Source organism: Drosophila santomea, chromosome 2R, assembly GCF_016746245.2.
Source record: "Drosophila santomea strain STO CAGO 1482 chromosome 2R, Prin_Dsan_1.1, whole genome shotgun sequence".
Classification (NCBI taxonomy): Eukaryota; Metazoa; Arthropoda; class Insecta; order Diptera; family Drosophilidae; genus Drosophila; species Drosophila santomea.
In genome coordinates, this window is record NC_053017.2 from 12,458,888 (window position 1) to 12,734,193 (window position 275,306).

A 275,306-nucleotide genomic window follows, 5' to 3' on the forward strand; every position below is an offset into this window, starting at 1 on the left:
AGCAAGGAGTTTGCGGCAAAGCGTTTTCCTCCTCCTTTTTTTCTTACCCCTGCCCGCATTGCTTTTCGCGTTTTTTGTGGGTAATTGATGTTCTTTACCCTGCAATTAACCCCCCCCCTCAGTCAGCCCTCCACATCCGCGAGATTTATGTCCTGACGAGAGTTATGTGACGAATTTTCTGCGAGAATTCTCAATTACAAGCAATTAACTCGAACAATTTCGACAATAAAATGCTACGGAAGAACAAAGAACAGCCGCAATTGAGGTAAGATTTCTTATACACCATTTGAATGCAGGAAAAGTTACAAATTGCAAAGCTTGTATACATGCTAAATAAAATGTTAGCCCATATAAAACCTTTTACGTAAGCTATAAAATGTATAAAAAGCGTGTGCTTTGAAAATATGCTTTATTAAAGTGGTTTTCATCAAAGTTCAATTAATTTGATTCTTTTATTAGAGCATCAAAAAGTTATACCACATTAGCCTTTTACTGATCGATGAACCGTTTTACAGTTTACTTCAAATTATATTTTCAATAGTTTTTTTTTTTTCGCCCATGTGAAACATGCAAAAAGTACAGCGCTACATACAGGACGATTATTCAACTTACTTGTTAAATCGCCTGAATTATGTATAAAACAAGAAATTCATATGGAGACTTTGCTCTGCATTTTATTAACTACTGCCATGTTTAATTAATTGCTGGACAGGCAATTAGCATGTGCAGAGGCTGAAAGTCCCACTCCTCCATGTGTCAGCAGCAGCAAATTGAATTTTGTTAAAATGTAAACTACATGCAAGTATGTGCACTGGAATGAGCATATATTTGTGGGCACTGCCATTGTTTACTGTCTGGCAGGCAAAATGAAACAATTAGTGCCTACCCGCACTGACACTTTGACTTTCCTGGCCTCCCGGATTGTGTAAAATGTATCTCGTATCTCGTATGTCGTCCTCTCCACAATCTCGAAACTATGCATGGTCCTTTGGCTGCAGAATATTTATGCAATTCATTTTTGACTAAACTAATAAGTTGATGCTGTTACTGCAGCAAGTCCAGCAGGTTGTTTTATCTCATAATGAAATAGTAGACTGACTGACTCTATGCAAATAATGCGGATACACATGTCTCGCCTGCGATTCTGGCCTGGCTACCAAAGTTGTTAACATATTCATTGAATCTGAATCAACTTTTCCTGGCCGGACAGCTGTGAAATATGACTCCTTATCCATGCCAAAAACGAAAGATTTGTGTGCCTCCTTCCAAGGACTTTCTTACTTAATATGTGAAGTAGACCTGTGTAATTGAACATTATGCAGGCAATCTAATTGTGTTTCGTTTTTCCTGCCCGCAACTTACTTTAATCCACAAAGTGTGTGATATACAAATTGTTACAAGAAGTCACTTTAATCTTTTTCGCTGATTTTATTTAGTGTGACATTTTCAGTACCATTTACTCTACGAGTAACGGGTATAAACATCATATATCTTATATACTCATGAAAAAGACCCATTTCGCTATGTGTACAACTGCCAAGGTTATTGGGTCAAAGTCAGATAGCGCGTATATGACACCTCGAGTGAATAATCAAATAAGAAGTGGCGATAAGGCGAATATCACCCAAATTGGCAAATGGCAAACAGATTTAATTACACAGTCTGTAGACAAACCGATAAGTTCCGACCCACTGCCGGTGATATAAAGCCAAGACGCGGAAGTAACATTCAGTCAGACGGTGCAATGTACTCAACGCGATTTTTATGTTGCCTAATGGCACTGGTGGCACTTGCCGGCGCCACGCCCACCCCCAGCGATGGGCGGATTGTGGGTGGCGAGGTGACCACCATTCAAGAATTTCCCTATCAAGTATCCGTCCAGTTGCACGGCCGGCACATATGCGGCGGAGCCATCATTGGGCACGACACAGTGCTGACAGCGGCCCACTGCTTCGAGGAACCCTGGAGCAGTGGAGATTACACGGTACGACTGGGATCCAGTGAGCATGCGAGTGGAGGGCATGTGCTCAGCCTGCAGCGGGTCATCGCCCACGGCGACTATAATGCCCAGAGCCACGACAGCGACCTGGCGTTGCTCATCTTGAATGCCAGGCTCAATTTCACGGAGCACCTGCAGCCAGTGCCACTGGCTGCATTAGCGGACCCACCCACCGCGGACACCCGTCTCCGGGTCAGCGGTTGGGGCTTCCAGGCCGAGGAGAGTGCGGTCAGCGGCGAGGTTGGGGTCTCTCCGGAACTCCGTTTTGTGGACGTCGATCTGGTGGGGTCGAATCAGTGCCGGCGTGCCTATAGCCAGGTGTTGCCCATCACCCGACGCATGATCTGCGCCGCGCGTCCTGGTCGCGATAGTTGCCAGGGCGACTCTGGCGGACCACTGGTGGGTTACTCAGCGGATGAAGGTCCGACCAGGCTGTACGGCATCGTTTCCTGGGGTCTGGGCTGCGCAAATCCCGACTTTCCTGGAGTTTACACCAATGTGGCTGCCTTTCGCAGCTGGATAGATGAGCAGCTGGCCGCCAGGGGATGGAATGAACTGCTGGCGGGCTGGAGTGGATTGCAGTGAATAATGGATGGAAATAATAGTATTAAGTGTTGTGCACAGTTTATATAAGTGTTATAAAAAAATGTATTTAAATGAGAAAAAAGAAGACGTGATTTTAATTGATTTTATATTATTGCCATGAAATAGTGATTGGAAATAATTAAACTGGTTTTAAAGGAACGCCAATAAATATAACAATTTATATTATTTTGTAGACAAACCCAAATAATCTAGTAATGCCAAATAAACACACTCAAATGAGTATCCGCAATATAAGCCAAACTCTTCCTCTGGAAAAACCTCAATATATGTACATACGTAAGCACTAAACAAGTTGTGCGGCTAGTCGGCCAAATGTTTATTTTGGCCTAAGTGCATAAGTTACCTGACCACACCTCCCTGGGATTGCTTTTCTTGTTGTGATTCCATTTGAATAAATCAATTGCCACATGCGCCTTTGTTGCCACACCGACCGCAACAACCACATGGCAGACCAGACTTGGCCAAAACAGTCGGTCGTGGCAGTTCGTCGGTCGCAGAGTCATTTTGTCAGTTTGCTACTGCGGTTTTCACACTTTTTTTTTTTTGCTTTTGTTGGCAGCTACGCAGTTATCTTTGGTGTTATTTCAATTTCTGTTTTTTTCTTAGATTTTGGCCCTCTGCCCGGAAAAGTCAACGAACCGCTAGCGAAATATTTAGGAAGTCCATAAGCCTTTTCGCGTGGCCCATGAAATTGGATTGGCTGTCGATGCTGACTTAGGCCTAATCTCGATATTTGGCTAATCGGCACACAGTGGGCCAATAAATTGCCGCGGCTTAAAAATCTAGTCACACTGAATGGGATCCTCTCAAGACGCGGGGCCCATAAATAAGCATGACTGTCAGAAAATAAAAGGCGATGGAAGTTGGCCAGTCGGCTAAGTGAAAGTCCTGTCCCGATATTCCGCACTTTTATTTATTTGATTTTACCACGTACAAATTCTTCTTTGGATGGGCGAAAAATACATTTATAAATGTATAAATTTCCCAATATGGTAACTGTCACATACGCGATATGGGGAATTTTCTTATAATTTTTGAAACTCCGCTCGTCGACTTTCGGCCAAGGTTCAATCCATTAACTTCCATGCCCTTTGTACTTAGTGCGCAGTCTTTAAAGTTGATAGTCAATACTTGATTGACTTTGACTGAAAGGGGAACTGATGCATTTTGGCCAACTGACCATGCTAAGATTGGGCCTTAATGGTAGTTTGGTGGTTATGGCAGGTTCAACATTTCTGGGTGGACATTCCCATTTGCCTTTGATCAAACATTTTGCCTTCATTCAGCTGGTTGAGGCTACCAAAATGTACCTACACGGATTTAAGAACACGGTTTTATCAAAACACTTGCATTTTTCCAAAGACCACGGTATGAATTATTTAAACTTTTTTATTTTATTTAAAAAACAACAAATTGCACCTGGGTGCAAAAATTTGAGCTAACCGAATCCCCTACCTTTCGACTGCTCATTGCTCACTAAACACGTTTCGATGTGTTTTTCGAGTTCTGTAACTCATTTGCAACTAAACTGGGTTCATTAAAGTTAATTTGAACGTGCAACATTGGCATGCCACGCAGCGCAGCAACGAGGTGTGCAGACAGCAGGGCTGGCGGAAAATCGGAAAATGGTGAGTGGTTGCCTGGGTTGTTGGGCGGTTGACTAGTTGGCCCGGTTAGCCATGTTGGCATCTGGGGGCCCAGTCCTTTTCTGGCACGTGGCTTAGCGCGTCTATAAGTTTGACATTTGCGCAACGCAAAATGACAACTGCATACCCAAGTCCTGGCAGAGTTGCAAAATGAAAAAGTTGCCAACACTCTGCTGACATTTGCATTTGTCTTTGTGGTGAAGGCGATGGCGCTGGCGATGTGCAGGTATGGCCCGAGGTAAGTAGCAAAAGAAAAACCTTTCAAATTAGTACCAACTCCCGGAGTTTCACGTCGCACGTCTTGCCTGGGTAAAAGAAATATGCAAATAATTAGCTGCGTAGCAAAAATTGTATTCGCCAAAGTTTTGAAGTTTCTGCCGCTAATCAATTGTATGTCCTGATAGATACACGGTACTGAAGATGGAATCCTGTTGCAGGGAAGGAGTCCAAAAACAAAGACATAAAGCGAGCATTAGGAGCATTTGCATTGCCAAGCGTCCTCCATCTTTTATCTCCTTGGTTGGCAGCTTCTCTAGACAGCTTTTGCACACTTTTCCGCTTTTGTTATTCTGCGTATTATGTTACCCATTCCTTGCCACATTCCACACCCTTGTGTTTTTTTTTCCCATGCATGCCACTTACATTTTACTTTACGCGCTTTCCCACGCAGCGGAAATGCAGCAATGATATGCGGAATGTCGGGTATCCCGTGAAAAATTCCATTGGCGGCGAACTGATTGCCTGATATGCTCCGCTGAATTTCAGACGAGGGGGTATCACAAAGAAAATGCATGCAGATGGAAAAAATTTCCATGCGTTAGGTAAGTGAAAGGCTGGCAGACAGGGACAGCTGAAGAAAGGAGCGTGGAGGGGAGCGTGAAAAGCACTAAAAAGTATTATCTAAATGATAATTTGTTGCTTTGTTTTGTTGAGTAATGTAATTTCATATTCCTCCCTTACGGCTTTTTGCATTATGCACGATGGACATTTTTCCGCTTCCTGTTTCTCGTGGAATCCCTTAAAACCAAGATACTGCCTTTGTTTAAGCCAAACAATGATTTAAGGATATACTTTGAAGCATCTGTTGAAAATAGCTTCACTCTGTCAGAAATTACGCATACGACTAGTTGGTCACGGTAAATTTAGCACTTAAAGTCATGGCAATTCTCTTACACAACTCAACGTAAATGACACAGCTGCCAGTTTAATTGGATTCCAAAAGTCTGACTTCCAATTGATTTAGTTGATTAAACTTCCCAGAGATCAGAAAGTCTGCAAGGGTATTTTTGCATCACCGTATTATTTTCGATCAGTCAACCTGGCGATGCAGCTAAAGCAAACAATGTTAAATTCACATAAGTTGTGACAACTAACTAAACTAGCAAAACTATTTCGCATTACGCCTTAAAGGACAATCCAATTGCATGGGATTGAATCGTTTTTTTTGGTGCGCTTCACCTGCAGCACTCAGCTCATTCGGAATCAATTGAAATTGCAACGCAACTTGCAATGCAATTAAATGCCAAACAAAGTTCTCTGCAAAATTCAATTTAAGAAACTAAAATCGCTGCCCCTATCTGCCCATCCCCGTCTACGGATCTTTATTCCTCCGGTTGTCCAGTTTAGTAGTTTGTCCAGTAGCTGCGGACAAGTCAAAGGCCGAAAGGCAAAAGGCACAAAAAGCCAATGGCAAAGCTCTGAAATTCAATTCTGTTGCGCTCGATTGCGTTGCATTTCAATATAAATATTTATTTTATTTATATACCAAGTGGTGGAGGAGCACTGGAGGAGCATCGGAGGAGAGCAGCCCAAATGGACAGGGCGACAAGTTGCAGCTGACAGTAAAAGATGTTGTGGAGCCCATTTGTTTTAGTCAATGGCAAGCACAAAGTCACTTCGAGTCCACTCAGCCAGTGGAGTTCCAGTTCCAGTTGAGTTCTTGGTATGCCAGCAGCCCAATCTGGATGGGCCCTTTTTTGCTTTTCCAACCGTCCCTGCAGCAGTCGAATTCAATTTCCAAACTGATTTTCCCTGCCATGTGCGAGTGTGTGTGTGTGTGTGGAAATGCACATTTCCAACTGCAATCGCCATAACTTTGGCTTAGCCATGGGTAACCATCTCGAAGTCCTTGTCACAACAAATGCTCAGCGGCGATGGTGGAGGGAAGGGGTGGGGGAATACTTCAGCTGGGGGGGTCAACCTGATGCAGTTTGGCATTCGGAAAATGCATTTGCAGCCGGCCATGCTGGCCAATTTGTACAGCGTAGCGTTAAACTAAAACCATTTTACATACCAACTAGTTGGCCAACATGTTCAGCTAAGCCAACATGTTCTTATATTTATTTTGTAAGATATTCAAATTAAACGACATACAGTAGAATCCGGTTATAGCGACTTTCAAGGGACAGATGATTTTACGTCGTTATACCCGAAAGACGCAACAATTTGTTTTTCGATTTTTTAATAAAAAATAATCCGTTTTTTTTCGATAGCTGTGAAAATAATTGTCCAGAACGGGAATGCCATACCTCGTTGAATTTGTAACAAAATTCCCTATCGATCCATGTACATACATTAAAATGCTAGTTTTTGGCCATTTTTCGCAAATTTTGATGATGGTACCCCTTATCAAAAATGAAAAAATTCACAAAATTTTTTTTTTTCGAATATCAAAAAAATATGGATAGACATAGTTAGCTATGTTTATTAGCAGCACAAAACAGTCTTTATTTTAGCTGGGCGGCCATTTTTGGCCAAATTATGGCAAAAATGCCGATTGAAAATATGTATATACATATATGTATGTACATATGTATTAGATAGTAAATTCTACGCATAATAAAATAAACCTAATGTAATGATCGAAATAGATATTATTTAAATTTTTTTGCATATATTTTTATTTCTATCTTCGCAATAAACAAAGTGTTTTAACTTGTAAGCTAATGAGCCGATAAACCTTCACCTTGCTGCCCTGTGACTCCACCCACACTCATGCATTTATGCACTTGCACTAACGTGTATTTTCGTGATATGAGTATTTCATGCACTCAGCCGCATTAAGTTCGTAATGCCGTGTGTAATTATTCTTTGTTTAAATATTTCACAAAGATGCACTTAAAATGTCAGCGCAAAAAGTGACGCGCTTTCACGCACACAGTAACACATTAACACACACGCACACATAACACACTCACACACAAGTGGGTATGGCACAACCTTTGGTTCAAATGTGTTTTCGCCTTTTCTTTACGCGCTGGCTCTTTCATTGCGATTTCCCACTCTTATACCATTTTGCACATTTGCATTTTTATGAACATTTTGCTGCTTACCCTAAGCCCCCCTCCCTTCCCTTTTCTATCCGCTGCCGCAGTCCCCACAGCCGTCCCGCTCTAACTGCCGTAATACATGTCCTTTATATGCGCATACACTAAATATACATTATGTACATACACGTGGGTCAGAGTGGGATGGCGGCAGAGTTGCTCGCATTGCAGAGTGAGCCGGCATTAAAGTGTATTAAATTACTTAAGCCGGCGAGAGCAACAACGAAGACATATGCTCGAATTTTAAAGCATAATTTCTCAAGCATAAATCTTTGTGGCTCTTCGCGAACAAACAAAAATTAGTTGCACTCGTCGACAGGCGGCGAGGAGGAATCAGGAAAAGTGCACGAGCAGGGAAATAGCAGGCGGGAGCAACGGTAAATTATGCCCCGCAATATGTCAGCATGTTGCCACGAAGCGACCAAGGCAGTGGGAGTGGGAGTGGGAGTGGGAGTGGGAGCGGTATAGGAACGGGCAGTGCGAGAGGAAGCGGGAGGAACAGATGCTGACTGCTGCACCCATTGCGTTTGTCACACTGCGGGGGTCAGAGCATTTCCCTTGCCGAGGGGGGGAAGATGGCAGCGAGGGGGTGTGTTGGGGCTCACTTCCCTGCTTAATCAGAAATTATTTGAAAATGTAAAGTCGACATGACGACGCACGCACAGCGAGCGCAACCGCAAGGATACGCAAGCCCAGTGCCACCCAACACAAAAAAAAGGAAACACGCCCCCGCTGGCAGCTGCAATTTGCACACGCCACGACCCTATGACCCACTTCGTGCCGAGCGTGGAATGGAAAGAAATCTGCAACAAGGAGCCAAACAAAAGCCAGCTGAAAAACAAAAAGCGCCGACAACGAATGCAAGAAAGAGCCCCAAAGACGCGCCCCTTCCCCTCCAAGTAGCATAGACTAATGCAGACTTTGCACCATGCGGCGCGCGACAAAGAAAGTCGCTGGTGGCGAGTGGAGAAAGGGCAACGAGTTGCGAAGAAAGACTGCCAGAGTCGTGGCTCATTTGTTTGGCTGACTCACACACAAAAGTGAGACACCGAACAAGACAGGATATGCAGTAAGGTTTGTCTCAGGATGCCACATTTATTGATACCCTCTCCACTTATTCCATACAAAATCATAGTTACCTTCATCAGTGAATTATGTGCTAAATAAAGGGGCTTACTCAATAAATTTCTTTATTAGCTATACCTTTATGATTACCTGGCATAAAAACAATTTCGATACCATCCACCTTCATTTCACATCCGAGGGTATCTCATTCGCATATTAGTTTGCCGTTGTGGGTGGCATGACAAAAGGAGAAGCCGCGAAGTCTTTATTTTCGTGGCATTCGCTGTGATCCATTTCCGCCAGGACTTCATCTTGAACTAGTTGCCAAGTCGGAGTCCTGAGTCCTGAGTCCGCACTGCCACTCCCACTTTTGCCCCCATAATAATAAGTCATGTTAACCGAAAACCGGGCGTTGTGTTTTTTACGTTTGCGCTTGCTCCCCCATCTTCATTTTCCTCCCTTTTTGTATTTTTTCCAGCGCGTGGCATCAACAAAAAACTTTTCGCGCACAATCAGTTGCGTTTCAACGGGGCAGTGCATCATTGTTGCAACTGGCAACTCCTGCTGTTGCTACCGCTGCCATTGTTGCCTTTACTTATAATTTACTTTTACTTGTGCGCTTTGGCTTTGTGCCGCTCGTGTGTCGTGTAAAATATTTGCACAACAAGCCAAGAAGTCGGTGGGGTAGGGGGAAGGAGGAAGCGGGCAACTCGACAATGGCACGAACAGTAACCATAATAATTTTTTGTGTGCGTGGAAGGGGAAACTCGGAACCCGGACATGCCCATATAGTCAAGGTTTCTGCAGCTGCCATTGTTAATCAGCAGCTGGTAAACAAAAGTTGCATTGAGTCGCATCCCAAAAAGGGAGTGGCAAGTGCAGCGATTTTATGGAGAGAAATCTTTTCTAAAGATAATCAATTTGCTGCTATATATACGTGTTTTAATTTTTCCGAAAATTCTCTTTAATCACTAAAATTTGTTTTGCAACTAGGCTCATAACATCCCAGCAAATGAGTGAAAATCAAGTAATTGAAGTAATAAATCATTTACTTGGCACACCAGAGCGTGAAACTGCAAAACGTCGACTTGGGTTGGCAATTGCGATTACAGATTTAGCATTTCTGGGGATTTTTACCACGCGAGGACTACGAGGGAATTATGCGCCTCTGTAGCCAAGAACGTTTGCGTGGGAGTCGAATTGAGGGTGCTAAGTCGGCATCCTTGCGGCAGGACTCTTGCTTGCAGGCGATCGCCTGTCCGTTAATCCTCTCCGGATTGGACTTGGCACTATTGAACTTGGCGCTCCACATGCCGTCTTGGGCGAACACGGCTGGGCAACCAGCAGCCAATTTCCCAGGCTCCGATGGACTGATCGGTGACTTGCGAATCAAAGAGGATACAAAGCGTTTTAGACCCATTTGCGTTAATTTCGTTTACCGCATAAGACGGCTAATTTTGCTGGTAATTTCTTTGATTTTTTTTAAGTAGCTAGAACGTATAAAATTGCTCTGTGACTGATAGCCAAAGTATTAAAATGAATAGGCTGATGTGAAGTCTTTTTCATCGCTCATTTCATTCGCACTCAGAAAAGCTAAAAAGAAAATAAATCAAAGAACTTTCAACTGCTGACTTGGCTGGACTTTCTTCGCTCGTCGTGGAACTCAATTAGGCCCAGTTGCAATTGCTCAATTCGATAATCGATTTGCTGCCCATTTTTATGGCACTGAGCACTGAGCGCTGAGAGAAGGAAAATTGCTTACCAGCCAGAATTGTTAACCAAGTCATAAATACACAGATATGTATGTGCAAGTGTGTGTGTGTGTGTGTGGGGGGTCTGGCAACTTTTGCTCCCCGAATCAAAATGCAATGCGAGCGCTTTGCAAGTTTTTGGCCCCCGACCCATTTACTGGCTCATCCACATCCACATCCAGCAAGTCGGGCCACGAAGCTAAAATAATTGATAACAGATTATGTTTTACAATCTTAGCAAGGAGAGATATAATACGAGCATTTTAATGGCCACGTGCAGCGGGCACACGTTGCGAACACCCGGATCCGGCTCCACTTCTCCAACTCCGGCTCTGGCTCTGGCTCCGGCTCCATCAACCCGGAGACCCCGGTTCCGAGTTACCCGCAAAACGTTTGCAAAACTTAATTATTTCGTTTTGACCTTTTTGTCTTCATGTGTGTGGCTATGAAGTTTGGTCTATGGGGTTACGGGGGTACGGGTTCCGGGGAAGTGCGCAGAGATGGACAGTTAAAAAAGTTATTTATTTTATGGCCGAAAGTTACTTTGGCCTGTTTTATGGTTCCAGCAGTCGGAAGGGCGAGGAAACTCTAGTCGCCCAGTCTATTGCCAGTGCTGATGAGCTGAAAAACAAAATAGCTACATTTGCCACATCATTTAAATGTATGTATCTGTCTAATAACATTTCTTAATTCATGAATATTCCCTGATATTTATATTTGTATAATTTACCATTATATAAATGAATCATATAATAGCCCATCATTTTGGCTACTCCACAAGTTCATAACATATTTGGCAATGTAATAATTTATCTAACAACTCCCGTCATCACTACATGTATTTGCAATTAAAAACGAAACCAGATTTTCCAAGTGAATAATTTTCCCATTTTTATTTAGGGCTTTTTAGCTTATTTTTCTTCGGCCATCACTTAGTTCTTGCCTTAGCTGCATGTGGCCACGTGAATTCACTGGGGCGTGGATCATAAATCAAAAACGAAAAGGATTTGAAACTGGAACAAACGTGGAGCAGAGCCCCCTGGCCACATTATTCATGAACCGATATCTGGGAAGCGCGTTCCGTCGGATTCGCAGAGGCATCATTGTTCCGGCTTATGGACTGATGCGGCGACTCCAACTGCGACTGCGATGGCGAATCGTTAAAGCCGCTGGCATCTAAATCCTCCTGGTTCTCCATCGCCCGCAGCGCGGAGTCCTTGTAGAACGCGGTCTCGTCGATCTTGCGCCGGTACAGTCCGGTTGGGTGCTCCGGATCGAAGACAATGTCCGGCCGTATATCGCTGTCGGTGACCAAGACCCGGGCACCGGGAATCGGCAGAAACTTGAACAGGCGCTTGCGCAACTTGGGCATATAGGTGACCCTCTGGTGATCGGGCACCTGGGTCAGACGACTGGGTATCACCTCGGGCAGCTCAATGGGGTAGTCCATCAGTCGCCGCTCCGGCGGAAGCTTCTGCTTGATGGCCTCCAGTTGGCGGGCGGTCAGCTGCATCGGTCGTTCGCCATCCTTCCACCGCTCCTGGCCACTATTGAAGGCGATCTTCTTGTTGTTCTTCAACTGCTTACGGATCACACGCTTGGCCGCACAGTTGTAGGTGATCTTGGGCACATACGGAGGAACCGGATACGTTCGTATGGAGATGGGATGTCGCTGCGGCTGGCTCAGCATGTTAATGTACTTGGAATCGGCATACATGGTAATCGGCTTGCCCTGCTTTTTGGAGGAAGTAGGTTTCTTGGTGGGCTTTGGCCTATCCTTGCGCCCCATCTGGAAGAGATGCCGGTGGCCCTGTCCCGCGACATGGCGCCAATCCGGCTCACAGAGTCGCTTTCGGCTGATCCTCTCAAATGGCTGGCGCCGGAACTTCAGGCGCTTCTGGTCATCGATCATCAGCTGCAGTCCCGGCACACTGGTCTTGCCCGCCGGACAAGGACACACATTCGGATAGCTGGTGCAGTAACGACCAGGTGCCGGCTCCATGCTGATGTGGCGCCGGATCAAGCGACTGGGCTTGGTGGGCACGCAGGAGAGGCGCAGGAACAGGTGCGGATTGGGGCGTGGTGCCTTGGTGACGGGAACGGCATTTGCGGCCAGCTCAAAGACGTTTGTATGGGTGTCGCAGGGGCCGGCGTCCTTGGGATTGCGCCAACAGCCAGAGAGATTGGAGATCATCGCATGCGTAGTCGGTCGACGATCGCGGGCATCTGGATGGGTGTTTATATTAATACATATCTTAGAATAATCGAAGCTTTAGCTTCTCTGTATTTTCACAGATGGTTACTATAAGATAAGATACTTTATTATCTGCTATCAACTACTTACTTGAAAGGAAGATGCCCTTTTGCAAGTTGGGGCGCTTGAAGAGCCTCTCTATTTCCGCCGGAAGCTCGTAGAAGTGGTATGGCGGTGGCTTGATGGACACTCGACTGTGGTTCGTGTGCGGCTTGGCGAAGACGGAGCCCTTGGTGCCCTTCAGTCGGAGGTACGGTTCCGGGGGCACTCCGTAATGATTGGGGGGCAGTTGCCAGCCCCTCCATTTGGTCATGGTGCGATCGATGTGGAGCGGTCGCCGTTCCGGATACGGATTCTTTGGCGTCTTGTCGAAGCCCGTAATGTGGCGGTAGTGATCAAAGGTGGCCTTGCTGAAGGCCTCTCTTCGGTTTTCTGCAAAAAGGATTCATTTTCATTTTCAGCTCCTTTCGAAATTGCTAGAAGACTTACCCTTCTGGCAAGCCACATTGTAATGCTGGCCAGCCAACTTAAATTGCTTCTCCAGTCGCGGCAAATTTTCCTTTCTAATACGATTACCTAAATGAAAGGTTTATTAATGAATTCGATTTGATTGCATTTTAAAAGCCATCTTACGGGATGCCATAAAAAGCGGCATACTCATGCGAGTGGCCACGAAATTCTGCCGGTCCTCATTGTTGATCTTCTGTGTGCTCTTCTCCATGTTTGTGTTGCTACTTTATTTCTTAAATATATGCATTTACTTTACAGAGCTTGTGTTTGTACAGAAATGTTTGGCGATAAATTGAGCCGGGCTCACTAAGATTTATATAAATATTCCCAAACAGTTTCATGATTCATGGCGGCAATGATTGGAAACAAATTAATGGCCAATAAATGGTTTCTAATAACTTAAACCGAATAACAAATTGCCCTGGCAGAGCTGCCAATTGTTTGGCAACAATGAGGGCAGTATTGTGTGGAATTGCAATGTATCGGATAAATCGGAACACTCAGATTTAGATGGGTTATCCATCCTAGTAGATATATTTCCAAAGGTACAATTCTGACTACATGCCCAATTTATAAATGCATTGGATTCGCTAGGAATATACTTCAACGAGGTGCGATGTTCAATTTATTGTTTGTTTATCAATTTGCAAGGACAACCAATGCCATCAATTTGGTGCAATTTAAATTGCAGACCATTCGACAACCGAATAATTTGGTTACGTTACCCAGATATCCGCACATACGCTCCTCGCAGCCGAGAATATTTGTAAATATATCAGTCCGCCCACCTCTGCACACACATATATTGGCCACATAATTAGCGTAGCCAAGCGAACTGATTAACTTGCATTCAGCGATTTTCAATTGAATTTTGCAGTTCGTTGATTTGTGCCAAAAAAAAAAAAAACAAAAAACAAAAAAGAATGCCACCGAACACAACAAATTCGCAACAAAAAGCGGTGTGGTGTGTGAAAAGCGGAGTCTGCCGTGCAATTTCAATCTCAATCGCAAGCGAAGGGCGGGAAAATGGGAAAATGTGGGCGTGGCTTCAGCCAGAGAAGCCCGAAGCGGCGCACTGCCTTTTTGCTGCATCGAAGAATGGGAAAATATGCAACCGGGCAAATGATGAATGTGAAATGCGCCATTAATTAATTTGATTAAATGCAGGCAATCAGTCGAGCGAGGGCAGCCCAAGGGGTTCCAGCAAAATGAAGGGCGTATCCAGGGGTAGGCGGTGGGGAGCCAGTTAAGAATTTCCCAATCCGTAGACTTAACTAAAGGATGAGCACCCATTTAAAATGTGGCAGATTCAAGGGTAGTCCCTTAGCCACTTTAATGAGCCAAAGAGATAATAAAAGATTTATAATTTTCAGATACGCTTAAAACTCTTTTAAAATTAATCCAAATTCACTTAAATACACGGGTATTTAAATATAAAAAGTTTTCATTAAGCTTTGTCGGCGTCTTCATAGGTTCGAATGACCTTTGGCTTCAGATCGTTCTTGCCGCCCTTTCCTTTGCCCTTCTTGGCCGCCTTCTTGGCCTTCTTCGCTTCCTTCTTAGCCTTCTTAGCTGCCAGTTTTTCGCGTTTGGCCTTCTTGCGAAGCAGAACTGCAGGAATTTAAAAAGGGGTGCTTAGTACAATGATTGATGTTTTAGCAAAATCATCTTACCCTTGACAATTCGGGCGGTGGCCAGATTGACGGGCAGTGGAGCGCACTTGAAGCCCGATGGTGGTGCCTTGGTGAGTCGGATGAAGCGGTTGCCCGTGGCATAGAGCAATCCCAGGCAGGCCTGTGGACGGATGCGGCTCTTGGGCCAGTTGGTGAAGTACAGATCCTTGAGCTTGATCTCCGTTTTCTTCACGCCCTCAATGTCGCGCCAATAGTACATGTTCCGCGAGGTCGTCTGATCCCGCATCTTCCAGCTGTGGTTGGGTGGATACTTCTGGTAGCTGTTCAGACAGCTGGGCTTGTCCACACAGAACCAGACATCTGCATCCGGATAGAACTTCATTGCGACTGCTGTACTAAGTTTCGACGATTAAAAATTTTAAAACCGAAATTTTGTGATATGTTTTGGCTTTAATTTTTTCAAAGTTGTTGTCTAAATGTTGAGCTAAAATCGAGAATACTAAATTTTTGTTTAAAATGACAGCTGTGTTAGTCGAGGGTAACTTGGAGTACAAGTATTCTCATACTTAGCCAATTTGCAAGCTGTGTGTTTGTATTTTTGCTTCTGCTTCATCTGCTTAAAATGTATTTTATCCCGCCTGCGAGAATTAAACTCAACTAAAAGCAGCTAACTAACCGGCTACTTACTCCCAGCCGTAAAAACTAAGCAGGCACTTGCTGCTAAAAGTTAAGCTCGTTAGCTGGAGGACGATAAGGTAGTGGGTTGCTAGTGGAAAGGTGTCCTGACTTGTCACACTAAAGCGACAAAGGTGATGTCGAAAAACTGTCAATTAAGTTTAATTATTTTATGCAGCAAGAGAGTGGAAAGGATCTCAGGATCACACACACACACACTCTCCAGTACACACTAACACACTAACACACAGGGGCAGCTAATGTGCAAAAGGCGTCTTATGCAAACCCAGCGGAGTGAAGTGAAGGCTAAGCAAAGTCAATTATCCAAGCAGCTTTGATGCAAGTAATTGGCATAATGAAATTTCCTCTCCAGGCCAACCGCAAAGAATAGAAGGCGCAGGAGCAGCCCGAGCATCATGAGGAGCAGCATGAGGAGCAGGATGAGGAGCAGGATGAGGAGCAGTGGCAGTAGCCAGTAACCAGCAGACAGCAACCAGCAACCAGCAGCCAGTAACCATAACCGTATTAGCATATCGCACAGTTCCGGGGGTTAACTGACAAGCCGTGGCTTTTTTAAGTTCCTGTCCTGCGTATTGAGTAAATATTTAAGCAGTTCGCCAGCTGTCGCACAATATTAATAGCATGCATTCGGGCGCAACTTGAACCCAAACTCGACTTCTAGTTCCAAAAAAAAAAAAGTGGTGAAAAAAGGACAAATAGTCGGAGAGCAGCTCGTGGCCCCAAAGTGCAAATATGTAGCGGCCAAAGCCGCAAAAACGTTTAAATATTTTATAAGCCAAAGGCACTTGCCAGCCGCAGTTGCAACTGAGCCAGTGCAGCAGCCAGTGGATAAGGAACAGCTAACTGCTGCAGTTACCAAATCGTCAACAACTAAGGCAGACAGCACAGTTCCACACGTACATATATATGTATGTGCTACGAGTATAATATGTACATACCTATATATCGCAGTCTAATGGGAATCGGTTCTAGTTGGCTGGTGAAAAGCGAGGGGTATATATTGGATGAGAATGCCAGCTTAGAACAGAACTATTTTGTATTTTTAGCCGAAAGCTGCAGCTTGCTGAGCCCCAAATGCGGTTTGTATTTGCAGAGATTTGGTGGATCTAGATGTTAAGTTTCAAATAATATCTTAATAAAATAGATAATAGGTTCTTTCTACTTGATTTCTGTATTATTATTCATCTATCTAAAAGACCGATTTAAGTATGTACAAACATATATAAACGCAGGGTTTATAAATGAGTTCTTCAAACTGCTGATTCTGTATTGCTCCTAATGGATTATTTTGTATTCAATCTGCTGGATATCATTATGTCGACCCATTATTGTGCTATAGTCTCTCTAAATACCCCGAGTTGATTCCGTTGCCATGTTGCCCAGCTCGTTTGGCATTCCCCTAATGCCATGAATTTTCGTCGGTTGCATTTCAGACCGCCACACACCCCACCCCACCGCTCCCCTTTTGCACCAGCAAGCCAAGGGATACTGCACATTGTCTTTGGTGGTTGCGGTGGTGATGACGGTGGCGCTGGGTGGTGCGGTGCGAGGTGGTGGTGCTGGTTGTATTGTTGCATTGTTTCGGCTGCATATGAACGACAGCTTTCCACACTTTTTATCGCTCCACTCTGCCACTTATTATAGCATTTTTCCTTGCCTTCTTGGCTTTTGTGCGCAAATTTCCATGGGGAGGCAGAGCCTCGAAGTTTTCGAGCTGTGTTCAGCTGTTGAGCTGATTTCACAGCGACATAATACACTTGTAAAACATTCAGTAACTTAAAGCCCAGTGCTGAGACCACCCACTCCGCCTACTCCACTGCTCCCACTCAGTCCACTGCTCCACAGTCCCTGTGAAATTATCGTATTTCAATTGAATTTCTCACATGCGATTTGCATAATTGAATTTGGACTTGCAGTGCCGCCATCAGATGGTTTTGGATAATTTATGGGGTCCAAAAACCGAACGGAACGACAACGCCGCTTTGAGCCGCTCATTTCTGGATAATTATGCCGCTGAAGATGCGTCTGCTTTATTTTTATCGATGCGCATTAAAAGGCTTTTAAAATTTATTGATATTACCAACTCTATTAAATTATGCCACCACCTCGGTGTATGGATGGCTGCCTCTTTGTGATGCTGCTGTTTTTGTTGCCTTGATGCCTGTTTTACAGCCTGACTGAGTGACGCCTGGCGATGGCAGCAAATTTTCCATGTCGCCAGTGGCAGTAGCAGCAAACAGCAGCAGCGACATCGAGGACGCTGCTGCGTCCGTTGACTGGCAGCAAAATTGGCAATTCCAAAGCGGCAGCGACGGCGCAGGCGACTTTTCTGGTGGGCGTGGCACTGGGACCGGAGCCGGGGCCGGGGCTCAAACTCAATTTGTGTGAAAAATACTTTTAGTTACTGTGCATATTTTAAATGTTACACACTGCGGCAGCCACAAAAGCAGCACCAACGCATCAGCGTGATGTGAATTTTATTTTATATATATATGTATAAAAAATGGGGAAAAAACTTACAAATTATATTTCACACAACGGGTAGCATGAGCGGTAAGCTGAATATGGGATAAATTAATGCATAAAGACTGGCAGCCATTGAAATCAGCTTATTATGCGCACACATATACAAGCACTAAGCGGGCATACGTGTCGTATGATTGATAAATTTGCACTTTGAAAGCACTCAAAATGTAAAAAAAAGGAAGGTGAACCAATAGGAAGACACTGCGCCCACGAATAGTGTAAAGAAAAGTATACTATTATATGTTACTACAGGTAGAAAATATGTATCTATAAAAATATCTAAACCATTACCATTTCCTTTAAGCAGAGGTCATTAAACAGCGTTTAATATATATAAATGCAAATGCTATTTTTGGTTTTACTACCTTACATTAAATATGATTTCAAATTTTATTTAATAATTTTTGATTTCATTTTGGAAAAGCAAAAGACTGCATCACCGCACTAATTCATATTCATGTATTACATGAAGGGACCTCGGGCCAAATAAAATAAAATATAATAAATAATGTCTAATAGCTTTTATACATCCGTCATATCATAGTATTTAAATTATTCAATATGAATGCCATATTACATTCATATAGTAGATTTTAAACGAAAATATTGAACAAACTAAATAAACCAAAATATCTGAATCTTATTTGGAGGTAGCAGTTGTCCACCCGGTAATTAGAATTCATCGCGCATCCGGAGATTGAAATAGACACATAGAAGCGGCAAAGAGAATCGCATTTTGGCCAACATCACACTTCATTAGCACAGGTTATCGCGCTGTCTGCCGCCCCAAATTTGCGACTCTGTGCTCTTTTGGGTGTTTGGTGTGGCAAACCCCCAAACCCCCAAACCCCCCTCCTTGGATGCCATTGGGAAATTTCGCATGCACATGGCGCAGACATTTGAAAAACGGCCAAAGCAATGGGAGATGGCCAGGGATGCCGTGGAGTTTGGGAAAACCCCCGAAAACTGTGAAACTCCCAGGCACGAAAAAACTGCAAAGTTCGAAAACAGACGCAGACACGAGCGGCGAAGGATTTGTGCGATAGAAGTGGGGCGGTCCGAGTTTCTGGGGGCGTGGCAGCGTGCCTCTGAAGTGGCAGACACGTAACCCCTTTAGCTGGTGTCAAAGGCAACATACAAATTCGAAGCTCCAACAACAGCTAAAGCGGGCTGCAGAAAAAAAAAAAATGAATTCGGTAGTCGGGGGCACACTGGGTGCCATAAATTATGCAGCGCGCGGTAGAAGCTGCAATCTGATGCCCTTCTGGCTCCCATTCGCCGCTCACCCCCTGCCCCCGTCCCAGCGATCCACTGCATTCAATTTGAACCGTTCCGCATCCCCAGACCCCCAAAAAACACCGTCCCCTCAGCTCAATTGCCGTGGCGGAAGTAGCAATCCAAGCTTATCCATGGAATTTGGCATCCAACCGGCCGAACTGGCTGCTCAATCATCAATCCGCGTGCGCTAGCAGGCAAAAACGGCAACAAGAGTGGTCCCTTGGCCCAAAACAGGTGCAGCCAAACGGAAAAAGGCCATGGAGACTCGGACTGAACACAATCGAATTTGCGTCGTGATTTAGGCCACATCTCACAAAACATAGACAAGGCTCATAGTGCTTCATACAAGAGACCCAAAGACTCAAAAAGCACAAAATGCATTCACTTTCAAGATTCGGATGATAGTGGCCTATGTATTTAAGCACTTATTTATTTACTGTAGCAATGGTTTAATTAACTATGCTTACAAAATAGTTCGCTTTTCAAGTAAACCACAGAAAACAAACTTGCTACACTCGGAAAATGCTATTATTTCTTAAAGTCAATCAACAATGGCCATATTTCAGGTATACTCGTACATTATAACTAATTTGACTAAAAAAAAACATTATTAAAGTTTTATGAATTAAAACGAGTTTAGCTTAGTTTAACACCTACAGTGAACTGAAAGCAAGGAACATGGTACAAATAACCACCCACCCAGTTGCGCTGCCTCCTAATTAGCAGCGAACCACTCAAGTTGACTTGACAGAATTATGATTAAACTAATATCAATTATCCAAGGCGCCGAGACACTCGGGGGATCCGCCAATGGAGGCCAGATCAAGTGGTTAACTCCGCGCGGCGTCTGCGAGTGTCATCAATGCCAAAGTGGCAATGGGTCAGCGGTGTAGCTCCAGGGGATATGTGCTTGCATCAGTAAATAGCTGTATAGACTTTAAGATTACCTTATACATTTATTAGTAATTAAACGTTTAGTTTTTGTAAACAATATAGTTGGACTACGAAGTATTAGTACTAAGCATTGCTTTCATTTCATTTAAATACGGATCTAAGATCCAGTCGATCAACGTTTATCTTGACCCCCTGGAATATTTTATGAACTAAGCTGCTGACTGGTTTTTTACTTCCGTGTCCGTTTTGTTTTCCCCCCCCCTCAGTTGATTTTATCCAGCGTCTTCATTAGCTGGAATATTTGTCTCCTTTTCTTTCTCTTTCTCAGCCTGTGAGTCTGTCTCCCTCCTTTGACCCGAGAGAAAGCAGCAAAGGAAACTAATAATTAACACTTTTTACTGCCAAGAGTCGATAATTGAATTACAGAGTGCAGTCAATGGCAGTTTTAACCCTGCAATTTCAATTCGCCTCCATCGCATGTTCTTCATCAGCAGGGCCCTCTGCGCCCTCTTTAAGTTTTTAGCAGCTGCCAGAAAAATATTCGCAAATGCAATCGCTTATACACTGAGAAAACAACAAAACCAAAATCAAATCCAAAGGCAAAGGCAAAAATTCAAATGCAGCACCATGGCCAAACAAAATGAATCAAAAAAACGGGTGGGGTGGATTTGGTGTCTAGGAAGGAGCTGAGTTGCCGGCAGTCGGAATTCTTGCATAAAAACGTTTAATTAAAATTCAAGAGGTTTTGTTTTCAGAGGCTGCAAGTTTTTGTTTTAATTTCCCCCCACCCTCCGCCCCTTTTCACTCCATCAGTGTGTGTTTGAACGTCTTGAGTAATAGGTTCTTCAATCCGAAAAGGGGGCTACTGGGTGTTGGGTGTTGGGTGTTGGGTGGTAGTTGGATATCTGGCTTAAGAACGGGGGTCAGCTATGCAAATTGGTGTCTGTTTTGGATCGGCGTTAATTACTTTGAAGTAAAATGCAAGCGACTAGCAAGTGGAATCGAGACGCGACAGGCTGGAAAAGAGTTGAATGAGACTCTGATGGCGATCCGTAGAATTAGGTGAAAACAATAGCAAGGAGTGCACCAAAATGTGTAAATTTACGTACCTTAAGTTTAAGCGATTTACTCCTTTTGCTTAATTTTCATTATACTATGAATGGTTGATTAGCTGGTGAAATCATAAACTGGTTTTTAGAATCAGTACTCAGAATTAATCCTTATTGATTCAGTGATGTACAGCTGTGGGAAATCTGTTGCAAATAATTTTCCCGGAATATAAAACTCTATCTGGATAAGCCAAGGCTCATTGATAAATGCTACTTTTTGGCTGTCCTTGATAATTTTCCATAAATCCCGGGTAAAAGTGAGAAATCCCCAGCGAATTTTTAGCGCTTTTGCACCCTGCGCTTTTCCTCTTCCGACACTTTTGTGTGTCGATTGGCAGAGCAAACAGGGAAGTAAATTTGAAAATCCAATTTGCATTTCCATCAATAATAACGGCCGCACAAAGGAATATTAGACGACGACGATATCCTGCCCAGCTCCTCCCCAAAGAGTCCTTCGCACCGAAGTCGATGCGTTTTGGGGACAAGAGTGGAGGGGCAGTTGGAGAGGAGCCGTCAAAAAATTTACCAATCATTAAAAATACTTCCACTTCCGTTTCCTGTGCGCACCATTTTCTAATGCGCCGCCTTGGCTTCCGTTGGCACAGAGAGAAAATTCCCTAAACTTTCAGTTTAACAAGGGATGCTTTATTAATATTGAAACCGATTATCTTAAGTAATTTAAAGTCAAGAAATAGTATTAAATAGTATTATTATATTGGAATAAAAGGTAATATTTTGAAACACATGATATGTTAAATTTTCTCTCAGTGCTGAGACTTTCCTTCTACAATCGCAAGCCCCCGATGAAGACCGTCTGAAGCTTTGTTTGAACAGCTAATGCCGGCCACGTTCCGTTGTCGTGGAGCAGCTCTGGCCTGCCACAGTTAGTCATCTCGCGCTGCTTTATGTAATTTATATCCTTGCTGCATTATCCTTTATTTACTTTACTTTTTAGCATTATATTTCCCGCATTTCTTTTTCTCTTTGGCTCGGACCGTACCGCCTCACTCGTGGGTTTTGCCTGGCAAATTTATGTATAAAAATGAGCGAAATTGCAGAACACATTTTTTCCATTACTGAAAATAAATGTCTGAAGGATGTGCCAAGGCCCAGTCGTCGCAGCAGGACTCCTGCCGCAGCCGCTGCCGCTGCTGCTGCTTCCAGCTTCCAGCTTCATCTGATGCCTTAGATAGAAAAAAATCGCTTCTTACTGATGAGCTTCAATGAATTCAATCAGAATTCATTTGAATACAGTCCGTGCATACCAAAAGGGCGAGATTAAGTGGCCAAGCCGAGTCGAGTCGTGTCGAGTTGAGTAGAGTAGAGGAGTCCACGTCCAAGTCCAAGTAGAAGTCGGTCTCGGAGTCGAGTGAAAGTGTGGAGGAGTCAACTCCTTTTGACTAATATGCTTGTGGCCTGGGCGGTGCCGAAGTGGGCCAGCTTAGCCCATCTCCTGGATTTTCCGTCATGACGCTGACGAATAAGTAATCAGCGCTAAGTTGGTAATTGAAAGCGCTGCCAAGGGTTTCTTAAAGCTGTTCCTCGGCGTTTACCTCTCGGCCAAGTGCGTTTTCCTTGAGAGAAGAAAAACCTTTTTGCTGGTACTCCCTACAGAAGATGTCAGCACCCTTCAAGAAAAAGCATCTGCAGATAGTCGGAAAATGAAATATCTTTAGACAGTCAGCCATATACGCAGCAAAGTGGGCGGTAAAGGCCCAAGGCCACCAAGCTCAGGTTAAAATCAAGCAGGGAAAATAATAAGCAATGCTTAGCTTAAATCATAGAAGTGAACCTTGTAATGAAATTTAATATATTTGATATTTATATTTAATATTTGCTTTTCAACATCTAGGATGGTATATAAATTATTATTATGATTTTATAACCTACATTTGTATAGATAGCTGCATGCACTGAAAGTAGTTCATCCTAATTAATACAGACTAAACTAGAGTGTATTAAACGAAAGTAGGCATATTTACCAATTAAATAAATTGCCAAAGCTTTCAGATAAGCCAAGTTACCTCAAATGGCAGCTGAAGATAAGCGTATGTTATTCCGCAGAAGCGGAAAGAATGCGCCATACATTGCGTAACATGAAGTCGCAAAAATTATGTACGGAGATTAAGAAAGTAAACCGTTATTGCCAACGCCCCCGGGCTAAGAGAAGTGGGCGGGGCAATCCAGAATGTGATGTGAGTGGGGGGGAGGCGGAAAACTGAGGGGGCGGCATGCCATTCGTGTTGACAGTTTGTGCTGCAGGCGATTTCAGGAAACATAATGAAATTATATATATTTCCCAAACATTTCGTGTGTGGCAGATGAGCTCTGTTTTATATCTGTATAAGATTTGATTCTGTTTTATGTGTGGAAGAAAATGACTCTGAAAATTTTGTACAATAATAAAATAAGCGAAGAACAAGTATGGAACGTTAAAACAAGTGAGAGATTTAAACAAGGCAGCCTGTAAAGAAATAGATATGCTATAGTGTTATATTTTACAAGAAATATGACTCTGAAATAAGATATGATTATTAAAAAAATGATAACATAATATACGTTAATATTTTTATTCTTCTTTTCAATACTTTGGCATTTTGAGTTCCAAAATCTAGTTGACTTTCCTCATCCATATATCAAGTAAAGATCCTATAGAAACCAGTTAAACTATCCTGCGTTTGAAACGTTCAAGCAACTGGCGAACAAAACGAACGTGATGCTTGATTTTGGACCTCAGGTATCTGAATATTTTATGGGCAAGTGGAATCACTTTCCTGATATCCGATTGCAGTGGGTGTGGTGGTGTTGTTTCCGTCTTGCCTCGATTGATTCCGATTCTAATTGTTTTGGTCTAGTGGTAATCGCCCTGTGTCTGTGCAAATTACCTGAGTCGTGGCAAAACTTCAACCCTCAAATGGGCAAATAATTATTCGTGCAAACCCAAATCCCCCAAAGTTCCCTTGGGGTAAAAACAAATGTAGTTGGTAGGAGGGGGAAAAATTAAGCAAATATCACGTCGTTCGCATTTGAACTTCAGTGAAAATCAAAGACAAGCTCCGTTTTTGGGATACAATAAAAACTTAGCCAACTTGAATAAACGTTGTGTAGCAAAGTGTACCTTGCCACACAGTTCGAATGTTTGTGAGTTTTGACTGGGTCTCCGTTCGAATCAAGTTCGGTTTAATTACAGAAAGGGCTTACAAGCAGACAATGAAGTTTAGATTGCCCGGATGAAGCTCCCCAAATTGGCAATGGATGCGGGTGTTATTATTAAGCTGGCATTTTGGATGGCAATTGAGTTTTGCCCTGATGCATACCTGTTAATGAATGAATTCACCCAATCAAAAACATTTGTGTCGAAAATATTTCGTTTATTCCACAATTTTGAAGAATACTTTTTTATGATACAGCAAATTATTATTGTTCTTTTCAAATAAAACCCTTTTTGGCATTTAATACTTGGACTTTCTTTCCGTGCAGCAACAAACAAATAAGCACAGAGTTTGCAACAAACAAGCGAGTTCATTGCTAAATCATCGAGTGCAGGGAACTCGTTTTAACTTCCTTGCTAAAAAAAAAAGAATTCGGGGAGTTCCCCAAAAGTGAGCGTGTGTGGGTGCGCGGGTACATGTGTGAGCAAATTGTAGAGTTGGCGCAAACGAGTAAAGAAATCGCTCATGCAAAACTGATTGACTGTAACGAAGAAAGTGTAAAAAGAAATACGAAACTTGTTACAGTTGCTGCTGATTTTTAGACCATGCCACGCCCCCTTGAAACTGACTTTTCGCCGCCCGCCCCTTTGTTTTCTGTCTGTTATCTGTCGGCGTTTATTTATGTACACATATGTACATCCATATGTACATTGCTCGCCTTCACATATGCAACGTATTCATTTACCCCCCCCGATTCCAGGATATCCCGCTCCAAAATCCCTCGTTTACTGATTTTTATTGAAAGGAAAATATCGCTGGAACACACTCCCCTTACCTTTTCAACTCGTCAGTTTGCAGCCCGCCATTCCTCCCTTTTTTTTGGGGGCACAACTTCTCTTTTTTGTCGGTTGCGCACTTAATTGAAAGGAATTGTTAATTCACACAGGACCCCATTCCTTTGCTCGATTACTCTTCCTTTGTGTGTAATTGGCTGCACTGCTGCTGAACATTCGGAAAAGTAACACTTGTGGCCCCTCCCCTCCCATTCGTCAGGTTGGTTGGAAAAAAGAGGCCTAGGACAAGTTAATTTGTTTACTTAAATTAATACAAATAACCAATTAAAATGCATCTTTGTTAAGCGGTATATGTATATTAAAGTTCGAATCATAAAACTTGTTGGTGTTAAATTGGAGATTTGATAATTGGTGCAATGCTTTAATTTGAAGGAAACTGGCCTAAATGCCTAATTATAGCCAAAGGAATCTTTGCAAGGAATGCATGAATATATGTATGTATAATTTTGAAGAAATATTTAAACACTACTCGTTTGCCAGCGGGCGACTGTCGGACTCCATCCGGCAGAAGAATTTGTTGTATTTATTCGTGACACTTATTTGTCATTTTGAGCATATAATAGCATTGTGTGGATTATAAAGGGATTATGGCCCCAGTCGTCCCACTTCTCGAGCACACCCCACTACGCCGTAGTAATTGCTCACGTTCTCACGCGCTCTCAACGCCCTCACCCCCTGTGGCTTTTAAAACCAATTTGGTGAAACCGTCCGACCAACAGCCAAGTCAGGCCAGCGCCAAGTCAACCAGGTCAAAAAGCTGCTTCAAGATGTGTGTAATTAGACGTGACTTTTCCTCGAGTTCCACTGAAGGGTTTGCAGATGGCCGGGGGCCAAATCGGGCCTTAAAGCCATCTTAACGCTGTTGTTATTTAGAGCTTAATTGTGCCGGGACACGGAGGAGCCCGGTCACGGGGATCGGGAATCGGGCGCCAATTTTGTGGGCCGAGGTGATGGGGTGAATGGGAGCCGCCCTTAGGGTTCAAGATGGATTATAGACCGCTTCAATGGCTAATCCGTGGAGCCTCCGCCCCCACACCCTCCCCCGTCCGCAAATGATGCCCCGCTCAACCGCAATTAGCTTGGCAGAAGCTCGATATCGACGCATTAGCATCCCCATAATCTGATTATCAGCCACCCTCGGAAAAAGCAAGTGAAAAAGTGCTAATTTGTGCACGGAAATCACGCCCAGGAGCATGGACGGATATCCAGGGATTTACCCGATGCCCACACCATGTGCGTGTCACCTCCAGCCGCCTGTTTGCCTTATCGCCTTTGTGCAAATTGAAAATATGCCAAATAATTACACATTTTTATGTGAATTTTTCAATTTATATGCCGTCAAATAAACGCTGCGTGCACATCACGGTATTGACATCCAGTTGGGTGGCCGTGGCGCCCACTTTTTCCTCATTTCCGACATTTTTCGCAATGTCGTCAGACATCTTCTGGCAGCTTATTTATTCAAAATTGTATTTGACCTTGAAAAGCTCTAGTCAGCTTCGGGAATATGTCCAAAGATGGCGTTGAATAGCTTTTCACTTACGAGCGTAAGTTACATCTGTAAAATCGCGTCAAATGTATTAAGTAATGTCGAGGAAGTAGAGAAACCAAACGACCATGCCCAGTAAAAGACAATATTTATGTACCGACTGTTATTTAATGCGTTTACAAGTATATGGGTGTGTTGTGTTGAACAACATGCACTCGAAAAAAACTTACAAAGTTCAGTGTTAATGAAAGCCCTACACCAACAGCAGAATGTCGGGTTGGCCAATAGCCAACCATCTCCGGGTGCTTGGCTTTTAATTATATTGATTATCAAAATATAAAAGTTGACAAGTGCAGGTTCATACATTTTAAATGTACAAACGGGGATTGTGGGATGGGGAAATGATTAAGATACAACGAGAAGGAAAGGATATAGTAGGTCAAATAAATGAACTAAATTGGAAGTTGGGAAATAGAAGAGTTAATGAGATGATGCAGATGATGGGGGCACTCAATTTAAGCGCTGAGTTACCGGCAGCTTTTTGCGTCGTCTGCGCAATTGCTGACTGCGATCCCAGTACTCATAGTAGCGTTCCTGTTTCAACCATTCCTGATATTTATACCACCACTCCTCCCACTTGATATAGTCCTGAAAGATACCGATAAATATATATTACTTGTTGTACTAGATTTTTGATTAAAAAGTACCCTACCTTCAGGTCCAAGTCTCTTAGATAACCACGACTCTTGTAGTACTCGTAACGGACGCGCACATCGTCCCACGACAGCATACCCGACGGTGCTGTGGTGGCCAACTCCTCCGGAAAGTGCCCGGCCGGTGCCGGCGAATACGAATAGCGACGCGGCGGCGACTCGAGGCCCTCTTCAATCATCACTTTGAGGGCCCCACCGGCGGAGTCTTTGGTGATGCGCATATTCTCCATGTTGCTGCGATCGATGCTCCACTGCGCCATTTTGCCGAATCGCTCCGAGAGCGTCAGCCGCGTGGTAGCCGAGAATGTGGGCAACGTGCCGACCTCGTCGCTGTCGGAGCCGTTCGAATCGTCCGAGTCCGAGGAGGAGTTTGCCGCGTTAGCTCCGGTGCCACTGGACGTCCCGCTCGGATGTTTTTTGCGTTTCTCACCTTCAATTTTGATGCGTGGCCTTATCTAATGACGAATAAATGGATTGTTAAATTTGGTTTCAAAGGTATATTTTAGCCCCGGTCAATGCTTACCTCCTTTTCCTTCTTCTTCTTTTTCGCCTGTGCTGTCGGTGCTCCAGCTGGCGCTGACGCCGGCTCTGGTGGCTCTGGCGGACGGTGCTTAAGACGCGGATCTTCCGGCGGAGGCGAGTGGCGCGAGGACCGCGCGATCTTCATGTGGGCGTCTGACGAGGCGACACGCTCATGACCGATGTGACGCATCTTCGCCTGGCGGTATTTCTCCATGGCGGAAACCGAACTGCCTCCACCTCCGCGCACGGGTGGTGGAGTGGTGGGGCGACCATGGATGCGGCCATGTGACTCCGACGGTGGGGGCGGAGGCGCCCCCGTACGATAATGGCCACGTGGCTTTGGTGGCGGAGAGCGCGGACCGCGGGATCTGTAAGGAAAACAAAAAGGTTTATAGGAACAAAGAAACAATTCACACATCCTGTTACTCACCGAGATCTGTGACGATGACTGGGTGAGCATAGGGAGCAGGAATCATCGGAGCTGGTGCTCATGGAGCTGTTTGACCGCGAACGCATCGAGTGCTGCAAATGCGTTAGGTAATTAAGTAATTAGTCAACATATGTTGTATGGCTCTTATTGAGAGAATATCCATCTGGTTGGAAACTCACCCTCGGCGGTGGCGATGGCGGTCGCTTGGAACGCGGCAGGATGTGGGCGACTGGACCTCGCTTCTCCATGACCGACGACGAGGGCGGAGGAAGCGGTGGTGACCGGCGACGTCCGAGCGGAGAACGCGACGCGTTTGGCTTGCGTCGCAACGACGATGACGACGAGCCACCACTGGGTTCCGGCGGAGATCGCGGCCTGCCGCCGTGGCCGTTTCCGGGTCGACGCATTAGGGCATCGTGGCTATTGTTGGGCGATCGTGGCATTGGCGGCGACCGGGGTCCACCACGGCGATCCATCCCACTGTGCATTGCCATGGGCGGTGAGCGGCGACGCGGAGGTGGTGAAAGCGGTGGCGATTTGCGCAAACGCGACCGACTGCGCGAATGCGGTGAACGAGAGCGTCCGTAACGCTGCGACGGAGGCGGTGGACCGGGCGGTGGTCCACCTGTGGGCGGATAACGACCGTAGGGCGGTGCTCCACCCTCACGACCTTCGCGACCGTCGCGTTCGCTCTCGCCGGAGCTGCTCTCCCCCTGGATGTACATCTTCTTGTATCCGGTGTGACGCCATCGGTTCGGATCCTTCTCCTCGGCCTCGATCAGCTTCTTGTCCCAGTAATCGTTGGTGGTGTTGGCGCGCGCCTTCTTCATCACGTTGTCGATCTCGCGTCGCTTTCCAGCGGGTAATGAGGGATCTGGAAGGTTGAGAGTTAAAAGGTCAGCTTCGGTTGGCAGGGTGGTGGGTGGTGCTTAGTTCCGGGAAGCCCTTAAGACCGGCTGATGGGTTTATGGGCCCTTAGACATCGCTAATCCCGGCGAGACATTTGGGTTTTCCCACTTCTATGCAGTTGCTGCTGGTAGTTGGTAGAAGTTTCAGTTCAGGTACCTGTTATGCGGGCAGCTGTCGGCTGCCTGTCCATGTGCAGTTTGGGATTCAGTTCGGCGCGCCTGCGCGACGCCATCGCGGGATTTCGGATATCTCTCGCTCTGGCAACTATGTGTATGTATATATATCGCGCGACAGATATATGTATGTATGTACTCGGGTTTCAGTGTTTATTACCCCCAATCGGTTAGGGTTTGGTTTACTGTTTCGGATTCGGTTTGGCGAACGCGACAACACACTTTACCATTTCAAAAACATACACAACAAGCTGCAAATATATTACAATTGAATATAGAAACATGTAAAGAGAGCATTAGAAATGGCCAACTCAAAGCAACAACAATATCAGGAGCGGAGTTATAGAGAAGGGGAATAGAGCGGAGAGAGCTGAAAACGCAGAGAATCGCGGACGCGTTCCGGCTGTCATTTAACCCATATCGCGACGCGGGGGTCGGGGACCTGTGGTCCCAATCAAAATCGTGCGAGAGAGCCGATTTTTAATCGGCTTGCGCGTATATCTTTTCACATGTGCATTTTCCATTTCTTCCATTTTTCACACATACACTCACTCACACCAGCACCAATATATTTGCCTTGTCAGCACGAGAGGAATGCAGAGCGAGAGCGAGACAGAGAGTGTGAGGCAAAAGTAGGCGATACTCCCGACGGCAGCAACTAAATTCCGAATTTCAGCTCTGGCGATTATGTGAACGATGTAAAACAGGCACTAAACTAATTTGCTTACATTTGGCGACGTTTGCGGGCACGCTTTACGAGATTTCGTGAGGTGTTAATGTTTTATTGGCAAATGAAAAACACGGCGTTGCGTTCACTTCAATTTTTCTCGACGGCCATGTTGGTAATATCGATATGTCGGTGCACAATCGATTGCTTGGTTTCGTTAGTCTAAGGCCTGTGCAGACCATTGTTGGATAAACATTTTATCGACTCAGCTTTTATTTCTTGATTTAGTATTTTAGTATTTCAAGCCCGTCGATTTCAGCTGGCCAGCGCGGTCACCAGATCTAGCCCCATGCTATTCTTTCCTGTCGGGCTACCTCAAATCCAAGGTTTACATTGATCGAACAACATCAAAAGCAACATCGACGAACTACCAAATACCATGAATTTGAATTTGAATTTTGCTTTTTTGGCTATATATATTAAATTAAGTAAATTTTAATGGCATTTTTCCAGCTCTAAATTCTACTATGAATTGTTCGTAGTGTAGACGTAAGCTCGCTGCTATTGCACACGCTACGTTATCGATTGTGCGGTAGAGCTCTGTGTAATCCAGAAAAGTAAAAATCTGAATGATACACGGTCACACTTCTCACTTTGTGTAAATTCGACTGAAGTTTATAATAATAGTTAAATTAGGAGTAGCCGAAATGCAGCGCGACGAAAAGCTTTTTGAGCTGACGCTGGAAACGGTCCTTCAACGCCTGAACGACCTGAAGCTGGCAGTCCTCTCGATGATCCAAAAACTGGAGCTAGAGTACGAGACCATCAACTGGCCGACTTTCCTGGACAACTTTGCCATTATCTCAAGTCACTTGACGGGATTGACTAAAATTCTAGCAAAGGAGCAGTGTCCGCCACTCAGGAACCGAACAGTCCTGCCACTGCTGGTCTCCATGGACCGGGATGACACCCTTATCAACATAACAGAGGGCCGGGTGCCGGTCTTTTCACACGACATTGTTCCAGACTATCTGAGGACCCGGCCGGATCCAATTACGGAACAAAAAATGCTGCAAAACGAACAGAAGGCGGCCAACCTAACAAACGACGCCGCCATGAAACAGGTTACCCAATACAACAAGGTCGTTTCCCACGTCCTAGATATGGTCAGCAAAGCGCGCGAGGAGTGGGAAATCGAGAGCTCCTCGCGCACCGGCATCCAGCAGACGAGTAGCATGGCCGACACGCAGCTTCTGGTGGCCGCCGTTGGAATGGGGAAAGGACTGAAGCTGACCAACTATGGACCCGGACCTGGTATGATGGTTCCGCCTTCAATTCGAGCACCTTCGCCAATGGGTGGCCCCGCTATGAGTCCCGGCAACGTACAGCAGCAGCTCGGAAAGGCGCCATCGGCTGTGAAAACGAACATCAAGTCCGCCAATCAAGTACATCCGTTCTCTCGATAGAAAAACCCGCAGTTTATTGGCTATTATCGGTTCCATGTGGCGGAATGTGTCGTCGTAATAAGTTATATATCCCTAATTCTAATACTATGATTAAGCAAACATAAACATGAACAAATTCAAATGGATCGTCTCCTCCGACTCAGACTTCCTTTGTTTCTGGCTGTGCGTGCTTCTCGTTGATGAGAATCTCGTGCAGCTTAATATCTTTCGGCGTGGAGGTATCCACCAGCTCCAGGCACAGCGCCCGTGCGCCATCCTTTTGCTTGGTCATGCGCCGCACAATTCCAATAAACTTCTGACCCAGCGACAGTTGGCGGAAACGAACGCAGTTTTCCTTGCTCCAAACTACATCAGTCAGTTGTATGCCTGAAAAGAAATGGTTTTAAGTTTATAAAGACGAAATGCTGAAGTTTTTTTCTACTTGCCATATAGTTGTGCTGGCAGTGCCATCTTGGGCAGCTTTCGTAACTCTGGATTTAGGGTTTTCAGTTGATCACAGGCAATTACTCCATCGTCGCCCACGTCGACGAAACGCACGTGTATAATCTCATCGTAAATCTTGTGAATACTTACGCTGCAAGATAATCAGGATTATATGACTCCGTTTCTGTGCAAAACCTCAACTACTTCTTACCGATGGTACACGCCTTCGGAGTCAGGAGCAGCGTAGGCCTCTCCAATGGCCAGTTGTGAGGGCTGGACTCCCTTGGCTGCAGGTTCTTGGCAATGCTCTTGTAAATCCTTCATCAAAGTCTGCAGCTGGTTATAGCATTTATAGGGTTGAACCTGCGGGACAATCGCATATTATAATCGAGTCATTAATTTGCTATAAATAGACTAACCGCAAAGTGACCAGGATTGATGGAGAGGGCAACGCGCACCTCGAAGTAGGCACCCACAGCCGGAATAGCCTCATAATCCTTGAGCATGAGCGACGAGAAGGTGCTGGCTCCCGATCTGGCGGATGGTGTCTTTTGTGGCGTCACCGGGGGTGTGGTAGCGACAAGGTCGCTGCTGCTGCTCTGACTGGAGAGCACGGAGCTGAAGCTACCGCGTCTGGGCAGCTGGACATTGGAGCTCTGAAGCGTATGATCATACTTCTCCGGATGAATGGAGCTGTGCGGGTGGGGAATTGAGGGTGGGGCGGGAACATGCCAGATTGGGGGAGGAGGGTCAATTGTTGGTTTCATGGTTTAAAAAATCTGATTGCTTTCGGGCTTATTGGGTAGAACAGTAATGTGGCAGCTTATGAGTATATTTTCCATATTATATACAAAGATGTGCATGACTTAGGGTTAGCTTACATAAGGTTTTTTCGGGGGTTTTTCGTTAACGTAGATCGAATTTGTGTTAGCGATAACTTATCAAGTCAGTTCCAGTTTATTGAAGCACTAATAGAGACAGCATTAACCAAAGGATCAATTATATTGTTAATATTAACTTATAGGGCACCAGTCACAATTCAGATGTCGTTGATTAAGGAGCTTGATGACGATGTGATTAGATGACATTGACCATAATGATATAGAATGAATAGACATTGCACAAAAGCTGTAATGAAACCACTTACCTAGCCATCTCAAATTCCAGGCGAAGGCCTATATTCACGCACATGTACATGGACTCCGGGTCCTCACGGATGAATACGTTTACCAAAGGCTTTGCACCATCCTTGGCCACAACCTTTAGCTGCGGGAGAAGATGTTACGAGTTAGACATGATTTTAACAGATCCCTTCATATAGAACACTTACCAGAGCTTCGGTGCGCGATGGTATCAGACCTCGCAGGCGACCCAGCATCTGACCCGCGATCGCTGGAACGTCGTGCAGGCGAACAGGAATGGCCTGTGGCGGGAATGTAGCCAGAGCTCTGTTGTTGGCCTCCAGGCGGTAGATATTAGAGATGTGCGTCTTACGCTGCCGTCCATCGTCCACGTAGTAGACATCGAAAGTCTCTTCCTCCGGATTGAGTGGTCTGGTGACCAACCGACCGCGGAACCACTGCTTCACGCCATCGACAGACTCGTCGCACACAAAAATATGGCGGTCGTGGAGCAGGTCGGAATAAGTAACACGGTCCTGCGCGCCCAAATCAGCCACAGTTTGCGCAATACTGCGCTCCACAAACTTAAAGTCATCATTGCGGAGCAGCACCATTAGATCACCATCATCGTTGATGTGAGACACAAGAATAGGAGTGGTCTTGCCGATCTTCTTTTCGTCACTTAGCGATGGTGCCGGTGTGCACTTGGTTATCCTGCTCGCAACCAAATCGTTTAAATGAATGTCCTCAGCCGTGGAGGTATCATACAGCGTGGCCACCAAGCACGCCCGCCGATTACCGTTCTCCACCACTCCCTGAGCGGCTCCACCCAGTTCCAAGAACTTCTTCTCGGTGGTGAGCACATGGGCGACAACCGTCTGGCCATCCAGCTCCTTCGTTAACACCTGCTGAGCGTGCGGATGATCCTCAAACTTATCCAAGGCGTACATGCTGAGGCACACGGCCTGGGCCGGGAGGACCAAGAATTGTGGTGGACACTGGAACAAATCTTCAAAGTGAAACGTTGCCACATCGCCAAAGTCCACAAAGTGACAACGACACGAACAGTTCTCCTCATCGACGGAAATCACACGCACACGATTCCAGCCATCGGGAATCTCCACCAGATAGACTTCCTGAACATGAGGCTTACATACTTTTTGTCGGAAAAGCGGAGACTCCATTTGTCGTCCCATATGCTTCGTCAGTTCCTCAAAGTTTGCGATCTGATCGATCATTCGAGCCCACACTCGCTTGGTGGAGTCGCAGTAGCTGATGAACATGTTCCAGTCGTGCGATCCTCCTTCGCTTGACTGCCATGGCAGTATCAGCTGTGGCAGGGTGTTCGTGCTGATGCGGACCGGCTCCGATGACCCAGGATCGTTGGCAAACAATATGATCCTTGGATCAATGCCGTGCTCAACGCGAATTTTATTCGACTCGATGATCAAATCGTACCAGTGACTGGGCAGGTGTTGCCGGAAGGTGCTGCCGTACCAATCCTCCAGCTTGTGACCCAATATGCCATGTGGGTATTTCAACAGCTCCTTGTACAATCCGTCGATAAACTCCGCATCGTTAAAAGTGCAGGCAGAGCGCTTTAGGTGGGACTCGGCATGCTGGATACGCTGGATGGCGATTTGTGCTGTGCGCTGGCACGCAGTCTCCCTATCAGTGAACTCTTGCGGATAGCTACTGTACACATCGCCAGCGATCCGCACGGAACAGTGAAGGTGTGGCGGCTTGTTGAATATGTTGTACGCAGGTTTCTCAAAGTCATTTGCCTCGCAATAGTGGTTGAGCGTGGATACGGGGTCGAAGGAGGGATCGAATTTAAGTGGCACCTTCGCTTTTGGCTTGTTAACGACTTTGCCTGTTTGAACCTGACCTCCTTGCACTCGAAGGATATCTTCCTTGTACGGCGCTTTAGCAGCGGCTGTTGTTTGAGCATTTTCTGGCGAAGCTGGCGGAGTAATGGGCGCTCCCGCTGGCGCGATTGCATCCGATTGCGGCGTTACTTTCAGTCGGTGATTCACAGAGACGCCCGTGGAGCGTTGCTGACCAGGGTGCATTACTCGCGGATGAAGCGGCCGTTTGAATGTGGATTCAGGGGTATGGAATACGCTGCTCGTATCTTGCTGGCGCTGCGAAGCACTGTTGCCTAGTATTGCGCGCAGCGGAGGTTTGCCGTCATTGTATTTGGCTTGTCCGTTAGCCTTAACGTGGTTTGCACCGTGTCCATTCATGGCTGGTGCCTTGTTGTTGGCAATTGTTACAAGGATCTTTTCCTGATCCAACTTTGCAGCTCGCATGGTAACCTCCTGAGCCTCCTGATCGCGGTTATCTTTCTCTACGCGCGTCTGTTCTTCGACTTCCTTCGTTCTTTGAGCTTGATCTTGTTCCTTAAGCTCTTTTCTCAGCCTATTGAGCTCCTGTTCCTGATTCTTCTTAATAGTCTGCAGCTGTTCTGAAAACTCTTCTTCAATCTGTTTGATCTTAGCCTTCAGTTCTTGTTCTATGATATCCTTTAGATCTCGTTCTTGCTTGGCTTTCGCCTGCTTAACGCGCTCAGCTGCTTCCTTTATTTCTTTATTCCGTTTAGCCTGCTCCTGCAGCTCAAGTTCCTTTTTCCGACGCTGCTCCTCTTCCTTCTGCCGGTTCCAATTGGTATCCTTACGTGCCCGTTGTTGTTGGTACTGCTGCTGGGTCTGCTGCTGGGTTTGTTGATAGTACTGCTGCTGTAGCTGCTGTGCCTGCTGCTGCTGCTGGAAGTAATTGGGCTGCCAGTACTGCGGCTGTTTCTGACAATACCGTTCCTGCGGCTGCTGATAATTCTGCTGCTTATTTTGGTGATGATTGTTATTGAAGTTAGAGCCGTAGTTGGTCTTCTGACTTAGTGCTCGCTGGGCAGCTGGCGTGGGCTTCGATATTGATTTGGACTTGCTGGACTTCTGCTGGCGTACCATACGCGCAATGTGTTCTGTTTTGGCGTTATACTTCGCTGTGATGAAGACCTGTTACGGGAAAGATGTAATTGTAATTAGTTTTGAAACAATTTAATATGTATTAAGTGAAGAGAAGTTAAGCGAAGTTTATAGTTTATAGGTATAACATCTTTCTAATGCACAAGTTCTAGATATTGTCGCTTAGCCAGGAAACCCTATACTGTGTATATTGTTTACCACTTCTAAAAAGGGGAAAGTTGCTCCGCTCGAACAACTCTTGAGTTTGGAAATCCAATATGCCCCATTAAACTGGAGAGTCAGCTATTTTACAGCCCAGCCCAGTGAGTTTACTTAAGTGTTTGGAAATTTGAGTGGATTCAAGTTGAATTTTTGTTTATGATTCACATTGAGTCGAGCTGTTACGCTGCTGCAATCATCTTTATAGGGTCACAGCGCCAAGTAGTAGCAGCAATGCGATCTGGATATGGGCAGTGGGTTTTCAAATCCCCAAACGTGATAATGGTGCAGAGCGAGCAGAGCTCGGAATGCTAGATACAGAATACATAATTGCAATTAAGTGAATATCATTCGTTGGCTTCGTGCCGCATCTCTGGGTCGCCCGATTATTGATTTGGCAAACAATGCAAAAGCGTTGGCCGGAAGAGCCCGCCCACACGCCGAACGCCCACTTTCGCCCACAGGTGTGGAAACAGACGGCTAAACAAGAATAATAATGCACACAGTTCAAGTGCAATACGCCCAGATGGACTGGCATTTATAGAGAAAAAATACAAATAAAAATAAAAACATACGAAATGCGAACGTTCGTTCACTTTCACCATGCAAACATGCAATCGCACACAAACACACAAGCACACAGGCAATCTTAAATTGCTGGCCTTTTCGATTTTCGCGTTATACACTTTTGTTTTTGACTACCGCTGCACTTATTAAAGCAAAGCGCTTAATCAGCACGCATTTAATATGTGCAAGTGCCAAAGCGAAAACGAAACTAGACTAAGTAAGATCCATTGTTTACACTTTTCACGGCGGAGATGAAAAGTAGAAGACGCCGTTGACACGTTGCCCCTTCGGCGGCGTGCGGCCCCTTTTCGTCGGAGAGAGCGGGCGGGAACGGTCCGTCGAGCGGTCACACAGACACAGAGTGAAGCGGTAAGGTAGCAGCGCAGCAGCAGCGGCTCACCGCACGCGTTCAGCCAGAGAATCGAACTGAAAGCGGTGGCCGCCGCTCGCAAAAAGCTTGGTAGTCAGCGGAGATGGTCACCTGTCTAAAATGACGACCAATCTAGCGGTTTTAATGGTCAAAGCCACAGCTAATCTTTGCATAACATACTAGACAGTTTTTAAAGGAAACTAGGTAACATAGTGGAGTGGACCTGAGAGCGCTTATAATTAGAAACATTAAAAAAATCGAAAGCTTAACTTTTTGCATGTTCTTTAAATTGCATAAAATATCTAGCTATTTTTAGCTAACAGCTGTGCTGACACCAACCGAGAGCAACTCGAAAGCTGCGCACGTGAGAGAAACGCGCAGAGAGCAAGCTCAGGCGAAGTGGGCGAAAGAAAGCGGTTAAAGTGGGTGGGAGAGAGCCGCTCTCACCCTGACATTTGCGATATGCAATAAATCGCAAAGAATTCTGGCAACGATTAAAATACATACATACATGTAACGGATAGATGGGTGGATGGATGAACCATGGCATTTACCTGATTGCCGTAGCAGTTAAAGTTGAACTCCTCCGTATCTTGGAGCAGTTCTTGGGGACTCGAGTAGCCCATCCGGCGAAAGGGCATCGGCTCACCTTCGACGTCCATGTAATCCTTAACGATGGACCGCAGATCGACCGGCGGCTTTGCGGACGTGATCAGTGCCCTGACCACCTTGGCCACGTGCATCAGGACCTCCTCTTGCTGTTCCATTGCGATCGATCAACGAGTCTGCCAAAAAGAGAGGGAGAGGCGGAGAGAGGTTAACCCATTGAGCGTGATTCAAGTGGTATGGAATGCGTGCGCCTACCGCCACCCCCAAATCAGCAACAATTAAGCATGCACAGAAAGAAAAAACAGTGAGCCAAAAAAACAAGTGTAAATAGTGATAAGGTGTTTCAAACAAAGTAAATAAAAGGGAAATAATATGAGTTATGCACTCAAATCGAATACACTCCAAAATCACATTTACATATGTGCCTTAATTTCGCTCAGAAAGAAAACCCTTTTAGCGAGGGTTTAATTTATTTAACAAACATAAAATCACGGCTTTTACTTTGAAGCATTTAACCAAACAACTAAAAGTGTTCAACTATTTCTTTCAGTATGCCAAATGAAATTTGCAAACACAAGGCTAGAAGAGATAAGGAGTAATAGGAAGAGACAAAGAATGAAGAGAAACAGTGCACGAAAGAGATAGACAAAAGCGGCGGCGCAGAAGCAGAAATGAAACACAAATTTTGCAACGTGTCGAATTTTTGATTCTCGCGTTTATTTAAGATTTTGAACTTTAAGTAGTAATATTTTCGACTTTTTTATCTGCCGTTGTGCGATATTGTGAACTGTATATTATAGTAAACGTTGTCTTGTCTTACCAATCTATTAAAAAATTAAATAAAAGCCAAGTCTCAGCTAGATATGCACTGCAAGCTGCATAAAAGAGACTTTTTTGAGTTTTTCCTTCGAATAGGAAAATTCCGACAATACCGAACGCGATAATTATATTTCACTGTCTTCGTAACTAACGTAATATGTTTTATTAGCAACTATCAGACTTCAACTGAACTCGAACGTATCAAAAACAAAACACAATTAAAATAAAAGCAAAGTTCCTTTTCCGTTTGACGTTTCTAAATTTTCGGCGCCTTCTAGTGAGACCGTGTGGCGGATGTCAGAAAATACCGCAAGTCACATATAAATACCAGAAGCTAAAAGCATTCTTCTACAAATGGGCGCCAAAATTGAAACTTTAGATGTCTAAAATATATTTAAATGTTGAGTAAATGTGGAATAAAACTCTATATTTATACAAATAACTTAATAAAAAACGCCAGCAATGGGTAGCTTTCTGGTCTGTGTTTGCTGTTCCACGGCGTACAACTTGTGTTTTTTCTTCTTCCGTGGTCTCAATTGAAATCTATGGCTTGGATGCAGTTGCTCATCGCTGGTGCCCTCCAATTGGATGGCATTCATTTGTGCCCGTGGCGAGGAGTTAGGGGAATCCTTTCTGGGAACAGAGGACAATGGTTTGACTACCACGCTCAAGGCTTCCAGATTGATGCGTCTGTTATCGGTAGAAGTTTCTGGATCTAAGGGATCCAATTGCTCTATGGGCGTCAAGGACTTCAGGGTCTTTCGAGGCTCCTGGATAGGTTCCAGGCGTGCAGCATTCGCCGGAGCAGCCTCAAACCTCTTTGGTTTTAGTGGCCTCTTCAGCTTCATCTGCTGCAGGTGCTCCTCCCACACACGATCCTCCAGCTTCAGCTCCTCCTCCTTGGCCAGTGCCAAATCGTAGAGGCTCTCTTTCTGGCTCGCAGGTCGTATGCCAAAGGAGAAGACCTGATAATGGGACCTTGGCTCGGGTTTCACGAAATGTTCACTCGTCTTTGGGGGTGCTTCTTTCTCTTTAACTGGGTTTTCCGACTCCGCACACACATCGTCGTCCGTTGAGCGACTCAGCAGCTCCATTTCCAGGTAGTTGAGATTGTTGAGCACCGCAAGGGCATGCTGCTTGGTGGCCAAAATAATATCCATCAGCACCTTGCCAGCTCCTGGCTTTTGAGATTTCGGCGAGTAGGAGCACTTGCTGGGCTGAATCCTTTGGCCACTAGGCTTACACGTGGTTGGTGGACGGGATGGTGGGATAGGAGGTAGACGTGGCGAAGGTGAAGGTGTGGGAAGCGACTTGAAAGGAGCATCGGAGATGGGTTCCGGAAGGCAGAAAGTGGTGGGACCTCGGGTTGTGGTGCTAACAGTCGACCGATGAGTCGTAGTGCTTCGCGTGGTGGACATTGGGCGACCCGTGGTGCCACGACAAGTGCCAGACTTCCTCGGCTGATCGACCTTGGAGCTAACCACCTTGGCCAGCAGATTGGCGGTGGCCACTGCTGGTTTTCCATCCCGACGGTTGTTCCTGTAGCCGCCCAGCATTCTCTTCAGCTCACGATCGGGCTTTTGCTCCTTCAACTGTTCATTGAAGTTCATTCTGGCCAGGGACTCGAAGGGATCCTCCTCTTCCTTCTTATCCACACCATCATCGGCCTCATAAATGGGAAATTTATATAGGTTTTCTTTGAACAGCTGGGCGGCAATATTCTTAGGTCCGACCAGATACTTTTCAGATTTCAACTTGCCAGAGGAAGCTTTTCTTTCAGGTGTCCCCAGTTTCTGCTCCATGTCGTCCAGCCGCTGGAAGAGCACTTCGGGATCGGAAAAGTAACGCGGCTGCGATGGCGCCAATTCCCTGAGGTCCTTGCCATCCCTTCGCTCGCTGCTGTATTGTCGCCTGGGCCACGAAGTATCCACATATGGGTTCCGGTGTTCCGATGTTCCATCAGATCGGCCGGTCGCTTGTCCAACGCTCGCCAGGATTGCCATTGCCTGTAGTGAAAGACCGACTGCGACGTGGCTCCAAATCCGCATTGACATTGTTCTCATTGGCACAACATCTTGTTGGAAAAATCGCCCAGTTCATGCTTGTAAAATTCTGTACTTTTAAAGTCAGTTAAATGACGTCTTTTGCTCATTTGTTGTTTTTATTTTTTAAATGTGTTTGGTTTTTCTTTTAAATCTATACAAAGAAAGTTTAAAGGGAAGGAATAAATTGGAAGTAAGTTGGTTAATCAATAACGCCCCCTGTTTTTTATGATACTAAACAATGGCTTTTAGCTAAGAAATTATTTATTACTTTGGCGACGAAAGACAGTCATAGTTTTGGTTGCCCAACAAAGGACGAGGACAGGACGAACTTCTAAGGACACGTTCCTGTCCAAGCAACAAAGCGTAACGGGACACAGCGAATGGAAGGTTATTGGAAATCGGACTGGAAAGTGGAAATGCTCTGCTGATTCAGTTCCTCAGCCACAGTCGAGTTTTTCACGTCCAACTGTGCAGCACATCCTCGAAATAAATGAACACTTTAAATGCAAATTAAATTAGAATAAATTGAAATCAGTGAAGTTGAACAAGGAACAGAGATTTGCCATATCTCCAACAAAGTTTAGTGTTTTAAGCGGTTTTCATGAGTTACGAACTCATAGTTAAATGACACTCAAACGCAAAAGGCACAAAAACTAATCGTTTTAACGTGGCCCCAAAATCCAAAGTTATTGCCTTAAAAACGAGCGGAAAATCGTGTTGCGAAACCGAAGTGCAATGACTGTCCTCAATATGCACGCCAAAATGATAATATTGATTTTATTTTTCTACAACGGTTCCTACAACTGGAGTAAAAAGCTGTAAGAGGCTTCTGGCACTAGAATACTCGTACATATTTCCCCTTCGGCAGGCGGCGTTTGATTTCCTGTGAGTGCCGTCCTGCGAACCTCAATTATAATAAGGTAATCAGCTCCTTTCACCTGCCTCAATTATCCTGCCTCCTGCCTTTTGGCTCCCAAACTTCCTCTATTGATTTTGCCATTTGGCCAACCGCCTGCGGTAACCAGGCAACTTGGGCCAAATAACAACACCAACGGCAGACAACAAAGAAATTGTCAATAAAAGTGCGCAAGAGCAGGGCATCCCCAACGCGACAGTGGTGTACGAGAATAATAGGCACAGTTAGCTACTAGTAATGTTACAATTTAATGTTTCTACCAGAAATCAAACTCTAAAAATAGATATTTCTATAGATGATGTTTTATAAAACTTAATAAATATTTGTATAATACTAAACAAATATTTGCATAGTACTTAACAATATTCAAGTAGAGTTAATACACATTTGATGGCCCTGGGTGTCGGGCAGAAGTGCACTTTGTTCAAGTTCCTGCTTCCAGCAATTCCAGCCTCTGTTCCGTGTTTGGAAAGTGCACAGCCTTCCAGCGCCTGCGCCTTGGCATCCTGTTGTTTTGATAGTAAAAAGGACATGGCTGCGCTCGCCCATAAAAACAGCAGGCGATTGCCGTTGTTTACAAACACGCACGCCAGACACGCGACACGTGGCGCAGGGTAGTTCCTGGAAGTTTTCGCCTTGTGGGTGGCGGCGGGTGATGGTGGGGATAGTGGGTGGGATGGGCAGTGGGGTTTCGAGCAGCTATGCCCTCATTCCAAAGGCCGGCCGGCAGGGATAGCTGGTATGGCTTGGATGGCTGGGATGGCTGGGCCAACGTGGCGGATGAGCAATGTCTGCCAACGGTGACGTCATCGCCGTCCAGCGACATTGAACTAGTTTTCAACATTTCTCCAGTGACGTCAATGGAGAAAGCCACATTGGACTAAGCCAATAAGGCCGTCGGACTGTCAGCTCGACCTCCGAACTTTGCCTTCCGATCCAATAAAAAACACTAAAAAAACCCAACTCATCCAATAGCCTTTGCGTCCAATTGGTATTGGGCTGCTTCGTAAATCGTGAATCGTGAATCGTCAATGGTGAATCGCATATCGTCTGCCACACAGCCATGAGCTTCTTTTGCGCAGCGCATTCATTAGCTAATTAATAATTATGAATTTGTTTAATAGTTTATGTGAAGTTTGCCCTCTGAATCGAATTCGCACTGCTAATTTCCTTATAAGCTGATTGCTGGAACAAACGAATAACTATGGTGCCTTACTAAGAAATAAAAATAGTAATAATAATAATTTTTATCATTTCATTGCTCTGCTGATAAGAAAATAGCTGAATAATCAGCAAATTCCTTGTGAAAATGCGCAGTCTTCTCAACTCTAAAGAACCTAGTGTTCTTCAAGCCCCAAATGATAAACTTATTTAGAGTGCACAGTATGCAAACTGCCGCCTCGTGTTGCAATTGCAGTTTTTCTAGTTTCGTTCTCATGCATATTTGAATAACCTTGGACTGGTGCAATACACTAAATTCAAATTCAAATTGCACCATCAAAAAATGTTTGTCTACATCTCGGCAAACACGGCGAGCACTTCATTGCGGCGCAGTTATACAGATCTCGACTATATGGCCGCTATATAAAACCCGCAGGGCGCAGGGGGGCGTGGCAGTCGGCCTGGTTGGCACAATACGTATACGTAAACAGAAAACAGAAAACAAGTGAAAAGCGCCACAACGTTGGCATTGTTCCGTATGCTGGGGCCTCGCGAGAAATGGGATCACAAGAGCAGCTGCCAAAGGCGCCCTAGGCCTACGATTTTGATTACAGTGTAGGGCCGAATGGGTGAACTTCCTGCCTACAATCTGAATTATGATTTATGTATGCTTCTGTTCAGACAAAGAAACCATGAATAGGGTTTATAAATGGCATTTATATAACTAATTAGGCAATAGCTGAATAAATATGAAAGCATTTCTAAGCGGAACTCTTTTCACCTGTCATTATCTAGTCTTATGTTAATGCTATGCTGATAGTCCACTGTAATTAAATCTTTTGTTTGCGTAAACAAGCTGTTTTCATCGTGTAACCAGGCAAATCCCATTGGATGCCAATTAGTCTGTGACACTCGCAAAAGCCTGAGTCCGCGTAAGCATTTATAATAAATATCAAGTATACGTAAATGGCAGGCGTTTCCTTTCCCTTTCCACCGCCCACCTGGCCGCCCAGTGACCTTGGCTGCCTTGGCTGCCTGCAACCAGTTGGCATTTCGAGTGGGACATAAAACCCTGCCTCATCCGATTTAGGGGAAGTTTGCAGAATGCCAGGGTATCTGAGAAGTGCATCCAGTCGTGTGGTGGTAAGAGAAAGGGGGGCGGAGGGAGACCGACTCCGGTGACAAATTTTCCACGCTGTCGGTCATAAAATTCAAGGTTCTCCATTCCAAAGGGGACCAACCACTATTCATATAAATAGATCATAAACAACAGTTGAGTCAGTGCGATAAGGCTTAGTAGCTAAAATCAAAGTAAGCAAATCAGCCGATTGCGTGACCGACTGACTGACTGCTTATCATTAGTGTTCATCATGAGTTTTCAGCAGACCGAATTGATTTGCTAATTATACTCGAGCACAACTAAGTGCAATATATACATATTATATTACTTTCTCTTCTCTCGTATTTATTGCAGTGTACCCGTCCCAAAACAATAACATCCGATTTGTTTACCTGCGAAGCGTTGGAGCAAAACAAAAATCGCGTTCAAGTTTCGGCCACCCTTATCTCGCTTTTTTGTGGAATTTTTCAAGCTTTTTTGCGTCATAAATTGAAATATTTTCGAGTTCGCGCTAAACGCAGTCGACGTCGGCAGAGGAGAGTCGACTGCGCTCATAAGCAGAGAAAGGCAGAGATCGTTTATATAGCGGCGTGCTCGCCAGCGATTTTCATCAGTCGCAACGCGTCTCTCGTTCTCAGCGGAGCTCAGGCCTTCGAAGAAGAAAAGCGGAAAACCTCAAGCGAAAATCGGAAAAGTTTGAAAATAGCGCAGTGCAAGTGTGCATATCTAGTAAAGCGCTGGCCGGTGTCGAACAAAATCCACTTCGATGTCGATTAATTCGCCAATATCGTTGAAAAACTCGGACCTGCATTGAACAGGCAAAAGCGATTAGTCCCCAGTACTAAACAATAAAACAGCACAACACACAAATTGTTTAAATAATCAAAGCGAGCAGAGAAAGACAAAGCCACGGCAAAGAAGTGCAGACAACAAGTTGTTTGCTTTTAGTTCGCGTTCTCCTTATTTTATTTTCCTTCCGTTCGCTTTTCCACGCACGCGCGTCGCGGAAAAGCCAAATTGAAAACATCAACAGTTGAAAGGCAACTGTTGCACTCTACCAACCGAAACGAAGCCAATTTAAGCCATACTTTTCAAAGTGGTAACACGCCAAAGCCGTCGAGCATACAGAGATTTGTGTGAAATAAAGCGAACCAAAACCGAGATCTTAACAGGAACACAAGGATTTCGTCAATAGGGCTTAGGCCATTGTATGGGTAAGTAATAGATAGGTAGATATATAAAACTGAAAGATACAGATACTTCTGATCAGAACGGCAAGCCAGGAATGTCCCTGCATCTGGGAAATCGAATATCGCGAATATTAGACAGGCATTTTAGTGGGAAAACATGTGAACAGACGAAAGACGATATCGCCAGACGCGGAACAAAGAAGATTACTCAGTTCCAGGAATTTGTAAGAGGAAAATCACCTCATCTTACACTCGCACAATTGTTAATGGTATGGGAAAACAAAAGTGTTGCTTTTCTTCGAGTGTAGACGGCATAATAAACACACATTGTTGTGCTGTTGTGCGCAAGCAGGGCAAAATAAACTTCATAGCCCACTCACTCTATACTCTCACATCCGGTGATTCACGTGCAATTAGCAACAATTGCGCGTGCCTGCGCTTGAATACACAAATACGGGTGTTTTGAATGCGGCACATATACAATATATATATACATATATTTACATACATATGTGGAGCCACAACTGGGTGCTCCACATTGAGTCATATTACAAAAACAAAACGAATTCGCAGCGCAGAATGTCTAATCAAAAACACAAACAAGATAAGCGCATGTCTCTAGGCGTGATTTTTCAGCATGCCATGTCACATGCGGCATGACCTGACCTCCACTTCAAACTACATATGCTATATGTACGAATATTCGTATATATGTATAATGGCGTAGTATGGCATCTGGCATCTGGCACGTGGACACTCTCTGGGGGGAAAAACATTTCTGCCTTTGTACTCGCACTCGTACTTGCTGTGTTTTATTGCCTGCAACTAACGAAAGTTAGCAATCAGCACTTGGAACCCATTTAGCAGTGCCCGCCCACTTCCTGCCTCCCGTTGATAACAAGTACTTATTGTTTATTGCCCGATGGCCGAGCACAGCGACTGTACACATCTACATAGATCTCGGACGACGTGACAACACACTGCACGAAAAACTGGTCACTAGACAGCCAGATCGTTAGTGGGCGTTTGCGTACCTAGGGGTAATTACATGGGACTTGACTTTGATAAGGGCACAGCTACCTGCTGAGCTGCGCTGTAAACTAATTGCTGGAGGGATTCAGAAATCCTAATCAGCCAGGGGATCATCGGGATCATCTAGGGTGCAGGTCCGTATTCTTGCGCTAGAGATTGAAAAACAGATGGAGCAGACGCAATTTATATAATTGATACTTAATTATAGCAGCATAATCGAACCTAGCTTATCTTCGGGTAGAAAGCAGAAACGTTGGAAGTCAGAAAATAACAACCTTTTAAAATGTGTTATAATCCATATTTGATTATAGTATAATCTATATAGGCATCTATCTAGTTTAGTCTTGATCAAAAGTCAGTTGTTAGGTTTAGATTTCAAAAATGCAACTTCTAAAAGACTTTTCTCTATCTTCTCGCGCTGCCAACAAAACTACAGATCAGTCTAAACCAACGACGAAATTTGGAGACGAGCCGGACCTCCTGTTCAAGCGAGCGCAGGGCCGGATTAGTCTGATCAGTGCTGGAGCTGGAGCCGCCCAGGCTGGCCAAGCTGCCCACCAACCATCACTGCATCACTTAAGCCAACAACAGTTCGCCAACATTCAACTAGACGCCACACTCAATGATTGCGAAAGTGGCTATGTGCCCACCGTGGGCCGCTGGGGCTCCGAATGGCCGAGTTGACTCGCCGTTGCCGCCAGTCACCGACGGGATGGGGGAGTGGCCTCTCCGGATGAGGATGAGGAGGCCACTGCCGCCGCCGCTGCCCAGGATCCGTTGCTCCCGGCGGATCAGCAGCTGGCGGATGCGGTGGTGCGCGGAATGGGATTGGGATTGACTACGACGCGATCTGATTTATCCGCAACTGAGCACCCAACTGCACATGGCACTGGCGCCATCCGTCGCACACCCTCCACCTCCAGCGAGGAGGAGGAGGAGGAGGAGGACCTCGAGGACCATGAGCTGGTGCCTTCGCCCGATCTGACATCGGTGGATAGATCGGAGCGTTACTCCGACATCAGGCAGCTGCTGGCCAGACAGCAGCCCGTCGCAGCTGCGCTGGAGTGCATCTCCGGCGCCCAATTGATAGTGGACGACGGCTACGACCTGGAGGCCTTCAACCAGGTGAACGGAGTGTGGCCCCTGGGTCATCCGCTGCCGCTGCCCGACTGGTCGAGCTCGGAGTCCGCTGGCAAGGGCACCCTGATCTTCGACAACGTCTGGCAGTATGAGGAGCTGAACGGTATAGTGGAGACCACGCTGCAGCGAATGCTGGAGGAGACGCACTACAACACGGTCAACCTCTTCGTCGACTTCTATCGCAGCTTTAAGCGCACCCGACGCTCTGATCTGCGCAGCTTCTTCCAGTTCTATGATGTGCCCATCAACAGGCGCCATCACATGTGCGTCTCTCTGGCCTTTGAGATCATGGCCAGGATGGTGGAGATGTTCCCGGTGCTGGCCAACTACCTGTACGTGGTGTCCTGCGAGGAGCAGGTGATGGACTGCAACGACTACGTCCAGCTGGACGAGGAGTGCGGCCTGAATTCGGTGGACGCGGGTGTGGAGAAGGAGCACGTCATGGTGGCCATGCGCATTGCCATCGGCGAGCGACGTGGTGTGATGATCCTGGACCCGGGCTACCATGTCAGCAGGGCGGTGACTGTTATGCAGGATCAAAGCTATCCGCATACTGGTGAGTTGCATCCTCCAAAATATCCAATTGTAATGTATACTCATGGCTCCCAAATGTTTCCAGGCTGGTTCACCCAATCCAAGGAGCCGCATCTGCAGCGTGATTATTGCTATGCTTACAGTCAGCAGAATGGCAAGTTCGTGGAGTGGAAGGAGCGCGAGATTCGCGGCGAGGATACCAGCTACAAGACATCGCTGATCTACGTGGCCCAGGAGTACATCACGGCCATCGATGTGACCGTGCGCCGCAATCTGGTGTACAACTTCCGGTCGCTGCTCTCCCGAGACGCCAAGGGCCAGGTCTATGCGGGCATCTACTTCCCCTTGGTGGCCAATGGCCAGGAGGCCTACCTCACCATCTTCTACGACGGACCCAATGAGCAGCGAGTGCGCACCAAGCTGATGTTCAGCGCGTTTAAAGTGGGCAAGGGAAAGGTAATTATTTTAGAACACACTTTTAAAGCGCTCTTGCTAACCCAGTTATTATTATTATCAACCTTCCAGCTACCGGACTATGTGGGTCAACATCTCAGCAGGCTGGCGCCGCAGTTGAAGATGCCGCTGCCGGAGTTGACCGAACTGTGCAAATCCCTGGCCGAGGTGGTCACCGACCAGAGCTTCATTAGCCAGGTGCTGGCCATAAACGATGACATCGGCAACATGTCCGTGGAGAATTGACAGTTAAAGGAGCCTAAGGATGTCGCTGCTACGGAAACGGAAACGAAGATGGAGAAACAGGCGATAAAAGACACTGACAACGCAGCTGCAACTTAGAGTTCCGAACCGTTGACCCTTTTGAATATTTTTTTCCTTTCCACAGTAATATTCTTATTTAGTAGCTAATAGGCACCTCTTACACCAGCACACACGATTCAAGTATATATTCAATTTAGTCTAGTATATATTTCAAAATATGTATTCACCTATACACAAGACAACACGCTCTATATGGTAATCCCAACTGAATGATTTAATCGAAAGCGAAACAAAATTTTATTACAAATATTTAAAGGAAAAGCGCAAAGCCTAGACTTCAAAGTTTCGCTTAGGTTCTCTTAATTTCCAACTAAGTATATACTTATGCGCAACTATATAAAGGCAAAATTAGTTATAACTGGTATCAAGGCAAAACATAAATTGTAATTGTTGTACGAACATATTTCCGTTTAAACACTTAAATGCACTGTACTATTTCGGTTCAATAAATAAATCAGCTAGCAAAAAATGAACAGCATCTTGTTGGGAGGTTGGGTTTTACAAAGGAATTGTAAAATTTCACGCTGACTAAATCAACATGGCATATTTAAAGTTAGCTTTAAATAACATAAAAAGATAGAAGAAATTTAAATTTCGATTTTAAATGGCTCTCCTATCGATAAGTTTAATAGCAGTAAATTAACATAAAATGTTAATAGCACTGTTAATGTTAATAAGCTTAGTTCAACTTCTTGGTATTTTTGCCTTTGCGCACCATTTCTGTGGAATAATTATTTAACAAATTTCTTTGAAAATAGCATAGTTCCCTATGACTAACCAATCAATAAAGTTAAAATAAATTAACTTGCATATGACGACACATATCGATACTAGTGAAATCAATCGATATTGCAAAACAGAGAAAGTGCAGCCCTGGTGCCATCGATGTATATCCAACTTGGTTTTTCGCTCGCCTGCAGTTATTTCAATTAAATTGTTTCAAATCAGCAATTTTGTGAGTGCACACACAGGTAATTACACGCCGGCCAGCCCGCTCAGTGGTTGCGTAACCAACTGATTGTACAAAATCAGCTGTTTTTCTGCCTGTTTCATCTGTTGACCAACGGCAACAAGCCTAAGCAACAACAATAGTTGATCAAGTTCTTGGCGGAAAGGCGCGCAATTAAAACCTAACGTTCAGTTCGCTTTAGAATTTCTCGCCGAGCGGTTGTGGCAAATAAAAGGGCCCGCTGGAATAACCGGTCTTCGAACTCCAGCGATTGATCTTATTCGAAAACGTGATTGAAAACACAACGACGAGGAAGATCCGCCACAGCCACAGCCTTTAATTGAAAAAGGGTGTCAATATTAGCATAGAAATCGAGTTACAGGTGCATTTTCGCCTGCGACAGCCAACTTGAAGGTAAAATTGAAAAAGCCCCTGCAAGGGCAACAACAATAGAAAAAGAAAGTTAACCATATGCAGTCAAATTAAAAACGACCGCGACTACGACAGCGACAACAGTCGAACTGCTCAGCTTTTGCGTTTTGTTGACGGAAGTCGAAACTCTTGGCAGCACGTTCGTGGTGTCATGCGTACACGCAAAAAAAATCTGATCACTTTCGGTGAAAGATAAGAAGTCCATAGAGTGCTTATTACTATTCCTCTACGAAATTTTAATGCTAAAAGTGCTAACAGAACATTTAAATTACAAATTAAAAGATTATAACAATTTCGATTTTGTTAAGAACAAACATTAATAATCAAAAAGTATTTAATTTTAATTACTTTAAATTTAAATGTACAAACGCATTCTTTAAGTTGCAATACAATATTTAATTCCATTTGTATACTACACCAGTAGCAAAGTGTTTTTCTCAGTGTACTATGCTAGGTCGTCCGCACAGTTATTCCCGCGCTCCCCCCTTCAGAAGAGACCGAAGAAACCGACCCCAGTTGTGGCTGTTTAGCGCCTCAGTCATTTTCAGCGCTGGCCCCAAATTCACTATTTTGGCCCCGTTCATTGGCTTTGGCTCTAAGCTCGGTCCCTCAACTTTCATTCCGCCGCTGTTTGGGTTTTTAATTTGCATTTTACGAGCACACCCTAGCCCCTTCCCTCGCTGTCTCCTACTAAACTACTACTAAAGCGCGCCGAACTATCTTCCGTCTAATTAATTTAATTGCTCCCCCGCCCATTTAGAAATTAATATTCCAGTGCAACGCTCAAAGTGCAGGGGGCAAATATGCACTGCAAATATCGGTGATCAAACAGTCGCATTAGCTTTATAAGCCCGGCTAGCGAGCGCTCGAAATTGCTGGGCAAACAAGAAAAAAACACTGGGAAAGAGGCAACAACTCAGGCTTTTCGACGGCAAATGGGGTCAAGTCGATTTCGGAACACACTAGCTGATAAAAAACATGAATAGGTTTATTAATTATATTTTTTCTTTGCCTGAAATGGATATAAGAGTGTAAAATTCTCAGATTTTATACATAATTTTTGTTTCATTACTCAAAATATTTTGTTATTACGATGATCAGTACTCAAAATGTTTTGTTATTAGTATGAGCGTTTGTGTAAAAGCCTTTTTAATTGATAGCAAAGATCAAGTTCGAGCACTTTAGCTTAATTGAATGTTTTAGTGGTTAGTTGATCCTATAACTGCGTTGAGTATTTTCCTCTACTTTTGGGCAAACATGATAATATAATATAAGGGCATGATAACTGGAAGCTTGAATATTCATGTGGCAAGCATATACACATGTATATGTACCCAGCACACCTAGAATCACCAACGAATATGGCCAACAGATGTACCCGCTGGCACTTGGAACGTGAAATCTTGCTGACTCAGTTGAAGAGTTTCGCAAAGTGCACTCGAGGCGAATTTACCCGCCAATATTGATAATGTTGCCGGCTAATGGCTGTGACGAACCAGGATCGGTTTTCCTTATCAGCCGCCGCACTTTGCACCGCAAAAGACTCGATTTCTTATCAATACGCGTATTCCCTTTGCAGAGTTCCAGAGAGACGGCGACGGATCGATAAGAGCGTAAAATGTTGGGAGCTTTGCTGTGGATTTTCTTCATCGGCCTGCTGCTGTGTGCGCTCCTCTTCTCGAAGACCACCAAGGAGTTCCCAAAGTCGTGGTTCGAGTGGAAGACTGAGTTTCGGTATCAGTACATCGGAATCGTCGGTCTCGTCCACGATGCCCACTATAAGGCACGGGATCGAGTGGGTAAGTAATTTTGCTAGCCGATGCTTATCGCACAATCGCTAATTGTCGACATTATCCATTAAGCACTTTATAAACAACCGGATCGCATTGCTGTCATCACCGGAGGCAATCGCGGCATCGGACTGCGGATCGTGGAGAAGCTGCTGGCCTGCGACATGACTGTCGTCATGGGTGAGTTGACCAATCCGCCAAACAACTTGTTTCAGCCCTGTCCAAAGCTCGCCGATCTGCTTATGAATTCCACAAACAATTAGTCGTGCTGCAGTGCACGTGCTCGGCAAACTAAAATCGAACAACGAATCACCGATCGTCGAAATGCAGATCCATTCCCACCCTTGTCAATGCGATCCAGAAATCATGACCGATTCGTCTGATTTCATTATATAACCAAGTCTCGTAGAAGCCTCGATTTTCGGGGAAGACGAGCGATAAGAGTTCATTGACTGGTCAGGGAAAAGAATTTTACATTTCATTGAAAAGGGTCACAGTTACAAATAATAATATCTACATTCCCGTCACGCGTTAAAAAAAATACTTTTTAGATTTCTTGCTTTAATATTTTAATACACTAAGCAATTATCTACATATTTTACGCTTCCAAAAAATAATGAAAATACTGTTATTTTTCTTATATATTTCAATTTAATGGTTAATGTTAGTAAATGTAAAAATCTGTTTTATCACCTAACAGTCAACTGTTATTTTCTACATTTAACATATGTATAATTTACACAAGTATAATTTAATTGAAGTACTGTATACAGGCGCCAGGTGTCGTTGCTTGTGTACAATTGTGTAAAATTTTGTTGACTTGAAAATAGCATTCACTATTGATTTACATAAACCTTTAAAAGGATATTTATAAATATAGTAAGGATTTTCTAACGCTTACTTAAACAGGTTGATGCAGAAATTAAATTTTTTATCATTTTAATTAATGTAATTGATTTATTACAGGCGTTCGTGATCCCAAAAGTGCCGAAACCGCGGTTGCATCTATAGTGGACTTAAAAGCTACCAAGGGCAAGCTCATCTGCGAGCAACTGGACGTTGGCGATCTGAAATCCGTAAAGGCCTTTGCCCAGCTCATCAAGGAGCGGTATTCAAAAGTGGACCTGCTGCTGAACAATGCTGGCATCATGTTTGCGCCCTTCAAACTTACCGCCGATGGCTATGAGTCGCACTTTGCCATCAACTTCCTGGGCCACTTTCTGCTCACCCACCTGCTTCTGCCTCAATTGAAGGCGGCAGGCAAGGAGGGAAAGAACGCCAGGATCGTGAACGTCAGCTCCTGCGTGAATCTCATTGGACGCATCAACTACAAGGACATCAACGGAAAGTTAGTTTGAGTAATTAACGCCGTAGTTCATTACTTACAAGGTTTTACTCTTTCTAGGAAACACTACTACCCGGGAACCGCCTACAGTCAGTCTAAGCTTGCTCAGATCTTGTTCACCCGCCATTTGCAGACAGTGCTGGATGCGGAAAAGTCGCGCGTGCAGGTCAACGTGGTGCATCCGGGCATTGTGGACACGGATTTGTTCGAACACTCGGCCACCACATCGGTGCCCATCTTCAAGAAGCTGTTTTTCAAGACCCCGGAACGGGGTTCCCGCACGGTGGTCTTTGCGGCCATTGATCCCTCCATCGAGGGTCAGGGTGGCACTTACCTCTCCAACGGCGGAAAGGGGCCATTCCATCCGGATGCCAGGAGGCCCGACAAGTGCGAGCAGCTCTTCCAGTTCTCCTGCGACCTGCTGAAGATCCAGCAGTACGGAAATGGCGAACTCTAAATGCAGTCCACCTCCTAAGTCTATCTCACATTCCTCCCATTGGTGCAACGTACTTTTCTAGATACCGTCAGCTTTTTTGTAAATCGATTTCTTTTGTATAAAAAACACTTTTATATAGAACTGCAGCTGGTGTTCTGTTGCCGGGTCCGGGGAACTGAACTACTGATGCTAATCTAGTCGAATCGCTGTGCTAGGTTTTAATTAACTTGTCTTCGCTTGATTGCCATCGTGGGGCTAGGGAATGCAATTAAAAGAGCTGCAAGAAACATTTTTTTTCAAAATGCACTCAGCTGTTGGCGGCGGCAGCTTGAAAGGTGACAACAACAACAACAACAACTACAGCAATAGCAGCAGCAACAACCATGTCATATCTGTTGTATGTCAAATTTTCGAAAAAGCAAACAATTTAATTTTGTGCGCCTCCTCAAACAATGAGCGATTAACATTCAACATTTTGGAGGAATTTTAATCGACTTCGGTTACGGGCACAGGAATATGGGCGATCCAGGAGAGCGGCACGGAGACGAGGAACTCAGGTAGGTGGGCAGGTATGGTAGGTAGGTGTATCATCATCTCGAAAAACAACTGCGAAGCAACTACAACTCTGCTGGGCTGTCACTTAAGCGAACTGAACGCTTAAAAGCGAACGACATGATGGCTGAAAAAAAAAAAACAAAAAAAAAAAACAATCTCATATTTAATGCATATCCAAAAAAAAAGACTATCGCTATATGAAGAGATAGACCCGGCGATAACTCAATGTGTGAAGCTGCCGATGCGGTGGGCGCTGTCATCAATCAAAGCCCCAGTGGACGAAGACGGCCCAGATTCCCAGGCTGTCTGCGATGCGGATTGGAGCACCAAATGAACTCATCTTCTGCGGCTCTTTTCATCGGTTGCATGCCTGGCGAGCATTAGCCGCTTGATTGGATTTTCGCAGTTAGGCAGTAAGGATAAGCAAATCGGAGAAATATGAAAGTATACCAATTCTCAGGATTATCTTTAGACACTGATCTATTTATGAAAATTAGATGCTCTGTACTTCAAATTATAATTGCATTTTGTATTAAAAACAAATTTATGATTATGCCATAGAAAGACCATTTTAATCAGACAGTTTTTTTTTTTTGTTGAGTTTATTCCACTTACTCGAGCACCCATTGACCATTTCGGGTTGGTCAATGGCCAGCCATTGTGGCATTCCCCTTTCAACAAGATTCTTGGCTGGACTGAAGCCGGCTTCAGATTCAGTTTTCAATTCAATTTCGGTGGCATCTCCGGCTACGGCTGCCACAATCCAATTAACCTTTTGACATTTCTCGACAGGCGGACTGCGAGTCCGCTAAGACTTCTTAGCCACTTGGCAATGGCTAATGACCACGCGTAAATCAAATAAACCTGGCCACAGTTGCCGGTTTATGCGGATGCAACCGATCTCGCAGTTCGCGTTGCACCGGCTGTAATTAAAACACTCAACGTGCCTCACCTGACAAGCTCAAACGATCCGCCGGCAGCTGCTGCACCGAAAGAAAATGCCTATTTGTTTGATAATAACAGCTTAATAATATATAGAAAATATTACCTTTTATTCTTTCCCAAAGCATAGACCATTATTCTGCTGCTGAGTCAATTCACATGTGAATTTATGGGTAAGCAATCATTTTTGTTCCAAGTGCGAGCTTAATAAACTCATCGGCTGGCCTGGCACCAATGGGCATTTGGACTGGGGATTGTGGATTCTGTATTCCTCAGCTGAGTTGTGGCTGGCTTTTGACACCTGGTCGAGGAAGTTTTCGGAAGGGGATGCTACCGATGCTGCTGCTGTTACCGATGTTGCAGCTTCTACGCCCACACCAGCAATTTGGTCGACGCTTGCCACATCGTTTAGTTGCCACACGCTTCTAAAACGGCTAACGGAGCATAACAATGCATGTGGATTGCAGGAGGAGGAGGAGGAGGAGGTGGAGGAGGTGGTGGCCGTGGGAGCGGGAGTTGGTGGGTGGTGGTGGTCTGCCCACACGCGCTGCTGTTGCTGCTGGCGGCGGGAAAAACGTGAGCACATGCGTCGATGGCGTGGGCGCCATAAATCACCTCATGATTAATGTACTGACACTTGGCCGCAGCCAGAAGAAGCCTCCGAGTTCGCAGTTGGGAATTTAATTGGAGCAGCAAATTGTTGCTAAGAATTCGCCGCCAGTTGAGTGCAACCAAATTGCTGCGGCTGCTGCTGCTGCTGCCGCTGTTGCTTCTTTTGTTCAGCAGCACATTTAAATAAAAAGCACATTAAGTGGGAGAGCGAGTTAGGTATTAGGGTTGGTCAAGCAGATGACCAGTGCGATATTAGGAAACTCTCTGCACAATTAATGGCTCGAGATCCATGGCATCCATCTGGAGATCCGCTGGGGAATGTGACTGCGGCGGTGAACTCCAGCTGTGCATACGAATGCGAGTTACTAGGATGATGGATATGACTGCGGTAATTATATGACCGCACTCAACTTGGCGCAAAGTGGCCAAAGTGAAAAGAGAATAAAAAAGATCCGGCCAAAGCACTGTTTAACTGTTAACTTTAAGATCTTTAATGGTCTCTTTATGTGATTATGGCCAATAGATCCTAAACCCAAGGTAATATCAGGTGTCTCGCGAGTTTCGTTTATCGCAGATAAGCACAAAATGCTGCTTTAATCAAATTTTTGAGGATGTATCTTGTGCATTTTGAAAAACATTTAAATAAGAATATCATCCGAAATAAATCATAAATCATATAACATATAACATAACATATAATGGACTCTATTTACAGTGTAATTGGATCTAAAATCTATAAATGGTATCTATAGATACCAGTCTTCTTATTTTATGAAGCAATTACCACTGCTTTATTTTCCCATCACGTATACGCCCCGTGGCCGGCTTCCATATTATTTTCGCCGCTTTGATTCGCTTATTTCGCTAGATTATTATGCATAATTACTTTGAAAGGCGATCAATCAATTCGACCCTTGCCAATTTGCATATTGACACCTTTTCCCCCATCCCCCGCCGTTTACGGGATTATTTTTGGAAGCACTTGAATAATTTGGCCCTGCCAAAAAGGCGGCTTGTGAGAAAGAAACAATAAGTACACGCGGAAGATACGGATATTCGCATTATTTTCAATGCCCTTTGGCGCCACTTTGATGTGGCTTATGCCTGATAATGATGGTGGCGTTGCTAACCCATTTAACGCTCCATTATTGTGGTATTGTACCATATTGGCCATAAAGGCCAAAGACTCTCAGCAGCAAAGAAATTTGCCATCGAGCCCATTGAGTTGCTGGGCTCAAGTGCAATTAATCGTAAGTACTTACACCGCTTGTGGTATATTGTATATGGGATTTTGTGCTGGCCAAGCATCCGTTTCCTTGGCGGAAAATGAGAGTTTGTGGAGCGATGACATATTGACAGGAATTAAGGAGCCACTAGAGCCACTAACTCACTGACTGACTTAGCGGCGTGGCATCAATTACCCTTAGCCATTGTTGTGATGTTTGCCTATTGCATAAACCGCAACAAACAAATGGGCCGAATGGAAAAAAATGTGTGTTAGGACTGAATGACAGGCGGCTCTCCAACGACCTTGTCCAAGTTAAAAAAAAACTGTATCAAGTAGCAGCAGGAAATTGGGTGACGACGCTCCATTCGTCGCTGCATTTCGTAGATAAAAGTGAATGTTTATGATACTTCACATGTCGAACTCTTGTGGCAACACACAGCCGCAGAAAATTTCCAACAGCCAACAACAAAGAAGACACATGAGCGCGAGTGGATTTGGGATTGGAATTGAATTGGATTGGTTTTCAGCTTCAGTTTCGTCTTTTTTTTTGGTTTTTGTTTTTGGTTTTTGGGTTTTTTGGGGTGGGATGGGGTCTGGTTTCGGTTTTGGGACCGCGATTACGCAGCTTCGAAAAAGCCCGTACTCGAGTATTGAGAGCAAAATGCGAGTTAGAAAGTAAGTAAAGACCCTTTTCAGCGGCTCCCACCAGCAGCAGCCGTTCGAACTTATTTGAATACTTTAATTAAGTAAGCTGCCACTTATGCAACACCAGTTTAGACTCACCTAATTGAATCCGCTGCTGTAATTGTTAACTTGTTATTGTTTCGCCAAAGAAAAACATTTCGATTAGGTTGGCTTGCGGAATCATAAAGCAAGTGTAAAGGTGAGGCAACACCTTTCTGACCATAACAACAAATACTTTTTCGCTATATTATATTAGCCATGAATAGAATTTTTGGAAAATCTCTTGAAGGGCATACGAATTTGCTAAAATCAGATGCTTTGCCGATTTCCAAATTCGTTCCTCTTGTTCAGGTGGTTTGATTTTGCCGCATCATGGCCACAATTATGCGATGTGCCAATGGTGGGCCAGCCTGCTCCGCCGGATGACTCCTGGTGCAGCACCAGCTACCAAGCACCAGGCAATTGGGCCGCCTAATCCGAGCCATTGTTGCCGCCGTGGGTGCCAATTAAACTGCTATTTAGTGCCCAGTATTAGGAGGCCGTCGATTCCGCTCTAATCTTATTTATGCTCATTGATTTCTTGTCAGCCTTTTATTGCTCGCAAGCAGAAATATCTGAGGGGGATTAGATATATGTGGATTGGAGGAGAGCTCAGACAAGTCGAATGGGTTGTGAAAGAATCGACAAATAACTAACCGGCAAATAAAAGATTTTTTCGCAATAGCCCCGAAAAACCATTACGAAAATTCTGCCAACTGCAAGTCGAAGAGACTCGAAAGATTTTTCATTTAGCAAAAATCATATGTCAAACACTCAACAAAAATAGACGCTGCCATGTGCCCATGCGCCTGGTGGCATTCAGCACATTCACCTGCCTCCAAAACTGAGCCAAGATTGCTGCTTCCTAAGCTTCCTTCTGGCTGTCGGCCCAGCTCAGACTCAAAACTCTGGCTGAGACTCGACTTCATAATTAATCTGCTTTGGCGTCTCATTTTTGTGATTTTTTCCTCCATTTTTTTTAGCATTTTTTGTTGTTTTTGTTTTGCGTGTTGCAGCAATGTAACGTGGAGAGTCCCCGACTTTTGATTACAAGTCGAAGATGAAGCCCGAAATTGCATTGGCGCTAAGTTTAATAGATAGATAGATACATAGATATATAGTTACATGGATAGATGGGTGCTTTCAAGTCAGTCGTTGATTTTTGGGTTTTTGTCTTTAATCTTCAGTATTTCTGGTGGCATGCCACTTGAGCAGAAGCGGCGACCCAGACAACAGCCGTCAGCAATTCGGTTTACATTTGGCATTCTTACGATACACTCGTACTCATTGTCTGTTTGTCTGTTTGTCTGTTTGTCTGTTCGTCTCAGTCGGTTGATGGCCTAAGACCCATAGAACAATTTCAGCCCAGAACCCATTGTAATCTATCTCATTTGCGAGCACACTGACTGATTGACTGACTCAACGCCAAACACTGATCGCTATTTGTTTAACTGCCATTTTCACACAGAAGCCAACAAGTTTAGGGTTTCAACGTCAAGGCGACAAGGTCGTCAGAATGATTGAATGTCTCTTAGCGCTCTTCGTCGAGTGCCTGCTAAAGAATAGAGAAAAAAGGGGAGCATATTGCAGTCTGACCTTCACATTTTGTAAGTATCTTGAATTTGCCTCAGAAGTTCACTGCTAGCAATGGCCAGAGGTGCCGATAATGGGGGAAGCACACATAACACTTATCTAAGTTACTTAATTTATAGGTATTACAATTCATGCCGACAATATATCTTGGAAATTTTATAACAATCGCCATCAATGGCATTGGTGTTGACAGCTTGAAATCATTTTCATTACTCAGAAGGAAATTTGTATCCTAAACGTTGGACATAAATAAAATATAAAACTCAAGCTCTTTAAAAATAATGTATTTATAAATTATACACTTGCATACAAATCAATAAAATGCCACAACTAGAAATACACTCTATATAATATTGTTACATTTTCGAAACATTTTCTCTCTTGACTTAATACACTATTTTTAGTTTTCCAAGTTACCAGCCACACAGAGTTCCAGCGCATAAAACTGCAATGTGCAATAAATAATGCGCCAGCCAATACGTGCATATCTAATTAGCCCAGCGAACTTCCCATTCTAAAAATCTTTTCCCATTTGAAATCTGTAGCAGCGACAGCGGCGGTCTCAGCAATAAAGAAGCGATTTTGAGGCCCATAAAAAAGCGACCCCCATGTAGATGATGGTGGGCCATCCACAGGCATCTGCAAGTGCAGCAGTTTGCTGCGGTGCCGCATCACGTTGTTGCGACTGGCAGAGCAGCCATCAAATTGTAACAATTTTTCACCTGTCGTCTGGGGCTGTGCATGATTATTATTACATCAGTAGAAAATCATAAATTCCGAAATTCGTGAGCCGAGCTGCAGCAGATGCGTTGCAAAACATCCCGTTTGCGGTTCATCCTCGTCACCCACTCTCAAAAGCCCAGATATCTAGTAGTTGTGTAGGTATGGCATGGAATCAAGGAAGCGAATTTGCGGCTGCTGCAACAATGCGTTTGATTTATGCCCCAAAATGTGGCATCATTTTGTGCCGCAGTTTATTGAATTCGATGGCGAATCAATTGCACAGATAAGCTCTATAACTCCCAATAGGAAACTCCAAAGGAACCTATGCCCATTTAATATTAATTATGACCATCGCTTGTCGGTTATAAGTGGAATTGAAAACCCAGTTTTGGTTGCTCAAGTGCCTTGTATCTAGTATCTTTTGGCTGACAGTGCTTCGTTTTCATTTCAGCCTGAATTCCTCAAGGTTGCCGGCTCTTATCGCTGATTTTCTGCCACTTTTCGCAACTTGCCAACGCCATAATGTCCGAAAATTAGGACCACAACTAATCGCGGCCTAGAGAGTCCGTCGGATACCTTTCGACTTTTGGGGCCAAGCAATTAATTTTCGGCAAGACAATTGCTTCAATGATGAGGGTGATCTCCAAAGGCGCTCAATTTGAACTCAAATTGAACCGAAATTGCTTTTCGCTCGACAAAAAGCAAGTGCAAAGCGAGCTTCAGTGTTTATGGAATCAGATATATCATGATATAGGAATATACATATGTATATATATTGCTTACTATATAACTATTTGCTATATAAAAACCACCTGTGTGAAGCGCTGTTTATATTACAAATAACAAGCCTTGCGGCATTCGCTCGGTTTTTGAGCGGCAAAGCACTTATTGTGGGGCAACTTATTAATAATTGTTTGGGGGTTAGATTGTTCAGCATTCTGCGAGGCGACATGCAAAAGAAGAAAGGATGTGCCTTGACATTTGCCACGAGCAGATGAAGATCGACAGCCGCGAAGCGTTCGGATAATGCTGATAATGATCGATCGACTCCCCCAACTTAAAGACGGATCTCCGCTTTCGGCGTATTGCATTCGTGATAATGACAGCCTCGTCATTCACATGCCAATTGAGAGTCTCTATGTGAGAGTATGGCCAGCAGTGCAGTGCAGTTCCAGTTCCAATGCAAATGACTGGAATTATGAGCCGAATTGGTGGCTCCCACAATTTTTCCCAGCAGCCAGCAGAGATAATTCCCATAACGAGACGTGTTCTGCGCCGGTAAAAGTACGAGTTCAGGTGGGCCAGCTGCTACTTGGCGATCTGACCCGACCTGGACACTACCGACCCACTGAACCATCAGCTTCTTGCACAATCAGCAGCATCGCACTGGCTGAATTTGAAAGTGTTACCATTGCTACTACCATACCATTACTATGGTAGGAGATTTTGTCTTCTTGGCCAGCTTGTAGCTTTGAAAATTCCATAACTCGAGATGCTCTTTATTAAAGTTTTCGGTGTCTTGTAGCGGAGGGGCATGTTATTGTTTTCGCTGTTGGTTTTTAATTGTTTAATAGCCAAAAGCCACAGTGGTGCAAATGTACTAATTATATGTCTATCTATACTGCACATAGACCATTATTTGATACTTTCGATGTCTGACACCACTGTGCTACCCAAGCTTAGGGTTCAATTGAGATGGATTACAAGCGAAATCAAATTTGCCGGCTCGTTCCAGCGTGTCAGAGTTTCAATGTCAATGCTGCGAGCTAAGGATGAGGCCGCCGCGGTTCAGTGTCATGGATAGATATAGATATTCAGATGTAGATGGCGGAGATGGTGGAGATATAGTTGGCCCAACCTTTTCTTTGCGGATCTCACAGAGTTCGCTGGGAAGGCGGAAGTTGGATCAAAGTGCTTATCGATATGGCAACGTGCGAGAATAGTAAGCATGTTTGCCTATTGTCTATTAAAAGGTGTGCTGATTCAGTTTTTTGGAATCCGAGAGCACTATACATGCTCATCATCGAGGTGCTGATGTGGATGTGGGTAGGCCCGCAGAAAGTGCCAATCAAATCAAATGGCCCCCAACCCCCCAACCCCCCACCAACCCCGAAACACGAACAGAAACAGGTTGACCCCCACGCAAGAGGATGTAGTCGGAGCTGAAGTTCTTACAAGTGGCGTCGAGTTGATCCACACGTAGCTCCACACTTGGCCAGCGGATTAGCCGCGAACTCCGCCACATTATCGCTGTGCAATCTGCGGCATTCCATGGCCAGAGACAATGGACCATTCATCCGATGACCTGTGGGGCAAACCTCAAACGTGGCACGCATTCATCGAGTGTTCTTCAATTGATTTCGACCATCTAATGTGGCTCGAACCAATTCCGCAATTGTGTAACAACAACTGAACAACAAATGCCGAACAAAAGGCAAATTTTTCGGTAGCTGCAACACCATCGTCATTATTGCTGCCTTGACTGGCAGTGGGAACCATCTTTATGACCGCTGGGGCCGTAGATAAATCACAGGACCCGAGCTCCCATCGCCCACAAAATGCAATGTTTAGTCACAAGCTTTTATTTGCTTTGGTTACGTGTGCGTACACATGAAAATATATGAATAATATGGAAAAACTAGTAGAAATCCATGACGTTAATTTGAAATTTAATAAAGAGACTTAAAGAATTCATGGGCTCATGATGTTTAAAAGTATTCAGATTTAAATTCATTCATTAGAATGATTTACACTTTTCAGTTGGGTAATGAATGAAACATACTTTTTGAGGACAGCGATGTTTTTCTGAGTGTAAAGGCCGACATCCATCATCACTCCCCGGATTTAGCCACATATGAATGCCCGTGCCACAACTCGAAAAGCCAGCCAGGCAGCTTCTTCTGCCCCACCGTTCTGTTTCAAGTTTAATTGCTTCGCGTACGTTTTAATTATGCCGAGTACTGGGATCTAAAAGCCCAGAGCTGCGAGTTGAGCTCCGAATGACTGAATGGAGCTGCACTAGCAGCAACTAATTTGGCAATTTGGCCAACTGCCGAGTGTAATTACTTTATGGAGTACGGAGTGCACTGTGAATGCGTCTTTTATGACAGCCATTGAGGTGCAGAGCGATCGAGATGGAGAACGAGTCCATCGCTCAAATGCCACAGGTGAGTGGAGCCACGGAGGATGAGCGCCTAAGATTCCCAGGTGTGACCTTCGCGTGCCTTCGTCTCTGGACGGAATGTTATCAATGACTGCCAGTTTGGTCTTGGAAGTCGTCAATTAAGACGTTAAACAAGCAAAGGTGTTTAAACGACAGTATTATAGATATATTTTATGGCCATTTTAAGCTATTTGTTAACTCAAACTGTTTTCTAAAGACCCGTAATATATTATATTGAATTTTTAGGGTTAAGTTCTTCCAAGAATCAGTTGTTGAAACGCGTAATTTCCTTATAGTCATCCCCATCATAAGTCATCCACACCCAGCTTACTCACATCCATTTCAGTTCACTTTAATGTTCAAACGGTTCGAAATGTCAAAGTTTGGCAACTTTGTGTGTGAGTCAATCGACTTTTACTCCGGATTCTGGCAAAAGGCAGCGACCTTCGCGTCGGGCCAAAAATGCAGTCGATGTGTGCGAAGAACTCGGAGCCACTGAGCCAGAGATCACAAAAATCCAAAATCGCTCTCGAAATATCATCATCTAGAGTGGCACGGCATATTCAAAGTGAGGCGCAATTTACATCAAAAGAAGCATTAATTGATTCTGTCCGTCGTTGGGGGGCACATTGCATCAGAAATTATCGTAGTTTAATTTAAATTACACGTTGGCGTCGCTCCACTCGTCCGCATTCTAGGTTACAAAGCAAACATAGATTTCGATCTGCAGATACAGATACAGATACGGATACATATGTATTTCAAGGTCCGCCCCTCTCGAAGCTGTAGAGCAGCCATCAGCAATTACAAATCGTCAGTGTCTTCGACTTGGCGCATCATCACCTGGCTGGGTGCCATTAGCTACCCTCTCCCTTTCCATCTCCGTGTGTGTGTTCAACTCCAAGTCCAACTTCGTCTAGATGGCCTCTCTGTCTGGCACGTTCAATGTAAATTAGCCGATGCAGGAAATTAAATGATTTTTTAATGTGCTGGAAAAATGATTACAAACGTAAAACAACAAGCAGAAGACGCTGAAAACTGAAAACTGAAAACAGATTTCAAGTCGTTCATGGAGTGCTATTGAATATGAATTTCAGTTTTTTTTTTTTTTTTTGTGTTTCCGAGACAAGGAATGCGGCAAAACGAAGTTTTATTTAATTGTTTTGTTTACAATTCAAGATTCATATTAGCCATTATGAAGTCAAGTCCTCCCTGCTCTGCTATAATTTCTGTTTGTTTATTTGAATTTTTCGCACTCGCATATTTGCAAACATACCTCCAAATGATCTTGGTAATTACAAAAAACTATGCAGTAAATTCTCTAATTTATTTTTATTGTGGTCTGTGGCAAGGTCGAGTATTACTTGCAGAAAATCACTTTGCGGAATACGCAGCGAGGAAGCAATTCGATGCCACCCTCCCCTTCATCCATCCATCCCTTCAATCCCTCATTAATTTCCAGCTCATTTGGGGCGTGGCATCGCATGGCCTTTGAATTTACAACTCATAAACTTGGCATTACCGAATGTGAAAGTCAGCTCGTGCCAAATCGCATAATGAGCAGGGTCCGTTATAACAAAATGCTAAAAAATTCAAATTTGCTACGCAAAAGACAATTGACCACAGAAATATTTGCAGATCGTGATGGATGCTACGCCCACTGTTTAAATGAACATGGAATATGGCAATAAAAATATTGAGTTACTTTTCCCTGTTGTCAAGTAGTGTGTTCAAGCCTTTTTAAAGAGTTCAAGTTTCCTTTGTGTTATGCAATCGACTTTTTAATGGGATAAATAAATATCCAAAACTATTGGGCAAACACATTTAAATACGTTTGGAGGAAATGGAATTATAGAAAACAGCTATGGTATATCTCGAAAAATATTTTTAAAAACTTATTTCACTCTAAAAATGAAATAAAGAAAAGTAAATAGATCTCGGTTAAATTAAAGTTTAAATTTACCCCTTAAAAGAATGTTCCCATTCCAGCGATCGTTACGTAATTTTCTTACGCATAGCAACTATAATTTGTTACTAATGTTCAGCTTAACTACAATTAAAATTTTCGACACTAGAGCGTATCTTTCCCAGCAGGAAAATAATGTATCTGAAAACGCTTTTTCCCTCGCTGTGCTCACATCTCAATTGCAGCTTATCCGACTTAAATCCATGTCAACGCCAATCCAAACGGACACATTTGTGAAGTCTGGGGCATAATCCAGCTCATTAGTTGTGCCGAAAAACAAAACCAGACAAAACCGAAGTAAACCCAGCGAAAACTCCCACGCACTAAGGGAAAACAATTTGCAGCAGCAATGCCTGCAGCAAGTTCGTTGCCTGAGTCTTTTGTTTCTGCTTCGCCTTTCGAGGCGGCCGCCGCTGAAGCTGCCGCGCGACTGAAGCCTGCGATCCGCGATGAAGATGCGTGGAGCAGCCGCCTCCGCTCACTTGGCTATTGGACGCTACCGTCGACGTCGCTGCCCGCTGCCTGCTGCCTGCTGCATGACTAATTCCATTACAAATAAGTGTTTCTGCTATTACACGAGCGGCAACAAATGTTTATGGCCTGCAGCCGCAGGAGCGCGGTGCTCGGTACTCCCTCGTCTCATTTGTTTGGATGTTTGGCACTCATCTTCGCTCATTTGCCGCTCAACCCGACGGCAGATACAGATACGAAGCCAGCTCGTCAAAATGTTTGGCGCTTTAATTTTCAAAGTAACTAGTTTACTATAACAAATCCACCTCAAGCGATTTCCCTCTTCTACTCGGCAGCACCGAGAGCATTTTGCTCTTCCTCCGCTCCGTGTGCTTTGCATTATTTTGTAATGTTTTTCAAGTGCTCGTTCGGCTGTGGCACTCATTTTTTTTTTGTTTTTTCTGTTTTTCGACTAACCGAAAATTGAAATAACGAACTAAGCTGAACAAAAAGAAACACATTTTGGCGCGCAATTTTTTGAAGCCGACGTCGACGCCGCAGCGTCGCATGCTGCTCATTTCAAATATAAATACTGGCCTACGAAATTGTTTCAGTATCACAATCAAGTCAACCATCTTCGCAAGAAGAACACAGCCAACAGAGCAAAGTTAACAAAAACCGTTTTCGTGTGTGCCAAAATCCCAAACAAAAGACAACACAAAATGAAGGTACATAGCCGAATAGAACTCTCCAGTCAAGTGTCAAGTGGTGTGCTGTGTGAACAAAATGTCCTCACAAAAGGATATGGGTAGCCATAACTATATGGGTTTAAATACAATGCCTCTTGTGGCAATCGGGAAAAGATAGAACTAAAGGATATAAAACATAAATAACAAACAAATGTGCTGTATTTCAAGGAATTTCTTTCAGGAGTTTAGTTTCAATATAGGTCCATTATTAGACACAGTTTAACCTATTCATTAAATTATCGAAGGATATTCAAGATTGCTCTAACTTACATATACCGTTGGGCTATAAATAAATTTTCTACATTGCAAAGGTGCTAACATGTTTCATATTTCTGTAACCAATCAATAGCACTCATTTAAAATCGTTTTTGGCAATAGATCGATCAATCAATAAAACAACTCATCAAAGTAATGAAGCGTTCATTGTCTCACATAGCACTTAATCAGCTAATCGGAAGGAGAAGACATGAAATATTAATATTTGAGCCATATTAAAAGTCAAGTTCAGGAGGGTGATTAATCAAGCGGAGATCCGCATAATAAATTTCATACGCTGCCATCATCGCGTTTAAGATTAAGATTGCCATCAATTTGTTGAGGATAGCTACTGTTTTCATCCGTTTTTTGTTGTTGTGGGTTGCGGAATCAGAACAGCGATAGCATCCGCCTGGGAAACAATTGCAGCCAGCGATCCCAGTACATTTCTAGGGTGTGGGAAAAACAAACAGAAGCAACAACAGCTGCCGCTGCTGGGGTCATTTTGCAATGAATAAATTAGAGAAACTTTAAGTGGCGGAAGAAGAACTACTGGACATGCCCAAGTAAGGCAGTCTGGAGATGACCAGGCGGCGATAAAAAACAAAAAATACAAAAAAAACAGACAAAAGCGCAGCCAAAAAGCATAGCATTTTAACGCCAATGAAGCATGAAAGTCATTGACGGCCCTGTGCCTAAGCACTCGGCCAGAAGATCTTTTGCACAAGATTCGGAAATAAGTTGTGTAAGCCTGAGCCGAAGAGGTTCTCCCACAGGTTGTCTGCGCCACACGGCGTATACTTAACATTCAGACGCATTGCGCAAGCACGAGATCAGCCCTTCACTTGCTGCCCAGCCAAATCCAATCCCATCCGATCCGATCCCATCCGTGGGGAGCCTCATCTGGGACCCAATTACCACTGATTTGCATATGCCCCAGCTAAATGCTGTAGAGATGGGAAAGACAAAGCCGATTCTGGGCCTGCTCGCAGGCCATCAAAACCAAACAAAAGATTGTCAAGCGGGTCACAGCCTGAGCAGTTATTGTTATTGTTTAGAGTAGAGTTTAATGAGCTGGAAGCCAGCCGGGCAAACAGTGGCCATTTATTCGAGGAGTACACTACATGAGTTTCACATGAGAAATTTTACATTTGTGATCAGTTGTGCGATGGGGTATCGATTTCACCTATTGGCGTCATATCTTTTTGGATCTCAGCCAGAGTTCGGTAGGCCATCTGGTGGATCTTAAAACCATAAAGCCTGCAAATATGCAAATTCATAGTCATATTAGTTACAATTTTAAGTTAAAAACGTAGGCATGCAGGCCGAACTCACCTGGGCACAAACTTCTGCTTGGTCCGCTTTGGCCTTGCATCCGGATTCACCATGAAGAGCATATGCGGGAATCCACTGCCAAAGAAGGCTCCATCTAGATTGGAGTGTCTCGCCGCCTTGGGAATGTAAACATCATTGCACTTCGGGCAGTAGATGCGGACCATATCCTCGCCGGGATTATCGCTCAACCCAATGGGCAGCACCGGCTGACCCTGGCAGAAGGCGCGTGGACACGTCCCAAACTCTCCCTTGTTGTACTTATCCAGCATCAGTTCGATGCCCCGATTGGTTAAGATGAAGCGAGCATGGATCAAGCCATACAGTTTCTCCGCACTGGCCTCCAGTTCTGGTTCCGCAGGGGTGTCCGAGGCTGAGCCCGAGTTGAGATCCAGGATCACCTCCAAGGCACACCTGTAGTTGGTCACGTTTGAATCGAGAAAGTTGAGGTTGAACTTGTCGTGGATGTAGTCCTCATCCACCTCGCAAAAGAACTCGTTGCCACGCTGCTTGCAAAACCAATGAATCCAGGAAGTCTCATCCGAATCGGTCATAGCTGCTGCACTTTACCTCCAATTTAATCAGTGAAAATCCCACCAGCTTAATAATAACACGTGTTTAATTTCGAATGACAGCTGTCCGGATCGTAGTGTTCACTTAAGGATTGCTTTGCTTATAGATCTATTCATTTCCATTCCCCAGGCCTTTACGTCGATTGCGCTGCTCGTGTGCCTGGCTGCCTGGACCCAAGCGGAACCACCAGTGCCCCAGAACCAGTACCTGCCACCCAACCAGTCGCCCCAGGCGCCGTCCAACAACTACCTGCCGCCCACGCAGGGCTTCCAGTCGCCGTCGAACAACTACTTGCCTCCCCAGCGGACCGGCGGCAACGGTGGAGCGCCCAGCAACAGCTACGGCGCCCCCATTGCTCCTCCCCAGGGTCAATATGGTGCTCCTGCGCTGACTGGTGCCATCTTCAAGGGCGGCAACGGAAACGGCGGCTATGGCGGCGGTAATGGCAACGGCAACGGCAACGGCTACGGACAGCGGGATGAGGAGCAGTACGGACCGGCCAAGTACGAGTTCAAGTACGACGTGCAGGACTACGAGTCGGGCAATGACTTCGGACACATGGAGTCCCGCGATGGCGATCTCGCCGTTGGCCGCTACTACGTCCTGCTGCCCGATGGTCGCAAGCAGATTGTGGAGTACGAGGCCGACCAGAATGGATACCGCCCAACCATCCGGTACGAACAGGTCGGCAATGGCAACGGAAACGGAAACGGCAACGGTCGCAACGGTGGCGGTTACGATAGCAACGCGCAGCAGGGCAAGTTCAACGGCTATTAAGATGTGGGGCAGTGTGGATGCCCGATTAAGGTCGACCCCGCAACTATACTCGTCTACTTCATGGGTTCGCTGGCCGAGTATTAAACGCCCATCCAGCCAGTGGGCCAGCGATCGCAGTCAGTCTATACCTATCCGTGTACCTATCTTTGTGTATCCCATTAGTGGGACGGCCGCCATTTTGCCATAGACAGGCGCGTTCCTTTCCGTTTCCGTTTCACTGCCGTTCGTTCCCCCGTTTCCCCGTTTCCCCGTCTCTACGCCTGGAACTCCTTGCCGTTTTTGTTTTGTTTAAGCGCCTTCATTTTGTGTAAGTCTACGCACACACACACACAAACACACCACTCACACACACACCATGACCATTACGCATTCATACATACATGCATAAGGATTGTATTTAGTTTTTAAACGAAAATGGAAATTCGAAAGTGAAACGAACTTATGAGATTTTTGTGTATATTTAATAATTATTAAATGAATAAAGAAGCATTTTTGTATAAAACAAAGTCAAAAAGAAAAACGAAAACGTCTTTTTATATTGATAACAAAATGTATTATGCAAGCAATTAATACGAATTATTCTGAGAATGGAATACATTGCAAAACTCAATTTTTAATTTCCGAAAAGCTTTATCAAAACTACCTACTTCAGGACCCTCTCCAGTTGACCCTGGCTGTTGTATCGATATACAGGATCCTTGAGCTGTCCCACAGTGGAGTAAGTCAATTGAGCCGTAAAATCATCTGCATTCTCGTTTTGCTGCGAGCTGAAAGTAATTCTTTGCAGTTTATTGTCCTGCGAAATGACAAAGTATCGTCCCTCTCTGATTTTGGGCTGCTGATTGTCTTCGATGGCTTTTGTAGTAACTGGCTCCTCATCGTCGGGATAAATGATTTTAAATTTGGGATCTGGCGGACCGTACTGGTTGGACGGTCGGGTGGTGGGAAGTATCTCTTCCTTGGGTATATCCAGTTGTTTTGGAGGAATATAATTTGGCTGTGGATTTTCCACTGGATCGAACTGGTCCACTCGGGCCTTTGTGATTTCTACTCCTTGACTTGACTGGATGGGAAACACGGACTCGTTGGGTAAGTTGAACGGAATCTGCGGATGCCATCCAGCTGGAGCATATGGTGCTCTGCGTCCACCAGTGGAAACTACTTCAGCTCGTACAATGGCCAAAATTGGCAACAGTAGAAGAATCTTTAAAAGTGCCATAAGATTTAAATATTAGTTTTTTTTAAATTACTCCACATCATACCTTTGTCACCATATTGATGAACGTTTCGGTTGAAACTGCGGTGCAATATTTGGGACTTGCGCATTTTTATATTGAACAGTTGGAACCATTGCAATATTTATCATGCCGGACACGCACCTTGTTCGTCTGACACCAATTGGACTGCATCTGTTCCATCTTCAGACAACATTGTCACGTATCCCACCGACAAAACCAAAAAAGAATCAAATGCACACCACCTTGACAGCGGATGAGCAAATAATTGGCAAAGGCTCAAGTTTGGTTTCGACCACAGACGTTAGTTAATGGTCGGCAACTTGTAAAAGATGCACCTAAAAAGTGAAAGGGAAAGTTTAACAAGTAGCGATGATTTACCAAAGAATTTGCCAAAAATATTGCTAAGAAGATTTCAATGTAGTTATTATATACTAAAGTGCGTATGCCTTTTAATAATATTGAGTAAATTCAGTTTTTAAAAGGCCCAGTTTATTTTAATTTTTGAAAATACGTTATTTCTAGGGTGGCCACATTCTCACTTTCAAATTTATTTGTATTATGCAGCCACACTGTTGTGCCCTGCATTTTGGGTCTTCCACCTACGGCTTGATAATTTTCAATAGACGGTCACACTGTGCATGTGGAACTTTGAGAAAATCTACAAAACATTGACAAAATCTATTAGTTTAATAGCTTAATTCCAAGAATAAATGTGTACATATGTTAATTAGTTGCAGTATCAGAGCCAGTGAGCAATGTGCACGTGCTTACTATGCCTAACAGCCGGAAATCTGAGAGATTTATGTGACGAAATTCCATAAACAAATCAGCGTGCAGCTCGCGAAGAACCTGGTAATACAGAATTCCGCAGGAGAAAAATCATTTTAAACCATTCTAACATTTGGTTGTCTTATAGATATGCGGTAAATTCAATATTATGCGCCAGTGGCCACGGAGCCCGCCGGAACCACCAAAACCATGTGGCCCCACTGCCACCTAAACGCCGTGCTGCTCATCCTGGCAGTGCTGGCGTTCCCCACTAGCAGTCAACATGTTCCTCTGGCCATGGCCAACTCAACTAGCAACCAACAAGTGCCTACGGATCCCGGCTTCATGCCCCTTCAGCAATCGCCCGGAAGCGTCTTCTTCGTGCACCACAACCAGCAGAATGCCATGCAGCTGCGACACAGCATGGAGGGCAAGCTGCGGAACATTCGCAATACGGAGCTGAGGGTGGCCAAGATCCAGGTGGGCTATCTATACTGTATAAATAATAAACTCTGTTTTAATGCCTTGAAAATCTTGCAGGAAATCTTTGACTCCATGCACTTTAGCAGCGCCAACGGAGCTCCAAACACGCGTCAAGCTCCGAGTTCCGATAGCAGCCTGACCAATCCCCAGCTGCAGCGGGATTTGCAATTATTCAGCAGTCGTCTGAGCAAGAAACTCCAGAAAGCCACCTACGTGGTGTTGGAACTGCGCGAACTCCTGCGCTACAACCTCACCAAGGTGTGGCAATACAGCTACGACGACGAGGATGAGGAGTCGGAGAGCGAAATGGATCTAGAGATGGAGCTGGAAGATCTACATGCGAGCAACACGGTTTCACCAACCGATGAGCGTATGCAGCTCTACTTGAACACCCAAATAGAGAGCTGCCAGCCTGACTACGAAACGGACTTTGAGTACGGCTCCTCGTCGACCCAATCAATTCACTACAACAGGCAGCAGATCCAAATCCTAAACTACCTTAAGTCGGATGATGCACGGGCTACCTTCCTAAATGAGAACAATGCCCGTTCCTTGGCTGTCAACGGCTACATATCGAATCAACTAGTTCTACTCAAGCGCAGGCTCAGTCGGAGCGATGCGGAAAACTCGAATAGCAAGCCAATTAGCGGCAACCACTTTAAACATATATATTTCCTGTCCAATTCGGATGGAGCCTCTGCCAGCCTTCACTTTCGTCAGCTCTACGTGTCGGCTATTAAGCAGAAATTTGTGCTCTTTCTCATCGACGTTGGATCAGCTCTAACCGCGGAGTTATTCGACCTCTCAAAAAGCTTTGGTAAACTATTGATATATTGATTCTTATTAAAAGGCAAACAAATCATTTGTTATTATTTTCAGTTCACGAAATGCTCCAACTGCTGGAGGATACGGATAAAGTTTCACTGGTGACGGTTTCCAGTGAGGCGAACTTTATGTCCCTAGAAGCCTTTCCCGCCGAGGCTGGCCACGGCATTTACAGCGCGACTCGTGCGCACAAGGAGGAAATAATTAGCTACATTAACAACTTGAGCCGGGCGCAAGCTTTTACGAACCACTCCTTGGGATTTGAGTACTCCTTTGAGCTGCTCCATCGCCTGCAACAGTCGGGAATGATAAACACGGCAGAGCAACCAGTGGAATTCGTTTACATCACTCGTGGTCTTCTGACCAACTTATCTGATGCCATGGCTGTACTGCGAGTAGTGGCCGATGGTCAAAAACGACTTAGGGCTCCAGTGATCATTAACACATGCGCGGTGGTGCTTGATGAAAAGCGGATTATGTACGAAAAGCAATTCCTTAACGATGTGGCCACTCAGAACTACACCAAATACGAGATCGATGTGGCCAGTTGGTGGCCCAGTGGACAGGAGGCGTCTCAGTTGGTTGGACGCTTCTATGTGCTCAGCAAAATGCACGCGGAGACGTCGTTACCCCAAACGAGTTCTCGGATCTTTGGACCGCTCTTTCAGGAGCGATATTTGAGCGATACGCTGGAAGTTCATCCGCCAGTTGTGGACGCTGACAGCGGAGGTGAGTACCAAAACGATTTAACTTGATTTCACAATCATTATTTGGCCTCTCTGCAGATGTTCTTGTCTCCATCACGCATGCGGTTCCTCCCTACGGTGTTGTAGGCGTAAACTTGTACCTGTCGGATCTGCTCGAGGATCTACTCAACTACCCCAGTACTACATCCAGTGCCAAACAGGGCCTAGGCTATGCCTTTCTACTCGATCGCTCGACGGGAAATACACTAGCTCATCCGGCTTTTCCGCGACCGCTCATTCAGCGCGAGACCTCATATCCCGTAAACATCGCTTATCTGGAAAACGCCACGGATTTTTCCAGCCATATACGCGACCGCCTTCTACGCGAGGAGAGCGGTAATGTCACTACGGATGTCTATGTGGGCAGACAGCGACTCCAGCGTTCCTACCACTGGCAATCCGTGCTGGGCTTTTATGTACTGTGCCTGGTGAGCAGTGGAGGCGACCCTCTGCGCAATGTTTCCTCCACGCAACGATATAACCTGAAGGACACCGTCTCCAACTACGAGCCCGGCTACTACGGCGAGAGCATTGACCTACTGTATCATCGCCTGGACTTGAATCAGGGCGGCAGTGCCCCGCCCAAAACCTGTCGATACTTCAGACAAATAGCCACAATGGGTGAGTTTTGATGATACACCAACAGGTCTGAACGTTACAGCATATGATATGTTAAAATCTTCCAGATGCTCCCACTCTGTTCCTGAGTGCGGCCGCATTCGAGTCCCCGTTCGGATTCCTTCACAACAACAGGCCTCGAACGCAGCTGCGGCATGTGGAGTCTATAATGGCCTATCTTCGCGACTCCAGTGGCCTGCTGGCCAACATGGGGCTGCGTCCCAGCATTCGGCACGAGGTGAGTGTTCTGTACCAGGCGATGCAGCAGTTGAGGCGCCGGCACCAGGACGCGAGGGGATCACTGCGTAGCCATGTCATTCGACGGTACATCGCCAGTGTGAGTGGAGTGCTGCAATTGTTCCCAGGTTGCTTGCTCAGCAGCAGCTACGACCCAACACGACGGCCATGGTTCCGACAGGCAATGGCGCAGCCGGGAAAGATTGTTAGCACAGCTCCGTATCTGGATGCCGGAGGAGCTGGATACATAATCACCATTGCGCACACCATCTTCGAAGGCAAGGCCCATGCGCTGCACTCTGCCCAGCAGGACAGGCCAGTAGCAGTGGTGGCCCTGGACGTTCCATATGCCTTTTACTATCGCCTGATCCTGGAGGGCACTCCGATCTGCCAGCTGCCGCACATAAAGTGCCTGCTGTTCGAGCACGAAGGCTATTTGTTGGCCCACCCGAGTATGATGCAGCCCGCCACACTCACGAAAAATCAACGGCGTCCACACGAGCACCTCACACACAAGGAATCGTATTTGGCCAACGACATGTTGAACCACGGCCAGTTGGTGCGAAAACTCGGCTGTGCCAGCTACCAAAATCGCACTCTGCAGCGCTACTACGCCTTCAACACCTCTCTGTCCAGCATCCTGGGCAACGTAGTGCACGGCGAGCGAACCAAGTACGCGATTGCTCTGATCCGCGGTAGCAATCTATTCGCTGCCGTCCTAAACTCCAGCTGCGATGGCGGCGCCTTTTGTCCGTGCAGCACCATCGACAGGGAGTGTCTCAACTGCAAGCGGATGGACCAAACGGACTGTGAGTGTCCATGCGAGTGCCCAATGGTAGGCGACAGCAGCTCGCCATCGTCTCTTATGTACTTTGCCAACTACACGCGCCAGTTCCCGTACTGTCCGCCACCAAGTGAACACTTCATTGCACTTCCACCGACCACGCAGATGCTCAATGCGCTGCCGAATTGTCCCGGTTCTGCTGGCATATGTGAAACGTACTCCACTCAACGGGAATGCCTGGGAGTGATGGGCTGCGAATGGTGCCAGCTGGATGTGGACGGCAATAGTTTTTCGACAGCCTTCTGCTCGTCGCAGGCAAGCTGCTTCAACGGAGTTCTGGCCTCCCTGACGCCCTACGGCGAGCTGGACGAGATGGAACTGCTGGCCGCCCACAATCCGCAGAGAGAGCAGCACGCTTACTCTGCATTTGGTCCGCTCGGAGGAGCGATTGTGGTCCTTGTAATGGTGATTGGCTTTGCCATCTACTGCTACAGACACAATCTGGATGCGCAGACGCAGGAGCACTTCTATGTTGATTCGGTGCAGGAAGAGAACTATGGCTTGCCGCTGTCCAGGTTCAACTTTGACGATTGCAAAGCGCATGACGAGCCGCCTCTTGGTGGCGGCTACGACCACGCATCTGCACAGCGGCAGCTAATGCATGCGGCGGATATTTCGCCCTATCACGTATCCAGCGGCAGTAGCTATCGCAGGCCACCCAACGGGGAGTCGGATCACGGCTACAGCACAATGACGCCGCACGAGGACAGTTCCGACCAGCAGTGCTTCACGCTGGCGGAACCTTTGCTGCTGCACGACAAGCGGCACAGCAAGTCGGACACCATGTCCATATCCACATCCATATCGAGTCCCACGAATCGCCAGCAGTCCTCCTCCCAGCCAAACACACATCCCTATTTGAGCAATCAGCCGACCTCAAAGACGGAGCGCTACAAGCAGGTGCAGGCCACGCCATCGCCATGTCGCGGACCGCCAGCTGGTGGTGTTTACGGGCAGACGACGTTGCCCCTCGAGGCGGATGAGTCCCGGCCACACTACATCCTGGCACCAGTGACGGTGCACCGGCACATGGAAACTGCCGAATCGTAGTCCACATAGCGTTGTTAAGTTTTAGTGCGTAAGATGTCCGCTTGTTTGCCAATTTAGTTATGTAAGTTTCCCAAAACGGGCAGTTCAACTGCCGCCAGTCCAGAATGCTGGGCCCGCATTCCAAACTTTCAATGTGCTTTGTGAGCTCGCGGTGGCCGCCATTGTTGGCCCATCTGGACCATCTGTATCTGTTTGAGCCTCCGAGGACGAGACGAACACCAACTATTAAGTGATGACATTGTTTCTGCCATTTTTGATCGATGTATTGTATTGTATTGTATTTTACTGTAATTTATTGCAAAAAGTATTACTACTATATTATGTGCAGCTATATACTTCCGATATTTTTAGCATTTATTTGATAAGCACCAACCACAGCAATGTACTTACTTGTCTGATTGTAAGATATGTCGATACCATGTCGTATACCAGTTTTTGTATTAGCCCCTAAGACCACAGAGTTACTAACTACTGACTTTAGTAATACACATCTATAATAGCATTGTACGTTTCAAATAAAGTGTTTAAATTTTGCATAAGCCCACAAGATCTTAACCTTGATCCAGAGCCATCAGATGAATCGATTAAGCTGCCAATTTCTCGTCCTCCGATCAGCTGGCCGCGCGTTAATGAAATTATTTTTACACCCATACATTTTATACGCAAACCAGACGCTGCTCAATGGGCAAGAAATGCCAATTTATAAATAACAATCTCTATTCGTGGGTTGTCAGGTGGCCCATGTAGTCAACCAATTCAAAGTTTTGCCAAAAGTCAGTCTCTTCACACCGTTTAGCTGTGAGTTTGTTGCGCGAGTTTTTACCCGATACCCAACCGTTTCGCAACCGCTATCAACCGGTTGGCTTCGCACGCGGCTGACAACCCTGAACAGAAGCTGCTAGCTCTCACTATTCCATTGCAGCCACTGCATTTGGTTTTCTGGTCTGGCGCACGACGAACGTTGCTTTGGGTGCTCACATTTCAGCCCAACAACGACTCTATACTTCAACTTTATTTCAGCCCTATCTGCACTCCACCTCCACCTGCGATACCCCGCACTTTGAAGTGAGTGTTTCAGTTTGCTCGGCGCTTTGAAAAGCGCTCGGTTTTTGAACATTTTCGAAATGAAATATATACAATGTGATCCAATACGTACTCAGGCGAAAACATTACGCAATGCATAAAAAGTGTTTGGCGAATGGGAAAAAACAATAGTTATGTAAAAAATAATGCAACTATAAATTCGCGATCTAAAAATAGCATTATAAAAATGATTGTTTCAAGAAATTGCATTTAACCAAAGGTTTTGAATTGATTATGCTTATCATTATATATTATTATTAAATAGTTACAAATTAACGATAATAGACAATAATTGTTTTTTCACATCATTGAATAATCTTGTAGGCTTGAAGAACTGAATTTGTCTGTGCTTAATAATTTTGAACACAGGTATTAGATACACTATGAATAGATTTAAAAATTCTTCAAGAGTTCTTGTAGATAATTGAGTACTTGGTGTAGGTGGTACTGCTTGGAGTTTATGTCGTTACATCATGACCTTAACCTTAAACCTTTCGAAACCCTTGATCCCCCTTTTCGAAGGCTCTTCTCTCAGGCACCATGTTCAAGTCCATGTTCGATGCCGCGCAGAACTCAACGTTCAAGTCGCCATTCACCAGCGTCAACTGCCAGGCAGCCACGCCCACTTCCGCCCCCACATCCTCCGCGGTGGTGACCCCCACGGTCAGGGATGTTGCTCCTCGCCAGCTGACTCCAAACCACAGGATCGCTGCCGCTGCTGTCGCCGAGGGTGGTAAGTGGGATGACCCCTCCTGTAATCACCAATGAGTTGGATATAACCAGTGTTAATCTTCTGCAGACTCCTGCGAATTCGGCTCGAACCACTACTTCCTGCTGTGCGGCCTGGGTGGCATCATCTCTTGCGGCTCCACACACACCATGGTGGTGCCCCTGGATTTGGTCAAGTGCCGCCTGCAGGTGGACCCGGCCAAGTACAAGAGCGTGTTCACCGGCTTCCGCATCAGCTTGGCGGAGGAGGGCGTTCGCGGACTGGCCAAGGGATGGGCACCCACCTTCATCGGCTACTCGATGCAGGGTCTTTGCAAGTTCGGTCTTTACGAGGTCTTCAAGAAGGTGTACGGCGATGCCATCGGCGAGGAGAACGCATTCCTCTACAGAACCGGACTCTATCTGGCTGCCTCGGCCTCCGCCGAGTTCTTCGCCGACATCGCCCTGGCGCCCATGGAGGCGGCCAAGGTCAAGATCCAGACCACGCCCGGTTTCGCCAAGACATTGCGCGAGGCGCTGCCCAAGATGACCGCCCAGGAGGGCGTGGCCGCCTTCTACAAGGGCCTGGTGCCGCTGTGGATGCGCCAGATCCCCTACACCATGATGAAGTTCGCCTGCTTCGAGCGGACGCTGGAGCTGCTGTACAAGTATGTGGTGCCCAAGCCGCGTGCCGATTGCACCAAGGGTGAGCAGTTGGTGGTGACCTTCGCAGCCGGCTACATTGCCGGCGTGTTCTGCGCCATCGTCTCGCATCCGGCGGACACAGTGGTGTCCAAGCTGAACCAGGCCAAGGGTGCCTCCGCCCTGGATGTGGCCAAGCAGCTGGGTTGGTCTGGTGAGTACTGGCTATTTGGGGGATTTCTTGTACCAGCAGTATCTGAAACTCCTGCTTGTTTTCCATTTCAGGATTGTGGGGCGGTTTGGTGCCCAGGATCGTGATGATCGGCACATTGACTGCCGCCCAGTGGTTCATCTACGATGCCGTCAAGGTGTTCCTGCGCATGCCACGCCCACCACCACCAGAAATGCCCGAGTCCCTCAAGAAGAAGCTGGGCGTGACTGGCGAGCAGTAAACCAAATACTCGTATAAGCTAACTGTTTTTAAATTTAGAGCGAGCAGAATGTTAACCGAATTAAACTTGATTTGTATAGATAAACCAGCCAGTAAATAAAAACCAAACACAAACTAAGCATTTTTTTATTAATTGGATATACAAAATGTAAAGCAAAAAGCATAACTAATATTCAAATTAGCCGCCAAGCTCGGGGATATACCTTGGAACTTTTCAACACTATTTTAGCACTTTTAGTTCAATACCTAAACAGCTGATCATAACAGCCCTGTCCAATGTCAACAAACAGCGGGAAGAAGAAGCAGCATTCAACACGCGGTTTTTTCAACTGCATGTTTATTTCACTTCTATTAAGTTAAAACATTGAATTATGGTGCAGAACAAGCAGAAAACAGCGAAGCCACCAAAGCTAAAAGGCGTCGCCAAGGAGCCTGCACTTTCGAAGGCGGAGAACTGGCAAAAGGTGAAAATCAAGGGCCACGTGATATCCGACGATTGTGGCGGCTACGAGGGATTAATTGGCCTGGAGGTGCTCAAGGACTACGATGCATCGCTGGTGAAGTCCTCGCAGAAGAGGAGCACATCGCGGAAAGCCGACAGAGAGCGCAAGCCGAAGACCAAGAAGAGGAAGGTATCGAAGAGCGGCGAGGAAGAATCCAGCGAGAGTTCCAGCGAATCCGAGAGCGAGGATGAAGTGGCCGTCGCTGCCAGGACCAGTAGGAAAGCCCGTCTGGCCGAGCGTCATGCGCTAAAGATGCAAAAACTACGGGAGAAACGGGAAAAGCGCAAGGAGCTGCGTAAGCAAAAGAAGTCAAAGGGAAAGGAAAACGAAGACGACAACAGTGAGGATTCCAGTGATGAGCACGCGGCAGATCGCTTCGCGCTACTCCGGCCACCACCCTCGGACGCTGAAGAAGAAGTGGCCGAGGCGGAGAATTCGGCAGACGCGCAGGAGTCCAGCGACGAAGAAGCACCTGAATTAGTGCCAATCTCCACTGGCGAAGCCGAAGATGTTTCCGCCTGGAACGGCTTGGGTGTTCCCGCGACCATTCTGCGTGCCCTCGGCGAGCAGGGATTCAAGGCGCCCACTCAAATACAGGCACTGACTCTGCCGGCTGCAATCCACGGCAAAAAGGACATCCTTGGAGCAGCGGAAACGGGCAGCGGCAAGACCCTGGCCTTTGGCATACCCATGCTGGCCGGCATCATGGAGCTAAAGCAAAGGAACATTCGCTCTGGCATACGCAAGGCGCCCAAGGTGAAGGGGCAGCAGCCGGAGCCAGCGGCAGATGAGCACGAGCTAACGCCACCACCGGAAGAACTGGATCATGTTTCGGGTGCCAGTGATGAGGAGAGTGATGCGGAGGAGCAAGCCCAGCGCATCCAGACACCGCTGTACGGTCTGGTTCTCACACCCACCAGGGAGCTGGCCGTGCAGGTCAAAAACCACCTGGTGGCCGCTGCCAAGTATACGGGCATTCGAGTCGCAGCCATCTTCGGTGGTCTAGCAGTTGCGAAACAAGAGCGCGTACTTCGCCAGTGTCCGGACATCGTGGTGGCCACACCTGGTCGCCTCTGGGAACTGTACGCCCAGGGTAATCGCCATTTGGGCAAGATCGAGGATGTCAGTTTCCTGGTCATTGACGAAACGGATCGCATGGTGGAGAAGGGACACTTTGAAGAGCTGCGCAGTCTGCTCAAGGTTCTCAATTCGGACGAGCAGAAGAAGCATCAGCGCCAAAACTTTGTTTACTCCGCCACGCTGACGTTGGTTCACGATCTTCCCGATCACATGCAAAGTAAGTTAATTGGCTACTACATTTCATTAACTAACAAGAACTCTTTCACTTTTAGAGCGCAATGTGGGTAAGCGGCCGAAGTTTGTGAAACAGACAGTGGATCAGAAAATTGAAAGTCTTATTGAGGAGTTGGGCATCTCCCAGCCGAAGATTGTGGATATAACCAGCTCGCAGCGTAAGTATACAAAGTAATTCCTGGAGTAAAGACCAGATTAATAGGGTTCGATTACAGAAACCGCACAAACATTGACCGAGAGCCGTCTGCTGTGCCCCATCGATCACAAGGACTACCATCTTTACTACTTCATTCAGCGCCACCCAGGCCGCACCATTGTTTTTTGCAATTCCATCGACTGCGTCAAACGACTTGCCACGCTCTTCGGCCTGCTGGACTGCAATCCCCTGCCCCTGCATGCCAACATGATCCAGAAGCAGCGTCTGAAGAACCTGGAGCGATTCCGTGACAGTCCCACTGGCTTGCTGATTGCCACTGATGTGGCTGCGCGCGGCCTGGACATACCGAATGTGGAGCATGTGATCCACTACCAAGTGCCGCGCACCAGCGAAAACTACGTCCACAGATCGGGACGCACAGCACGAGCGAATAAGCACGGAATAACAGTCATGTTTATGGAGCCGGGGGAGGTAAAGAGCTATGTGAAGCTGTACAAAACCTTGGAGAGAAGTGAGTGATACAGACTTTTTAAATGCAAGATGTTCTACATAAGGGTGCACTTTTCAGCTGAGGATCTGCCGCTGTTTCCTATCTCGGAGCGCTTTCTGGGAGCTGTCCGCGAGCGTGTGAACCTGGCGCGCGATCTGGACAAGGAAGAACTGAAGTTGAAGCGCGTGCAAAGTGAGCGTGGCTGGATGAAGAAGCACGCTGAGGAAATGGACATGATCATTGATGGCTACAATGACGAATCGTAAATTCTCTAACCGATGCCTTATTCAAATGAAGTCTATAGCTAACTTATAATTGCAGTGGCAGCGAGCCGGATGAGGATCCATTCGTGATAGAGCGACGTCGCAATCGGCTGCGCGTGGAGACAGTCAGAGCCCAGCTCAATGCGCTCCTAACACAGCCCATCTTCCCCAGAGGCTTCAGCTTCAAGTATCCCAACAGCGAGGCGGCCCAATTGGCCACGAGTCACACGCAGAGTGCCGTGGAGACCATGAAGGCAGCCATAGAAGACCAGAAGCAGGCCAAAAAGGATCGCAACAAACGAAAAAGGAATGCCTAAACTAACTTAAAGCTGTTTTATTGAATAAGAGATGCAAACGCTGAAGCCATCAATGCTTGGAAACAAAGTACCGCACACCTCCGTCTGTCAATGAGCGCGCGTGCTTGGCCAGCAATGTGGAAACGGACAAGTTCGGGGTGGTAAAGCACCTGGATATAAAACCGAAAGTCAAAATAACTTATACACATGTGTTCAGCATTACTTACTCTATGTACGGTTCCATTTCCTCCATTGTCCATCTTTGCTTAGTCTTGAAAAGGGCCCGCATGCGATCGTTGATATTGGTGGGCAGTAGCTCCTCTGCCAGCGAGCGGATGCAGGTCTGTGCGCCCTCCTTGTCGCAAATGCCCAGACCACGTAGATACTTCAAGTCGCAGGACATGCCCTCGGGCAGCGCCTCCTGCCAGGTGCGCATGAACTCATCGTTGCGGAATCGCAATCCCGGCTGAAGAATGTTCTGCGCCACAATGCGGGCGACCAATGACTCCTGGTACTCAAACTTTTCCGGGCAACGTTCGCTTGGCGTTGTATAGATATCGAAAAGCCCAGCCACAACCTCTTCTGGCGCTATGCCCTTCAGTGCGCTGATGGTTTCCTCCCTCTCCACTTCGTCCAAAGCCCAGGAGTTTTCGCTTATCAATCCCAGCATCATGCTTATAATGCGATATTCGTACTCGTACTCCATCACGCGCATTCGGCCGTCCAGCTCCATGGCGCGATAGTTGTTCAATCCCTCCATGAACTGATCCCGACTGCACTGCACCGTGTCCAGGAGCTGCGCAAAGGTGAAGAGCAGCTTCTGCTCCACGCAGAACTCGTTCTCCGGCCCCGAATATCTCGTTAGCTGCAGCAGTTCGCCCAGCTTGCGAAAGCGCGGTTTGATCTCGCGGCACTCGAAGTACTCGTGGAACACCTTGAGCACCGGTCGCTGCTCCAAAGTTCTAGGCACTTCCAGTTCGTCCTCCGCACTGTCGTTGAGGCTGCGCTCCAGGGAGGCGTTGGCATTGCCAGTGCGCGGACTCTTCAGAGGAGAGGTGCTGGTGGCGGCGGCAAACTTGAGGTCCGGCACCAGCAACAGGCTGTTGGAGATTTCCGCACCCTTCACATCGTAGGTTCGCTCATCGGTGCACAGCACCAACTTCTCGTGCTGGCCACCCTTGAAGTACAGCGTCTGGCCGTCGCGGATTTGTCCCAGCATGTGCCCGTCCAGCTCCAGCAGCCGCAGATTGTCCGAGTCCACGTCCGCCGACGGAAAGTACAGAGCCTGGGTGAGTTGGGTCAACTGGCGCTCGTCCAGCTTGGCGTGCTTCACAATGGCCTTCACATCCTCCGGCGTGCGTACGTAGCTAGCGGGTGGTGGGGTTTCATTAGATTGTTATGACCAGCTTTGCATTGGCACTCACAGCTGGGCAGCAGCCTCATCCACCTCCATGGACTCCATGTCCAAGTTAATAAATATAAATAAACAAAAAAAGAGAGCGGGAAAAAGTAGTGAGACCAACGCACAGCGATGTTCATTACGTTGAGGGTACTTAGCAGGCTTTAAGCATGTTAGCTTACGGCGTTTGCCAAGCACTGCTGCATTGTGCCGCAAACCCTGCAAGGCCACACTGCCCGTCCAGCTGATCAGTTATTTAACGGTCGAAGCTTCGGCGAGAACGTTTTGTTTTTTTGCGCATCGATTTCGCGAGCACGCGTCTTGTTTTCGTCGTTTGCCGTGCGCTGGGACGCACTTTGGAAAGCGTTGACTGCGCCAAAGGTCATTGCTGGGCAAGCGGAGCGTCCAATCGCCGCTGGTGGTGACGTTTGTGGAAAAATCAATTCGGGTCAGTGACGGACGTGTTGAAGCTACCAGTTCTGTGATAAGTGACGAGGAGCCGGATAATCCAAGCGGAATCCAAGCCACAACATGACTGTGGGAACGTTCGATGCCTGGGATACGGCTGTGCTGATCAGCATTCTGGCTGTTTCGGCGCTGATTGGCATCTACTACCGGTATACGGGCGGCAAGCAGAAGACCACACAGGAGTACCTGATGGCGGACCAGAGTATGACGACCTTTCCGGTCTCCTTCAGCCTGATGGCCAGCTTCATGTCCGCCATCTCACTGATGGGCGTCTCCAACGAGTCCTACCAATTCGGCACCCTGTTCTGTGTGATCAACATTGCCTACGTGCTGAGTACGCCCATTGCCGCCTACCTCTTCCTTCCCGTTTTCTACCGGATGCGGACGACCAGTGTGTACGAGTACCTGGAGCGACGCTTCGGCCAGGCCACCCGCCTGTCCGCCTCGCTGGCATTCACTGTGCAAATGGTGCTTTACATGGGCATTGCCCTCTATGCGCCAGCGCTCGCTTTAGAAGCTGTAACCGGCATTCATCGGTCAATGGCCATTGTGGTGATTGGACTGGTCTGCACCTTCTATTCGACACTTGGCGGCCTGAAGGCGGTGCTCATCACGGATGTGTTTCAGTCCTTCCTCATGTTTGCCGCCATCTACGCCGTGATTGCCGTTTCGGCCATTAAAGCCGGCGGATTTGCGGCCATCTGGGAGGTGGCTGTGGAGCGAGGACGCGTCAATTTCTTTGAGTTTTCATTGGATCCCACCGTGAGGCATACCTGGTGGTCACTTATAATTGGCGGCATGGTCACTTACCTCTCTTTGTATGGCGTTAATCAAACGCAAGTGCAGCGGCTTTTGAGTGTACGCAATTTGAAGAGCGCTCAGTCGGCGCTTTGGTGGAACTTGCCCATTCTGGGAATGCTTAGTTTCAGCACCATTTTCAGTGGATTGGCCATATTCTACTACTATCGAGATTGTGATCCAGTGCTGGAGGGTCGCATCGGAAGGCGAGATCAGGTCATGCCCCTTTTCGCACTGGACACCATGGGTAAGTTTGAAACACATCCAATAAGGGCTTTCATTATTTGATTTCCTTTTCCGGCAGGTCAATATCCTGGATTGTGTGGGCTTTTCGTGTCCGGAATATTCTCCGCCAGTCTTTCGACGATTTCGTCGGCAGTTACCTCGCTCTCGGCCGTAACGCTGGAGGATTACCTGAAGCCCTTGTACAAGGCGATATTTAAACGGACACTAATAGACTCCAAGTCCACGTTGCCCACCAAGATTGTGGCGTGCATCTTTGGCCTGCTGTGCATCGGACTGGCATTTATGGCTGGCTCCATGGGCGGAGTGCTCCAGGCCTCGCTTACCATTTTCGGCGTGGTTGGCGGTCCTTTGCTGGCCATTTTCACCCTGGGAGTCTGCACCACACGCAGCAACCAAAGAGGCGTGCTGCTTGGATTCCTCGTTTCTCTAATCGTTTCCTTCTGGATGGGATTCGGTGGACCCAAACCAATTCCAGTTCCCTTGGAGTTCGGCACAGCGGGCTGTGCGAATGTCACCTCTGCAATGGTGGGTTACGCCATGGAGCTCAACGCAAAGAGCAGTGGAGTGGTCAACGAACCGGACTACTTCTGGTTATATCGAATTTCCTACTTGTGGCTGAGCGTGATCGGCTTTCTTATCGCCGTGGTCGTCGGCTATGGCAGCAGCATTGTGCTGGCTCACTTTGGAAGAGCAGAGAACGCGGAAATCTATTTGGACAAGTCTCAGAAGCAGCTGGACTACGACCTATTCGCACCCATGCTGTCTCGTCGCTGGCGACGCCAAGAGGAAGAAAACCAAACTGCCCAGGACGAAACGCTCACCAAACTAACTGAGCAGTAGTTCCGCCCGGCTTAGATTTAGTGTAGTTTATATTTATACAGTAGTTTATATATACATAAAAGAATTTCCAGAAGGCGTCAGCTATTTGCTTAGTCTTGTTACGGATGTCGTACCTAAAAGTGCATAACTATGTGACCTTTTTGTATACCTGTGTGAACTAAACTTGCATGCAGAACGACCAAAACAGAGTCTTCCATATACACATAAACAACGATAATTAGTAGTTATTAGCCGTGTTGCAAATGTTCACAAGCTCAGATTATTAAGAGGCCTCGTTAGAATAGTCAAATGTTTTTTACAATAACGTATAAAAAGTAGGATACTACCTCAATAAACTTTTACAGAGCGACAATAATAACTTTGGAGCCTAAAAGCGTGTTGGCCAACTACTTTCCCATGTTGAGCATTGGCAGCCACAATGCCTCACATAAGTTATTGATTTATTTATACGCCTAATTTAAATGGGATATTTATGTTCATACCTCCTAGTTAATAGATGTTTTCATAGTTACCATATCATTGTAATCATGCAGCTCGAAGTCGGCGCTTTTAATATACACTACAGTGAGCACCGCCTATAAATAGTTACTAAATGGCTCTTGAAGCATTGCATTGCGCCACATTGTGAATTCTGTTTACTTATATACCTCTATATGTACACAAATATACCATAGACTACTTATATACTCGTGTCGTGTCGCAATCAACTATTGAACAATAACTGTAAGCAGTGAAAGTTATGTGTAATTGTAAAACCAAACTGCTGATCATTAAAAAAATCTGTTCTACAAAATGTGATTGCCTTTTCGCTGCGGAAACATGAGACCTGTAAACCAGCTGCAGCTTGGATTTCAATAACTACTTTGGGTGGCTCACGCATGCATATGTGCTTTCAGAAATCACGATTTGTCGAATACCGAATACTTCCTCCGATAAGCAAATCCGTACGCTATCAGCTACCAAGGTTATGCGAGGCTCTCCCCACATTGCTCACCCAATGAGGAATCTATTTCGGAGCGAATGCCATAACTTTACCTTTGCCAATTGACTATTGCGCCACGCAGGAACAAAGTCTAATTGAGGGTCGGAGGCAGCAAATTGCTTAAAATTGGAGAAGTCATGGGTCAGCCATGTGAATGGGTTCGCCTGTAAATAAACGCCAATTGATAGATTTGTCGAAGCATCATCAATAGAGCTTGTCCACGCTCCTCTTGCGTGTGGAAAGTTTCCAGAAATGGGTTTGGGATTGAAATCGGGGGTTCAAAGTACCAATAGACTCGCATGACACACATTTTTGGCAAATGTTCTGACGAAAGAGGAGACCAAAGCGGTGGATATAATAGTTAAAGCATAACCGAACTTTGTTTACTCTTCGCGTCCGATTAGCTATTTTAAAGCATATTTATATTTACCAATGAGAACCCCATGGCATTCGTATGTGCTCTTATTCATTAGCAAAGTCATAAAATATATATGTACGTACAGGTTTACATGTAAGAGTATCGATTTGCCGAATATGCAGACTAATGATTATTTAGCCTCTTTTTGCAACGCCAACTGATAATTTGGTCGATTTGTTAGCATTTCGAAGGCAAGGCTTTCACAGATAGTTTCGGTAATACGATAAGGGGTTCCGCAACTCGACCATTCATTCGGCATTCATGAGTGTGACTCATGAAGGGATTCATTGCTCTCTTGAGTCTGCTTCCTGACAAACTCCATGAACACATCCTGGAAAGTTGTATGGCTGACCGAGTAGTACAATATCTGCATTTGCTCCTTTAGGTTCTCCATGTAGTCGAAGATCGCGGACCACTTGATCTGCCCCTTCGGAATGCAGAAGGTGATCATTCCTCGGTAGGAGTACTTGTCGCTGAGGGAATAGGAGTACTTGTTACTTATCTATTACTTCAACTTCACTCTTAGCTCATTAAATCAATTATAAACTCAATTAACCTTCATGCTTTGTAGCTATAATAATAGTAATAGCTTTCACTTAATCAAGCTCGACTTTATAAATACAACATAAACAAGATTATTTTACTTCGGTGCCAGTGTGCGCGATAGTTTAAAACTATATATATTTGTTGTAAATAAACCGCAGTTCTTTCCAATCTAAACAATAAACTTTCATGTAGATATCTTTATGACTGCACCCGTGAATTGAAAATTTCAATCTGCTGGTGCAAGTGGTCAATATTGTTAATTAGCAATGAACGTGACCCAATTTAGTAAGATAAAATTAGTAAATTCTACTTCTAGTTTAATTAAAAAAATGTTCATTTGAAATTACTCATACGACACGTATGCCAAATGTAATCTGAGCAAAAAACTTGTTAGCACATATGTACATACAAACGAGTATTCTGATACAAGTAGTTTCTACATTAACTACCTATATGTGTTTTTGCTATGATAGATATACGATTGAGTTTTAACCTACCTGACGGTGCTATACGGATGGTCTTTCTTGAAGACTTCCTCCAATCTCTGCAACAATGCCTCGTAGTCCTTGCGCATGTTCAATTCCGAGTTTGTGGGTCCTGGCTGTGGTGAGATGCGCTTTGACTCCTTGCCTGCTTCCACTGGAGGCTTGTGGTGTCTTAATAAGTGCGTCAACAGCAAGCGACCAGCGCCAATCTGGCTGCCAATTTCACTATCTTTTGGGGGCATCATGGTGATGAGCTTCCAAGTGTCCTTTTCATCGTCCATTTCCTCTTTGGTGCCCATCTTCACTTTGACGAAAATGCCCATATTGAAGCGGTGCTTCAGCCGCGACAAGCTGCCGTAGCAGAGCAGCGAGCCGTTCTCCATGATGCCCGCATTGGTGCACAGGGACTCGCACTCCTCCAAGTTGTGCGTGGTCAGCAGAATGCTGCGACCACCCTGACGGATGCCGTCCAAAATCCTCCAAATCTCGTACTTGGCATGCATGTCCACGCCGGCGGTGGGCTCGTCCAGGCACATGAGCGATGGCGCCAGAGTGGCCATGGCAATCATTAGCTTCCGCTTCGTTCCGTTGCTGTATGTGCTGATACGCATGTTCATGTGGGGCACGAGTTCAAAGCATTCGGCCAATGAGGTGACCAAGCTTTTGACGTACTCCTTCCGAATGCCGTTGATCAAACAACAGAAGCGCAGCGCATCCTTGCCAGTCATGAAGGACGAGAGCATCGACTGCCGCGGACAGAAGCCCACGTGTCGCAAGGCGCTCGTTGGACGAGTCTTCAGGCTGTAGCCCTTGATGTGAATGCTGCCCACCGTGATCGAATCCATGCCCACGATCATTCGGAAGGTGCTGGACTTGCCAGCCCCATTCCTGCCCAGCAAACCAACGCACTCGAAACTGCAAAGGTGTTGTTACTAAGCATGATTAGGTTATACAATTTCATATTTCACTCACGGGTTTAGATCCAATGTTAGGGAGCGTACGGCCACAAAGCTGCCAAAGCGCTTGGATAGGTTCTTCAGGATCAGAGGAAAGTAAGCGTATTGCGTGGTGGTCAGGTAGGCTAATCTCCGTCGGATTTGGGCAACTTCTTTGTCCTCAACCTTGTAGTTTGGGTATATTTTTTCGTTCTTAATGTACCTAAAAACAATTGGCAATCGGTTAGCATGAACGGTAAGCACAATTGATCTTAACGTAACTTGAAAATGTAGCTTATGAGCCGCGGAAGCCACGCGAAGACGACAAGGATCAGATACACCGCTCCGCTGAAGAGCATGTAAAAGAATTGCTTCCAGCTGTAGCCAGTCGTACGTATCGCCTCAGCCGCTCCGCAACATAATGCATAATGCGGATGGACCGAAAGGACGAACTCAATGACGGCGTACCGAGTTTGCGGACTCTTGGGATGGATGAAAAAGGACAGAATACCTGAAAGTAAAGTTTTAAGTTTCCTTAAGTTGTAGGTTTTAAAATGAATGCAATGAAGCCTCAATTACCTATCATGTTAATGTACAATATAATGCTGAACATTTTGCCCAAATCATTGGACATCAGGCACATCAGGTAGGTGAATGAAATGGCGGAGAACCCGAAGGCAAGCAAAAGCATTGCCACGGGCAATACCGCTCCCAAGGCAATGCCGCCGATCACGATCACTGGGCCGACCATTACGAGGAACAGGCAATAGTCCCAGAACAGGTGGGACAGCCAGTAGGTGATCCTGCTCATTCCGCTGCTGAATTGCTGGTGCTGCACGTAGGTCTTTCGCTCGAGGATCGGCAGCACTGCAAAGATGGCGGTGGCCAGGACAAGGTAATGGAACACGAGCACGGCGAACTCAATGGAGCTTTCGCAGATCAGTCCGCTCACTGCCTGCTGAACCGTATCCTGGTACGGTTTGTTCACAATCCGGATATCCATCTGGGCCAGCTCCTGTCCAATGGCCGCGTACACCATCCCCAACGAGAGCGGAGAGCCGTGTTTGAGCTTATTGTTTGACCAGGCGACGATCGAGTTGGCGTTGCTGCCGCAGGTGACGCCGGCCAAAAAGGAATGCTGCACCTTTACCAGATCCGACTTCATCTCCTCCAGCAGATAGTTGTCGAGAGGAGTTCCCCGCGTATTCAGCACGGAGCCCCCATGCCTGATGACATTCTCTATGTAGCGCCGTGCGAACCTGTCCTCGTCCGCCGGGAATTCGATCACAAACACCGCCTTTGGATAGATGCTCACGTTCGTGACCAGCAGCTCGGACAGATGATGGTCGACCAAGAAGATGAAGATGGCAAAGGAGATGAGCAGCAGGCAGATTATGATTGGCGTCGCGATGATCATGCAGTAGAACTTACAGTGGCGCCTCAGAAACAGACCCTTCTTCTCCATGATCGCCCGCCATTGATTGCAGCACTTCACGCGACCATCGTCCTCGCGCACATCGAAGGTGGGCAGGAGATCTGGATATCGTTTTGGTGCTTATAAAGATGCTCGTAACATACGTACACACTCCACTTACTGAGCAGGGACGCCATGGGCGATGGACTGGGCTGCAAGTCAATGGCGCTAATTCGATTCCAGGACTGCCTCATTTCCTCGCCCATCCGCAGAAAGACACTTCCGAGCGTAGGGGCACACACACTGATCTCCAGCAGATTCAGTTCGGTCAATGCCTCCTCCAGCTCCAGAAACAAGCCCGAATATTGATGCACATGCTTGGTGGGCAGCTCGTAGGTCACGTAGATGCTGAACTCGTTCTGCAGCCTGATGTCCGGGAAACGGGTCTGCAGAAAGTGCGTCACCTCCGCCACCCAGCACGTGTCCATCTTGGTGCAGATCAGTAGGTAAGATGAGCCCGTGTCCGCGACCTGGGTGAGAAACCCCGTGGTGCCGTATCCAATCACCTGGCCATCGCACAGTATCACAATTTCATCCGCGACCACCTCGGCCTCTTGCATGTTGTGCGTGGCCATGATGATGCAGCGACCCTCGCGCTCCCGCCGCAGCAAGTCCCACATGTTGCTGCGCATCGTAGGGTCCATGCTGGTGCCGGGCTCGTCCAAGAGGAGTATCTGCAAGCCAGGGAGTTTACACAGAGAGTCACAAGGAGATAGGAGTAGTACCTTAGAGTTTCCGCACAGATTGCAGCACAGCATGAGCATTCGCTTGATGCCGCTGGGCAGATTCTTCACCTTGGTGCTGGCAAAGTCCTGCAGGTGGCCGATCGCCAGATACTTGTCCGCCTCGGCAGATGCCTCCTTCCGGTTGAGTCCCTTCAGGCGGCAGTAGAACTTTAGGTGCCATCGGGCCTCAACTTTCTCGAACAGCACATCGTGCTGCGGGCAAAAGCACATGGATCGCCGCGCCTTTCTCTGCTCGGTGGCCAGGTCATAGCCATTGATGGTGATTTCACCGGCGCTGGGCTGCAAGAAACCGGCCAGGAGCATGAAGATGGTCGACTTTCCCGAATCGTTGTGGCCCAGAAACACGGTGATCTCGTCATGGTAAAAGCTCATACAAAGATCTTTAACTGCAACCCGTCCGTTGAAGACCTTCTCAATGTTTTTGGCCCGCACAATCAGGGGATGTCCTCTGATTCCCGTCTCCTGCCGCTCGACATCACTGCCACTGGATCCGGAGCGCCCATTCCGCTGACACCAGAAGGAAGACTGCACCGGAAAGTACCACTTTCTGTTCCGATAACTCTTCAGCTGTTCCATGTAAACAAGGACAAGTAATCGCAGCAGACAGCCAAAGAGCATGAAGATCAGGATGGGGCCCAGCTGCACAAACTGATTCCAATCGGTGCGCTCAAACATATACTTCCAGTGCATGCCCAGCCGAAGGTTCTCGCTCTTGACGAACTGCTGCAGTCCCATGGCCAGCGAGCTGTTGAGGAATAGGCAAACGAATATGGCGCGCGGTAAAGTGGGATTATAGTCCATGAGCAATAGGCGCCATGGCAGGCAGCCGACCAGGTGCACGATCACTATGGCCACATGCACGCCGACCGTGTCCGAGAAGAAGGACGAAATCATGAAGGCCGAGGTCAGCACCTCAAAGTTGTAGACCAGCATAAAGAACAGCACCAGAGTCAAATCACTCAGCGAAAAGAAGCGCCACCGCAGCAAGAGTACAATTAATGCGGTGGGAATGGACAGGAGCAGGAAAGCCACCAGAAACCACGACAGCCAGTATATCCACGCCCTCACACCCATAAGGTGCAGCATATCCCGAATATGATCGCGCCTCTCCATCACAATCATCTAAAATTACCATTAAGCTACTACATACACAGACTATAAACTTAATGCATACTTGGGCAAGATATGCGGCAGATATGGTGAAGGGCAGGAAGAGAACTCCGCCCAAAGCCACCCGGTTATCCAAGCCGTTCACCTCCACGATATCTGGATAGTGCTGCAGTACTACTTCCGGTAGCAGAGCGGCTTCGTTTTTGGCCCTGATCAATGCTTCGCTGAGCTTGGCCTGCACTACCAAAAATCCCTCGACCTGGTAGAAATCCACGTCCATTTGGGAGTGCTTGAACACCGTGCTGTTGTCCCAAACCATCTTGGGATTCTTGCGCAGATGAAGCGGAAAGCGCAGACCCACCGTGACATTATTGGGAAGTACTTTTATGTCGCTGAGGCTGTCGTCAAACTCAATGCCCACAGAGCCATATGTATCCTTCTCCGTCAGCGCACTATTCAGTTCCGCGGCGCTGGAGAACGCCTCGCTGCCCATGGCCTTCAAATCGTGAACCACATCCTCGATGACACCCGCTAGGACGAGATTCTTGGGCGAGTAGAAAATATACCTGGTTCATTGGGTGTGCGTGAGTGTGTCAGGGTGGCCTGGATTATTGTGGCAGTCGGCGGGTTTATACAGGCTTATACATACGGCACTTTGGTTGTGATGTTGACGGGCGGATACTTTACCGACGACTCCCCTTGCGGCTCGCGGAACAGAGCCGTCGCCGCATAGACGAGGAAGACAACGATTGGCCCCACAATGATGATGACGCTGGTGAGCGTATTGGCGAACTGGAATCGGGCCGTCTTGCAGATGAGCAGCCACAGCAGGCATATGCTGCTCTGGTGCTCCACCGGCGAATGCTCACTGGACATATTCGTACAATTTTGTTGACGCCAACACACGTAGACACATTAGAAATATAAACAAAAACTTCACGTATACTCCGCACTAAAACGTTCCGGCTTCCGTGTTTTCTTTTATTTTGTGTTGGTTGATGTAAAAATTCAAGACGAATCGGAAATCCGGCAGGGAACGTAGCAGCTTACTTCTTCTTGGACACACCCACGGTGCGACCACGACGACCGGTGGTCTTGGTGTGCTGGCCACGAACACGGAGGCCCCAGTAGTGACGCAGACCACGGTGGGAGCGGATCTTCTTCAGACGCTCCAAATCGTCACGCAGCTTCGAGTCCAAGTTGGAGGAGGTCAGCTGCCAGTACTTGCCATCGATGATGTCCTTCTGCCTGTTGAGGAACCAGTTGGGCACCTTGTACTGCAGGGGGTTGGAGATGATGGTGACCACCTTGTCGACCTGCAAACATGACATTTGGGTTAGTGTGTATCTCGGGCGGATTAGTCCATTCAACTTACCTCCTCCTCGGTGCATTCACCGGCGCGCTTGGTAAGATCCACATCGGCCTTCTTTAGCACAATGTTGGAGTAGCGGCGACCCACTCCCTTGATGGCGGTCATGGCGATGCCGACCTTGCGCTTGCCGTCGATGTTCGTATTCATGATACGCAGGATGTGCTGGAACTTCTCTGGGATGACGAGCGACTGCAATAAAGTAGCAAAACATTAATATACTGCATATGAGCCACGCCACTTTTGGCACCACCAAACGGTATCTGCAGTTAACCTCCTATTTGTCGTTTGGTGGTCGGAATTTTACATATTTTCGCGTAACTCACCATTTTGCCGTTTGTATTCTCGTATTTACTCCTCACTGCAATGAATTAAGAGATATTTTTGTTAAAACTTTGGCCAAAATCAAACGCGCAGCACACCACTCACCGGAAACGGGAAAAAGAAAGAAGGTCGAATTAATGTGGCTGCCTGAGGCGCTGTAAAGGTACTAAAAATGCCTGCCACGTTCCGGCCGAGTGCTGTTAACAGTTCGTCGAGTGCTGTTGGGCGCACTGCGGTCCATCGCTAATTCGAATTTAAAAATTCAAAGAGCGCCCGCATTTCATTCAATGCAAAAACTTAAATATGCCTTTTAGGAATGTTGTTGCACACATCTTAAACATTTAAACATACATTTCCACTGCTTAACATTCTCCATTTCAATCCCAACTTACCTTAAGTGCCACTGCATCCCTAGAGCACCGTTATATGAAAGCTTTGCAGAATGGCTGAAATAAATGGTAAATTTAATTACCAATGCGCACAGAATATAATGATTTGTATTGAAGCGCTCAGCTGCGTTGGACAGGACGATGTCGTTTCCCTGCGCATCCTGTGCACCATGGACCGCGATGGCAGGCAACAGAAACTCGAGGAAGTGGACTTGTACGGAAACACGGCCCTCTTGAAAGCTTGCTATTTGGGGCGATTTGAGTGCGCTCGTACGCTGCTGGAATTTGGCGCAAATGTCTTTGCCATGAACTACTTTGGCCAAAATGCTCTGACTTTGGCCACTCATGCTGGCCACTTGCCGCTGGTTAAGGAGCTGTTGCGACGGCGATCCTATAAGGATTTCAATCTGTCGTCGATGATCCCGGCTCTCTGTGTAGCTACACTGCAAAAACATTCCGCCTTGGTGGCGTATTTCACTCAATTGGACCCAAGGAGCGTGCAAGAAACTCAGACAGTGCATGGTGAGTAAAAAAAAAAGTTTATTTTTATGCTAAAATTCGAGTAAATGAAATTGTTTTCAGGTCTGGGAGTTGCAGAGCTGCGTGGCATGATTAAAGCAGCTGGCCGCTTAAATAAGCATAATGCGCGCTCCCCTCCCACTTTCATAAACAATCGTCTGCGTTAATGTATCGTAATTTTGTAATAATTTATAAATTTTATGTTTTTTTATTCAATATATTCGGTGAACAGTGTGAACATAAATATGAGTTCTGTTAATCAAACCAGTTGGCAGGCCGATCGCTGGCTGCTATCGATTGCGATCGATATCGCCCGTGGCTTTTCACATCACTATCCCGCTCATTTAGCCCGCCTGAAAGTAAAAAAAAGAGCCCACGTTCATCATTCATCCGAAAGTCACAGCCGCGGCAACATTATTGCTGTTAAATTCTAGAGAACATAATCAGTATTTAAAAAATAAACCACAGTCAACATGTTCGAGGCACGCCTGGGTCAAGCAACCATCCTGAAGAAGATCTTGGATGCCATCAAGGATCTGCTCAATGAGGCAACCTTCGATTGCAGCGACTCCGGAATTCAGGTACAAACTGCACAAAAGAAGATCGCAATGGATATCCTAACACCTCTTGTTAAACCCACAGCTGCAGGCCATGGACAACTCCCATGTGTCCCTCGTCTCGCTGACCCTGCGTTCCGATGGCTTCGACAAGTTCCGCTGCGACCGCAATCTCTCCATGGGCATGAATCTGGGCAGCATGGCCAAGATTCTAAAGTGCGCCAACAACGAGGACAACGTGACGATGAAGGCGCAGGATAACGCCGACACCGTCACCATCATGTTCGAGTCGGCCAACCAGGAGAAGGTCTCCGACTACGAGATGAAGCTGATGAACCTCGATCAGGAGCACCTGGGCATCCCAGAGACAGACTTCTCGTGCGTGGTCCGCATGCCCGCCATGGAGTTCGCACGCATCTGCCGCGATCTGGCGCAATTCAGCGAATCCGTTGTGATCTGCTGCACCAAGGAGGGCGTCAAGTTTTCGGCCAGCGGCGATGTGGGCACCGCCAACATTAAGCTAGCCCAAACCGGCTCTGTCGACAAGGAGGAGGAGGCGGTGATCATCGAGATGCAGGAGCCGGTGACGCTGACGTTTGCCTGTCGTTACCTGAACGCCTTCACAAAGGCGACGCCATTGTCCACCCAGGTGCAGCTGTCGATGTGCGCTGATGTCCCGCTGGTAGTTGAGTATGCGATCAAAGATCTGGGGCACATTCGCTACTACCTGGCACCCAAGATCGAGGACAACGAGACATAAGTCAGCTGTGTTTCTCACGTTTATGTTCCCGCATCGTCACCACTCATCCTCCCACGTACAATTCATTCCTAACTTTTAAGTAACTCCGCATTTTTTGATCAATAAAAGCTATATTGTGTAATGTTAACTGGTTAAGTTGAACAATTCATTTTACGGGTAATAACCATTTATTCGCATTCCATATATAACACTGGGTATCGTAATCGTTTAAGGAAAGAGATTGCAAACATATGTATATGTATGTATGTATAAAGAGTAATGGTATATCAAACACCTTGTGTACCAAAGATATACATTAAGATGTGGCGTGGGATAGACAAAAAAACTTGGCATATCTCCAACATTGAAGTTCGTTAGCCTCCGCAGCTGCAAAAAATCGGGACAGACTATTTGGGAGTTTGAAATCAAGGGTAATGGGCGGTTATTCTATTCACTGTATATAAGTACTCGATCCGTATGAGGCACATAGTCGGGAGTTCTGCAACAAAGAGCTCGAAGCGAGTGTGTGCCTGCATTCAAGAGCATAATTCGTAAATACATTTAATAAATAATGCGTGTTTACACGCTTCCAATACTTGCATACTTGGCTTGCTTATGCTTGCTTATAAGAGCTAAATATCCTATTCTTAGTTTGTGAGTATATAAAACATAGAAAGCTGTGTCATATAAAAGTGTATAAAAAAACCTTTGAGATTACATACAATAAAAAGCAAGAAAAGTGCGTATAACAATGAACAATTGAAATTGTTCCTGCGCATAACAAAATTCGATTTACACGCCTATGTGAGAGGAGAATTCCAATGGGGATAAATGCAGGTGACAATATTTTACAGTGATTGTGAAACCCCATTGCCACTTACAATCAATCCGCCATCGGTTACTATTCTTCATTGTCGGGAGTTTAGTTCTCCAGTCCAATAGGCATGTAGACCGATGGAAATTCATCCTATGAAGCGGCTAAACTCGCACTGGGACTGGAGGACTCCTCGTCGTCCATCGAATTGCCTTTGTCAATGTTTTTGAGCTTCGAATCTGTTTGAAGCAACGTCTGTAGAGATTTGATGCACTTCTTAGATCCCTCCATGGCTTCGTTAGATAACTAAACAATAAAACAAAGTTATTAGGTTTCTCAAACCTAATAATCTGAAGTTAGCTGCTTTCTTACCATGGTGAAATTAAGGAATCCGTGCGGCAGCCCCTCAAGTATTTCCAAGTTCACTTGGCGACCAAGCCGTTTCAGTTTCTTAGCAAACATAACGCAGTCATCTAGACAGGGATCCATGTTAAGAGTCTGTGCGGAGGTGAAATGAAATTATTTAATCACAATCCATCATTGAACTTCGCAAGCATACTAGTATTTTGGTCTCCGGCAGTTGGGAAAGCCACTCATCGCTGGCCCAGTACGGCGACAAAAATGGATCCTTAGGCACATCGAATGCAAACTCCTCGCTGGGACTCCGTGCTATCAGTGCGTCCATGTTGCGCACATCCTGTTGACCCACCACATTGCTTCCATGAATCTCATAGGACTGCGTGCAGCGGGTCAGCGTGTTGGTTATGTTGTTGACGGCTTCCTGAAGGCGACCCTGCAGCGTATCCATTGCAACGAGATCACGACCGGTCTCCACCAGAATATCATCATCTGAACTGATCTTCGCATGTCCATTTGCCTGCGCTTGCCCAGCTTCGGGCGCCGTCTCTTCGGTTACCTCCATTGTGGCCGTGTCAATGAGATACTTGTCCAGAAAGTTGTCAATATAGGCTGCAGAGGCGGTATCCTTGGGTGGGTCGGCGGATATTTCGATGGGGTAGTGAACAATGGGCTGTGAGTCGTCCTCGAAGGAGACGCACGAGCTGTTGTCGCCTTCGGTGTTGGGGAGATCGGTACGCTCCACAGTCTGGCTGTGGTAGGAGGCTGAGGCACTGGCAAATGTGTCACTGCTTTCGTCATCTGGTTCAATGCTGGCTTCCAGCGGCGTCAGCGGACTTCTGGCCATCGAAGTGCGGCGACTGGAGTTCAGGCTTCCCACATTCGACTTCGGTGCATTGCGAATCTGGGCGGCATCCTCAACCTGCTTGGCATTTTGCTGAAGTGTTTCCTGGGCGGGCGCGGCATAGGCACGAAGGCAACGCATCATGAAGCCGAACGGCAGCAGGGGATCCATCAGGCAGAGAAGGCGGGCAGGACTGGGCACGAAGCTAACCAGAGTTGGGCAGTAGGCAAGAAACAGGCCATCTGGCACTCGAACTCCCTGCTCAATGCACTTGAGCGCCACTCCAATGGACAGATTTGCCCCAGCCGAGTCTCCGGCGCACACAATGCGCTCGGCTGTTGTGCCCAGCAGTTCGGTATTATTCAGAAGCCAGCAGTAGGCGTAGTAAACTTCCTGCAGTGCGCGCGGAAATGGAGCCTCAGGAGCTAGGCTGTAGTCCACCGAGAGAATGGGACAGTCCAGTGCGACGGCCCAGTCGCGCAAATACAGTTCATGGGACTTCGAGGACTGGGCCACAAAGCCACCGCCATGGCAGTGAAACAGAATCGATGGACTTGGCGGGATGGGCTTGTGCCAGCCGCGATAGCGACCCTCTCCCAGCATTCCCGAACGTCGCCTCGCGCTCAGCAAGCGAACGGAGACCGGCAGACCGGGTCCCAAGTGTGCCGTGGGCACGGGTATCTCCACAAAGTCACCATCGCCTTGGTTTTGGTTAACGTCACTGCTGAGGTTCTCCGATGCCTTGAAATTCTTTCGTCGGGGCATCTTTAGCGGCTCGGCTGGCAATTCAATCAGGCGATTAACCTTTATGGAGCTGCCCACAATGCTGGGCAGCTTGTGCATCATCTCGGACTCGGCCAGAAACCAGAAGGATTTGCAAAAGTCTATCTTAGCATTCTGCGAGATGTTGACGATGCGACGGGCACGCAGTTCCGGATTCATAAGATACTTGCCGCTGGTCCACAGGCTGCGCGTGGTCTTCACGATGGCGCCATCGCCCTCCTGCGAATAGTACGATTCCGAGTAGCTGGCCATGCTGATGCCAAGGAAACGAAGAACGCCGCGTATCGAGTCGCCATACTGAAAGCCCAGGCAGCGTCCGTAAAAGCAATACTGGTTGATGGTGTCGCCCAGCTCAAAGAGCTGCTCGGCAGTGTGGTTTCCACATGCAAATAGATCGCCCGTGCTAGCCGACCACTGGCGTAGGATAAGCAGGTACTGCAGACATGTGCACAGCGATGACAACAGCTGGGAACAGGCCTCCACCTCCTTCATATAGAACTTCTTGCGGAAGAACATGGTGGAACGGGTGGCCGTCAGCTGCTGGCAGATGCCAATGCCATGTGCAATGCAGGCGTTGGTCACGGAGATGAAGCTTCGATAGCCATTGCCCGGCGTCTGCGCGTCGAAGTCGTACTCGTGGGCGAAGGCGTCAATCTGCTGGACCAGTCGGTTGGCTAGGACAATGAAGTCCTGCCAGGCAATGTGGGCGGCATGCAGGCGCTGACCGAATTCGGTGTGGTCCCTGGCAAAGAAGGCGGCGTGATCCTGACAGGCGGCGAACAAGGCGCCATAGGCCGCCTCCAGGTCGGCGGGTACATGGTTGTGGGTGTCCTTTCCATTGACTGCCTGTGGGCTGTCGTCCTCGTGGCCCAGTTTCAGATTGTCATTGAAGAGGGCAATAAACTGGGGGCTTCCCCGTTCCGCGGAAGCCGCGTCAATCATTGTGGGGCTGCAGGGGAAACCAATTTGGTTAAGCAACTATTGCAAACAAAGCACAAACAATCGCACAAGTGCACAGCTGCAACGACAGGTGATAACCATGTCCAATGCAGTGCTTTTCCGGATTAGAGTGACTAACTTTGAGGGTTTGAAGGTCGCTTTTAGTCTTAAACCAGTTTACTAGTGCTCACAAAACAGGCAACTTTATACTTTATACTGTATGGTATTTACCTATATGCAAATTGCACTTTTAATTTTGATGTAACTTCATGAATTTGTACTTTCTTGCAGTGTAATTACAATGTAAATTGAGGAAAAGCCATTAAAAACTTTCACTTAACAACTACGCACTAAACCGATTTGTCTGACGTTTCCTTTTGTCAATGGGACGTGTTTCTGCACTCTGTCTTTTATTGACAAATTTACTTACAGATTGCTAACTCGTCACTTTTAGCCTAATACATTTTTAATTGGTCCACCTAGTGCGGCTCCAAACATTACTATTATTATAAGACTTCGCACCGATTTAACCGATTTGGCCAGTGTGGCCGTGTTGACTTGTGCTATACAATGGGGGTACTCCCATATTTTGTTAAGCTTAAACTTAGCCTTTCAAGAATACAAGAAATTTTGTATTTTTCGAATCCAAATATGACCATATCTAAAATCTCACTCTCTTAGTAAAAAAAAAGATAAACTGTTAAAATACGAGTTTTCTAATTAACCTATTTGCATTTCATGGTGTGTATTAACTCAATATATAAAGGATTATGTTTTTAAACTTTTAATGCTTTTTGCAGTGGATCCGGCCCATTACCAATTATGTATTTTTTTGGCGCCGAACGCTGGTCACACTGCGTGCTTATAAAATTTCGCAACAGCGGCTTGAAGCTTTATTATTTTAGTCGTAATTAAATGCACTATGCTTGCACTCTGAACGGAATCGGAAGAGCATAATAATGAGCGTCAGCATTGTGCAGTACTATGGCAGCCAGCAGAGCAAGTGCGGCTACTGCGCGGGAGCGAACTGCAGCCTGTCGCACGGTAAGAACATGCAAAACCAGTTCAAAAGCCAGGTGCAATGTACCCACTCGCATACGCATAATCGCGCATTCGTCATGTATGACAGGTATGCACGCCTATCGGCTGGACTGCCAGGACTACCAGGACCTCATCGATCGGGGTTGGCGGCGGTGCGGCAACTACTGCTACAAGCTGCGCAACCAGGAGACCTGCTGCCCCTGCTACACGATCAAATGCGACGGCCTGGAGTTCAAGCTCTCCAAGTCAAACAAGCGCATTCTGCGCCGCATGAATCGATTTTTGCGCGACGGCAAGCGGGAGTCCAAGCCGGAAACTGGCGACGGCGACGGGGAAGCCGATGCCGATGACGCCATAGGAGCACCCGAGGTCACGGCCAGCGAACCGCAGCCCCAGTTGCCCGATAAGAGTCCCACTGTTATCAATGTCGATCACGTTGCGTCACTTGCAACGGCTCAGAAGAAGCCGACCAAACAGGCAACTGCTCCTGCGGTGGAGGCTCCCACGCTGGGGTCCAACAAATGTGCGTATGCTCCTTTAATTGTGCTTCTTCATATACCACTGCCCACTGCAACTTTTTGTTAAAGCTATCTTAATTAGTTAATTAAGTCTATAGGTTTAATGATCTGGAAACATGTAAGCTCATTATTATTGGTTCACTTTATGAATTATTTAATATAATATGGTTGAATGCTTGCATCTATCTTTATCTTATCTATAAGTATACTGAGCAACAGTATCAATGGACTACAACTCATGTACTTATGACTAGTTTATAGACAATACAGCTGCTAGGATTATTCTGTACAATTATGACTGTGTAAGCCATTTTCGTAATTATTTATTACATTCACTCTTTTGTTCACCAGCCGCAGCACCGATCTCAAACAAGCCGTGCAAGAAGGCCAAGCAGATGCGATTGGATCGTCGGCGAGCCAAGCTGGGAGACGCGGCCTCAGTCTCAACGAAATCCATTTCCCAGGAAAAGACTCTTCGCGACTTCTTGCACTCGGACAGCGAGACTAACAAGCATCAGCTAAAGGTGCGTTGCGGATAAATGTGGATAGTATATTTAGTTAGACCGTTTGCAAAGCTAAGCTAGAGAGCGTGAACCTATGTATGTTCTTAAGGGTTTATATTGTATATTGTGCCTATGTGTTTCCTGTGTCCGTCCCCCCGAGTATGAGTCTCCCGCTACATGTAGACACATCTGTCTTTGTGCTGTTTGTGTTCTTGCAGATCGTTTTGGTCGCTTCCTCAGACACAGAGCGTACTTGTGCCGATGCAGTGATCGCGTTGTATCGCAAATACCAAATAACCATTCACAATGATAACCCCGCACGCCTCACCCTAGCTAGTATGCAGCGGTTCTTGGTTAAATCACCTCTTAAGGTAATTATAAACGAATATTCACCTTATCGAAAATATATTCGCAGCTGCGATTGGTGCACGTTCATGACGACGAATTCAGGCGGACCTTGCCCCAGAGTTTTGCGCTCTACAAGAAGTATCAGATATCGATACACAACGATCCGCCAAAGGATCAGGCCGCCTACAAGGACCATCTGCAGTCGACCCCCATGAAGGTTTTCCTGAACTCTTATTTTTTTTCTTTATTTTTTGCATGCAAACATCAAACTTTCGTTTCTTACCTGTTATCGCCTTTACGTATCTGCTTGCAGAATGAGAAGCCCAGTGATGGTCCTGAAATGGGCTACGGTTCGTTTCATCAACAGTACTGGCTGGACGACAAACTGATTGCCGTGGGCGTGATTGACATTCTGCCCGGTTGCGTAAGCTCGGTATACTTTTTCTACGATCCGGACTATAGCTTTTTATCGCTTGGCACATATGGTTCACTCAGGTACAGCAAGATTTCAAGCAAGAAAATATAACACTACATAGTTTAAATTCTTACAGGGAAATTGACTTGGTGCAATCGCTCGCCGAGAATGTGCATGCCTTAAAGTATTACTATATGGGCTTCTACATACACTCCTGCCCCAAAATGCGCTACAAGGGCAAGTTGTCCGCCTCTTATTTGCTGTGCCCGGAAACTTACAAATGGCTATCACTTACGGATGGTAAGTTTACCATACAATTTCATTGATTGTTTTCGGTACTACAGATAATCACATGTTTTCAGTCATTCGTGCGAAGCTAGACGAACATAAATACCAACGCTTAAACGAAGATCCTGCCGATAAGGATGTGAATGAGTTCTTGGCGGAGCATTTAGACGAAGTTATGCTGCTCTTGGATGCCCAAACCTGCACCGACTACAAGCACTACAAGCAGGCATGTTTCTTAATCATAACAAAAGGGGTTTAAAATACTAATTTCAATTTTATTTACAGCTTCAGGGCGCAGACTGCGATGTCGATACAATTATTGAGTACAGCAAGCTGGTGGGAAAAGCGTGTGCCCGTCGCATGCTATACGTGAATATGTTGTGAACGATAGCAACCACAGATTTTAATTTGTTTTTAAAATAGTAGTCAAGTAAAGTTGCCATTATTTGGATTTTGAATTATATGCCTTTCGCACTAGCAAAGATGTACTAGATAAACTACGCTTGATAAACAGCAAAGATGTTAAAAATATACAAAGTTTTAATAATGGTCATGCATTCCATATAGTTATAGTCATTTCCCTCTGGTGTGTTTACACCAGCCAACAACCCTTTCTGCTGGAATGTAAAATCAAAATATGCTCGTCACTCAAACACATTCTGAAAAGCTGACAGTTTCCACTCATAATCGCTTCTTATCAGAAACAAGCAGCTAAATGCATCAATTAAGCTTTATGGGCTGGCAACATGTACATTCCGTGTTGGTACAAGTCGGATAAACGTCGGAGATAAAGTACTTTATAAGGCACTACACAGGGTGAGAGATAGTTGGCCAGGAAGCCAATTGTTGCCGTGAAATCCAGTCGCTTACAGCCGTGGAAATACTCGGATGTATTCAAAGAGGTTTGGATTACCAACTGTCTGCGCTGGAAAGTTCGTTATCCAAGGTGAGCTGTGTGCGAAGTTATTTGCGTCTGAAGACGAACGCTTAATTATAAATATAGCTATGTCAATAGTATCTGTTCTGCTGTGGCTTTTCACTGGCATTCGCCAAGTGCGCTAATTAAACAAAATTATAAAACAAGTGGACGGTCAAGTGGGTTTTTACAGCACGTGTGTTTTATGGTGATATTTTTTCCAAAATTTATTAATACGAGGATGCACACAGCTGCCGTATAAACTAATCTATCATTCGCTAGTTGGGATGGGATGTACACAAAAAATTAGTAATATGAATATAATGTGGTGATATTTTTGAATTATTAGTCACCATTGTGTTTATTGGCTTACATTTTAGCACAATTTTGTGAGATTTTTTGTTAACAAATTTCACGGCACTTTTGTTGTGGAAATCGCATGCGATTTTTAGGCACGCTATCAGAAAGCGTTAAAAAGCCAATCGACGTTGAGCTTCAACCGTCGGCAGCAGCAGCAGCAGCAGCAGCAGCAAATTTAAACAAAAATTTTAACCGTTTTAACCGGTGCTGCCGTCGCCGCTGAAAAAAACGAGACTGCGACTGCGGCAGGTGGGAAAGGTGGGGAAGTTTTGCTTAAATCGTCGCCCAAGTATATATGCCATTGGCAACTGCCGATTTAGCTTCATTCGCCGCGCGACGTTCTCAGCAGTCCGTTTCGTCCGCTGAGCTCCTAGATAAACCAACAACCAACAACCAACAACCAACTACCAGCAACAAGTGGCAGCCACATAAAGTGAGTTCAGTGCGGCGCCTCGTTGCAGCTAGGCTAGCTGCTGCTATTAACGCATTTTCATACGCGCCTCCCTTCCTGTCGACGAGAAAGTCCAGTTTCGCATAAATAATTAAATGTGCAGCAACGTGCGAATGTGTTTTTTAATATTAGTTCCATAATTTTTGTCACTGCTTGTGGTAAAATTCCATGCAAAATTGGTGCCACGAAGAAGTACGAGCGCAGATAAGCAGAGATGACTTTTGAGTGTTTTGTGATCGCGAGTGGTTTGTGTGGTTTATGCTATACGGTCTATTGCCAATTTTCCATAACGAATCGATTGCGTAGAAATCTCGCAAGACAAGCCCCCTATTTGTACGTATGTTTAAAAATAGGAACATTCCGTGTGGATTGATGTCTTGGATAGAGAGAAATCGAAATCGAATCGAATTGGAATTCCAGCTTAATTAGGCATTGACCGTTTTATTTTCAGTTACCCAAAAAAATTTGCATCCCAAATAATAACAGGTTTCGTTACTTTGATTCATTGAACCGCGACTTGTAGCGTTTCAAACAATTTCAATTTGATGTCTAGTGATCCGTGGGTGACGTTGGTTGGACGTTGGTTTCCTTGGCAACAAGTGCTTGCAGTTGGCTCAGGATTAGGAGACTTTGGACCCAAACTGGACTGGGTTGATTAAGGCATCTAGAAGCCTCTGGCTTGTTGTGGTGGTACAGGTTTCTGGGGCTACGCAAAAGATTCAGACAGTAGCTGTAGATTTGCTTTTATGCAACGAACACTCTACAAATCGTTGGCTTGCTGGACTTACATAGTTCATAGTTTTGTTTTGTTTGTGGAGGGGGAAGAAAAAAATGTGAATAGCAATATCTCACACTCGTGATTTGTATTAGCATGTGCGTGCAATATTCGCAATTGTCGCATTGATTTTGGCATTATTCAATTCGTAGAGGCATTAACAATCATTGCTATGTTCATGCGCCACGTAATTTTCCGAAATTTAATTATAACGTGCAAAAATGCAAAAATGAAACAAGAGAAAAACACAAATTATATGATTTCAATGGGAATTGGTGCAAAATGGCAATTCAGTTCGGCCCCAGTGAGTGAGGCTATGAGAACCCAATTTGCGCAAACACACAATGTTCTACTACAATAACTGACAACCGAAGTGGGTTCATTACCGGTCTTGATTTGTTAGCCAGTTGCGCTTGATTGCCGCTCAAATAACCTGCAGAGTTCTAAGCCAAAAAAAAACCCATAACAGAATAACTACGCTACGTATGATACCATTTGGATAAGTTGGGGCACTGGAGGATCCCGAGAAAAGGGCGAAGAGAGTCGAACCCTAAACGGTGCCAACTTTGTAGCCAGCGAGTCTTATGTAAATGGAACGCGTGTTGTGAATACTCATACCCGACTTAGTTGCTTCATATTCGAATTCGTGGCTGACCTGCATGCAAGATATACGACTCATATGGGATATGTGATAAGGGATCCTTCCTGGCCGTTCGTAAATCAAATCATTCAACGTGGTAAACACACAGTTCGCAGTTAACTGGGTCCACTGCGATTGGGGCTAATTGACGATTAACCTGACTCTAATGATGGTCGTTCACAAGTTGATAGCCAACTTATCACCACCACACCCACACCCATACCCATGTGCCATAGTTGCCCAACTAATAAAACACATCACTTTATGGCCCATAAATTGCCGAGCTGATTTTATAAACTCAATGGCGAGGATGTTGATAAGAGCGTAACGCTGCAGATTAGAAAGAGAAGCTGGCGCTAACTTAATGCCCCAAATAACCCATATAACCCAGTGAAAAAACCCCAAGCTCTTGGCCTAATGATTTGCTTAGGCTTTCAGCAGTTTATCGGCAGCCCAGATCGCTGTAACATGATGCCCTGCAATTAGGCGTTCAGTTAGTCAGTTGATCAGCATTAAGGCCAAATTAATGCCGAAGGTCATTAGCTGCGTTCTTTGATCTCTGCGCAAAGGTATAATTAAAAGATTTCAATTCACGTATTGCAAAGCAATTACTCAGTTCCATTCAGTTTTCCACTGTTATCCAGTTGCCAAATTAGTTTTCGCGAAAACCATCTACGGTTGCTCACAGCCAACTCACGTAATTAAAACCATATATGTATGCAGGCGCCCCGAAGGGTTAGATTGCCTCTACTTTTGCTTCTTTTGGCCATAATCCAGTTTGTGGTCTAGTCACAGGATGCAACACGATAAACCCGTCCACAAATGGAGTTGTGTGCATAGAAAGAGGGCTATTTTTACTGCTCTTCCATTTCTTGGCTCCATTCAGGGAATTCATTGCCTGTGTTCAGATTGCTTATCACAGATGGCGAATAAAGTGGTTATATATTTATGAGCACCCTTCACACTGAGGCCTTTAATCGGATTTCATGATTTAAAGCGCCAATCTCTAGACTGTGTTCAGTACGGGAAGTCGATGCTTAGGGCACTTGCATTTTAGATTTTGGGCCGGATATTTAGTATTTAGGGCGACATTAAGCGAGCCAACAAGTGTTCGAATTCAATATAATGCTTAATTATACACCTTTATGTCGGCAACTTGAATGACAGTCGCGCAAACATATCTTTTGTGCGAAATGCAGCGAGTTCAGCTGTTTAAATGCTCCAACTTCGTTGCCATTTTATCGCAAGATCATATCCCAGGCAACGTTAGAATGGCTAGATTGGCAAATGGGCATAGCATGCCAGTGGCCAATTATCATGTTGCTTCCTTACTACCTCAAAAACGCTGACATTGCCAATGCCATTCGACACTTTCGTCGCAAATAGTTGCATTTGATTTAGTTATGCATTTTGTTATTTCGATCGTATACTCGTAGTAACTCGATTTGACTAAACGGCGCCCTCACGTGCCCCCATTTCGAGTGCCAAGTGGTACGTGCTTATAATTTTGACAAGTGCACTGCACGCAGATAATGCCAAAAGCCCTCTCCACCGATATGAAAGCCGCAAAGCAAAAAATTCACGGCTAATTCCAAATAGACCGTTACACGTGCACGTTTGCTAGCTGAGTTTTTGCTGGCCGCATATTGTGACATCTCCATGCCAAAAACCAATCACGGCTATCACCTTCGAAACGGATGTCACTTTATTGCTAAAGGTATATAACATTATAAACAGATTGTTGCAGTTATCTGCGGTTTGCATTTAATGAACGGAACCGGGTGTTTAAAAGTATATTAAATTGTGATTTTATTGTCGTTTGGATGACAGTCGTAACTAAGCAGCCAATTAAGTTATCAGTTTTAGGGCAGAAAAGTTTGTCAGCCGAAGAGCAACATTTCAGAACTCTAGTGAAAAACGTATTTAATCTGTGCATAAATTAGTACTTTCTATGCATTTAATTTAAGAGCTATAATCATAGTATTTATGGAGATAAATTGCTTTTTAAATAGAGGCAATTAATTTAAAAATTTTATAATAACGGGTATCCAAAGCATAAATGTAAATTTATTGAAATTGATTGCCCCCTCAGATCAGGTGTTTCCGAATATAGCCCCGAGTGACTTGCCATTTAAAACCCCATTCAGTAAATTCACAAAAAAATTTGGCGAATGCCTGGGGAAGCACCCATTACTTATAAGTAAAGTGATCTGCATAAGTGCCGAAAATCTGGCTAACAGCTTCCTGTTGTTTTCATTTTTTTCAGCTGACAAGCGACGCAAGGCAACGGAGCCATAACAAAAGCCGCCGAAATGGCCTTCATGCCGTGCTGTAAGTACCCAAATATAATATACATACATACATACGTATTATTGCCACACGCCATCAATAACTCCTTAGCCTCACGTGATTTTCGATCCGCGCATCGAAACTCAAATCCAAATCCAAAATTGATATCCAGCTCAAATATTGAGATTTGCCCATGCGCTGCCCATTAGAGAGCTGCGACATGGCCCAAAAACGGGAATGGAGATCTTTCCGATCCGCTAATTGAGCTAATGATGCTGCGAGGGGCCTGTGTGGATATCGAAAATTGAATAACGATCTGTCAATAATCAATATTTACTGTCGTTTGCAGTCTATGTGCCCAAGCGGATCAACCTGGCGATCATGCTCTTCATGGCCTGCCTGCTCAGCTACATGATGCGGGTGAATCTCTCGATCAACATCATCGCCATGGTGGAGGACACGAGCGCCCACGAGAATGGAACGGAAGTGGAGGCGCTGCCCGATGTGAGTAACCCACTTTATATTCAATACTAAAGTTAAGCTAGTCGGGATTTGGACTTGCCTCTGTCTATCCCATCTAATCCATTCGATTATTAATCTTAAAATTCCAAATCTTCCAGTATGGACCACGCTATAACTGGACGCAATCGGATCAGGCTTTGCTGCTGGGCGCCTACTTCTATGGCTACATGATCACATCTTTGCCCGCCGGCACTCTGGCCGAGATGCTGGGCGCCAGAAATGTGGCTGGCTACAGTTGCCTGCTGGCCGGCATCCTGACGGCTTTGACTCCGGCTGCAGCTGCGTGGGACAAATATGCGGTGTTCGCCGTGCGCTTCCTGATCGGCTTCCTCAATGGTGTGGTGTATCCGTGCTGCCACAGCCTGGTGTCCAAGTGGTCGCCACCGAATGAGAAGGGCAAGTTTGTGGCCTCACTGATGGGCGGCACCTTTGGCACGGTCATCACGTGGCCCATCAGCGGCGTGATCATCGAGAATCTGGGCTGGGACTGGGCCTTCTACATTGTGGGCATATTCGTGCTGGTTGTGGTCGCCATATGGTTCTACCTGGTGGCGGATACTCCGGCCCAGCACAGTACGATCAGTCTCAAGGAGCGCGAATATATCGAGTCCAGCCTGGGCGACACTCTGAGCAACAAGAAGGTAAGGTGGCTCTGAAAATGGAACAGTAATTCAAGTACTTACCTTTACATTTGTTGCAACCTTTGTAGAAGTGGCCGCCATACAAGGAGCTCGTCCTGTCGCTGCCCTTCTGGTCGCTCATGATGCTCCACTACGGCAGCATGTGGGGTCTGTTCTTCCTGATCACCGCCACGCCCAAGTTCTTGAGCGAGGTCCTGGGCTTCAATCTCTCGTCCGCCGGCTTCCTGTCCAGCCTGCCACATGTGGCACGTCTGCTCTGCGCCTTCGGCTTTGGCGCTGTGGCGGATTGGATACGACGACGTGGTTGGTTGTCCGTAACCCGCATGCGCAAAGCCTTCTGCCTGCCCTGTAAGTGTGGCTATATAATGCACCTTGTTAGTATACTATAGCTATCCATTTAATGTTAAATAGCTCACATCTTGCCCGGCGTTATGCTGATTATACTGGCCTACTTTGGTCGCGATCCCTATGTGTGCGTTGCCATCATGACCATTTCGTTGGGCTTCAATGGAGCGGCCACCGCCTCCAATTTGGCCAACTCACAGGATCTGGCGCCCAACTATGCGGGCACGCTGTACGGCATCATCAACTGTGTGGGCACCACGCCCGGAATCTTCTCGCCCCTGATTGTGGCCGCCTTTACAAAGAACGAGGTATGTGTGGATGCTTTAGGAATATGCTTCCAAATATCCATATCATTCGTGCACTTTCCATTCTCCATAGAACACAATCGATCAGTGGCACTGGGTGTTCATCATTGGAGCAGCCGCCTACATATTGCCAGCTCTGTTCTTCTGGGTCTTCGGATCGGGCAAGATCCAGAAGTGGAACGAGGTGCAGACCACCGAGTCGCGTGAGGATATTGTCAACACAAAGTTGTAGTTTGTGCCCTGGCAATCTCACCTGTGATTTATGTACTTTAAGTATTATGCCATAACGACGATGTGCACTTCTTTATGGAGAGTCCTATTAAAGCCTTAGCCGTGTATTTATTATTAACACTAATGGTTTTATTCGGCGCACGTGAATTCTGACTCACGAGTCAGGTGAGGTCGAAACCAGTTCCTCTTTCGGATTGGCACAACGACCTTAACCTGGTCGGGGATTATTCTCCGGTGAACTGGTTGCGGCTCTTTGCCGAAAAATTAGGAACTCATGCTTCATGAAACGGAATTGACACCCGTAATTAGTCGAATGCTAATCAAATTTGAGGACACTTTCAACTAACGAATATCAGCTTTTAATTGCGTTTTAACGTCATGCCCAACAAGTTGTTAGTAGGTTAGCGGCGAAGTCAATTCGCAATTTATGGGGTGTGAAAATTCACTTTAAAATAAAAATTATGATATTGAGTCATAGAAGTGGTGCGAAATTCATTCATTCAGAAGCAAAATAAAAGCTTAAAATATTTAATAAAATATCAACGCAGTTGTGTGAAATTTGTATTTATTGTCTACAAGTTAATTAATCGAGTAATAAACTTTTAGAACAGTAAACTTACCGCTAATGGTCACAACACATGAGCCACATTCCCTTCACAAGTTAGTCACTCAATCAACCCATAATTAGCAGCCATTATTCCACACATTAAGGACACTATCCTGGCCTATAAAAGCCAGCAAGTTGAGTACCAGCTGCAGACAGTACACAATGATAGAGTCGGGAAAGTGGCCATCACCTAGCAAAAGGACCTCCAAAGGCGGTGAGAGCAGGAAGTGTAGAAAGGAACCGAGTATGCTCAGGACGGCCATACTGGCCACATTCTGGGAGTACACGGAGCGGACCAAGTTGAGTGGCATGTGGCTAATGCGGCGGAATCGCACCTACGGCTTGTCCCGGTTCATCTGGTCGTCGGTACTGCTGCAGTTGCTCCTGCTGAGCATCTATCTCACCCTGCTGCTGTGGCTGAAGTTCTACTCGTACCCCATCCTAAACACCATTTCCAATGATCTCTCCATTACGGACGTCGCCTTCCCGGGCGTTACCATCTGCAGCCCAAAAGTGGTCAACTCGGAGCGAGTCGATCGCTATGTTAAGACGCTGTAAGAAGCTGGCACTTTTTCTAGGACATCCATTTACAGTTTTGCTTTCCTTATAGCAAAATTCCCAAGGAGTACGACATAGCAGATGTGATCGCTGGCTTTGATTTCCTCAACGCCTTCACGGATCAGAGCTTTGAACCGCCGGGACACGAAAGCTATCGGGCCACCGATGCAGTTCTTCGGCTAAACAACGTGACCACCTGGGAGGCTGCAATGGCCGTCAGTCCGGGATGCTTCGACTACGTGAAGCGCTGCTTCTGGGGCCACACGGAGTTCCAGTGCAACCAGAGCCACGAGTACCTATCGTTCATTCCCACCACTGCGTACCTGGGACCCTGTTGCTCCTTCAACTATAATCCCCGGAACGCCAGCTTCGTGCCCTTCTCGGCCAACATCTTTGGCATGGACGGCGGTCTGACTTTCGTGGGTGCGGAGGGCAGCGAGCGGAACCTAAACACTGGCCTTATAGTGCTGGTCCACCATCCCATGGACTATGTGACTGAGGCGGCTGCCTCGGTGACCATTACCGCTCAGTCTGAGAGCTTTGTGGAGGTCTCGCCCACGGTGCAGAGCTCCTCGGTGGAGGTGCTGGAGCTTTCGGAGCGTAAGAGGGACTGCCTCATCTCGGGCGACCTGGAGCTGAGCAATTACCGGCAGGCCGCCTGCCTCCTCGCCTGCCAGACGGAGGCCATCGTCCAGAAGTGCGGCTGCCATCCATATCTGCTGCCCATCGTGGGCAACAAGTTCAAGGAGTGCAATCTAAACGACACCTTCTGCTACTCTGCCAACTATGGTGGGTCTTGGGTTCCAGGAGGTGCTCCTTATGTAAATTTCTTTCCTTACCTCTTTTCGGGTGTGTAGATAACTTCAAAAGTGTGCGCTGTGATCAGTGCCTGCCCAATTGCTATGATGTCACATACTCCACGCTGTCCTACAAAACAGATCTCAATCAGCATCAGTACTCCGTAAGCCGCTACTAGTGAGTAAAAAATGGGTTACCTGCTGGGTTATTGACTAGTTCTTATTCTTTATTGTTTAAACAGTTCTCCGGAGCTGCTAAACAACGACAGTTTCGTTCTCCGGGTCTACTTGGCCAAACAAGTGGTTCCAGTCATCCGGAAAGTGACCGTTATGTCTTGGGTAGGACTTCTATGTGAGTGGGAGTAAAGTCGTAAAATTGAGGTATTTTAATTTCCGGTTATTTCAGCGGACTTGGGTGGCATCTTTAACCTTTGTTTGGGTCTTAGTATGATTTCTGTGGTTGAGTTCTTTTATTATTGCACATATCGTCTGTATATCAACTACCAACTCCAGAAGGCTCAGCAACCCAGGAAGGCGTGGCAATAAAATTAATCACTTTAAAATTAAGCATTTCAATAAAAATGGTTAATATAAGGATCGATGTTGGTCTCTTAGAAAAATTTGAAATAAGGCGCCAAATCGATAATAGGGCTGTCGCATCGATAACGAGTTAATATAATTGTTGGTATTTGTTCACAACTGATTTAGTTTACACGTTTGGTATTTTTTACGATATTTAAATACTAGAGATGAGAGTGTTTTAGATATTAACAAATCACTGACATTCCAACGTTTTTAATGAAATGCATATACGTAACTGAATTTATTTGCATGTTGAAAGAATAAGTTTTACTTTTAATGACTATCGCGTACGTACACACTGGCTATTGGCAACGATAGCCACCACAACCGATTGCCTCGTGATAGTCAATCATCGATACCGATGCATCGATAGCGGTCACCGCTTCTGTTGGACTCTACATTTTAATTTGTTTAACAAATTCTTAGGCCAGTACGCAAGTAAACGCGTCGGGGTATAATACATTTTTAGCACAATTTAGGACTGAAAACCGCGCAAAATGGCCGAGGTTGAAGCCGTACAGATAATTGCCGAGTCATTGAAGCAACAGGTAAGAGGATCACCTGGTTCGTCCAGCCATTTTTCCGACATTTTGGCACTGCACTTTTCTGCATTTGGGATAATGCCCAGCTACCACCATTGTATACATGCCATTTATCAACGCGGGGGCCGCGGAATCTGTGGCGCTGGCAAGAACAATGGAGTGGTCTCTTATCTTGAGGCACCTGTTTGTTGTGCAAAGTTCAAAAACACTTGGTAACTGTAAGTGTGTTTGTTGTTCCTGCTGCTGTTGTTTTTGTTGGTGAGAATGGCCACCCGATTACTCCGGTTAATAAAAAGACGGAACGGATTTGATAAAGACCATGTTCCAAAGGTTTGGGACCACGACCCAAACACCTTGGTGCTTGCAGCGGCGATTATCGCCGGGGGGCAGATTAAAATCAATAAAACTTTAACCGGATTCCGGGCAAATCACTTAAGAACGTGTTTGCACATTGGATAGTGGATGTGCTCTATAAATTTCCAAAGCTATTGAGTTGAATTATTGATTGATGGCTAAATAGTGAATCTAAATACGTGCGCTTTATTTGTGATACCGAACAGGGCGTGGAGTATGTCTTTGGCATCATCGGCATCCCGGTCATCGAGCTGTCCATGGCCTTCCAGGCCGCCGGACTGAAGTACATCGGTATGCGGAACGAGCAAGCCGCCTGCTACGCTGCCCAGGCCATCGGCTACCTGACTGGCAAGCCGGGAGTCTGCCTGGTTGTGTCCGGACCGGGATTGCTTCATGTTACGGGTAAGAATACGAATTGGATATCCCGCATGGGTTAATCCTTACTAATCCCACTCCATTGGACAACCAGGTGGCATGGCCAACGCCCAGGTGAACTGCTGGCCACTAATCGTCATTGGCGGTGCAACCAACCAGGATCACGAGGGTATCGGAGGCTTCCAGGAGTGCCCGCAGGTCGAGTTGTCCCGTCCGTACTGCAAGTACGCCGCCCGTCCGGCCACTGCTGCTCTAATTCCATTGCATGTGGAAAAGGCGGTGCGCTATGCCACCTATGGACGCCCTGGAGTTGCCTACCTGGACTTCCCCGGCAACATCCTGCAGTCCAAGGCCCAGGAGGCTCGCATCTACAAGGCTTCGGCCCATCCGGCTCCCCCACTTGCCTATCCCCCGCACGATGATGTGATCAGGGCCGCCAAGTTGCTGCGTCAGGCCAAGCGACCCCTGGTGATCGTGGGCAAGGGTTCCGCTTACGCCCATGCCGAGAACACTCTGCGCCACTTCATCGAGAACACTAACCTGCCCTTCCTTCCCACTCCGATGGGCAAGGGCGTTGTGTCCGACACTGCTCCACAGTGCGTGTCCTCCGCTCGCACACTGGCCTTGCAAAAGGCCGATGTGGTGTTGCTCCTGGGCGCTCGCCTCAACTGGATTCTTCATTTCGGAAAGGCTCCTCGCTACGACAAGGACGTTAAGTTTATCCAGGTGGACATTAATCCTGAGGAGCTGCATAACTCAGTTGTGGCTTCGGTGGCCATCCAGGCGGACATCCGTCCATTCGCCGAGCAATTGTTCGAACAAATGAACGCTGTTAACTTCCGCTTCGGTTACGAGCAGGATTGGTGGAAGCAGTTGGCCGTGAAGTGCAAGCAGAACCGGGACACTGTGCAAAAGATGTCGTTGAACACGGAGACGCCACTCAACTACTACGCGGTGTTCCACCATCTGCGTGAGCTGCTGCCCAAGGACACGATCATCGTTAGTGAGGGCGCCAACACCATGGACATTGGTCGCTCCATGCTGCTGAACGAGCAGCCGCGTCACCGCCTGGATGCCGGTACCTTTGGCACCATGGGCGTGGGACCTGGATTCGCCGTGGCCGCCGCGCTTTTCTGTCGCGACTTTGCGCCCGGAAAGCGAGTTCTGTGCGTGGAGGGGGACAGCGCCTTCGGATTCTCGGGCATGGAAATTGAGACTATGGTGCGCTATAAGCTGCCCATCACCATTGTGATTGTGAACAACAACGGCATCTATGGCGGCTTCGACAAGGACACTTTTGAGGCCATTCGCAGTGAGGGCGATCTTACCCAGATGTGAGTGCTAGCAGCTTATCGGTTTATCTGGTACAACTACTTACGGCTAATCTTATCTTGCAGCACACCACCATCGGCATTGGGAGTTCAGGTGCGCTACGAGGAGATGATGAAAATGTTCGGCATGCAGGGCTACTTCTGCACGGAGATCGAACAGCTGCAGGCGGCTGTCAAGGCGGCCAATCAGCTCACCGACAGGCCGACCATCATCAACGTGGCCATCAGCCCGTCATCCGATCGCAAGCCGCAGTCCTTCAACTGGCTCACAGAGTCCAAACTGTAGAATACCATTAGCGTTTAGGTCTTAAGCACAAAGTTCACCATTCCGAAAGTTATATTGCCACGAATTTTTCTGTATATACATGCAATTTTTGATACGCCTTCTATACCCCTTAATTGTTGGCTCGCTTTAGCTCTTCCTCAATGCCAAGGTAGTCTAAAAACCATGTGAAGTCCACCAGGCGGCCTTTGTGCAGGAATGGCAACTTGGGGCAGAGCTCAAAGGCAATGTTGAGTGGAGCAATGTCGGGCACTTGGTCGTTGCGCATGTTGAAGAAGGCGAGGAAGTCGCGCACCTCAATCTCGTTTTGTCCGTTGCGCTGCAGCACCATCAGTATGTCCTCCACCAGCTCCAAGCTGAAGGGCAGCCGGCAGCCTCGCAAAGTAGACCTTACCTGACTCTCGCTGATGTACGGCTTGCATGCCGGATTAATGTGGCTGAGGTGATCGTTTAGCTGATCCACGCCGTTCCACAAAGCTCGCTTCAGCTCCAGTTGGGCGGCGGCACGCACTCGATTCCTGTCGCAGCTGGGAGGCATTGCCTGTTCAGCCGAGAAGAAGCGACACACGGTCACAATTTCATGGTTGAGCAGGCGATCCTTGGACAGATACGACAGGAGAGTCGAGCGCAGCGTTTCGAAGCTAACGGTTGAGTAGTCACCGAGGTCGCCATCCGGTTTGCAGCGCAGCACAAACTGCTTGTAATCCGGACGCACTGCATCGCGGATCTTCTGCATGATTAGTCGTATGTCTGCTACGTGGAACTGAAAATAGAATTTATGTAAGGCGGTATTACAGAATTGTTACTATAACAATATGATATTTGGATGATACTGGATTAAATAGAGATGATAAAGTAATTGATAGACTTGCCTCGCTGGGATGTTGCTCCATGTACATCAGCGTAAATTCATCAGCGGAAACAATGTGGAAAATGTGATCCTTAAGCGTCATCGTGCGTCCAATATAGAAGTCATTGGCGCGGAAGTACTCGGGTCTTGAGGAGCTAAACATATCCTGACCCGGCAGTGGTACACGTGCCCTTTTAAGAAATTCGCCGCCAAGAAAGCCGGAATTTCGACGTGACGACTCATAGATTTGCACCGTGTCATCGGCCAGGAAATAGCTGATGACAAAGTCGCGCTCCCCATTGTCCCGAATGGCCGAGATGAGCTTGGCCCCAAAGCGCAGGATGCAGCCGTCGTACTTGAAGAGCTTCTTGAAGTCGGCCTGTGGCGGTTTGGGCTCCACGGTGATGCAGTTGCCCTCGGAATCCTCGTGGCTACCCCAGCCATTGTATGGTGGCAATCGGCGGTATGCCATGCCGCCTTGAGTGTACGGTCGAACATCACTGCGCTCCGGAATCGGTTGCGGGCAGAACTCTTGGATGCCGTACTTCAAAAGGGTAATTGGAAATTAAATGTATCAATCTATAAGATTAGTTTAACTTTACCTTATCTTTGTAGTAGCTCTGTGTAAACTGATCGCAGCCTGTAAGTACGACAGATCTCCCGAAAACATTTAGGACTGCGCCTATCTGCAGATCCTGATCGGTGTAATGTTGCATATCTTTTTGCCCGGTGTTCAACGGGTCGGCTACGTAACGCACATCGCGCATACTGTTTCCCAGGACATTTAGCAATGTCATGGCCGTTTGTTGGCCGGGCAATGGCAGTCCAGAGAACTCCTTGGGCAGCTTGCCTCGCTTCAGAAAAGTCGTTGGTCCTTCTCGCCCTGAATTTCGTGGAAATTTCTCCTTTATGTCAATGGTGTCATCGGCCAGATAGTAGCAGATTTCCAGCTTTCGCACATCGCCAAACTCACTGCGATCGTTCCAATATCCCTGAAACTTAAGTACTCGCCTGTCGAACTCCAGGAACTGGGCAAACGAATGTTTCTTGGGCAGAGCCGAAGTGCTGGTGTGAGCCGTTTGCTTCAAGCCTGAACGCTTTCGGATCTCTGTCGTGGGATCACTAAAAAAGAATGCAAAGTAGGCTTTGATTCATTCAATTCAGCAATGAATATTCATTTACATTTGTTTGCTAGAGATCCCATGTTTTCATATGGAAAAAGGATTCATTGACTTACCATGGCTCCTGCTGGGCCTCAGGCACGAAGATGCCGGCTCGATTGAGGAATTGTCGCGTGAAGATGTCACATCCACTTATGTGATAAACCCGATCGAAGATCTGCACATCCGTGTCCACGTTCAGGTCGAAGATGGAGATGAACTCGCGGTCGGTGGGTGGAGCTTTCGGGATGCGTTGGCGGTGCACTAGGCAGCCCTGCGGTATGCCGGAGTTCTCCACCTTGGGCTCGGTGACCTGCATGGTGCCATCCTCCAGGTAGAAGAAGATCCTCACCTTGCGCACCTGGTAGGGAGCGTGGTAGACCTCCGTCAGGTTCTCCTTGAAGTAGGCGTTGAAGCACAGCACCTGCTTGTCGTAGGCCAGCCAGGGTGGCAGCTTGGTGGTGGCCTTCGGTGCCCACAGGCTGTTGATCTGGGCGGGCACGGGCGGACACTTGGGATCGGCCACAATGCCATTGGGCTCCACCAGTTCCGGCTCCCGGCGGTCCGACAGCATCTGGATGCCCTGGTAGTGCATCAGCGTTTGCTGTCGCGGATGGCGACGCTTGCCACGCTGCCAGGGAGCTCCAGGTTAATAATTGGAGGGTATAAATACCATTGCTTAAACTTACATCGTAGAACTGCGCACCTGGCAGCATGGGCATTCCCGGTAGTCGCATCATTTTCACAGATAATTTCGTACTTTTTTGGCTAAACCAAAATCAAATTTTGCTGCACTTCCTTAGCCAAATCGTTGTGGTTACATTTGCCTTGAAGCCAAAAGCACTTGTGTATATGGCAGTTAACGCCACGCAATTGAACTGTGGACTGGACTGCTTGAGTGTTCCGACATTTCCGCTGCTATTCGATAAATGGAACAAACGGAGCTATGGTAATGCCACCTCACCATGGCAGCCCAAAAAGTCAACTGGCCAACAAGCCAGCGCGACTAACTGCCTCTGGTTTCCAAGGAAAGTATGGGTCAGGTTCTACCACGTAGAATGTGAAATAATACATATATTTAAATTATAGATACATAACTGCCTTAACTGCCTATAGATGCACAAATACATCAAGTGGCAATCCAACCCGTAGTTGACTCACGTCCCAGCGACGTTTCCGCTGAACCCGAAAGCATTTCAATCGGGGATTAAATTGGTGTCGCGGTCCAATGACTTTCCGAAGTCAGAGCCATCGTTTGCAGTGGTCTGGTGGCGCAGACGCAGTGTTTGCTAATTAGTCGGGCAGGCAAAAGTAGGTAAACCCATAGGATCACGTGCTTTCTATCACCTCTCTCTAACACAATGCACACACCCATCTCGCCGGCTTACAAACTCTCGTAGAACAAAGCCATGGCACCGAAGCTGTAAGAATCGAGGTGGTAAACGTTGCCCAGAGCTCGATCAGGCAACACAAGAAGCGACAACATGAACCTGTTGTGAGTTAATAAGCCATGAAGTGTTATTTTTAGTTTTTACCGACACATACTCCTCTTTTGTTAATATAGAAGGAATATTATACTGCTCCTGTTCACTCTGGTGGCTGCGAGTGCCTTGGAGGCCAATCTCACTTCGTGGCGACATCACAGACGGCAAAAGCGTTTCCTGATCTATCAGAATGGCGGTGTGATCAAGGTGGGACATCAAATATTTATTGAGTATTGATCGCTATACAATAATGTGTGTCACTACAGTTTGTTTCGGGTTGTGCATTTCCGGTTCCGTTAATGGAGAAAAAAGTGTGGCGCCAGTTGGTTTGGCTGATGAACTTTCACTATCAGTTCAATGAGCCGCAAACTCCAATCTACTGGTGGAATCTTTGGGATGGTTCCCGAAATCTCAAGGGACCTTTGACCCAACTAGCTCCTCCAACGATTCCAGCGCGCATCTTGGTGGATGAACCGCAGCTGTTGCTCTTCAAGTTCGCCGAGGGCTATATGAATCAGTTGGGTCAAAATGGTAGTGCCTGTCTGGAACGTTTAATCTGCGAGAATGGTCAGGTGGATGAGCATAGTGGACTCTACGCCCAGCTGCTACACAGGCTGTTAAGGTAAGTTGACTTCCACGTGAGCTCAAGCCATAGATAATCATATATAATCCTTTAGACCTCATCGAACGCTGGACGGGAGGTATTTGGATGCCTTCAGGATGGGTCGCCATGGCGTTGACTGTCGAAAAGCCTTTCCAGAGGCCCAGCACTGCGTTTTGGACGACTACATACACCTCCATGAGCGAGGACCGAAACAGAGTTTTCTTTAGCCGTAGAATTCGATTTCTCTTTGGACAAATGGCGCTGGCTGCCAGTAGTTCGATTACATTTACATGACATGTACAAAACTAATTAATGATAATTAAATGTAACTAAATAATTATATACAGCGTGTTCAGCTCAATTACTGCAGCTCTATTTGCCACTGGCCATCTGATCCGCCTCATCGTCGTCGTCATCATCCGACAGTCGCCAAGCCAGTTGGTAGTACTTCTTGTCATTGCTGGTCAACCAGAGGACTCCGCATCGATTGGTGCAGAAGTTGCAGGTGAAGAGCTGCTTGGACGTACTGCCACGCCTAAAAAGAGTAATTGATCATGATCAAAAAATACATCTAATGTTTTCATCCAGATCAAGTCCAATTGTAATACACAATTTTAAGAGGTAAAGCTACAATTTTCCGAAAATGGTTAAAGATTCCTAAGCTAAGAAAAAGATAGACTTCTCTTCGTAGACAGTCTTCACTGTACTTCTTGCGATTGTGATAGGTCCATTTCTCCTAATTAGAAAGCAGACCGGTTTCGGCGGTATCAAAACAATAACCACATGACAAGCGCCAAGCAAACATTAGCGTAACTCCAAACCCACCTTTTCACGACCATGAAGTAGTACGAGGTATACAGACATCTGGAGCAGGTGGAGTTCGTGCAGCGGGCGATGGGTCCATTGTTGATGTGGGAACTGATGTACGCTTCTGGCAGCAGTCGATGCATGGCGCCATTCTCGTAGACGGGCGTGAAGCGGTTCAGTGTCTGCAGAGCATGCAGACAGTCGTCGTACAGCGATACCCTATTGTCAGCCGACGGAACCGGAAATACTGTGCGAGTGCCCACCGGAAGCAGCAATCGGGTGCTGGTCTCTAGCTCGCGGACCCAAAACAGACCCTTGCGATGAACGGCGCTGGAAAGAGGATGTGATATAATGTAAGAAAAGGATGTTTTACAAAATAAGTTCTGCCTAAAATAAGTTATTCTTTTGCCTGCTACAGTTGAAAAGAAATCCCTTAGTCATGCTCAAAGGCAATCGGCCAGGAAAAGCGTAATGAAATACAAACAAATCGAATTTATTAAGACCCAAATTTGTTTACGAAACGGCTGCCAAATAAATCCATCAAATATTCAGCATAGCAGTACCAATTTTATCAGTTCGATTTTTGTTATAGCACCAGAGTTAGTAAAATTACTTACACGGGAGTATTTCGCTGGCGGTTGTCGTAAAAGTTTTGATAGAACCTCTCATAGACCATGGGTATGTAGTTGATAGCAGTGTTGTGGAAGATGCGCACATGGTTCATGAACTTGGAGAGAGCTGCCGGCAAGTAGACGAGCGCACAACCTGCCAACGAGAGAAGACATTATAGCGCTCCTCCACCATCACAGATCCGGATACCGTATACCGATGCCCGGGTTCACTTACGATCGGCGGCGAGGGACTGCAGCATGGGCAGGTTGGAGATGCGCTCGGGGATGTGGACCAGCGCCTCGTTGTCGCTCACATTCAGCTCGTTGAGGCGGACGCACTCGCTCAGCTGCACCGGCAGGCGGCGAAATTGGTTTTTGCCGATGTTCAGGTGCTCCAGATTGCGCAAACCACTGAGTTCTGCAAGCGGTTGAAGTGCATGGATTCCATTGTAGGAACTGTAAAGCATTCTACTCACCCACTGGAAGTTCGGTGAGCTGATTGCCCGACACATTCAGCTGCTGGAGACTCAAGAGGAGACCCAGTGTGGGGGGCAACTCCTTGAGCTCATTGTTGGATACGTCCAGGAACTCCAGGTTCTCCAGCATATAGATGTCCGCAGGCAGTTCACTCAGATTGTTGCCCGCCAGATGAATGAACTTCAGTGTGGTGATGTTCAGCAGCCATTTGGGTATCACCGAAATGAAGTTCTCCTTGAGATAGACCTCCTCGAGGTCCTCGTAGAGAAAGAGATCCATTGGCACATCCTTGAAATTCAGGTAGCTCCAGTGCAGAATCGTTTTGTTCATGTTGACGATGCCGTTGCAGTTACACAATTGTCTTATTTGCTTATAGTTTGGTCGTGTTTCAATTATATTTATTTGCGTCTCTACGCGGTCATGATCATCATTTGGCACCGCCACCCGCCAAACAAAAACTGCCACCGCCACCAGCGCCACCACAGCCACCCAGTGGCTCAGGCCCAGTGGCAGCACCACTAGAATCAGCAGCAACAGTTTGCTCTCCACCAAGAATCTCTATCTATCTTGGCTAAATTTGTCTCACTGGCCTGTCGCAATTTCTCGCGGTGGCGAGCACCATCGCCTCTGAATTTGATTTTCTTCTTACTTATTTATTGTTTCAATAACGAAACGAATCACCACCCATCATAGAGCCTTTCACTGACCAACGCGTCGTATACGTAATTCACTGAGTGCCCGAAAGTATACCGTTTCGTTTTGGAGGCGGTTAAATGCCTTCCGAGCTTTGGCACTGACATTGAATTTTCCTGGTGCATTGATTCGCCCTCCCCTTTTCGGGGCACTCACTTTTTGCTGCACTCAAGGTCGTTGCTGCAAGCCAAATGCAAAGGGCAAGCTTTCGAAGCTCTGTTGTTGCAAGAGCTTTGTGGCAAAAGAAAAGGGGTTATGGCAAGCATCCATAAAATCTATTTGGGAAAGTTTACTTGGTGGGAAAAACCAAGCTGAGCTTTCATCAATTTTTCGTAAAAGCCACTGACTTCATATTCATAGTACTTGAATGAGCAATGTTTGTACACCTAAAGCAAACATGTTTTAGCTTATTCATCTCAAATTCAATATTTCAATATTTCTGTGATTGTTATGTAATTGTAGTAAAATCATTGTAAAATAGAAAAAGCTAACTGTAGTTAGCCGGCGCGCCCAAATGGGCTGAATTAATAGAAAAGAAGGACACAAAGGGGCTCCAAGTTTCCCCGTATGCCTTAATAAATAAAAATTATTATTACTATTAAAAATATTTCAACAACCTCCATTTATGTATAAATAGTTTAATAAATTATATAACACATTCCATAATATTCTACACTCCCACTCAGTGGTTTCTCAATATCCATAGTTCCCATATCCGTAGTCGTAGCCATATCCATGATTATGATGATGGTGGTGGTGCTGGGGGTACGAATAGTATCCGTACGACAGAGGTGGTGGTGGCGGTGGAGGTGGTGGTGGAGGCGGTGGTATTCCGAATCCCACGCCAATTGGCAGCGGAAGAGGCAGTCCAACTACAACAGGTGTACCCATCGCTCCAGCAATGCCGAACAGCACAATTCCGAGAAGAGCGACTATAGCTTTCATGTTTCTTGCCAAGATTTCGCAACCGACTGAGCAACCTGAGGAGAAGCTATCTGCTTTTAAGCATTGTGAAGGTAGCGTTACGATTTTGGGAATTTCAATCACGGCGTGGACAAACAAATTAAATTCAATTTCACCTGCCGAAAGGTGCGAATTACCCCATGAGATGTATTTCCCCCGCAAAAGTTATTCACGCAGTCGTTTGAACTATTTTGCACATGAGTTTCGGGTTTGCTTAGTAAGTTATTATTTACCGAGCCCTTTTTAATACTAAATGTTTATTTTATAGTTTGCATTTATTTATTATTATTAAATTTTTAAATTGTTGAACAAATGTTCATATTCTTTGCGTCCTTTTTACATGTTTATCTTTCTACTAATGATGTTCGCTGTGGTAGTGAGGGTCGTGGTGAGGATCATCATGAGGATCGTAGTGCCGATAGAGATGATGATCGTGGTGCGGATCATAATGGGGATCGTGGTGGGGATCGTGGTGGGAATCGGCTCCAAAATGTGGCGTTGCAAAAGCGGCAGCAACGATGAGCAAAATTACGATGAGAGCGATTACTGCATTCATGATTCTGGTGGGAAGATTCAACAAACTAATGCACTTACTTCGGATGCATTGGCTTTTAAATCATTCGGGCAAGTGCTTTTTGGAAATTTCGTACCAAGATGGATAAACAGAGTCAAAAGTAATGTAAATATCAATAGCCTCTTTGCAAGGTGTTAATTGGTTTTAATATTTGGGGTATTTATTAAAGCTCTACACCGTTTATCACAAGTCTTAATAGGCATACAAAGTTCGTCGAATCCTTGGCATCTAGGCTCCTGATTTGACATTCACAGTCAGCTGCTTGAAGTCGCGATCGCTGAGCAGGCGCCATTTGTAGCCCAGGATTTGTGAGATCTCCCGCTCGACGGCTTCATAGGATCGGGAATTCCGCTTCAACCAGTTATAGAACTCATCGCTCCACTCCGGATGCCTTGGCCAATCGCAGCGCAGAATCACAGCGAATCGCCGCACGTGGAGATGCTGCAGATTCTTGGCCGTGTGTGCAATGAGCAAAAGCGTCGACGTGGAAACTTTCTCGCGTATGATCTGGGGGATAGAATAATAAGATGTTAATTGAGTGTCAATATTATTAAGAAAAGCACCCATTAGTCACCCATTTCCAAGCTTATTAATCTGAATTAGCTATTATTTAGGTATACCACATCATAATCCGTATAATATTCTGGTATATGTATATCAATTAAGAGAAAAAGTTGCTAAGGACTAAAATTACCTCAGCACTGAGATTTGATATGAGCATGTTCGAACTCACCAGAGTGTCAACATTGAAGCACTGACGGCACATCAGCAACATCAAACTGTCGATGCGACTGTGAAAAGGCTTGGGGCTGCAAAAGCGCGGCAGGAGCTCGTGTCCATAGATGGCCAGGGTGCTCCTATAGTGGTCCACCATGCGGACGAGCAGCTCGGCCCGTATCCGGGTCTGGGGTGCACAGTACGTGATGCTGTGGACAGGCGCCTCCGGCTGCATCACCACCTCGCCGTCCGTCAGATTCTCCAAACGCAGGTGAACGCGCAGGCGCGGATTGGTCTTCTTCACATTTCGCCAGGCCTTCACGCCGCAAGCACTTATCGTCAGGTGATTGGGGGTGTAGCAGTTTTGGAGCAGGTGCAGGTGGCGCAATTTGGTGTCCGCCAGCAGGGACAAAACGTCATCGTCTATGTTTTGGGGGGATATGGTGAGCACCTGTATCAAAATATTTGGCTTAGTTGTGTGTGAGTGTGGCAAGAAATGAAATTGAATCGCTGTCACCTGCAGATTGAGAAACAGACCCACATGCATGATGGGGCAATGCATTGTGGTCACATTCACCAGGTTGAGCACCCTCATTTTGGTGCAGCAGCTGCAAACGACTTCGTCCAGCAAGTGATTCGCCTCGTATCGTTCCAATACGAAGTCCACCAGCTTGAGTGTGTGAAGATCTGTCAATCGCAGGAGCAGCTCCTTTAGAACCCTCAGCAGTTGTCCTCCAGTGCCAAAGAGCTTAATTCCTTCAGGATCGTTGGGCTGTGACATATTGCAGGGAAAGTGGTAGACCAGTGTTCGTATACGACTTCCGATGCCAATGAACTGTGTATCTGGATTCACCTCTCTGCCCTAAAAAGGTTTAAAATTATATTATATTTTCTAATAAGAAGAATATTCTTATACCTTGTCAATGTTCCACGTTAGCATGGTCATGAACTGGAAGATGTTATTGAAACTGTGCCACGGTCGAAACTCTATTCCACGCACATATCTTCCGATTCTATTGAGGCAGAACTGGGTTCGCATGTGATCGAGACAAAACTGCCAGCCGGAATAGTAGTTGAACTTCGGCTTGGTCAGGGTGCGATCATCCACCAAAAAGTTATTCCAAACAGTTGGCAAATAGAAGGCTCTGTACCACTGCCGACAAACCTGGAAAAGTTCACAAAATGGGGAAACCTTAATTATAGTACTTGAAAGATTATATTTTTTATATGTATAAAATAATAATATTCCTATTAAATGTGGCCAAATACAGCTTTTCGTGCAGAGATCCCCATTGTAAATCAAGTAAGCTTTGAAAATGTTCAATCTTTTGGGATATCGAACAGCTGCTGCTTTTCTACTTTTTAAAGGTCACGCTGAGTTGAAGTAATGTAAACATAACGATTTTTTTCTAAAATATTTCGGTTGAAAGCATTAGGGAATATCTAAGTTAATAGAAATTGCTGATAGTCTAAAAAAAAAGTGGTATGCATCGGCCGGGAATCGAACCCGGGCCGCCCGCGTGGCAGGCGAGCATTCTACCACTGAACCACCGATGCTTGGTGAAGGGGTGGATTTCAAAATAACTCTAATTCTGGATAATCAGGCTTCAAAATTAATTGAACTCCTATAAAGATGTATCATGACTTTGTTCTATATTTAACGTGTATTTATTATAAGAATTTATTAAAAGAACGATCTCTAATTATGACCTCTGTTTTGTGCTATACTAGATTAATAATATATATATATAGCAGTTTTTGACTTTTTAGTTTTAGTGTATAATAAATAATTATTTATGTGATAAAGCAACTAGCTTATAACTATTGCGATATCTCAGCATACGCACCAGTCCAGCATAGTAGCGCTCTTTGGGGGTGAGGTAGGTAAAGATTTCCTCGAGCACCAGATCAGGCAGGTATCGCCAGTTGGACTCTATCATGTTTTCGGTGTCCTGGTCCTCATCCTCGTCCACATCTATGTAGCAAGCTGGATGATTTGGTGGGGAAAACTGGGATTATTCCGGTGACTGACTGGGGAGTCTGTGGCCTACCCTTCTCGTCTCCATCGATCTTCCAGCCCGCCTTTTGCATAACCTCCAGCTGGGCGCTGCTCTTCCGCCTCAGGCCCAATTCACTCATGTTTGTGTGGGACTATTGTTATTATTATTTTACGAATTTCCGAAATATTTACAACGCTTGCGACGGCACAGAACTATATGTACTCTAATTTTGAAATTTTGGGTTTTTTTTTTGGCACAGCCTGCGCTGACAGCTTCTTCTTGCTGTCGGTTTATTTTTATATAGTTGAATCGACCGACTGTCCGCTGCACTCGCAGTTGCGTCGCGTTTGGCCAGCGACTGTCTCCCGAATAGATTGGGATTCTTTCAGATTCGTTCAAATCGCACTGTTGGCTATTTTCGAAAAAAACTGAAAACTGAAAAACTGTTTTCAGTTCTCGCGCTCGAAATTGTTAGGTACACTCGTCTTCTCTTCGCAGCGCCTTCCGATTTATTTTGGTTATTATTTCTTTGTTGATGTCTGCTTGATGCTTGGAACTGCGCTCGAGATATGGCAACTGTTGTGATTTCGATTCTCTGTTGTTTTCGTTGGCCGATTTTAAAATTAGACACCGGCACTTTGGGCAAGGTCTTAGGGCCTCCGTTGCGTGGCACGGAACTGGGGCAACTTGTTGATGCCACCGCTGGCTGTTGAGGTGTAAATTATAAATAAACACTTGAGCTGTTTGGAACTGTGGTGATCTGATCGATCCGCGTTTCGTTGCATGTGCAGCTAAGTGTGCGTTTAGGCACGTGTTGTAATAAAAATAATGCACTGAGAGAACATTCGTTAGTTTTCAATGTTCTAATATTTCTCAGCTATTACTATGCCAAATTATTAAACAAAATCACCTTGCTTTTATTAAAGCATAACTATTTAAAAGACTCTTCTAAGCATTGGCTCAAATGTACAATCCTTACCTTTAGCAGTATAGAAACTGCTGTTAGCTACTTACCAATTCCGACGTTACCTTATTCTTTGCCTTTGACACTTGACCCCACTTTGCTGTTCAGTGGAAGGCGGAAGAAAATTCCATCGGCCACCAAACGATGCCAACGTCGTTTCCTCGATGATGCCACCAACTGAGCCAGTTGTTATCCCGTTTTCCGATTTTCCACTTGTCCACTTGTGCATTGTCATTTTCTCACACACACACACACCACAGCTCCGTGCTTACGTATACGTAATATGGCCAAGTTGGTCGAGTGTCCAGGTACACTTAGCGGAAACAGCTGTTTATGTTGATGGGTCCCCGCCAAGAAGAATGCAGCAAGGCATTTGGCCATTTTCCTGGCACCTGTTTGGCCCTACCATTCTACTTTTTATTCAGCGAAAACGACAGCGGCAACTTTTACGTATTGCAATTTCCTCTCTGCGTTGCATACTTTTAGGATAACGGAATTTTTCCGCGCCCAAGCACTTAAAAATATGTTGAATATTGAATGAGCCCAGCAGAGTGGCGGGAATGGGCATGGGATTTTTGGAGTCGTCTGACTGGGTGGAGGAGGAGGGGGAAGAGCTGAAACAATGCGCAGCAATACGGGCTTAATTAAAACAATTTTAAAACCAGTTAAAACACATACTCGCCGCTCGCCAAAATATGCACACACACATATGCACACAGCCAGCCGCTTGACAGTTGGAAAAGCGCCCTTCCGCCTTTGGTTTGCGAACACATCAAATATGACGGGCCGTACTGTGTTGGGTTGGGACGGCGACCAAAATGTTGCCATGCAAATTTAAATGTCAACAAAAACTTGCAGTTTAACCCAAAAACCTTATTTGTGTCTGCCGGCCAACCGGCCATCATCTCGTAGCGTTTTCCAGGGCTGCGAAATTGTTTGTAAACTCGATTTAATGGCTTGGGTGTGCAGCTGTTAGAGATGAGTGTGTGAGCTAGGTATTTGAAACGAACGATTACAAAATAAAAAACTATAAAAATGTGTTTTTTATTATATTAATAATTATCATATTAATCTTCCATTTAACTTAAAATTAAAAGCATTTTGTTAATCATAGCAAACACATTTATCTGATGGTATTTAGTCTTCATCCTTATACGGCCTGCAGCTAAAATATAATTTATTAAAACATTGAATTTATTATTGAAATATTATTTATAAAATAAGGTTGCCGACTTTTGTTTGACACCATTTAAATGAACATTAATCTTTGGATTTTTCCAGTGGAAATTATCTCTTTGGTTTTTTAAATGAGCCTTTTCTAATTTTCCTCATTGTTCTCGCACCTCTGGCACCGCATTTGTGGAAATCATGGGTCAGGCTAGCCGGTCGAAATATGCATATGGATATTCCGCCCTGCGTGCTGGTGGGTCGACGGCGGCTTAAACTGGGAAACAGGAAGTGGCTGGTTGGCTTGGCTAACCAAGCCGGCAGGAGGCGGCCAAACAAGTCCTGTTATTGTTGGTTCTGGCGTTTTGTTTTGCTGGCCTTGCTCAGGTGCATCGCACTGGCAGCTGTTTGGGGCCATTGTTTGGCCATCGGATGTTGCCAAGTTTCGGAATTTAATGTATAATTTTGTTGCATTTTAACCACTGCCCCGACCCGGTGTGACCCATTATGCCGCAATGCCACTCTGCCATGTGGTTATGTAAATTGTTGACTTCTGCTTGGGGGACATCACCAAGAAGCTTGATGTATGGCTTGACTGTGCATTTGTGAATTGCATTTTAATGGCTACTTGGAGGGCACTTCCTTTGGCTGTAAACGCATTACTGATCTTCGTTGAGTTCTTTGTTTTAAAAGGCAATTGGCAGAAGTAATGATTTGCCCTGTTTCTTAAGTGCTTGAAAATGATTTAAAGTCTTTGCTAAATTTTTTCAAAAAGGAGAAAAAAAGTATTATGCATCGGCCGGGAATCGAACCCGGGCCGCCCGCGTGGCAGGCGAGCATTCTACCACTGAACCACCGATGCTTGGTGAAAGTTGAGATGTCAAAATATTTCCACTTCATTTTGGTGCTTATCTTAACTATATAGTATAGATATTTCTTATCTGTATTTCAAATAATTTATATGTATACAAAAATAGATCCAATAAATTGACCAATTCATGCAATCCGTTTAGAATTTTCTATCTATATAGAGTATATTTACATGTTGAATCAAACTCAATTACTAATTCCTAAAGGAGTTTGTAAAAAGTTTTCTTACCTTCTACTGGGTCGAGATTACATTTGTTTGATCCGATTGCATACTTTTTTTTTTGGGAAGTTCGTTTTGTCCATTTTCCGGCAAACTTTGTGACAGCTCAAACTGCCTAAAATAACAATGAAATCCGAAAGCGCAGCTGCTGCTTATGCAAAGTTTTTGTGGTGAGTGGATAACTTAAAGCCCAAAAAGTTTGCATAAACATATAGGGCTCAATCACATCAGCAATTTCCATGGCCCTTTCAACTTCCGTCCCCGTCCCCGCTTCCGTTTTCGTTCTCTTTCCCATTTCAGTTTCATCCCGACTCGATTGTTCTGCCATTGTCACAGCAAGCAATTTTACTTGACAATAGTCATGCATTTTAATTGTGCAGCAGCTGCGGTTCATCGGAAGGAATTGGCCGCCCTCGAAATGGCGACTGCTAAACGCAGCAAATTGTGTGGCCATTAAAAAGTGGCGTATAAAATAGAAACTTTTTCCAAAAAATATTCTTTTATTTTTGCTGGCTGCGGGGGGTGTGGCAAAGCAATTATTTGTAAAATATTTATTTTGCAATTGAATTGAAAAAGTTTCTGCCTGTGGCAGTTGCCCCCAAAAAATGTATAGAAGGAGCAACTTTGGACCACTAATCAAATGAATAGGAATTAAGGCAGTGCCAGTGGAAAGAATATTTGCGCTGGCGTGTGGAAAACAATTAAGCTAAAATGGTTATTGCAATTTGAAAACAATTGTCAAATTATGCAAATTCCGTCTGATTGCCTCGAGTATTTTTCAACAGTCTACCCCCCACAAGTCCTTCCATGCTAACAAGGTAAACAAGCTTCAGACTTTTTCACCCCATCCGAATACCCCCCCCAAAAAACCATCCAGTTGAAACTCGGGTGGTGGCGAAAACTGCTCAAAGATTTATGGCGATGCCTCAAGTGTTTCTGGCGGGGATGGGAAAAAGTTTTGGGAGTGCGTCGCCAGCTTCCTTCGCGCTGTCAACTGCAAGGAGACTGCAATTTGCATAAAAATTCATTGGTTTGGCGGCAAGTTGACAAAAAAGGTAGAAACGGCAGAGCGCTAAAAGAATTATCCTTGCGATAACAAAATGTTAATACTCTCTTCGAAGAATATTTTAGTGAATTAGGCACTTTGAATTAATTGGAAAAGTTTTTTATATTTGTGGCTTGACTTGTCTTGTCTTCTTATTAATTTGAATATTTATTAATTGACTTGCATTTGCGGTGTCTGTGGTTTCACAATACAAATTGTATCTTGTATGTCATTTATTATTATTTATGAACATTAAGAAATGTTGATACCTAATTTAAATTGGCCACCAAATATAAGTTAGTGAGCAAAGTGCTAACAGGTATCTGGTGTGAAATTGCACTGCCCAGCCTCGACGAAACCTGTGAAACGCATAATGATCAGGATCAAAACATGTGCCACCAACTTCCCCGCAACATTTCCGTTACATTAACAAAGCGCCATTGTGTGGCACGAACGGCGGCAACAATAATGGCCAAGTCAGGGGACAGCTGCGAAAATGGCGCACACTCGCCGCTTTACAAGCTAAAACTAGGATATTTTTTTTTGTGCAAGGAGTCAACGAAACATACACATCCTGCCGCACACATACACACGGACACACACCCACACTCACACTATTTCCCTTTACCAGCATACCATGTACAGAGTGCGTGTGTATTTTTTGGTCAGTTTTGTAATTGAATCACGTTTTGTATTAAATAAACTTTTCAAATTATCGAAAAATTGACTTGCACTACAAACGGCGTCCTGCCTAGTTTAATTTACTTGTGTGTGCGTGCCCCACTCACACACAGCCAGCAGTGCGTGTGTGTTAACCATTAACATAAAAAAGAGCGACCCAACTGAACACCCTCTTCCCCCTCTTTACCTCGACTCGTTTTTGGTCGGTTTTTTATGCAAAACACTTGACAGCCTCATTAGTATTGAAACGGTCAAAGTTGTTCGAGCGCTCTCCCCTTCTCCCTCTCAAATGTTGCCGTCCTGTTTGCGCACTGACGCGTTCCCACATAAGTATGCTACGAAAATATCGTTAGGGATGGAAAAGGATAATGCATATCAAAGCTTATGAAATATCGAAATGTATGGATCTGGATTTCAGATTAACTTAATTTTTCAACATTTTTGTACTTTATAATTTTTAAGTTACACAACAAATATTTTAAAAATACATATTTTTCCGTTCTTTAATCAAAGTAAGCTGATAATGCGATGTTGCGCCAGCATTGGTAGCCGTTGTTGGTAATTTGTTCGACTTTACAAGCTTTCCATTATTGCACATGCATTTATTTGTGTTCCCGTTCTATCCTTTAATCCCATTGTTTGCGTATAATTGAGATAAAATGAGTTAACAAACAAATGGATTCATTTCTGTGATCACGTGCACTCCGATGCGTCCATGTCCATGCACTTGCTCACTTATTGGTCGCTCGGGCTGATGTACGTGTCCAACTGGCCAACTGGCCAACTGGCCACCAGACCATTGAGGCCAGCAAAAACCACGTTGGCAATACACAATACAACGTCCGAATTCCTTTCATAACATATTTTGCATGCAACGCTGCGTGTCCGGCAGAGCTTGGCGCCATCATTTTCACCCATGCAATGGCTGCTCCAGGTCGTCCGGGTCCCGCCGCCCCCCCCTTTTGGTGCCCCTCCCTCCGTTCCACCTTCAATTTGGCCCACACACTCGCGGGCCAACTTGTTTTCGCGCCATTTGCACGCGTCATGAATTTTTCATAAACATTTAAAGGGATTTCATTACATCGCCCACACACATGCAAACATCGGGAACTCACTTGACATGTTGAAATTCTTCGACTTGAAAAGTGTGTGTAAACAGTTGAACTTCTAAAAGTTTAATCCATTAAATAAATAAACTTTGAAAACTAAAAAAATTTTATTTTGCATAAAGGACACTTCAGTTTCTTTCTTCTTTTAATAGCTTTTTGTTAAAAACATGGATAAGGCATATATATCGTTTTGTGGTATTTCAATACATTACAGATTTGTAAAGCTTGGGAGAGTTATTTTATAGAATAATATACATTTTCCTGCAGTTCTTTATTTAGAAGTTTCCCTTTATAGAACTTGTCATACAAAGAGCAAGTAAATTAAAAATTTATTTTTTTTTACAACATGCGTTTTGATAGCCTCTTAGTCCGTTGTGTTTGTAGTGGTTGATGAGTGTCCTTCGTCCTGTTACCAGACTTTGAAAATCATCTTAACCTGAAATATAACAAATTAAATTTAGATCTAAGTAAATTTAAATTTGTATTTTTTTGTAAATTTTTTGAGAAAATAGCGTTTTGTTTGCCACTGACGTGTTTACCCAAAATGTTAGGGTAATTAAGAAATATTAAGCTTGCAAAAATTCGGCCTATAAATATAATTAAAATGCTGTTTTCAGCTTAATATGCAATTTGCATAATACATATACATGTACATATACACCATTCACTGGATTAACGCAAGAATCGCCCTTGACAATTTTCGCATCAGCGTTGACATGTGGTTCCCAATGGTGCAGCGAGTCACGAGTGACATTTCGTGACAGGATGTTGGTCCTTGGACATCCTGTGGGTGGCCTCAATAGGACATGCGACATTTAATTGCATACTCAAATAAACAAATTTTCAATTCTTTGGCCTTCTTTAGCTTCTGGTGGGCCAGTTTACTTTTTATACAATAATGTATTAATTTATGGCTGCTTACTTTGACATTTCAAAATCCTTCTCTTCTCTATTTTTTCTTTTCTTAATTTAGCAAATGCCACAGCATTTGAAGTACTTAAGAAAACTAATGATGCTCAGCTATAATTGTTGCTAATAGACTTTGCAATGATTACTCCAGACACTGGAAATCTTTTTATCAACGCAAAGCAGGTTGCCACGCACACCACCTAAGCCATCCTTACTTGGCCACTCACTTTAATTACCGCCACGTGGCTTAACAAATATTATACTGTGAGGGTTAAAATGCAAATACCTCATAGTGTTCATCATCCGCGGCTCGTGTCACCGGAGATGTTGGCTGTAAAGTACGGCCAATTTGCAGTTACGAGCCCATGAAACTGACTCCTGCCCCATTTCATTAGGTATAATAACGAAACCTTCTCCAAGTCAAACTATCTTCTCCACCCAAAAGAGCGAAGCGCCCGCTGGCAGCGAATTAAGCGAAATTAGGAAGGGGGTTCATTAAATGGGTTTAGCAAATATTACGCACATCACACTGCCGAGCACATGCAGCAGCAACTCCATCCATCCATCCATCCATCCGTCCATCCATCCACCTCCTCCACATTTGGCCAACTGTGAACGGGTCCTGGGACTGACATTATTCATATTTCATGGCCCCAACGGCGGCTGCTGACTACGACACAAAAAGCGAGCAGAGAGAACTCAAGTTGCCAAGTACAACAATTATGGTTTCGCTCTATTTGCCCCGCACAAGCAGTCGGTTTTAGATGGTTAGATGGTTCCATGGGGGTATTATGTAGCCAGGATATGGGGCTTTTGGTTGCACATCCCCCTTCTCTAATAGGTAGAGGTAGAGGTAGAGGTAGAGGTAGAGGTAGAGGTGTGCTTGTGCTAGCGATTAGCCTGACGTGTGCATAAAAGCCAGCCGCCTGACATTATAATGCCTTTAGTTTTTATACCCAGTGGTTCGCTTCGGTTCGTTTCGGTTGTATTATGGCAAGACCTTTGCCAACATGCACAATTCTTGCATATTTATGCACTTTTAATTGTGTGTTTGTTTGCGCGCGTTTGTGTGCTAATTATTGTCAGTTAGCTGGCCCATATGCATTTTAATTAGTGGGTGATGGTGGGCTACGTAGCTCCAAGTAGCTCCAAGTATATGCCGTGCTAATGCCAACACTGATTTTCGCTTGTATAAAAACATAATCTTAATGTATTAATATTGAAAAATAGGATGAGCATACAGAAGTAAAAATTGGTATTTGATCTGATTGATGAAGCTAGCATTGCCAAAATTGGGCATCAAACTTGAGGTTACACAAAATGTAAATATTAAGAGTTCCCTCAATTAAAGAAAAAGGCGAAATAAATAAGTTTTGTGCACACTTGACAATAAACGAAACTGCTGTGATGCTAGAGGTTAGTTAAGTAAAAATAACCATAATAAAATCGAATAACTGTGCACAACAACTAACATTTAATTGAAAGTCGATGAAATATTTCAAAATTCCTTTCTAATCACAACAGTCAGTAATTCGCTTTAGCTTTAAATACTAACTTTTGATTGGCCCCCCAAAGCCGAATATATAACCAATATACATATACACGCACAAATGCTATTCGGTTTGCCTTTGCTTTCCAATTTGCAGACACATATCAGAAACGCATATTGAAATGCAATATACAAAATGTAACTAAAATGTTTTGAAAGACAGCCAAAAACACAAAAAGCAAGGGGAGCAGGCAAAGGAAGTGGAGGCAACGGCTATTTCATCGTCTAAATGGAGTGCAACTGGGTGAATCTGAATCGGAATCGGAATCGAGCTGGGCTCCATGCCATCCATTTGTTAAGTGCAAGTTCAATAGCATTAAGGGTGCAACACAAATAACCATAAATTCGGGAAAGCTGCAAATTTGCATATTTTTGTCAGACACCCACGTCCCTCCCCACGCCCCTGATTGGTAAGCAAAAAAAAAAAAAAAAAAGGAGAAAATGTGTATAAAAATTGAGTTCTTTACCCCACACCACACACACACAGGGCAGCTGGAGTGGCAGTTTTGTTTGCCAATGCCATTTTCAAATAGATTACGTATGCGCCCGGTGGTACGTACTACGTACTTCGTTCAATGCTCTTTTTCGTGTGATTTATTGGGGCGCCTCGATGTCCACACGACCAGTCGGCCAGTCAAGGAATTCCTAGCCGACTTCCTTAAGTTATTTCAATATTTACACTGCTGTAACATATGGCCAAATGGATGGGCGGGGGGCGGTGCGATAAATTGCCAGCCCAACCGCAATGATTTACTGCCCCAGTCCGTCCAAATGTGTATGTGTATATATTTATATATATAGTCGTATAAGTATACAATGTAAACGCACCTTTGTGTGCGCCAAATGATCCTATGTTTCTATTTTCTACTCAAAACCGCATTTATATTTATTACTTTGGCATAAATCTTGTCGCATTTTCACATTTGTGTCGAATTTGTCGAGTTCGCAGGTGCTTATATATTCACATAAGAGCGAACATGGAATATCCAACGATATCCCCTTGTAGCTATTGGCACGTCCACAGTTTTCGCCATTCTTGCTGCCGTTGAAATAGGTGAACAATAAACTGACCCCCAAGTTCAGGTCAATGTTCAACTAACGCCTGCACCTGATGTGAGTTTTCCGAGTTTCCCTCAGTTTTTCCTATGTGTTTTCTTCATGGGGAAAGTGCGAAATATATGGCGTGTGCTTGCTTCGTTATTGTACACGAAATGAAGTGTACATAATTTGGCAGCACACATTGAGTTGCATAAATTTAGTACGGTGTCCCAATAAAACCATTCTAGATGTCAAACACAAAGAGGGAGTTCGGAATTTTTCGATGCCAGTGAAGCCAGAAGGTCAATGGGAGTGTGGGCAAATGGACTAGGAGCTCTAAATATGTCTGTAATTGTTTTCTTTATGGCTGCAATAACTGACCAGTATTAAATTCCATTCCCCTAATAAATTTCATAGTAAAATATCTATCTCAGGTCGTTTCGTTCATGACTAAATTAAAGGCATCAATAAATTATCATTCATTTCTCACACCTTTAATCCAAATTCATTTACCGCATCGTACACGTAACTCTATTATTTATTTATTATTATTATGTAGCGAGGCACAAAGTAATCAAACTATAATTTAGCTAGCTCACCTGTAAAATCACAAACACTCTGCTAAACACTTTGCCATCATCATGGCTCTTTAATAAACTATTTCTACTATCTAATAAAGCAAATGAAATACAATTTGCATTTAATTGCTCGACATGTGCAGTGTGAAATTTTTGACCATAATTTTAAATCAACTGCCAGTCAAATTGTCAAAATATTTGTACAAAAAGTGTTGGCCAAAGTGTCACAGCCAGGAAAAAATGAAAGCTATTCCAATTCTGGCTATGACACGGCAGTCAAATATGTAAATTTGCCTAACATTCTGGAACCGGTGGGATATTTTTGGAGGATCCAGACTTTTGTGGAGTCGAGTGTGGAAAAATGGAAAATTGATGGACAAATTGATTATGTCGTGCTTTGGCAGTTTCTGCAACCAATAATGCATGTTAGGCAAACAATTGCAGATATTAGCCCCATTAACTGCCCGCCTGGAAGTTTGTCTCAAAATGGAAAATAGAAATCAATTAGGTCGCTGCGTCAGAGGAACTCATAAAGGCATTGGCAAAACATAGGGCCAAGTGAAAATTGTGTCAACCGAAGTCTAGGAAAATTGCCTTGGAACCTTCAAGGGTGCGGCATTATCGCAAAAGGGCAGAGGAACTCGTTCGGTTCGTTGGCTCTGCTCAAAAATAACAAACTTATTGTTTAGATTTTGCCAATGACAGTTTTCCCTGGCCTTTTGTGTGCATCGAAGTAAAAGTAAAGCATAACACACAGGCGGGCGCACCAGCCACAAAATACGACCTCCACATCCAGCTCCACATCCAGCTCCATGCACATGGCAACTGGCAACTGGCAGCACTGGGTGCTCCCAGATCCAAATCCCAGTACTCCTCGACTCCGCCCGTTCGAAATCCCTGCATAAATGTGGCTAAAATGTAATGCAAACAATTGAAAACTGTCAATGCGGGTGGCCAAAGAAAATAAGTTTCAGCTGCCTAAGCGGCACCAGCAGCCAAACTAAAGAGAATCACTTTTCTAACAGAAAATTTAACTAAAAGAATTATATACAAATCAACTTAAATAATTTATTTTCAGTTGCCAACACTTTCGTTATATTTTATAAAATGCTTTTGGATTCACTAATGTGAAACATTTCCATTTTATTTAGCTATTCCACCGAAATGGAGGTAGTAACGTTAGAACTCACTTAACTTGTTGGACACCCACAGGCACGCCTCTTGGCCGCCCAGCGCCCACAGCTCCAGCCACGACCCCAAACCACGCCCACATCCCGAGTGGAGCGTCAGTCAAACACACCCTCACAGACTCTAATTTGATCAGACTCAATTCAGGAGTGCCTGGGGTAGTGACTCCTTGGCAGTGACATGGCATACCTTTTGGTATTCCGCTTATTCGCTTATTCGCTTATTCCGTCACTTTGTTATTAACTGCGATGCCCTTTTATTTCTTTCACTTCTTGCATTTCAACCCCACACTCGAAGAAAAAAAGGATACTGAGGGGGAAAGGGAGAATATAATTCAGCTTCAGATGCGAGGAAAAACCTGTCACTGCGACTCCGCGACAGATGACAGGATGGATTCCGCGTGTCTTTGGTGGCTGCCACAAATAAACTAATCTAATGGCACTTTGCATTTTATTGCGAATTAGATTTGATTTGTCGGTTACGCGTGCAAAGTTTTCAGCTCGACACGGAGCGGGAATTAGAAAAAACCATTGGCACTTCAACTTGTTGTGGCTGCTCCACCAGCCATGCCGCATCTATAGTAGATGGAGTTTTTTGGTCCAGTTGCTGTCACCGCAACCGAAAGACTTCCACTTGATATAGCATAGCACACTGTGCGAACTTTTTGGCCACAAACGGTCGGTCGGTTTGGTTCAGTTTAGTTCTGGCCCTGTTAGATAACTAAATCGAGCTGTCGCATAATGGCACACATTCCCACTTTCGGGGCCAAGCCTTCATCATCAATGCCTCAAATGGAATAATTTTAATTGTTCTTGCAATTGCGCCAACAAGAGCTAACGAATTGCCAGCGCTGCCCACAACATCCGCTTTGGCTTTTCGACGGGCCAGCATTTGGCTTCTGGTCAGCACTTCGCTGCGCTTCAACAATTTTAATTGTAACTTTTGCTGCCAACTGCAGCAAACAGCTAGTAAACAGATAGTAAACAGCATCGCTCAATGCGGCCTCAGCTGGAGTTTTGTCAGCCAGAGATTTCAGCAAATATTTGCCTTAGTTTTTACTCTTAAAGGTGATAAATGAGGTAAGTTTATTTTATTGTTGACAAGTAGTAAACCAGTATAACTCAGTAAATATTAAATTTAATACATCTTAAGAGATAGATATGTTAAAGATCAGAATAACTGCCACTAACAGCTGAGTTTAAGTACTGCACTCTTTTCCCAAAAACTATATGCTTTTATCTGCACACACTTAAGACAATTTCAACACAGGAGAAGCATTTCTATTCTTTCTATTCCCATGGTCATGTGCTCCCATGTTTCCCCCTCGTATTGTGGCCTTTAGCTTGGACCATTTTATGAGGCTGACCATCAACACGGACATTTATCGAATGACACATTTTTTCCTGCCGCTCCTGCTTCTCGGGCTTCTCTTCTGCTGCCCCAGCAGATCGGCAAATTTGCGGCTTTGCTTTCTTGTGTCAATTATTTAGCTGCTTTTTCCGCTGCTCTTGTGGCCCCAACTGATTTTAATTGAACCTCATATACAAAGCAGGGCCACTGCAGATCCCAAGTGCGGCCTTAACTTGGCCCGTTCGCGATGCTACTGAACCCGGTGGAGCTGCGCTGCAATGGTCCGTTGGCGATGTCGATGTCGATGCCGTTGCTATCAGGCACTTTTATCGCCAGCCACATCTGCACCAAATAAAATAATTGAACGTTTTGCGATAAGCATCATCCAGCAACTTCAGCTCAGCTCAGCGCTGCTCCGCTTAAAGAAGCGGTTTAAACGAGGCAGCAGCATCTTGGCCAAGTTGTGGCTGCGACTCCTGGCTGGATTCGTGTACAGCAAATGTCATGTTTACAGACCGCACTCAGCCGATTTGTGTCAAAGTTGAGTTTAGTATCTATAAAATTATATAATACACTTCCTGATTTCATCGTATTTTTTTTGTTTTGTACGTCTTTACCTCTTTCTCGGCTTAATGCCTACTTCTTTTCTGTGCTATGAGAAATCTAGTTCAGTGTCCGCAGGTTTGCCCACTGTGTGTTTTTACAAGCCAAGTGGCATTGTTTGGTTTTGGCCCTATGCTGCGACTGGATTTGACTGCACCCCAGGCCTTGGCCATTGTTGAACTTGTTAGGCGAGTTGCAGTTGGCCCACGGTCGCCATAAGGTGGCATAAGCCACAAAGCAGAGTTCATGGTCCAGGAATTCCATGTAGCGTTTAGTGCCCGCTAGTTCCCAGATCAAGTTGCGATCATTTAAGTTAATTAAATGCCAATGCAGATTTAAGATTAAAACGTAAAATAATAATATTAATATTATAATAAATACAAAGGTATTTTCACTAACTTTTAAATGACATAAAATGAGCCCCTCAACTGATGGATATGGGCGGTCTTCTCTCGGTTTCCCAACGATGTGCCGATAAATGCTACGCAGTTAATAAATAACTGCCCGGGGTGCAGAACACGAAAATCCGGCAGGCAGTGTGCTTGAGTTGTCTTGGCCCTTTTTCCGCGGATTTTGATTAACTGTCGTCAGGGCGGAGAGAGAGAACCACGGCACGAGCTCCTCGGCCTGATGCCGCCTCGGCTGCTGCAAATTACTTATGCATTATTATAGCTTTGATTTTCGGCTTACGGTGGCTGGTGGCAGATATATCTGAATACATACATCTGAGTACATACATATGTACTATTATGCCAACCAATCCCGAGGACTTGGGCGCACGCTCGTTTATCTTGATGCGGACGCATGCACTCCACTCCATCCCATCCATTCCATCCATCTGCTGATGCTGCTGGTCAGGCTTGAGTAGCGATTTTTCAACAGCGGCGCGTTATGCTGTCTTCATTGTGGCATTATCTCGGCTCCTCCTCTGGCTTTGTTTCCTTCTTAATCCCCGTTTCTGTTGTATTTTTGCGATTTTATTCAGTTTTTTTTTTGGGTGCATCCGTCAGCGGAGTTGCAACTGATAAGGAAACGCTGCGAAGCTGCTACCATTTTTGCATTGTACGCTAAAATATTTCTCATGTAAGGGCCCCGCGACCAGGAGACTCTGATTTGGCCATCCGATGGGATGCCGCTCCTCGGATGCCCCCCTTTTTTTTTGTTATTTTTTTGTATTTTCTCCAGCGAGCATTAAGGCAGCACCAAAGGGTAGATCTGCACAACTGATAACATTACGTATACGCCGGGGCTGTGGGGCTGTCTTCCTGTATTTGTATTTACCTTTCAGTCGCTGCCGCTGCCTGTGAATTATTTTTGACAACTCTCTGGTCATCGATTAAGCAGCTTAAGGCTTATCAGCCACTCGGCTGTCGGCTGTCGACCGCTTCCCAAAAAAGGGGAGCAATCGAAGAGATACTTTGGGTGACTGACCCCGTGCATAAACCTAAGCTGTTTGTAAATAAGGTCTGAAACGTTCACAAAGTAAACATCATCGATTTATGGGCTAGTTGTAAAATATATAAATAAATTCACAGCTTTGAATAACCAAACCAAAAGTTTTAAAGTAAAATTTGCACAGTTTTACTACTACTACTAATTCTTATGTCGGCTTAAGCAACTCATTAAAAAGAGGACACAAATTACAAGAGTCGTAACCTTTTAAGTAAGCACCATTCTTCGATTGGCAGCTGCATGGGCCGAACTTCAAAGATCAGAATCAATTAATATAAGATTCTTTGTACCGCTTTTTGCTCCACTCTGACCACAAATGCCAAGTTCAAATGGATTGGCCCGGAGATATATGTACAGAATGGAGCTCCCAGCTAAACGATTTATTAATGCAAACTGTCTATCGCCGTTGATGCGGTTGTGGTTTGATTCGCTTTTTGTTTGTTTAATTGAAATGAATTCATTAGGCCTTTGATTTGCCTTGCAAATTGCACAGATGGATCACTGAGCTGTAGCTGGAGCTGGGTTAGTATGAAGTTTCAAGCTCGAAGCTTGAGCGGCACAGACTGCTCCTTTTTGCTGGTCTTACCTTTGGCGTTTCGTCTTTTGGCCCGGCTAATGGTTAATGGTAAATGGTAAATGGTAAATGGCTAACGGGTGATGGGGTGATGGGGTGATGGGGCGATGGGTGACGGGGCGCACATCAAAGAGCGGCCAGCTACCAACGTCATGGTCGCTCTGCAATAATTTAAAGCGAATTAAATATACGAAAATTAACTACAGCAACAGTTGCTCCAATTTCAATTCCCATTCCCCATACCCCATACCCCATACCTCACTCCCCATCCAATTCCCATTTGCAACAGTCGCAACTGTTGCACGTTTTGCATGTCAGGAAAATTGCTTCATTTGCGTCCGCGCGAATGTCAACAAGGAACATGATAAAGCGAGCGGACATAATGAGAGTGACTGACTTGGAGGGCTTCAGTTGGAGGTTCGAGTTGGCTGGTCAAAGGGCTGACTGTGCAGCCAACAAGGCTAACGAAAATGGGGGAAAAAACACCCAAAAGCCAGTGGGGAGTTTTCTGAAAATTTTAATTATTTCCCGAGGCAGTTGAAAAAGTCTGCAACGCTAGGTTAATGGATTATTAGACACCCTAGACTTAGACAGGCTCACGTGTTTATCCATTAATCCATTGATGAATTAAAAATTATTAAAAATCTAATTTTAATTTTAAAATAATGGACAAATACTTTTGATAAAAAAAAAGGCTGTATCTACCACTTAAGACTTCTCTACTCTGTAGCTTAAATATGATTACAACTGAAGGTATTTCAAAGTTCTAAACGGCGAAAGCACTTCTGGCCCATATGCCAGGTTTTATGGTTCCAATTCCTGGCCACAAAACTTTTCAATTTTCCCGCAACAACAATGGACTTACCAACGCGTTATGGCTACGTGCCTGCCCTGAAAACTTTTACCAAGAATTCAGGTCGTTCGGAGTATTAATACTTTGGCACCCATCGGCATTCCAAACCACCTAAGATGGAATGGCGCTTATGGGACGTGCTTATCGAGCAGATCGGCTGGCATTATGTCACTCAGCGAGTGATTGCCAGAAAGATTTCATAAGTGTGCTATGAAAATTGAATTTGCACTTGAGTTTCAGGCTTTGTACATATATACTTATTTGAGTCTGAAGTGGCCGAGCTAAATGCTTGGCCAAAAGACTGCCGATTGCCGATGCAGGGCAATTATGCAATTGTTTGTGGGCAAATAAAATCATGCCCAAGTATTTGGGGGAAAACTCTCCGGAGAAGCTAGTGGGTTCTGGCGGACTAAAAACTCCAAATCGATATGCAAATAAACGAATGAGGCGTACACACAAATCGCAAAAACGAGCTGACTTGCCACGCCCCCCCTACCGCCTCTTCCTTGGCCAGGAGATAAAAAAAGGAAACAAATAAGCAAAAAAAAAAGAAGTTCTGACCAAATTCGTCGGGCAGATATTCCAACTGCGATTCGTTTGGATGGCGACCATTCTCTCTGGTCTCTGGTGGTCCTCCGTGGGTATTTTGTTGTTCCAACTTGTGCTACTGCCACTACCAATGCCACTGCCACTACTGCCACTGCTACTGCTTTTGCAGCAATTGCTATTGCTACCAATTGTGCATGCAATTTATTTTTAAAGAAATAATTGCTTTGCCGCATGTTGGCCAGCTCGGCTCAGCATCGTTTGAGCTGCCTGCGATTATGCAAATATTAGTAGACCGTCGTTGTTTTTGCTCCTTTCGGTCGGCATTCCTATATAATAATAAAGAACGGCAAGTGAAAGAGTGGCCGGTGTTTGCATATAATCTAATTTGAATTTGAATAAGCCACACACAGAGTGCCACATCCCGGAGTCTGGGATTGAATTTAACCAATAACCTCGCCTGATTCCCTCATTCCTCCACCCGGATACTTTTCGCATAAATCAATATTGCCTGAAAATGATTCACATTTCCACACATTGGCATTGCATTGGCTTTAAGTTGGCCACTATTTATGACACTGCCCGAAAGTATGCCACAACCACCTATAAAGATTAGTTGCATGCTCATAATTCATAGTGCAACACCAATAGTTTCCATCCTTCTGATTCAAAAGGTTCTCTATGGCTTCAGGAAGTCAAGTATGAGAAATTGAAATGGATCGTTTTAGCTGGTTATGGGATGAGTTTGCTAGTTGCAACAAAGATACTTTGTTTCTAAAAACAAGAAGCATTAATACTTTAAAAAAGCCATCTCAGGTGAGTATTAAAGGGGCTAATCAAACGGGCAAGTGCAATTTATTTCCCTTTTTCCACCATATTTCTGTGAAGCACACTCCGGTGCTTTCCCCATATATAACTGATTGATAGCAATCACCGAATCTGGAATACGAGCCCATTTCATTTGAGTACAGTTCGCGGAAATCCCCTTCCATTGCAGAAAGACTAAATATTTGCGGCCAACCCGCAACTTTCAGCAAGAACTTTAAAACACGCCAATTCGTTTATTTTATTCGACTTTGATGCCATTTGTGTTTTTTTCTTCTTCGCTTGGTTTTTATTTTGTTTTTTGGCTCTTTGGGCATGGTATGGGTATGGTATGGGCTGTTCGCGTTGGTTAATGAAAGTGCCAGTAAATGAAATTGGCCAACGCGTTATCCGCCAACTCCTCCAAAGTGGCCGCATGTGGGCCCCGCAAGAGTTTATCTTATAAAACAACAACAGGCACTTAAGTGTTATATGCCACCGTATTACAAATGCCGGACCTCAAAATCGGGCTGCGATGCTGATGTTTCCCTGGGTCGACGGTGTGTTTTTTCGATCCCGAAAGGCAACGCAGCATAAAATGAAGAAAGCTGATAAGAAGGACAGCCAGCAAGGCGGAGAAATTGCTGCCCGCATATGAGAGTTTGAAGAAGAGCTGGGATGAAAACACAAATTGAATGCTGGACTCGTGTGGCCGGAGTGGTCGAAGGGTCCAGGTGACAGGTATCCAGTGGTATCCCAATCCCAGTCCACATCCCCCACAGGTGCCATCCGCGGAATCGGGCCACATATTAGCAATTGCCTGGGGCCAAACCATATCACATGAGTTGCATACACCTGGAGAAATGTATTCTGTTAGTATTTTCACATATAGTTGACCAAGTATGTATAAATAACTCTTACATTGTTAGGCTACGAAAAGATTAAGGCACCCCTCCCACAACAAATTTGAAGAGAAAACAGTACTACAGTTCGTATACACATACAACATACTTGTATATAAATATTAACTTTGTTTTTCTCCGGGTGCCGCCCTGAGGTATTGTAGGTGAAAATGAGCTGGCCGCGAATCCCTTTCCACGGCTGGGTGTTGCACCCATGTCAGGGCACTCAGACAACTGGCGTTAACCACCAGGTCGGATCGAGTCGCATTCGAAGTGGAAGAAATAAAGAAAGTCTCGCCTTTGCGGAGTCGCAAATCATAACGTATCATATCGCCTCGTATCGCGGTATAATTTTAATGAGTTGCAGCACCGCAACACCAACTTTGATTTCCGTTCATTACTTTTGGCAATTCCCTTATCTTTTGCACGTTTATTCATTCGTTTCATTCCCTTTTTTTTTTTGCTGGGCTGAACTTATCAAGGAAGTGTTATTGTCTGTCTGTCGCTGTCAGTGCGTGTTTTGGATATGTTTGCCAAAATAAATACATTTTTGAAGAAAATCATAAAGAATAAAGTTTTAAGTTCGAAAATCGAAGAACCCTATACTCTTTCAGGAATTTTGCATTCTTTTTTGCCTAACGTTTGTATAAATCAAAAGCATGTGCAGTTTAGTAATAAATACGTTAGTAACTGTTCGATTTACTGCATTAAAAAATGGAAACACCCTCTGCTAGGGCAACACATCACCCTCAAAAAGTGTCAAAAATATCAAAAGCCACTTCTCCTCTTTCCAAAGAACAATTTCTCGAGGAGGAAAGGTGAACGTGGCCAATTAGCAACTGCGCCCATCGGCATCGTCATCGGCATGCAAACATCTCGCCTGTTTGACCAGTTGCGAGTTGGCTTAGTCGTGCCACAGCCACTTCCGTCACATAATAAATTCATAACAAATCACACGGACGCAGAGCCAGAGCCAAAACACCAGTCCACAGTCCGCAGTCCACATGGCCGTGGTACATGCGACATTATAATGCCACATTATGTTGCCAGTGCGTGAAAGAACCGTACATCAGAGCATCATGGCGACAATAAATCAAATATCCGCACTCACACATGCGATGTTGGTCTAAGCCCCGTCTCCTGGTCCACTCCAGGTTCCCAGTTCTCCAGCTCTGCAAATCCCCAACTCCCCAAGGCTGCGGGCATGGTTTTTGCGTGTATCTGGTATTCGCAAAATTATTACACTTGACATGATTGAATACGCCGCTGAGTACCAGTTCCAGATATACACAGTTCCAGTCCCATAGCTGCCCATCTGCTGGCTGGTGATTCCCGCCTCCCTCCTCTTCCTTTATAGTGTGTAGTTGTGACTGGACATACACAGCTTTTTGAGGTTTCTGCGGAAAATTCCCGTTTCCAGGTCCAATATGCTGTTTTGCAGTAAGTTGACATGCCGCATAAATGTGAGTATATGTACTCACATAGTTCGAATAAAAATACACTGACCGCAGTCATAAAATAATAAAGTTGGTTACTTGTCATTGGCTATTTTCAATTCAGTTTTTGATTTGCATATGCAAAATATTTTAGTTTGTTATCATAAATTCTCTTTGTTTTATACAACAAATTTTACATAGATTTCTACGTTAAGCTTGGTGTCGTTTTCAAAGAATTTCCCATCAAAAAAATGTAACATTTTCTTTTTATTCCAGCTCTTGGCCTTTACACACCCAAACCTGCCGCAGGATTCCACGAGCTCTTCCAAATTTTGAGTTCACACAACTTAAATATTTGGCAGAGCTTTAGAAACCAAACCGTGCGATCACCATGTGGTATTCTACGGTAAGCAACCCAAGGATAGCGCTCATCAAACAGGGATACCACATCCTGGCCGAGTACAATCTGGTGAAGGAGGAGCTGAAGAACATCTATGCCATTCCTAGTTACGCCTGTGCATTGCACTGGTTCGGCGTGATCTTTGTGCACAGTGGAATCTATGCGGGCAGCGTGTTTCGCTTCTCCATTCTGCTCCCGGATAATTTTCCGGAGGATGCCAGCCTCCTCACCGTAGTCTTCTCTACAGTGATCCTACATCCGCACATCTGTCCGCAGAATAGGACCCTCGATCTGGCGCACTTCCTGAAGGAGTGGCGCAAGGATCAGCACCACATCTGGCATGTGCTCCGGTATATCCAGGCTATTTTCGCCGATCCAGAGGGCAGTATTTGCACCGGACAAGCCGCTTCGGGGGACCTTGTGGTCATGGATGAGGTCAGCAACATGGAGGCCTTGAATATGTTGGCCAAAAGCCGACCTGAGTACATTAAACGAGTCCAGGAGCAAGCAATCGCCTCGAGAAATCATATCTACGACCGACCACTGACGGATGATCCGCACTACATCATTGTGGAGCCCTATTGTGCGGAACGGCATCTGAAGTTCGTGGACCAACTGAAGAGTCCCTGCTGGAAGGAGGCCACCTCCATGGACTGCTCCCAGCCGTCGGAGTACCTGGGACACATCGATTCCTCCAGGCAGCTGGACGAGGAGGAGGCCAATCAGTTGGAGAAACTACATCGCACGAGGATTGTGGAATCGCATCGTGATGAGGCCGTTGATTCTCTGTAGTTGAATGGAGAAGCTACCATACACAAACCATAACATATATGTTTTCTGGTATTCATTAAAAAATTATTACTTTTTATTGAATTGTAATAAAGTTCAATCACAATTTTATCGGATTTTTATATTAAATTGCTATTTGATTCCAAAAGAATTGTTTTGTTTTGTAATAATTTCAAATAATTCCGTAACAACTTTAACAACCGTTTATGCAGTGTTAGTTATTAATTCAATATAGAAATAATTAAATTATACAAGCACATTTTCCGAAGTGAGCTATGAATGGCCATTCTCACTTTTCTAAAAAGTTGCAATTAAACACAATGGGTATTTGCATGAGTTGTCGTTAAAAAGTATGTGCTTGCAACAGCATTGTTCTCCGTTTAATTAAATGTTTTATTATAAAACAATGAGAGAAGCGATTTTTATAAGTGGTCACTTGTTTTGTTATATTTCAGAATTTGTAATTAAAATATTAAAGCGTCAAGTTCAATTTCTCCCAGTGAGTCACAAGCTTAGGTGTGTGGGTAACATGTGCAAGTACATGGCATCCCTGTTTCGCCACATTAGCGATGTTAATAATGTCATCTTTCAGGTGCAATAATCAAAATAATAATAATTATGACTCGTTGCGCACAGGCAGTTGGCAAAGTGAAATGCATTCCTGTTCTCCCGCTTTCAGCTCCCTTTCCTTTTTTGCGAGTGCATTTTTAGGCATTCGCCTGCATGCGATACAGCGGTGTTCAGGATAATAGCACTGCATTTTGACTTTCAATTTCTTAGGTAGCTTAGGCTCTGCTTTAAGCAAACCCTGTACTCTATATACTCCATCCCATTTGGTGTTCTGTTTTTACCCAGTAGTTTGAAGTATGTTCTATTTAAATGCCCGGTGCTGTGGCCAAAAGGCTGCCTTGGCATGCGTGCAACTGAGTTTCAAGGGAGACGGCGTCGTCAGTTGGCGCAAATATACAAAAGTGACAATCTGATTTATCACTGCACTTTGCCAGCAACATCGTCCGTGGCCATGCGAGCCGTCTTCCCACCCCGAGATCCTCCATCCAATGGCCAACTCTCTCTCCTTCGGCTGGCTCCCAAAATTGCTCATGAAATTATGGCCGTTAGTTGGTAGCCATATTTTAGGCCATTTCGCCAGCGGGCCTACTAAGTGGGCGACTATATCACCGTCACACACTGCATTTGAACTAATTGCCTGGGAAGCAAATCCTCTGCAAATCCCATTTCGCCATCTAGGGATAGTAAGAAATGAAAATTCGTGGGCGTTGCAATAGGATTGCACACTCATGTATACTTATATTACAAAAAAAAATTTTTTTTTTAGGATTTTGACTATCATTCATGACTTGAAGTCCATTCCGATATACTATCTTTGATATGCCTTAAAATATTTCATTAGTTTGAGTAAAGCAAATACTGTTATAATATCGTACTAGAAGCTACTTATGGCACAACAGCTGCTCATTATTGGTCAGTAATTTGTTTTAACAAATCTACACCGATTTTATCACCATCCCACCATACTGTCGAGTATCTAGAACCTATCCAGCCGTATAGTTCTGTGTAGAAATTAAGTCACGTCCAGCTGGGGGAACCGCCCAAAACCCATTCGATGGCTTTATTGAGTGGGCGTTATGCCAAAAATGAAGACATATTCGTAAGCTGAACACAGCAGATACTCTGTACAACGGCAGAACAGCAACGCAAACATTAACAATTAAGTTGTAATAAATTTAAGCTTCATCGCGTGGGCTGGAACTTGGAGCTTGGGCCAATGTTAATGGTCCAGCTTCAATTAAAAGGCCATAAAGAACCGTTGCCAGACTGGTGACAAAATATATATAAGTTTCCATTGTATTGAACTCCGTTTTGTCGGGGTTTTGTTGTTTTTGGCGGCCGCCGGTCGCCGTTCGACGTGGAATCGAGTGGAGTCGTCGTATCGGCTTGCCCCCCGCCGCTGCAGTTATCAGCGGCCATCAAAACAATTGCCACCATCGTGGCGGATGCGACAATGATCACCGGGTCGCAGTGGATCGGATCGCATCGGAATGGTCTGCTCTGGTGGATGGGTATATGCCGGGTGTTGTGGGTTGTGGGGTGTGGGGTTTGGGGTGTGGGGTGGTTTTGGGTTCGTTAGCTCCGCATTCGTTTGTCTGACAAGTTGGCGGGCTAACTAAACTAAAACGCCGCAGCCGCAGCCACAGCGTATTCAAGTTCAATTGCGCCAACAGGTAAGACGGGCGGACAAGATAGCCAGGCTGCACCGTACAGTGGGGCAAAGCGCAAGAAATAGGCTTAAATGATACTACTTCTTTGCACATAAGTTTGTGGCAATTTTACACTTAGTAGGATGCCTTCAAATAATACATATAAAAGTGAATGTATGTTTAGAATAGAATTCATATATCTGAGGTGTAAAAATATGTATTTATAAAAATAGATAAATAAATGCATCTATTATTTGCTACCACTTCCCACTGTGCAGCGCCAGTTGCCTCTTCCCTGCGGCCAGACAAGATTGAACTGCTGCGCGGATCTGCGGCCGCGTTTCGATTTCCTTGGAAAACCGCTAGAGACCGACCACCCCTAACCCCTCTGCTTGGCATTCCCCAAGTCCACCCAAGTCCACCTACCCACCTTCCGCAGCTCCAACTATCGAACTACCCAACTCCCCAGCTCGACAACTTTGCGTCTGAGACTGGCAAAGACACAGATTGGTATTTATATGCAAGTTCATGGCTCGGCCGAAGCGCGCACACACATCATCATCGATTATAATCGAAATGGGATTGTAAATCAAATCGCATTGAATGGTAGTGACTTTAAAATGGGCTTCATTATCGCCGGTGCCCCCAAACCGCGCGCTCACTTCCAGTCCCGCATCCTGGCCGCGGATTCAGATTCGGATTCGGAATCGGGCTTGAGTTTGTTGCCATTGTCGGCGTTCGCGGTGGCTGAAGTGACATTCAATGCCATAATTTATGAGTTTATCTTTTTCGCGCCGCCAAATCGTACGCTAAATGCTGTCTGCTTCGGCGCGGTTTTTGGTCTCAGTCGCAGTCGCAGTCTCAGTCTCAGTTTTCGATTCATGGACCATATTGCCGGGTTTTTGCTTTTGGATTGGGCAGAGGGGCATGGGCATGCAGATGGGTCTCTGGGCATGGGGACATATGCAAACCAATGGCAAACAAACGAAACGTGCATATTTTATGGCACTGCTATGGTCTGCAGTACTCGCGACTATGGGCTATATCGACAATATCCAAAGCCCAAGTTTCGGTCGTCGTCGATCGTTTAATGTCGAGCAATTAAAATTGGAGTTTTTCGTGTGGCAGCGCGCACAGTAGACCCTTGGTATTTGGTATGTGCTGTAGTTTATGAGTTATGGCCCTCGTTGTCGGCATGGCCCTGCATAGCTTTTTGTACTGTCAATTTCGCCGGTGCCATTAGATACGAGTTCGCAGACTTCAATATGTATTGCACTCCCAGCTGTTGGAGTGTTGCGGAAAATGCTGAATGGCATTTGCTTTTCGGCACCTTTAAGAAAAATTTAACGTTTTTTCTGCGAAATAAACTACATAGTTAATTTAGCTTTAGAATGCAACTACTTCCTACAGAGTTTTCTTATTTATAGTGTACTTTCGTAATGATATTTTATTGAATTCCTCTATATTACACAATAAAACAGCACCACATTTACGGAAACATTCCTTACGCTTTTATAGCCCCATTCCAATCCGGAATCCCCCATCAGGCAACATGAGGCACTAAGGCAACAGCCACAAACCAACATGATGCCCACTTCTTTTCAATTTCAACGCACTCGGTACTGTAGTATGGGGCACCACCAGAAGAATATGTAATCACGGCGGCTCCTAATTCTAAACCGTTTTTCATGGCCGAAATGCGAACCGGTTGGCCAAGTTTAGCTAATACATCATTACGCTGGTATGCTCCTCATGTTCCTCATCTTCCTGATGTTGCTGGTTGATGGTGGTGTTGCTAGTGTTGCTTGTGTTGCTTGTGTTGCTGGTGTTGCTGCTGGTGGGGATGGTGGTGTTGCTGTTGCACTCTCGTAATAATCAATTACGCGTCAGGCACGATCTTGGCTAAGAAGAGCGCGCGATCCTCGCATGCCTGGCCGCTCAATCATCATCATCAACCTGATCATCATCATTATCATCATCATCTGCTGATGATCACTCAGCTGATGACGATCGTGGAGAGCTATAAGCAATAAGCTCCCAACTCGGGCCATTTTCTCCAGCATTTTTCGGCCTGCATCTTGCAACTCTCATGCGCCAATAATAAATTACGAAACAAAACTTTAAGAACAGGTTCAATTACATTTAACAAGAGCGACGGCCGAACAGCTGATTTGTGGTCGGATTGCAAATTAAATAGATTTACGCTGGTAAAGTGTTGCTGATTGGGATAATCAACGCGCTCGCAGAAATGCACTTCTGCCGCTTGAATGCCGCCTCAATGCCGCTTGTTGCCGAGGCATTATTATGCCGTCGTGTTGCTGCTGCAGCTCTTGTTATTGCCATTTGCAACTAGTTCAGAACAACTTGGGTCGGACTGTTGCTGGTGGTTGCAGCCGCCTTGGTAATCCCAATTTTGTATTAAAATTTGCATGCTCGTTGACGTCCAGGCACAGCAACAGCAACAGCAACAGCAACAGCAACAGCGGTAGCAACAACAACATTGGCAACATGCAACACCATTATCAACACACATTGACACACTTTCCGTCGCGGTTGTTGTTGCATTTCCGGTGGTGTTGAAGTAAGCGTCCGGTTTTAATAAAATTGCTGACTCCGCTCAAGTGTTGCTGCCGGCTGATGCAGCAACAGCAACAGCAACAGCAACAGCAACAGCAGCAGCAGCAGCAGCCGCAGCAGCAGCAACACCATCAACGACATCAACATGTTGCCGCCGTAGCTGTTGCTACGTAGCCATGCTGATATCACCCGCAGCGTAAATCTTCTGGATTAATCCAATTTAACACTTTATGCTGCACTGCGCTTTGGCCGTGTTGCTGCTGCAGCAGCGGCGGCAGACGGCAAAGTTGCGGTAAGTAACATCAGCAGCAACAGCAGCGATATGCTTGTGGCCCTTTGCACAGTGAGAAAGCCATATGAAGAATAATATATTTACCAACCATTTTCAAAATAACTTAGGTGACCCTTAAATTGTTTTCCTCTTTTTGTTCTATGTTGAAAAAAATCTCTCTATTAAAAGCTGTACATATTTAAAGCACGTGTGTCCAATAAAAACACATTTTATTGTATCTAATGCAGCGTTTTTTTTGCTGAGGATTATCCGCCTTTTTTTTCAGTGCTCTGCACTGACCTTTCCCACTGGCAGTCACTTTGTGACTACGTTAGTTGGCTACCTTTTGGCCCCACATACGGCTAGCTGGCACCCATGTGCTTTTATTTTAAGCCATACCTTCCAAGTTCTGGCCATGTCTGTTATTTGTGCTTTTATTTTGGATTTCGCTTTGCTTTTTCGGGGGGGAAGCGCACAAAATTTAATACGCTTGTGGTCACATGTGTTGCGCTCGGGTTTTTTTCAACACATTTTTTAAAATAGCAAAGACTGAGGGCGGGGAAACCCTGCCCCCCCATGTGTTCACTTTGGCGACCGTGTTGCGCTTTTCTCTGGCGGAGGTTCTTTTTAATTTCGTTTTTTATTCCGGAGAGCAAAGCGCGAATTTAATTAAAATATGCAAATCGCTTTGTGGCATTTTGATCAAGTGTTGAGCTCGCTGCGAGTCCGCTTAAGCTGCGAAGTTCCACTGACACTTTTTCCCTATTCTGTTCCACTTTTTTTTATTTTTATTTTATTCGGCAACTCCAAGTTTGTCGATAAAACCTGGCGATAACAACGGACAAAGTCGGGGAAACTCGGTCCCTGTTATACTTATTCGAAAAGATATAGGGAGGGATATAGGGGGATATAGGGGGATATAGGGAAGGCAGGAAGGAAGTCACTCCTCCGTGGGGGAGTGTGATTTTTATTCCGCTGCGAAGCAAGCAGTGCCAGTGCAAATTAAATTTATTGCACATTTTATTTTCTTTGATGTTCGTTTGTTAACAAAATTGTTTCGAGGGGGATTAAGGTAACGGACGGGGATTAGCCGTGGCATTAACCAAACACCGACAACATCGTGATATGGCGTAACTCTTGCACTTCATCACTTCTTCTCCGCTCCTTCCTGGTGCTTCCCCCCTCTAACCTACAGTCACCACCCATTTTCCAACCTTTTCCAGCGAAGCTTTTCATTTGCATTTTTATGGCAAACGTCTGGAAGAAAGGGAGCAGGAGGAGCAGGAGGAGCAGGAGGAGCAGGAGGAGCAGGGGAAGCAGAGCGATTGGAGAGGGAGAAGATCGACAACAAAGTCGCTCCAACGCGATTAAGTCATTTGGTTGGCTTGCACTGCAGGTTACCTCCATATTCCCAACTTTGCCCATTTTCCCGGATTCCCTCTATAATACGGTCTAATTAAACTGGGTATGTGTAAGGAAGTAAAAATTAAACAAAAAACCGTGATTAAGCGACAAAACAGTCGAATTTACAGTAGCAACAAGCTGAAAATGTACCAAATGGGCTTAAATGAAGTATCTGCACATTTAAAGATATTAATGATATTTGTTTTTATAGGTGTTCTAATTCTGCTGAGTTACTTTTACTTTAAAATTATTGTATTAGCTTTTTTGCGCGGCTCTGCAGTTATTCATTTTCTAAACACCTCACAAATTGCTTTGCTGACTCAGTACTTATCTTGAAACTCGCTGCCTCGCTTATTCCTGCCACTTCGTAATAAGGTAATAAAGTCCACACTCCGAATTCAATTTGCCATCATGAAAGGCAGCAGCAAGGGATGCAAACAAACAAACACATTGTCTTTCAATATCCCGCCAAATGTTTACGTTATATCCGTTCCATATACACTTCATCATACTCAAAAGCCGCCAGCACCTGTGCAAAAGACCATTCGGAGACCATTACCAGTGAAAGGGTGGGGGCCAAAAGCGCCACTTTGTATGTGTGTGCTGGTTCTGTGACAATGTGAGCCAAATTCTAGTCAAGGAAATTTCCTTTTCTGCCAAAAAAACACAGCAGCGTGGCCAACCAGCAGCTGTCTTCCTCCAAGGAGGAAGTCGAAACGAGACGAAACGAAGCGATTTGGCACTGGTAACAGGTAACAGGTAACTGCGAAGTAAACGGGGGCAATGTTTGAATTTTCATTTTCTTGGTTCTTTACTTGGGTTTCCTTTTTTATACCCGTTACTCGTAGAGTAAAAGGGTATACTAGATTCGTTGAAAAGTATGTAACAGGCAGAAGGAAGCGTTTCCGACCATATAAAGTATATATATTCTTGATCAGGATCAATAGCCGAGTCGATTTGGCCATGTCCGTCTGTCCGTCCGTCTGTCTGTCCGTCTGTCCGTCTGTCCGTCTGTCCGTCTGTCCGTCTGTCCGTCTGTCCGTCTGTCCGTATGAACGTCGAGATCTCAGGAACTACAAAAGCTAGAAAGTTGACATTAAGCATACAGACTCCAGGGACATAGACGCAGCGCAAGTTTGTCGAATCATGCTGCCACGCCCACTCTAACGCCCACAAACCGCCCAAAACTGCCACGCCCACACTTTTGAAAAATGTTTTGATATTTTTTCATTTTTGTATTGGTGTTGTAAATTTCTATCGATTTGTCAAAAAAAATTTTGCCACGCCCACTCTAACGCCCACAAACCGCCCAAAGCTGCCACACCCACACTTTTGAAAAATGTTTTGAAATTTTTTCATTTTTGTATTAGTCTTGTAAATTTTTATCGATTTGCAAAAAAACTTTTTGCCACGCCCACTCTAACGCCCACAAACCGCCCAAAGCTGCCACGCCCACACTTTTGAAAAATGTTTTGATATTTTTTCATTTTTATATTGGTCTTGTAAATTTCTATCGATTTGCCAAAAAACTTTCTGCCACGCCCACTATAACGCCTACAAACCGCCAAAAATTGTGTTTAAGACTCTCCTTCTCCCTTCCACTAGCTGAGTAACGGGTATCAGATAGTCGGGGAACTCGACTATAGCGTTCTCTCTTGTTTTGTGTGCATTTTTCGTAATATTTGCTCTGGGTAAACGGGACCAGGATACTTTGCATTGGTAATTTGGCGTCATTTTCAGATAGTTGCCACTACGTGTCCTGGCTGTGTTCGCAGTTCGGGCTAAAAGAATTGACCCAGTTTGGTTTCCCCAGGTTCCCCCATGTTCTCCTGGCTCCCCTCATATGAAGCAACAAATCTGTGGCAGAGGCAAACAGTGAAAACCTGCCCATCGACAAAACAGGACAGGAATATCCTTGCAACTTGAGCCAGAGCTGTCCGCAACATGCAACATGCCGAGTTTTGTAGTCCTGACGGGATCCACCTCTGATCCCTACCAATCTCCCCTTGATTCCCGCATATCCTTGACGATGTCTTGGCCATCCGGTCGGTTACCTTTCCCCGATTTCCCCCGCTTTCCACAGCTTTCCCTCGCTTTTCACATGGGCTGTAGCTCAGCAGAATGTTGCTAAGGCTTCTAATCAATTTTTGAAATGGCTGAAATTCCGATTCAAGATTTCTATTTTCCTGACCCCATTTGTTGTCTTGTTTTCGCTATTTTTTTTTTCGGTGTCTTATTCCATGTTTGATTTTTCTGTGTGTGGCTGTGGTTTTTCTCTGCTGTTTTAAAATTCGAGCACTTATACTCGGTGCCAGAAAAGCGGAGGCCTATACGAAGCGGCTGTCTTTGTAACTTTGGTAGTTGTCATGTCCAGGATGTTTAACATGTCCACTCTTATTTACCTTTGCCTCGGCCATCTTTCCTCACCTTCCCACCACTAAACGCCACACAATCCTGCCCCAGAGCCATTGGATGTCCGGACATCGCCTGCATTTGACTGACAAAACGCACTTTGTATAATCGAAAATTCTTTTAATTGAATGCAACTCGGTTTCCATTCCATACCAAACTTTACTTTCCTTTCGTTTCAATTCGTTTCGTTTCGTTTCGTTTCGGATGCAGCGTACGTGGCTTTTCCTCCGGCAGTCCAAATATTTGGGCTTCAATTTAAATTCCGTGTACTCGTAACTGATTTTTATTTCGCCAAGGATTGAGATTGGCATGTGATTGTGTGCGGACAGTTTTGGAAATTAAGTGGAACGGCTCCATGCGTGTGTATAAATGTGGGTATATACATATATGAGATTTGTCGGAAAACTTTTGTGGGTTTGCTCTTGGTTTTAGGACTTTGTTCTTTGTTCGGTTGACCAGCTCAGTAGAGTCCAATTAATTCAGAAAAAAGACCAACACTTTCCATGTTCAAGTAAGGGTAATTATTTAATGCGCTAGAGAATTTTATCCAGACTTAAATTCAGACGTAAATTCAAAATAAACTTTAAATACGTTTCATTTTGTAAAAACCAAAACTTTTTTAGGGGCTTATTTATGAGTTTATCATATCATATTTTTTGGAGCAATTTCTTCAGATCAACAATGAAGCTGTTCCTAATTGTTTAGCAAACACTTTATTTTATTTTATTTTGTCGAATATTTCCTAATGGCCAAATAAAAATTCATTGATTGTATTTTTATGAAGTCATATTGTTAAATGCATCTTCAAACATTGTATTGTTTGAAAATAAAGCCGAGAACGTACAATTCTTGCACAAGAATTTTATAAATAACTTAAATAAACTATTTATAATGAATAAATCAGAATGCGTCTTGTTGCGAGGGCTGCCTGGTTGATTGCAATTGCCAGCAGCCGCAAAAATATACATACTATTCATGCAACCTGGCTAATTCAAACCGACACACGTACATGAGGTTGCCTTTAAAATCAATTTAAGTTTCAGATCCATTCCAGAAACCGCAACGCAATAAAACACAATGGCATTGCATTTGTTGAAAGTTACGACAAAAATGTGATTTAATGCTGACGATAACCACTGACCCCGATTCAATGAAGAACACGGTCTCAGCGGGCGGCCAAAAATCAATTAACCGGAAGAACAGAGCTGAGGTTTGATTCGAAGATAAGCCACAACAAAGTGATTAATTAAAACTACAAGTATCTAATCTAAATTCGAAATAATAGTATTTATGAACAGCAACAGCACCACATTGCAATTGTTAAATTTATATCGCCCCCTTTTTCGGTTAATTGTGGATGAAAGCTGTCGACTGAAAGACTAGAGGCTGTGAGTTGGCAGTTGGGAGACTAGAAGCTGGATAATCAATTTGCGGTTACATAAACATGCATCAATGTCGCTGTCCGTTTGTCCGTCCGAATGTCCGTCTGTCCGTATGCCCGTCTGTCCGTTTGTTCTGGCAATCTGGCAGCCTGACAGCCGTGGAATGCTCCGACTGCTCATTTCTGGTAAGATAAGAACGCTGTAGATTTTAGATTCCTGCCTGCGATCGTTTGAACAAGCCTGGCTACAAGCGCCAATTAGAAAGAGCAGGAAAAATATTTCACTCATTTTCGTTTGTCAACAAACGGGCAACGAAGAGACTGGTTCCCGATACTCCATCCTAACTACCCCTTCCTATATACCATACCATACCATACCATACCATACCATACCATACCCAACCATACCAATACCAACCTATCCGTGCTCAAAGTCCATGTTCCAATGTTCTCTGATTACAGGCCGGGGCCAACTGCGGAATGAGACTGAGACTAAGAATGAGAATGAGAATGAGGAGATGTCTGTGTGTTGCACCACCAGATCATAGATAATAATATTAAATTGGTTAAATGCCGTCTTGGATTACCCGAACCAGACATGGGCATACCATTTCGGTTCCGACTTGGACTCCAATTCCTGGACAGGCGACGACCACCCCGGGAGAAGAGGTGATGTGGTGAAGAAACTAAACTGCACTTTGGGCGGCGAAGAATGTTTATCTATAGCATATTGATATTATATTTTAATAGGGGATATCAAGATGGTTTTGCGGTCGTTTGGTAATTAATAGCTAAAGTTCAAAATGTTTTGGCTGCCCCCAAGAACTCGTTGATAAGTAATCGATTTCGTTGGCCTGCTCTGACATTATTGAATTACCAGGCGACTTTTGATTAATTTGCATACGACAACAAATTCGTGATCTAAATTATTTCCAGCTCTGTGAGAAGCTGGTATAAATCGAGAGAGCAGTAGATCTGTTCTTTTGGCTCAGCCTTTTAAGGCCAATTGTAAATGTTTTTGCCGGATTTCGGGATTTTGGGATTTCGGGATCTGTGTGGCGGTGGCGGTGGCGTGATTGAAGGAAAAGGGCATGTTTCCTCGCCGTTGACAAGGCGCCCGCCTAATGAGCTACCATAATTCAATGCCTCAAACGACCCAAATTTGAATGCCTCGGCTCGGCTGCCGATTCTTCATTCTTCTGTTTGGGAAATTTGTGCACTTTAGAGCTGCATTTACCCCGACTCCGATTTATAATTTCACCAGGAAGTCGGTAAACAATGGCAGCGCGATTTTATTGTTTTATTTGATTGTCCGAGATCATGAACTTGCTCGCCGTTCGCTGGTCCCCCAAAAAGTCTTTGTCTACAGATCACTTGGCTAGCACAAATCAATAGGGAAAATGAGATTTTAAACAGTCATAACGTGCCGCAACAAAATAAATGCAATATTTTTGTGACACAAAATCGGGTTTATTTGTTTTTTTTTTTTGTTCATTTTTTTGGTAGCGAACTTTGGGCCAACGGCTTCTAATACAACGGTTTATTGCCTGGTGGGTGGTGCAGTTGGAAAAATAATTAGCCAATGACTAGGACAACATAATCAATAAGCAGGGGCCATTAGTCAGATATAAAATCCTAAATTAATACAACAAAATATACGCACATCGATTTATTTAATGAGCTAATTAGCATATTAGCTGTGAAAGCATGTTGATTCTATACAATATGTATTAATTTCTGGCCCGCAGGGCTTAAAATATCAATTAGCATAAATATTTATATTTGCTTTGAACACTTTAACTAATAGAAATTTAAAACCCAAATAAATTATTTCTACTTACTTTCATATATCTACAAAATGGGATATTTAGAAGAATGGCTTAGTAATGAGTAATGTATGCAGAACTTTAACTATATTTTTGAGTAATCATATTACTTATGTTAGATTAATCCTTTTGGTTGGAGTGTATTTCCTAGCATTCAGCTTCAAATTTAAAGGTAACAATGGCAAGCAAAATACAGCGACAACAAAGCGGTTAATTTTGCCGCGTTTGTTGCCCGATTTTCCCGGCTTTGTTTTCCAACTGGCAGTCGGAAAAGCGGCGCACAGTCAGCAAAAGTCAGCCGGAGTCACAGCCAAGTAGGATTTCGATTCGGGTCTTGGAGTAGGAGTAGGAGTTGAAGTTGGAGTAGGAGTTGGAGTCGAGAGCAATACCTAATTTCATGTCATTAGTTTGTGTGATAACTGTTACCATTGAAAACGAGCCAAAACGGAGAAGCTAACTTGGCCAACAGTCGTCCTCGTTGTCGTCTGTGTTTCTCTTTTCTTTTCTTTTCTTTTCTTTACGATTTTTCAGCTTATTTTTTGTTGTTTTCTTGTTTTTTTTTTTGTGCTTTTTGTTGGCCAAAAAACTCCTCCTCCAGCGCCGGCAATCCGAGTCGGAGGCAGAGCTATTGAAATCATTTAAACCATTTAGGCCATTTAAGCTATTTACAATTTGCCATCATCACGACATTTTCGGCTGCCGCTGTAGCCGCCAGCGTTAGCGTTAACGGCTTAAAAGAGGGGCCCCAAAACGGGGGAATTGGCCAAAATCAGAGCAATTCAATTGGAAACATTTGTAAAATGTCTCGCTGTTGTGTGCTGGCCAGACCTTAGAGTTTAGAGTTTAGCCTCAGCGTTGTCCCTATATGAGTGGCCCAGGCACGTCGACGACGACGACAGCAGCAGCAGCATCAGCAGCAGCAACATCAACTGTGGCAAGTTGCAACTGTAGCAACTTTGCCCACCACCAAGTCCCGACCAAGTTAAGAAGTCACATAGAGCCAAAGCCAAAGCCAAAGCCAGAGTTAGAGCAAGAGCCATATGTCAAGAGGTCATCGCTGATTTTTGGGATTTCCTGCAGTGGCTGCCGTAAAATTTGTTAGCAAAACGTTTGGAATTGCTTAAATGTCAGCTCCGTTGAGCGGCCTAATGGTGACATTTCTTTCAGCTGGCTTTTCCGATCGGCTCCAGCCCAAATTAGCAATGCAGCACAGCTCCTAATGGAGTCAAAGTTTGCTCGATTTTCGTATTTTGTCATTTGCATTCGCTTGCATGATCCGGCGGCTGTCATATTAATTAAAATAAAATGAAGGTACCCACCTCCACCTCCACACACGAATCGGCAGGACCCCCGTGATTCATGGCAGGCTTTTGCTTAATTTTGATTGCATTTTGATGCATTCGGCTCGGTTTTGCGGCTGCAGAAGATTTGCATGCCTCTGAGTCAGCATCTGCACGCTCCGTGGCACGGCGGTCATTGATTGAAAGATCGATCGGTTAGACAAAGGCAGGCAAATGAATTTCCTCCATCCACCAATGCGATCCCATTCCATCCAGTTGCTGCAACATTGTCTTGCCAGTCGGGCTCCAAACGGAGCAAAAGCCTTGTCAAGATTCTCAAAATGCAAATGCAAAATGCAGCCAAGTGACTTGACTGGATGTTTTGCAGTTGCTTCCCGGCCTCCCAGCCTTCTTTTTGCCCCAAAACGCCGCCCCTCTTCAGATGGAGTTCGCCTTTTCTTTCATTGCGCTCATTGGGTCGTCTGTCATTGGCTTTGATTAAATTGGCTTAAAAGTTGTTAGTCAGTTTCTTCTGCTAGGGATGGGAATGCTAAAATCTTTAAGACATAGTCGTAAATGGTGATTCTAGTTACTCAAATTAAGATTTTACTATGCCAATTTATTTTATGTGTCTGCAACTAAAATTACGTTCAGGTGCTTTAGATGCACGTAACTTTTAAAGAGCATAAAGATCATTATTAGCAAAAAATATAATCCTATTTTATTTACATATAAATATTTATAAAATAATATTTGGTTTATATATTATTTTATTATATAATATTTAGGTGCTTTGCCAGCCCTGAACTTGTTGTTATCGTTCCTCTGTACCGTTTGGCCAAATCAAAATGCAAATTATGATGATCTCTGCTAAATTGCTGAAATTGAACTCCCACTGTGAGTGCCCATATGCCAGTGTGTTTGTTTGGAATAATTACTTTGGATGCATGTTGGTTGGCCGCAAAAAAATAGAAGCTGCCAGCAGTGAAAAGCCTGGAGTTTACAAAATTTGTAACCAACTATTTAGCAAACAAAACTTTCGCAGGACTTTTATTGCACCCGACAGGATTCTGCATCCGGATACTGGATCCACTATCCACTGGATACACTTTTGCCCTCCAGCTTGCCAAGTCAGCGAGCATGCCGAGTTTTTTTGTGTTTGGTAGCAAAATGGGACATGCGGGCTGCCAAAAAATTATATGCAAATCTAATTAGTAAATTATTTGAAGCGTGAAATTGGAAAATGATTTTGTTTTGTCTGTTTCGACTGCGTGCACCCTGCGAAAAGATTCCGAAAAAGCCCAGCATCGTGCTTTTACCCATTCCCAATCGGAATCGGAATCCAGTCTCGCTTAATGCTGATTTCTTTTTTTAAATGCACTCAGCTGTAATCGGTCAGATACGCAAAACGCAAGCCAAAAACAAAAAAAGTACGAGCTTCGCCAGTAAAAAACGCCACTGGTCATTTCTCGGACTAACAAATTCCGTTAATTTGAGCGCAACTAACGCATTAAATTTGATTTTAAATGCATGTGACACCTGTTATTTTAACGCTTCAACTGCGGATTTGCCTGCAGCTTTTAAATAATACATATGTTCTGGAATTGCCCTATTTTTGTGAAATTAAAACTCTTGAGAATTATTATTTTAAATAAGAAGTAAGTAGCAAGATGAGTTAGGTGCATATGTTTCTTTATTATTATCAAACAGTATCATACCTCAACCTTATGCGCATTACTATTTTACTTTAATTTATTAAACGAAAATTTTATAGTGTATTAAAGAAATTTTAATACATTTTGCCTTTCAAATTATCTGCAAAAAGTGAGGGCCAAAAAGTGGGTAGCAAAACTTTTTCCTTCCGACTTCATGCCAGACATTTTGCGGGGAGCGATAAACTTATACGAAATTCTAATGCCCTGGTATAGATGGAGATGGGATGCAGCTTTGTCTTTTCTGCAATTCAGAGGTGACGACAGCCTAGTAAAATTAAAGCAATTTTCAAATTGAATTCGCATTTATGAATAACAATTGCCGGCAACTGCAATTGCAACGGCTGTGGCAACGGAAGATCAACGGGGAGGCAGCCGCAGCAATTGCAATTGCAACTCGCAGCTGGCAACTTGCAACTTGCGAGCGCCCACGTGATGTGGACGACTACTCCGTTTTTGCTGCTTGCTGCTTTTGGAGGACCGTCAGACGGTAGCGATGCACAGTAGGCAGCAAATTGGTCTATTTTCCAAATGTATTCGCTTCCCTGTGCCTTTATGTGGGCCGAGTAACAGCGGCAGCCTAAATGGCGTTGTTGTACGCGCATTTGATGTCGTCAGAGCATCATCATCATTGCCATTAACATTATCGCGCTGAAACCCCAGAAACCCATGAAACCCCAGAATCCCCTTTAAGAATCATCATCATCGTGATTATCCGCAGTCGGAGCTGAGCTCCAACCCCATCTCATATGCATCATCATGCATATCGCCATCCCAATCCCCATCCGCATCTCCATCCGCACAACCATTCGCATAACCAGCTCCATTTCGGCGTCATCATTGCTGTTGTCGCCATCGTATATCATGCACAATTGTTGGTCGCATGTTCGCCGTTTGCCGGGCAGCAACAATTGCGGAGGAGATGACAACATAAACAATCCTAAATGTAATCCAACAGTATCATCAAGTCGAGCGCGACGCAGTGGAGCGGATCGACTCCCAGACAACTTTTGCACGCTCCCCGAAAATATGATTGCATACAAATCAGGCGACATTGCACAGTGGCCTACAGGATACTAACAAAGACATTAAAATAATGTCTCAGAGTATGGCACATTTTAACTTTGTAACTTCCCTTCAAAAGTTCCTAAAAGTATGCAACAAATACTTTAAATCAGGCACAGGATATTCCTCCGTGTTCTGTTTCGCATCTAGAGACTACATAGTTTTTATTACCACACACTGATAGGCAGCTATTAAGTGCTCTCCATGTATTTATATACTATTATTTATATATGTAAATCTTCTTATCTGTGTCCCACTGTGCGGCGGCCACTTGGCAGGCAGGCAGGCTTGCATTATGCGAAATTCAAATGCCTGACGGCATATTTCACAGCTGTCGCTTGGCTAGCAAAACTTTTCGCAGCCGCCGGTGGCGTCGTCGTCGTCGTCATCATCATCATCGTCACCATGGTAGGGTCGTCCATCGTTCTCGGCGCTCCACTCTGAGTTGCTCCATTCTGCAATGCCAGCTCCATGCGGGGATGCGATGGCTTCTATGCCGATGGGCGCACTGCCCCTGGCACTTCGTCATCCCCGTTGCAATGAGGCATGTGCTGCAGCGGAATTGTCGCTGTAAAAAGCCCACGATTAGATGGGCTGGTATTGATGTTGCTGCTGCTCATTCCGCTCGAGAATCGCTTGGATTTGGATTGGATTCGATGGTGGCCATGGGTGCAGCCAATAAATGCTGCTTACCTCTGAAATGGATATTTTGCAGGCAGACGCTTTATTGGGACAATCGTGAATGTTGCCAGTATTAGTTTAATTAGTTACATATAAATACGAGGGGTCTTTTAAAATAAAATCTATATGTAATATAGGATATGTAAAGAGGACCACCATCCGTATTTAAAGCTTGATTTGGAGTGCCCCTGATTCACTTTGCATATGCCACACACGGACATAAATTCCACGCAAATTGCATGAGCATCGCCTGCTTCAGATGCATTCGCTACAGCAGCTGCAGATGCTAGTTGCAGTTGCATTTGCAGTTGCAGTTGCAGTTGCATTTACAGTGTTGTTGTCGCTGAATTTTGATTTAGTTACGCGGCATAATGCGTGAGTTTTGAAGTCGGGAATGCGACGCATCCAGCGCACACACTTTGCCACTGAGCAGCTGAGCAGTTGAAGATGGGTTGGGATGGGGATGGAGATGGTGATGGTGATGGGGATAGGGACTCCATGAATGTGGATGCATTAATTGAAAATTGCGCGCGTCGCCTGTGAGGCGTTTAAGCAGCAATGCATCTGTCCGCCTGTTTGGTTGGCTGCTCTGCCCGCTCATTACACGTCCGCCCTGACATGATATGCATATGATATTTGTCGCCTGACTGCGCTGGCAACTTGACTGGCTCACTGGCTGACTGGCTGACTGGCTTACTGGCTGGCTCCCTTACACCACAGAGCAGATACACCACACAGTGCATCAACACTTAATTTCAATTGTCAAGCGGCAACCCACACTCTGCCGGATATACGCTTGCCAATGTCATATTTAATTATACTAACTCAATTTGCTGTAGCCGTGCGGTGGCAGCACACACTTTAAGTGCAAGAACTGGGGATGAGTGGATATGGTGGATCTGGGTGGATCTGGGTGGCCCACGGATGGCATTTCAAAAGCCAAAAGCGAATCGCCGACACGGCATTGCTTAAAAATAAGCAGGCACAGCGGAAATCAATAGCCGCCGACTTGTAGTTACCCTACCAAAAATTAGAGGTAAAATGTAATGGCTAAACATTAATATATATAATAAACACAGCCAGCTGTAAAGCTTTAACTTTTTAAATGCTTTTTAAAAGTGTCTAACAATATTTTTGTTTGGTTTTTAATTCACCGCCTACTCTGAGCAACAGCTTATGAGGTTTGGAACAGTATCATATTTAAACAGTAGAATAAAACCAATTAAATTTGCAATCAATTAAAAAGGTTCTCCCTATCTATGGCCTATAGCTAAAGTATTTACAAACCATACCCGCGAATCCATTAGGAAAGTTAAAGTTCCCCGACGAAAGACTGCGTGAAATGTGTCCGTGTGTAAAATAAATGAGGAAAAGACATTAAAGAAAGTCATTAATATGCAACAGCAGACTGTCAGGCGGTAACGGAACGGACTGAGGGACGGAATGTCAGACAGCCGGACAGCAGCTGTCCGGACAGCTATGTAGTGTACTCCTGCCCGGAGAATCGAGAATCGAGAATGGTGAATGGAAAATGGGAGGTGATGCTGTGACGCGGCAGAGTATCAATTACTTGAGAAAAATTACTTGTCCATCTTGCTGGAAATCCAAACTGAAACGAACTGTAGGATGCGTGTGTGTGTTCTTGGCGGCGGCGATCAAACGCTTTTCTTTTTTGTCGGCCAACAAACAGCAACGCACACAGCATCGGCATATCGGAAAATGGGAAATGTGCTCGAAAACGTATGAATTTCGCAGAGTTGGGGGTGGCGGGGTGGTGGTCGCGTGAGGAAGTCTTAATTTCCTATGGACTAACGTGGCCATTTGTCGTAGTCGTTCGGCTAAATGCTCCATTCATTCAGGGCCCTCAATCTCCAAACGACTGTTCCTGTTTCTGTTCCCCAACTTCGAGCTGTGGGGCGGTGCATTTTTTAAGCCTCGTGTTTTGTGTTATATATTTTGCACTTCTAAGACATAAATTTTACGGCGACTGTGGCCCATAAATATGCACTGGGTACGAGGGAGAGTCACCACCACCGCTTTTCTTTTTCCACTGCTCGAAGAGTTCTGGTTGGCTTTTAAGGATTAGTGGAGTGCTGTTGGCCGGGTCTATAAAACGGTGGCACACGAGCTAGGTGCGTCAGAATAGCCATTTCAGTTTTATAGTAGAGAAAGCAAAAGCTTTATATTCACATATCTCGTTTAGTGGAAAAACTATTTTATGAAAATGTATAAAAATGTTGTAAAGAAATACAACTGTCTTTTGGTAGGAACTGAGGTATTTTCCTGTTTCCAACTTGCATAATGGGTATTTTAAAGTCCTTACAACTGTATGTACAACTCAACCAGCTAGTCCCAACTTGTTTTATCTCCTGACGTTGACTCAATGTCGAAGCCAAAGTCAAGACGACGAGGCCGCAGTTTCAGCTTCAGCACCAGCTCCAACTCTGAATCCCAATCCGAATGGGAATCCAAAACCAAAACCAAATCCGACTGCGACTGCGTCTCTGTCCCTCAGAGCTGGAGCTCTCGGTGCTCTGGGTGCTCTGGGTGCTCTGGGCTCAATGAAAATGTCATCCTGCTGTGTTCCAGTTACTTGGCCCCATGCATTCGCGATTGCCTCGATTGTGCGACTGGGCGATGTATCTTTTGGCGGCCTGCTGCTTGGGCTCGATATTGGAACGGTTTATGGTTTTTAGTAACGCACGAGGGGGTGGCCAGTGGGGGGAATCTATTGGGGTATGGGGGATGTCTACATAGAACTAAGACTGCGACTGAGACTGCCTAGGCAGTGGCCAAACTTGATTCGATTTTTCTTATCGTTTTGCGTTCGCTTTTTGCATTTTTGGAAGGCCAGGCTTGCAAGTTGGCAGTTCTCCCTTGCGGTGCACTTGTGCAGTGCGTGGCATTGGTATCTATAACTGCAAATCTTGAACGTGCCTCGGTACACAAAGTTCCCTCAATCCCCTCTAGCTGCGTGTACATCCCGGAGCGGAGACGCACATGCTCCACAAAGATTAAGCCAAAATCGTACATCAGGCGCGGTCTTATTGCGCATATGGCCATGTTCTGATTTGTATGGCCCGAGCGTGTGCAGCAAACCGGATCGCCCGATACCCCCTTTCCTATCTTCCATATATCCCATATATCCCCAAGCCCCCCCACTCTGATCCACTCGCATATTGGGTGGCATGGCAAACATTAATAATGTCAAAATTGAGACACTCGAAGTGAATTCTGTGTCGTTTGTAATTAAAGCGCAAGGCTTGCGGTTATAAATTTCTAGCACACAGCACTCCATCGTCTGTAAAATCGGATAGTTGGCTCAAAGGCTTTTTTTTTGGCATTTTTTTCTCTCTCCATCCAAGTCGATTGTATTCTTGGCTCGTTTTTTACGCGTCGATGATTGAATTGTCCGTTGAGTAAACAGAAGACTTACAAACATTTGTTTGAGCATTATGATGGCATGTGTGAGTTTCTTTTCCTTTCTTTTCATTGCTTTTCATTTCTTTTTCTTTCGTTACGTACACTTTTCTCCTGTTTTCGAAACCGAAACCACATTTGTCAAAAGGCGAATTTTCTCCACTTGATGGCACACGTCGCTGGAGCTTGGGGGTCACACGTGTCAAAGGTGGGCAGTTGACTGCGATTCCCATTTGTCGGAGCGCATGCCACATATACCACCCAAACCTACTACTCCTACTCCTCCATCCAATCGGGCCTGACTAATCGAGCATTCAGTTTTTTAATGAAAGCGTATTAATATGACGCTAAGTAAACTCGAACGGCGAGTGTCTGGGCATTTGTTACGTTTCTATTTGGCTGCCTCGAGTCCATTCAATATTTGTTGTCTATTTTTATAAGCCCAGTTGACAAGTGAAACATGTTGCGTGGAAATCGGGTGGAAAATCTATTTGTTGATCCCCTGTTTTTGTACCCGTTACTCGTAGAGTAAAAGGGTATGCTAGATTCGTTGAAAAGTATGTAACAGGCAGAAGGAAGCGTTTCCGACCATATAAAGTATATATATTCTTGATCAGGATCAATAGCTTAGTCGATCTGGCCGTGTCCTTCTGTCCGCACATCCAGCAGCTGAGTAACGGGTATCAGATAGTCGGGGAACTCGACTATAGCGTTCTATCTTGATTTGACTTTCGCTTTGTTGACTACGTGGAAAAGAAATGGAAACTACTGATATGCATCTGAAAAAGAGGTTCGAACCTCTGGCCTCAATATTCAACAGATTAATCAGTGCAATATCAACGATCATTGAAATTTTAATATATCTTACATTATTATAGAAATTGGGTCGATGTCTGTGCTTCAAGTGAATAGTGAATGATGTCAAACATATATGCTTTGTTAGTAAATGGAATTTATAACAATAATTTATGAAAATACTATAATCTAGCAAGTTTAGTTTATTTTTGCTTAAAAGGTTTGCCTACACTGTGTAGATTAATTGAACCCTTGCAGCATTTGGGGAATTATGTAACTGAATGGAACTGAAACGCCCTGCATTATGTGCCTTGCACAAGTCCTTATCTGTGCATCTAACCAGTGGACCCATCGAAGGCAAATAGAAACCAATGCAAACATGCAAGTAAATATCACAAAATTGCCAGAAGTAGGCAGTGGCAGTGGCAGTTGCAGTGGCAGAGTAGCAAACAGCAAACCAGCAGAAGAACCAAAGCCTGGTCCAAATCAGAATCTCCGGGGGACGGAGACCCAGTCGCAGGCACATAACATAAACATAACTTTGGGGTCCTGGCTTAATGCCAACGATTTGCGGTGCGATTAGACCAAAATGATGCATCACATCCAGTGCACACTGTGCTGCTGGAGTACGAATGGAGCAACTGGGGGGCCACTGGGGGGGGGGGGACATACTGTAGACACACGCAGCGAGAGTTAAATATGCGCACCGTGGGCACACTGTAACGCAGGAGATGGCTGATAAGGAGAATAAGAAACCATTTCGTAGTTAGTTTTGCCTACTTTCAAGGAAACTCGCTCACATAAGGGCCGTGGTAATCTGCGTAAGAAATGCGGCAGCAGCCACATTGCACACTACTTATGCCCAGCAAATAGCAATAGTAGCTGCTGCTGCTGCTGCTGCTGTTGTTCCTCATCAAGTAGTGGTGATGGTGATGGTGTATCCAAGCCAAACCAAACCAAGCCAAGTCAAGCCAATGCAAGCCAAGCCAAACCAAACACCACGATGAATAATCCAAAATTTGCAAATACACCGAGCAAGCTGCGGATTGCTAAAATCTCCAGCAGCAACACAGCAGCAGCAGCAACACCAACAGCATCAGGCATCAGGCATCAGCTTTTGAATGCTGGCGAATCTCTGCCACTTTATCTCGGTGGTTTCTCATTTTTGTACTATCCGCACCCAGCCATTCCATTCCATTCCACTCCATACCATACCATTCCATATCAACTCATCCCAGAATATTTTCCCCATTGCTCAGCACTTGAGTGAGTAGTTTTGGCCAGAAGTCTCGAATGGTAGCAGCAGTCGCTTTTGTTCATCCAGATCCCACTGATAAGCATTTAAATGAGGCTCTGTTCTTGGTCTGGTTCTGCTGCCTCTGCCGTTGTTTTGGCCCCATAGTCTATGGTCTTGAACCGGAGATTCGCTTAACGAATCTTGTATACATAGATAGACGTGCGTATTATACAAATATTGCACTACTTTAGTTATGGATTTGTGTAACTAGGATGCAACCTTGGCAACGTGCAACAAAAATTGCTTCTCGGTGCCGAGTACAGTGGTCTGAAGTCTAACCAAATTGGATTAGATCGATGACTACTATTTGCTTTACAAAAAATGATGTTCAATTTGATATTATATTAAGGATCTTTTGCTAATTTATTTTAAGCTAGAAGTTCTTCTTTAAAGCACTATCCCGATAGGAGTTCCGTTTTCCCTTTCCAAAAATCAAGTACTTCAATTCAAATATAAATTTTCATCAATTGGTTTTGACATGTTCAAATATCTGCATCATGTCACTCTACATTATGACAAATTATACCAATAAAATCATTTCTAGCAGCAAGCTTCACAAGAATATGTGGATATTAAATTACCGAAATTGTTTGATAAGCTTGTTCCTTTGAAGAAAATACTTCCGATGAAATATGTCCGTCTTGGAATGGAACCATTTGCTGAACTCCAAACCCACGGCATTGTCCACGTTCCGAGGAAAGCGAGTCGGGCACAGACATTCATTGCCCACTTCTAAGTAAAGAAATCGAAACCGGGCAACAATAAAACACATGGAGAAACGGCGAGGGGCTAAATCAGTGCTCCTCTTGGAGCCTCCAGGCGATGGATGCAGTGCACAGTGCACAGAGCATAGACTTCATATTCTACGTAGAGACTCCCAGTGGAGGGCAGCCACAAATGGGAAATTCCTTGGTATTTAGTGCAGCGGCAGCAACAAATGCACTTACGACTGATATTATGATTGTTATTACGGCCAAGTCCAGGACGTGGCAGCAGCAACAAAAGCAAAGACAATAAATCTGCTGCAGCAGCTTCTTTTCAGCGGCAAATGAAAATGTTTGAAAGCGAATGCTGCAAACAGCAGGAGGAGCTGGTGGAGCAGGAGCACCTGGATGGCTGGCAAGGGGGGGAAGGCAGGAGGAGAATCGCCCGAGGTGCTCAGATGCATACCAGCTGATAAGGAATATCTCATATTTTTGTTTCACTCCTGCCAACTGCCTACAGTTCCTTTGCACTGAACTGGACTGGAGTGGAGTGCAGTGCAGTGGAGTGGCCTGGCCTTCTTCTTCATCGCTTAAGTGCAGTAAGTAAGCCCTTAAAAGTAGTGCAGCCTGCTGCTTCTGCTGCTTTTGCTTTTTCTGTTTCTGCTGCTGCTGCAGTTGCTGCTGCTGCTGTGCTTTTGATTTTTTCTTTGCTGCTGCTGCTTGGTTGTTGCAAGTTGCAGGTTGAACGAAGGACTGCGAGTCGTGGCGTTTTTGCAAGCGCGTTATCGCTGAACAGCCGCATAAATAATGCGGCTTAAAGAGCAGGTTGACGCCTACAAAAACAAAGGGGACTCAGCCAGAAGAAGTCGCTCCCATTCCCAATCCCTATGCCAAACAGAAACAAAACAAAACAAAGCAGACAAAAATAATAAGTTAAACCCGTCTCATCCCGTTTTGGTTACCTCGGGTAACCCTAAGTAGTTGTTACATTTTGGCATTTGTTGAAGTTCCGGGCGGTGATTAAGTTGGCCATCGTATGGCTTTCTGTTCAATAACTTTTTCTCCGGAAAATAATTGCAGTCGAGTGGATATTTTTTTGTTTTGCGTTTGCACCCCTTTTCGTTATTTATCACTCTGACTAAGGCCCGAGCCTGTGATTTCAATTAAAATGTCCGGCAAGCGCGCCTGGCGATCACCTTTCGGCCGAAATTACATAAAAAACCGCCCAATATCCAAATGGCAGTGTAGTCGTTTGCGTCTTTTCTATGTAAGCAGCACCGGTGGTGTTTTTATGACAATTTCTCTCGGCTCTTGGCCAGGTTGGCGCTTCCGTTGCCAACAGCCGCATCCACATCCACATCCACATCCACATCCACATCCACATCCACATCCACATCCACATCCACATCCACATCCTCATCCAGTCTCGACCAGCTAGTCGGAGAGCAATTATACCGATGGCAAAAAGAACAGGACCGGTCAACAGCAGATATTTTATGAGCCAGCATTTCGAACTCCATTAGCTGCAGAGTTATGAAAGTTTTATTGCCAGTCAACCGACTTTGCTGTTCGGTTCTGTTCTGTGCTGTAAAAGAAGTCATTGGCATTGCGATGGGCATGGATTGGATGGAAGTGGCTGGAGAATATGGTTCCAGGGGCTATCTCCTGCCTATAACATTCATATATGTTACTACACATACCATATATGTATACACTTGCTGCTGCTGCATTTGGATTCCTCTTTAAGCCGTCTGATCCATGTGAGGCGGCAGTGACTTGGTTTTCAGTATTGCCAATGCATCTAACTATTTCATATATTTTATGTTATTTACCAATGGACGTGGCAAATTGTTTTTCCTGTTTGGTTGGCTTTAGTTCGTTAGCCTTCTGCAGGCCGAAAATGAATTTTAATATTTTATCACTGAATAAGAACAGTTGTCAAGTGCATAATAAATGCTTGCATTCTGTGGAATGTTTATTTAGGCTTTAAAGCTGAAGCTCAAATAAAGGCTTAACAATTGCAGCCTTTTAATATTTTCTTTACCGTTTTCTTCTCTCTTACTTTGAGTGTTTTCTTAAAGCATATTTCTAGGCAATATATAAATCTACCATATATATACATTTTAAATGTCTGTACTATGTAAAATTAAACTTTAAGTTTCCAGGTGCAATCAATAGTAGCACAGTAGCATAATTTAGTTCCTGGCTAGAAAAACAATGAAAAGCAAGTAAATTACAAGCTATTTATTTCGCCAGAGTTCATTTAACTCCATTGCCTTGGCCAAATATGCAACAGGTCACTGCGAGCATTTGCCAAAAAGAAAAAAAATTAACAGTCGCAGACAAATAATTTTTACGGCTAAGTCTAACAAAAAACGCGATTCTCGAACATTGTCTGCTGCTTGGGTTTGGGCCAAAAGGGAGTCGTTTTTGTTTTCGCTCTTACAATGGCCAAATAGCCATTTCTCGCTGTTCAGTTGTTGTTGCTGGCTGGTTTTTATGGCAGACTGCAAAGTTTAGTTTAACGTGCGGTTATGTGCAGCAATTAAAAGTCACAAAGCAGACATAAACATTCCACAGCCCGCCCACCAGACCAAAAAACAAAAAAGGGAGTACAGAGAAAAAATCAGCTAACAGCCAATGGAGAAAAATATTGTTACGACCTGTTGTTGATGGAAGATGGAATATGGAAGAGGGATGTTGCAAGATACCAAGTATTTTTTCCAGGTCGGCAACTTGAACAACTTATTTGCCTTCTCCGGCGCGGCATTAGTTTTATGACTTAATTAGAAACTGCAGCGTTAGATCGCCAAAAGATTGTTTGTCAAATCGGCGTGAACCATAACGGTGTTCTATGCGGCTTCCAAGGCACCCAAAAGCTATCTCAAGAGTTTCCTTTCCTATAGGTTCGTCTTGGTAATTATGCACGCGACACATGTTTCCGCGCACACTTGCCAGAATGCGAATGCCAGAGTGCGGAGTGCGGAGTGCGGACAGGCGAACAACTTTGGAGGTGACCATGGGTTAGTCGACTTGTCTCATTATCATTACAATAATCACTTGGCGGCGGTGGCGATGGCGATGGGGATGGCGACGACGAGGCTGCTGACGTTGATACCAATCGGCGAACGTTCTCGCCCGAGCTTCATTATCAGCCGCAACTATCATCATCATCATCATCAAGCTCATCATGAGCAAAGCCTCGGACCAACCGGCACTGCAGCCCCCCCTGCGTATACGTATTATGAGGCAGACGGGGCCACGCCCCCTGACGCATTGGCGTCAGTTCGCAAGAAGCCAAGCCTGACATTCATGCGCCGGGGCTTTTGACTTTGCGCGTTGTAAGCGATCGCATAGAGCTGATAGCGAATATGTAGGAGCAGATACTATATAGTATGTACATACATACATATGTATACATTGTGTTGCCACTCAGCAGGACTAAGCATGCATAAAAATATTATTTTCCGAGATTGTACAACCTGAGCGATAAGATGCGCCCTAGGAAATAATCGCTTTTATCGTTTTTATAATGAATTTATAGCTATACTTTGTAATTTTATTGAGCGCAGCCCGCTACTGCAACGCTTTGCTAAGGGCCTTTACACGTATTTTCGGTATCATTTCAAATAAATTATCCTAAAACTATAACTTTCATTGAACTTTCTAATGGCCGTAGCCGGTTGCAGTCCTTTCCAGCCTGTTTTGCCTGTTTTTGCCTGTTTTTACCTCCTCACTTTCAGCCCATGTTGAAATTTCGAAATGAAAGGTTAACAGCAGATTTAAGGGTTTTCTTTTCTTTTGCGGCCACGAAACTAAAACTAAACACTTGTCGTCATCTTGCAGTCGTCGTGGTTGCAGTCGCCTTGGAAATCACAAAAGTTTAACAAGTTTTTCACTTCGTTTTTCAGCCGCCTCACAAACTTGCATTTCACAATTTTCTTTCGTGTTGTGTTTGTCTCTTCCGCTCCAAGCAGCTCGAGCTTAAAGGGAAAATTTTAATTAAACTATTCATGCGGTTGCTTTCGCAAGGAGGAAAGGAGGTTCTGCATCTGGATCTGGTTTGGGGGATCGGGCATGGGTACGGGATTGGGATTGGGATTGGAGCTGCCTGTGAGCCTGGAGCTGGGTTTTATGTGCAACAGCTGCCAGACTTGAGCACAGCCACTTTTCAAGTGCGTACTTTCTAATTTTCACTGCAACACGCAGCTCGGCAAACGAACAAACGAGCAACAAAACAATGCGCAAAACAGTGGCAGAGTGGCAGTCTTATTTGCCCAAGGAGACGTCTAGAAGGCGTGCAGACGACTCAGTACACTGGGCGAAAAACATTATTAAATTTCAGGTACGGAGTACGAAATACCTGCATGCTCAAGAAACTTACACGTAACTTTTGCAATAAAAAAGTTGAAAGAACGTTTAGAATATAAATTATTTGCGTATTTTATTTCATGAAACTCTACCATAATTGTGGCTTACCACCAACTGTTGTATAAAAGTTACAATAAAACTATGTTTGAATTAAAACTGTGGCTTTTGCATTGCCATTCTTTAGTTTGAGGTATCAAATGAATGTTGTAGAAGCCTAATAATTTGATGAGCTTGGAATGCATTTTATTTGCATTCCTACCGAATTTTGTGACTAGATAGGGTGATATAAATAAACAGGAATAAACAGGGCGGATATTTCTCGCAGTGTTCTCTGGTGTGACTTTTGCCTGAAACTGGTGGGTGTTGAGGCATTGGTTATTGTGTCTCGTCTCGTCTCCGAGCTGCTTAGTAATACCTTCTTCCCCGCGGTGGCAGTGTCTTCTCGGGGAGATTTCAATGTCGAGACAGTGTCTTCCCTCGTTGTCGTGGGCAACAAGTGCAGATGGCTGGATGGATGTACATAGTTGGGGATGTGGCTGTGGATGGGGATGTGGGGAAGTCAGGGAGCTGGAAGAGTGGGGTTTATCTCAACAAGCAGGCATTACACGTGTATGTGGGAAATGGTCTTGTAAGCAGTCTGCAATGCATATTAGGGGAATGTGTACGCTTCTGGCTTGTTATCCTTCATAATAATTAGTTCAAGTACAATTTGGGAAGAACTAATAACGTACAATTGCTGCATAATACCCTCTTTAGTTGAAGAGGCTGGCTTTTGCTTACTTTTTGTAATGCTTTTGTGGACATGGTTATACTTATTTTGCTAAGTAACCACGAATGGAAAACAAAATGGGGTGCCGAACATTTATTGTTATTAAATTCTGGAGATTTATTATTTTAATTAGCTCTTTTTGGGAGGATTGGCAAAAAGTGTAAGCCCCTTATGATGGCTAAAAACTATCAAATATATCTTTAGTGCAACCGCAAATGCGAATGCCGCATTTCAAGTTTTTCATTTATAACAAACTCTGTAAACCGCAAAAATAATTATACGAGGCGTGAAATTCTTCAACACAATCAGATCGCTGGGCATTTAAAATACATATAAATCAATAAAACTGAAAATGCTTTTTTCCACACTTCCCTCCAATTATTTATGACAACAACAAATGGCAAATGATAATAATAGGCAGCAAGAATAGGAAAAACTAGCTGGTTTGGCCTACAAATTACACTCTAAAAATGTAGAACAAGTCCCGAAAGAGTTCTCCGCCGGAAACTTTACGATAGAGTGACGCAGCAATGTGTTTTCGGACCACTACAAAATTATGTTTTCGCTTTTACGAGAGATAACAAATTTTTATTGATGTTGGGTGGCTTTGGATGTGTGGAGCTTTTCCATGGCCAGCAGTCGTCGAGTTCAAAATGTCAAGCTGGAAACAATGCAAATGGGGAGGGGCATCGAAGGGCTATATATATATAAATATTTTAATGGAAATACGTATAGTATGGCGGGCAAGTCTTGCAACATATTCAATATTTCAATATGTATGTACGGGGAAATCGAAGCAAAGTGCTGATAACGATTTCCGTTTGCTTTTTAGGGGTCCCCTTAATGACTTCATCTCGAAAACGTTTTGTTCGACTCTTGAATGCATTTGCACGCCCGTTTTTGGTGGTTGCCGTTGCCGTTTTGTTGCCGATAAGCGTTGACACCATTAAAAATTAAAAAATATATATACATTTTTTTTTTTGGTTGGTTACTCCGCCTGGCCTGCTGCTGCTCCAATTATAATTTTCATCAGCTCCGGCGATGGGGCATCATTCATTTGCATTCGCTTTGTCTGCCGGCTCTGCTATCAAGGCACAAGTGACAAACTGGAAATTTATGATTTGAAAGTGTGTCGCCGAGGCTCTGGCTTTCCATCCACCACTCTCCTCGAGTGTCAATGCAATAAACACTTTGACTCGGACTTGTCCGGGAGTACGGGAAGCCAAGTTCCCAAGACACGTTGCATGTGTCATCTGCAGCAGCAGCCTCACTGTTTTCTTGGTCGTGCCACGGGCACTTAGATAAGAGCCTTGGAACGCCGGACCTTGCGAGTGCCTCTCACCCTCTGGTCTCTGGTCGACTACAAATTGTCATCTGAATATGCATTCCACACGCCCCTAAGCGCCTTATTCGCCAGCAATCAAATAAATTTGGTTGTATTTGTTAATGGCAATGGCTCTACTAGCGACCTAGGGTTGGCAAGCTCACAAGTGCATGGCAAAATTAATTGAATTGAGTTGGGAAACTGAAAATCAAATTAGGCAGTACACCCAAAATTTCAATTTGCCTAAAATTCTTTAAATGGGTATATTGTACATATAAATGGATATAAATGTAAATATCCAAATGAGGAAATGTGTTTTGAGTTAATATAATTTTCTCTAAACGTGTCTTCTTTCTTTTTGATGAATTTACTATATATATTGTTTAGTTTATAGTTATTTGACTGTTTGCTTAACGGGAATCGGAATTCGATCGATGCATCCCTAAGCCGATGCATCCTCTAAATTGGCCTCACACAAAGTGCAGTTTAAGTAGCCGGCTCACAGCAGTTGACAACTGCAAAATGTTGATGATGACTTAATCTTGGCAGGCTGCACAGCAGTCAGGGTCCCACTTTCATGCCCCAGCTGCATCTCCATCTCCATCTCGCGACTCTCGACTTCCAACTACCAACTTCCAATGCCGAAGAACATGGCCAGTAGTTGGTGAGCGGAATTCTCGCAGCGCTGTATGGCAATACTTACTACCAAACAGGGCCATTACCAGACGCCATTTGGCTGCCGCATCTCCATCTCCATCTCCTGGCTTAACGAGTGCGGAATGGGTATCCCCATCTCTCCATCTCCAGCTCCAGCTCCAGCTCCACTCCGAATCCCCCCATCCGTGGCGAGTAGTCAACAGTTAATCTGCAATTTTATTATAATTTGATTTTTTAATGCTCAGCGAGCAATGCGCGCGCTTCTTGGCTCGTTATATCGTTATATCGGCCCAATGTCTGTCGGCTAGCCGAGAGTTATGCTTTCTTTTAGCCAGAGTCGACGTTTTACGATTTTCTGCCGCTTTTACAATGTTGCCAAACTATCGGGGCCCCGTCTCGCTTAATAATGCACATTTTAATATTCGGCGGTGTGGCAGAAAATATTCCTTTATTCCGTTTACTGTTTGCAGAGTAAAGAGTACTGGAGTGCAAGAGAGCTCAAATGGCATATGAAATGTTTCCGGCTCGACGACGACGTTTGTGTTTTAATAAAAACATAAACAATGTTAACACACACAGCCAATGGTCAACTGGCCAGCTCGGCTGGAAACGGGCATAAATATGGATATGGGCTCCAGTTTCTGGCTGCCACGGGCACCGACTGAATTTATGCAAAAATAAGTTTTTTTCTTTGTTTTTCACTGCGCTACCCATTTTTCCCACAACAATCAATCAAAAATCAAGTGACATTCTAAACGGCGAAGCCCAACAGCACGAAAAAAAAGCAACGACAAAAAGTTGTGATTGTAAATTCCTGCAGGGAGTTGTAGGCAGCCACAGTGGTCACTTCGTCATTCGGTCATCCATCTGTGAGCTGCTGTGGGAGCATTGGAATACTGTTTCGGAGGAGGATTGGCCATTAGCATACGCAGACGGAGGGCCACTCGAAAATATAAAAAATCACGGGGCTTACCCCCAGGGAAACTCAGCTATAACGTGAAAAGCGGCAGCCAGGAAAAGCATATCTTGCTGTATGCTCTTTTATTCAATTATTAAAAGATTGGGAACTATTTAAACAGTTATTGTATGATTTTCAATTGAAAGTTGAAGAATGGTATACCTCGTTGCTATATGGCATACAAGATACTTGCTTGAAAATTGTATAGCCCGATCTGTGAAGAGGAGATTCTGCAGTTGTCCGTTGGAGTCATTATACGATTCTTCAATTAAGCTAAAAATATGAATTTACCATTTAAGCATAAGCGCAACTTTTTCGCAGCCCAGCTAGTTGGCTGTTATTCCCCAATCAATTTTCACTATTTTTGCCAAGATGTTGAAGTGCAAAACCCATTGACTTTGACTCGCGGCCAATCTTGAAGTCTTGTCAAAACGGCATTTTGACGGGAATATACAGAAACTCCCTTTTTCCCCATTTCTTCTGCTACGCCAGCCTGTGAGTCTTCAAATTGGATTCTGAGCCGGAGTCTGGGTATGCTGCCAACTTCTTCTATTTTTTGATGGCATAACGATGCCAGCAGCCAATGTTGCCAATGCAGCAATGCAGTTGCAACTTTGGCGGCGGGTGTTGCGTCGAAAAAAATGAAAATTCTGAAATGCAATTTGCTGTTATTTTGCTCCAGCTCGCTGATTTGTTAGTTCTCCGGCTGCATCGTTGACTCCTTTGTTTTTAGCAAATTCAATTGTATTATGCAACAGCTGCTGATGCCGTTGGCCGCGTATCTAAAACTTAAATTTATACAAATATGCAATACACATGAAGTTGAGTTGAGCTTTGCTTTGGCTGCGCTGCTCCCCCAGCCGGCAGCATTTATTGTTGCCATCAATAAAGTTATGTAAACACGAGCACAGACTCACATACTGCTCGTTTTACATATGCAACATTTAAGGTTTTTTCCTCATTTCATCGACCCCAAGCAACCAGTCAGTCGGTTTGCCATTCAGTCATTCTGGCAGTTTGGCATTCTGGCATTCTGGCATCCGCATTCAGTCAGTCAGCCAAAGAAGCAGTCAGGCGGCGAGTGAAATTTACATGAAGTACATCATTGTTCAGCGTTGTCAAGCGCGCAAAATTTGTATGAATGAATGCAGCACAAGCAGTGGCAAAAACACACAAAACAACGACATTAAAATTAGTTCAAAGTGCCTGGCGACTTTGAAATACTCTTTAAACGATACCATTTATAGGGTTCAGAAGAAGAGATGCACAAATACATTTGGGTTGCATATAAATTCAACTCGGACATGTTCTAGGACTTCTTCGCTGCTAATTGGCAGCGTATTAATACGTGTGTTTCCGTATTGCCCAACTGCATTCGATAGCCAACACTCTTAGCGATGCGCAAGTGCATCCATAAATCGCTACCATTGCTACCTTTTGGGCAACGTGGTGTGGCTGGCTAGTGTTGCATGCCGAGAACAAAACGAGACTTGCAACAAAGGCGAGTGGACAGGGCCAGATTGGGAATTTCTTTGGTCTTTGGGTTTAGCATGGTTTGGCTCGGTTTCAGTCAGGCTCTCGTTCAGTTGGGCATTTGCATATGTTTCCTGTGACTTTTGACGATTATATGATTTTTCTGCTCTTTACACGAAGCTGGCTTCAGTTTTTATTTTGTTTTCGGCTGCCACTTGTGCAACGTGTCCGTGGCAACTCCTTCGGAGTCCGGGACTCTGTTGCTACTGCATCTCAGCTAAAACTGCAACAGAAGAGCAGACGCGTTGCATAAAAATAAATCTCCACACAGAATAGAAGAGCTCGGACTTGCCATATAGAGAGGGCTGTGTGGAAATGGAAATCGGAATGGGAATGGGAATGGAAATGGTGTCTCTTCCCCGGTGGAGTGCAAAGCCCTGGAGATTTACGTGCAATTCAACAGTTTTATGACTTTACCATCTTTATACTGCACTCGTATGTATACATATAGTTACCCTCGTCTTTTTATTTCACGTATTTCAATCCAGCTTTTATGCTCGCCGAGCATGCTTTTTCGCTTGTTATTGGCCAAGATTTTGCTGTGGGGATTTTTTGGCATCATTGAAAATAATAACAAGAAAAGCGTATATTTCGCAATTTGTGGTGATTTTTCAGAGATAATTGAACGCGATAATTTGCATACCAGTTAAGAGTTACTGCCAAAATTGATGGCTAACACAGCTATGAGTTCAATATTTGACAAAAATAGTAATAATAGTAAGACGTAAAATCTTAATTAGAAAAATAATAAAAACTACAGTAGGCAGCCCATAAATTAAAAAATATGCATATTAATCCGGTAACTCTGCATCTGCCAAGAATTAGCATCTTAAAGCCAATAAATATTTCCAGCTAAGGCTTCGCATTGACCATATACGTAAGTATTCAGAAAATTAATGGATATTTTAAGTTCATTCAGGCAAGCGAACATTGAATGCTTTTCGGTAAATGAGTAAGTTGTTGAATAGTGGGCTTCGATTTGGGGGAAACCAAAGTGAACTGGGCTCAGCGACTGTTTAAGGCAAAGTCGAGGTGACAACCAATTAAATAACCATATTTTTCATTGCCCAAAGAGGCCATTAATATTTCTTAAATATACAGCTGCGCAGGGGCAACAAAAGCTCCGGATTCGAAAATCGAGAGGTTGGGAGGTACACAGAGGTAAAAACATACAGAAGTGACACCCAACTCACTAGTAAATGAAGCCATTTAGCTGCTTGTTCTCAGGTTGGTCAGCAATGGATCATGGGATCATCGGATTTTTTAGAGCATTGTTATGCAAATGCCAGTCGGCTGCAAAGCGCGTATGATATATGCCCGAAATCGGAAAATAAACTTTAAAGAGCCATTCGAGTGGCGGAGACAAAACCCCAATTCTTAATTATAAGCCATGAAGCCCCGAAAACCAGTTACAAAACGTTTTCGTCTTGGGCCCAGACCGGGTCTATTTGCATAAGAATCGGTAGGCCCAACTACAATGTATTAACTTGTTTTATGCTTGCCATTATTGGCGATTTTACAGACAACTCTCGGGGCTACCGTGCAACGGGGACAGTGGCTGGGGTGCCGAGATAATTATAGTGGGCCCTCCAGCCATCGAAGAAGTGCCGCAGCAGCAGCAGGTTCAAGATCAACTCCCGTCACCGTCATTAGCACGCGAATAGATATACATAGATGGAATTCATCCAGCCGGTGGTGTCCATCGACGGTGTCCATCCCATAAAACTATGTACAATTTTTAGTGGGCCTGGGTGCTGGATAGCTGCTGCTGCTGGCCCGCTGTGCTAATGAATATTTATGGCACCTTAAACGTAAATTATTTTGCATAATATCGAGAAATGCGAAAGCCAGAGAAATTTATAGTTAATTTGATTGATTTTATGTGCAACAAGAGAGCATCTTCCACCATAAACCGCAGAACAATGAGGTAGTTTCTTGAACAATTTGTTGGCTTCAAATTGATTAATGAACAATATATATTGAGAGTGTCTTTCTGGGCCCCGTATGTGTGATTTCTAGCGCGCCCATCGATCGACGCGGTCGAGTGTTAAAGATGCGCAATCATTAGGCAGCTGCGATCCTTTCAGCATGACACCGCAGGATCAAAAGGGCTCAAAATGGGCAACGAGTTGTGCTATTCACACAAGCGGGACAAGCAACCGCTTAACGATTACAAAACAAATTCGATATTGATTATGGTGCGGCATAAACAAAACGAAATGCTCGAAACACAATCAAAACGCCTTAAAGTAAAGAGCCCTGGTGGAAAGATCATTAGATTGATTGATGTTCAAGGATGTGCTATGTGGGAACCAAAGGTGTTGAGCCATTTGGCTAGTAAATTGTAAATTGCGGTGAAGAAAATTCTCAACTCCATAATAAGCCTTAGCTAGAAATTATTTTCCTAGTGCCTTCCCTCTTATATGTGAAACTCTTACAGCTAGAAATGCCCCATCTGCCAACACTCGCGAATGCGATTTTATTGAACTGGGAAAATGAGAAACTCCTACAGCTCCTTTCTCATCTGGAGGGCTATGTAAATCAAAGACTTTTGCATTGGCTGCCAGGCGCCCTGCAGCTTTCTAACTAATTAACACTTAATTCTACATCATCCATTCGGATTGGATTTTGGGGCCATGGGGGAAATGCAGGGAAAGGGGCAGGAAAACGAGCAGATGGCCAGTAGTTAGTTGGCTTTTGCTGGACGGCAGCAAATGCAATGCATTTCATGTTATAAATTTTGTGGCAATGTCTTCGAATTTCGAATTGTTGTTAATCGCATGTTTGTCGAGCGTGTAATGCGCCACATGCAGCGGCGGCAATTACTTTAGACCATGGCTATTACAACTGGGCCCAGCAGACAACGGGCCAAAAATGTGTGTGTGAGTGTGCACTACACTTGTATGCATAATGAAACAAGCAGCAAAATGTTTGGCTTAATGATTCACAAAATGGTCGAAAATGGTCGAAAATTTACGGCCAGTCGCCGTCCACTGGCAATGGCAAAGGTTATTCGGAAATCTAAATGTGTATGGCATTAATTATATAGCCAAGTTAATGCATTGGGCGCATCGTACGCAAAACAACAAATTGTTATTTTCTTCTTCGCAAATTGCATTTTCATAGAGATTACGACAATGCATTTAGCATATGTACGTATTCACCCAGAGATATTGATATTGCAGTTTACATACCATCTTTGTTTGCTGGCCAAAACGCAAATATTTAGCATTCTCTGCGTGCAGTCTTACCTTAGAGCTCAATGTGGGCTGGCTAATAGACTAAGAGCGAGGTCTATTAAATTAATAATAACGAAGCACCCGGCTATGAGATCTCGACAATTTCCACAATCAGCTTTCAAACTTTCCAGACAAAGCTTGAGGAGATTGCCAGGTCCTGTTCCTGTTTCTGTTCCCGGTCCATGTGCAAAATGTTTTTGTGTGTGCTCCGGGGACCAGTAACTTGTATTCATACGCAATGCATTTCCCAAGTCAGCCAGACCGAGTCCCAAATAGTCGTCAGCCATATTAACTGGTAGGGAATATATGGCCTGAGAAAAATACAGTGCAACTTCGGTACAAGGATCTGCTGTCAAGCCGCTTAAAGATTCTATTCGTTTATTAGCAAAAAAAATGTTAGTTAATTTTTGAGCTATTACCAAAATATCCAAGGATATATAATTTATTTAAAGAAGTTGCCAACTGCGAGGCTTCACTGTAGGAGGCAGACGAAACAGGGCGCCACATGCCAAGCAGTGGGCGGTGGGGCATGGAGTGGCGCCCGCTTCGCACTCGTATGAGTGCCGCACGCACAGACATCCTCATTTGTGGGCTGAAAAGAGGGGCAAGGGGTGGAGGTAGGGTGGTGGGGTGGCAGGGTTTTGGGGCGGGAACGGACGCCAATTAGCGTTCAACATTTTATGACAATTCGAGCGTGGCACAAGGAACATTCGTGTGTGTGTGTGTGTGTGAGTGTGTGCATTGCTTAGGGGTGCAAGCAGAGGAAAATTGCAAAAAGAGCGCGGAAAATGAGGAGGAAGTCCACGGCTCCTTCTGCTGCTCTATGAGGAGCCACAAGGTGCCCGGAGGAGGTGGCACGAACAGGCAGAGCGGCAAAGTAAACTGCAGCTCTTAATTATAATTATGGCAGCGAGCTGCTGGTGGCAACTGTGCCACATCCACACAAACAGGAGTTGCAGTTGCCTTCATATTCGCACACACACACACACACACACACACACACACACACACACACAGATACTAACGCAGTTTATTGAATGTCCTCCGGGGACAAGGCAACAACCGGGACTCTTTGACATTGGCGCGACATTGACACAAAATGTCGGTTAATAAATCACCCCTGGCTGAAAGCGAAAAGCGTATTCGCAAAAGTTTTCAGTGTCAAGTGGCTGTGACACTTGAACTTTCGTGGCGTGGTTGCAATAAGCTCTGAAAAGGGGGAACTTCAATTGGCACTTCACTATCAAATGGCTTTGGTCTTCAAGGTTTATATTGAAGTTACTCATATGTAAAACTTCGAGATAGTCAATGTAGCTAATTGAAGTCACCATCCACTACAGATTGTATTGTACATAGGGATAGGTGTATTTTATAATAATTAATTTAATGGAAATGAAAGGGTAGAAATAACCCAAGCTTGGATTTGCGAAATATATTTTACAAATTAGAGTCACACCCAATTTGTTAGTTCATTTGCTTTCTTTGCGCATTTCTTAATCAAAAATAACTTTGACGTCACGGCAAATAAATAAAAGGCCGCCACTGAAAGAAGCCAAAAAATGAAATGTGAACATGCCCTTTGTGAGTGAGCTGCACTCCTGATAAATGACCACACCTTTAATCACTACGCCACCGCAAAATCCAGCCGCGAATGGATCAGTATGCCACTTTGATCTGGCCGAAGGTGAGTCGAACTCATTTCGCGTGAGCTTAAGCAGTTGATTTGTGCCGAGATATTCGACGAATTCGCAGCCGAAAATTATAATTTATTTAGAACGGCGAACAGAAGTGTTGCCTGAACAGAGCTTCTGCTTTTGCCAGTCAACCAGTCAGGCAGCCAGCGATTGAAACAAAGTCATCCGAAATTCGGGCTTAAGGTCTTCTTTATATTTCATTATTTTTGGGGCTTTCGCATTCCTTTTCCGGAGTCCGAAGATCTGGACTCGAGGCAATTAAAGCAAATCGACCTTCCAGAGCGTGGAACTAAATCACTGAGAAGTGAGTGGCACTTTGTTTGACACGGGGGAAACTTTTTTGCGATTTGATGTTGGCCAAAACATCACTTTCTTGGCCCATCTAAGCCTTTGGGCATGGCCAAAAGGATCAGCTGAACGAAAGATTGAAGCAGATGGAGATTATAATTAAATGGACTCATCTGGATGTTTTTTTTTTTTTTGCAGTTGATGCAGCAAACGGGATTACGTTAATCTTAATGGGGTTATTTCCATAAAAATGTTTTCTTTTTTCCACTGGCCATTAAAACTTTGCTCATTGAAATCGATTATTATACACAAACCAATACAACCAGTTTACCACTACTCTTTGAAGTGTCAATAATTGCACTCGAAGCGTGCTTCATGCATTTAACTTAACCATTTAAACAGTAATTAAATCATGTTTAAAGCCTTCGATTTGACACTTTGTCTGGCCACAGAACGGACACAAAAGGCCAAGTCAGAGCCAAAGTTTCGGCCCATGAATCACGCAAATTGACTGACACTTAAGCCAAATTGGAATAAAACGAGGAAACGACAACAAAAGCCCCTCCCCCACCCCCCGCACAACAACATGACAAAGTTTGATGGAGTGCACTTAAAGCTATGCGAAAATGATTTTCAGACTTAACTCGCCGGCCGGATTTACCATTATCTTTGCGACTTCGAAACTGTGAGACATGGCTGGGTGTGTGTGTGAAATGTTGCATGTGGCATATGGTGTGTGGTATGGTGTATGGGTGTTGTTTGCACAGCTGTTGGTGTTATTTTTATCAAAGCCTCTGTTGATTTAAAGCGCATCCTGCAGCGGCCAGGAGGCAACCGCATAAACGAAGCGCAAGCTCACCTTGTGAAAAAGGTTTATAATGCATAAAATATATAATTTGCAAAATTAATTAATTTTTACAACACATTAATTTCGCCCCGGCCAGAAGCACACACTCACACACACACACACTCGCCAACTGAGACGCACACACGCAACGGCACTCAGTCAGCCGTGCCACATGCACCGTTGCTGCCCCACTGCCATCAGTCCATGTCCCGTATCCCGTATGCCGTATACCATATACAACATATATAACATATATGCACACACCATACTATAAGAACCCATACCAAACAGCCCGATTCCCTGGCCATCGACCAAAGTTGCGGTCCTCTGGCCATTGAGGCAGGAGTAACTGGAAAAGCGCTTCCAGCGCTCATTATGCTGCGCCACTTGTATAATTTTTATTTAATTTATTTAAAGGTAGCTGAAAGAATCGCACATGATCGCAAATGGACCAGGGCTGCCAAACCTGCCAGTTATACATATATAAGAGAGTTATTTGGGATCTATTATTGCTTTTCACACAAGTTAAGCACATTGTTCATCCGAGATAAGACACATCTTTTGTTATCAGTATTATTAATTCGATGTATTGGCTTTAGTTTTCTTATATTAATAATTTAAATTCGCTGGTGCTTTTAAATGCTTTTGTACTTTTAAATATTTTTTGAGCATTTCATTTCTCACTGAGATGTAAATATATGCCTCAATGATTTTAAGAATATTTTCCCTATTTTCCCTCACCACTCTGAATTCCGCTTTCCGAATCAGTAGCTGACGTGAGATTTTGCATAAATTAGGCATCCCTGGATAAAACAAACATCCCCATTACCCCAAAACAAAGTTCCTTTCTTTGTGTGAGCTCTTTAACACACAAGTTCATGTAGCACTTTGGCGCATGTAGATTCTGCGGAGGAAGCATAACTTTTTGAGGGCTACGATCATTATGCCAGGACCCCCGACTGGATCGACTACTCCTCCGTCTTGGCCAGCTGGTCATGTTGGAAATGATGTCTTTTGACACGCAGGTCTCCGTCTCCGCATCGCCAGCCCGAGGGCGAAAAAGAATGGGAAACTCCTTGCCGACGTGAAGGGTGGTCGTGGCAGAGGCACACTTTGTAGAGCTGTAGCTGTAGCTGTAGCTGGGGGTATTCGTCCGTCAAATGGGGGCTTCACTGCATATAGAGCTGTTGTGTTGTGCGAAACTAAAATGTGCCACATTCGCATGTTTAATTAACGAATTGTTTGACAATGTACGGAAGACCCTCGGTGGAAAGCGCTTTGATGGAATGCTTGCACAAAATGCCAGAGCACACAGCACGCACATGGTATGTATGTATGGTATACGTAAGTGTAATGAGTCTGCTGCATTATTGAAATCGACACAATTTTACTTTTAAGCATGTGCATCCATCTCCCCGCTTCCTGCACTCCGACTGACGGAGTCGGAGCAGCAATATCAACCGGCAACATGTTGCGTGCATTTTGCCTCGGCGTTGGTAATGTGTGTTCAACGCCGACAGTCAGACAGTGAGAGAGACAGACAGACAGACAGAAGACAGAGCCGCCATCAAGTTCAAAGTCGAAATGCTTGTAATATGCAAAAATGTTTTAATTAATCACTTTGATGCACACCGGCATCTCCGGCGACCAGACGCAGCGCAGGCTCGTGACATATTGAGCCAAGATGATGATTGCCGGAGCACCGCCATTCTGGGGATCGGATCGCCGCTTTTGGGTGCCACACCACACCACAGCACACCACACCACCGCACCCATGGCGTCCATGGTTATTTATGTCTTAATAACATCCATTAATCGGTATACGAAATGTTTTAAGGCGATATGTTTGCATGCATATTCCCGAAGAAGTTTCACCCGCAATTTGTCAAAATTCGATGGGAAAAATATATATTTTGCCATTTTATTGTTAATGATATTATCCCAAGCAACCAAGAGATAAAGATAGACTATAATTCAACAATAAAAACTTAATCAAAAGCAATATTCTATTTCAATTGATTACAACTGGTAATATATAATGAATGAACGCTTTAAATAACATTAAAATAAAGCATTTTAATTAAACACAAGTTAAATTGTTCTTGATAATACTATTAACTGTTTATTAATTGTACCATTCAGCGGTTTTTCCATTAGCAAAAAGCATAGGCGGCACTACATTTATTGCAACTTTAACACGGCCAATTCGATTTTCCACCATCAATTTTATGCCAATTTGGCGCATAAAAAAGTAGCTTCAAACCTTAATGAAAAACGATATTGGGTCATTAACATCCGACTCTTCCCATTCGTCCGTTCTGGCTGCCATTTCGCATAAATGTGCATAAAGTTAAATATGCAGCTGGGCGCACCCGCAAGTCAGGCTCCGAAGGCTACAACGAGTTTAATTTCATTTAAATCTCGGCCCATAAAAAATACATTCGCATAACCGAGTGGTATAATTCAGTCGAACGCTCCGTCACAGCGGTTCAAACTGGGTTAATGACAAGCTTAACGGTCACAGGTGGAAAATTAAAAATAAAATGCAAAAAATGGGAGTTCCGGGAGGAGCTGGTAAAAATTCCAGCAATAGTGTGAACATTTCAGGCCAGCACCAGATGGAGGAGTATGAAAAATATTGAACGCAAGGCACGTGGATCGTAGTTGGGGATCCGTATCCGGATGGGGGGTCGGATTCCAGTGGGGATTTTGTGCGCCCAAAAATGTAATTTAACTAGTGTTTTTCGTGGAAGCCCTTCGCAACAAAAAAAAAAAAAAGAGCGGAAGCCAGAGCCAAAGGGACATTTTTAATCAAAATTCACGCCACTCTGATGTGGGTGAGCTTTTGTCCTGGCGAAAGTTAGAAAATGATGCCGTGGATTTCCAATATTAAAACAGCACGGCATTGTTGCTGACAAAATATATGATTTTCAATTTCATTTTCATTCATTTTCATTCATTTTCATGTCACGTGATTCTGAAATTTTAAAATATTAAATGCTAGAAAAACTAAATGTTTGGATCAATTTTTCAAACTATGTTTAAAACAAATCTGTTTTGAGTTTTCAAATCTTACTTCTTACAGAAAGATGTGCGGCCTTGAAAGACTCAGTCTTAGAACAAGAATATCCACTGTATACCAATTCAGAACAATGAGAACATAAAATTCCACAAAAATATGCTTGACTCGACAACAGACTTTGTGTGCGATATTTTTTAATTTTTTGTCTTCTTCATAACTTGGCCCAAAATGCCACACAGGGAGTGCGGAGACAAAGGTCTGTTTGGATCGTAAAAGCTACAAAAGCCAACCAGCCAAATGCCAATAAATGGAACAACAAAAACCAAACCAGCACCAAGGAATACCGAAATGGAGCGGCATATTTTGTTTTTATATAGCATTTTTAGTTACCACGGATCTACCGCCATAAAGCGTAGAAATAAAAGCACTTAAAGTTTGTCATCAGCTCGATACATATAGCAAGTTAAAATCGAACTCAAATTGCGGCACTTAAGCCGGTCTAGAAGTTGGCTTTCAGTCCCACGGAAATTTATGACCCGGGTGATAATGCGAGGCGCCGCAAGGTGCAAGCCATAACTGGATTTCGAATCACAGAGCCGGCCCTCATATGCATTATAATGCTGATAAGATGACGAGCTGCATCGCGATGTGGCATGCTGGCCAACTTCCGATTTATCTCAATTGCTGGAAATTGAAACGCCAGCGCATTTAGCACCAATTTAGAACACGAAAACCTGAAAACCGATACATTCCAAAAGGGTTAACCTTACCGAACGATTTCATTCCATTCGAATCGAATGTCTTCATTTCATGACAGCCAACAGCAAATGACTTTGGCATATAATCCAGTCTGCCTTTTTTTTTAGTCCCATTATGATTATTATAATATATTTCGTGAGCGGAGCTGTTAACTCTTTGAAATTGGAGTAGGCCGAGTGAGTCGTTGGGCAGAGACGGCGGAATGTGTAATCAGAGAAGCGGGAAAGTCATTGTAATCTTGGGTGTTTAGTGGATACAAAAAGATGTGAATATATATTCGAGAAACAAATAAAGGTAAATCGTTTTAATTCCCCCCCTAATAAATTGGAATTAAGCCGCGTCTTATGTTACACATGCATTGATTGGAAAACATGTAGAAAAATCACATTTACCTCAATCGCAAACAGCTGTTGCCGCGGAAGTTTACGCCCAGCAATAAAAATCATGGCCACATATCAAATTATTCGCAAAAAAACGAAAAAAAAAAACGGGGGAAAATAATCTGTCCAAACACTTCAAAATAATTTGACATCAACTCGCTTGATTCCCACACGAATATCCAAGCACCAGCAAAAGATTTCACAGATATCCTGAAAGATTGTCAAACTAATTTGGCGCAGGTAGTTTCCCAGTTTTGTGTGCGAGATGCCTGCCTGGCTGCCTGCCCCCGATCATTATGAAGATGTTGAATAAAAGTATCGCATGACATGGTTCTAAAAAGGTTGACAAACGTCTAGAATTTCCGAGTGAGCCCAAAAAGTGGAATAGGTATTGAAGGGGGAAGGGGGAAGGGGAGGGGAGCCTTCTGGATCGCAGTCAGCGTTTTCGGAGCTAAGTTTCAATCTGTGGCCAGCAGTGAGTTTATGAAGCGTATAATTTTCGAATGCAACACCTGCTGCTGCTGCAGCACATTTTCGTCTGAGAGTCTGGGAGTCTGAGACTCCGATTCCTTAATGGCCGTCGAGATTCTTGCATAAATAAAAACTTTATAATTGCCGACGGACTGCATGTACCCAGCATTATTGTGCCTGGGCGGTGTCTGCTTATAAATTAAGTCGAGCTCCCACGGCCACTGCTTGTACTGTACATTAAGGACACTTGATAGCTTAATTTATTGCAAGGCAGAAGATGCAGGACGAAGGACGAAGGACACGGCGGGCGGACTGCAGAAAAGGGCAGTGAAAAGATAATTGCATGCAGGCGCAACAGAAGCCGAGGACCAGACCACGGCCAGGACACGATGTCCTTGTAGTATTTCCACTCCCCAGGATACCCAGGATACCAAGTAGACCCAGTTGCACCCACATCTCCATATCGCCCCCTCATATGCGAGGGTGCCCCAGCATGTGTGGCGACTGAGTCCTCGCGATGCTGCTGCATAAAACATTTTAAATTGAGCGTTAAAATTAAACGATGCATCGCAAAACTAACAAACGTGGCAAGCGAAAGGGCGAAATGGCAAAAGGACCTCCTGCCATCCTTGTTGCACTTGTTTATAAGGCCGTTAATCGTATGTGTATATGGCACCGTAAGCAGCACATAAAAGTTCACTATATAAATTCAAATGTCGAGTGCTGCGCGCTGTTCTATTTTTCTATGGACATTAAATTGCCAAGATTTGTTTAGCGTAAAAAACGGTGTCATTTGGGTTAATATACTTGGGGGGACTTGTGGCATTCGACGCCTTAAAATACTCTATGCATTTCATTTAAACAATTACGAAGCTTGAATTTCCACAACTGACCCGGCATTAAACAAGTATTTCAAACGTCCAGTTAATACGAATTAACGAGAACATCGTGTTCTGCACTCCTTAAAATGTGTACTCATGCTTTATTAGACTTTCCAAATAAAGCCCACTTTATAGATTCTTTCGGCTTGTGGAATGCTTGTGCTTAAGAAACCCATCAGCAATTTCATCCAGAAAAGGTAAACTAAACTGAAAATGGGTTGGCTAAGACAATATAAAAAGTGTACATCTGGCTGGCAAATACTTTCACTTCCAGGCTTAATTAAACTTGGTCGAACAAATTTCGTGCAGAATTTTTCATAAATGCTCAATGGCTTGGTCCATCGAAAATAAACAAATCGGGACTGGAGCCGTTTGGGGGGTATGGATAAACTGTAGACTGTAGGTATAGATAGTTTGCCAGCTAGTTAGTTGGCCAGTCAGTCAGGCAGTCTGCCAGTCACTCATCCAGCGACGTCAGCACAGCAAACAAACTGATAGATATGTCTGAATAAAGGGTGCACTGATTGACTCAGTTTAAGTCCCGAAAATAACAACCTAGTGAAATGGAAATGCGCCCGTTGTGGATATTTTGTCTGCTATTCGTTTTTTCGTTTTTTTTTTTTTTGGTGTTTTTTTGGCCCAATCAAAAACAAGTCAACGAGGCGACCCACTTGGCCCGACCAGAATCGGTTTACATTTCGGCCAGGCATGGGTTTAGTTTGGGGTTTTGCTTTTGGCCCGCTTGCAAATTGACAATTTAGCCTTTCACCTGTCTAAACGAATCTATCGCACATCAAAATAAATATTAAAAACCAGCTAACGCTAACAATGGCCACCAGGCAGGCACTAGGCAATAGGCAGTAGGTAGGTAGGTATCCAGGCATCAGGCATCAGGCAAGGCTAGACAAGGTTGTTGCTGTTGCCAGTCAGTGGGACAGTCGGATATTCCGACATTCAGACTGAAAAGACTGCCAAGTAGCGCAACGTCACTCAAATGCTCGCTCCGGCATGGGTTCGTTGATCAAATTTTGAAATTTGAGGCCGCCGCACTGCACTCCATTCCACTCCACTCCACTTCACTCCAGTCGAGAGTCAAGGCGAAGCCGTGGCCATACTTTTATTGACATTTCGGCGCGTTATCGCCGCGCCGGGCAACAAAAGGAGTCAAGTCAGCTCGAGAGGCAGTCAGCCATATAGCCATCTGACCATCTAACCATTCAGTCAGTCAGCCAGTTAGACAGTCGGGCAAAAAGTCAGGCACTCGGACAGCCCCTAATCAACTCAACTGGTTGGAGGTTGGTTATGGCCACAAAAACTATGCAGTTAGGTGAGCAGCAAGAAAATAGCTGAACCGAAAGATAAAAACTTTGGCGGCGACTGGGGAATACCCTGAAGATTAGAACGTTGGGTAATATCTAGAAGATGAGTTATTTAATGGTGTCACTTTTGAGTCTAGTGCTTATATTTGAAGTGAGATTATTTTGACATCGTTTCTGCTATCTATAGGGTTAGAAAAATCCCCAAGGAACAAAAAAAAGATGAAATATTTCAGTTTTAATGTATTTTTTACAACCTTGAGTAAAGAAAAATATATATATGAGAGTCGTCGAAATATTTCAAACAAACATGAGTCCCATGAAAGTCATGTTCTACTGTTTTAATTTTATTTATATATTTTTTGAGAAATATTTTGTATATTTGCGAGCTAATATAGGCATATTATATTATATATATTTGGTGAATTTAAAAAGCTTCGCCATCTAGTCGTTTAGAAACATTTGCGGCTATTTACCAGAGTAACTGCAACGCCGAGCGGAAAAAGTCGAACGGCAACGGCAATGGCAACTGAGACTGCAACTGCAACTGCACCGCACATTATAATTTCCATTAGAAGGCAACAAGTCGCGAGTCGCAAGTTGCAAGTTGCAAGTAGCAAGTAGCAAGTAGCAAGTCCAAGTCCAAAGTGGCGATGCCACGACTCCGGCGATGGCGTAAACAGAGAACTGTCATTATGACAGTTGGTTCTTTGCTGCTGCTGCTGTTTCTGATGCTGCTGCTGTTTCTGCTGCTGCTGCTGTTGCTGATGCTGTTGTTGCTGCTGCTGCTGCTGTTGCTGCTGCTGCTGCCGCTGGTTCTGCCCATTTAAAATTATGGCCACCGAGTTGAGTTGCCGCTGCAGTTGCAACAACTGGCAGCCAGAGATATATAATTTTATACTTTCGCATAATGTTTTGCATTAAAATTATAATAAGTTTCAACTTTTGCATTGCAGTTGCAACGAGTCGAGTCCATTGCAAGCTCACAGCTTTCGGGTTTTTCAGAGTTCTGAGTTCTTTGGGTCAATATCGCCGCGTTATCTCGACGGCAGCAGCGGAAAAGTGGAGCAAGTGCACCCACCCACGCCATCGACAGGAAGACAGTGAAGCACTGACAGACGGACAGGCTGCCATTTATTTAATGTCTGAATGTTTGTGGGGGAATACACAGTCGTTGCAGGGCATTCATAATAGGTTTTTTAATGACACTTTCCATCGCTAAAAGGGTCGTTGAGAGTTGTTACTATGTGTATGTATAGTCGCTTTCTATAAACGATATGTGCGAAAGTTTAAACCTGTGAGTATTCGTAATGAGTTAGGTCCTGGTTTTGGAAATTTTATCACGCCCAACTTTCATTTCCTCTGTGGTCCTGTACTTACTTGTATTACAAATTAAGCTCATAATTTGTGGCTTGTTTTGCACATTTTTCAATTATTTCTTTCACACCTCTCGCCCCAGCCTATCAATAACAAATTGTCTAATAATCCCCGTTCGCCGGACCGCCTCGAGCGTCTTAAGAATGATTAACACCAAACTTTGGCCGGCCTCCGGACCAAGTTTGTTTTCCATTTTCCACACAAACACGAGTGCGAGTAGTATCTGCGTGCATCGGGGCGAGGCAGCTACAAAATACCCAAAACATCAATTTATTCTCATTAAAAGATATGAAGGTGTTTGCCTGTCGCCTTGACAGCAACCGGGCCCCAGAAGAAAAACTTTCTGTGGAAAATCGCAACAAAGGCATGCAATTTACAAACTGTTGCTGCCGGGATGCAATGTTAATGTTGCTGGTGTTGCTGCTGCTGCTGCTGCTGTTGTTGCTGCTGTTGTTGCTGCTGGTGTTGCTGCCGTGGCAGGAACTTGAGAAAACAGCTGCTTTAGAATTAATGCAACAAATAGACCACAAGTCCCCAAGCGGTTAAGTCGGTGCAGGCCAACGGGGGTTAAGCCGCTGCAGCCAAAGGTAATAAACTTTAATTGAATTTTCATTATACGCAATTTTTCTAGGCCCGTTGTGTGTTGGCCCTTTACATTTCTTTCCCGGGCTCAGCGCTAATGAAAAATGCATTTCAATATTCAATTACGCTTTCACAAACAAACCTGGCCTTGCGAGGGTAGCTTGAAAACTTGAAATTACTTTATATATATTATTTAAAGCGTACAAAATAAAGACTAAAAAAAAACAGCAAACCAAAATGTATTACTGTAGAATTTAAAAGTGATAAATAGTATGTGAAGCAATATAAGTCTGTCACAGGTTATACCTTTGAGTTGTAACATTTTCTGGGCATGCAACTCAGGTGCTGCACCTCTGGCTTCCAGAGAGGATCTTCCTAGATTTTCCAAGGAGCAGCATCTCCATCGGGCCGGCACAAAGAGCAGCGCGCAATTTGTGTTGCCTTTGTAATGCAAATTCAAGTGGGAGTCAAGCCGCGCAGCAGAGTGCCGCATTGCCACGCCTACAAGAAGGCGGATGGAGGCTGGCATTTGGCACTTGCGCCCCCAACAACAACAACAACAACAACAACAACAACAACAACAACAACAACAACAACAACAACAACAACAACAACGGCAACAGCAGTCATCGCATTGGCATTCATCAACGGCTTGAAAAACACACGTTGCCGTGCCGCATGTTGCATACAAATGTTGCACTGCCACATATGGTTGCTGCTGCTGCTGCCGCTTGTGATGTTGCATTCAGCCAAATCGAATCACTGCCGCCTGCTCATCATCAACATCATCAGCCGCATCTGCATCTGCATCAGCATCAGCAACATCATATGAGACCAACCCATCCAACCCATCCCCGAGCTCATCCTCCTACTCGGTGAATCTCCCCTGGTGGTGTCAAGTGCAGTGTCTAATAAATCATTTTTGTCGGCGGTTTGTTTGCATTTTGTTTACAGATACCAGTCTCGGCGGAGCTTCAAATTGGTCTCATTAATGACTCCGGCGATGGTTTCACCAAAAGTATTCCACCAAAATAGTTTTCGGTGGGAGATATTCCACGCTTTCTGCCAGCTCAACGCATTATCTCCACTAAAAACCAAACAAAAACCAAAAAAAAAAAAAAAAGATAAACACACTCGCCCGGTGCCGCTCATTAATCAATTTTCAAAACGATATCTATCAAATTTATAAGCAGTTCGATTAATGTTAAACATCATCAAAAGTCACACTAGCAAAACATATTTTGGCATGTGCCGGCGCAGGTGATTTACATAAAATTGTATTTTAAATATATGGTAGATTGATTGCGCGTCTCAGAAACGCCCCAAGTCAAAACGGCGCCTATCGTGCCGCAAGTGAAATTTTGGTCTCTATTTATGGACTTTTAAAGAGGGGCAAACGCACGTGAAGTTTTTTGTGTGCGATGGGGAAACCCAAAACCTGGTATTTTCAAAATTCAATTTGCTTAGCTGCGTAAACAGTAAAGCCTTGCTGCATAAGCTACTCTTAATATTCTGACATCGAATACTTGTGAGCCTGAACTATCCCTAATCCGAAACCAGTTTCGGTTCCCATTTTTTCCTCCAAACAAAAGTAAACCACTTTCCTGCCTTCGGAATTCTTGATCGCGGCCAAGACTTTCCGTTTCCTCTCCGCTCCTAATGCTAATTTGGCGTCGCCTGGTCTAAGCGTTTCCTGCACCTTTGAGCCTGGAAACTCCCCTTTGACATTTTCCACGCCGACCTCAGCACTTTAAAGTGGAATGCCGACTTTAGCGATTTACGGGTAGAAAGTGGTTGGGGGGCTAATGGCGAGGTGTTACGGTCGGGCATTTGGTCTCGGGTGATATAAAGCTAAAAGCCGCAACACTATTCCCCACCATTGACAATAAAAAATCTTTATTTAAAACATCTCACGGCACTGGCAATAAAACACCGAAAAAGTGTTAGGTTCAAACCGAAAACCGCAACATGTTTGGAGCATTTACACGTGCGGCAAACAGAGCGGGCCAAAGGCGATGGCCAGACAGGAAGCCAAAGTATGTGAGTAGTGTAGCATGTAACAGCAGTGAGAGAAAATTCGTGTTACTACAGACAAGGAAGAAATTTGAGATGTCGTTCTTTGCAAGAAAATCAGTCGCTTAGCAGAAACCTAAACTTAACTTATATATATAAACCATTCAGGCATGTTAAACATTTAACTCAAGTCATTAGCTTACCTGCGAGATAAATATTGTGATATAATTTGATATATTGCACAATTTTCGGGTAGAAGCTAAAATGCTTAATGATCTCAGTTAAGACTTTAAGTCTCTTATAGTACATTAAATCATACCATATAATTACAATGCACAGCTCATTATTAAACGTGTTTTTTTGCTAACGAGCTAACTATTAATATGAAATGTAAATAGCAACTATTTTTCTTGCGGTGCAAGGACAAACGAAGAGGGGGCAAAGGGTCTTGTGGCATTGACGTTGGCAACGTTGTTGCCGCTGCAGCCATTTGAGTTCGAAACTGTCTCAACTATAAAGGAAATCAATTACTTTTGCTCCGCACAGTGACTGAACCACCACCGGACCACGGGATGGACGACGGTACGGTATGAACGGGTGGGGCGGTACGAAGCACTCAAACTTCCGCCCGGCAATGGCGTTTAGATCGGGATATAGTGCTGCATTTTGGGAGCTTGGGTTGGCTCGAGTTCCTCTGCTGCTGCTGCTGTTGCCTCTGGTTTTTTGGCTCGGCTGCAGAGTCACGTGCTGCCCAGAACGCGCTACAAATTTGTTACAACAAATGCGTGGGTGCAATTCGAAATGGGCTGCTTGCTGCAGATACCGCGAGGGTGGCTCAATGAGTTCCTAAGTGCGTGCACGGGTGGGGAAGCAACATAAGTAAATACCATTGCCTTTAAAACTCTTATTTAAACGATCTAATCATCAATACAATAAAACTACTATTTGATTGCAAAAGTTCCAAGTTTGCTTCTTTTTTGAGCCACCCTCGCAGTGAACTTTGCACGAAATGGACCTAGAGCGGGCCATGTGAGTTTAGGTTCAGTTTGTAGTGTGTGGGGCTTCTCGAATGGCAGTTTGAATATAGTTACGCTCCATTTGGGTTCGTTGACTTGCCCCCGGGCGTGCCCGCTGTCCAAGCTTCGACTTTCACGTCTCAAGCCATGAAAAACCGAAACGGACAGCGGACAACTGGGAACGGACAACGGACAACGGACAACGGACGAGCCATCGAACCTTCGACGGACACTTTGAAGTGCAGTTTATTTTATCAGAGTTATTTTCGTTCGCGCTTTTGAGTTGCCCAGGGCCAGGTCGATAAGATGCGTTAAGTAATTATAAATGTTTAGCGGCCAAATGCTAAAACGCAACATTTGCTATCTGGCATCTTAATGCAAATACTTGACGCGCTTACGTGCTGGGCTCTCCATCACCTTCAGATGCCTGACTTTGACTCCCCGCATGGGATTGGATGGGATTGGATTGGATTGGGTTATCTAATCACCGCGCCGGAAGATGCCAACTTTCTGTGCCTCCCAATTTCGAGGGGCTGCAAACGCAATTGCAATCCACTTGCCACTGGAAACTGGTAACTCGCAAGTGGCGGTGGCACATTAAGCAGGAAAAGGTGTCGGCGGCAAGAACCCAATGCCGTCAACACCGGTAACACACCACATGGCCCAAGAACTCGCAAGGAAGCCCCAAGGGAGTCAGCCAACAGCAAAGAGTAGCAGCAACCAGCAGCTCCACCGCAACAACCACAAGCGACGTCAACGACGACGACCATTATCAACGAGGCGCAACTAAAATATTTTAATTAACGCAATATTTGCACAAAATAACCAACATTACAAGTTCAAGGCGCTAGATAAGCGAACGTATCGTACAAAGTACTGGGCGGATCGAAAGGGGCATTGCGAATGAAAATGGGAATGGGAATGGGTGGGGGGTATGCGCCAGTGCACTAAGAAAAAAAAGGCGAGTGCAGATGCAACCCAGTAAACATACAGGATGGCTACAATTATTGCAAATATAAAGTTATACAAATGATCTTTTGGAGTTTAATATTTATTTTGTCTAAATAAGTATTTTACATTCTACTTGTATTTTCCTGACAAATAGCTTGCTGGGTTACCTAAACTTTTTGTCGCTAAAGTGATCTCCCTACTGTGTGTGCCGCAGTGTGTGTGCTTGACACATGCGGACCTTTGCTGCACTTGACTCGCCGCAGCACGCAATCGAATGTAATGGCCCAAAGCAGTGTGGACCGGACTGGACCGTTCCAGACCGGGCCAAGACGAACCGAACCCTGAAAACCAGAGAGCCAGAGTCAAAGCCAGAAAGAGGTAGCCACGCAGGCGTACACCACTCAACGCCTTTCGCAGCTGTGCGTGTGTGCGGCGGCGGTGAGTGGTGTGTGTGCCAATCTAAGATAGACATGCAGATATCATTGTGGCAAGTACTTGCCGGACACTAGCGGAGTACATACATAAGTATCGCAGCCCAGTCCCAGTACGTCGCAGTGCCAGAGTCGCAGTTCGAGTTGCAGTCCCAGTCCAACGCGGTGCGGCTATCGCCTTGCAATCAGCGCATGCGTTTACAACGTCCGATCAACTGGCCACAGTCCCTTTCACAGTAGCCATCGCCATCGTATTCGCCATCGCCATCGCTCTGTGGACTCTTTGGCTCTTCTTTGGGGCAGAACTGATGTTACTCGCCTCGCATCAGGTGCCAAAGGTGCCAGGCAATCCTCCTTAGTTAGTTAAGAGGAATAGAAGTAGACATTTGGCACATATTAACTATTTTCTTAAACTAATAGATTTTCATTCTCTTACAAAGTCTTTTAAGTATCTCTAGATACATTTTATTACAATTTACTGGATTAAATATTTCATCTCCAAGTTAGGATCTAGTTCCTGCATACCTCTTTTAGTACTTTCATAAAAGGTTTAAAAAATCTAGAAAGTTCTGTTGGCCCTGTGTTTTCCTACAAACTAAGTGCTAAGAAGTGTTGTGTGTTGAACTTAAGTTAACTTATATTTTCGATTCCACTTTTGGCATCACTAGCGTTCCGGGGTCGCAATCTGCTGTTACCAAAGTAGGGGCCTTGGGACTCCTCATCAGTGCGATGCGACGGTCGCGCTCGCACGCTTATCGCATTTTAGTAGTGCAGCGATTTATCAAAGTTAACATAGACTTTTAGCTTGCGCACCGCTCGTCGCTCGAAAGATAGTCCCAGAACGAGAAAGGGAATCGGAATCGGAATCAGTATCAGACTGTGAATAAGGGGTAGCTGGGGGATCTGGGGATTGCTGGAACTTTGGCGAGGGGAGGGGAGGGGAGGAGGGCAGTTGAGTTGAGTTGAGAAGCGGAGCGGACAACCTCCTCGATGTCCATTCGCCCCGAGGGCCGGCGGTTGGCACTTGGCGCTTTTGGCGGCGCTGCAACCTCAACGCACTGCGTTATAAATCATTTTTATTTGTTTGCTTTTTTTAACCAGCAGCAGCAGCAGCAGCAGCAGCAGCACAAAGGGTTGTATCTCTAATGTTTTCGGTTAGCTGGCTTGGCACTCGAGTCTCCGGTGATTCCCATGCGTGGTTATCTGGGCGCAAGATCTAAGCCAACAAATGCACACATTAATGATGCATCTAAAGCCGCCTAGTTAGGCTAATGCGCACGGCATCTGCTGTTCCGTAGATTATACATTCAGATGTTGGGATATGCGAAATATGCTGAATTAAATACCCCGAGCGCGGAATGTGCTAAATACGGATACATCAAGTCTGGCCAAACTCTCACTATTTATCTTCGGGGTTATCCAAAGTTTCCTGCACTCTTTCAATGACCTTGAGCTGCGCTTGTATCGGAACTATGCTGCAACTGGCAGAAAGACAAGGAGTGGCTGCAAAAAGTTAACACCACGCACAAACGCCGTAGTTCGTAGAACAACTTAATTACAACAGTGACGGCCAAAAGACGAGGAGACGAGGAGGACGAGGAGGACGAGTGGGCCCAGTTGGGACGCGGATGCGTCCAAATAGGTTGGATGTCTGCGCGGTGCCGAAAATATCACTTAATTAACATTTTCGCCTGAACCCAGTGCCTCACTTCGAATCGCATCCCATCGCATCGCATTGCCTCGCGTCGCACGGTGGCGTAATTAACGCGTCCACTTAATGCAAACGCCATTGAATAAACGAGTAATTGGACGACATGTTCCTGTGCCTCCGATGTGGCCCGAAAATGCGAAAAGACCAGAGCAAAAGGCCAGGACCAAAACGGGTCTGCCTGTGGGCCAATCGAAGGCCTTGGCTCTATGGCTATGCAAATCAGTTTTGGACCCGGTCTTCCTCACCCTCACCCTCTCCCTCTCGCTCTTTGCATTTTTATTGATTTTTTTTTGGTTTGTTTGCCGGTCGGCCACTTGCTGGGTGGCCGTGCGACAAAAATTAAAACCAAACAGCGATTTCCAATCAAAGCAACAACTTGGCCCAAAGGAGACGGCCGACTTTGTTGGCCTGCGCAATTCGCGCCCCGTAATTATGCGACAAATGCGTGAGGCAGAGGCAGTAGCAGCCGCAGTCGCAGCACTGGCGTTCCAAGTTTATAACGTAATTTAATTAATTTATGCACTCGCATTATTCAATGAAGCGCGCCACCTGCATGCGTAATTATTGCAGGCACTGTGTGGCAGGATCGCCTGCCTTTTCGTGTGGCTTTGGTTTTGCTATCAATGCGATTCGATCCTCGGGCTTTCGTAACTGGTAACCTGGCGTCACATCGACTGCCGCTGAGGCGCCGCTTTGCATGCCAAAAGGTTGACAGTGTGCACTCCCTAAGGCGCCCATCGCCATGCCAGTGGATTTTTAACGCATGGCCATAAGAGTTTTTACGGCCCCCAAAGATATTCAAAAGCTTTTATGATAAGGTGCCGTAATGGTTCATAAATAGCCAAATGTGCCTGCGGCAGGTGGAACTACAGATGTTCTTTATATAACTGAAGCGTTCCGCGTGTTACCAGCCTGGGGTAACTCGATATTCATGTAAATTATCTGTATTTAAACCATAAAACAAAATGGATTTTTGTGCCATAGTGTGCGAAGTTCATGGCAATAAAAGTTTGCACTAAGTTAGCCTTAACAAGGGTTCTAAAGTGCAGAGAAGTTACAGAAACTTAATTTAGGGATTACAAGCCATTTAAATTATTAGTTTAATTTGTTTAAGACTTCCATATCCTTGCACATGGAACTGCATCCTTTACTTGGTAATTTACTTGCTAATGTGTTAAAAACAAGGCAATCATCGTTGTCGGGTTTGTTGCTCGTTTCTTAGCTCCGATTATCCAGTCATCTCAATCAAGTAAAGCGCAAAGTTTCATGCCATATATTTATCGCAAAATCAAAACAATGGACACAGATCACACAATTCGCTCATTGTGCTTGTTTCTGTTTCTGTATCTTTTTTTTTTTTATTTTTGGGATGGTGATGGAGGGGTTTTCGAAACCCCGAGGGGCGTGTCATCTGGCCGGACATGTGCGCGCAATTAGACATGCCTGGCACTGTGTGTAAGCCTAAGTATCCGTAAGATACGCGGGTAGTTGGGGAGTCTGCGAGATCTGGCAGAAGTGGGAGATCGGTAGTCTGGGAGACTGGAGATTTAGCCATGCTATGGGGAGCACAAAATCATAATCCGCCACAAGCCGTTTGTACAATTGAACGCACTGTCGTTGCTGTACGACTGACTGTATACAGTGAAAATCGTAACCCAAGTTGGGCATCGGCCTCTGAAGTTGATTGAATGACTGGGAGTCGCAGTTGTGCGTAGTTGTATCTGCGGAGTGTGTGCCACTGACAGCTGGACAGTCGGATAGTTGGGCTTTGCTTCACTTGGCTTTGCTTTGCCTTGCCTTGGCTTGCCTTGCTTTTGTTTATGTGAAGTATCTGCAGTTGACGGCAACCAAAGTTGTTGCTTTGCTTGCTGTTGCCATTGCTGCCGTTGTCGCGTGTGACATGACACAAAGTGGACAGTTTTGATTACTGTTGAAATCGAAAGGGAAATGGTCGAGCTGCAGCGCTGCAGTGTGTGTCTGTGTCTGTGGGTCAAATGGTCGTCCAAATCCCCAGAGCACCTCACCCAGCCCAAATTGGATTTGGGTTGCGGGTGCAGTAGTGAGTAGTTTGTTTTTGGGAGCTCCGCCTTCGGATTAATCGCTCAACCGTTGGACAGGTTTGCGTCTAAAGCGAGTTAGGGGATTTTCTTGTTGCGGCGATAAGGGAAACATGGCGGGGAAATTTTCACTCAAATTTAAAGTGGAATGCTACACTGAAAAAATACTGCTGTCTAGGCAAAACAAACAAATGTAGCTATAAATAATTAATACGTATCCTTCTTAATGCAAAAGCGTTGTGCTGCTTAAGAATATACCTTTTAGCTTTATAGCTTTCAAATGACAAATTACTAAATGTGTATATATTTAACTGACTGTTTAGGCATTAAGGATGCCATGATATGGCACATCAGGCAAGCTTATTAAGCCTCTTTAGCCATAATGAATGACATAACAGTTCCAGTTAATCATAATATCTTCCTGGCGTCGCCTTTCGAATGAAAGGAGCGTGGAGTGGAATGGAATCATTAGATTTCTAATGTTTCCTGCTTCCCGCTTATCTGGAACAAGTCCGTGGGCCCACTCCCAATCGCTTTGTCTTTAATTCAGACCTTGATTTATGATCATTACCATTGCCGTCGCATCGTCCTGTTTGCCAACCAGCCCCAGGGCATCTATTTAGATGTGCAGTTCGGCATCCATTACTCATAAGCCGGCACTGCCAACGAAAATCAATTAGTGCAACCCACCCAGGCCAAGACATTCAAGACATCCAAGAAGAAGTTCTCGTCGTCTTGGGAACAGCATCCTACTAAGCCGTAGAACAAAGTCATCGCTGCAGTCAGCGGGTTGATGAATTGGTTTTAAATCAAAGATAATGCAATAGCGAACGTCACAGTCATAGATACTCGCTTACTCGCTTAAAGTCGCAAAAGCGGACCTGTGTGAGTGTGTCTGTGTTTGTGTTGGCCAAGTTATAAATTCAAATCTTACAACCACGCAAAAATGGAATTTTCATTCAGCCAAGAGCGGCGGGGCATTTGGGCTGTGCTGGGTACTGGGTACTGCGTTTTGGCCATGGTACCGACACGAGCTGCCCGTTGTTATCGGCATGGGCAACATGTTGCTAGTTGCAACTTGCTGGTTGCTGGTTGCTGGTTGTTTGCTTGCGCTGCAGTTGCACAGGTTCCTTACCCAAAAACACGAAACAAAAATATCAATTATGAGGCGAAAGTCGCCAGACGATGATGATCATGATCATGACCATGACCATGATGATGATGGGTGCTGGTCGAGGATGTACGAGAGTACCATGGGGCCATGGGGAATAGCCTCGTATCATATTAGTCGGACAAGCAATGCGGTAGTTGCCGAGAGAGCTGGCTGCAACACATGTTGCTACCGTGCTGCCGCAAGTATGACATTTGTTTTAGCCGCTTATCGCGATGCGAAGGCCCTGCCTTCGCGGCCTCGCCCAATGGCTAGGAGAATTCTGTGCTGGCTCATCGGTTCCGTCATTGATTATGCGCTAAATTCCAACTGCAGCTCGTTTATAATGTTGCCACAGTATTGAGGCATGCAGGCTGGCTGGCTGTTTGGTTGGCAGGCAGCCTGGGATTTGGCTTGCCATAATGAAGGCATCTAATTTGTTGGCTTAGCAATGTAATTGATGCATTGGGGTTATGACATAGTTTGTGATAATTCGTTGCGGCTGCATATCCAATAACCAATTCACCAAGCAATGTGCAATGTGCAATGCACAATGTGCATGAGCATTCTATCGGCGATGCGTTTGTATTAGGGCCAAGTTGCCACTGTTGGGGCCTTTTGCACCATCACCGCCCATTGCAACACGGCTCATTCGTCTGCCACACGCAATTGTTGTTGTTCGGGTTCCGGGCTTTGGACTGCGGCGCAAACAACATATGCCAATAATGGCAGTTGCTTTAGGCCCGCTTGACAACTTGATAACTGTGTTAGACCCTACCAAAAGTACATATACGTATGTGTGCATTTGTGATCCTGAATGGCAATCTCCCAAGTGGTTTTCGTTTGTCGGACACGCAACTGTGCGGAATCTAAAAATAATTCGATGTGTTATGTTAAGTTCGACTTGATGAAAGGCCTGTCAATGTGAAAATATTAAGCCAATTAAGCAATAAACTACTCAGTGCTGACCCAGTTAATGCCGGAATGCATTAAGTGGAGGAAGGTAACTATTAATGTTTCGAGTTAGCACTGCAAAATGTTATTATATATGGGTTTATGTTAATATTAAATAAATAACAAGAATTTCTCATTACCTCTTTCTACTTAATAGTGATATGCAGTAGCTCTTTTTTATTACACAAAAAAACTCAACTATTTTTAATCCTTTTTAATGTGGGATGGCGTGTGTCATCTTAGCTGAATCTATTACTCATAAAATTGCATGTTTGTCGTTTTATGAGTTTAGTGACTTGCACGTCCTATCTAATCCCAGAGCTCCAACACTTTTGCCAGCCTCTTCGGATTCTTCGCACACAGTTTCTGCACTGCCAGTGCACTGCGACCAATAATTGTAATGGCATTTGCATTTTCAAACCAACCAAATTGATGATCATATTTTTTAATGGCATTTTCGATAAATTAAATGTGATTTTTATGAGCTCACTTGGAGTGCAGCACAAATAGCCGATGTCCGAATGGCCAGGGCATTTTTTTCAATTTGATGCACTCAGAGCCAGCGATGCAGCAAAGCAGCTAAAGGCAACCTTTGTGGCATCATAAAAATCAAAACATACAAATCTTTATCAGCAAATGCATCGCCGTGGGAGGAGTGGTGGTGGCCAGAACCAGAGTTCCGAGTTCCAACAGGGCTCTTTGACTTTTTATTAAAAAATAAAAAACATGCATTCTGAATGCAGGTAAGGGAATGAAAAGAGGTACACGCTGCCAGCTACTGTTATCTAGTTTTGATTTGATTTTTTTACCATCAAGCTTGGGGAATTTTTTAATATGCATAAATAGCTCGTAAATATGCAACAAGGCAATTCGAGTTGCCGGCTTTGTGGAAGACTCGAGCATCTTCTTCTCAGACGAAGTAGTAGAAGGTGGAAGATGAAACGGGCCACAGAGAGAAACAAATTTTCATTCAAATTCATCCGGGGCACACATATTTCAGGCCATTTTCAATTTATTTAATTCGTTTGGATGTCAATGGAGATGCGACGGCAGATAAGGCGACATCGCTGCCCAATCGGAATTCTGCTATCGCTCTCGTAATATATTCTAATTTTTTAATTAATTGCTAATGGTTAGGCACATCGACAATCGCTGCTAATGGCCAACAGTCTGGCCCTCTTAACGGTTGGCTTATCATCTGCGCCTTCTACGTAGATCAGAGCCCCAAAGCCTTCAGACGACTTCAGTCTTGGGTCTCAATTTCAGTCGCTTCACTCGATTCGATTCTCGGTTGTGGCGAGTCTTTAATTAGGGCTGCATTCGGTTTTATGGCCCACAAATCGCAGCGAGTGAATCAGCTGCCGGTTTCCATAAGCCATAAAGCATAACCATTCAATTTGTTCGGCCCATGATTTTGGCAATGCCCAAAAAGAGGCTCGCCATCCCATCCGCTGGGTTTATCTCGCTCTTCGAATCGCCATATTCCGTTGGGGATACTGATGGGTATGGGTATGGGTATGGATATGGGTATGGGGCAGTGCCTCTTCCTTTGCACTTTCTTTTTTTGGGGTAAGAGACTTGGAGAACCGGAGAACATCATGTAAATCGGCCAGATATCGAACTTGTTAACAAGTACTTAAGGGCTCTTTATAATTATGTATGGCCCGTTGCTGTTGCCCAAAAGGTGTATGCCATAATGAGATTGTGATTTCTTTTTCGTGTGGCACAAATGCCGGCTACCAACAAATTATGCGGCATGCAAAGAATTTCGCGGCCATTTCTGCTGTAATTTCATATTCTTTGCCATATTCCTTTTGCCGGCTTTGCCTCTTATATGGTAAATGCCTTTTGGCCGTGTAATTTTGATGCGGGGGGCGCGAGACCGAGGTTGCATATCGGTAGCTGTCATCATTTAGTTCTCGTTACCCACTCGCATTGGGGTCAAAAGCGGGCTAAAATTGAGCCTTCGCATATGTGCTCTGGATCAGGGAGCAGATTGATGTGAATCGATGGAATTTCAGCCCCCAAACGATGGATTTCGATGCCGTAAATGGTGTTTATAAGATTTATGCCTCAGTAGGCTTTCTAACGGGAGTATCTTCAAGTTGAAGGCTATAATGACGACCTGTTTAATTGGAGAAAGAGTCCGTCCTTAAATATTTCGGGCAAGATCCTTGATAAAAAGTTCAATGTTTCTCTCCTAAAGTTACTTTATCCATTGAAATGCCGTAGCCATTTAACTTTATGCGATAACCTAAAACTTTAAACGGACCTTTTCTGAGCTCAGGTTTCAACGCGTTTGGGAATGTGTCGCCAAAGATAAATCTGCGTAGATACAGATACATAGGTGCGTAGATATTTGCCTAGATTTTCGTTTCTTTCTGGGTTAAAGGTCAACTTTTTCGCATGCACAACATACACACACATGATGGCATTGACGCGTTTAGAAAGCCAAAACCCAGAAGAGCCGAAGTGCATCTATGGCCGGAGCCAGTGCCGCACCAAGCCCACCTTTTAATAATTCGCCTGGCCGTAAAGAAACCCAATACGACACAGAGAAAAACTAAAACTACTAAAAATAACAATAAAATTGTATTTTAATTAAAGTAACATATACTAACTCTTCAAGGTTTTAAGCAGAATGGATGCAGTGAACTTGGCAAGTGTCAACTTATTCACATACGTTTTTTGGCATAATAGTGTGGAGATTTTAGTTTGAAAAGTACCACTGGAATATGGTTTACTTGTTGCACAATTGTGTCTGGTTTTTCTCAGTGTAGCTGGTCCCTGCCTGTGCCCCTCAATTAATGACGATCATTGTCAAGGCTTCGCCGCAGCTAAATAGAGGCAGGCAGCACTGTCGCTGTTGCGTAGGAGTCGACATTGCTGTTGCTGTTGCAGTTGTTGCTGTTGCAGATGTGGCTGTTGCTGTTGCCGGTGCTCATGTTGCCGTTGGGTAGAGTTGCTGCTGGCCCGTTAGTGCGCCTGTGCCCGCGACCGTGCTTGTGTGTGGCGCATATTTAGGCTTGTTGCAACATGCCATTTACAAGTGCGCCTGGGATCGCCTTTGTCGTCTTGTCGCTGGATCGAATGCCGCATCCCAAGCATCCAGCTATCTCAACCAGGAGGAGGACGAGGAGGAGGTATCTTGGTATCGAACCGTATCGCCTTCGGCGTGGCCGATTATGTTGTCGCTTTTGGAGGGTGCGTCAATTTATGAGTTCATTGTGCGTCTCCTCGCACAGGAAATGTTCTGCAGTCGCAAGGTATTTTTCATCGATGGTTTAATAATAGGTCGTAATCATACGATTCGAAGAGCAGCCAAATGAGATTTGTGCGGATGTTGGATGTCGGCGAAGGTGTGAGCCGACATGAGCCCAAAATACCAGCTGATGCATTTCTTAACATCCGTCTCTAATCGAATTCTCCTGGACCAAAGACTTTAAGAGATAGAGGTGTGACAAGAATCGCTTAAATAGATAAAGATATAGAGAATAAGCCGTAAATTTATAAATCCAAAAGTTTTTCACATGTCGAACCATTTGAGTGCTTCGAGTATAACTTCGCCTGCATTTTATTAGCGGCATCGAATGGCTCCCAAGGCACTTGTTGCTCATTTTCCGCCAAACGAAGGAAGGTGCGTAACTCCGTTTGGAAAGTTTCCCAAGAAAAGGCAACAGCTAACTCCACTGGAAGTTTTGGAGCACATATATAGTAGAGGTCCAAGGCATCGGCAACTCCATCCATCATTATTGGTTGGTTATTCGGTTGGCGGTTGGGAGTTTTCAGATCTCCTCGCTGCTGAGTCTATTAAACATTTGATAATTTCATTGGGTTTCAGCTTTGTTTTTGCTGCTCATGCTGCAGGCCCCAACTTCTAGTATTTCTCCGGCCAAAGTTGTTCTACTATTTGAGTTTATGTGTGCGCCGGGGGGAAACAGCTGTGGCAGCAGCAAACAGTGGGTGGCCATGGTTTGGGTTAAGGGTTTTGGGGTCTGGATGCTTGGGTGTTTGGGTGTTTGGTGGATGTCGATGGTGCTTTATGCTCAATGGGTTCTGGGTGGTGTGGCTGCATGGCTGTGTGGCGGTGCTTGACTTACGACTTTTGCGGTTGCGAAAAGCGCACGGCGGTGTTATGATTTTCAAGTTTTCAAGTTTATTGCGGACGCGCTGCGAGCATCGAGCATCGAGCAGGCAACTTTCCATTGTGGTGAAGCTGCAAATGGGTTCCCTCTTTTCCAATTTTTTCCTTTCTTAATATTTGTTTCTTTTGGTTGTTTTTGTTGTTCAGTTGTTTTTCTCCCTGCAGCTCCACAGCCCACAGAGGGCAAATGCCACATTGTTGTTGAGCGGCGAGAACTTGACAAAACATTTCGACAACGTTGTAACGACGGCCCGCATGCCGATGCAGCTTGATGTTGATGTGGCTGTTGCCGTTGCCGTTGCTGTTGCCGTTGATGTTGGCAAGTTTTAGGCGCAGACAACGCCTCAAACTAAACAACAACAGGAACGGAACGGAACGGAACCGAGGAACTCAGGATCGGATTGGAGTAGAGTGAAGTGGAGTGGAGTGGTGTGGTGAAAAGGAACCGCCGCCACAATGCGATGCCGCCATGCCGAAGACTTTGCAACGATTAATGATGCAAATATTTTTTGAAAGCGCGAAAAATTGTGCATAAATTTACCATGACCATGGACAACAGCAACATCAGCGACAACAACAGCAACAACAACAGCAACACCAACATCAGCGGCAGCAGCAACAGCCAACGGTAACAACAACATTTCGCTTGTTTACGAGCTGCACTTTGTTGCAGCATACCCTTATGAAAAGGCTATATGGAATTGGTCGAAATACACCCAGCAATATATAAAAGGGAAGTTATTTTGCTTCTTTTGATAACTTTATAAACAAATATATACAATGAAACAACTATAGGTCTCATAAGTCAACTGAACAGTGTATAAACAGTATATAACTAAACAGTGCTATTTCATATGAAAAGAATCCTTATAAGACCCTTATTTTCTTGTTGATTAAACACTCTCCTGTGAAGTTAAGCCCTGAAGACGAGATTGTTATGTTTATAGCTAAGGGCATCAGAATATTGCGATGCCGGGGACAAATTTCGCCAGCAGCCCAGTTTGTTGATGTTGCGGCTGTTCTCGAGTGGTTTTCCTGCCCATATGCCGGCGCGATGACACTTAACAAATGATCGCATAAGTGCACACAAAACGCACATTGCACGGGCGAGCACTGGGGCCAATGATTGGGTTGTTCCAGGTCCGGGCTTGGGATCGGGATCGGGATCGGGAATCGTTACTGGGATTGGATTTAGGATAGGAGTAGGGATGCGGCCTTTTGTGTGGGCAAGAGTCGAGTGCTATCACTGCTCAACCGGCATATTTTGTATGACAACAAGTCGTGCGGATGGTGAATTCCTGGTGCAGAACACAGAACAGAGAATCCAGAACCGAGTGCGGTGTGAAATGTTTACAAAATAAATGCGGCACTTGAATTAGGCAACATTTGTTGCCGCCCCAGTCAAGTGCTGATGCATTTCTCTCCGCATTTCGCTTCTCTGCCATTCTATTCGCGCTGAGGCCACGAGAACCTTATTAAACTCAATCTGTTTAATCAAATTAGGAGAAATCAGCACTGCAGATGGTAGATGGTGGATGGTGGATGCGAAGGTGGTGCTGGCGAGGATCGGATCGGATGCTCACGAGATGCGTTGGCGTTGCTTGTGGACCAAAAGTTGGCAATGGCATTTGGTGCCGCTACACCCACTATTTTTTTTTATTTTGGCACAGGAACCTTTGTCCGCCTGAGCTTGACTCTTGGAGGTTGAAGCCTGAGCGTGGCTTGGAGCCTCACTTCTTAGCCAGAGTCTGAGTCTTGCCGGCCTGAGTTTTCCTGCCTGTCAGCCTCGGTTGCACATTAAGCCGTGCATTTAGTCGCCGGGTCTCTGGGCTGGCATTTGAACTTATTGCCACAGTTGGGCGCGCTGTCATAAAACCAAAAATAAAAACCGATGAGGGAAAACAAATCTCTGTACGTTGCTTGGCATATGGGTGCTGAATGCTGCTCCGAAACCATGAGCGGCGGCTTGGCCAAGTGGAAGAGGGAATTTAGTTTTTAATTACAACCTTAAAGTTTTTGATCACTACCAATCTATTTTTATATTTACTATTTATTTAACTATTTTTAACTTTGCTGATTGCTTATTTGTAATGTTCTGGAATATTTCCCCATCACTGCACCCCAGTGAAGGTGGTAACTCACCGCAACAGCCTGTTTATGGCTAAAAACAAAAGCCACAACAGCCAAGCAACTCGGTGCCATGTGTGCCCTTTGGCACTTTATTTTTCTCCAGCTGCACTAAGGCCTTAGTGGATGATCCACGCTTTGGACCAGGCCAAGTCGCAATCTACATGGTTTTGGGAGTGGGTGAAACCTTGACTTGGAAACTGTGGAAAATCCTTTAGAGCGTAGCTAATTAAAATATCAACATTTTTAAGAGGCGTAGTGAATGTGTTAAATTGACTTTTCTCGGGGGTGGCTTTTGTCAATGCTCGATGGCTTTTCCGTGAGTTTGGGTCGCCCTGTGAAAAACCTGACACCCCACCGCCAACTCGCAATGCGACTTTGGGGTCAGCGTTGGCATTTGGCAAGCTGCATTCGTGAGAAATGCCCCACCAGACCTTCAACTAATTAAGTTGCAATTAAATGTTTTAATAGGTGAGCGGCCGACATCCGTTGGCTGGCAAAACGGGTACAAAACCAAGAAATGCGTGGCGTCCAAATGAGGAGCGCGCCTCATTAAAGCGCGCACGGTCTGCGGAGCCATTACCAAAAGACGTGCAAGGCTCCCAATGCAATTGCAAAAAAACGCGCAAAAGAGCTGGAAAAATATTAAAAAAGTGAAACGATACAAAAAAAAGTACCAAACGACAGCTGCCAAATACCCTGCAGAACCAGTTAAAAGCCCAATCTAAGAGTAAGCTACTTCAGAATAGATTTTAAATCGATTTTAGAATATACTTCTCTTTTCAGAGCATACAGCAACTAACAACATACATTTGCTGAAAACTTTTGAGTGCAACTAGTTGTTGCAAGAAATTTGTGTATTTCACCACAGAGATACAGAACTGAGATCTTTATTATTTAGCGCACGCATTTAATAGTTTCATCCTTCACCGAGGAAGGGCATCGAAAGAGGCCCTCAATGGATTCCCCCTGAAAACATGGCTCCAACCTGGTCGCCGTCTGCGCTTCAGTCCCCGCTGTTAAAAGGGCTGCGCGCATGCGCAGAACACATGCCGTGGGCACTGGTCGCTTTTGCTGCTTTACTGGTTGCTTGCTTTGTTGGTGTTGTTGGTTGTTGGTGTTGTTGCTGCTGCGGCCCTTGCCACTGCTGCAATAAACGTCAAAATGCGGCCCATTGCTGTCCATTTCATCAACGTGTGAAATAAATCACTCAAAGTGCTGCAGATCCATTAAGGGCAGTCGCAGTCGCAGCCGCCGCAAAAGCACAAGCAAAGCAAAAGCACAACAGCATAAGCACAACAGCACAGAGCAAGAGGCACAGCCGCCACACAGCAACAGCAGCAATGAGCAAAACTCGTCGTCGCGTTGCCTTTGTGGTAAATACATTTTTAGCATTTTGTCTGCTGATACCTATGGGTGTTGTACATGGCAGTGACGACGTCAGATGATGATGACGATGAGGATGACGATGACGATGGGGATGGGGATGACGATGATGTCGACGGCTGCTGCTGCAACAATAAAGACTGTATGCCAGTGGCCACGCTTTTTTCCCCCTTCCCCAACAATTGCATGTTGTTCACCTTTTGCAATTTTCAGTTCTTACCTTGGACTCTGTTTCTTTTCGCCGACTTTGACTTTCCATTTGGGTTTCCCTTTTTGGCGTGCTACGCGCCAGCGAAACATGCAAAGATCCAAATTATATTTTATTGCATAAATTCAATTAACGGCGGGGCAGCAAAAGCACTCGTATTCGAAATTGGCAAAATTTCATCTGCTTGCGCTTTCATCCGTTCTCAGAGCAATGCAGCTGCACGATGTATCCGAGTGCGGCAAATCCACATTTCGATTTCGATTGCGATTCCGAATCTGAATCTGAATCTGAAGCGGAGTTGCAAGTTCTCTGGGGCAGCAGTAACGAAAGCGGGGCATGCCATTAAGGCATGGTAGGCATCAAAACAAGTGCCTCTGCAGGCAAACTGTGGGTAAACAGAAAGTTGATTGAAAGTTCGGGCGTTGCAGCTGGAAAATGAAAACGGCTGAGGAAGTGGCACTCACGGAAAATCAGGGGAAGCGAGAAGATAGATTTGGCGCAATTAGGTGCAGAAATATGCGGCAAAGTGAAACGGAATTATAAAATGCTTCCATTTGAGGAAAAACAATACCTAAAACATCGGTAATTAGATGCCACTTCTTGTTAGGTGCAAGTTGAGTAAGCAAAGTGTTTTTCCCTCACCTTCACCGCATAATTCTAAGTAAATAAAACCAGTTTGCAGAATTTTCCGAACCTGACATTAAAACTGAAGCAAGGCACATATTTCTCTAGTTAATATGAGCAAACAAAGCGAGCCCAATCAATTAATGTTAATAATTAATTCATAATATCGTGATTGTGAAAACAACCTCTGGCTGATATCAATCAAGGTGCATAAATATTTACCACCTGCCGCCGCCCACTCATTAGGTAACCCCCTCGAGGGTCGTAAATACATATTTTATTCCTTGTGAATTGGCTGGGGGGCTCGTCATTTCTGGCCATTGTCACAGAATATGCAACTAATTGCTTTAATTTGCAACACACACATCCACACAAATGCACACTTGCAATAACAGGCAATCATTGATGCGTATAAATCTTATAGGAACTCTTTCTACTTAATTAGTTTTAGTGTCGCACAAACAAAAGGGCATAACTAACAATTAAGCCTTCGGTACTTATAAACTGAAATACCCAACAATGTGCCCAACGTATGTACATATGTACATATTTCGCAAACGAGTGTGGAGCATAAATCTTAATTACGCTTCGTCGAGCGTAAATCATCATCAGTCGAAGGAGCCTCCAGTATCCCGTCTCCAGTTTTTGGGCCCCCAGAAGGGCACTGCGAATTGATTGAAGCGAGGCAGCCGGTTCTCCAGAATGGCTCCACCAAACTTTGACAATTTGTTCGGCAGTTTTAAGTCTTTTTACGATCTCCGCTTCCAGACTGACTGACTACTTCCAAAAATCCCAGGCTACTTGGCCTTGTTTCTTTAATCTAATTCCGGATATCCCTAAATATGACTGCACTTGATTCTGGATCTTTTTTTATATTGCACATAAAGAAATATTCTGTAGAATTTAAACATAAAATTAAAGATCCTTCAAGTTGTAAAGCTTTTTTGTGCTTTAGGGTTTCAGGAGTGCATTTTAGGAACTAAAAACTTCGATTTCAGAAGTGATTTTCAGAGACTGAAAACTGCTGGGATTGCCTAGAATTAAACTAAAATTTGGTTCAATAGAGTGCGTGTATCTGAGCAACTCCTGGATATGAGTTTATTATAAGTAGTTATTTAATCATAAAAATGCTTTTCCTCTAAGTGCAGCAGGGTCATCAAAAGGCGGAGGAAAAGAAGCAAATCTAATATCTGTGCAGTTGGCATCCTCTTTATGACTCTGACAATCAGGTTCGCCGGTTCGGGCGGCGCAATTCAAAAACGAAATTTTTACAAGTTGTAAAGATTAAAAGTCCATTAGGCTGCAGCCGCAGTCGCAGTGGAAGCCGCACGTATAACTTGTTTGGACCAACCCAGCATCCATTTAAATGCGCGCAATGCAATCACTCAAATTGGCCAAAGCGCCAGAACGTGCAAATGGTGGCATGATGGGTTGGCTGGGTTGGGGAGTAGAGGAGAGGAGAGAGGATTACATGAAATATTTTAATCCATAAGATGCAGTTAAGTGCATCCATCAGCGCGTATTTAGAATTTAATAAATACGGAAGCGAGAACACGACTCCGAACACGACTGTTACTCCCTAGCAAATGCACATCGAGAGCTAGCTATTTTAATTTATTTAAATTTCCAGCCGCTCTCGCACATAACCAACTGCAATTTGGACTGCAGCAATTCAGCGGCGAGGAGGTGAGGTGAGTGGAGTAGTTGAGAGGAGGAGGTGAGCACCAGCACACGACTTGGACTCGAGGTAAGAAAAGTGAACATCCATTAGTTGTGCTAATGATGCGCAACCCACTTTGCAACGTTCCGCCCCAAGTAGAACTCCAGATGCAGCGGCTCCTCCTCCTTCTCCTCCTCCTCTTCCCCATCCCTATACCCATCCCAATCCACATCCACATCCACATCCACATCCCCAACCATATCCATATCCACAGCGAAAGCCATAAGCCAGTGTCCTGTGCCGTGGACTTTGCCGGCTACTTTGGAACGCATTTGGCCAGTTTGGTTAGTTAGCTCCGCTCCTCTGTGTGTGCTGCTAATGTAAGTGGCCAAGAAAGGGAGTGGAAAGTGGCAAGAGATTTGCTTAGTGAAATAGTCAGAATAGCAAATGCGCTGAGTGCTAAAAACCTTCCGTTGACTAGTGTAATTTTTGGACTTTATTGAACTCAACGTGCACTTTTAGAGCTGCCTCAGGTTAATAAAATAAGAACTGGATTTGGAATAGCTAGCCTTGACTTGGAGACTTTATTAAACCACTCTGTTTCCCTTACAGATAGACCTGCAAAATTAATATAAATACCACATTAATTAAAAGCTGATTAAGAGCAATAGTTTATTTACCATAAGCTGGTTCAGGTAGAACTCATAGGGTATGTGTCCGCTAATTGGATCTATGGCCACCGGCCACATCTCATCCATTTCCTCCTGGGTGAAGGGCTCGCCCTCCTCCATCATCAGTTTGCCAAAGCTCTCCTTGGTGAGATAGCCCTTGTTCTCCGGATCCAAGATCTTAAAGGCCTGCAGAATTTTCTCTGGCGGAGCGGGTTCCATTCTGTTCAATGTATGATTTTGCAGGAATTATAATTCAGTTAAACCAAGCACCTCCTACCCACTTTCTTTCCATGAGAAGTTGCGAGACGTGTGGCAGGAATTTGGTCAAATGCACTTCGCCACTGGTCTCCTCCGATTCTGTGGCCGAAATAACTTCGTTCACCTCCTCCTCGGTGGGAACACAGCCCAGTAGTCTGAGCACAGTGCCCACTTCTCTGACATCGATGAACTTGTCGCCATGATGATCGAACACACAAAATGCATCCGAAATGCGTTTCTCCAAGTCGTTGTTCACTAAAGGAAATGGCTTTCTTAATTATTAAGTTCTGGCAATTCTCAGATTCAGATGCTTATTACAATCCATATCCATGTTAAAGGCTTGAGGGTTTCCTGCCAACTGAGACTCGTAGTGGGTGGCAAGTATTTTATTTAATCAATATCCCACTAAAGCAAACACTGTTGCCAGGGGTGATTTGAATAGATGCAGAAAATCATTACTACTTTCTTGTACATGCGTTTCTAAGTAGCTATTTCCTTTCTTTTCTTACAGGGCGAACAACCTGTCGTTTTCGTTTGGATCGACCAGATCCAAATCCACAAAAGGCTGTGGCTGTGGCTGTGGCTGCAGCCGAGGCGGGACCATAATGCTACAGTAAAAACTTCCATAGAGCGGCCCATTAGGCAGCTCATGGAGGCCATCATATTGGCCCATTACCATTTCGCCGATCCACCGGCTGTCTGAGTCTGGTAAGGAACACGGAAGTATTCCTTGGCCTTACTGGGCGCCCTGGCCGGCAGCAACAAGTGCATTTTCGGAGCTGTGCCCACTTTAATGGAAATTACTGCAGAGCTCGCCATTAATTTTCCCTCACATTTGTCTGCCCAGTTTGAGGCCCAACTGCATCTCAACGCATTCGATTCGATTAAAAAATGGCAAAGGCAAGTACAAGAACTGCTCCATTCACGCTAATGCGTGTCGTGTACAACACGCTTGCCACTTGAGCCGAGCTGTTTGCCGCATCGCATCTCCTAGAATCTATGGTGTATATATGTATATATGTACATATACGAGTGTATAGTAACTATATATGCCCTGCGTACCGCGCAGATTTCCCGCAGCTCCCATCATCGCCATCATCGAATCCACGTACACACTTGCTGCCTATCTGCCGCCATCTCCTGGCCTGTTTATGTTCCTGGACCTGGACCTGGCTCTGGATCTCCACTTGGGCCTCTGCCTGGACCTGGGCTACTGCCATAAACACTAAAAGTGTTCGTCATTTGCTGTTCCAGATCCAATTAACCATTTTGATGCATTTGCCTCCATTAACTCTTTCTCTCTCGCTCATTCGGGCCCTTTTGCAAGGGCATAGGCCCAGTCTGCTGCACAGAGAAAAACACAGAGCTATTTGGGTTTTAAGTAAATGAATAAGAATTGTCAATATATCAAAATATTAATGAGTATGACTTATATGTAAGATTTCTCGTATTATGATTGCTTTATATGGTTTAGGATTAAACTTGATCATCGCTGGGGAACATACCTTTTCTCTCTGTGTCCAATTTCGCTGCTGACTTACAACGTGATCGGAAGTTTGTCTTAGCCCATCTGCAACAAACCATTCCATACCATACCATACCATACCGTACCACACCACACCATACCATACCATACACCCATAGTATACCCCGACTATAGCTGACGACGTGGCCGTGACTCGCAGACCCTCTCCATCCATCCATACGTGGCTGGTATGAGGATGGGGATGGAGGGGCTCCTGCAAAGTACTTTGTAAATGTTGGCATGATTTAAGTCGGCTCTTAGTCTCTTTATTCTGACATTTACCCCAGGTTTGTCTATTAGGCATGCGATTAAAATTTAAATTAAAGTCGCGCAGACATCGCTGCGGGATTGGGTTTCACCATTGGATTGTATCGGCTGGGATGATGGCGATTCTTTTATAGAACCAGCCACGCCCATCGCAATCTCGTCCCGGTCGCCGCCAGTTCCGGTTACTGCCCTGCGTTTTGCCTCATCTGTCAATTTCGACACCTGTGGCAGACAGTTCGGGGTATCTGGGGTAACTGGATGTGGGGACATGGAAGTGTTTCCTGTAGTGGAAATTAAACGGCTTGAAGGAAGAAATCTATTTGGATGGAAATGAGACAGCGATCACGTTGCTGCGTGTAAGCAATTAAGTCAGAGCTAATTTATATCAATTCTAGTTCACAGATTTTTATTAATCAAACGCAAAGCCCTTCACTTGGCACCATAGGCACCAAAGGCAACCGCAAAATAAGGTCACATCCACTCGAATCGATTGCCCTTTCCAGATGCCATTTTCCATTAATAAACAATTATTATTATGGCTTCGTATTTTTTCTTTTTTTTTGCATTTAATGCCCAATTGAAATGGCGTTACAATGCGTGCGTACGCCGACTGGAGTAATTAAATGGAATTTAATAAACATAAACATTCGAATAATGAATGCTACCTTTCGCAGCACCAGCAGCACTGGCCAGTAAGCGGAAAACTCTGGACAAAAGGCGGCCCAGATACTTTTGTTGAATTAATTAGAGTAAGAAAGGCTGCCAGACAGCAGCCGCAGTCTGTAGCTACCTTTGTACTCACATGCCTTTAAACGATTCGTAAAAAGAATTCAATTCAGTCGAACTCGAGTCGAAGTGATATGAAAGAATTGATTAATAATCATAGCTAAAACCTCAAAAGACCAAACCCAGGGGCTTGATCTGCCCCCCACTCCCTCTGTTCCCCTACTCCCTTGTGCCCCATCCAAAATGGTCGGCTACTGGCAAAAGCGACCACAAAGCGCTGACGCCATGGTCCCACTCTCGACTCTCGACTCACATCAAGGCCAATTGGGCTGGCTCGAAGCTCCAAGCTCCAACGGAGCTGCTCCAACGCTTACACATGAAAAATAAAGTGATTTTCTTCTGAATGCTTAGAGATTCGGATATTGTAGGAGACCAATTCCCTCTTTTATTAAAAACTCTGGAAAATCAAAGGAAAAACTGGTAACATCTGTTTAAGACAGTTAAAAACGTAAGATTAAGACAAGCGGTTTTTAATATTCATTGAATTGAATATTGAAATTTTTACATAGATTTATAGGGCACTACTATCACCAAAGATTTTTTTTTACACTCAGGCATTTCTTATAAAATTTCAAACATTTAAAACACTTTAGTAACTTTTTTTGGCGTTCAAAAAGTCCGATGTAACTTTTACCCATTTTGTTACCCCAAAAAATGTTACAAATTATTTGCTGTGCAGCTCTTCTATTGCTGGCCCAAACCGAGTACACATGTTGCTAGTTGCTGCCGTGCTCCATATTCTGGATACTCAGTGCTCGGGACTTGACTTTGATTCAATTTCCATATGAAAACATCGATTTGCGTTTGTGCGCCCGCGTCGTCGTAATCAAAGTGTTGTTTATGGAACACGTCCGGCGTGTTTTTCTCATTTTTTTTCCTTTTTTTTGCTTTTAGCTTTTCTGGTTGCCTGACTTGTTGTTGTTATTGTTGCTGCCTTGTTGGCTGGCTATAAAAAATTGCTCACGGCAACAATTGCGCTCGACGGCTAAAAAAAAATGGAAGCAACGATTACATTTGCCTATTGCATAGAGGGACCGAAGCCAAAGCCAAAGCCAGGCTAAAAGCAAACGAGTCCGAGTACGAGTCCCGAGTTATGATTGAGTTCTAATGAGTTGAGAAAAATGTATCAAGGAAAACCAGTTCCCGGAATCGCAATTAGATAAGTGGGTTTATTCATGCCACAAACGTGAGCTGCAAGAAAGCGCAACAAGGAGAGTCGCTTCGAAACGAATCGAATTGAATCGAATGGCATCGGGAAATGGAAATTATTTCCAACGAACACAAATGTGTAGCACATTTATATAATAAGGCGTTACAAATATTTTTCAATTTCATTAATTTTTTTGTTTTTTTTTTTGTTGGTGGGCATTAAGAAAAATGTACCTGTCTATGGGAGAAACTTGTTTAACTGGCTTAACGAGAAGGGCATTTGGCATAGGAAATGCTAAATTGAAATTGTCGAGCATTAACGACGAATAATAGCAGAGTAGTAAGTGCATAATTGAATAAACACAAAAATACTTATGAATATTTAAAAACCGTAAAAGAGGGTTTTATGTTTAAGTTAATGTACATTTTATATAGATTCTTGGAACCAGTTTGGAAAATCTTTATTTTTACCATTAATTTAAATGCTATTTTACTTTTTCCTAACGACCCTTGCAGCGTTCTTTAAATATCCGTAACTTGTGATAACCAATTGGACGGCATTAGTTCCGTGTTCCCTCATTCAGCAGAGATTCATTCACCTTTTAACTCCGGATTCTGCACTAGTTTAGGCCACGATTGGAAGGCGTGAAATACTAATATGAAGAACACGCCTGGCAGTCAAAGGGAAAGGAAAGGAAAGGAAAGAAAAGGTCGAGTTCCAACACCGATTTTCCGTATCTGCCCCGTCAGTTAATTGCCTCACTTTCTAGACGTAAAAATTGACTACGCCCTAATGTGCGTGCCTTTCCAATTACCAGGTCCAAGTCCAAGTTTGCAGGCCACCCGATCCGATCATTAGCCACGTTTACTAATGATTTTCAACCAAACCCTAGACCTCAGCCCAAGAGACCCTGGGAATGAGAACTGTTCCAAGTTTTCGCATGCATGTGATAATGGTTTTTGGCGGCGCTTTGATTTTCCGCCCCGTTTCGAATGGGACAGCGAACAAGACAATAAATCAATAATTATTGCAAAATAATACTGCAGTTGCCCCCCTCAAAAAACCAAAAAGAAACAAGATAAATTGCGATACTGTGCAGCGGACGGGCAGGCGTATGACTTAATTTGCCAATTTGAACGCCAAAGGCTAAAGCGTACTTACTTCTTGGCCGAAAAAGGCCAGGCAGCTGGCCAACATGGTCCCCAGATCGTTCTAAGCTTCAATTTCCGTGCCAGTGGCAGCAGCAGCAACAGCAGCAGTCGAACTCCGTTGTCTTATTAAGGCCCAAAAGCAAACGCGTGCGCGGTGCCCAGCAAAAAGCAACAAGCCAGGCCAAAAGCGAACAGCAGCCGCCTGGCGGAAAAAAAAAAATAAATAAGAATTCTATTATGCCCATGCCACACAATGTGATTAACTTGTTGACCCTGTCGAAAGAGCAAACAATAAAAGTGGGTATTCTTAAAAATTTAGAACGGATTTTCGTTCGCTCGGCTGTGGCCCAAATTGCACACGAAAGGTAAGGTAAGTTAAGGTAACCGCATGCACTTCCGTGCCCTGTGGTAAATATGATTTTATGCAAACAGAAAAAACCGAAACGGAAAGCGAGTTCGAAAATTGGCATTCGTTAGGCGTTGCTAATAATTGAAAATCTCCAAAAAGCCAAGACCGCAGAAGAAAACAAGTTGGGAACGCTCAGGAATGCAACTGAATGCAATGCGCACCTGACTTTTCGGCCAACTGAGAAGCCACAGTGGTCTTTGTAACACTGATAGATAAGGGGTTCTTTTTTAAGAGGGTAGAAATTTTCAAAAAAAATTATAAAACCTTTCACAATTTATAAGATATTCAAATATTTTTAAGCGCTTATTAACTTTTTATGATAAGTGAAACACATTGATTTTGTCCAAAATGAAGTTTTAAAGAAGAAATGTTTCATTGAATATTATTTAGCTTTTACGAACTTGCAATGCCTGACCCACCATACTTATTGGACATGTTAATTTTCATTGTCAGCTTTCGCTGCAAATTTATGAACACTTCATACCCGACCGTAGCAAGTGACGGAGGCAAATGAAAATTTCATTGAAACACACACTCACTCGGCGGAAAACGCGATGGAAAATTGATTTTGCCATAGCATGACAATCACTCGGCCCAATGGCCACCTTTAGCTGCAAGGCTCACGCCCACCGAAAAAATCGAGAAATAATAGCATAAAACAGTCATAGTTAGCTAGCTGGCCAAAAAGCGAACCGTTAGTAAGCCGCTGCTAAGCCGGCTGATTCATGGCTTAATCACGGGGAATCGGTAGCAGCGACTTGCAGCCAAGTTGCTGCACCCAAAAAAATACGGCTTTATCAGTGGATCGTCGAGGTATCGGGGTATCGCAGTATCGAGTAGTGAGTAGTGAGTGGCTCGTGCCTGGAGGCTGCCACCGTCCCACTTGGCCGCCTTTTTGTGGCTGGCCAATTGATTGTTTGCGCCAAAAGTGCAGGACTCGCTTGGGATTTTCGCTTTTTCGGTCTCGCTCGCCGCAGTACTTTAATTGCCAAGTTATTACCCAGCCAGTTTTCACTCTTTTGTTTTTTTTTTTTCAATTTTGCCGAAGACAACGGGCCACATCCGCTAGATGCCTGCTAGGAGGAGTGAGTGAGTGAGCAGTGAGGAGCGAATGAGTGGCCACCAGCTTCCTCCAGCCATAAACAACTGTTTTGGAGTGATCTCCGCCAGTGATCTTCTCCCATCAGCGATCTGCGATTTGCCGTTCGCGCATGCGAAACGCTGCCGAGTTATAAAAGTGTAAATAAGGTAATTAGTGCTTCCGGGCATAATCATACAAACATGACGTAGCCACCGCTGTGGCTCTGTGCGGGTGCACTGAAAGAAATTTCAAGCTTGATCTTAAAAATATAACTAGAAATATAGAAAAGCAAATTAAGTTGTGAGCGTTGTCCAATGATTATGGTCGTATTATTAGAGGTATAACCCTTTAATGCCATATGTAATTATAGTTCTTATTGTATTGCTTAATTTTTTCAAATATTTTTGAGTGTGGCAATGTGTCGCTAACTCAGACTTGTTTTTTAGGCTGCCAGCTAACGAACTGACGCATCGCGCGCTCCACAGCTGGGTGTGCGAATCCAAGCGGCGTGGAGCAACCATGTTGCTGATGACAGCGGCGACTTGGACGACAATGTTACGCTTTGATGGAGGAGGAGCTGGAGGAGGAGACGGAGAAGGCTTCAATTGCTGATAAGCAATAAAAACAAATGGCAAGAGCATGAGCCGGGCACACAGACTCCAATCCAATCCGGCGATGGGTCATAAAAACTGTGTGTGTGTTTGAGTGTGTGCGAATGCGAGGCCTGTTCTCGACTTGGCGCTATCCATTAGGAGCGCGAGATTTGGCTAATTATGATGCCGGCTGATCGGCTAGTTGACTTTTAAGTGCCCCATGGTGCTTTGTTTGCCAAGCTGCTGATGCTGATGCTTAATTGGCAGATTGGAGTGCCAATCGATGTGTCGTCTCGCCTGAGAGCCGCAACGAGATTAAGGCAAATTGGCTAAAAGCCTTGATATGAAATGAATACCAATCAAACAATTTCTAAAGTAATAGGAAGTAGCAATGATTGGGGTTACGCCCCGTAATGGTTAACAAGAACCTGGTATGAAATGGAAACGCCATGAGAAAAACGTGGCCTAAAGTGATCGGCAGGCAAAGATTCTCATTAATATTAACTGTTTTCCCGGGGAGTTAAGACCAAGTTTAGTTATTCAAACTCATGTTGGGAACCTGACAACTTAATTACAAGCGCTTTTCTGTGGCTGCCACATCGGTTGTCTCTGTGTCGGTCTTTTGTGGGCACATTAAACCATGATTTGTAGTGTTTAAAATTTGATTTTTAAGCTCTTTCAGCTTTTATTTCGAAATTAATTAACCGAAAACTACTGTTAACTCAGGGGGCATTGTCGTGGACACAAAAAACGTGATGTTTTGACGGATTTCTCAACATGTCGATTGCCCGGCGGTATCTTTTTCGTAGAAAGCCCCATTTTGATGTCTTAATTAGGTCTGAATACGAAATGCGAAATCTAACAGCCTCCTCCCTTCTTTTTATTGTACCTATTTATTTATTTTTCCAACTTTTTTGCACTTTCCGCCAGTAGAATAGATAGCAGCGAAAAGGCGGTGCCAATCAAAGGCGCCAATTAACACGAAGTTGTTTGGACAACTTGTATTTACTCTCACCCATTCGAGTGTGAAATTTAATCAGTGTGCGACCGGCGGAGCTATTTGAAATTCATTTTGCCCAACTCCAAAACTGTTGTTTATTAATTTTTATGCCAAATTTATTTGCCTTATTAGCATTTCCTCATAATTTCGATAAAACAATTTGTTGTCTCTCGCTCGCAATGCCAAAAAAACAAGGGGAAGAGATCAAATCTCGACACCGAGCCACGCATTTTTTAAAGCATTTCATTGACTTGCTTCACGTAATTTATGGATACTCCACAGTCGGAACCAAAAGCTAAACTCAACGCCCTCGCTAAAAATTTTTCATCATCCTCTTGAGTAGAGATCTGGGCTGAGATAGTATTCAAAGGGATTTGAATAGGACAGTTGGGATCGGATAGGATGGCAGAGATATCTTACTTAACAAAGATAATACGATATGTGCATGGGAGGAAACATAGAATTTTGGCTTAGTTTTTTGTGCAGAATATGATATAATATATATATGATATAAATGATACCCACATGTAAAAAATTCCACTGAGCAATCACTTATAGCTCGGTAAATAGCTCAAAAGTCGCAGCCATCCAAGGTATTTTACTGTGCAGAGTAGCCGAAATTCGTTGTATTCAAAGCAACGACCATCACTCTTTTTCCTATTTAATTGTGTGTTGGTATTGCCATTTTGTATCGCTTCGGCTGTCCCATCATAAATTTGCAGCCTTATCTGCCCAGTCAGATCGCCTGTTTCCAGCGACTTGAGCATTTGTGTTGATTCTCATAATATGCTAATTAAAATCTTCGTCTTCTTCACCGCCAATGCCGCGTATGCCGCCGTGCTGTGGCTTTTGGTCAATTAAACAATATCGACATCTAGTTTTGTTTAAATTAGCATACAATTTTTGGTCTGCCCCTTCTGGAGCGACGGCGATGAGGTAACAAATTACGTACAAGCATTTATCATGTTATTGGCATCGAGCTACAAATAGCCGCGTTTCAAATAGATTTTTATTCAAATCCCATCGATTAAGCGGACTTTTGGCCCGGGCATAAATTCACTTTGGCTTTCATAAAAGTGACAGTTTCTAATGTCAAACAAAATTCGCCGCACGTTGACCAGCCAGCCAGCTATCTGGCATGGCCATCAATAAGTGTTCGATATATATTATTTGACGTTTGTAGCCAGTTTGATTGTGCTGGGTTTGCGAATTGGCTTATTTATGCACTGGCCGTTGTCGTTGTCGTGTGTTAATAGTGTTTCGTTTAAATGCTAAATACCTAGTTTAATTAAACTGATTTATTGTGGGTGATCAGGTGATTTGTTGCCGCTGCTCCCAGTCAAAGTTCACTTCGCAATTAATAGTCATTCCGATGCAAATTGAGAGCTGTGCTTACTGCTTACTTGCTTGCTTGTCTTACTACTCGCACAAATGTATACTAAAGTTAGCTGGGCCCTGCATGGAATGCCCTGCAGAATGTCTTAAATTTGTTTAAATTGCCAGTAATTGCGCCGGGTTAAATGGGCTGCCAAAAAGCACTCAGAGCCGTTTTATAGCGCGCTTTGTGCTCAACCCTTTTTGCTTTTGCCCAGCTGCAGCCGGCGATCATCATTTAAATGCCCGCGAATGCAGCAGATGCGCTTATGAAACCGAAGAGCGGAAGAGCTGGCCACGCCACAAATAACCACTCAAAAATTTATAACTGTGTCTGATCATAGCAATTAGTGTGAATTTGATTTTATTGCCGACTAAGAAAACGGAAAGTGTTCACAACCACCAGCCAGCAGCAACAATGGCGGTCGATGCGTAGCTAAACGCTGCAAAAGCACTGCAAACACGGAAAAAAATAAAATGTTGGCCAAGAAAAATGGTTGTTTGCATTGAAAATACCACTGTACTGAAATTTAAACAACCATTGTGCTGAACTACGATTGAACTTAAAGTGAACCTAGCATTGCACTTGAATTGAAACTAACATTGCACTTTAATTGAAACTACCATTGTACTTGTAGATACACCAGCTGACCAGTGCTCGCAATGCATGTCTGCTTTTTAAGGTAAATATTGGTTTGGCCATTAGTTTTCTTTTCAGTGCACACACTGCAACTGAAACGCCGACGCCGGAGACAGTTAATTGGGGGTCCGCCTTGTGGTCACACGCAGCAGCCGCAGAAGGAACCGCAGTCAAAGTCGAAGTCAGAGCCAAAGTCAGGCATTCATAATAAATGCTGAGGAATGAGTAAATTAAGAATTATGGCTTTTGCATGCAAATTCAAAATTTCCGATACACAATAAATTACTTAAGAGCGCCCCCCCGATAAATACAAAAAAAATAAGGGTAAAAAAGAAGGAGCAGAGCCAAAAGCTAAAGAACGATAAGCGAACAAAAGCGTCGAAATACAACTGGCGATGCTTTCAATAAAGTTGTAGACGTTCGCGATCTGCGAGCTAAACTTGTGAGTTATTCGAATTGTATCTGTCTGTCTACACAGGGAAATCAGATCAAGATCAAATTGAAATACAATATATAAGCGAAATGAGCCATATTTTTGGTTTTTACGGATATGGAAAAATATATCTTAAAAATGGTATACAAATTAGATTTACACTCTTTTATGTAATTTTAATGACTTCTTAATAAATATCATTTTTAAGCAGGATTTTCTAGTTTTTTTTTCCAGTGCATGGAGCCAGGCCTTGAACCAAGATCCCAGGCGGACAGGAAGATTAAAAGGGTCACGCATTCGCATTCATGTGGGTGGCCTCATGTGGAGCAACTGTCAGCCAGAAGTTTGCATTCCGCCAAACTTATGATTTGGTCGAAAGTGAAAAGGACGATCTTCAATTGCCCCGCCCAGTTGGCCAACTTTTCAGGTCAAGGCAGCCGGCTAAATTGGTTTACCTAAAGTTAACGCGAAAAGTTCATTCCGTTGCCGCATTTACCAGAGGCGAAAGGAGTGTGGGAGCCTTCCAGCTGGTAAATTAATAAGCCAAATTAAGTGCGACTCCTAGGAAATGGTTGAAAATCGCCTGGGATCATATCCAGCGGCGTGCAATCGGAGATTTCATTTTTCCAGCTACCATTTACATACCGTGCGAGCCACTGGAGCACTCCACATCGATTGCATGTGCTCATTTTCCCACAATAAATTGATAAATGGATTTCAAACTGTGCACGGCATTCAAGACCAACTGTCCATCAGTCTTTTGGCCGCTGCTCGATTACCGATTACCGAACAACTGTGAGGTTCCATGGCTCCTGATGCTGGCCAAGTTCTCCAAGCTCCAAATTGAAGTGGCACCTTATGTGGATTGAAAACGGGAAATGATGTTAGTGCCTAACTGCATTTGCTAGAAAGTAATATCAGCTTACTGAAATAAAACACTTTTAAATTTATTCATAGAGACTTACGTAATAGTATTCAAGATCTTCTTTAAAGACCATAGAGATTCCAGGCATTATCTATAAATTTTGCTCTACGGTAGAGTATTAAGCTACTTTCTATCCGACAGACCCATATTCAATTACATTCATTTGTAATCGCAGTGGTTTTATTTCCCTTTGAGCCTCCTGCGTCAGCTACAGTTATGGCCATAACTATGGTCATTTCTAGTATGGTAGCCATTACGATTGCGGCCAGCGTTTCAGCGTTTGCAATTGTTAATTGCTTTTGGCCAAGAGAGCAGAGGGTGCCAGTGCGGGTGGGGACCTTGAGGAGGCGTTACCTGAATGCGTGTGCTGGCCATCTAGGAGAGGTGGATCCTGCGGAGCCAGCAGCTCCCATCTGCTGGGAGCTCCTTGATGCTGATGTGCTAAACGTGCGCCGGTCATTTGGCCAAAAACGATTGACGATCATGAGTGGGCTATTTGATAGCTGGGCTAGCAAGAAAGTTGTAGCTGAAAAAGCCGTGGCCACTGTGGCCGCAGCAGGCCGCAATTAAAGTGCAGCTGGCCAACAGCGATGCACTGTTATGTCATAAACACTCGCTCTTTGAGTTGCGCTGACAGGGCGGCCGCAAGTGTTAAAATGCCTGTCAAAAGCCACCCACATGTCGGCAATAACGATCGGGCGGCATTAACCATCAGTCGAATCGACTTCATGCCATCTTGCCAGCCGTCAAGAGATTTATTAGCTTGCAGTTTCTTTTCGGGGCCAGGCGATGCGATACGATATGCGATTATCGGCCGCGGAATCTATAATAACCAGCTGTCGCCGAGCCACTTGAAATATGTATTTATGTATCGCGCAGATGCAGTTTTCGCCTCACTCGGCTGTCGGCTCAGATTGACTGTGCGTGCTGAGTTTGATTTGCAAAATAGAAAAATAGAAAAAAAATGGAATTAAATCAGTTGCTCAATCTGCTTTTTTTTTGGCTGCTGGCATTTTCAATTAGTTCTCTAGAGCAGCGCTGTGTAAAGTGTCAAGGTCTAGTCGCTTGACTTGATTTATGCTAATTCCCGAGCCATGTCTAACCATTCTACGTGGTCAAGTGTCAGGCATTCAACTGGGTCATCAGGTGATTGAAGGCCGCCTCCCAGCTACGATTTTATCCGATTTAATTCGTCTCCCCCGAGCATTAATCACTCCCTGTGGCGAAGCGTACTTTCTCCACCGCTCTGAGTAATCATCGTCGGGTAACACACATCACCTCAGTCGCAGCTGCAGTTGCAGTTGCATTTGCTTTCTTCCCTGGCCAAAATAGCCATTCTGTGGCCAATATAGTGGCTTTGAGTGAGCAATTGCAAATCTCGGGAATGTTAATGCCAACATTGACTGACAGCCGCCCGATTTTAGCCTCATGCTGTTGTTGTGACGACAAATTTATGCCCTACAATGGAATTTTTGCAAAGTCCTGGAAGCTCTCCGTTTCTTACAGTTGCATAGCATTTCTTTTAATAGAATTTTATGAAGCCTTAAATACTTGGAGCATCAAATAGCTTGACCAGTTTCCAACGAAATAATAGAAATTATTCAATTTACTAATTAACGGAATATTGTTTAATTAATTTGGTCCACACCCAGCTTTAAATGCAATTTCACCACTTCGAGTTGCTCAAACGGGAAGAATTTAATTGAAGTGGCTTGGAGCTTAAAAGCATTTCACCTGTTCGTCTAGCAAATTTAATTTGCTGCCCCACGTGACTCATCCGCAACCGGAATTCGGATGACAGCGGCAACGGCAACGGCAACGCGGTTGTGGCCGCATGTCAAAGTCGTCGAAAGGGAGTGTGTGTGTTGAAAAAAGGGGAAAAGTTTTCTAGCCGCAAACGTTAAACGCGAATGAAGGCAAAAGTTGGAGCCACTAGTGGAGATAGCTGTGGATTTAAGCGCAAATCGAGCAAACTCCCAGATGCTTGTGCACTGCAAGTAATGAAGTCACACACGCCGGCAGCTGGGAACTTCAAGTCAAAGTCGCAAGACTGACAACAGTGCGTATGATTTATGTGCACTGACCCACTGCATATGTCGCAATAAAAGGTACGCTGCTACGCTGCTACGCTGAAAATAATCAGAAATAAGGAATGCTACACAATTGCATAACTAATCTGCGGTGACACCGAGTGACATTTTAATTGTGCCTCCATGATAAATGGATGGAAGACCGTTTTGTCGATTGCCGATTGCAGATTGCCGTTCCCATCAATGCGGCAAGGTAAGAGAGCAGATGCATGTAACTGCCATATGTTGCCGCTGCCAATTAGACATCGCAAGTTGTTGCCACGTAAATTAATTTAATTATGTCAATGCAGCTTACCTTGGAGTCAACGTCGCAGCTGAAGCTGGCTTAGTTTATTTGTCAAGCGGTGTAAAATGGCGTAAACTACATTGGTAGCAAGGCATGCGGGCCAGCAGCAGGAGGAGAGCAGCTGGAGCTCCGGAGCACTATATGGAATAGGAGCCGCTGACATGCAATGTTCCCGGGTCGGTTGGCGAGTATTAAGATCGATATGTGCAAGCTGTTTTCCAAAAGGTAGCGAAAAGCAAGCGAAACTGATTTGAAACGCAAAGCTGATGAGCTAGATGAATTATTGATTTTAGGTTTATTCCAAACGAACTATGCAGCGTTTTATGTTCCCTATAAACAGTAACTAATGTGTCCGCTTATCTGCACAAAAAAACTAATTATGTAATTGAGTGAGTGATTTGATGATTGAGTAGCACAACCTTACAAGCGACCCTCGCTGCGAGTGTCAACTGTTGTTGGTCGAGCTTGAGCTGATGCTGCTGTTGCTGTTGCTGTTACTGCTCTTGTTGCATGTTGTTGGTGCGCGGCGCTTTTGTAATTAATCAAACCCAAGCACATTGACAGCGCGTAGACAGAGCACGGAGCTGGAACTAAAGCTGGGTGCTGAGCTGGGGGCTTAAGAGCACTATCCACCATCCATCCTGGCCAGTTGCCCCAGTCCGACATGTTCGTGGCCATGTCGATGTCCCTGACCGACCGCATCGGTGAACTTTAAACTTTTAAACTGCGGGGACTTTGAGCCAAGTCCCACCCTCAATGTCACCAGTGTCACGATGCCAAAACGCTGAATGCATTCAGCATTCAGGTGCAGTAAATTCGAGGACTGTGCCAGGATATGCCGGCCAAGATGGTTGATCGCACACTCCCGAGTCGAAATCGAAGTGTAGTGAAAATAAATGGCCCGGCATTATCGCACTTGCCATCGAAAATAAATTTCCACCTGTACAATTGCAAATTGCAGTGATTCCTACGATGTCGTTGTTTCCCCAGTTTCTGCTCCTGCAAAACTACTGACACACAGCTCGCGAATTTCCTTTTCGTTTGGCGGTAACAAGGGGCACTCCACTCGGGAATTGTCGTGGTAATTATAAAGCAATTTCCACACGTATCGAACGGCGATCGCATTGGGAGCAGCACCTGGAAAAAAAGGAGGGCCCTCGCCTCTGGACAGGGAAATTAACCTGAGTCGAGTCGAGTGGAGTTGCACGTCAACGGGGCAACTAGTTTGTCCAGCTCTTTCGCATTTGTCAGGGCAATTTATGCACAATGCGAGGCTGAAATGTATCTTAAGCTCTGGCAAAAGTGTATCTTCTGCCTGACGATGTTGCAACTGGCACAACTGCAACAACTGCAACAACTGCAACAACTGCAACAACTGCTGTTTCTGCTGCTGCTGCACTTCAAAGGAAAATGCAGTACGTGCAATTATGCGCCGCGTTGCACATTATTAGAAGTGACTGTTGGACGTCGATGATGTGGTTACATTGGATGGCCCGCCCGCCTATCCGTACGTGCATGCCGGCGATTAATGCCTGATTAGACACTCGACAGGTGCCGATTTAGATCGAGATTGCGATATGGATATGGGCTATGGGCTATGGGATATGGCCAGAGATGACAGCGCGCCAGAAGAGCTGGCAATGATTGAAATGTATCTGGGAAATCGGGGATGTTGCCACGTACGCGTGTTATGGGGCATTTCCTGGCCACATGTTGTACTTATCGGGCACTAAAACGTAAAAGAATGTTTCCTATATATCTCAAGTCCGCAATTGATTTACGGAATCGCAAATGGAGGAAATGCCTCACTAATTAGAGGCAAACGCTTGGATAACCCACTTCCCAGAGTTGCAGCATCCACTTGAACAACATCTATCTGAGTAAGGCAAGATATTTTATAGATTTCCCATCAATTAAATTGGATAAATTTATGATATTCTGCCGAATAATTCGCATAAATCACTGCTGCGCAAGGGATAGCATATTTGGGTCACTAGGCAGAGAGAGAGTCCCATTTAAATGGAAAATCACTTGAGAATCTTCCAAGAAATTTGCCCCAGACTCGCAGGCAGCAGCAGCATCACATTTGGATTTTTATGCGATGGGCTCCATCGCACAGAAGCTGCCACAAAGATGTCCAAACAATCCGAAAGGCAAAATGTAATGCAACTTGCCCAATAATCGGTGCGGAGAGCAATTACCAGAACGAGATAAACACACACAGATGAAAGGCGAACGTTAAAAGGCAACAATCACAGATTCAATTGAAATGAAAACCAAGACGGAATGTTATTTTTTCCAGCTTTTGCTTTTCATTATTGAATTTATCTAGAAGATACACTCATGTCTACATGTACATATGTATGCATGTACATGTACTACGTGCCACCGGGTCTGCAGTATTTGGTTTTTGTGGTTGTGCGTTAATGAAAAATTTCACTTTTCAAAATGCTCAGCTCTGCGGACTTCAAAAGCAAACAGCCCAGTCCATTGTTGGTCTATAGAAATCCCCAATCCACTTGAGCTACTTTTAACGCAGCAGCTACGAGGCAACGGGCAGAAACAATAATTATTACGATCAATTTAGATGCAGATTGCATGCGGCGGCAATTGAGGTGGGTCCGTCTCTGAACAACGCCCACTAAAGCCACACATACAGCCGGAACACACTGGTGCACTGTGAAAAAAATCACTAAAATCCCATGAATTAGTTTTAAATTTCCTACAATATCTGTTTTCTGTTTGAATTTATTTGGACCCATTTATTACATCACTTCTTGTCTCAAAATACAATTTTTGTTGGCCTTTCAGCACAGTGTATACATCGTTTAGCCTGATCTTCGTTTAAATTTTTGTTCAGTGCAGCCAGTCGCAGATACAATTTCGACTTGATTACTAATGCATAGCTGCTTGGCTTTTCTTGGCCAGCTGGCTACTGGCACCTCAGCCGGGTGTTTTGTTTGCATACCGGCCAGCGGCCCCGAAACATTGTCATAATAATTATGAACCAAATAAAAGGCCTCAAGTGAAACGCCTTCGTGGTCAGCGGAGCAATTAGAGCGATCTCAGCCTGGAGATACTGCCATAATGAAGTCTGGAGAATCGAAATGCAATCGAAAGAGTCGCCCAACATAAATAAATGCATTGTTTGTCTCGTGCTCGAATTCATATCCTTTGAAAAATATTGCTGAGCTGGCACTCTAATGTGTGTAATTCGGCAGCCGTCGGATTTGTGAGGTTTTATGACTGATGATTCTAGTTCATTCATGGCAAAGGGATGTGTGTGTTTATAAGATCTTTTTCGTTTAGTTATACCCGTGATTTATGTGCCTTCAATCTTCTTTCACTTTTCCTTTCGATGTACAAATTAGTTAAATCAATAGCAACTCAACAACTACCGTCAAATTGCCAATGAAGGCACTTGAAGAATTTCCTCATACTCGCCGCTTCAATCCCTTGTAATCAGTGCACTGCACCGATAAGATTTTCCAAGTTGCAGTGGGAAAACCAATTAGAAGATGTCAGCGGAAAAATAAATGCAAGAATGCAAACAATGTGCTGCTTGATTGCTGTTTGTTGGCCGCAACTGACAACTGCAATTTGCCGATAAGACACGCTTAATTTGCTGCTGTTTCATAGATAACTTAGCTGCAATGCAAACACCATAAGGGTGTCAGCAATGGAATCTTCGGAGATTAGGTATCTGTACTTCATAGCAAAGACTATCGTTTTAAAAAAGCGTTTCCCAATTCCCGACCATAACGAATGATTAGCCAGCTAATGGAAAACTTCCGGTATTCAAAGTCTTAAGCTCCCCGCCCGCATTCAACGCACCAGATGCTGCATTTAATTGTGAACAGAAATCTTAACGAAATTAATTTTAAAGTGAAATTCTTGAGACCTCCACGATCGAGCGCTTATGAAAATGAATGTCAGCTCTGAATGCCGCTTTCCAACCACAAAACCCGAATTGACAAGCGGAAGTAAGCAATGGCCTCATAGCTCACATTCACATTCACATTCCCAGCGGAAACTGCAGCTTTACATGTTGGTTGGTAGACGAGCATGCAGCTCGGCCTATACATTTTTAATTTTTCATTTTCCTTTAAAGCGGATTCCAAATCAATGGGCCCTGGCCCAGAGTACCGTACTGCATTCCATCTGCTTGCAACTGCAACCGCAGCACGTTCGTACGGCTGAGTCGCGGAACTCACGACAGGTGGCGCTCCTTCCTGTTGCCTGTGTGTGTGCGTCTCGTCGGGGTCATAAAAATTGAGCTATTAAATAATTTCTGTCACACAAATTTGCTTTTATTGTTTATTTCCGTTTTCGTTGCCAGTGCCAGGTGCCGCCCCCTTTTTTTTGGGGAACTTGGGGCCCCACACAATTCTTCTTCGCTTTCCTAGTCTTCCCAGCTAATTAGCATTATTATGCACAATTCTACATATTTACTTAGTGGTACGAGTATTTGTTGTGCCATTAGCCCCGGCGAGCGCATTTTCCACTTAAAAGTTGCGCTGGCATTTTGTCTTCGCGCTCATTTTTGTCACTTTGTGGCTTGTTTGTCGTCTTTGGAGGTGTGTGACTCATACCCATTCCAAAGATCCAAAACTGCGACTTTGATCTCTGTTGTCTTTGCAATTCTGCTGGCCCTTTGATGTCTGTTTGGGACAATAAAATCACGAGTTGCCGCAAAAGTTTCCGCAATTTGCGGTGGCGTGGCTTCATTCAAGGAAATGTCATTAAAACCCTAGACGTCCAATAGTTTTTTTGCTTTTCCAAAGGAAAAGCATGCAGCACGCAACAAGTGTCAACTTGGAGCAACGAGGCGGCTTTTCCCTTTAACTTTCCAACATTATATGATGACAATAAATCCAAATAGCAGAAGATACACCGCCCAAAGTCGAGTCGGACCAACTGTCAGTCCATACAATTGACAAGCTGTTGCCCGGCCTCCCACCTTTCCAACCATTATTTGTTTGCACGGCTTTTTTCTCACCCTAGTTAAATTTTGTCGGAGTTCCGGGCCAATACCAAGCCCATCTGTTATCATGGCGCACGGGGAGAAAAAAAGGGAAGCGGGCTGGGGGGAGACAACAAAAAGGCACCGATTGAATAACTGGCACAAATCGTTGGACCCGCGTAAATATTATTTTTAAATATTTATGTTTCAATGAAATGAAAATTGCAGGCCAACAGACGTTGTTTGCGATATTTTTGCCCTCATGCCGCCGACTCTTATTCACGTTCCATAAACAAATAGTCGGAATCTGCACCAGTTGTGACATATTGACCCGCCACGCCCCCTTTCGCCAACGCCCTCCATCCGTATGAGCGGCGCCCGAAAGTTTTTTCATTATTATTTGCAAGGCTCTCCTGAACTGCATTTCCAAAGTGTGTCAATAATTACAACAGTGCAATGGATGGCGGAGGTGCAGTAACTACAAAAAAAAATATTAAAAAATTAAGAATGAATGGATATATATATTTTTATTGGAGAATAGGTCAAGTTGCACAATCGCACAATCGCATTAAATTGAAGCAGCCGATGGCTTAACGCTTTATCAGTCATACTGTCGGATAATCAGTAATGCGTTTATAGCTCGGAAATATATCTGTTTTGATCAGTTGATAAATGGCATAATAAAACCTAATCAATAATCTTTACATGCTTAAGCTAATCAGTTGCCCAATAAATTAGTTGTGTTATTAAAGCAACTGGATTTCATATTTTCTTTTACTTAAACTTTTAAACCTTTAAATTAGCTTGGGCCCATTTCCGGCTCGATTTACTGCCTGCAAGCCCTTCGATAAATTTAATTTTCATATACCATAAGCCCAATCAAGATGTGATTTAAATTTTTCCAAACTTCCTGCCGCCACGAGCAAAGCGGCTCATATTCACCGCGTTCCATTCAAGAGTATTACAATTTTGGTTTAAGCGCATTTCCGCTGATATGCATTGTGTGCATTTATGCTCCGTCCATAACAACAACATATTATGTATAAATAAACAGCAGTGAACTTAAACAAACTGTTTGGTTTTCTGGCTCAACGACAGTCGCCATACTCCATATACGGTATACGGTGTTCGATTTTGATTTTGATTTCGATATTTTTCCCCAATGTGTCGACGCATTGATTACGGGCGCACGTCTGTCTGCCACTCGAATCGAAGCTATATATCTGGGTATATACTCGCGGCACCATTAAGGCTGACTGACTGCCCTGAGCATATAACTATACTCGCATAGCTACATAACTATAACTGGGTTTCCTCCGGATAAGATCGCGTACATAACTCATTACTGCATGGGCGATATGGGAGACGACACTCTGACTGTTTAAGTTACTTCTTTCCGAGTGTTAAGAACACAAAAGTGAGGGGGCGGCACATTCGAGAAGTACTGAAATCAGTTTCACTGCAACTGCATTGGGTTTTGATTATGCCCTACGATGAACTAGGAGTCTACCATTTAAATGTATCAATCGGAAACGCCAAGTTTTCCTTACATTTTATTATAGAGGATGGGTTGTTTTAACATGCACATATCAGAAGTAAACAGCCCCATTTAAAAAAGATCAGATATTTATTTTTCGCACATCGGAGGTACGATAGCAGTCTAACGTAAATAGGGTTTTTGGTATTTATGACTTCGAAATGGGTTTCATCTGTACCTGCGAGGGTATTTCACAAGTCGTCTATTCAAACACAGGGCATTGAGTCTATCGAATGCCTGATATTGTTGTTCTTGGACAACGCTGCTTGCCGGCTGACTGATAATATGATTCGTGCCCGCTGCCGATATGGGATGAGGAGTTGGGTTGGTGGTGGAGGCAAAAAAAAAAAAGCTACGTGGCAGTTGCATCGACTTGGCTGCAATCTGGTGCCCCAGTCCCCCGATTGTATTTCGATCAACTCGCTGTTGTTTTTGCTCAGTGCAGTTGTTTGCTTTGTCGCACGGAGAGAAACGCACGCGTTAAGCACACAATTATGCAGACAGTCAGGCATTCGGCATTTGCTCTCTGGTCGATCGAGGTCCGCACTACGACGGACAGCTCCATTTTACACACCAAAATTAGATAAACAAACAGAGACCCAAATTCAATAAACAAACACACAATACTTTGATTGCACTGCAGATAGTCACTCGACCGGGAAGACGATACAAATGCGGAGATACGAATGCAGCTACAGATACAGATACAGATACGAGGCCTTGTCCACATCGAATCATTTTTGATGCATCCATCGCAGTTGTATGGCTTTCGTTTGTCCGCAGGGCAAATATGACTCAATTTGGCTCGCCCGAGAAAGCCGAGTGGAGTCGAGTCGAGAAAACTTGTAACCTCCTGCTAATATGCAAAATCAATAGCTCCCCGGGGCGTATGTGGAATGGGAATTTTCCCAGTGGCCGGCTACTGTTTTCAATTTCCAGATAGGTGTCGCATGGAATGGGCAGATCGATCGAGGGTGCTACATTGCAGCCAGCGCACTTTAATGCATAATTTAAGTAATTTAGTATTCCATATTAGCAAATGACAAAAAGCAATTAGACAACTTTGCAAGTCAAACAAGCAAATGCATTGATTTGAATGGCATGAGATATTTACACTCTTACACATGTCTAATTGTTGTTTGAGTGGATTTGACTTATCCACTCTTGCAATCGTGAATTATAAAAGATCATTAAATACTAAAACATAATTAGAATGTGGATATTAATTAACTTTCTTTAGCAGTTTCATTTCAAATTGCACTTGAACAATACCTTCGATAAATATTGCTATAATTACCAGCATATTGCGTGACTTTGAGTTAATTTATTTTTGCTTTTCTCGTGCATTTTGATCGACAAAATGCAATTGCACTTATGCTAAGTATATAGACACATTAGGGCATTATCCAATTCCATCTACGACAGAGTGTTATTTTATTGAACAGCTTTCCCCCCGAAAACACTACGTAATTGCCGCAATAATCACATATTGCCGACGATATTAGTGCAGGCAAGTAAATGCAAATCCGTATTCGTATCAATTGGCAATGGCTGAGAATTTTGTGCCAATGCAATCGCAATAAAACGCAATAATATCGGTTGCATTACAAATCAATTTCTGTCCTGGCACAAACACAGCAGATATCCATGCGAATGAAGCACTTGGATCTGGATCCAATTGCCATTTTGGTAAGAGGGCGCTTCATGGGTGGGCTTAGCTTCAAGTGGGCGGCAAATATCCTAAACGATAAATATTTAAAAGGCTGTCGAACTTGGCTAAGGCGTTTCCGACCAGCCTCCTTTGCCAGTTGGATGCAGTTGGATCCGAATCGCCTCGTTCGTGGCTTTCTGTGTGCAATTTAGATAAGTATTATGACATATTTGACACTCTTCCACTTTGCCAAATGGACAGCCAACGACTTAGTGATTATTTACTCGAAACTAAACTGCAATGGCAATGGAGTCGCCAGTGATGCAAGGCGGCGGTTGTGGGGTGTGCAGAATATAAAAATCGATGAAATGCAATTACCGAGAATGCCTGCCTGCCTGCCTGCCAGACGACAATACTAACTTATATTATAATAACATTTGTTGTTATTCTCGCTCTCGTATTGATAAAAAGGGCGTTGGTCGTGCGTATGCGAGTGTATACAATTTATACATATCTCATTGGCGGCATTTGTCGTTGTCGCCTAAGCCATAAGCATAACTGATAAGCTGCAATTACCTGCATTGATAATTTCGAATGTATTTCCATATAATGCATACACAAACCCCAACAGTAATAATCGTAATACTCTGCCATAAAGGCCAAATGACAACCCTGGGTCCCTTCCATCTGCTCCTCTGCCCATCTAGCAACTCCCCGATCCCCGATCCTGTGTGTCGGTCTCCGGTTCCCCAACTCCATCTCCAACTCCAACTCCGATTCTGATTCCAACTGCAACTGCTAGCCCAACTCCTCCGAGGCCCCGGGCACACCCATAATTGAATAGCTCAGCGACGTGTGTGAGATTGCGGGTGTTTGGACTCGGATTCCTTTTGCTTTTGCTTTTGCTTTTGCTTTTGCTTTTGGCTTGCTTTGTTTCAGTTTGGCTTGGCTTGGTTTCTTTGGATTTCCCTTTTCCAGGTTGCATGCAGCAGGCACTAGTACGTGTGATTACTATTTGTGGTAATGCTTAGTGGAATATCCTTAAGACAATCCATAGGACAAAAACGCAAAGCCAGGGAAGCAAGTTCGTTCGGATATCCTAACATTTATGCAATTTTTGCATGGCCCTTTTAAAACCTGAAAAGTTGTGAAGCTTCATTGAATTTAATATTAAATAAATTCAGCAGATGTATAAAATTCATGAATATTCTCTCATGAATTTATTTACAGAAAGCTTTAATAAAAGAGTATATAGCAAATGGAAAATGCAGGAAGTAGGTTCCACAAAATAAAGATCTTCTGTGTTATGTGCAATAAATGATTGAAGAGAAGTCTTTAAGAAAATTATACATTACAAAAATTGAAACACTTAAGAGTGTAGTGAAAAGGTATCTTTGAGATTCAAACAGTTCCCTTCTCTATAGGACGTTTCCCAGTCTTGTTTAATGCTATCTGCAACTGTATTCATCTGGTGCAACTTCCAGGTCATCTTCTATCAGCTGAGCTTTCATTATTTTTCGGTAGCTCATATCAGCCCGAACACAATTTCAATTTTCCTCCGACATGGAGCTCCATCTAAAAACAAAACAATTCATGTGCCTGGGCTGCTGATCAATGATAATTTTTCCAACGAAATAACAGCTCTCGCGCATTCTTATCGGCGCTGTGGCAACCAAAAATTCTGACTTCGAGTGTTAGGAATTATTAATAATAAATTACAAATTAATACTGGAGCCGGGGCCAGGTTCCTGCGGAGGGCCAACGCTAATGAAATTTCAATTAGCTTGTCATGTCGTGGAGGAAGTGGCTGTCCCAAGAACGAGTGGGGCATGCAGTTTTAATCAGTGATTGGCTGGCAGCAGATCTTATGAAATCTTAACCCATTTTATATTGACAAGCGTAATTATGCGCACGACACAATTGTCATGTTGAATATTGTCAAACAATTGTTTAAGCCCCAGCATAGTTATGCAACTTAGGGCCACGTGCATCCATCCACCTGCAGTCACGTTGCAGTTTGTCATCCTTTTGGACATGTAGCCACTTGGTGTGGGGAAACCCGAGAGCAGCCATTTCAAATGGCAGTGGCTACGTGTCGTTGTTGGTGATGGTGATGGTGATGGTCGGCCGGTGGTCCTTTTCGGTCAATTAGTGCTCGGGGAACTCGCTTTTTCCCCACTCATGTCCATTCCACAATGAAGCACTTGTGCAATAGTTTGAATATCTTATGGATGCATACATTATTTATGACATGCTTCATTTTGGTAGCCCTGGCACAAGTTGGCAAGGGGAGAGGTGTTCCTCGGCGCAGGAAGGAAAGGAAAATTCAAATTCCTGATCAAGATAATGCTGGGTACAAAGTGTAAAAAGTTGTGTTGAAAATCTCAAACTACACAAAAATTATTAGATATCTATCAGCTTAAATTAATAAATTAAAAAGGGATCCCCTCGAAAAACTTTGTTATTAAAAGTGAGTTACATTTAGGATGTTTCTTCAAGAACATGATCAACCTGAATGAAAATATTTATAGTTATTAATTATTGATCAAAACGTTTAGACAGACTAAAAAATTCATATCCAGGGTATTTACTATTTCATGCAAACATTTACCAAAAATTGTCTTTATTTCTGTTTACCTGTTTGACTTTGGTTTGAAAATGCTGCTTACAATTTTAGTCATTGATTGCCCAAGTGCACGATGGTTCGTTAGAATTCTTTTTTATTTGATTGAAAGAAAAATTATTTATGACTGTGTGCAGTCGTATTTGAAAATTCAAGCACACGCACATCCCATGGATATTTTGTTTCCACCAATACACTCGTGCGTCATTCCCATCGTCTTTTTGCCTAATTGTAATTCATTCACCGGCATTTGCATATTGTTTTCTTGGCCCAAGCACTTGGCTCCTTCTCCTACTCATTCTCCGTCCTCTCCGTTTTTGTAACTGTAGTTTCGTTTTGGAGTGCCCAGAAAGGTTCTGCTTAATTGTGGCCTCGACTCTGTGGGCCCCAGTCTTAATCATAAACGACCTATCCAATCCCGATTCCGATCCCGATGCCGTCCAGGCCCACGGTCTCTAGTTCCAGAGGCAGTCAACACATTATAAGGGCCTGTTGCCCCAATCAAGCGTGCGCGTGAGTCCCATCTTTTTGCGGTGGCTAACTGAATTCAATTACCAAAGTGCCTACTATATGCAAATAAGCCAGGAGTGCACTTGACAAACGCACACACGCCGTAGATACCTAGATACTGAAATGTGGAGATACGGATGCGCAGATACAGATACAGCAACAGCTACAGCTACAGATACAGATACTGTGTATACAGTGGCTCAGATCGGCGAAGAACGACCCCAACAAATAAGTCGAGTTGTTGCACTCGAGCTACCGGCACTTGCCTTCCTCCTCTGCCATGTGAAAAGTCAGCCGTGCAGATAAAAACCTTAATATAAGCATAATTAAGTTGATGATTTGTACAAAAAGGGGAGTGATGAAAAACACAAGTGGCCCGGCTGCTCTCTTCGCTCCGGGTATCGCTTAGTGGTCGCCACACTCGAGTCACACACAGTGGACACTCGCATTGGGGGACAGTTGAATGATCTATATATATCCTAACTTTCAGAATGTTTAGGAAGGAGTATTTATTTCATTAACATAATAATGACGTCTTGTTTTGTTTTTTGTTTTGTTTTGTAACTAGGTAAGTTGTGCCAAATGTCTGGTAGTTTCTACGTAGGTTTGCCTGTATTTCCACTTGGGGCTTCATCGGCCAGATGGAGATAGAAGCTTTTTGTTTCTTGTTGCCTGTTGATGCGGCTGTGGCACTGCCAAAAAATGTGTCGATGACGTCGCACCAAGTTCAATGACTATCTCGGCTTGGCGGCGTTAATGGCGATGGCGTTTCCTTTGGCAGAACCTCAAATGCTCGATTGCCCCCGCAGCATTGCATAACAATTAGTTGGGGATGGGAAACGGGCTCGTTGTTGATTGTGCCAAGTCAATCGAAATGAGGCACAAATAATAATTTACAATGGCTTCGAATATGTGAATAGATGTCTTCATTAGGCATTCCAGAACTCGCGATGACACACTCGAAGTCCAAATCGGGCTGCACCCTTTTTTTGGTTTTGGGCAGCATTCTACACTGGGATCTATGCTAAATTTATGCCTAATGAGCGTGGCATTCGGTTTGATAACTCATTTGTTTCCCCACTTCTTTATAAACGAATTGAGGCTAAATTGGTTCCACATGATGTTCAGCTACCGATGATGAAATTCGGTTCTATCTGCGATATTGGGAAGATGTTTTCGGTTAAGGTTTGTTGGTTTACGCAGCAGCTGTGTGCCAATCACAAAGCCAAAAGGCAAGAAACCCGTCCATAAATAACTTATGCCCGATTCTCTCTGCTTTTTGCCTTTTGCGAATATATTTTCATGCCGCGCTGGTATCCCCAACCATACAAATAGCATGGAAAACTAAAATCAAAAGAAACAGAAGCAGCAGCAGCAACAGCAACAGCAGCAATTTAAACGAAAACAAGGCGAAAAAAATTAAGAAATTCTCTGGCACACACTTTGGAGTTTATCATTGTAATGCAAATGAAGGAAGTGCGCGAGACTGCCTCCTCCCCTGCCCCTCACCTTTCTCCCCACTCTCTTTCTTTCTCCAGCCCACCTTTGCCATTCTGTAGAATTCGAGGTGAGGCTGTGGAGCAGCAACAACACATCAGAAGCAACAGCAACAGCAACAGCAACAGCGAGAGCAACAGCAACAAACACAACGGCAACATTTTGATGCCGTGGGAAATGCGAAAGCGGCACACTATTCGCTGACTCTTACACTGGCAGAAAATGCCACTTAAATAAAATATTAGCAGGAAAATGGCACGTCAAAGAGGGCTACATTACAGGGGAAGTTGGGATTTGGAAATGAATAAAAATATTTAAATGGATCTTATTTTTATATTCATTTTGTAAGTAAAACCATTGAGTTTCAAATAAAACCCATCCTTCGCACAAAACTGGCTTCAAAATGATTGATTTCTCGCAGTGCACTCGCTTTTCTTCAGCGGTGGGACCCAAGTGGAGCAAGGTGGGGCAGTGGGGCTGCTCTTACTGTTTTACTGTTGCTGCAGTCGGATTGTCAGTGCGTCAGTCAGCCACTCTCGCAGCCAGTCAGCGAATGTGATTGCACAAGAATGGCAGCGAAAAAGTTATGAATATGAATAAATAATTTTATTCAGATTGCCACGGCTAAGATAAAATATGCTCGCTGGCAAATGCACAAGTACACAAGTGCGTTGCCCCCTCAACATCTCCACTCTACTGACTTTCTTTGGCAATCAGTGTCAACGTAGTACAAGTATTTTTCGAGAGGAAGCACTTTGAGTAGCGGTGTTCCAGTTCCAAAGTGATTGAAAACAAAAGTTTTCTTGATTTCGATGGCAGCTCGATCAGCTCATTTAACCAGAAACTATATTTCTTGACCAAATGTTAAAGTATTCATATATTGCTGCGGCTGTTTGAGTTTTAAAACAATTTTTAGGACCTTGTTAAACCGATTCTTTGCTGGCTTCTCAAGGACTCAAGCGGCGAAGAACAAAATAGTTAAATATTCGAGTTCGCGAAAACCGCATGCATAAACAGCCGACTGCAGACAATAGTTCTCGGCAGCATTGCGGCCCAATTCGGCGTGGCTAGAACGGCGTTACGGCCAGATTGAGCCAAGGCCCAGACCCACGTAGAATATAGAAACCTACCCACCTACCTACCTGGCAAACGGCTGGCGGTCAGTCATCTCGACCAAGTGACCAAATGGCCAACGACCAACGGACCAACCGACCGTCGTGTCGGCCAACTTGTTTTGTAGTTGTCTATTTATGCGCTTAGTGCTGTACGTACGAGTACGAGTATGCAAATAGTTGGCGTACCTATCGCATTGCCCTCGCACTCCTCCGTTGCCACACTGAACCAGTTTTTGTTTTTTTTGTTTTGTTTCGAGCGGCCCTCGTCGTCCTGCCGCCGCCACTCCCCCTTCAAATCCACCCTTGTTTGCATTTTTTATTAACAAACAGTGGAAAAAACGCGGGCAGCGGCAACGAGGGAATCCCAAATATTTGGTTGAAATGAAAACCCTTTTTTGTATTATTTCCTCCGCTGGAGTGGGCGTACGCTTAGCAATCCGGCTAAAATGCCGATAAGCCGGAGAGGGTTGCACGTAGCCACCCCAAAAGCAAAAAAAAATAAATACAAAGCAACAAACCAAAAAACCAAAAAAAAAACAAACCTGAAAGCCAACCTTCGGGCGGATTGTTTGTGTAGTTACAACGATATTTCATGTATGCCACGCATAATCGATGTTGTTCTAGTGTATTAATTTTGGTTTTTAATAAGGCATAAATATTTGTGTTTACGCTTACGCCTCACGCCCTGTTTTTATTAAAGATTGGCAAATCAAAATTTAGTGCCAAGCCCCCTGCCCCCTTGCCATTGACTTTCGCATATAGAAGGGATATTTGCTCTGTAAATAGTTATAGCTATAGTTATAGTTAGAGAGATGATGCCCCAGGCTCTCACTACTAGCCCGTAATTTGGCATTATCCGTGGGTAAGCCCACACTATAGCATATACGTCCAGTGTTTATCGTGGCCTGTCAAGCAGCATTAATTGCAAATTCCTGGGTGACAGCCAACCGAACAACAGGTAAATGATATGCCATGGCTTTGGCCATATCACAACCTGGTAATACCTTTTATGGGCCGCAAGTGATTTGCCTTACACATGCAGTTTGCATGTTTTAATTATTAAACAAATCAATTTTCTTGAGCACCGCGACCCAGCAACTTAATGGCGAGTTATCCAATTCTTTGGCTGCCCCCCAACGGTGGCTTAGGCAAGTGCGCACACCCGTGCAATTAAATTTGCATAAATGCATTTTTAATATCGTTCAATTTTTGCAAACGCGTCAACCCACTTCACTTTACTGGGGCGTCGTTAGACGAGAAATGGCGGGTGTGCCGGCTAATGACATTGGGTGGCTGGTGCTCAGGGAAACTTTAAATCGATTTCCGAGTTTCCCGGACCCATTAGATATTAATGTTGCAAATTAAAGTCGTTGATTGAGTTGCCGGGATGGTTATAAGATCTGGCATCGGACTACCGGACTTTCCATTATTGCAACTGTTTCAAAATGTCAATGAACTGCATTGTTGCATTATTTGAGCCTCAACATTACCATGACTCATATTGTAGTGCCAGTCAATTATCATATTAACGATAATCATATCTGGATTACTGAAGCCCAAGTTCTACTTTTCGAAAGATATACTTTTAAACTCGCACATCCTGATACCGCGACTTTAATTAATCACAGATTTAATGGCTCTTTAATTAGTACTGACATATCCTGAAAACATCTCCGTCCTATGCAGTGAAAGGTCAAGAGTTTTTTCCGTAATTGTCAATGGTCAAAGCCAACGACCATCTGCTGGTCCCACCCGTTTTAATGTTACAGATACATTTGTATCTGTATCTGTATCTGTATCTGTATCTGAGTGTGTGTGTGCTTTCCATTTCGCCATTAAATTGGCAACTAGCAGGGCTTTCCTTCATTTTCCTGCACTTATTTTGTTGTGCTTGCTTGTTTATTGATTTTCAATTAGTTGGCTTTGCTTTGGATTTTTCAGCTGGGATTATTCGGCTACTCTTTTATTTTTTACAATTTCCACCATTCGAAATGACATACTTCATTTGCCGTCGATGGTACCAGTAGAGTGTGTGTGTGCGTTGTATGTGCATTACATGACATAAAGTTTCGCCCCTCATAAAGTCGCAAGTTCAGTGTTTGTTTTAAGCCAGAAGAGCATCCATCGATTTTGGCCAACGACTTTGGCACGAGCTCATGGCTCTGCGGCTGACTTTGCCAAAAAAGTGTCAGGGTTACACCAGAAATAGACACATGCCAATACGCTGGTCATAAATAATGAAAAATGTTAGATGCTCTGAGGGCTATTCATTCAGCTTTAAGGTTAAAGCACTCGCAACTGAGGCTAATTGGGAAAACTGAATAACTGAATCGTTTGTAACATTAATGCAGTTATATAGTTGTTCGGCCATGCGTCTAAATTAAATGTATTATATGGGTTTTTGTTTCCTTCCTTTTTGTTTCGAATTTTATTATTTTATTTGGGGACATTAGCTGATGATAGAGTTGCGGTTTGCCAAAGCATGAAAATACTGTGGGGCCAAAAAAAAAATATGGGATTGCAAATGGCGAGTTAAGCAAATGTGCAGAATACAATTTTCGCATTGGACCGCATTTTAATTTTGTTTTATAATTTCGCAAATAATAATTTACATAAAAGAACGTCCGAGTGTGGGAGTGCCTGTGGCTGTGGCATATGCAAAATGTTTGTTAGAGTGCGTTTTCCATTAATTTATTTATGTACAATTATTTACAAGCAATTAACTTGCGCATAGCTTTTGTTTAGTTAGTTTTCGCAATTCAGTTATGCGTTTGCGTTTTAGTTAACGTTTGCATTGTGACCTTTTGCAATTCCCACTGCTCAAATGCCGAATGGAAATGAATAAACTGCCATTATCCTCTTTGAATCCTACTGGGAATAGTGTCAGTTGCATGTATGGGGACACAGCAGGCTTCGCTTTTGTGAAAACTATTACAATTAATTCTTCTCCTTTTGGTGTTGCTCCAAACGGAAAATCCCCCTCTGTTAAACGAGTTGAGTAAGAAAACTTGTGTGATTTAATTTTTGTCAATATTTTGTAATGTTTTTGCATTTTATTTTGTCAGATATATTCCTCTGCTTGGTTTTATGTAATTGTAATAATTAATTTAATAATACATTTCGTCATTAAGTAAATTTAATTGAATTAATTTAGCTCCATCATCTCTCTATACAGTACGATACATAAATACATTAAGTGCTCTAAACGGGTTTGCTCCTGCGAGTTTTCTATATACATTACATTTAAGTTTATGAAGTATTCATTTAGTTTTTTGTTTCGTGTAGCTTAGGATGAATGAATCGACAAACACGACCAACTGGATGCGAACGAATGTGTGTACATATTTCATTAGCTTTACTTTAAGTTGTAGTTAACAATAGTTTAGTTTAGTTTTGTTTAGTTTAGTTTTAGGTTTACGTTCTTTACGCCTGGCTAGAACTACTACATAGATCTACGCATTACAGTAAGGGGCATACTCTCGTTTGCCGATTTAATTATAGTTAATTAATATATCACATTGAATTTGAAAGTGTTTCTGCAACATTTCTAGTAATTGTTTCTTTACGTTTATGGTAATTATATTAGAATAATGTATTCCTATATGCTCGTATATGAATGTGTTGTGGGCGTGTCTTGTGCGTTTTCCTTTTTGTTTGGCAGTGCTACACAACTACGAAACTTCAACAACAACCACAACATCCAACGGCGAAATGCTCCCGACAAAAAATACGTATAAATATATTGTGTTTCAAGAAATGCCTACGAAAAGTCTTTTTTGTTTTTGGATGTGAGTGTGTGTCGGTGTGTTGGTGTGTGCGTCCTGTTCCTGCTTCCTCTTCCCGAGTCCTTTTGCGCCAGTGAGCGATCAGCTTCAAGATGGCCGCTCCTGCCGAGAAGAACCCTTGCGAGGCTGAGTGAGATGGAGATGGCCATTCGGGGAGTTGTTGTTCTTAAACCAGGAAAGCTTGGCCGTTCTTATTGGCCGCTTCACTGCCAGCTGCTTGTTGCTGCTGCTGCTGCTGCTGTTGTTGCTGCTGCTGCTGCTGCTGTGCCGCTGCTGCGGATGTGGAGGCCTGGGCCGTTGACTGAGTGCTGGTGCTGGCCTGGCTCAATCCGCTGCCACTGCGCAGGTGCACCGGCGCCGAAGGAGCGGGAATCGCCTGCTGCGGCATCGCCCGGAACTGCGGCTGCAGCAAACGCTGTTGCTGTTGCTGCTGCTGTTGTTGCTGATGCAGACGCAACTGCTGCTGCTGGTGCTGGTGCTGGTGCATCAGACCCGTGGGAATCATCGACAGCGCCTCATGCTGATCGTACGCACTGTACTCCGACTCGATGCTGTGGTAGATGTGCTCCGAGGGCGGACGCATCGGCATGGGCATGGAGTCCACGATCCTGGCGGCTCCTCCTGGTCTCGTTGGGCGTGGTGATGGCGTGGCCGTGGTGGCTGAGCTATAGTTCGCCTCCATTTCCTCGGTGCAGTAATAGGCTGGCGGTGGTGGCGCCTGGCGGAAGATCATGCCCGGCGACACTGGCTGCTTGAAGCGCTCGTGATGGTCCAAAGTGTAGTTGTTGCCACGGGGCGACAGCTCAATTGGGATGGCGTAGCGCAGCTTCTCCCAGAAGTACCGATCGCAGGTGAGCAGTCGGTTGGAGGGCACAGATTTCAAGTACGGCGACAGCTCGGCAACGTCCTCGGCCTCGGCGGAAACGCTCGTCTCTTCGATGATCACCAGCTTCTGGGCCAAGCCACGCAGGGACTCGTGGAAAGCATTACGGAACTCGATGCGGTTCCATTCGGTGGCCAAGAGGTTGCGGGTCAGCACCAGGATGATCTTCCGCGACGCCCTGGCTCCCTCCACCAGCTGGAGGTGCGAGGCCTGCGGGGGCAGATCTCGCTGCTGGATGCAGAGCCGGAAGGGCGGACGACCGTGCTCCAGTTCGGCGGCAATGTTGCGGCACACAAACTCGTAGTCCTTCTCCGAGTGCAGGATGATGGCGTCGTACAGCTTGCCGGCATCCTCGAAGCGGGGCTCGCACACCCGGACTCCGTAGTGGGCGAAGAGCCACATGCGCACGCTCTCGCGGAAGACGAAGACAATGATGAGCACCACGACCAGGAAGATGAGCACCAGCACAGCGGCCAACAAGGGCAGCCTATAGCCTCCGGCCAGATCCTGCGAGGAGCTGATATTGCTGGCACTGGCATCCAGAAGGTCGGAGCAATCGGGTCCATTGGCCAGGTTGCCGATCAGTTCCAGCTCGCGCTTGATGCCCGCATCCAAGCAGTAGATATCGTGGGCATCCCGCACCACCATGGCGTTATCGGAGACAAACTGCGCCAGTTCCCTCAACTGCTGGCAGCGGCATGACCAGGCATTCCTGCCCAGGGTCAGTCCCTGCAGACTGTGACGATACTGCAAATGGGGCAGCGAACTCAGGCGGTTGTTGTCCAGACGCAGCACCTCCAGGGACACCAGGGGCTCGAAGGTGGCATTCGAGATGTGGGTCAGCATGTTGTTGTGCAGATACAGCTCCCGCAGAAGTCCCAGCGAGCGGAACTCGTTGCCCTCCAGGTTGGTGAGTTTGTTGTTCTCCAAGTGGAGCACTCGCAGATTGACCAACTGCGCCAGACTTCCGTTCTGCAGCGTCATCAGATTGGAGGCGTTCAGGTAGAGAGCCCGCAGATTGCGACGACCAGTTAGGTGGCCAACCTCCAGCTCGGGCATGTTGTTGCCGTCCAAGTAGAGATCGCTCACGTCCTGGGGGATGCGGCTGGGCAGGGCGGCCAGATCCTGGCGGCCACAGTCCACGATGTTGGTGGCCCAGGTGGCGTCGTGGAAGCAGCTGCAGTTCCCGGGGCAGATCACCTCGCACTCGCACTGCTCGTACTCGCAGCAGTGGCACGTGGGCGGGCAGTGGCTCTCGTATTTGCACACAAAGTCGGAGGCGGATAGACTGGCCAGTGGACGCAGTGGAGCACTGCGGCTGTGGGGCATCAGGCACTCGATGTTGCCGAGATCGACCACATGAGGATGCTGGCGGGTGGTCAGATTGTTGATCCTCTGCAGCCACTCCATGGAGCAGTCGCACTCGAAGGGATTGCCGCCCAGGTAAAACTCGGGAACTGGTTTATCCGCCGAAACTGGTGCGACGCGCAGAGCATTAAGCGAGATTTTGGACAGCACATTGGCATAGAGATCCACGCGTGCCAGACGCGTCTTGTCCACAAAGGTGTTGGCCTGGATCTGTCCAATGATGTTGTTGTTGATGAACAGCAGCTCAATGGAGTTCGGCACCGACATGGCTCCAATCTCCGTGATGCGGTTGTGCGAGGCATCCAGCGTGGTCACACGAATCTCCTCCTGCAGTTTGTAGTAGTTGCCCAGGGCTTCGATGTAGTTACCATGGATATCCAGCCATTTCAAGTTCGATGGAATGAAGGCGTAATCGAACCAAACCAGGTGATTCTCAGAGAGATTCAGCCACAGCAAGGAGGCGAGGGTAGCAAAGATGCCATTGATGTCGGTGAGGAAGTTCTTGTCCAATCGGATCGCCTCGATCTCGGTGTTCTTGTCGAAGGCTCCGCGCTCGATGCTCTGGATGCGGTTCTTGGCCAGATTGAGCACACTCAAACGGGGCAGATCCTGGAACATGCCCACGGTGATGTTGCCGATGCGATTGTCGATCAATCGCAGACCCGTCAGCTGATTCAGATTGCGGAAGGTGTTGTTCTTGAATTCCGAGATCTGATTCTCGCCGAGATCCAGGGTCTTGAGCATGCTCAAATCCTGCACAGCTTCGGGCACTTCCGTCAGCTGATTGGAGCTGAGATCCAGTTCCTTCAGATCGGAGCAGTTGCGGAAGGCCTGCGACTCCACGATGCTAACGAGATTGTTGTTCAGCGTGAGCTTCGTCAGCACATACAATCCGTTGAAGATGCGGTTGTCCAGTGTGTGCAGGCGATTCTCGGCGAGATTGAGGGTGTGCAGATTGTACAGGGGCAGGAAGGCGCCCTCCTCGATGTGGCCAATGGAGTTGTTGCGCATGTCCAGAATCTGCAGGAAGTACAGCTCCTTGAAGGTCTTGGAACCGATGCGGGTGAGGGCATTGTTCGACAGATTCAGCACAATCAGGCGGATCAGGCCGGCGAAGGTGCTGTTGTCAACGTGGTGGCTGGTCAGCTGATTGCCACTCAGATCGAGGACCAACAGCTGCTCCAGACGGTGCAGCAGACCCTTGGGCAAATCGTACAGATCGTTGCCCTGCAGATGCAGTTCCCGCAGCTCCTTGTTGCCGGCAAACGCCTCCGAGGGCAGGGATTCCAGGTGGTTGTACGAGATGTTCAGCACACGCAGCGAACTCAGACCGGCCAGGGCATTTGGGGCCAGGCTGCTGATGTTGTTGTGCTGCAGACTGAGCGTTTGGAGGCGCCTCAATCGGGACGCTCCCCATGCATCGGGCAGGGAGCGCAGCTCGTTGAACGAGACATCCAGTGTCTGCAGTTCGGAGCCACCGCTAACCGCTCCATTGGCATTGCTCAGCGCTGAGCCGGCACAGAGCTTCTCGGAGAAGCCCAGGAACTCGGCGGAACGTATCCGGTTCTGGGTGAGATTGAGCAGCTGCAGGCTGGGCATGGAGCACCAGACGCCCTCGGGCAGCTGACGGATGTTGTTGTCGCCCAAATGCAGCTCGGACAGCTCCTTCAGTCCCTGGAACGACTGGCCGTGCAGCTCCAGGGTCTTGCCGGGACCCCAGACCGCGTTGTGCGACTCCAGGGCGAGTCGCTTGAGCGACATCAGACCCTCGAATGCATTTGGTGGCACTCGCTGCAGTTTGCAGGCATCGATTCGCAGCTCCGAGAGCTTCTGCAGCTGCCGGAAGAGTCCCGGTGCCAGTTCACTGGCGTGCAGCAGCTCCTGGCTGCACTGCAGCTCCAGGCGGCCGGCCGCCTCCGCCACCTGGAGGTCAAGTGGGGATCCGGACACGGACTCTAAAGCGCGAACACTACACCGGATGTCCATGGTGGTGAGGCCGTACTGCCAGTTGCACTGCTGCTGCGCATGCGCATCAGCCACAAGAAGCAACAGGCAGGCGGCAACGGCGATGATGATGTTGTTGATGGAAGATGTGGCTGGCATTTTGGTGATTTGCTAGTTGGCTAGTTAACTTTAAATGAATTTGTTTAATTTGTAGCTGCTTTAGCTGTGGGTTGTGGGTTGCGTTGGTGGTGCACAACTCAATCACTTTCTGGTTTTCATTTTTCGATCGCTTTTTCCGCAGCCCGAGTGCCCTGTAATCCTGGTGTGAGCTGGCTATGCGTTTTGCGATTATTCACTTTCGTTTCGTTTTTCTTTCGCTATTTCTTGCAACTCAACTCATAAGTTGGTAGCTTGCGTGTATTTTATAATTATTATTTAAACTTGGCACTTGGCGCGACTCAGGGTGTTCGACTTCGTTTCGTTCGGCGAGAGAGCTCGTTTTCTCAAAACATGTTTACCGCCTCGCGTTTCGATTCAAACTGATTGCTGGAGTTGGCCATCTCGACTCCGTTGGCTCGTTGAAAATGTGAAACCGACGACGTCGCTGCCGAGCTGGCAGAGCTCGCACACACACACACACACACACACACACACAGATAGCCGGCGTCGCGGCAGACAGACAACACGGTACATGTGCATGTGCATGTGCATGTGCAATGCACTCTCGCGAGCGAGCACACACACATGCCGCGCTGCCGCTGCGCTGCTTTCGCTCTCTGCTCCGCTCTGCTCTGCTACTGACACACGCACACACGCAAGCATTGCATTTCCTGCCTGCTGCATATGTCGCTCACACACACGCTGCTGCTTGGGCGTTGGGAGAGCGGAGCGCTCGCTCCCGCTCTCGCTCTCCCCGAAAGTAGGGGAAATGTTGCACACGCACACATGGGCATGGAATGGGAAACACTGATGGCATTAACCCTACGCTGCGCTCTCTCAGATTTCCGTCCGCACAATTAGCACTAGGAAATGGAATAATTCCGAGGGGTTAAGCTGGGTTATCAGCTATCACTGATTCTTCGATCGGCTCTAAGTGGGAATTATTTCAAAATTAGCTGAGGGCATCAGAAAGCTATCTGATCAGCTGTAAGTGCCCTGCATTAAATCGATGAACAAGTATATAACAGAAGTTCGGTTTATTAAAATTTATTTCAATTTAAAGGGAACAAAAATGAATTTTAATTTCTTGTATAACTAGCTGTAGAAATAGTATATTTCGCAGCACCTAGATTCCACAGAGGGTTAAATAGAACCTGCAACAGGCTGCTGCTGCTGGCTGGCAACATTTCGCCCCCTGCCCCACCCCCCTTTGCGATGGAAATTCTCTGGCTCAGTTCGCTTTGCCGCCTCGTGTTGCACTCGCGATGTGTGTTGCATGGTCATGGTGTAGTATGTTGCCTCAGTTTCAGCATGTTGCATGCTGCTTGCCTCTTAACAGCTGCTGATGTTGCTGCTGTTGTTGCAGTTGCAATTGCTTTTACTGTTGCTGCTAGTGTATTTGGTGCTTTGGACCACGTTTTCTGCGGTTCTCCTCGGTGTTTTGTTGTCGTAAAATGCCTAATCTATTGTCGTATGCTAAATATATTTTTGCAATATTGCTGGTGTGTCTTGCAGCAGTTGCTGTCAAACAATTCGTTGGGCTTCTTGGTGGGAGTTCGAATTTGTGACTTTTGCATTGGACGACTGGTGTTTGCGATTCTTGTAGCGGAGTAAAAACTCCTGTAAGTCATATTTTTTTGGTTCAGAATTGAAAACACCCGCAATGGGTTATTTGCGTTTTGACTTTGCTGCCATTTTAAGTGGTGAAATTATTTGCCAAGCAAAAAAAGACACACATATTTGGCACTTTGAGTGGCTCATGGAAACTTGTTGGTGCTCTTTATTGCCATTGCCATTTGCTTCATCATAATTTTCAGGTTTATTTACTCGCAGCTACTGCTGATGCTCGCCTCTCGGACCATAAATATCGCACATGAGTGTTGCATGCGACGGCAGCAGCAACAGCAACAGCAGCAACACCATCAGCAGTAGCAATATTACAGTTTGAATGCCACTATTATGCCAACTTGTGAATGCAAGTGCGGCAAATGGGCTTCACGGAACTCCGGATGGTTTAGCGTCACTTGGGTTCGCTGTTCTAATTTCGCAGTTCTCTATCACCTGGCTGGTCTGGCTTTTTCGGCCGTCGACTTATGCCACTTAAAATTACATTAAAAAACTTTCCGCCAAGAGCAACAACTTTGCTGCTGCTGCCCTACTCCCAAAAAAAAAAGAACTGAAAACAAAAAAAAACACAAGAAACGTAGAGTTGGAAACTTTGCCTGGCTTCTGCCATCCCAATGTTGCTGTTGCTACTGTTGCTCCTGTTGCTGCTGCGTTTCGGTCCCGTTTTGTTTTTGTGGCGTTGCAAATATGAAACTTTTGTTACTTAATTATTTTGTTTGTTGTTCTTGTTAATGTTTCTGTTGCTGCCGCTGCTGCTGCTGCTGTTGGTATATTGTTATTAATTAATTGAGTTACACTTCCCCTTTGCAGTTGCTGCTGCTGCTGGTGCTGCTGGTGGGATTGTAGATGTTGCCGACGTGGTTCTTACTACTGTTTGCCTAGTGGTGCGAATATTTTATGAATTTTTAAATTTCATTAACTCGACATGTGCCGGCAACTTTGGGGCACACTTTGTCATATGTGTGTCGTCGACCTTTTCCGTGTCTTCGGGCTCAGACTCATGCCGACATAACTATAGTGTCAGTTTTCTGTCGAGTTTGAAACCAGATTAAAAACGGTCAGAAAATTAAACTTTTTCGGTTGGTTACCTCTTCAAAGTTTCGCCTAGTGAAATGTTGTTAGCATTCTTTAGACATTATGGACATTTCAAGTACCTGCTTGGCCAAAAGTGTCTTGCAGGAGTCTTCCATAAAAGTGGCCTAATGTTTGTTTGTTGCAGCGCCAGCTACCACAGCTTAAATATTATTCATACGCCGCGTTGGCCACGACCAAAATCCTCATTGCAGCTTTCATTTCGACTCGCATAACTATGTCAAATTAGTGTCTGGCTGCCTGGATGCGATGCTCCAACTTTCCCAGCGGCCTATTCAGAAACTTTCCCGCTCCGCTCCTTGGGAAATCGTATTCAAATGCCTGGCGCGGCTCAGCGAACTGCAGCAGCAACTGGAGAAACAAAAACCATTTTAATTGAATTAGAAAATGGCAATGGGTCAGAAGCACGTTTGTAATGCATAATTTATGTTTGCGCACTGAGTTTGTTTTCTGATTTCAGTTATTTTCCATTTTGCTGCGCTGCTGCTGTTGCGAATCCGAAATCCAAAATCCGAATGGCGAATACCGAATGCGAATGCGAATGCGGCGAGCGATTTGCCCGATTTTTTTGAGGCCAAAATTTTCATAATCTTATGGATGCAATTGAAAATTGCCATGGCAGTTGAAATGGCAGTTATGAATATCATTGCTGGAGCTTTAATGAATGAACCCGGGAATAAGAAGGCCATCAATGGGATGTGTGGCACATTGCACTGCTGGAGTGGAAAGTGCGTGTGACTGCAATGGAAATCCCCATCGAAGGAGTCATCCTGCTGGCAGCTGTCAGGCGCACTTGCATTACATTATTGCCGCCTCTGCATCGGCTAAACTGCACAACAAATCGAACATTATTACCACTGCTAAGATAAACATCTATAGAGATATGAAAAGATAAAAACTTTTATTTCTTTAAGTATTATAAATTCCAATTGAGATTTTATTTGGTTATTAATTCACTTCAAACTCTCCCTCACTTCAAATTTTTTCCAATTTTTGACTAATTTATTTTAGACAAAACATTGATTTTATCTACAGCCGCATATCTAAAAATCCCCATCAGCTATTATGTCTGCGTGGAATTTGTGTATCTTGAAAATTCTTGTTCGATAGTGTGATTTGCTATTGCTGCCGTTGTTTTTGTGTTCTGTCTCGAACTCAGGACTCATTTGATATGCGGGCTCAGTAATGCGCCCACACGTCGATGCTGAAACAATGCCAGGCATTTTTATATGCCATGCGATATTTTATAAAATATATAAACCCATCGGTGGAGGAACACATATATATTTATATATATGCTGTGAGTAACGAGATGCGAGATGCCGACGACCGCTCAAGTGCATCTTAAAGATACTTTTGCTGCATTGTGCTAGCTTCGCCGACTCGAGTGGCTTGCCAGCATTTGAGGCTCTTCCGAAAGGCTGCCTATTGCGGCCCCAACCCTCAGTCCCATTGATTTGTGTAGGGGTTGATATATGAGCTTTAATGTGCATTAACTCTTGTGCCATATTTCTCTGCTCCGTCGCGTAGAATGGGGTTAATTACGCGTTTACTGTTCTGTGGCTATGGAGAATCTCGAGTCCCGGCCGCAAGTATTTATTGGTCGGTTTGATTTATGTTCCTGGGCCATGTGTCTACCGCTTAGAGGCTGGCCGAAAACCTATGGCCGGATTTTTGGCTACCTGAAAAGCATTCCACAAAAGTAAAAATAAAAAAAAAAAGCACAGACCACAGCGATTTGCATGCGCAGCGCTGTTTATGTAATCGCCCACTTCCTAACTACTTATGAGTAATTTAAATATTTTTATAATTTTATAAACGAATGCCCAAGACCTGAGCGCACAAAAACCTCTGAGTTGGCGGAAAAAGCTTGGAGAAAAAGGCCTCGAAAAGTGAAAAATACCAATTCATGTTGCTCAGCCAAAATGCCACAGAGCGTACAACCCATAATCATGGCTAAACATAAAAAACCAGCCAGACAATTCTAATTGTCAGCCTCTTTCGGCGTTTTGTGCTAAAGATTTCATTTCATTCCGTTTCGTTTTCGGGGTCGCAATTTTTCAGCATTTTGCTAATACCCACTTTAGGGGCCCCCTTCCCCGCCAAAAAAAAAAAAGTTATAAAAGAGAAGATCGATGGAGAGCTGATTCCAAGGGGTTCAGCGATTTTCAAGCAGAACCCTTCATTAACAACACGAAGAGGCAAACGACGATCTTCGACAACTCATGTTTATAAATTGGTCTATAATTTCGATTTATTTATCCAGCTTACTGGTGGCAAGGTGTCTGAAGTTTACAGAAAATTTTTGGCGAAAAACTGTTTTTTCAGGCCTAACTAATTGCCAAAAATCTGTGGAAAATTGTAGAAGAGAAATATTTTTGTTACCCTTCCAGGCAAAGGCTAAAAATAACATAGGCGCTTGTTGTTTGAGCAAACAGTTTAGATCGGGCCTCCTAATCCGAACCTAAGTAGTGGGTCTATCTGTATCTGCAAGATACTCTTGGCAGGTAGCGCTGAGATACTAGATTCGTGAGAGTGCGAGAGTGAGAGTAAGTGGAGGGGAAATATTACCAACACATGCACAGACCACTTTCCGCTCTCACAAATACTGTTGCAGAGGATCTCTCTCCGCTCTCTCAGATCTAGCATCTCTTTTTCTCCAGCCGGGAATTATATGTTCCGTTTCACTCGCACACTTGGCGATGTTCTCCGGGCTTTGCTGGTGCTGGTGCTCTGCTCACCCACACACTCACACGCGATCGCCGCAGAGAGAGGACTCGACTCTCTTTCTCACTTTGCTGTCATTGACACTCTCAGCAGGTTTTTTAGGTTTCTGTTTTCCGTTTCAGCAATTATGTATCTTGTATCTGTAACTCGCTGGTTGTGTATCTGTTGGTTGAACAGCCTCAAATGCCTGACAAGTTACACTATTTCAGAAATTTGGTTAACATTTCTGATTCCCTATGAGTCAGGTTTCGCCACCCAATTGCTGCCTCAACTTTTATATTTCAGGCTCTGGGGATCCTGATTAAGACAATATCGTAAAGTATCGAATCGTGTGAAATTCGATCGCCCGGCCGCAAAATTTAGTTGCTTGTGTCGCCGTTTATTGCCCGTCGTTCTGCTTAACTTGTTTTACCACACGGCCAACACACAAAATGCTCTCATTTGGCCACAGCCACAAAACACTGCCATTTTTTTGTTGGTGTTATTGTATTTTTCGCCTTTTACAATGTAGAGTCTTTTGGCTTAAATGAAACTAAATGAGCCAGTAATCAAGTTGTGTTCAAAGAGTCCCCACCACCGGGTTCCCCCCATTTTCCCCCGCCAGGCTCCACTCGTTGTGGTATTTTCGTTTCGCTTTTTTCCCGTTTTTTGTTCCATTTTTTTTTTTAATATGTTTCTTGTGGTTTACAGCAAATTTCACACTTGGTGTATGGCTGCGAGTGGGAAGTATCGCCCGGCGAGGTGTAGACGCCACAGAAACGCCACAAAAAGCGACTTGCAGGCTTCGAGGCTGATTGATTTTTTAATATCGAGCAAGGGGTATGAGGTGGCTCAATGGTCCATTGTGATCGGGTTCTTCAAAGGGCTCAAGACCGCACCCAGGGAGGTGACAGCAGGATCTTATGTAAACTGGAGCCGCCGCGAAATGAATGGCATGCACTAATCACCTGCTTTCCTTCTCGAGCTACGCATTCATCGCGTTTCAGATTTATTAAGGATCGTTTCGTAATTACAACTGATCGCAGCAATCTTTTGTAACCTAACAATCCGCAATCGAAAGAAGCTTACGGATGCAAATTGTATTATTTTGAGTTTTGCCTTGGTTCATGTACTCTTTTGTGCCAGATGATCTTTGTACTTTTCGTTGTGGGATCCTAAGAGAAGTTTTTGGTTTCACTCGGGAGCATTCTTCTCGGTAGCGGACGAGATTTATTCATTGGCCACGGCCCACACGCTTTCACTATCAATCTCCGTGAAGATATTCGGTCTTGGCCAGCTCTCTTGACAATTTCATTTCAATATTTTCGTTACACTTGAGGGCGATCATCGCTACCGCTGGGAAACCGAGATCGGAGGCGGTCCAGGAGTATGAGTATACTCGTATATATTTTGTACAATAAATATTATTCATCTCTCCCAGTTTTACGTTTTGTTTTTGGACCACTCGAAGCCCACTTCCAGCTCCCGGGCCATGACTTAATTAAGAGCTGCACGTTTATTGTGCTTACCTGCGTAGTTTTGTTGGCTCAGTGTCTCTGTGCTTTTTATTAACCTTATAGCTGGGCTTTTTCTTTTATGTGTGTGTTTTATTTTACTTTTTTTTTTTGGCCAGATCCCCTACATTTCCCAGCTTGTTTTTGTTGAAACGTCATCGTAAATTGCAATTAATTTCAACGGCTTGGGGGCCGGCGACAGATGATGGCTCATAATTTTTGGCCTGTAGGTGTTTCATTCATTTCATTAAATTCAGCCTTGAGAGGCTGCGGCTCATGTTTTCAATTATTTTCACACCTTGGAAAACAACAGCAGCCGGAGTGCAAAACTCGAAGCCAATATTGGAAAAAATGTAAGAGAACTCCACTTAAAATTATGCCAATCACGAATTGTTTGCCGCCCGTCTTTGTTTTCTCAAGCGCACTTCACACAGTCGCGGCTCAATGTTTTGAAAAGTATGTGAGTAAATCAGCGCCATAACTGCAGTATCATTGCCAAAATGAACTTGGTCTATTTCAGTTCAGTGCGGGCTATTTTTAGAGCCAATTTACATATTATCAAGGTGGTTCTGGGCCAGCACTTCTATCTCCATGGGCAGCCATTTCAAAGCCATTAAAATGAAATAGCCAGCCATATGCGTTAGTTGAGTGCCGCTTTCTGGACTTAATTTTTAACCTTTTACGATCCCACCAAATACCAAATGTCAATTGATATGAAATTTTATTTTACAGCTGTTTTGGCCGCAACTCACTCGCGTGTGAGTTAACGTCAACGTCAACGCCTACCGCCATTTCAGCTTTGGCCGCTTTGTGTCTCTTACCTCTTTTACGGACAGTTGCAGTTGCAGGGCGGCCAAATGCAATTGGCCATCGCCGTAAAAAACACTCTGTGAAAGAGTTTACCCGTTTGATTGTGCCAACGAGTGAGTGTTGGTGTCTATGTATGTGTGAGTGTGTGTGTGTGTGTGGTTGGACCTTTTTTATGCATCGTCGAGCAGAAAGTGTTGCATTTATCTGTTACTCGAGCCCGCCTTTTCGCGGTATGCACTGAAAAAAAGCTACAACGTGCATAATAATAACAGATAGAGGTGTTTTCACTTTAGGGTGGTTTTTTATGATACCAAATATTATCAACCAACTATTGTAACCTGTGTTCTAGTAAGAACTGTTAAACTCTTTCTATTTCGACCAACACTTAAAAATATAAAATGAGTATCCTAATGCCACTCCCACCCATGATTCACCATCCATTTACTACGAGTATCTCCCCCTTCACTGGCTGCACCAATTTGCATATCGCCCTTAATCGCCTTTTCTCCGCTCAGTGTAGCTAGGAGAAATTACAATAACCGCAGCATAAAAAAGGATATGCCCCGACTTGCTTTTAGACTTTGTACTTCTAAGCCATGCCTTTGCTTTTATTATCGCCGGCAACTCAAGGGACTACGACCGAGGCCCATAAAAAAACACATACTCTTGAAAAAACAAGACAAGACTTAAGAACAAAAAAAAGAAAAAAAAATAAAAAACTGGTAGCCTGGGCCATTAGACATAAAACGAAGTTGGGTAAGTGCAGGCGACTTTGACTATCTCAAGGATGGTGGAAGGAGAAGGGGTTGGAAGAGGTGCCACTACCACTAAAAGTTGACCCAAATTTTATCATCAATGTGACAGAAAGTAGCGATTAGATGATGCCTTTTATGTGCTTGTCTCTGCACTGCGGTTGCCACACCGACAAAGGTGCCCGATGCCACTGTGCGGCCTCTGATCGCTCGAGTTGGTAGATATGAATGGGTTTTCCTGCACTTTTCCGAGCCCATAAAGCGTTGCTGATATCTTAATTTGCCGCGTCTATCTGGGCCACTTGAGAGGGAGAATTTGAATGAGCTGAATGCGAGGGAATGCAGCTGCCGCTACACTTGTTTGGATTTCCACGCACCCATATCCGGTTCGCTGAGAAGATTTTCAGTATTTGTCGTCGGCCAGGCGCCGCCTTGCAGTTGCATCCTGTGCAGGCGCCCAGGCCCTTGAGATGTTGTTGTTGTTTTCCCTAACATCAGTGTACGTGGAATCCCCAGTCGCCGTTCGCTGATGCGGAAAATCAGAGGCAGGCGATTCAAGAAGGCATTTGATTTCTGTTTGCTATCCCAGCTCAAACTAGCCATGAAATGTCCGAGCCTATCGGAAGTTGATAGCAGACGTGGCAGGCAGGCGGGTAACCCTAGAAGGCTGGCTTCCTTTGAAGTGGCAGTTGCTCCGGATAAAGTGCCTGATAATCCAATATACTCACTCCTATCCTACCGGTACCGAATGCAAATCTCAGCTGCTGCGGACATTTTCAGTCGCCCGCACAGGATCATGAAAAGAAAGCGCCGGCCATCGCCAGGGTCCATAAATATTTATGGGGACTTTGAAAGGCTCTCTCAGTGGGCCGGCTAACGAAATTAGCTCTAGTTCGCCACAGAATTACGCTGCCCGGAAAGTTCTTTCATTTTATATCAATAATGCCGTTGGCTCGTTGGCTTGTTTGACCAGCGCACTTTTTAATCTTTGGAAAACTCCATTTGGGGTTGAGAGGTTTCACCGGGCCGAGCGAGCGCATTTGACACGCAACTCGGCGCGACGACATCGCCTGTCGACCACTTCTCGGTGGGGTCCGTCTCACAAGTTGGGCTCAAAATCAACTGCTAACATGACATAACTTACGAGCCGGGCATGCAAAATGTTACCCGCTTTTCCGCGCACCACTTTTCCCCGGCCACTTTGCCGTTATGGTGGGAACTAGGCTGCCAGCGGACCTGGTAATGGATAGCCGGTCAGAAAGGGCTGCGACGTCAATTTAAGCCAAAAGTTATTGGCACTTTGTCAAGCCTGGAGTAATGTACACAATCATGGGTGCACGGAGAACACGTTTATGGGTGCGGAAAATCCTTGATTTACGCTTAATTGCATATAAAAATCTGGGTTTTGTGCTCATATTCCAAGTTTACCCAAGCTAATACATGTGGCGATGAAATGATGCCTACTTTTATGTATTTCATATGTATCATAGTCTCCAAGAACATTTTTGCATCATTAAATTTAATTCAAATTTATTTCAAAGACATTTGATTATGTGTTACATATCTAAGGACAATAATTATTTATTTAATGTTTACCGATACAAAACAAGCTAATTTGTTCCGGTAAATGCACATTTCGGTAAATATACTCCGGCTATATTTCCCAAATTAGAGAAACTTTCCCATGGAAAAGTTTTCGCGTTCGGAGCTCGCATGCCCAAAGGAATTTTCCCGTGCGGACTCATTGCGTGTTCACCGTACAGGTAGGTACAGTGTGCCCCATATATAGTGTGTTTCATATTGCTAGCGAGTGTGTGCTGTGGTGTGGTATCTAGGCCTGGCCAAGAAGGCACGATAATTGGGCCCACTAATTTACCTATTTAACTGGATTTGTTCGGGCCAACATGCAAATGGCTTAGCTAAGCCCTTTGCTTGCACTTTTTTCTTTGACTGGCGATTTTCTTGGAAAGCACTTGGATGTCAATTGCAAAATTGGGTGAGCGCTGAGGGCTAATCAGCAGCAACTCGCTCTAAACATTCTTTGGGTTCTGGGCGAGTGTAAAGTGGAGCTTGGCACGGCATCTGCTTATCGAGAAAGTGTGTGTGTGTTTTTTTCGGGCTTTGGAAGTAGTCTGGTAAATATTTGAGCAAGCCATGCTGCAGGTTGCCCAACATTGGCTTATTGCCACATAATTGGAGAGATACCCAGGGATATAAAAGTTAGACAGACTAATCTAATCTTGGGCATAATCTTATCGCATTTGTGTGCCACTTTGGGCTACCACAAACTCTTTCTCCGGCTGCAGCGACAACATCTCGTAAATGCATATGCTAATTGCATTAATAAATGAGCAGCAAACCGCGCGGAGGCGGCGCTTCCATCTGTTTGTTCCGTTTGTTCCACCCACAACTACACACCACCCCCTTGGAAAAACCAGGGGGGCTGTCTGGCCCGCTGTCATTCAATTAAAAAAGAAAACAACGACACATTAGGAAAAACAAAAAGGTCTTGTCTCCGCCGCAGAAGAGTGTTTTACTTTGCCCCTGCCTTCGTGGCTCTTTGCCTCTGCCTCGTTGCTGGAAAGCCAAAGGAAAATATTTAGAAAGTAAAGAAAGAAGCGGGCGACGGCAATGGAGCAACACATGTACCAAAGGTAATTGTCAAGTAGAGCAGCAGACGACAGCACGAACGGGCCAAAATGCACGGCCAGGCCCAGAGACACGGCCCAAAAGAACGGACGGATCCGCCTGGCAGAACCCCTCGCCATCACCCCCACCTACAAGCGACACACGAAAATGGTAACACAAATAAGATGGCAATGGGAATTTTAAGAAGTACGACGAATAACCTATGCCCTTCTGGAACAAGCACTTATCTGGATTGAATACCCAGGAGCCTTGAGGGTAATGCTAAACTGACTGATAAGTTATAGTAAACCTTTTTATATGTACTGTGTAGTTTTGCAGTGTATGCTACAAAATCAATTAAATTCATTATCGCGCATATACCCCTTTCATGGAGAGCATTAGAAACAACAGCAGTTATATTTGGCTTGGTCTACGTAGCCGGGCAACACTTTTGGTAACATTCTTGTGGTCTTGGCTTTTCAATAGACCCAAAAATATGCGCGGCGGCGAACCTCGTCTGTGGTTTTTTGGGCCCAGGTCGTTGTTGTTCCTGCGGTTGTGCCTCCTCTTGTTGCAGATACTGTTGTTGTTGTTGCCAGAGGTTAGACATATGCGTGACAATTAATATAAGACCCGCCGTGCTGGGCTGGGTCGTCGTCGGTGGGGTTAGCAGTCGCTGACATCGGTACACAAAACGGAACTGCAGACATGGCCGGGGCGAGAATATTGTGTTGGCCGCTGTCTTCTCAATACACTCGAAAAAGAACTTACAAAAGCAGCCTCCAAAGAAATATAAATATATTTTGAAAATTCATAGAAGAGCTTGTTTGGTACCATTCACTGAGAAGACCATCGCTGCCCTTTATTGTTATTCACGAAGTGATGCAAAAGTATAAAATTACACATTCATTATAGCATTTAAAGAAACTGCTTTCATACTTCAAGAGATTTGCTCCTGTGCACTGGTATTCCTACTTGATTCGTGTCTCGGTGGCCCATGTTGCAGCATTCCGTGTGACAGCCCAGCGCCATTTGGTGGCTGGGGCACCTGCCCCATCGCCTTCGCATTCGCCATCGTTATCCCCCAACCCAGACTAAGCCGAAAACCCCCCACTCGGTGGCAGAAGCCAAACCAATTTGCGGGCCCAAAACAAACTGTACCTGTACCGGTTCCTGTTCCCGTTCCCGTTCCCGTTCCCGATCCCGTTCCCGCTCTTGGTCAGGGATCCAAAAGTTCCCGGCCCTCCAGGCTGGACCCTCTTGTGGTCGCGTGTCGCTTATCGGCCAGCTTTATCAGCGGTGGTGGGGTGGAAAAAACTTTGTTAGCGTCTCAAGCTATTTGGCTACTTGTATTCAGCTCTTAGCACACTCCACACTCTGAGGACCCTTCAGGTGGCATTATTATTTCTGCTGCTGTTGCATATTTTAATTCAGCTTTGCTTTCCCGCTTTCCCGCTTTCCTGCTCTGCTGCCTTGTTTTCATTATATGCATGTATGTATGTACGATATTGTGAAAATGCATTTCCACTTAGATCCTGGCTGATTGCGTTCCTTCGAAGGGGCGTCCTGCAATTGACAGACCCCGTGGAATGCTATTTGAAAAAGCATTTCAGGTAGAGTGCAAAGGTGGCCACATCAAAAGGTTTGCTTGAGAGCTTAGAAAAGAAGTTGATAAAAGATTTCTGAGAATGTGAGAGGTGGAAACTTGAAGAAATATTAAAGGGGCATATAGAATCTTGAACTAAGCTAGTTGTCACACTTGACCACATGTTTTCTTAAATTTAAAATTGATATCGATCAGATAAGAATCTAAGCATATAAGATCTTCTACACGGATGGTCACTTTCCTGTGAAATGGATTTTCAAAGGTTTTTCTCCCGAGGGTTTCCTTGTCGAACAGGACTTCCGTTTCCTTCCCAGAACTTCTCGTCACACTGCACAAAAGTACTCAATTTCCAATCGATCCCGATGGAGCAGCTAATTGCGCGACAAATTTAAAGGCGAGTTCCACTTAAAAACTCCCGACTTATCGAATGCAGCGGAAATTCCACGGGGAGGCAACCACTCCGCTGAGGTACAACCAATTGAAGTGGATCCTTCGAGCACAAGCACTTGATCTTTGGCAAATGCGTGAAATAGATACTTAAATGTCGGGCCAGGACAGCTGTCAGGATAATGCTCGCATTCGGGCTATAACTCAATTTGGCGTGGAGGCGGGGGCGTTGCAGCAAATTGACAGAAATATGAGCACGCGAAAAATAAGATGGTGGATGGAGTCTGAGACTGAGATGGAGATGGAACTGGTGCACTAGTGTCCCTGAACATCCCGATGTGAATGCATTTTGAAGAGCCCGCTCGCTCTTGCGGAGTCATAAATTTGTCATTGATTGCATGTGAAATTCGAGATCGTCGAAGCATCTGCCTATCCATACATACGATGCACATATACGGGGAGCCGATGTTTGGGTATCTTGCTGCTTGTGTTTGTTATCCTGCAAGCAGTTTATTGCTTTATTATGTCGCTGCCAGAGATCTTAAGCAATTCATGCTGGTCGACGTCGACGAAGGGGCTGCTCTGAGTTTCTCACAACTTGAATTACGCCCAGCGTATTGGGTTTCATATTGTAATTTTTTTGTATCTGAAATGCACTCAAAAAATTGCCAAAGCTTTGGTTTGCTGCTCACTTAACTGGAATAATTGACATGAACGATTCCTTGGCCCAACCATCCAGCCAGCCAGCTCTTTTGTGGTTTCATGTTTTACCAGACGCCTTCGAGCACACACAAGTGAGAATGTCCTCCTTGGTCGGCTGTCTTTTGTCGATTGTCAACGGGTTCCCACTTCCCAGTTCCCAGTTCCCAGTTCCCAGTTAGCAGTTTGCAGTTCTCAACCCACAGAGCGCCCTCATCGGTTGAGTAGCTCCGCTCAAGCTGCAACAGTTTATATTGCATTATTCTGCTTGAATGGCATTTTCACTTCACGAGAGAGCGCAACCAAGACGGAGGAAGGACGAGCCCAGCAGAAAAATAACAAAAAAAAAAGAAGAAAAAGCTCGAGTTGCCCCAGCGAAAACAAAGTGAATTTCATTATGGCCCCGACCCTTTAACCATCCTTCCCCAGGATACGGTCAATTTGAATTATGAAAATCACGGCGAAAGGAGTCCGCGTCCGCAGTGACTTTACAATGAATTTTACTTCCATTCCAGTGAAGCGTTAACGACTCCAGCTGTTGCCACTCATTGTAATCCTGCGATCCGAGCGCTGAACGGATAATTCGTCCTTTGAGGAGTATTTTGCGGGATACCATCAGGTGCGGTGTGTGTCCTCTTAATGTCACACTCTTATCGATTACCGAATCGAAGGGTTGACAGCTGACTTTCGAAAGGACTCTGAAATCCTTGAAGCTTACATATTTTAAAAGAAATAAAAACAAACACATGAATGCTTATAATTTGGTTTAAATTGGTACTAAAGAATACACAAAGGATTGTATGTGCATTTCTCATCTAAAGAATGCCATAGACCAGACCCACTCTCTCTCTCTCCAGTTTGGGTGCAGCTTACATTGTCTTCCGAAACGATCTCGCCGGGTTTCCTGGCCAGCTTAATGCCCCACATAAACCATTCCCTGCCACAAAACTAAAGCAAGACAACAGAATTTGTCAAGGCTTGATCATGATTGTGTGGCACACACAAAGGCCTAGTCCTCGTCCTCATCCTCATCCTCATCCTCATCCTCATCCTCATCCTCATCCTCATCCTCATCCTCATCCTCTTCGTATTCCTTTTCCCGTTCCTTAGATTTGGGATTGGAAGTTGGGACTTGGCCTGCTCTTGCCCTCGTGCGTGCTAATGGCCAGCAATGTTTGGTAAGACCCACATGCAGTATTGGCCGCAAACAAAAGTGTGGCACTGCCTTTTGTCACACGTAGGTGTCCGCTGTTTGGCAATACAACATATATAACCGGGCGAACTTGGCTCAGTCAGCAGCTTTCTTTACCCAGAACGATGCCATCAAGCTCGGATGGAGTGGATGTGGACCCCGGACCTCCATTAGATCTCCAGGATGGCTGGCTGCTTATTTTTCACTCCGACGTAGCCGCATCGCCAAACAGTTTATGCAAAACGTAACAAGGCCCAGAGAATTTCTACGTTTTTACGAGCGCTCGTATTGTGATCTAATCGCACGTCTCTCGCCTCTGAAGGATGTTTGCTGTGGAGGATGGTGGATGTTGAATGTTGAATGTTGGATGGACGATGGACGATGGAAGCCCACGCCCTCGTGTATTTTTATTATTATTGGTTTCTTAGCATTCACTTGAGCTGCCATTTGCATGGCTTATTGCCTGGAATTGTCGTTTGAACGGTCCAACTTCAGCGATAATGCGCGACGATCGACTGCATGGCAGCTTCCCATCGATTCGCAGAATTAATTGCTCTGCTGATTCGCGGCTACAAATTCGCTTATGTGCATCGCAAAATCGAAGTCGTGCAGTGTGGTTGTACTAACAAAAAGTTCATTAAATACCCATATAAAAAGTAAAATAAAATAAAATACGCTTAAGCGCTTCTTAAAATTGGTAGTTACTTTTATTAACTAATTATTGTTCACACGTTTTTAACAGCGTTCAACTAAACTGGCTTATAACGAGATGACAATATTTCTCAGTGTGTGACCCCGCCGCTGGAGTTTGCAGTTGTAGATCTCAATTCCGCTCCACCTGAGATTCGGAACAAGCTAATAAAAGCCCTTGACCATCCATCTTCAGCCGCCTTTTGATCAGTCAGCCGGGATTAGCTGCCAGCTGAGAGGCTTCCTTTGGCCACCACTCCGGCATCAATTGAAGCTCACTCTCGTCGTTTATAATTAACTCAATGCCACGGCCCGGTTGGCTTGGGAACTTGGCAACTTGGTTACCTGGGTATCTGGGTACCTGGGTACCTGGCTACACTTGGGAACCTGGCAGCTCGCTGGCCTGGACGCTCTGCTCCTCGCTTGTCACGCGCTCGCCTGTCAGCCCGCTTTTCCGCCTCCAAGAACCCCCTTTTTCCAGGTTGCAGCTCAGAATTCTTATACCCATGCCACACCATTTCCAGTTCCTGGCACAGCCCGTTCCTGTCTATGGGCTTTGATAAACGAGCACATCAGAAATGTGACTTGTCATAAATTTGCCTGCGTGGCCATTACTCATGTGTCATGTGGAGCGGCTGCAGGGAAGCTGCAATCCACATCCACCATCCACCATCACCCCCTCTTATTGACAATCCTTATAACCTGGCCAGAGGTACGCATATATACATAGGTGCAATGCAATGCGCGATTCCCGGCAAGTTCGACAATATGCCAAGTATGTGAAGTAATCGGCGTTATCAACTTTAGTGACATGATCGCGGGGCCGGCGAGCTGCTAGCTGCTCCACATTTGCCATGACTGCGTTGCGGTTGCCATGTGGCAGGTTGGCTTATTGGGCCCATCGATCTGAGTCTAGTTTGGTATCGGTGCTCGCTATGCGTTTGCAATCCAGACAGTTTTCAGAGCCACAGTCACAGCCACAGAGAAGGGGGCCAACAGAAGCCAGAGTCCGTGGAATCTGTCTATTAAATGGATTAAGATTATCAAATTAATATAAATCAGTGTAGTTATAAGTTAAGATAAGATAACTCTTAACAGAAATAATCTTAGTAAATGCAAACTTTTATATTTCAAACCCATATTGTAAACAAAGTATTTTTTGTCGAACTTGTAATAGCAATTATATTGATTCCTAGCAAAACCTGATTTACCCATGCATTGACATCATTAGTCTTACCACAGTGCCTGATGTAACGTCTAAATCGATGGATTGGTCTCAGTCGGAGCCCCCATTCTGCCGGAAGATTTTCGGTTTCCTGTTTTTGTTCTTGGCTTTTTGTGGCCATATCAGTTGGGGGCCAAGCCCGTAGAGCTGTGCTCATTAACCCGAGCGGCTGGGTTCTCCGTTCGAATTTGGATTCTGGGGCTGTAACCTCGCAAATGAAGTCATTAAACAATCGACGGTCTTCTGCCGATGGTGATGGTGATGGTGATGCTGATGCTGCCACCTGTACAAATTCCTCAATAAGTTGTTCACACTCAATTTTTCACGAAGACAATGCAAAGCGTCCAGTCGCAGCCCCACGAAACCAAGAAAAATGAGCCACTGACAACTCGTGCTGCGTTTTCCCCCAGCCAACAAAGTAATGAAATAAAAAACGGAGGCAAAAGCGGCGGAACTTTGCGCCTCATGCAGCGAACTGCATAATAAACAAAACATCAGCGGAGCGAGCAACCTGCAGTGCATAAATTTAAAATTTATTAATTGGTTTTTAAAAGCACTCACACCCGTCGCGCCATTCATAATTCTAAGCCATGAGAGTCCCTCTCAAGTTCAATTTCCGCCTAATTTCATGCACTTTTATGCGGCTTTTGTGTTGATTACGCAGCAAAAAAATAAAAATAAATGTGGTAAGAAAAAAGCTGTCGGAAACCGGAGCGGAAAAGTATACAAAATGAGCTGGGAAACACATGAATAAAAAAAAAATCAAAAATGGGCATGTTATTTCCATGTAATTTGGCAAAAACACTCTGGTGAATGTATAAATGTATAAATAAGTTGTGAGAGTGTTTTGGAAAATGCCTTTCAAATCCGTAGATTTGAGATTTGCTTTTGCCACACGTGTGGAATGTGGGTTAGGTGGCTTAATTGGTTTGGCCACTGTGGATACACGAAAGTTCAGGGAAATGGGAGTTCTTCTAATTCTGCGAAATTTGAAATTTACTGAACCAAAAGTATAAACGATTTTTTACAGCCACTTAAGTTTTGGCAAAATATTATGTTATAGTTTCTGCCAGGGTCAATGTCTTTCCCGACATCCATGAATGAAAGTTCGTCTGATTAATGGACGGCAGTTTGTGAGCGATATTAGAACAATTAATTAGCATTTGAGCTGACTGGGACACACTTTCGGCCACAATATGTTTGGCGCTTTCCCTGGCTACCTCAACAGAACCCCCATATATTCGGCGATGTGGCCCGAAAAAGTGCCATAAACTGCGCGTTAACAACGACGCTTAGAGAATCACTTCCATGGATATACATACATATGTACATATATCTGCATGAATATATGTTGGGATTCATAAGCCATAATGAATTGCTTTTATGGACGGATCGCCCGCTGTGCCGAAAACCCCTCGGCTGATGAAGAAGTGACCATAGTTTCGCGTGTCCAATATTCCGACTCAAGATCAGACGGAAGACTGAGACTCCGACTCAAACTCACATTCAGATTCGGATTCAGATTCAGCTTCGAATTCGGACGGCATGAGTAAGTGTTTTGCTTAATTGCCTATGGCTTATTAGGCACCATAGGCGAACGGCGGAGAATAGTCAAATTAATTTCGATGGAGAAGCGAAAATAAAAAAAAAATAACTTATCGGAGATTTAGGGTCTAATGATGATGGCGTTACAAATTTCAACTGCCTGCATTGAGCGGACCCACAACAATTACAATTCCAAATTCCGAACTCCAAACTTTTGTGCGTACACAAAAGAATCTCGCTGGTGGCAGTTGCGATCGAACAATGCAGAATCATTAATTAAATTCACCAGTGGCCAGGGCATCCGATCAGAAGTTCACTGCAGCGATGGAGGCCATAGATATGGCTTTCCTTCATATCGTTGAGTTGTTGGATCGTTGAACCTGGAACCTGGAACCTGGAAATTAGTACAGGAAACCGGGGATAAGCTTTATGCCCGGCTAGGTGTTAACTATAAACCACACTTGTCTGGCCGTATTTACGACTTCCCCAACACGCTGTGCCTTCGAGCGTAATTGCGCAAGTCTGAATATTGCGAGTCGCTCTGAATATTCTTGAACATATTCGACTTGGCATCATTTTTCAGGGCAACTCCAGTCGCAGCCACACTACGTACAATTAACCATGAGCAGCAACTATCTTGTTACCTGACGCGTTTTTATGATTTCTGCATAAAATTAAATCGTTCTTGCACCGCGATTCCCCCTCTACTTCCTTCCACTGCCGGAGTAGAACTAGTTTCGCTGTTTCCTCGTGTGCGCTTCTTGCCTTAATAATTTTTACTTTGGTTTAATTATAGTTTTGCGCTTAATAAATTCTCGCTGCCTGCCTGCCAAGAGCAGACCCTTAACCCTTTCAAAATTTACTGGCTAGCAGGCAGCAGTTTTGAAAATTACATTGTAACAAGCCGTCAAGTGGTTATTTTCAGCAAAAGCCAGTTAAGAAGAAGGAAGAAGTTAATCATTTAGACTAAACAGCAACTGCAACTATTAAACGGGAAAAAAGCATTCAGTAAATACATTTAACTCATTGGGATAATTAAAACGCCTTTTAATTACAGCTGATCAATTAACTGAAATCAATTTTTTAATTTCTCTTGAGCTGATCCTCTTCCATTTCCCCAATTTCCAAATGCTTCACAAACTGGCCATTTTCCATGTTTGTTTGCATTTGCATGGTGTGTGTTTTATTTATTATTTTTTTTCTTTGTTGGCTCGGTGCTCGCTTTCATTATTCATTGCACATTTTATGCTTCATTCACTTTTTCAATTAATTAATAATCATCATGCTAATAAGTTTCTTTTTTGCTCTATCAGACTGACGATTGTTTGTTTGGCCACGTTTTTGTTTCGTGGGCGTTGCCCTTAAGCCCGCCCACCAATTTACGTGTTAAAACACGGCCATACATTAACAACAACATCGCATTGCAGCCGATACGAAGATACGCTCTGCACAATTTAATTTCATTTAATTGCTTGTCAATGGCACGTCTTCCATATGCTTTGCTAAAGGGTTCTTTTTTTTCGCCCTTTCATGTTATTTTTTTCGCCCTTTCATGTTTGTAATTAATTTAAATTTTCCTGGCGAATGTCTGTGGATTTATTTAATGATCGAGTGCATTTCACTTCCCCATTTGCCATTTTCCCGCTGCCGGTCAGAGTGCATTAGCCTTAGATCGACCGACTGACAATCACATAGAACAACACGTTTTAGCTGCCTGCTTTTATGAGCCTGGCTAACACACACAAACGGTGGACATGGCTAATAAAAACAACCTAAATAGAGCATAAAGTGCAGGCTAGAATGCCGACCAGACCAAGACGTGACCAGCTTGCATGCTGGTTGCATAAAAAAATAGAAAACAAAACACATGCGAGGGGAATGCAGTTTGAAAATCTCGGAAATCCAATGCGAACTCTCGCCACACTACATGAAATTTCTCATCGAAGTGCGAAACTTCGGCGGCAATGCCCCAGAACGAGGCGCCGCCGATCGGAAGTACGCGCTCCTAACATCCCGACCTTAAACCCAACGCAAACTGAACTCAGGGTGCGATCTGGACTTCCTAATTAACAAAAACAATGCACATGTGGAGTTAAGAAGGGTAAGGCCGACGTACACCTACAAAAATAGGATGGCACTTCAAGGTTAACAATCTTAAAACGCTAAATCAAACCTAAAACAGAGCTAGCTAAATAACACTAATTGTGACTTAACTGCTAGTATGGGCTATTTACGAAATATGATACAGCGCACATATGCTATTGTTTTGGGCTGGAAATTTAATTTTTTTTGTGTGTGTACGGCAAGCCGCCCCAATTAAAATTCATGAACTTTTACGCACATTTGTCAAGTATTTTCTTGGGGGAATGGGGCGTGTAAGGCGACTTCCTTGGGGGCTGTCTAATTGCAGTCGAGCTAACGAGCTGCGGGGTTGATGGACGTTTGTTTGCCGACCTCATCGAGGAGCTAGCTGCTGCACTTTCAAGGGCCTCACGCATAAACGAAAAATTTTCTTAATTATTGCATTGATTTACATTGCAGCGTGAAAGGGGCTGGCTGGCTGGCCGTTCTGGTTGCTGTGACATGGCAGCCACTCGAGGACTGCGTTTTGTCGCCAGTGGTGCAGAGTGCAGAGTTCAGAGTGCACAGTGCACCCAGAATAATCTATTTCAGTTAAAGAGTATTTCAAAATCAAGAAGCTTATATGATGAGGTAATTCAGAGTTCATCTAATATTAACGATCAAATGAGTAACTATTTAAGGATTATTTACATCAAGAAACCAATTATATCTATATTTTCTTTGCTGATTTTGTTTCTGATTTATTTCATAAGAATATCGCACCTTTTCTCCAAGTGCACAGTGCAGTGCATTGCAGCTGAGTGAAGTGGCTCTCGTGGCAACTGGGCTCTGCCGTTTCGTGGCAGTCCGGGATGCAATCGAAATTTTGTGTCCGTGCGTGCACGAGTTGTAGTTTGTGGTGGCTGCCACTCGTCATCCCCATTCCGATCCTGGTCCTCAGCCTCATACTCATCCGCATCCTCATCCTCATTCTCGCTCTCATCCATTCAGCTTCATCCTCGCCGTCATCCGTTCGGGCCACTCGAGGGTCCTTTACGTTGACAATGGCACTGGCGAGCTAGCAGCAATCGGTGGCAGCTGGCACGTTTGGCGGTTGAATGCCACGCCCTCCACTCCCCGCCCACTGACCTCGTGCCCCCACTCATTGGCAGAGCCATAATTATGATTAAAGTCAGCGATTTGACTAAATTCCAAAGATTAACACATTTTCACAATGACACGCCATTCGAGCAGAACATCTCTAATGTGACCGCAGCACGAAATAACTCAGAAAACTTGTGTTGAAAAATATTAAACGAACTCGAGGTGCTCTGCCTGCATAGAAGTTAGCATGTTTATCAACGGCACCTTTTTAAACAATTATGTTCAAGTACAAACCAAATTTGATCGGCAACGTCATAAATATTTAATTTAGATTTTCTTTTTCGATTAGTTTTTACCAAACTCATCAAAAATCCGGTGCAGCCCCCGAAGCCAAAGAAATGCACCTAACGTTTTACTGACCACCAGCCCATTTAAGTTGTGGATGGATGGCAATTAAAAAATTGCACTGACCGCTGGGCCATCACATGCATGCTGTTTTGGTTTTGGCCGCACAAATATTAAATGGAACCATTGGCTCAAAGGTCCTGCCACATTGCTGTCGCCGTTGTTGTGGCACGTATGCAGCATATACGTACATATAAATTTATATGTACATAAGTCGGTAGGACGGAGCGCTGAACAGGCAAAATGAATAAATAAAATTCCGAACATAATTCACAACATGCCAAACTACAAGCGACAACGACAACATGTTGCATTGTTAGCGGCGCATTGTGCCAATTGTTGCTGCTGCAAGTCCTTGTTGTTGCTGCAGTTGCAGTTGCAGTTGCTGTTGGTGTTGCTGTTGGTGTTGCCATGGTATTTATGCAAATTTGTAGCGCACCACAAAATCCGCACAATGTGAGTGTTTTATTTATTTCCCTTTTGGCCGGCGCCCCAATCCACAGATTTTTCCACTCTTGTTAAATGCTAAAAAAACGGTCTTTTGCTCTATATATTTACAAGCCACATTTTTTAGCCAATAACGAGACAGAACGTCGA

At 44.7% G+C, this 275,306-nt stretch overlaps 35 protein-coding genes, 3 long non-coding RNA genes and 2 other non-coding genes across 58 annotated transcripts; 17 read left to right on the top strand and 23 right to left on the bottom strand.

Moving 5' to 3' along the window:
* Positions 1–1,744: 1,744 nt before the first annotated feature.
* Positions 1,745–2,669, top strand: LOC120445163 (trypsin beta). The gene has a single exon (XM_039625339.1). It carries the CDS (start codon positions 1,745–1,747, stop codon positions 2,582–2,584), a length of 840 nt encoding a protein of 279 aa, XP_039481273.1. The 3' UTR covers positions 2,585–2,669.
* A 6,907-nt stretch (positions 2,670–9,576) lies between these two features.
* Positions 9,577–10,186, bottom strand: LOC120445342. The gene has a single exon (XM_039625678.2). It carries the CDS (start codon positions 10,060–10,062, stop codon positions 9,790–9,792), a length of 273 nt encoding a protein of 90 aa, XP_039481612.1. The 5' UTR covers positions 10,063–10,186; the 3' UTR covers positions 9,577–9,789.
* A 1,072-nt stretch (positions 10,187–11,258) lies between these two features.
* LOC120446673 lies at positions 11,259–13,459 on the bottom strand. Its single transcript, XM_039627746.2, has 4 exons — positions 13,281–13,459; positions 13,137–13,223; positions 12,738–13,079; positions 11,259–12,619 (listed from the first exon to the last, which is right to left on the bottom strand). Exons 1-4 carry the CDS (start codon positions 13,366–13,368, stop codon positions 11,442–11,444), a joined length of 1,695 nt encoding a protein of 564 aa, XP_039483680.1. The 5' UTR covers positions 13,369–13,459; the 3' UTR covers positions 11,259–11,441.
* A 1,061-nt stretch (positions 13,460–14,520) lies between these two features.
* On the bottom strand, positions 14,521–15,293 carry LOC120445512. Its single transcript, XM_039625970.2, has 2 exons — positions 14,831–15,293; positions 14,521–14,768 (listed from the first exon to the last, which is right to left on the bottom strand). Exons 1-2 carry the CDS (start codon positions 15,171–15,173, stop codon positions 14,605–14,607), a joined length of 507 nt encoding a protein of 168 aa, XP_039481904.1. The 5' UTR covers positions 15,174–15,293; the 3' UTR covers positions 14,521–14,604.
* An 11,644-nt stretch (positions 15,294–26,937) lies between these two features.
* LOC120445885 (basic salivary proline-rich protein 2) lies at positions 26,938–30,412 on the bottom strand. 2 transcript variants are annotated; one of them, XM_039626534.2, is made up of 7 exons: positions 30,265–30,404; positions 29,520–29,787; positions 28,634–29,328; positions 28,455–28,546; positions 28,026–28,392; positions 27,502–27,957; positions 26,938–27,437 (listed from the first exon to the last, which is right to left on the bottom strand). In XM_039626534.2, exons 2-7 carry the CDS (start codon positions 29,593–29,595, stop codon positions 27,300–27,302), a joined length of 1,824 nt encoding a protein of 607 aa, XP_039482468.1. In that variant the 5' UTR covers positions 29,596–29,787; positions 30,265–30,404; the 3' UTR covers positions 26,938–27,299. The 2 variants fall into 2 exon arrangements, with proteins under 2 accessions (XP_039482468.1, XP_039482470.1); XM_039626536.2 differs by lacking the exon at positions 29,520–29,787 and having other exon boundaries at positions 30,265–30,412.
* Positions 30,413–30,811: 399 nt separating this feature from the next.
* Positions 30,812–31,794, top strand: LOC120445888 (mediator of RNA polymerase II transcription subunit 8). Its single transcript, XM_039626538.2, has one exon. It carries the CDS (start codon positions 30,911–30,913, stop codon positions 31,667–31,669), a length of 759 nt encoding a protein of 252 aa, XP_039482472.1. The 5' UTR covers positions 30,812–30,910; the 3' UTR covers positions 31,670–31,794.
* On the bottom strand, positions 31,661–39,009 carry LOC120445884 (tudor domain-containing protein 7B). Of its 4 annotated transcripts, XM_039626530.2 has the most exons (8): positions 38,762–39,009; positions 37,887–38,117; positions 33,423–36,227; positions 33,240–33,358; positions 32,512–32,785; positions 32,304–32,455; positions 32,095–32,243; positions 31,661–32,035 (listed from the first exon to the last, which is right to left on the bottom strand). In XM_039626530.2, exons 2-8 carry the CDS (start codon positions 38,097–38,099, stop codon positions 31,809–31,811), a joined length of 3,939 nt encoding a protein of 1,312 aa, XP_039482464.1. In that variant the 5' UTR covers positions 38,100–38,117; positions 38,762–39,009; the 3' UTR covers positions 31,661–31,808. The 4 variants fall into 4 exon arrangements, with proteins under 4 accessions (XP_039482464.1, XP_039482465.1, XP_039482467.1 ...); XM_039626531.1 differs by lacking the exons at positions 37,887–38,117; positions 38,762–39,009 and adding an exon at positions 37,198–37,383; XM_039626533.2 differs by lacking the exons at positions 31,661–32,035; positions 32,095–32,243; positions 32,304–32,455; positions 32,512–32,785 and adding an exon at positions 32,888–33,060.
* Positions 39,010–39,127: 118 nt separating this feature from the next.
* Positions 39,128–40,890, bottom strand: LOC120445887. Its single transcript, XM_039626537.2, has one exon. It carries the CDS (start codon positions 40,821–40,823, stop codon positions 39,204–39,206), a length of 1,620 nt encoding a protein of 539 aa, XP_039482471.1. The 5' UTR covers positions 40,824–40,890; the 3' UTR covers positions 39,128–39,203.
* A 3,708-nt stretch (positions 40,891–44,598) lies between these two features.
* LOC120445889 lies at positions 44,599–49,144 on the top strand. The gene is made up of 5 exons (XM_039626540.2): positions 44,599–45,216; positions 46,661–46,903; positions 46,946–47,920; positions 47,984–48,354; positions 48,424–49,144. Exons 1-5 carry the CDS (start codon positions 45,213–45,215, stop codon positions 48,595–48,597), a joined length of 1,767 nt encoding a protein of 588 aa, XP_039482474.1. The 5' UTR covers positions 44,599–45,212; the 3' UTR covers positions 48,598–49,144.
* Positions 49,145–49,500: 356 nt separating this feature from the next.
* Positions 49,501–53,768, top strand: LOC120446279 (dehydrogenase/reductase SDR family member on chromosome X). Of its 2 annotated transcripts, none has more exons than XM_039627166.1 (5): positions 49,501–49,646; positions 51,636–51,855; positions 51,919–52,026; positions 52,813–53,194; positions 53,252–53,768. In XM_039627166.1, the coding sequence occupies exons 2-5, from the start codon at positions 51,675–51,677 to the stop codon at positions 53,646–53,648; spliced, it is 1,068 nt and encodes a 355-aa protein (XP_039483100.1). In that variant the 5' UTR covers positions 49,501–49,646; positions 51,636–51,674; the 3' UTR covers positions 53,649–53,768. The 2 variants fall into 2 exon arrangements, with proteins under 2 accessions (XP_039483100.1, XP_039483099.1); XM_039627165.2 differs by lacking the exon at positions 49,501–49,646 and adding an exon at positions 49,804–50,038.
* Positions 53,769–66,225: 12,457 nt separating this feature from the next.
* Positions 66,226–69,698, top strand: LOC120446716 (pro-resilin). The gene is made up of 2 exons (XM_039627827.2): positions 66,226–66,310; positions 68,621–69,698. Exons 1-2 carry the CDS (start codon positions 66,305–66,307, stop codon positions 69,266–69,268), a joined length of 654 nt encoding a protein of 217 aa, XP_039483761.1. The 5' UTR covers positions 66,226–66,304; the 3' UTR covers positions 69,269–69,698.
* On the bottom strand, positions 67,647–68,591 carry LOC120446715 (casein kinase II subunit beta'). The gene is made up of 2 exons (XM_039627826.2): positions 67,922–68,591; positions 67,647–67,846 (listed from the first exon to the last, which is right to left on the bottom strand). The coding sequence occupies exons 1-2, from the start codon at positions 68,470–68,472 to the stop codon at positions 67,744–67,746; spliced, it is 654 nt and encodes a 217-aa protein (XP_039483760.1). The 5' UTR covers positions 68,473–68,591; the 3' UTR covers positions 67,647–67,743.
* Positions 69,699–69,911: 213 nt separating the features above from the next.
* On the bottom strand, positions 69,912–70,686 carry LOC120444860. The gene is made up of 2 exons (XM_039624822.1): positions 70,648–70,686; positions 69,912–70,472 (listed from the first exon to the last, which is right to left on the bottom strand). Exons 1-2 carry the CDS (start codon positions 70,684–70,686, stop codon positions 69,912–69,914), a joined length of 600 nt encoding a protein of 199 aa, XP_039480756.1.
* A 451-nt stretch (positions 70,687–71,137) lies between these two features.
* LOC120445228 (VWFA and cache domain-containing protein CG16868) lies at positions 71,138–76,621 on the top strand. Its single transcript, XM_039625486.1, has 6 exons — positions 71,138–71,358; positions 71,423–71,754; positions 71,815–72,574; positions 72,637–73,311; positions 73,368–73,949; positions 74,015–76,621. The coding sequence occupies exons 2-6, from the start codon at positions 71,485–71,487 to the stop codon at positions 76,075–76,077; spliced, it is 4,350 nt and encodes a 1,449-aa protein (XP_039481420.1). The 5' UTR covers positions 71,138–71,358; positions 71,423–71,484; the 3' UTR covers positions 76,078–76,621.
* A 366-nt stretch (positions 76,622–76,987) lies between these two features.
* LOC120446211 (phosphate carrier protein, mitochondrial) lies at positions 76,988–79,079 on the top strand. The gene is made up of 4 exons (XM_039627066.1): positions 76,988–77,142; positions 77,683–77,893; positions 77,960–78,724; positions 78,796–79,079. The coding sequence occupies exons 2-4, from the start codon at positions 77,701–77,703 to the stop codon at positions 78,960–78,962; spliced, it is 1,125 nt and encodes a 374-aa protein (XP_039483000.1). The 5' UTR covers positions 76,988–77,142; positions 77,683–77,700; the 3' UTR covers positions 78,963–79,079.
* Positions 79,080–79,256: 177 nt separating this feature from the next.
* On the top strand, positions 79,257–82,186 carry LOC120444717 (ATP-dependent RNA helicase DDX24). Its single transcript, XM_039624595.1, has 5 exons — positions 79,257–80,761; positions 80,817–80,936; positions 80,994–81,446; positions 81,504–81,687; positions 81,747–82,186. The coding sequence occupies exons 1-5, from the start codon at positions 79,333–79,335 to the stop codon at positions 82,003–82,005; spliced, it is 2,445 nt and encodes an 814-aa protein (XP_039480529.1). The 5' UTR covers positions 79,257–79,332; the 3' UTR covers positions 82,006–82,186.
* Positions 82,008–83,568, bottom strand: LOC120444719 (sister chromatid cohesion protein DCC1). Its single transcript, XM_039624597.1, has 3 exons — positions 83,409–83,568; positions 82,212–83,351; positions 82,008–82,154 (listed from the first exon to the last, which is right to left on the bottom strand). Exons 1-3 carry the CDS (start codon positions 83,444–83,446, stop codon positions 82,055–82,057), a joined length of 1,278 nt encoding a protein of 425 aa, XP_039480531.1. The 5' UTR covers positions 83,447–83,568; the 3' UTR covers positions 82,008–82,054.
* A 69-nt stretch (positions 83,569–83,637) lies between these two features.
* Positions 83,638–86,528, top strand: LOC120444718 (putative sodium-dependent multivitamin transporter). Its single transcript, XM_039624596.1, has 2 exons — positions 83,638–84,896; positions 84,954–86,528. The coding sequence occupies exons 1-2, from the start codon at positions 83,915–83,917 to the stop codon at positions 85,733–85,735; spliced, it is 1,764 nt and encodes a 587-aa protein (XP_039480530.1). The 5' UTR covers positions 83,638–83,914; the 3' UTR covers positions 85,736–86,528.
* Positions 86,529–87,166: 638 nt separating this feature from the next.
* On the bottom strand, positions 87,167–93,307 carry LOC120447208 (phospholipid-transporting ATPase ABCA1). Its single transcript, XM_039628718.2, has 9 exons — positions 93,081–93,307; positions 92,496–92,997; positions 91,301–92,443; positions 90,697–91,249; positions 89,681–90,637; positions 89,384–89,612; positions 89,139–89,324; positions 88,179–89,081; positions 87,167–87,608 (listed from the first exon to the last, which is right to left on the bottom strand). The coding sequence occupies exons 1-9, from the start codon at positions 93,305–93,307 to the stop codon at positions 87,395–87,397; spliced, it is 4,914 nt and encodes a 1,637-aa protein (XP_039484652.1). The 3' UTR covers positions 87,167–87,394.
* Positions 93,308–93,366: 59 nt separating this feature from the next.
* On the bottom strand, positions 93,367–94,161 carry LOC120447212 (40S ribosomal protein S18). The gene is made up of 3 exons (XM_039628725.1): positions 94,127–94,161; positions 93,807–93,992; positions 93,367–93,747 (listed from the first exon to the last, which is right to left on the bottom strand). Exons 1-3 carry the CDS (start codon positions 94,127–94,129, stop codon positions 93,478–93,480), a joined length of 459 nt encoding a protein of 152 aa, XP_039484659.1. The 5' UTR covers positions 94,130–94,161; the 3' UTR covers positions 93,367–93,477.
* A 307-nt stretch (positions 94,162–94,468) lies between these two features.
* On the top strand, positions 94,469–95,276 carry LOC120447211 (DNA replication inhibitor plutonium). 2 transcript variants are annotated; one of them, XM_039628724.2, is made up of 3 exons: positions 94,469–94,582; positions 94,631–95,035; positions 95,096–95,276. In XM_039628724.2, the coding sequence occupies exons 1-3, from the start codon at positions 94,567–94,569 to the stop codon at positions 95,197–95,199; spliced, it is 525 nt and encodes a 174-aa protein (XP_039484658.1). In that variant the 5' UTR covers positions 94,469–94,566; the 3' UTR covers positions 95,200–95,276. The 2 variants fall into 2 exon arrangements, with proteins under 2 accessions (XP_039484658.1, XP_039484657.1); XM_039628723.2 differs by having other exon boundaries at positions 94,484–95,035.
* Positions 95,277–95,369: 93 nt separating this feature from the next.
* LOC120447210 (proliferating cell nuclear antigen) lies at positions 95,370–96,476 on the top strand. The gene is made up of 2 exons (XM_039628722.2): positions 95,370–95,613; positions 95,675–96,476. Exons 1-2 carry the CDS (start codon positions 95,506–95,508, stop codon positions 96,347–96,349), a joined length of 783 nt encoding a protein of 260 aa, XP_039484656.1. The 5' UTR covers positions 95,370–95,505; the 3' UTR covers positions 96,350–96,476.
* A 530-nt stretch (positions 96,477–97,006) lies between these two features.
* Positions 97,007–100,618, bottom strand: LOC120447209 (hormone-sensitive lipase). Of its 2 annotated transcripts, none has more exons than XM_039628719.2 (4): positions 100,496–100,618; positions 97,702–100,075; positions 97,515–97,640; positions 97,007–97,448 (listed from the first exon to the last, which is right to left on the bottom strand). In XM_039628719.2, the coding sequence occupies exons 2-4, from the start codon at positions 100,066–100,068 to the stop codon at positions 97,296–97,298; spliced, it is 2,646 nt and encodes an 881-aa protein (XP_039484653.1). In that variant the 5' UTR covers positions 100,069–100,075; positions 100,496–100,618; the 3' UTR covers positions 97,007–97,295. The 2 variants fall into 2 exon arrangements, with proteins under 2 accessions (XP_039484653.1, XP_039484655.1); XM_039628721.2 differs by lacking the exon at positions 100,496–100,618 and adding an exon at positions 100,297–100,479.
* A 286-nt stretch (positions 100,619–100,904) lies between these two features.
* On the top strand, positions 100,905–103,735 carry LOC120445647 (arginyl-tRNA--protein transferase 1). 2 transcript variants are annotated; one of them, XM_039626188.2, is made up of 8 exons: positions 100,905–101,109; positions 101,195–101,629; positions 101,976–102,148; positions 102,346–102,498; positions 102,789–102,970; positions 103,027–103,190; positions 103,253–103,404; positions 103,464–103,735. In XM_039626188.2, exons 1-8 carry the CDS (start codon positions 101,025–101,027, stop codon positions 103,560–103,562), a joined length of 1,443 nt encoding a protein of 480 aa, XP_039482122.1. In that variant the 5' UTR covers positions 100,905–101,024; the 3' UTR covers positions 103,563–103,735. The 2 variants fall into 2 exon arrangements, with proteins under 2 accessions (XP_039482122.1, XP_039482123.1); XM_039626189.2 differs by lacking the exon at positions 102,346–102,498 and adding an exon at positions 102,543–102,692 and having other exon boundaries at positions 100,906–101,109.
* Positions 103,736–103,890: 155 nt separating this feature from the next.
* On the top strand, positions 103,891–110,771 carry LOC120445648 (sialin). Of its 3 annotated transcripts, none has more exons than XM_039626191.2 (7): positions 103,891–104,124; positions 108,587–108,651; positions 108,959–109,113; positions 109,230–109,772; positions 109,841–110,120; positions 110,184–110,425; positions 110,496–110,771. In XM_039626191.2, the coding sequence occupies exons 2-7, from the start codon at positions 108,633–108,635 to the stop codon at positions 110,652–110,654; spliced, it is 1,398 nt and encodes a 465-aa protein (XP_039482125.1). In that variant the 5' UTR covers positions 103,891–104,124; positions 108,587–108,632; the 3' UTR covers positions 110,655–110,771. The 3 variants fall into 3 exon arrangements, with proteins under 3 accessions (XP_039482125.1, XP_039482124.1, XP_039482126.1); XM_039626190.1 differs by lacking the exon at positions 103,891–104,124 and adding an exon at positions 104,745–104,887; XM_039626192.1 differs by lacking the exon at positions 103,891–104,124 and adding an exon at positions 108,019–108,037.
* Positions 110,772–111,410: 639 nt separating this feature from the next.
* LOC120444705 (sodium channel protein Nach) lies at positions 111,411–113,161 on the top strand. Its single transcript, XM_039624576.1, has 5 exons — positions 111,411–111,814; positions 111,871–112,607; positions 112,676–112,793; positions 112,858–112,967; positions 113,022–113,161. Exons 1-5 carry the CDS (start codon positions 111,423–111,425, stop codon positions 113,159–113,161), a joined length of 1,497 nt encoding a protein of 498 aa, XP_039480510.1. The 5' UTR covers positions 111,411–111,422.
* Positions 113,162–113,546: 385 nt separating this feature from the next.
* Positions 113,547–116,179, top strand: LOC120444704 (2-hydroxyacyl-CoA lyase 1). Its single transcript, XM_039624575.2, has 4 exons — positions 113,547–113,745; positions 114,300–114,495; positions 114,563–115,802; positions 115,866–116,179. The coding sequence occupies exons 1-4, from the start codon at positions 113,695–113,697 to the stop codon at positions 116,083–116,085; spliced, it is 1,707 nt and encodes a 568-aa protein (XP_039480509.1). The 5' UTR covers positions 113,547–113,694; the 3' UTR covers positions 116,086–116,179.
* A 15-nt stretch (positions 116,180–116,194) lies between these two features.
* LOC120444703 (EF-hand domain-containing family member C2) lies at positions 116,195–118,920 on the bottom strand. Its single transcript, XM_039624574.2, has 5 exons — positions 118,782–118,920; positions 118,170–118,723; positions 117,535–118,054; positions 116,955–117,476; positions 116,195–116,845 (listed from the first exon to the last, which is right to left on the bottom strand). Exons 1-5 carry the CDS (start codon positions 118,830–118,832, stop codon positions 116,195–116,197), a joined length of 2,298 nt encoding a protein of 765 aa, XP_039480508.1. The 5' UTR covers positions 118,833–118,920.
* A 118-nt stretch (positions 118,921–119,038) lies between these two features.
* Positions 119,039–120,407, top strand: LOC120444707. Its single transcript, XM_039624580.1, has 5 exons — positions 119,039–119,124; positions 119,182–119,587; positions 119,657–119,783; positions 119,843–120,198; positions 120,254–120,407. The coding sequence occupies exons 2-5, from the start codon at positions 119,577–119,579 to the stop codon at positions 120,405–120,407; spliced, it is 648 nt and encodes a 215-aa protein (XP_039480514.1). The 5' UTR covers positions 119,039–119,124; positions 119,182–119,576.
* LOC120444706 (leucine-rich repeat-containing protein 18) lies at positions 120,356–122,814 on the bottom strand. 2 transcript variants are annotated; one of them, XM_039624579.2, is made up of 6 exons: positions 122,075–122,814; positions 121,834–122,016; positions 121,605–121,752; positions 121,006–121,317; positions 120,546–120,715; positions 120,356–120,485 (listed from the first exon to the last, which is right to left on the bottom strand). In XM_039624579.2, exons 1-5 carry the CDS (start codon positions 122,403–122,405, stop codon positions 120,553–120,555), a joined length of 1,137 nt encoding a protein of 378 aa, XP_039480513.1. In that variant the 5' UTR covers positions 122,406–122,814; the 3' UTR covers positions 120,356–120,485; positions 120,546–120,552. The 2 variants fall into 2 exon arrangements, with proteins under 2 accessions (XP_039480513.1, XP_039480511.1); XM_039624577.2 differs by having other exon boundaries at positions 120,410–120,715.
* Positions 122,815–123,390: 576 nt separating this feature from the next.
* Positions 123,391–123,740, bottom strand: LOC120445998 (vitelline membrane protein 15a-3). The gene has a single exon (XM_039626732.1). The coding sequence runs from the start codon at positions 123,711–123,713 to the stop codon at positions 123,462–123,464; it is 252 nt and encodes an 83-aa protein (XP_039482666.1). The 5' UTR covers positions 123,714–123,740; the 3' UTR covers positions 123,391–123,461.
* A 703-nt stretch (positions 123,741–124,443) lies between these two features.
* Positions 124,444–127,389, bottom strand: LOC120446537 (F-box only protein 39). Its single transcript, XM_039627553.2, has 6 exons — positions 127,074–127,389; positions 126,870–127,009; positions 125,939–126,187; positions 125,540–125,884; positions 125,039–125,473; positions 124,444–124,812 (listed from the first exon to the last, which is right to left on the bottom strand). The coding sequence occupies exons 1-6, from the start codon at positions 127,159–127,161 to the stop codon at positions 124,534–124,536; spliced, it is 1,536 nt and encodes a 511-aa protein (XP_039483487.1). The 5' UTR covers positions 127,162–127,389; the 3' UTR covers positions 124,444–124,533.
* Positions 126,509–126,579, bottom strand: Trnag-gcc. The gene has a single exon. It is a non-coding gene; the product is annotated as a tRNA-Gly (tRNA).
* Positions 127,390–129,944: 2,555 nt separating the features above from the next.
* Positions 129,945–130,015, bottom strand: Trnag-gcc. Its single transcript has one exon. It is a non-coding gene; the product is annotated as a tRNA-Gly (tRNA).
* Positions 130,016–147,068: 17,053 nt separating this feature from the next.
* On the top strand, positions 147,069–148,160 carry LOC120445303 (protein crossbronx-like). The gene has a single exon (XM_039625612.1). The coding sequence runs from the start codon at positions 147,252–147,254 to the stop codon at positions 148,050–148,052; it is 801 nt and encodes a 266-aa protein (XP_039481546.1). The 5' UTR covers positions 147,069–147,251; the 3' UTR covers positions 148,053–148,160.
* A 13,951-nt stretch (positions 148,161–162,111) lies between these two features.
* LOC120445865 lies at positions 162,112–162,858 on the bottom strand. Of its 2 annotated transcripts, XR_005615792.1 has the most exons (3): positions 162,739–162,753; positions 162,358–162,603; positions 162,112–162,297 (listed from the first exon to the last, which is right to left on the bottom strand). It is a non-coding gene; the product is annotated as an uncharacterized LOC120445865 (long non-coding RNA). The 2 variants fall into 2 exon arrangements; XR_005615791.2 differs by having other exon boundaries at positions 162,358–162,858.
* Positions 162,859–210,729: 47,871 nt separating this feature from the next.
* On the bottom strand, positions 210,730–212,268 carry LOC120445525. The gene is made up of 2 exons (XR_005615754.1): positions 212,131–212,268; positions 210,730–211,852 (listed from the first exon to the last, which is right to left on the bottom strand). It is a non-coding gene; the product is annotated as an uncharacterized LOC120445525 (long non-coding RNA).
* A 4,199-nt stretch (positions 212,269–216,467) lies between these two features.
* On the bottom strand, positions 216,468–222,091 carry LOC120446744 (dynein regulatory complex protein 8). 5 transcript variants are annotated; one of them, XM_039627870.2, is made up of 6 exons: positions 221,812–222,087; positions 217,985–218,288; positions 217,241–217,919; positions 216,946–217,177; positions 216,674–216,884; positions 216,468–216,611 (listed from the first exon to the last, which is right to left on the bottom strand). In XM_039627870.2, the coding sequence occupies exons 3-6, from the start codon at positions 217,251–217,253 to the stop codon at positions 216,600–216,602; spliced, it is 468 nt and encodes a 155-aa protein (XP_039483804.1). In that variant the 5' UTR covers positions 217,254–217,919; positions 217,985–218,288; positions 221,812–222,087; the 3' UTR covers positions 216,468–216,599. The 5 variants fall into 5 exon arrangements, with proteins under 5 accessions (XP_039483804.1, XP_039483803.1, XP_039483802.1 ...); XM_039627869.2 differs by having other exon boundaries at positions 217,985–218,995; XM_039627868.2 differs by lacking the exon at positions 221,812–222,087 and adding an exon at positions 218,730–219,302 and having other exon boundaries at positions 217,985–218,671.
* Positions 222,092–227,481: 5,390 nt separating this feature from the next.
* Positions 227,482–230,889, bottom strand: LOC120445470. 3 transcript variants are annotated; one of them, XR_005615746.1, is made up of 3 exons: positions 230,642–230,889; positions 228,297–229,183; positions 227,482–228,235 (listed from the first exon to the last, which is right to left on the bottom strand). It is a non-coding gene; the product is annotated as an uncharacterized LOC120445470 (long non-coding RNA). The 3 variants fall into 3 exon arrangements; XR_005615747.1 differs by having other exon boundaries at positions 227,482–228,186; positions 228,297–230,577; XR_005615745.1 differs by having other exon boundaries at positions 228,297–230,577.
* A 16,655-nt stretch (positions 230,890–247,544) lies between these two features.
* LOC120444962 (toll-like receptor 7) lies at positions 247,545–253,055 on the bottom strand. The gene has a single exon (XM_039624978.1). The coding sequence runs from the start codon at positions 252,665–252,667 to the stop codon at positions 248,480–248,482; it is 4,188 nt and encodes a 1,395-aa protein (XP_039480912.1). The 5' UTR covers positions 252,668–253,055; the 3' UTR covers positions 247,545–248,479.
* Between the last annotated feature and the right edge of the window lie 22,251 nt (positions 253,056–275,306).

What these genes read in the sequence shown, in the direction of transcription:
- LOC120447210 (XM_039628722.2), top strand. Translation starts at nt 95,506, where the DNA reads ATGTTCGAGGCACGCCTGGGTCAAGCAACCATCCTGAAGAAGATCTTG. An exon ending in GCAGCGACTCCGGAATTCAG is followed by an intron (nt 95,614 to 95,674) that starts GTACAAACTGCA and finishes TTAAACCCACAG; the next exon opens with CTGCAGGCCATGGACAACTC.
- LOC120445228 (XM_039625486.1), top strand. Translation starts at nt 71,485, where the DNA reads ATGTGGCCCCACTGCCACCTAAACGCCGTGCTGCTCATCCTGGCAGTG. An exon ending in TGAGGGTGGCCAAGATCCAG is followed by an intron (nt 71,755 to 71,814) that starts GTGGGCTATCTA and finishes AAAATCTTGCAG; the next exon opens with GAAATCTTTGACTCCATGCA. An exon ending in TGTGGACGCTGACAGCGGAG is followed by an intron (nt 73,312 to 73,367) that starts GTGAGTACCAAA and finishes GCCTCTCTGCAG; the next exon opens with ATGTTCTTGTCTCCATCACG.
- LOC120445885 (XM_039626534.2), bottom strand. Translation starts at nt 29,595, where the DNA reads ATGGCGTCGCGCAGGCGCGCCGAACTGAATCCCAAACTGCACATGGAC. An exon ending in GACAGCTGCCCGCATAACAG is followed by an intron (nt 29,329 to 29,519) that starts GTACCTGAACTG and finishes TCAACCTTCCAG; the next exon opens with ATCCCTCATTACCCGCTGGA. An exon ending in AGTCATCGTCACAGATCTCG is followed by an intron (nt 28,393 to 28,454) that starts GTGAGTAACAGG and finishes TTTTCCTTACAG; the next exon opens with ATCCCGCGGTCCGCGCTCTC.
- LOC120444707 (XM_039624580.1), top strand. An exon ending in AGAATGGCGGTGTGATCAAG is followed by an intron (nt 119,784 to 119,842) that starts GTGGGACATCAA and finishes GTGTCACTACAG; the next exon opens with TTTGTTTCGGGTTGTGCATT. An exon ending in CTGCTACACAGGCTGTTAAG is followed by an intron (nt 120,199 to 120,253) that starts GTAAGTTGACTT and finishes ATAATCCTTTAG; the next exon opens with ACCTCATCGAACGCTGGACG.
- LOC120444717 (XM_039624595.1), top strand. Translation starts at nt 79,333, where the DNA reads ATGGTGCAGAACAAGCAGAAAACAGCGAAGCCACCAAAGCTAAAAGGC. An exon ending in TCTTCCCGATCACATGCAAA is followed by an intron (nt 80,762 to 80,816) that starts GTAAGTTAATTG and finishes TTTCACTTTTAG; the next exon opens with AGCGCAATGTGGGTAAGCGG. An exon ending in GATGGCTACAATGACGAATC is followed by an intron (nt 81,688 to 81,746) that starts GTAAATTCTCTA and finishes TTATAATTGCAG; the next exon opens with TGGCAGCGAGCCGGATGAGG.
- LOC120447208 (XM_039628718.2), bottom strand. Translation starts at nt 93,307, where the DNA reads ATGTCCAGTGAGCATTCGCCGGTGGAGCACCAGAGCAGCATATGCCTG. An exon ending in CTGCCGCATATCTTGCCCAA is followed by an intron (nt 92,444 to 92,495) that starts GTATGCATTAAG and finishes TGGTAATTTTAG; the next exon opens with ATGATTGTGATGGAGAGGCG. An exon ending in CTAACATTGGATCTAAACCC is followed by an intron (nt 89,082 to 89,138) that starts GTGAGTGAAATA and finishes ACACCTTTGCAG; the next exon opens with TTTCGAGTGCGTTGGTTTGC.
- LOC120445884 (XM_039626530.2), bottom strand. Translation starts at nt 38,099, where the DNA reads ATGGAACAGCAAGAGGAGGTCCTGATGCACGTGGCCAAGGTGGTCAGG. An exon ending in CATCGCGCACCGAAGCTCTG is followed by an intron (nt 33,359 to 33,422) that starts GTAAGTGTTCTA and finishes CTTCTCCCGCAG; the next exon opens with CTAAAGGTTGTGGCCAAGGA. An exon ending in CTGGAATTTGAGATGGCTAG is followed by an intron (nt 32,786 to 33,239) that starts GTAAGTGGTTTC and finishes CCACCCGCACAG; the next exon opens with CTCCATTCATCCGGAGAAGT.
- LOC120445998 (XM_039626732.1), bottom strand. Translation starts at nt 123,713, where the DNA reads ATGAAAGCTATAGTCGCTCTTCTCGGAATTGTGCTGTTCGGCATTGCT.
- LOC120444860 (XM_039624822.1), bottom strand. Translation starts at nt 70,686, where the DNA reads ATGGAACAGATGCAGTCCAATTGGTGTCAGACGAACAAG. An exon ending in ATTGGTGTCAGACGAACAAG is followed by an intron (nt 70,473 to 70,647) that starts GTGCGTGTCCGG and finishes GCACTTTTAAAG; the next exon opens with ATTCTTCTACTGTTGCCAAT.
- LOC120445303 (XM_039625612.1), top strand. Translation starts at nt 147,252, where the DNA reads ATGTGGTATTCTACGGTAAGCAACCCAAGGATAGCGCTCATCAAACAG.
- LOC120446744 (XM_039627870.2), bottom strand. An exon ending in CAACTTCTCATGGAAAGAAA is followed by an intron (nt 216,885 to 216,945) that starts GTGGGTAGGAGG and finishes TACATTGAACAG; the next exon opens with AATGGAACCCGCTCCGCCAG.
- LOC120445887 (XM_039626537.2), bottom strand. Translation starts at nt 40,823, where the DNA reads ATGAGAACAATGTCAATGCGGATTTGGAGCCACGTCGCAGTCGGTCTT.
- LOC120447209 (XM_039628719.2), bottom strand. Translation starts at nt 100,068, where the DNA reads ATGATTGACGCGGCTTCCGCGGAACGGGGAAGCCCCCAGTTTATTGCC. An exon ending in TGCCGGAGACCAAAATACTA is followed by an intron (nt 97,641 to 97,701) that starts GTATGCTTGCGA and finishes ACCTCCGCACAG; the next exon opens with ACTCTTAACATGGATCCCTG. An exon ending in GATTCCTTAATTTCACCATG is followed by an intron (nt 97,449 to 97,514) that starts GTAAGAAAGCAG and finishes TTTATTGTTTAG; the next exon opens with TTATCTAACGAAGCCATGGA.
- LOC120446279 (XM_039627166.1), top strand. Translation starts at nt 51,675, where the DNA reads ATGTTGGGAGCTTTGCTGTGGATTTTCTTCATCGGCCTGCTGCTGTGT. An exon ending in CGACATGACTGTCGTCATGG is followed by an intron (nt 52,027 to 52,812) that starts GTGAGTTGACCA and finishes GATTTATTACAG; the next exon opens with GCGTTCGTGATCCCAAAAGT. An exon ending in TACAAGGACATCAACGGAAA is followed by an intron (nt 53,195 to 53,251) that starts GTTAGTTTGAGT and finishes TACTCTTTCTAG; the next exon opens with GAAACACTACTACCCGGGAA.
- LOC120444703 (XM_039624574.2), bottom strand. Translation starts at nt 118,832, where the DNA reads ATGATGCGACTACCGGGAATGCCCATGCTGCCAGGTGCGCAGTTCTAC. An exon ending in CAGGTGCGCAGTTCTACGAT is followed by an intron (nt 118,724 to 118,781) that starts GTAAGTTTAAGC and finishes GCTCCCTGGCAG; the next exon opens with CGTGGCAAGCGTCGCCATCC. An exon ending in AGAGCTACTACAAAGATAAG is followed by an intron (nt 117,477 to 117,534) that starts GTAAAGTTAAAC and finishes ACCCTTTTGAAG; the next exon opens with TACGGCATCCAAGAGTTCTG.
- LOC120447211 (XM_039628723.2), top strand. Translation starts at nt 94,567, where the DNA reads ATGGCTGAAATAAATGGTAAATTTAATTACCAATGCGCACAGAATATA. An exon ending in AGAAACTCAGACAGTGCATG is followed by an intron (nt 95,036 to 95,095) that starts GTGAGTAAAAAA and finishes AATTGTTTTCAG; the next exon opens with GTCTGGGAGTTGCAGAGCTG.
- LOC120446673 (XM_039627746.2), bottom strand. Translation starts at nt 13,368, where the DNA reads ATGGAGAAGAGCACACAGAAGATCAACAATGAGGACCGGCAGAATTTC. An exon ending in GCCGCTTTTTATGGCATCCC is followed by an intron (nt 13,224 to 13,280) that starts GTAAGATGGCTT and finishes CCTTTCATTTAG; the next exon opens with GTAATCGTATTAGAAAGGAA. An exon ending in AAAGGGCATCTTCCTTTCAA is followed by an intron (nt 12,620 to 12,737) that starts GTAAGTAGTTGA and finishes ACACCCATCCAG; the next exon opens with ATGCCCGCGATCGTCGACCG.
- LOC120445648 (XM_039626191.2), top strand. An exon ending in AAGTGGAGGCGCTGCCCGAT is followed by an intron (nt 109,114 to 109,229) that starts GTGAGTAACCCA and finishes CAAATCTTCCAG; the next exon opens with TATGGACCACGCTATAACTG. An exon ending in CAAAGCCTTCTGCCTGCCCT is followed by an intron (nt 110,121 to 110,183) that starts GTAAGTGTGGCT and finishes AATGTTAAATAG; the next exon opens with CTCACATCTTGCCCGGCGTT.
- LOC120446715 (XM_039627826.2), bottom strand. Translation starts at nt 68,472, where the DNA reads ATGACCGATTCGGATGAGACTTCCTGGATTCATTGGTTTTGCAAGCAG. An exon ending in AAGCAGAAGTTTGTGCCCAG is followed by an intron (nt 67,847 to 67,921) that starts GTGAGTTCGGCC and finishes GCATATTTGCAG; the next exon opens with GCTTTATGGTTTTAAGATCC.
- LOC120445888 (XM_039626538.2), top strand. Translation starts at nt 30,911, where the DNA reads ATGCAGCGCGACGAAAAGCTTTTTGAGCTGACGCTGGAAACGGTCCTT.
- LOC120444704 (XM_039624575.2), top strand. Translation starts at nt 113,695, where the DNA reads ATGGCCGAGGTTGAAGCCGTACAGATAATTGCCGAGTCATTGAAGCAA. An exon ending in CCGAGTCATTGAAGCAACAG is followed by an intron (nt 113,746 to 114,299) that starts GTAAGAGGATCA and finishes GATACCGAACAG; the next exon opens with GGCGTGGAGTATGTCTTTGG. An exon ending in GAGGGCGATCTTACCCAGAT is followed by an intron (nt 115,803 to 115,865) that starts GTGAGTGCTAGC and finishes CTTATCTTGCAG; the next exon opens with CACACCACCATCGGCATTGG.
- LOC120447212 (XM_039628725.1), bottom strand. An exon ending in GTGAATGCACCGAGGAGGAG is followed by an intron (nt 93,748 to 93,806) that starts GTAAGTTGAATG and finishes TCATGTTTGCAG; the next exon opens with GTCGACAAGGTGGTCACCAT.
- LOC120446537 (XM_039627553.2), bottom strand. Translation starts at nt 127,161, where the DNA reads ATGAGTGAATTGGGCCTGAGGCGGAAGAGCAGCGCCCAGCTGGAGGTT. An exon ending in GATCGATGGAGACGAGAAGG is followed by an intron (nt 127,010 to 127,073) that starts GTAGGCCACAGA and finishes CAAATCATCCAG; the next exon opens with CTTGCTACATAGATGTGGAC. An exon ending in AGCGCTACTATGCTGGACTG is followed by an intron (nt 126,188 to 126,869) that starts GTGCGTATGCTG and finishes GAACTTTTCCAG; the next exon opens with GTTTGTCGGCAGTGGTACAG.
- LOC120445163 (XM_039625339.1), top strand. Translation starts at nt 1,745, where the DNA reads ATGTACTCAACGCGATTTTTATGTTGCCTAATGGCACTGGTGGCACTT.
- LOC120446211 (XM_039627066.1), top strand. Translation starts at nt 77,701, where the DNA reads ATGTTCAAGTCCATGTTCGATGCCGCGCAGAACTCAACGTTCAAGTCG. An exon ending in CGCTGCTGTCGCCGAGGGTG is followed by an intron (nt 77,894 to 77,959) that starts GTAAGTGGGATG and finishes AATCTTCTGCAG; the next exon opens with ACTCCTGCGAATTCGGCTCG. An exon ending in CAAGCAGCTGGGTTGGTCTG is followed by an intron (nt 78,725 to 78,795) that starts GTGAGTACTGGC and finishes TTTCCATTTCAG; the next exon opens with GATTGTGGGGCGGTTTGGTG.
- LOC120444962 (XM_039624978.1), bottom strand. Translation starts at nt 252,667, where the DNA reads ATGCCAGCCACATCTTCCATCAACAACATCATCATCGCCGTTGCCGCC.
- LOC120445512 (XM_039625970.2), bottom strand. Translation starts at nt 15,173, where the DNA reads ATGAAGTTCTATCCGGATGCAGATGTCTGGTTCTGTGTGGACAAGCCC. An exon ending in CACCGCCCGAATTGTCAAGG is followed by an intron (nt 14,769 to 14,830) that starts GTAAGATGATTT and finishes AAATTCCTGCAG; the next exon opens with TTCTGCTTCGCAAGAAGGCC.
- LOC120445647 (XM_039626188.2), top strand. Translation starts at nt 101,025, where the DNA reads ATGAGCGTCAGCATTGTGCAGTACTATGGCAGCCAGCAGAGCAAGTGC. An exon ending in CTAACAAGCATCAGCTAAAG is followed by an intron (nt 102,149 to 102,345) that starts GTGCGTTGCGGA and finishes GTGTTCTTGCAG; the next exon opens with ATCGTTTTGGTCGCTTCCTC. An exon ending in ACTACAAGCACTACAAGCAG is followed by an intron (nt 103,405 to 103,463) that starts GCATGTTTCTTA and finishes TTTTATTTACAG; the next exon opens with CTTCAGGGCGCAGACTGCGA.
- LOC120444706 (XM_039624579.2), bottom strand. Translation starts at nt 122,405, where the DNA reads ATGAACAAAACGATTCTGCACTGGAGCTACCTGAATTTCAAGGATGTG. An exon ending in GCTCACCGAACTTCCAGTGG is followed by an intron (nt 122,017 to 122,074) that starts GTGAGTAGAATG and finishes AACCGCTTGCAG; the next exon opens with AACTCAGTGGTTTGCGCAAT. An exon ending in CGCCAGCGAAATACTCCCGT is followed by an intron (nt 121,318 to 121,604) that starts GTAAGTAATTTT and finishes TCCTCTTTCCAG; the next exon opens with CGCCGTTCATCGCAAGGGTC.
- LOC120445342 (XM_039625678.2), bottom strand. Translation starts at nt 10,062, where the DNA reads ATGGGTCTAAAACGCTTTGTATCCTCTTTGATTCGCAAGTCACCGATC.
- LOC120444719 (XM_039624597.1), bottom strand. Translation starts at nt 83,446, where the DNA reads ATGGAGTCCATGGAGGTGGATGAGGCTGCTGCCCAGCT. An exon ending in GATGAGGCTGCTGCCCAGCT is followed by an intron (nt 83,352 to 83,408) that starts GTGAGTGCCAAT and finishes ACCACCCGCTAG; the next exon opens with CTACGTACGCACGCCGGAGG. An exon ending in GAAATGGAACCGTACATAGA is followed by an intron (nt 82,155 to 82,211) that starts GTAAGTAATGCT and finishes TTTTATATCCAG; the next exon opens with GTGCTTTACCACCCCGAACT.
- LOC120445889 (XM_039626540.2), top strand. An exon ending in TCAAAGCTATCCGCATACTG is followed by an intron (nt 47,921 to 47,983) that starts GTGAGTTGCATC and finishes AAATGTTTCCAG; the next exon opens with GCTGGTTCACCCAATCCAAG. An exon ending in TTAAAGTGGGCAAGGGAAAG is followed by an intron (nt 48,355 to 48,423) that starts GTAATTATTTTA and finishes TCAACCTTCCAG; the next exon opens with CTACCGGACTATGTGGGTCA.
- LOC120444718 (XM_039624596.1), top strand. Translation starts at nt 83,915, where the DNA reads ATGACTGTGGGAACGTTCGATGCCTGGGATACGGCTGTGCTGATCAGC. An exon ending in TTTCGCACTGGACACCATGG is followed by an intron (nt 84,897 to 84,953) that starts GTAAGTTTGAAA and finishes CTTTTCCGGCAG; the next exon opens with GTCAATATCCTGGATTGTGT.
- LOC120444705 (XM_039624576.1), top strand. Translation starts at nt 111,423, where the DNA reads ATGATAGAGTCGGGAAAGTGGCCATCACCTAGCAAAAGGACCTCCAAA. An exon ending in CTGCTACTCTGCCAACTATG is followed by an intron (nt 112,608 to 112,675) that starts GTGGGTCTTGGG and finishes TCGGGTGTGTAG; the next exon opens with ATAACTTCAAAAGTGTGCGC. An exon ending in GTCTTGGGTAGGACTTCTAT is followed by an intron (nt 112,968 to 113,021) that starts GTGAGTGGGAGT and finishes CGGTTATTTCAG; the next exon opens with CGGACTTGGGTGGCATCTTT.